Source organism: Macrotis lagotis, chromosome 1 (genome assembly GCF_037893015.1).
Source record: "Macrotis lagotis isolate mMagLag1 chromosome 1, bilby.v1.9.chrom.fasta, whole genome shotgun sequence".
NCBI lineage: Eukaryota > Metazoa > Chordata > Mammalia > Peramelemorphia > Peramelidae > Macrotis > Macrotis lagotis.
In genome coordinates this window covers 377,120,112-377,363,904 of record NC_133658.1, presented here as the reverse complement: position 1 = coordinate 377,363,904, position 243,793 = coordinate 377,120,112, and the positions used below count along the sequence as shown (strand labels likewise).

General features: G+C 38.7%; 2 protein-coding genes across 7 annotated transcripts; both read right to left on the bottom strand.

Moving 5' to 3' along the window:
• Positions 1-6,334: 6,334 nt before the first annotated feature.
• On the bottom strand, positions 6,335-125,618 carry LOC141506048 (rho GTPase-activating protein 7-like). 4 transcript variants are annotated; one of them, XM_074212459.1, is made up of 14 exons: positions 125,331-125,618; positions 46,046-46,117; positions 44,180-44,261; positions 42,909-42,972; positions 41,250-42,577; positions 39,135-39,305; positions 38,194-38,353; positions 36,732-36,930; positions 26,056-26,272; positions 21,277-21,391; positions 18,979-19,170; positions 18,246-18,463; positions 15,574-15,747; positions 6,335-13,231 (listed from the first exon to the last, which is right to left on the bottom strand). In XM_074212459.1, exons 1-14 carry the CDS (start codon positions 125,473-125,475, stop codon positions 13,126-13,128), a joined length of 3,243 nt encoding a protein of 1,080 aa, XP_074068560.1. In that variant the 5' UTR covers positions 125,476-125,618; the 3' UTR covers positions 6,335-13,125. The 4 variants fall into 4 exon arrangements, with proteins under 4 accessions (XP_074068560.1, XP_074068563.1, XP_074068562.1 ...); XM_074212462.1 differs by lacking the exon at positions 125,331-125,618 and adding an exon at positions 118,260-125,308; XM_074212461.1 differs by lacking the exon at positions 125,331-125,618 and adding an exon at positions 53,406-53,499.
• Positions 125,619-164,543: 38,925 nt separating this feature from the next.
• On the bottom strand, positions 164,544-186,319 carry PANK3 (pantothenate kinase 3). 3 transcript variants are annotated; one of them, XM_074212457.1, is made up of 7 exons: positions 186,217-186,319; positions 179,285-179,637; positions 176,108-176,361; positions 173,933-174,109; positions 173,248-173,371; positions 171,411-171,536; positions 164,544-170,947 (listed from the first exon to the last, which is right to left on the bottom strand). In XM_074212457.1, the coding sequence occupies exons 1-7, from the start codon at positions 186,242-186,244 to the stop codon at positions 170,897-170,899; spliced, it is 1,113 nt and encodes a 370-aa protein (XP_074068558.1). In that variant the 5' UTR covers positions 186,245-186,319; the 3' UTR covers positions 164,544-170,896. The 3 variants fall into 3 exon arrangements, with proteins under 3 accessions (XP_074068558.1, XP_074068557.1, XP_074068559.1); XM_074212456.1 differs by lacking the exon at positions 186,217-186,319 and adding an exon at positions 183,857-186,034; XM_074212458.1 differs by lacking the exons at positions 176,108-176,361; positions 186,217-186,319 and having other exon boundaries at positions 179,285-179,499.
• Positions 186,320-243,793: the final 57,474 nt, after the last annotated feature.

Below are 243,793 nucleotides of genomic sequence, written 5' to 3'. Positions count from 1 at the left end.
AAAAAAGAACTGCATGGTCCAAACCTATTTGCCTGACATTTAAATCATGCATAATTCCTATATATAGTCACATGTGTCACATGAGCTCTTTGATTTTCTTTTTTCACTTTTATTTTAGTTTCAGGACTTGTTTCTAGCTGGGCTGCTGATCTTTCTGATCATTTGTAAGCATCACTTAGTAGCAGGTTTGTGTGAAGGTTTCCGTGAGCTTGCCTTCATCATAAGAATCAGGAGATTGCTAGCACTCTTTCGGTTATTTAAAAAAAAATTGTTCTTTGAAACATTTTCAGTTATATGGCACCATTTATTTAGCTTACTCAGAATTGTTCTTTATTTTATACAGAATGAAATAGTTAAAACTAGCTACGAGCAAACTTTCTTTAAAATTATTTTGATGCCTTTTATTTTCTATTTTTAAAGAAATTACATATTTAGGGACAGCTAGGTGGCGTAGTGGATAAAGCACCGGTCCTGAAGTCAGGAGTACCTGGGTTCAAATCCAGTCTCAGACACTTAATAATTACCTAGCTGTGTGGCCTTGGGGAAGCCACTTAACCCCGTTTGCCTTGCAAAAACCTAAAAAAAAATTACATATTTAATGCCCCTAATCCTCTTTTTATTTTGTTAAGAAGGTTCTCAATTTTTTCCCCTCTGAGGACTGTTTTAGCTTCATCCTTGAAATTTTGTTATGTTTCTCATTATCACTCTTTCACATAGTTATGGTTTCTATGTTTTGTTGTCATTTTTAAATCTCCATTTAGGTCTGTATGTTTTGCTTATATCTTCTGAACCAATTACTATTTTTGTTGCTTTATGATATGTAAATGATGTATTTAATATTTGTTGTTTTAAATATATTTTTAATTTACCTGTGTCCTAGAATAAGATGTCAAATAGAAATGAGGACCACCAAGGATTCCTGTGGGTGCATATTGATGGGGAAAAACACATAATAACATTATCTATTTTATTATCTATTTAATATTTATTTATTTCCTGATTATATTTCAATCTGATTTGAGCCTCACTAGGGAATGCTGTTCCCTTTTCTTTTGTTTTATAACTCTAAGGACATGATCTGTTTTTGTGAAGCTGTCATGTGTTGGTAAAAATATACTCTTTCCCAGTCAGAAGATACCATATCTAAATTCTTCAACAGTTTTTATTTTTCTTTTTGCTTACTTTTTTTTGGTTGTATTTCTCTAGCTGTGAGGGAGAAATGGTAGTCTCTTGTAATTGTTGTGTTACTGCTATGTTACATTGTAATTCTTCAATTCCTTACCAAAATAATTCTAATCATCTTGAGTATGAGGACTTTTTAAATAAAAAGATTTCATACTCTCACATGATAGTTGGATAATCAGTATCCATTAAGAAAATATGACAAAAATTACTCTGAATTATTTAACATTTAAATGAATTGATCATGATAGCACTTTCATATATTCAATGACTAGGGGCAGCTAAGTGGCGCAGTGGATAGGACTTAATGTCAGGAGGTCAAGAGTTCGAATTTGACCTCGGACTCTTGATACTAGCTGTGTGACCTTGGGCAAGTCACTTAACCCTGATTGCCGTGCATCCAGGCCCATCTCCAGTAGTCCTGATTCATAACTGGCCACGGAAGCAGGAAAACATTGCCTTAGAAACCCTCTCCCCTTCCATCTCTCTCTCTCTCTCTCTCTCTCTCTCTCTCTCTCTCTCTCTCTCTCTCTCTCTCTCTCTCTCCTCCTTTTTGTCCTCTCCATCTTCCCCTCTTCCTCTTCCCACTTTCATTTTATGACCTCCTAACTTCAAATTATATCACTTAACTAGAAACCTATTTCTCTGTTTAGCATTCAAAGTCCTTTAGAAACTATTTCCTCCAGATCCCCTGTCCAATCTTCTTACACCTCATCCCTTCTTTCCCACTCCTTTGCTTTGATATAACATACTACCCAAGAACTCCACTTTTCAAAATATTATCTCCTTAAATTTAATCTATCAATTATTAACAGAAAGGAGAAATATGGCCTTGACCTTTGTCTATTATATTTGACCAGTTTTCTTGCTTCTCCAAGTTAACATTGTTTACATTATTGCTGTCATTTCTATATGGATCTTTAGGGTCTGCTTTCCTATAAGTCCTAACAGTTTAAGAAATATTCATACTGTAAAGAGAGAGAGAGAGAGAGAAAGCTAATGTTTTCCATTGCCTAATTTTAGATAAATAGATAAAGAGAACATTCCTTGGGTGCTTGCTATGTGCCTGGCCACCTTCTAAGAACTGATGATACAAAAAAGCATACAAGATAATCCTTGTCCTCTAGGAGCTTGCATTCTTCTTTTTTTTTTTTTAGGTTTTTTTTTCTTGCAAGGCAATGGGGTTAAGTGGCTTGCCCAAGACCACACAGCTAGGTAATTATTAAGTGTCTGAGGCTGGATTTGAACTCAGGTACTCCTGACTCCAGGGCCAGTGCTCTATTCATTGTGCCACCTAGCTGCCCCCAAGGAGCTTACATTTTTGAGAAAGACAATTTAATAAAGAAAGATGAAGGATTTGGGGAGAGGCAGAATGTAGCATGGTGTGAAGATGGTCAACATAAGTAGAAAACTCATTTCCCAGGGTCAGATTCCAAGGTTCCCATATGAGAGAGATGAGAATGAAAATTGAAATGCAGATGGTATGGGGTGGAGATGGGAAGTCTGCATTATTAGAATTTCCTAGTATTGCCCCCTTAAGGTCTTTGTATCTGGTTATGCTTAAAATAGTAGTATGAAGTTCAAAAATTCATTTGTTTCTTTATTGTTTATTCCTATCCTCATTAAAATCAATGTGAAAATAAGTAACTTTAAAAAATTAAAATATTTTATTCCAGTTACATGTAAAAAGAATTTTAACATTCAATTTTTAAACTTTTGAGTTCCAAATTCTCCTCCCTCATTGAGAAGGCAAGCAATTTGTTATAGGTTATACATATGCAGTCATTCAAAACCTATTTCCATGTTAATCATGTTGTGAAACAAAACACAGAACAAAAAAATATGGAATTTTCTTTTAGTTTTTTTCCTTTTTTGCAAGGCAATGGGGTTAAGTGGCTTGCCCAAGGCCACACAGCTAGGTAATTATTAAATGTCTGAGGCTGGATTTGAACTCAGGTACACCTGACTCCAGGGCCAGTACTCTATCCACTACACCACCTAGCTGCCCTGAAAATTTTTTTAAAAAATATGCTTCTCTATGCATTTAAACTCCATTCTTTTTTTCTGGAGATGGATAGCATTTTTCATCACAACTCCTTCAACATTATCTTGGATTACTGTATTACTGAGAATAAACAAGTAATTCATAGCTGATCACCGTTCAATATTGCTGTCATTGTGTACAGTGTTTTAGTACTGCTCACTTCATTTTGTATTAGTTCATTAAAGTCTTCCCAAGTTTTTCTGAAAGCCTACTGTTCATCATTTCTTATAGCACAATAGTATTCCATAAGTCATATACCACAACATGTTCAGCCATTCCCCAATTAACATCCATCCCCACAATATCTAATTCTTTGCCACCACAAAAAGAGCTGTCATAAATGATTTTGTATATATGGATCCTTTTACTTTTTTAAAAAAATCTCCTTGGAATATAGACTTGGTCATATTTCAGGATCAAAGTATATGAACAAAATTCCAAATTGCTCTCCAGAACGGCTGGATCAGTTTACAGTTCTACCATCAGTACATTAGAATTCCAATTTTCCCACTTCCCCAAAAATATGTACCATTTTTCTTTTCTGTCACATTACCCAATATGATAAGTGTGAAGTGGTACCTCAGAATTGTTTCAATTTGCATTTTCTAATCAATAGTGATTTAGAGTATTTTTCGTGACAAAAAAAGCTTTGGTTTCTTCATATGAAAACAGCCTGCACATTTTTTGACCATTTTATCAATTGAAGAATTTTGTATTCTCATAATTTTTTTTTAGGTTTTTGCAAGGCAAATGGGGTTAAGTGGCTTGCCCAAGGCCACACAGCTAGGTAATTATTAAGTGTCTGAGACCAGATTTGAACCCAGGTACTCCTGACTCCAAGGCCGGTGCTTTATCCACTACGCTACCTAGCTGCCCCATATTCTCATAAATTTGAATCAATTCCCAACATTTTTGAGAAACTTTATCAGAGAAACTTGCATTAATTCTCTCCTCCCTCCTTCCATATTCTCCCCAGTTTCCTGCTTTCCTTCTAATCTTGGCTGTGTTGGTTTTATTTGAGCAAAACCTTTTAAATTAAGGTTACTAAAATAATTCATTTTACATTCTGTATTTTTTCCTTCTGTCACAGATCTGACAGGTAAACTATTTTATGCTTCCCTAATTTGTTCATTGTATCACCCTTTATGACTAAATCATATTATGTACCTATTTTGTCCTATGAGTACATAGAGGAAAGCTAAGTGGCATAGTGAATAGAGCATTGTCCCTGAAATCAAGAGGACCCTAAGTTCAAATCCAACATTAGACTCTTGACACTTACTAGCTATGTGACCCTGGGCAAGTCACTTAACCCTGATTGCTTTGTATTCAGGGCCATCTCCAGTCGTCCTGATTCATATCTCTGGTCACTGACCCAAATGGCTCCAGAGAAGAAAGTGAGGCTGAGAACTTTGCACAACACACCCTCACTCAAATTCAGCTAATGTGCATATCTTCTTCAAGAATAAAGGACAAATAACAACTTTAGGATGTGAGATGTTGGTCTATATCTAGTTTCTGCCATATTACTTTCCAGCTTTCTCAGGATTTTTGTCAGTGAATTCTTTGCATTTATCAAACACTAGGTAATTATGGTCATTTACTACTTTGAATTATGTACCTAATCCATTCTACTCATCTACCACTCTATTTCTTAGCCAGTAAGATATTGTTTTTGATGATTACCATTTTGTAATACAGTTTTGTCTGGTATAGCTAGGCCATCTTTTTTCACATTTTTATCGCCATGGATCACCTTAATAGTTTGGCCTTTTACTTTTCCAGATGAATTTTATTATTTTTTCTAGCTCTATAAAATATTTTGGTAGTTTTATTGCTATGGCACTGAATAAATAATTTAGGTAGAATGGTAATTTTGTTATAATTAATTCATTATATTGTGCTGTCTGCCATAAGCAAGTAATATTTTTTCAGTTGTTTAGATCTGATTTTATTTGTGTGAAGTATTTTATAATTGTATTTATATAGTTTCTAGATTTGTCTTGGAAGATAAATTCCCAAGTGTTTTATATTGTCAATAGTTATTTTAAATTGAATTTATTTTTTGTCTTTTGCTACTGGACTTTGTTGGTAATTTTAAAACTGCTAATTATTTATATGGATTTATTTTATTTTCTGCAACTTTACTAAAGTTGATAATTATTGCAATTGCTTTTTTTTTTTTTGCAATTGTTTTTTAAGTTGATTCTCAGGACTTTCCTATATGGGATTGACTGGCAGCAACATCCAGTTTGGAATCCTGGGCTTCAAGGTACTCATGGCTCAAACCCCTAGGTGAGAGGTTCCACCCTTGCAACTAGAATTGCAAAAAACCAATCAAACCCTTCACATCTAATGTGGCCACCCCCCCCCTTCTAGTTTACTGAATGGTGCTCCTTCAAGGTGAGCAAATGAGTACACTCATGATCATCACTGGAAAGAAAGCAGCTGTGCTCCAGAAACTAGAAGATGCTGTCATCTCTGGCTGTGGAGCCAGTGGAAAGAGGCAAATCACAATCAGGTGATAAGCCAGAGTAGAAAGTCCAGCCACCCCAGTCCTAGCTCAGAGGAATAGATCCAAAATACCTTTCATGTGACTACTTCCATTTTGGTGATCTGGGCAGGAACCATAACCCTTTACACACATAATCCAGAGAGGGTCAATGATGGATCATGTTAACTATCTGTTGACTAATGCTGGATAAAAGGTGCAGAAAGAAGCATACATTTTATGGATGTGATCACTGGGAGAATTTGTTTTGTTTGAATGTGCTTTTTTTTTCAAGAGGTTTTTATTTTTATTTTTCATTTGGGAAGGAGTTATTAAGAGGGGAAAGTGATTAACAATAATAATCCCCTAAAATAATTCCCTTTAAAGATATTCTTTGAAATGTTTTTTAAAATATATCAAAGAACACAAAAGAAAGTATAACTATGAAAGATAATTTTGAAAATAGTGTATAGAATTTATTATGGTTTTAAATACAAGCTCTATGAAATGAAGATATGATTCTTATAGAATCCTTTTATTGTTTTATTTTCTGTTCTTTATATGGAAATGCTTTCCGAGTGAATATAGGATTTTAAAAAAAAAGGATAAAAAAAGAGAAAGAAATCTGACCAGTCAGAATACATCTTGTAAAATTTAATTATATTTTTTCTTCAGAAAGATATTCATCTTTCTTCTATCCTGTAGTTGAGGTATAAATCTATCATGGTTAGACAATTCAAAACAATTAACTTACATTTAGCTAGAGCTCTGACAGCCTTGTTGGAATAACTAGTATAATAATATACTTATATTGTAGTTTGAGTTTTATCATATTACAGATAAGATTAACTTACTTGGCCAAGTACATAAATAAGGAAGTGGTGCTACTGAAATTTCTAGATCTGCTAACTCCAAGACCAATAATCTTTGCATTTATAAGAACTGAATCATATACATATATAGATCTTTAAAGCAGAACAAAGAACAGAATGAAAAATATAGCTAAACAAATTTTCCATTGAGGAAAAACAATCTATATAGTTAGAGTGAATCACTGACATTTCTACAGCAAAATGTAGGTGCTATAAAGGCCATCTTTTCTCCTCCACTTAATTTCATCACTTGCATCTGTTATTTCTGCAGCTACTTACTGCAGCCATATGCTTTCCTGGACGTAGCCAAGCTAACTCAATGGTATGTTCCACAAATAGAAAAGAACTACTCGGAATCACACAATCTAACTTCTATATAGCATTAGCTTTTAGTCTTGAGGCCAACACAGAGCCAAAATAACTAGATGAAAAGTCAAAGTGTCATTCTGTTTGATAGAGAAAACATTAAGTCCTTGCTAGATGTCAGGTACTGGGCTGAATACTAGGAATTCAGACACCAGCAAGCAAGACAGTCCTTATCCTTGATGAGTTTTATTTTAAAAGGACAATATATATATACCCATATGGGGGTTCTGGAAAGTGGGGGTGGGAGAAAAGGGAGAATAAGAGAAAAGTAAGGGTATAGGGAAGACAATACTCCTCGCCAGGGAAAGGTGTGGAAGCTGATGTCCCAGCAATGGAAAATAGAAATGGAAATAGGTTTCTATCTATCAGAATCAGGGAATCCAGAGGAGTCCAAGTTTCTCAAGTGATGGAAATGGTTGGAGAGCATGGGTCCAATGAACAAATTGCTTGGAAGTGTTCATTCAGCCAGTTAGTATATCTATATTGTGATAAATTTATTTAAATTGATGGTTTTGACTAACTTGAATAATTGTTTTCCTATAGTCTGGTTGAGAATAAATATAGTAGAATTTTACCTTGCCCTACCTAAATTATAAAAAAGGAAATCCCTTATATAGGAGAATTTCCTCTATGCTTTGTTGAGATTTATGTTAATATACATGCTTCATATGTCTTATATACATGCATTTATATCAACTTTTCCTTTGTGATTTGGTATGTTGGCAAAACAACTAGTCAGTCTGGTCAATCAGATCAAATAATCAGGAAGTTCAAGGGGGAAAAAATCACATAGGCAAACTGACATCACTGAGAAAAAAACTAGTGGCTATTTGATGAGTTAGGATTGTGTGTGTGTGGGATGAGCTTTTATTATTATGGTTTTTAACATTCTTTGTTTTTGCTTTGTGTCTTCAAAGTGATTCGTTATCTTTCTCAGCTCTTATTTCCTAATTATATTGCTCTGTGTGAGATTCTAAAGAAGGATATGATACATGATTGTGTGTGATATTTTTCTTTTACTCATTCAAGGTCCTATCCTTAGAGGAAATGAAAACTGTTCAGCTTTCAGTCAATTTAGGCTTCAATTTGACTACATCTCCTTTGACAAAATACTAGATGACAAACAGCTGCTTGTGATGCCTTAACATGTGACATATATTGAATTGGAAAGTGTGCTTATGTCTGTCCATTGTTCTGAGGCATTTGATTTAATTTGTAAGTTGTTTTAAAAGGTCCCTAGAAATATGTAAAGTATTAGGCTTTCTTTGTGTAGCTTTCCCTGAGAATGTGAGTCTTAAATATGAGGAAAATCTCAGCTGACTCCCAGTAGAGCTATTTGGGTTTCTTGTTTCAAAACATATTAGGACATGCTTCAGATCTGATAATTAGAATTGCCTTATTTATGAGTGGCATAGTTAAGGGATAATTCAGTCATTTGGATAGGAAACTCACTTCTCTATAATTCCCAACATATGGGGCCGACCATTTATAATATTCATTACTTCTTTCCTTCTCTGGATCCCTAATTTTGTAATAGGAAAGGAGGAGATAATTATTTCTATAGCACCTACGATAGGCCAGGCATTGTGCTTTACAAATATTTTCATGATGTATCTTAATAAAAGGAATAACTGTGTATGGCACAAATGAGCAATGTGGATGATGTACATTTGATTTTATATAAAACCAGAAATTCGAATTTCTGAATTGGAAGATATCTCAGTCCAAATTGTACCTGACTAGCAATCCTCTCTGGCACATTGCTGACTGATGGCCATTCTTCCTGCAATTCTCTAGGGAGGGAGGGAGGCCTCACAAATTGCTGAGCCGATTTTATTCAGTTTTTAGATAGCTCTAATTGTTAGGAAGTTGTTTTTCTTATATCAAACATAAATCTGCTTTTCATCAACTTCTACGTTTTATTTGTAATTCTGCCTTATGGGGTCAAGCAATGACATCTAATCCCTCTTCCATATGACATTCTTTTAGATATTCGAAGAGAGTCAGTAAAAAAAAAAAATCACAATTTAAAAGCTGCCAGAGACCTCAGAGGTCATTTAGTCCACCATCTCTCCAGTAAACTTAAAAAGAAAAACCTCAACAAAAAAATAGAATAAGTATCCTTAGTTTCTTCAAATCATCCTTCAGAGGCATCTAGGTGACATGATAGAAAGCTGGACTTGAGTTCAAATTATGTCTCAGATGCTTACTGAGGCGTCCTCTGAACAGGTCACTCAACCTGTCTCAGATGCAATTTCTGTAAAATAGTAGTACATATCTCACAGGATTGTTGTCAGCATCAAAGGAGATTTTATATATATATAATTATTTTATATGTAAAATTATTTGCAAACCTTAAAGCACTACATAAGTGCTATTGTTACTATTATCACCTCCTGTTTACCTTCTTCTAGATAGATTTCATCTTATCTGGCACCCAAAATTGAATACCATACTCTTGGTGAATATAACAGGACTATCACTTCCTTTATAAAAGTGTTTTCAATTCATGCAGCCATGTTTCTATGACTGAATGTTTAATTATTAATAGGCCACTAAAACTTGTTTAGTAGCAACTGTTGTCTAATTGTCTAATTGAGTACTTGTGCAGTAGATTCCTTTAGCTCAAGAATAGTATTTATATATTTATATTTAATTTCATCTTAATAGATTTGGTACATTGTTCTAGAGCCTGTTGAGATATTTTTAGTATTGATTCTGACATCTAGCGTGTTAAATATAATTTGCAGCTTTTGTGTCATCTGCAAATTAGATCAACATGTCATCTGTGCCTTTGTGTCATTGATTAAAAACAAAACTTGAATAGCTCAGAGCCACAGACAAAATTCTAGAACATCCTAGGAGAGGCCTCCCCCTCCAATCTAACAATAACCTATTTATGAGTATTCTTTGAATTTGATCATTCACAAGTATCAGATTCACCTTAGTATGCTAAATCAACGAGGCTCTTTATTTGTCCACATGGATATCCTGAGAGATGGTCAAATTCCTTGCTGAAATGCCAAACTTAAGTTAATCTTAGGGAAAAAACTAGAGGTTTTAGTGGATTGTGAGTTCAAATGAGTCAACAAAATGCCATGACAGCTCCCATACCCCTTCCTGCCCCACCCCCCAAAACAAACCCAAAGCTAAAACTAATTTTTTTTTTTGCTTTTGCAAGGCAGTGAGGTTAAATGATGCCCAAGGTCATACAGCTAGGTAATTAAGTGTCTGAGGCCAAATTTGAACTCAGGCCCTCAACTCCAGGGAATGCTCTATCCACTGCACCATCTAGCTGCCCCTCTAAAACTAATTCTTAGGCTGAATTGAAAAGCATAATATAAAAACATAGACACTTTGTACTTGACTCTGAATAGATCCCATCTGGAGCATGGGGTTCAGTGTTTGGTAATTTAAGCAAATAATTAAGATGCTGATAGGGCTGGACACCATGTTATATGAGTATCAGTTGAAGTGACAAAGGATATTTGACTTTCAGAAGGTATAACTTAGGAGTTTTTGAAGGGCTTTGTGTGGAAGAGGGCATGACTTTGCTCCAGAAGGTAAAACTAAGGTCTAACCGTGCAAGTTTATGTTGTAGAGAGACAAAAATTAGACTTTGTAACAACTGACAAAAAGTGGAATGAATCGCTTCAGAGGATAAGTTATAAGAGGACCTAGAAGGCCCTAGAGGCCTTTAAACAAAGACTAGATGACCAGTTGCTGGGGAGATTGTAAAGGAGATCATTTGTTATTTTCAGGTTGCATTAAATGACCTCTTAGGTATTCTTTAATTCTTGAACTTCATTGTTGAACAGTGTCACAGGAGTTGGCCTACAGAGAATAGAAATAGAAGAGTAATTTCTTATCAGTGTTGAGGTTTTTCAGATTGTCCTTGTTGTGCCATTGTCCTGAGGTTTAGAGGCCTTCTTGAGTGAGATTTAGAATTATTCCAAAATGATAGCTTTAGCTAGCCACAGTTGGAAAAAACAAAGTGATTGAAAAAATGCATCCTTCACTTATTTATACTTGCAATTGAATAGGTAGTTAATTAGGTTAAACCATACGTAGAATTATTATTTGTAGTTATATATATATATGAATGAAAGGTAACACAGATGAACAATGAATTGGGCACAGAACTGAATAGATTAGTACTTTTGCAGTGTTGTCACAAAAGTCTCCTTTTAATACCAATATTATTCCAACTATTTTATTTGGATATAAATCATGGAACACCATGATCTCAGAAGAATCTAAATTTCAGGTGCCCCAAAGGGCAATGGTAACTTGCAAAGAAGTGCTATAAATACATTATTAGAGACATGTTTGATCAGAAAGGGACTTTATGTGATGATGATTATATATATTAAGAATAGAGAAAATCCTAATGTGTTATATTCAAAGTACATTAAAAAGACCATAGAAAGGCCTTCAGAATAATGGGTGGATCTTCTTTTTAGCATTTTGAAGAAAAACGTAAATCAGAATCTCATGGAACTGCAAATGAACCCTGTACCATGAGACCATGGATACAGAATGAAGTCTGAAAATGGGAATTGTATAATTGAAAGAATCATTCAGAGTTCTTGGGAACATTGTCACAGTATTCTTCTGAGCTAAAACTGGGTAATTTCTTAATATGCATGTATAAAAAATTTCTTGGACACTTTTTGGCAAAATGCACAAATATTCCATATTTACCGTAAATGAAATCTAAGACTTCAAATGGGTCTTTGAGTGATTTTTCTCTGGTTCCAATGACATTACTGTGACCCTGTTTTTCATTTATGCCATCTAAGAATTAATGGGCTGCTTAGAAGAATGGACCAGTCTGATACCAGATAACTCTGAATGATCCCATTGACTTCTCCATGACCTCAGTTATATCTTCATTTCACCTCTTTTCATTCTAAAAATGCACTCGCTGGTAGGAAAAAATGAGAAATATATGCTTGACCCCAAATTATTAACTAAACTGACACCCTAGGATCCAAATTAGCCCTCTTCTGAACTCTGCTTCATAAACTCCACAAGAACTCCATCTTCATTATCTTTGCATAAGATATAAATGAACTCTAGTGCTTTGCATATCAATGAACTCTCAGAGCCTATCTTTCCTTCTAAACTTAAATATTCACTAATCTTCGTGTCTTAGAGTTTTGAAGGTAAAAACTCAATTGGAGTTAAGAGATATATATTTGAATTCTATAACTTATGAAATTATTAACACATCTTAATCACTAATGAATTTATCTACCTATACTTTTTCCATAAATTTGGTTGTCATTAAACCTAAAATCAGAAAGGTGATGTCCTGACTTACAAGTGAATTGAATTTAAGTGAGGCAGAGCTGGACAAAGTTTCCAGCCTTACTCTTGCCTTCAGAGTCATCTTGGCTTGCAAATGGATTTAAATGAGACAGCTGGGCAAAGTCACCCACTCTCTCTCCACCAGAATCATTGGAGTCCTATGGGAAGAATAGGTTAAGATGACTGGTGATGGTCCCTGATGCAGTGTGGGATCTTGACCTCTTTAAACCTTCTCTTTCCAAGGTCTCATAGTGGAAGTTACTAGTTTTTACTAGTAGGTTCTTCTTGTATGTTTTTTGGTCTCTGATAAAAATTTTCTTTTTTTTCTTCCTTTAAGTACTTACATTCTTTCAGAACTGTCAATTTGTCAACAAGTTTATTATTAACAGTGTTTTATACCACAAATGAAAACAATTTAAGTCTTATGAACAACTCATCATGAGATGTATTATGCCCTTTAAATCTTTGTCTCTTCATGCTAAAAAAAATTTCTTACAACAAATTGTACAAATCTTTTTTTAAAAAAGTTACAACTTCACATTATTAAAAAAATCAGCAAATCTAGGTAATCACAAAGTTTTTAATAACTTATTGCACAGCATAGGTTTAAACCATCACTTTGACTAGTTCGGGTATATTAAGATTAGATTTTTATATAAATAGGTTGGCCTTTAATATCCTCCTATATAGAGTCTCTCCAAGAACAGCTTTTTCTTATACAATTATATTCCTTTAGACATTCTTTGAATATTAGTTGTTTTAAAACAGCATTCCATTATCAGAATATTTCCAAACATGGCTGAAGGGCAGAGCAATTAACTGCACCTCAAAAACAGCTTTGGCTTCAAAGTTTGAGCTTATTTGACATCTGAGGTCAAAGATTGAAAAGAGTCTTTTAACCTGAGGAGTTCAGCTGCACACAAGTGCCCGAAAACATTCCTGTACCATTTAGAAGTCCGTCCCCTGCAAAGCAACAAGAATTAAGTTACAGATGTTTAATATGATGAAGAGGATTCTCTAACTCTGTAGAAAGAATTGGGGAATAGGAAAGGAAAGGAGAAGAGGGAACCAAAAAGACACAGTACTTATATGTAAATGTTGGTAGAGCAAAGAAGCCCTCTGTCTCAGGTAAAGTGAGTGACTCTACTCCCGTGAGTTGCTAACAAGGATTCTGGGAGCCCTCCAAAAAGGGTTCTTAGGAAAAGTGAGTTGAATAGTTAGTGAGGAAGTGTGAAATTCACTTTTTGATCTAATTAAGTATGAGTGACTTTCGTCCACTCATCAAATGGTATCACTCTTTAATTCTAAATCATGTACTCATTTTGCTCTTCTAATTGGCTATGACACTGAATGAATTGCTTTCTAATCTATTGTATTTTCTCAAGCTACAAAGGGTTCAAGGACCTAGAGGGCCAAGTAGCCAACTAATAATGGAAATGAGGTGCTAAGTTCTCATCATGTCTTGAGGTAAGTGGAAAAGAAGAAAGTTTGGATAAAAACCTACTTAGACTAACTATACCATCAACCTCACATATAAATTCTCTCAAATGGTTTTCCTTCAAAGTTTCTACATAACAAATTTCGATAATTTTCAGTGCTGTTTTAAAATGCTACTTATTTTAACCAAGTTTCAACTACTCTTCTACTCACCAATACTAGTTTTTTCTTCTTTCAGTCTATCACAGGAATTTTATCATTCCTTTGCTTACTGAATAAAAGTGCTAACTCCTTAGCTTGGCATTCAAGGCTGCCCACAATCTGGCACACACCCTTTACAGTCTTGCATTTAACTAACACCCTTGCATGTTCCAGGCAAACTGTCCTACTCACTCACTATTCACGATCAGGCTTGCCCTTTATCATAAGCATTCTCTACACCTGAAATGATTTTTCTTTCTTATCCATTTCTGTCTGTTATATTCATTTAAATGTCACATCTTCTATTAAATCTTTTCTGAAATCCTTTCAGATGATACATTTTCCTTAAGACTTCATAAATATTTAAAAAAAATTTAGGTTAATATCCTTTTACTAGATCATAAGTAAAGGAAAATGCTGTCTTAATCTTTCTACCTCCCATAGTGCCATATACATTGTTGGCTTTTAGTAAGTGATTGTTAAATTGAATTAAGGTCTTTTTAGGAACCAGTTACTAAAACTAGTTACTAAATTTTTCCCCAAATACTACATATCAGAAAATGAAAATGACCTTAAGCAATAATCTACTCCTATTTATTTTTCAGGTGAAAAAAAAGTACAGAAATTGAGAGTGACTAACTTGCCCAAGGTAATTTTCCAGTGAGTGGCAGAAGCTGAATTAAAACTGTTTTATCTCCTGATTTCTATTCATTTAAAAAAAATTTCCTTTGGGTATAAACTAAGTCACTTGAGGTCAAGACCTTCCCCCCCCCCCATATCATCCATAGGTGTTCAATAAATGTTTGATGGAATTCCTTGTTGACAATTCTCAGTCAGTTCTAGTAGCCATTCAAGAAAATCATCTCTAAAGTATAGAATGAATGTGATACCCAATCTGATCTATATAGTACAGTGGAAAGAATATTGACTTTGCCAAAAGATAACCTCATTTTGAATCCAGAACCTTGGTTGAGACAGTTTCCCTTATTGGGGTTTATTCCTTCCTCTGTAAAATGGGGAGGAGGTGTGATTTTGAAAAAACTTTTTGAACTTATTTGACTACTTAAATCTCTTTAAGCTCTAATTCTGTGATCTATAATCCTCTGACCTTTAAACAAACAATTAATACTTCAAATATATCAGAAATTACTACCTTAGCTTCAGAGAAATTAACCCTAATTTCTTCCATATACCTTCTATAATAGTGAGGTCAGGACAGGAAATACCTGAGTGCTAAAAATTTATGCTTAATAGTTTCCTCTTGTCTGCTTCAGATCCCCTTAAATATTTTAGATTGTAATGCAAAAGAACTCTTCAAAAACTGGAGTGTTTTTTTTAAATAATTCTATCTAATAGACCTCTATGGTATTTATCTTTTGAGAGCTGGCATTTCCTTTAAATAGAAAAAAGTATTCCAGGTATGAAGCTCAACTGATCCTAGAGCCCTCACCCCATTGCTTATTCCACCACAATTGGTGAAGTGGAAACCTAATTCACAGCAGATCCTTCCTTTTTACTAAGGAGGACCAAAGAGTAGGAGCAATTCCTCAAAAAGTGATTGATGGAGAAATTTCTTCAAAGCTGAGAGAGAAGGAGAGGGATATATTTAAGTGTCATTCAGTAATACAGTCAGGGTACTATCTTGATGATAAGAGGTCCATTCATACCTGGTATCTTTCCTACAGACATGAGTCACTCGAGACTTTTCAGGTCCTACCATTTCAATCAGATACTGACACAAGATGACCTCTCCCAAGACTCCATGCAGTTCAGCAACTTCACACCATACAGAGGTTGCAGCTATAACATAGTTATTACTCTGGGGGTATGACTTCCAGGTCCTAAAGAATAAAGAACAAAGACACACAGTTTGAGCTTTTAGTTCTCCTGGGGCATAGAAAAACAAAAGCATTGTAAATCAGTACATCAAAAATGTCAGTTCCATTCATCCAGTCAAGGATTCTGAGGCACTTAAAAATCAGTTGTGGAGATATATTAAAATATCACTCTATACTCATATCAAAAGTTAAACTTTTTCTTTAAAATCCTTTACTTAATGTAAATTTCATTTAATACTTAACTAATTTTATATTTAGCCTATAGTATCTTTTTTTTTCACAAGGCAATGAGGTTAAGTGACTTGCCTAAGGTCACACAGCTAGGTAAGTACCTGAGACCAGATTTGAACTCAAGTTCTCCTGACTCCAGGACCAATGCTCTCTATCCACTGTGCCACCTGGCTGCCCCTATAGTATCTTTCAAGATTATAAATTATATAAATTTACCGTCTGCTCAATAAAGCAAGACTTTTGTTCCCAATCTTCTTCAAGAAGGCCTCTACCTCTAATATTCCAAAATTCTGTGAATAGCTAGTATTTATATCCTCATCCTTTTACTTTCTGTACTTGCCATGATTTCATAGACATGGATCAAAGCCTTTTTCCAGCCTGAAGAAAGAATACTAATCTTATTAATTGTTTTTATGTCCAGCCAACTGTTGTTATACCCTAAGGCTTGCTTGACAAACTCCCAGCCAGAGCACTTCCCCCTCTTCTGGATTTCATTTATATGAAAAAATTTAAGCATTCACCTAAAGTTCTTTCTTCTTTCCTCCTTTTCTCACATCTCCTAGATGCCTTCTGCCATATCTTTTCCTTCCTTACATGCACAAGTGATCCTATTCCATCCTTTCCAAAAAGATTGCTTCCTATATCAACTCCTATTCCTCACTTATTTTTCATCTCTTTACCTACTGGCTACTTCCTACTACTTAAACATTCCCATGTCTCCCTATCCTGAAAAAAAAAACCATTTAGTTTTCAATTTTGTCCCATATTTCTCCTGACTTTTAAGGTTATACCTTGAAAAGACCATCTAGAATACATACCTCAATCTTTCTTCTTGTTCTCTTCTTTACAATCTGACTTTTTAAAATTTTTTTTATTCATTTAAGGCAATGGGGTTAAGTGACTTGCCCAAGGTCACACAGCTAGGCAATTATTAAGTGTCTTGAGTTCGGATTTGAACCCAGGTCCTCCTGATTCCAGGGCCAGCACTCTATCCACTGTGCCCACCTAGCTGCCCCTACAATCTGTCTTTCAACCCCATCATTTAGGCAAAACTTTTTCTCTAAAGTTACTAACGATCTCTCAATTGCAAAATCTAATGTTTTTTTTTCTCATTCTTCATCTTTACTGACCTCTCTGCCCCTTTTGACATGATTGCTCAATCACCTTCTTCTTTTTGATACCTTTTTTCCTCTAGGTTTTTATGACACTGATCCTTCCTGATCTTCCTTCTATCCATCTGATCTCTTCTCAGTCTTATTTGCTGGATCCTTATCTAAGTCATCTCCACATCCATAGTAGTTCCACAGAGCTCTGTCCTAGGCCTTCTTCTACTGTTTCATTTTGGTGATAGCATCAGCTCCTATTTATCTGATCATCAAAATATTCAGCCCTAATCTCTCTGCTAACTGCCTATTGAACATCTCAGATTAGTTGGCTGTAGGCATCTTAAACTCAACATATCCAAAAATGAACTCCCCCAAAATCAAACTTCCCTATTACAGTTGAATTACTGTGGAAGGTAACACAACTGTCATTCTCATTTCCTTATTCTTACCACCCCCATATCCAATCTGTTGTGATGTCTTGTTGATTTTACCTTGTTTCCTCTGATGCCAACACCACACTGTTGCAAGCCCTCATCACCTCATGCTTGGACTGGTGTGGAAGGCTCTCTCTGCCCCAGTCTTTCCCCAGCTCTAGTTCATCATTCACCCAGCTGTCAATGTGATTTTCCTAAAGCATAGTCACCACCTCACTTAGCAAACTCCAGGGGCTCAAAAGTTGATTCAAATATAAAATCCTCTATTTGGTATTCAGAGCCCTCCAATTCAGTGGCATTGGTCTCCTTGCTATTCCTCCCTTATGATACTTCATTGCCTTCATGGGCATTTTCATTAGCTTCATGTCCTTTTATACATAAAATACTCTCACCTCTACCTCTTAGCTTAAACCTTTCCTGGTCACTCCTAATTCCAGGGCCTTCACTTTCTTGATTATTTCCAATTTTTCCTCTATGTAACTTGTGTGTATATATATATATATATATATATATATATATATATATATATATATATATATATATATATAATTATTTTCTTCTTTGTAACCTGGCATTTAACATGGTGCCTGGCACATAATAGGCATAATCAGCACCTAATTCCTCATTACCCCTTCCCCCCAGGCACTTAATAAATCTTTAATGACTGATTGCCAACTTCATCCATTTCACAAACTTAGGGCAGGAAAGTTTTGACTGCAGTGATCCTTACCTTAGCACCACATAGTCCTGGGGAGGGAGTGGGGTCATGCTTTTCACTGTGTAGTGGTAAATATCTGCCTCCTCATTCAAGACTTCTAGGACAACAGCCTGCTGCAAAGTATGATCCCAGGACAGCTGTGCTCTAAGAATGCGTTGAAGGACAGCTTGAGGGGCAGCATGGATGTCAATGGAGGCTTTCCATAGGAGTAAGTGAGAGTTTTCTTCTACCTGTAGGCAGGCCAGGGAGAGAAAGCAGAGACAAGGTGATTTTTTGAAAGCTCATAATCAAGATTAAATCATTACAAACTTCAAACCAATAGTTAAGTTCATCTAATCTGTTCATATGCACAAATTAAAAGCTCAAATCTATATGGTTCTCTAGTTTACACAGTGCTTTTTGATTCTCACAATAACCCTGTAAAGAAGGTACTATTCCATTTTACAGATTAGATTAATAGTGTTTCTTGGAGTACCTTCCTTCTCCATGAGGAGGTCCTTAGGACAAAGACCCTTGGAAACACCAGATTTTAGCTGTCTACTGGTAACATGGGGATGGGTGTCCTGAAATTCAGCTCCCACTCCAATATTTCTTCCACCTTCCTTCTCTTCCCTATTACTAGTTTCAGAAGAGGGAGAAATGTAGCATGAAGAAAATGATAGAGCAAAAAATTCCAATTTTTGCTCATATGTTTCTGAAGACCTTCTTAGCAGCTTAGGACAATCCTTAGACTGGAGCAGTTTACCTTTTTATTGGCCACTTCCACGTTCTCCAGGCAAAAACGGCTAGCCCAGGTTCGGAACTTGTCCTTGGCATCTCGGAGAAGGTCTTGAATGGACTTCTCCAGAGATTTCAATACAATCGAATGACTGACTGGACTTTTTTCAACAACTGGGGGCTGCTGGCACCTGTTGGATTCCAAGTAACTTGTGGGCAGCTGCATGGGGTAAAGTTAAGGAAAGGCAAAGTCACTGCTATATCGTCACCACCATTACACTTTTCCATTTGCCCCCTTATTTAATTAGTACTTGGCTATTTAGATTAATTTAATTTAGATCTCCAACTAAAAAGTTATTGGTATACATATGAAGCTTTGTTATTTGTGAAATGCTTTTACAAAGATTGGTCCTCACAACAGTCCTACGAATTGTCCAAATTGGTTCTTATTGTTTTTTATCAGTGAGAAAACTCAGTAAAGGAACTCACTGGAGATCACACAGTTAGTTGGTAGAATGAGGGCAAGAATGCACGTCTGCTTCCTTAGGTGGGCTTTTTTCCTACCCCCAGGCTGCTTCTCTGGAGTAGAATGGAAGGTGAGATCCTCAAAGGTAAGGATTGTGCCATCTTACCAGACCCATTGCATCTCTATGTCAGTCTCTCAATCTGAGATATATTCTGTTCTTCTTGCTTAAGCAAAACTCATTCATTTTTCAGTTCAAGTTATGAAACCCATCTTAACCAATCTCATTCACTCAATTAACATTTATGAAGTTCTTTTTCTTTGTAATACAAAGAATAAAACAAAGTCAAGTCCTAAAGGAACTTACAGACAACTGAGGAAAAAACTTGAACTGAAAAACTTATAATACCATGGGTTAAGCCGCCACAATCACCTCTAATATAAATAGTATATTTAATATATATATATATATATATATGTCACACCAGTATTAGAATTCTTTTCATTCATTTAAGTGTTTCCCCCTCTGGACCTGATGGCTTTAGAAGACAGGAGTTCCATTATATCTCTATATTCCTCACAGGGTTTGTTTTATACTTGTTGAATTGAATTCTTGTTCCACAACTCTACTTTAAAATATTTCTTTAGGGGCAGCTGGGTAGTGCAATGGACAGAGCCCCAGCCCTGGAGTCAGGAGCACCTGAACTCAAATCCGGCCTCAGACCTTTAATAATTACCTAGCTGTGTGGCCTTGGGCAAGCCACTTAAATCCATTGCCTTGCAAAAAAAAAAAAAAGCCTAAACAAATCCCAATTCTTTAATGAATGACTCTTTATTAAAGAGATTCTTTGGTGACAATCAAGGCCCCATTCAGATGGAATGTCAGAGTCTCTGTCCCTGCCCTTTCTTCTCCACCATCCCCCAAATTTAAAAGAACAAGGCAGACACTAACTCAGACCAAGAAGGGAAATCATGTCCCCAAATTAAAAAGCTTCAGCCCATTTCAGGACAATCAAGGACACCATGGGCTGGGATAAGGGTGAAGAGATAGATTTCTGTCCATCCTTCCCTACTTTCATCACATGCTGTCTCTGAAACTCAAACAGAGCAGATATTCTTACTCCCATTTTAAAGATGACAAAACTAAGTCACAGAGATAAGAGTGGATTTGGGCTAGGACTTGATACTCCTGATTTCCAAACATAACACCTTGACATCCATCAGAGGTGTCTGACATGAGGCCCGAAACTCACTCAGATTAAAATCTAATTGCAAAATATTTAACCAAATCAAAGTATAATAGAACAAGAACTCCTGTGTATGAATGAGTATCCCCTGTTTCTGTTTTAGTTTGACCCCCTGCTTTACACCATACCTTGGTAGGCACATGCACATACAAGGAGGTCCTCTCTCCTCTCAACCCCCGATATGCCCCAGCTCTTCTGATACTGCACAAATGGTACCCTCTCCCCAAGGTCTTGGTCTTGGGATCTGAGTCCAGTTCCAGAAAAGACTTTAAGGAACAGTTCAGGGAGGGGTGGCCCCTATCCAGGGTTCAGCACATGAATGCTTAGACCTGTGCACTTAAGTAAGTCTTTAGAAAGGTAGACACCTGGGGCGGCTAGGTGGCGTAGTGGATTAAAGCACCTGCCTTGGAGTCAGCAGTACCTGGGTTCAAATCCGCTCTCAGACACTGTGTGGCCTTGGGCAAGCCACTTTAATCCCATTTGCGTTGCAAAAAACTAAAAAAACAAACAAAAAAAAAAGAAAGGTAGACACCCTGTTCTAGGCTGAGTGGTAACTGGAAGAGAATAGATTTGGTGTTTCTGAAGGTCATTTTCCTGCTAGCACTTCTTCCTGTACCTGAAAGAGCCGATGGCATTCTGCAATCATGTGTGCCAGCCCCTGGGTGGCAGCCAGGTTCTCGCTCAGGTCTCTCTGATCAGGTTTGCCTGTGTTGTATTTTCTCTGACTGGACCTGGAAGAAAACAATGAGGTGTGGAGGCCTTTAGAAAACCCCAACCAGTAGGTAACCCCAAGATACAACACTGTCTCCTAACCTTGACTCTTGTGAATAGTCTGGTTACTCTATGCTGGACTGAGGGAAAGAGCATAGAAGAGGAAGCAGGAGTTCAAGTCACCATGATTTTCCCTTGCATTAGTCATCTGCAGTTCACCAAGCCTTTACATTTACATGAAACTCTGGCATAGCAAGAGGGGAAGAGGTCTTTAAGGCATAAGGGAGTCAATAAACAGAGAAAAGTGCTTATAGAATCCTAGATTTTGAATTGTTAGGAGACATACATCTCCCTTGTTTTACAGATGACCCAAAATACCCAAAACTTAAGAGTGACTTACAAAAGGTAAATTAAATAAATGACAAGTGACAAGATTTGAACCCGGGTCCTCTATAAATCCAGCACCCTTCCCATTGCAGCCACTGCTTCTCAACCTCCCCACATATAACAGGACCTATAACTACACTCCCACAGATCTTATTTTAGAGCTGAAGGAGCTTCATGTTGGAGTTTTTGCTCCATGGACATGAAAGCAAGAGATCTTGGCAGGAACCTAGATAACAATCTCCATCAAAGCATGGAAGAACATTGAACAAAAACTCTGGTTTTTATAAGCCCATCTCTGCTCCTTTCTTCCCACATAAATGCAGTCCTTTAATTCCTCCTTCCAAAGAACAAGGCTTGTTCTGAGGCTGCCAGATTTGACTCGTGTTCATTTTTAAGCAGGTCTACTCTTTCCTTTCTGTGATGACATCATCAACTGCCTTCCAATAACATTATCTGGGAGCATTCTTCTGCCTCCTTTGCAGATAAGGACTCCACACTAGAGCCCCAGTCTAGGCTGTGGGCCCCTTTGAAGTTTGAGTACCAAAGTCAAACATTAATAAATACTTATCTGAATATAAGGTTCAGAGCCTCTTTCTTTTATAATAAGATAAAGTAAACACTCACTATTTGAAGCCATTTCCTGTGGCATGTGGATAAAAACAATCCAAGTTCTAATTCCTAGATATTCTTTCTTCACTGCTGGCCTAGCTACTCCTTCATTTCTAAATTCTACGCCAGGAAGACTGCCAGGCTTTCTGCCCCTTAATTTTTTGCTTGTTTCTGACCCCCCCCCCCCAGGGAAGTTAAAAGGAGTAGGATCCTCTATAGGATGAAGCAGAAGGTGGGATGAAAAAGTTTAGACTAGCCTGCTCTTTTCCCTAGCACTGTTTCTTTGCAGGAACATCTTAATCACTCAGGTCTTTTCTCTCACCTTTCTGGAGCCTTCCAAACTTTATGGAGACTCACCACTCATCTCTCTGATGCCTCTGGTCCTTTTAAAAAATATTTTATTTGTTTTTTCCAACTACACACAATGGGTAGTTTTTACCAATTGTTTTTGGCAAGATTTTGAGTTTTACATTTTTCTTCCGCTTTCCCTCCCTTCCCTCCTCCCTCCCCTTGACAGAAAGCAATTTGATATTGCCTCCAATCCTTTTGAGCCTTTCCTCAATTACTTTCACTCTCTGTACCTATGATGGACTCTTCACTGACCTTACTTCAAGTTTGGGATCACAGCTAGAAGAGACCTCAGAGACTATCCAGGGCAACCACTTTATTTTGAAAAACTATCAAGGCCCAGGGTATATGAGTGATTCACTCAAGGTCTCACCAGTAATAAGCATTAGAAGTGAACTCCTTTCCAGTCATCCAAAAAATTCTCTGAGGCTAGTCTAAAGGCCTATTGCCCTTTGGAGCTTGTCTCTTCCTACCCACCATGACTACCCCTTTCCTAAACTCTTATAGTACTTATTGTTTATATCACAACTGACCCTTTTCATCATGAAATGTACTGTTTTATTGTTTCTCTATATTATATATTGCTCTGAGTTCCTTATAAGATAGAGTGACTTTATCTTCTACTTCTCTTTTATCTCTGACCTTCTTAACTCAACTTCAGCAATAGGGTCATACCTATTACTTCACTATAAATTCTTTAAAAGACACATTGTTTTTATTTTTATAGATGTTCCTTTTCACTGGTCAAAATAACAACCCTTTTGTCTTCCATGGTTAATAGTTTTGTGTGCTATGATATTTTAGAAATCATCATCTGGTGATGAGGCTAAACCCCTGGTTGTAAACCTTTCCAACTTTAGCTAAGTAGATCCTTCAGCAACATACCTACAGTAGATTACTGGCCTATACGAAGTCTTTCCAGACTGATAGACTCTATCAGAACTTTACCTCTATGGCATAGCTCTCAAGAACCCAGGATTACCTCCATGCCATGATGAAGCATCAGAAGAGAACTAAAATGGAGATTTAGAACATAAGAGATGCTTTTAAAATTTTTAGCTTGCCCATGTATCAAAAAGCTACCCAATTTCTTTAGCCAGCTGTTATACTAGTTTGTTATGTGCTTATGGAAAATTCACTTCATCTTTTTGCTTCAGTTTCATAAATGCCCTAGTTTCTTTCTTCCACATTGCTAGTAAAGTTAAAATCTGTATAAGATACCACATAAAATAGAAGATTGCTATGAGCATTATTATAAAGAGTAGCACAGACCTAGTTCTTGCCCTAGGAGAATTGAAAGCCTTAGACAAAAAGTCTCACCCATTTAGATATTTAAAAATGATGATGTGGGGGTGATGATCAACCTTGATGGACTTGCTCATTCCATCAGTGCAACAATCAGGGACAATTTGGGGCTCTCTGCAATGGAGAATACCATCTGTATTCAGAGAAAGAATTGTGGAGTTTAAACAAAGACCAAAGACTATTACCTTTAACTTAGAAAAAAACCCCTCATCTTATTATGTAATTTTGCTATCTCTTATACTTTATTTTTCTTCCTTAAGGATATGATTTCTCTCTCATCACATTCAACTTAGAACAGTGTATACCACTGAAACAATGTAAAGACTAACAGACTGCCTTCTGTGGGGGTGGGGGGAGGGAAGCAAGATTAGGGGAAAATTGTAAAACTCAAATAAAAACTTTCTAAAAAAAATTTTAAAAAATTTGGATAAAATAGAAAAAAAAGCTAGTGTCTGAGGCCACAATACACATACATGATAATAATTAAAAAATAAAATAAAAATGATGATGGAGGAAGGCCAAATGGACAGATAATGCTAAAAATATCATCTCAGGAAGGATATTGTGTGTTTTGACAAATCTACTCTATCAGAATAGTCCTTTTTATCTTCTGCTGGGGTCCTTTCCAGAACCAGGTCTGCTCAAAAGTGATCCTTAGTACATATGAATCATTGCTTCAGAAGCAGAGAGCAGCCTTCAGGGTAGAGCCACTGCAAACTGGACAACAAGTTCTCTAGATGATGTCTAAATCTAAGTTTAGAATTCCAGGACTGGAAGGAGCCTCAGGTCCAACCATCTCATTTTGAGGCCCAAAGAGGTTACGTGACTTATCAAAGGATCCCTTAGTGTGGAAGTGTTCATTCATGGCCTACCTACTGAGCCGATCCATTCAGGTCAGTGTATGTTTTTTTTTTTTTTAATACTACATCATAATCCCTTTTCCCTATTCCTATTTACCTCCCTTTTCTTCTCCAGGTAAAATTTGGTCATTAACCATTGAAATAATGAACTACATTTTCTTTCAGAAACAGTTACTATAGGTCTGAGTAGAAAGAACAACTGTTTTTTTTTTCCCAAATTTTCATGACCTTGGAGTTTTTTTGTTTTTTTTTTTTTAGGTTTTTGCAAGGCAAATGGGGTTGAGTGGCTTGCCCAGGCCACACAGCTAGGTAATTATTAAGTGTCTGAGACCAATTTGAACTCAGGTACTCCTGACTCCAGGGCTGGTGCTTTATCCACTGCGCCACCTAGCTGCCCTGGGTTCACCTTCTTAAGGATAAACATCCTTGACTTCTTTAAACTATTATCATTTGCTTTGACCTCTAGACCCTTCACTTTTCTGGTTATACCCCACTGGACATCTCCAGTATATCAATCATCAACTTTATTAAAATGGTCTGCCTCAAACTAAAGACAATAATCTTGATGGGCAGTATAGAAGTATTATAGAATTAGTATCCCATCTTTTAGATGTTTTTTAGCCTAAGAACATATATAGCCTTCAGGCTATCACATTACACTGTCAGCTCATTTGGTGCTTACAATCTATTAAAAAGTAACCAGATCTTTTTCATGAGAATGGTTATCTAGCTATGTCTCTCCTAATTACTCCTGATTACTAATTCTGTGAACCTGTGTGGGGCTTTACATTTATGCCTATTAATCTCATCTTCTTACACTTATTTTTCTAACTTATTGAAATTCATTTAGATTATTCCTGAAAGAGTTCTATTTTTGCCTCTTCTTATACCACTCCTAGCTTGCACTCCCATAAGGTCCATTAAGGCTGAGAGAACATTACTGTGCTCCTGGTAGAGAGATATTCCAAACTTTCTCAATGAATTCTAAACTACAATCAGTCCAGTAAAGTAAGACAGACTTCAGCTAACTGAATTTAGGCCCACCAAGCTGATTTCTTTTGGGGCCCACTATCTGATTTGGAGCCCCTTGGTTCATTAATAGAAGATTACTTAGCCTACAAATAATTTGTGTCAGTATAAGTGGAGTATAGGAATTTGCCAGTTGACAGGAATACCTGGAAGATGTGGGATTGTCTGGCCGAAAGGAAGTGAGATGGAAAAGAGATGGAGCGAGGCAGACAGCAATGTTGGTGGGAGTCATATGGTTCTCGTCCACAAAGCTTACAACATCTCGAAGGAAGAAGAGAAGGATAATCAAGGCTTCTCGGTTTTCATCTGGAAGTAGGAGAATAGCTGCCTGTACGGCATTAAACTGTTCTTCCTTTGGCAGATCTGGAAGGGAAAGAGAGAATAGACTCTGTTAAAGGAACAAGTGGGACCATGGAAGAATCAATGGTTAGGTTTGTCTGCCTACAGTAAAATATTTAAACCATTTTATTTCTTCTTTATACCACTGCCTCTGACCCCCAAGTCTTATATTTATTTGTTTCTGGGGTACAACAGAACCTTCCACATTCATCTTTGCGAAAGACCTTATACATTTTACCATTAAGACTTGGATTTCTTATTGGACAGCCCAATCATCTGCAAAATGACTATGGCAGAGTTTGAGTTCTAGCCCAGCTTCCTCTAGCCTTGGCTTTCTATTATTGGTCAGGGTAAGTCGGTCATCACATATTTATTAAGTGCTTACTGTATATCAGGCAATAGGCTAAGGACTAAGAACTATGAAGAGAGGCAAAAACACGGTGTCTGCCCCAAAGGTGCTCACATTCTAATGGGAGACAATATGCAACTTCCTATGTACATATTAGATATACACAAAGTCGATGGAAGTGAGATATAGCAGGAAGACTGGGATAGGCTTCTTAAAGGAGGTGAAATTTGAGATAAGTCTTGAGGGAATACAGGAAGCCCAAATAAAGAGAGAGAATATATCAAGCAGAGGGACAGCCAATGAAATGACACAGACTTGAAGGGATGGAGTCGTGTGAGGTACAATGATTAGGACAGTGTCGTTTGATCAAAAGAATATATAGGAAAAAAAGAATATATAGAAGGGAGAAAAGTTTATGAAGAATGGTATAGGTTAGATTATAAATGGATTTAAAATACCAGAGAACTTTACATTTGATCATGGAGGTAATAGGGAGACATTGGAGTTTATTGAAAGATGGTGGGGGTGGGCAGAGTATATGATATGATGAGGCCTGAATTTTAGGATTATCACTTTGGCTGCTAAGTGGAATATGAAATAGAATGGGAAGAGACTTGAGGCAGACAGACTATCTAGAAAGCTAATACAGTAGTACTCATATAGTCCTGCACTAGGATGGGAATTATTTAAGTAGGCAGGAGGTGCCATATACAAGAAATGTTGTGAAGGAAGAAACAAGATTTAACAATGTATTAGATGTGTGACATGAATTTGAGTGAGAGATTAAAGATGACTCATGTTGCAAGACTAAGAGGATGGATGTGCTCTCAACTGTAATAAGGAAAATTTGGGAGAGGAGAGGATTTGAGAAAAAATCAGTTTGGTTTTGGATATGGCTAAGTTTGAGATGCCTATGGGTCATCCCATTCAAGGTCTCCAACAGGCACCTGATGATATAAGACCGGAGCCTAGGAGAGAGGTTAGGGCTAGATAAATAAGATTTCAGAATCATTTACATAAATGTTATGATTGCACCTATGGGAACAGATATTGCAAAGGAGAAAGTATAGAGGGAGAAGAGAAAAAGGTCCAGGATAGACCTCTGAGGGTCAGCCATCTAGGATCAGAAGGAGTCTCCTGGAGGAAGAGCCAGCAAAGAGACTGAGAAGAAGTAGTCAGTCCAGTAAAAAAAGAACCAGAATAGAACAGTGTCAGTCAGGAGGATATGGTTTTTAATAGTGTCGAAGGGTACTTTCCAAGAAGCATGAGGTCTGGAGAAAATGCCATTACATTTGACAATTAGAAGATTATTATAATGTAAAAGAAAACAGTTTCAATTGAATAATGAGGTCAGAAACCAGACTGCAGGGAATTTAGAAAAGAGTAAAAGGAAAGGAAGTGGAGGTATGAATATGGATGGTTTTTTTCCAGGGAATTTAAAAGTATAGGAGAGGAGAGATACTGGATTATAGGTAGAAGGGATGATTGGACCAAGTGTGGGATTTTTAAAGACTGGAGAAATGTGGGCATGTTTATACTATATGAAGGGAGCAATGCAAAGTTTGAGAAGGGATGAAAGACTTAAAAAAGCAATGGTTATCAGTGATGAAATAGTCAATTAGGGAGGTACAAAAGATAACTTTGCCATATTGAGTTGGCACTATAATTTATGGAAGTTTGCCTTTCCTTACAAGAGATAAGGGGAAGAAAGGAGAAAGAAAAAAGGGGTGAAGACTGATTGAGAATGAAGAATTGTGGGTTCCCCCCTCAAACACTAAAACAATGGATTTGATTATCATCTTAAAATAAAGACAACTAAATAACATAAATTAGAAGAGCATGTAACATTTGGTATGATCATCCCTGTGTGGTTGCTGAAGTGGATTGGATTAGGTCACAGGATTTGAAAACAAAGAACTAGGAGTTTAAAGTTCCTTAGTGAACATTAGCATGAAAGTTGCAATCTCCAGGAGGGAGAATAACTTGGGAGCCCGTAAAGAACAACCACCATGATCTAGATTGGGTCATAAGTTTTGATAGAAGACCCCTCACAGGAGGAAAGGTTGCTGAGGGACAGTCATAAAGGGTGTATCAGTAGGGAGAAAAGAGTATTCTGACTATTCTAGGTGGGCATCCCCATTCTCTCTCTAATCTTCAATTTCTTTCCTATCTACTGGTTCTTTCCAAGCTACTTACAAAAGGGACTACTTCTCCCCAATCAATTAAAATTTTTTTCATTTGATCCCACAGTCTCTACTTATGATTATCTAATATACATTTCCCCTCCCTCATTTCTTGGTAATTCTTGAGAAAGCCATCTGTTCCAATCGCCTACATTTCTTCTTCTCTCTCCTGTTTCAGATTTCATCATTCATCTACTGAAACTGCTCTCATTTACATTACTAATGATCTCTTAATTGCCAAATATAATGGCCTTTTTTAATGATCCTTGACTCCTCTGCAACTTTTGACATAGTTAACAATCCTCTTCTCTTAGATATTCTCCCTTGCCTAGGTTTTCATGAGACTCCTCTCTCCAGGTTTTCCTCCTACTCAAATGACTGCTGCTTCTCAGTCTCATTTATTGTTTCTTAATCCAGGTCATGCCCACTAACCCTGGATGTCCTGTAAGACTGCCCTTTTCCTTCTTTTCCCTCTATGATATCTTACTTGGAAATCTGATCAGTTCTCATTTGTTTATCTTCATAGAGATGATTCACTGATACATCACTGCAGTGGAGACCCCCATCACCTCTCCTCTGAACAACTGCAAATGCCTTCTGCTTGATCTCTGTGCCTCTAAGACTATCCTCCATTCAGCTACCAAAGTAATTTTCAAAAAACCCTCAAGACAATCCCTGTTACCTTTCCTTTACTCTTTCTCCCTTCCCCAATTCCAGTGGTTTCCTATTAATTATCATCAAATATAAAGTTCTCATTTTTATATTTAAAGCCCTTTACAACTTGGTCCCTTCCTGCTCTTCCAGTCTTCCTACACTTTTCTCCTTTCCACATAACAGTAAGATTCAATGACAATGGCCTACTTTCTGTTTTTTGCAATCTCCCATCTAGAATACTCTCTTCTCCTTGACTTCACTTATAGGGCTTTCCTGACTTCCTTCAGAACTCAATTTAAAGTCCACCTTCTGCAGACCTTACCCTCCCTCTAGTTCAATCCCAATGCCATCTATCTCTCTGATATCACCTGAGATACTCTAAATATAGCGCATATATATATATATATATATTTCCATCTTGTTTGCCCTTTGCAGTTTGAGTTCCTTGAGGGCAGGGACCATGATTTTGCCTTTGTTTCTATACTGAGTCTTTAGCATAGACTAAATGCTTAATAAATGGTGAATTTTTTGCTACCTATTTTTTTGTTCCTTGTTACAATGTTTTCCTCTGGAAACCCAGGTGGAAAAATGTAAGTGATATTTTAAAGATCAGTCAAGAGTGTTTTTAGAATGACTCTCTGAAAAAAATGTTATTTTTTACCATATCATTCTCCCCACCCCCAATTCTATCAAACTCCATTTTCTACCTGGTTCCATACAAATGTTTGCTATTATCTCTGAGAGACAAAAACAGGGCAAATTCCCTTCCTTTCAGGTCCTTCCCATTTGGCTTCAGCCCTCTCTCTTTTTCATTCTTCTTTCCCCTAGATCTCCCTGAAGCAAACCTTCTGAAGCAAAATATTCATACCTGCTCTTTCCTAGACTTTCTCTAAGGGAAGAAAGATATTGAAGTCAAAGAAGAAAGGTTACATGGCACCTGAAGTGTCTTAAAGGAATCAAAACTGAGTCTTCTCTCTGACTAAAATGGGAAGTGACTATAGTTAATTATCCATGTGGGTATTATTCACAACCAGACTAATTCCACTTAAGTTTCAATTCTACCTTCCCCCACTGGTAGACAGTGTATGCTTGGAGAGGGCAAACTGTTTTTCGGCCAGACTTTAATCAGGCATAATTGAAATTGGGAAAATTGCAGCATAAAAACTATGAACTGCTCCTCCTTCACCCAAACACAGAAGAAATGATTTTTGGATTATGCAATATTCTCCTCCATTAGAATGGATAATCAAGACCTAAATTTCCATTATATTTTCACTCATACAATCCCTCCAAGTGAAAATATAAACAAGTTGATAAGATAGAAATAGCAGAGTCTCTCAAATCAAAAGAACTGTGTTCAAATCCTACTTCTGATTCTACTTCTGTTACCCTGGGCAAGTCAATTAACACCTCAGGACTTCCCATTCCATATTTGTTAAAAATATGTTAGAGAATAGTTCAGAAGGGGACACAGAAAAGCAGGGAAATATTAGTATTAGCACATTAAATTTAATACTTATTAAAAGGAACAAACTATGTGTAGTGGATTATGATTTCATATATACTCCCATATTTTTTGCCTTCTTTGTGTAATGAAATTGATTATTTTCTGGTGGAGAGAATCAAGGAATAGAAAGCCCTCTTTCTTCACCCTGTGATTCATCATTATAAAGCTAGCCTGACACAGCAAGGAATCCTAGTCTCTTTGCCCATGAAAAAACTGAGGTGGGGACCTATAGGCACAGAACGTTGCACAGTCTGTAAAACAGAATTGCTATGTCAAGTGATTTGGCTTATTTTTCCTTTGTCTTTTAACAAACAATTTTCCACTGTATTTTCTTCATAAAAATCAGACCATTTTCTGTGACATAATTTTGATGCAAATATTTTTGGTAATATCACTTGACTTACTGTGCTGTAGAGGGGAAGTTGGAATACTCCTTGCTCCACTGCCACTTCCAAGCTCTCACTCTACTACCATCATTTGGTAAACTCTCCCTCTCTGAGATTCACTCAGTTCATATCTCCCACTCAACAAAATTCTGGTAACTTTTGTCAAGACTGTTTTAAATGCTTGTTTAAATGCTTGTTTTAAAATGCCTGTTTTAAAGTCTTTCTCTCTTCCTCAATTCTTGCCCCAATACTGAGAGGCTTCAGCACATAAACATACTCCTTCAAACACCTAATCTCAAAATTCCTCAAATTAATTCCCAATATTTACTCCAACCTACTTCATCCACATACCCTTGATCTTGCTTTCACCCATAAATGCACTACTTTCATATTCATGAATTTATCTGATTATAGTCTTTTGTCCATTCTTCTCTGCCTTGCAACCCACCAAACCCTATTCTTCATCTTCACTATGAAACTCTCCTTGGATTCCTCAGTTCTTTTCCAGGCTATCACCCCTACACTGGCCACATTCTCTTCCCCTCCCTATCTTGACCCCTAGATGAACTGGTTCAATTCTAAACGGTCCTCTCCTCTCAAATCCCTCGTTCCTCTCTTTTATCACCCATCTTGCCTTGCCAAGTTTCAGCCTTGGATTACTCCCACGACTAGCTGCCTTTGCACCTACTCACATGCTATTGAATGAAACTGGAAAAAAAAATCATGAAACTATGCTGACTAGGTTGATTACAAATTTTTTATATAGCCTCAACTGGGCCCTCACTGTGGTAACACTACCTTTGATTGCCTTGCTACTTGATTCACTTTCCTACCACTCTCCACAGCAACTTCTGTGCATCCCTCTAGACTTTCTATTGCTACCCCACCCCACCCTCTCAGCTGAAAACATCTCATTGAAAAATTTAATGTTTTCTTTCACCCTGCCTCAAATATTTTCTGTCATTATCTTCCTTTCAATTGTCTCACATGAAGAGGTGACCTTGGCCTTGTCCTGGCCACACAAACCCCTCTATATGTACAAGTGATCCCAGATTGAATCCTCTGTCACTCCAAGTCTCATGTATCTTCAACCTTTCTCTTTATTGGCATTTTCTTAACTGTCTCTATAGTCATATCCGCTTCTCTCCCATCCTGAAAAAATCCTCACTTGATCCATTTATCACCATTTGCTCTCATCCCAAATCTCTCCGCCCTTGAGAAGACCCTCTGTAATAAATCTGTACCTCCACTTTCTTTCCTCTCCCTCTTTTTTACAATCTGGCTTCTGATCTCACTAAGTCAAATGACTTAGTTTTCTCCAAAATTGCAATACTTTCTTTTGGGGGGAGGTGTTTGTGGGGCAATAGGATCAGGTGGCTTGCCCAAGGCCACACAGCTAGGCAATTACTAAGTGTCTGAGACTGGATTTGAACCCAGGTACTCCTGGACTCCAGGGCCCGTGCGCCACCTAGCCACCCTCTAATAACTCTCTTAATTGCCAAATCTAATGACCTTTTCTCAGTCTTCTTTCATCCATCACCCTCTTTTTTTAAATTTTTTTCACCCTCTTCTTGATATTCTTTTCTAAGTTTTTGTAATGTTGCTCTATTTTGATTTTCCTACTTGCCTGACCTCTCCTCAAGTCTACTTTGTTGGATCCTGGTCATGCCCACTACCTGTGGGTGTTCCACAGGGCTCTTGTTTCTTGGCTTTCCCCTTCTGGAGAAGAGAGTGAGGTTGTTGACTTTGCACAACTCTGCCTCACTTAAATCCCCTTCTACCTTTCTGGCTTTCTTACACCTTATTCTCTACCATGTACTGTATTGTATGAGAAAAATTTATTCTATAAGAGATGTAATGTAAAATATTTGAAACATTTTTTGGTCATATATTGTTTATATGCTATCTTCCTATCCAGAAGCTTTTATTTTCAGAGGGTTGAAAATTGTTCATTGGAGGATGAATAAGTTACTGCTTACTTCATAAGGGATCAGTTTGATTCCTGAGAGGTACAAAAAAAAGAAAAAAGAAAATCTACCTAAGGAAACTTGATCAAATTAGCATAAGAAAAAAAACAGTCTCTCAGATAAAATGTTAAGTGACAAATAGAGAATGGCCCTTCAGGCTGAGAGAAAACCCATACATTAATGCCCAGTTGGTGCAATTGTGAACTGATTCAGCCAATCTGGGAGAGCAATTGGAAACTATGCCCCTAAAGTTACCAAATTGTAAATGTTCTTTGATCCAGCACCACTACCATTAGAGGCCTATTAGACTCAGAGAGAGATCAAAGACAGGAAAAGAATCTATAGATATAAAACTAAGGGGATACTCATCAATTAAAAATGGTTAAACAAATGATGGTAAATGAATACAATGAAATGTTATTGGGCTGAAAGAAATAATAACAATGGGGAATCTAGGTGGCACAGTGGATAGAGCACTGGACCTGGAGTTAGGAGGCCCTGAGTTCAAATCTTGCCTGAGGCACTTGATCCCTACTAGCTGTATGACCTTGGGCAAGTCACTTAACCTTTGCTTTGCAAAAAGAAAAATTATAACAACTGGCATTTATATTAACACCCATTATGTTCTAGGCAGTCTCTTAATTAGCAATATCAATATTGAGTCATTTGATGTTCTTAACAACCCTGAGAAGCAGGTGTTATTATGATCCCCATTTTACAGTTGAAAAAAACGGGCAGAGAGGTTAACTGACTTGCTCAGGATCCCACAGCTAATAAGTATCTAAGACCCTTTTAAACTCAGCTTTTTGCCTAGAAGCTTTGTGCTCTTTTCTCCTGCACCACCTCACTGCCTCTTGATCAAAGGGACTGCTTCCAAGAGACCTAGAAATATCTGAATGAGCAAAACCAGAAAAACAATTTACACAATAACAACTATATGACAAAAACAAAACTCCAGGGGATCACTGATGAAGCATGTTTTTCCTACTTCCTGACAGAGAAGCGATAGGCTCAGAGAGAGACCCCCCCCCTTTATTTTCAATATGAGCCATGTGAGAATTTGTTTTGCTTGACAATGAATATTCATTACAAGGATTTTTTTACCATACCAAAAAAAAAAAAAAAAAAGGATCTACTTCTGAGTTGAATGTACTGAGAAAATGTGTTTGAAGAAAAAGGCTGCAGAGCATTGTGGTCTCATAGATCATTTTGTATGTGGCTGTTTCTGGAGTTTTGAAGGTTATAACATATAATAAAAATTAGAAATCCAATGATAGAAGACCATGCTAAGATTATATGATCTCAAAAGGACTGTTGGGTTCATACCTGACAGAAAGGTAGATTTCTTGAGTTTTACCTCATAAGGTAAAGATGAATCACTGATCACCAGGAGGCTCTGATTTGAAGCATTGGATAATATAAGAAGCCAGAGAAGAAGCTATAGGAAGAGACAGAAAAAGCAGGAGATTAAGCTGAGTGCAGGAAGACTCACCAGGAAGCAAGTGGTAGAAGACAAAAGAAGGCTTCCAGATCAAACAGCTAACTTTTCAAACTATTTTGATGAGAATTTGATGACTAAAAGGGAGACTTGGACTTGTTGATAAGCTGAAAACAGGGTTTCCTCAGCTAAAAGGTCCTGAGCTCCATCACCAAGTTGAGGAAAGCCAAGTCCTCCTGCTCTGCCCAGAACTGTGGCACTCTCTAAAACATGAGAAATATGGAAACCTCTCATGGATATCGTGTGCCCTTTATTGTCCTCTCTGATTTGAGAGGAAAAAAAAGGGAGAAAGATAGCCTTCACCTCAACTTTGTTGTGAGAAGATATTCACTTTTCTGAGATCCAATTGGATAAAGCAGAATCCTCTGCTATTTGTAGACATAAGGAACTTAGCAGTTCTTTGCTCTAAAAAAGCGTAACATGTTTTTCAGCGGCTATGAGGAACTTGTTAGCAGAAGAAAGGTGATTTCCAGAAGGGGAGCAACTAGCAGAGAGGGACCAGTTATATCGAGGCTCTAGTCCAGAGTTGTGCATTGCCCTGGATACTTAGATATCCTCATTCCTATGCCTTCCTGTTAGGTTTCTATAAGTGTATACTCACTCACTTTCATAGATACACCTGCCTTGCTGGGAGAATGTGATCTAGGTTTATGAGTGAACTGTGAAGTCTTGATTACTTTGATTTTTTGCTTTCTATTGGATAATTGATTATTTTTGCATTTGTCATCTTATGAATAAATATTATTATTCTTGAGGCAGCTAAGTAGTGCAGTGGCTGGAGCATTAGACATGGAGGTAGGAAGACTTGAGTTCAAATTTTACTTCAGACACTATCAGTGTGATCCTGGGCAAGTCGCTTAAGCTTTGTCTTAGTTTCCTTAGCTGTAATAGAGATGATAGGTCTCTACCTTTTCCTAAGGTTACTGTGAGAAAATAGGAAATTATATTTCTAAAGCACTTAGCGCAGTGACTGTTACACAGTAGGTGCCATTCTCTACTTTTAATAATAATGTAACAAATTAATAAGCTTGCTCCCTTTTCCCATCTTTTCAATTACTATGAGTTAATGAGCCAGAGGAGGAGGAAAAGAGTAGATTCCCTAAACCAAGATGTGACGCCTAAAATCCTGAGAGTTTTGAGTAGGAGCCTATTACATGACTCTAGAAACTCTCCCCCAACCTGCCAGTAATGGAAAAGGCTGGCTGACTGAATCAGGAGGGAGAGAAGGGGGGAAAGAGAGAAAGTGTGAAAAGGAGAGAGTCCCAGAAAGAAAGATGTGCTGGACTCCACATCTACCAGCTACACTGCCCAGGTAGGTGGACCTATGGTTATTCCTGGGCTTTAGTCACAAGGAAACTTTCTTTGGGAAAAGAGTTTAATCAAGAAGAGATTCTGGCATAAAAAAGGCAGCAATATATTTTAAAGAAAAAAGTAAGATCAGTGTCTTTGTTCATCGTAGATTGCCATACATACCTCATGTTGAATGCAGTAGATGTGGGAGGATGGATGTCACAGAATAGTGTGAATTTAGAAAGAGAGGCTGCCCCATCCCCTTCCAGTAGCCCTCATGGAAGACAGACTCTTTTGAGCCTCATTGAGAGATCAGATTAACCATGAAAACACTTGGGAGAAGGAAAGCCATCTGAAATTCACACTTAAGTACAAATAACTTATTTTTCTCTAATAGCAAGTTTTGACAAAAGCAAGAGGGGTGAGAGGATTAGCACTGATATTCCTTAGATGAGGTAGATTCAGGGCATGGCTAGAGATGGGAAATAGAGGGAGAAAGACAAAATAGACAGTTTTATAGTTTTACCAGTGATCAGCTGGAGACAATAATAAATAAGGATAGGGAACAGAATGTTCTAGGAATCAATCCCCACCCCCACCCCCCACCCTTAACCCAAAGAGCATCATCACCATCTCCCCAGGCACTTACACTGGTATATGTGAAGGATCGATTCACAGATCTTGCTAGTGAAGATGGGCTCAGGAAGGTCTCGGAAATACTGCTTCACCATGTCAGCTACATCAAAGGCAGAGTGGCCTTCATAATCCACGTGGTCCGGGTGAGCCTCATTCATCTCCCGAAGAGACATGATCCGAGACTTCACCCCTGATTTCCTGAACAAACCAACCTAGGAGGAGACCAGCACAGAGTCATGGGACACCAGTTACACAGAAAGGCTTTTTGAGTTGTACCACTTCTTTCTTCTCTCCCTTTCTGATGTTTCTTCCCTTTCCAACAGAGTTTGAGACATTATGTATTTGTAAACATGTGAAAAAGAGGTCAGGATAAGGAAAGTATGTTTGATTGGAGGCAGGTTAAGAACCATTATTCCCTAGAAATCTTTCAGGAAAAAGTAACCTGCTAATTTTACAGATAAGGAAAAAAGTGATTGTGTGTGAATATTTTCATTAATATATGACTTTTATATAAATATGCTTATATAAATATATAATTTGTATATTTAGGGTGTGTGTGTTTTGGACTTTATGGGTGTACAGGGTGTGTGTGTGTGTATATATATATATATATATATATATATATATGTATTTTCACACATATATATTGAAAGTCTAGATCAGGGATGGGGAACCTTTTTTCTGCTAAGGGTTATTTGGATATTTTAACATCATTCACCTGCTATATTTGGCCAAACATTTAATTAATTTGCCTCTAAAAAACTCCTCGATTTTAGTGAATTTAGAATTTCACCTGGAGTTGCTGTGGTAGCGCCAGACCAAATGGTCTGAAGATCAGATGTTCCTCACCTCTGGTCTAGATGAATAAACTGGTTATGTATGCTGTGTGTCAAGGATGCGTTTGTATCAATCCAAATTAGATTGTGTATGTATTTCAGAGCAACAGTGTGGTATATGCAGTTATGGGAGTTGGGACCCTCAGAGATGCATATGAGCTAATTGTACAGTAAACCCAGATGATGGGGGAGTTCTTTTCTGTGGAGTTGGTCATTGAGGGGTGGAAAAAAGAGAGGACCAATTCAAGCTGTATCTCTCTTGAGTTCTACCCATCCTTAATCCTTGGATCCAAACACTAGTCACTTGCCCTGCAATATCTTCTGTTTATAGTGGATATGAACTATCTAATTTATCTAATTTACACATTTATTTAATGTATACCCTTTATTAACTTCTTTATTATATAGTGTGCAACTTATTTCTTTGACTCAGTTTTTTAAAGACAGGTCTTGTATCATTCCTTTGATAACAATGAAGAACAATGAAGATATTTTCTGGTCTCTAGGAAGTAAACTACAAAGAAGGCTTATTTAGTAACTGATTTGTAATTAATTAATAATGATGTTGATGATAACAGTGTTAGTGATAGTGGGAATGATGTCAGAGATTTAAGGGCAGATTCAAACACACAGTGATACCTGGTCCAGGAACTGTGCCCTCAGATACTCCATAGCTTGGAAAATGCCTGGTGGGAGAGGATGACCTGTCCTCTGGACAACTAGTAGCAGTGGGACTCCAAACACATTCTTGCCTTTAAAGTCAGGATATTTGTTCTTCCTAATGAACTTGGGAACTGGCCTGAAAGTGAAGCCAAAACCGCTAATTATAATCCAGATGGACCCATATTCTTAACCTCCACTTAGCCCAAAGCATTACTCTGTTCAGAACACTACACAAGGAAGTACAGGAAGCAGAACAAGTATCTTCAATCAGAGCAGCCAAGAGAAGAATTAAGGAGAATGAACCAAGTTATTGATGATATATATCCTTGCAAGATACACCTCTTCTTTCCCTAGTTTTGGGGCCACCTAAGGAGAAGGGGATTTTGATCTTCTCTAAGAGTCAAATTAGGGTAAGAGAGGATTCTCAGAGCAAATTAGATTGCTCTCCCATTAAGACCTATCCATGCAGGAGCAGTGGAATGTTTTTTATTTCCAGGGGCCTAGATTACTATTAATAATAATAATAATAATAATAATAATAATAATAATAATTTTACTTACAATAATCATAATAATTATAGCTAACATTTATGTAGTGATTACTATGAGCCAGTCACTGTTACTCTCACATTTGACTTTCACAACAACCCTGGGAGATAGGTATTATTATTATTATTATTATTATTATTATTATTATTATTATTATTCCCATTTCACAGTTGAAGAGATTGAGATAGATGTTAAACGAAATCACCTTGCCTAGGGTCACACAGCTATTAAGGGTCTGAGACCAGATTTGAACTTGTGTTTGACTCCACACCAACACTCTATCCCTTGTACCACCACTTTCTGGGACTACATGGATAGTTGCTTCTCCCATTCCACCTTCCAAATCGCCCCAACTCCTGGTCCCTCACCAGTTCCAGCCCTGTTTGCTGGAGAGAGGATTCTTTTCCATGATGGCAGAGAGATTCAACATAGCCACACTCTTTAAATAGCTGAGTTGTATGGCTGACTGTTCTTCAATCTGCAGAAAGGGCTGGGTTTGCTCAGTTGTTTCTTCTGTTGACCAATTCCATTTGCTGGGCCTAGAAAACCAAGAGAGGTATGGAATGAGATCAGGCCATCTTTTGCCCCCTTCCACTAATATCCTGGCCCTCTCTCTATTTCAGAGCTTCCACAACTGTGAGAAAAGGAGTGAGTCTTTCATCTACTCTTCCTTTCCAGGCTATGCCCAGAAACCCCTACAAGACTAATTGTCAAAAAACTATTTACTTTCCCATTTCCTCTTCTTCCTCCTTCCTTTAGAACCCCCAGACTCTGTCCTGAAAGATAGAGATGTATCCTCTGTTCTATATCTTAGGGGCCATAGTTTTTAGAACTTGGAAGAGACCTCAGATCTCTTTAAATTATTTCAACTTAAATAACTATAGGCATTTTTATTCTTTTCACAACATGATAAATATCCCAATTATGTTATCAGTGTGTGAGCCAACAATTATCTCAGTAGAGAACTATATACTTAGAAGACCCTAACTTTGGTGTCATTTGACATGAATAGTCCCATCCAACCTGTAATCACAGCAATGATAGCTAAATAGATAGATGGTGAAGATAATCTATTTGAGCCACCTCTTTTTACAGATGAGACAAGAAAAAGTAAAGATACATGCCCCAGACCATTTGGTATAAGTATCAGAGTAAGAACTGACCCAATAATCCTTAGGCAGAGAATTACCTTGGCTTCTCCCCATGTACCACTCCCTCCACATGCCTGTCTCTGGCAAGAACAAAGAGTCATATTTTTATGGCTAATGTATACAATTGCATCTTGATTCACACAAAAGATAAGAGCTAAAAATGGACAGAGATCCCCTATTTCAATGCTCTCATTTTATAGATTTCTTTTATGAGATTAAGTGACCTGTCTAAAGTTAGGACACAAGTGAAGATTCTAAGACTTCCAAATGCTCTTTCCATTATGAATTCCCCCCCCCCCAACAGCATTCAAACCCCATTTTTTTCACAAATCTTAATCTATTTTCAAATACATTGTGTATGAAGGAACCTTGAAGGAAATAAGTGAATTTCCATGGTTTTATGTCTTTAGGCAAATCTCTACACAAAAATTGTGATTGTAGAGTGGTAGGGTGGAAAGAGTGCTGGACTTAGAATGTAAAAGACCTGACTTCAGTGACAGGCAAGTCATGGAACTTCCCCCAGGGCCTATGCAGGGTGCTTGTGAGGATTAAATGAGACAATACTTTTCCAACCTTACAGTACTTTAGACATGTTTTTATACACATATAGAAATGTCTATAGTTTGTGGAAGGGTAAGAGGATCTGTTGGCCCTGTGATCACACTAGATAGGTACTGGGAACTTCCAGGTGAAAAACTGCAGCTCATTCCCTGGGGCACTGAGAAATCAATCATACAATCAGTGATTAAGGCTGTCCTAGAACCTGAGGATTCCAAATCTTGACCCCAGTGTGGTTTCCACCCAGAACATATCTGGGAAGTTTTTGAGGGGTACCCTAAGGAATTGGAAGAAAGGACATGAGACTCCCTGATAGCACCACCAATAGGCAGTTCAGAAACATAGGTTCTAATTCTGCTTCAGTCAGCTGGGTGAGGAGGCAGGAAGATAGGACTTAAAATGTGACTTCAAAACATGAACTAGCCCTGGGTAAGTCACTGGACTTCCATCTGCCTCAGATGCTTACGGCACCTCCCTCCCAAGATTGTGTGAGGATCAAACGGGAGCATCCATATAAAGTGCTGAATAAACACTTTTTCCCCCCTTCCCTTGTCACCCCTCGCAATATAGGAATATGTAATTATGGCAGCTGTAGTTGTTAGTGTTTTATGCTAGTGTTGCTATGATGGCATTATTTGAGAAATAAAAATAAAGGATACAGTGATAGTGAGCCTAAGTTCTGGTTCTCTTTTTAAAGCAATGACCTTAAGGGAAGCTTTGAGAAACAAAGACGTAGGGGGATTACGGAGTCCAAAGCCACAGAGCAGAGCTTACCTGCAGGGGCTTGAAGAGGCAGTGTCTGACCTTAGTGATTTGGGAGAGTCCCAAGGATGGCCTCCTTCAGGGTGATGCTCTGCCCCTTCACCAGAGCTGGTCCCAAATATTGTCTCCCCAGAAGGTTCAGTGATTTCCAGGAGGATCTGGGCAGGGGAGGTGGGTAAGTTTGGGGTGCTAGTAAAGTCAGTGTCCCCAAAGTGTGACTCCTTCTTTGTCCACTGATTCTCTAGCAATTCATTCATATCTTCTATCAGATTGTCAAAATCTAAGATGAGATCACGGTCAAGGGTCCCAACACCCTCTGTCCTGCCAAGGACCAGTACTGGCACATTGTCATAAATACTGAGCCGATTATCTGGTAGCCCAGGGAGACGGTAAGGAGGGTCTGTCTCCTGGGAGCTGGTTCCAAATCGATTCCTGTGGCAGCCATGGAAACTGCCTGTCCTCCAATTGACTGATGGGTTGTCTGGGATGGGCGGCGAGTTAAGAGTCAGATTCTTGGGGAAAGTGCCAGGTTTATGGCCTACTGGCACCTGGAACAGCTGATTTTGAAGGTTTTGCTCAGTCACATCACTCCATTGTGAGGTAGGGCTTAACTTGGGGTCTCCACTCCTCTGCCTGTGGCTCCGGACCCGAATCACAGGACTTGGAGTACTCACAGTACTGCTGGTCTCTGATTGGCTGCCACTGCTGCTGCCACAGATTGGTGGGGAGGATGGGCAAGCGCCCATCTCCCGGCCAATGTTCACACAATTAAGACCCCGGAGCTTGTCATCATCAAAGCCCTCAAGGAGGATGGGCCCACTGATCGGGGGCCGAGGCCGGGGAGCCCCACTGCGCTTAGACCCTGTGCTTCGGAGCCGCAACTTCTCCATCTTTCTCAAGAAGCTTTTACCTCGGTTTGGTGGGAGCAGCTTCTCTGTAGGAGGTAGGTCTTCACCAGTGACATTCAGTGTCTCTATGGGACATGGAGAATGGCAGGTGCTAGAAGCAGGTGAGGATAGCTTGTTGGTGTAGGAGAAGCAGGAGGAGTTATGGCTGGTCTCAGCATCCTCAAAGGGCCTGGGAAAAGTGGCATCACTGTCCCCACTGCTGGAGCTACTCATGGAAGATGCATCTGGCTTCTCCTCTGGCTCTGGGGAGGTGGATTTCTCTGTGCCCCTGTCCTGGATCCTTGGGGCTCTCTCTAGGACAGGACTGCTAGATGAACCACTCCCCCCTGGGAAGACTTCCAGGCTGTCCAGACGGGACCAGCGCCGACTGCATCGCTCATATGCCCACCTGCTGCTGATAGCACATGGTTCATCATCCTCAGACTCATCGCTCTATAGGGCAGCACCAGAAACAAAGGCAAAGGGTGACATCTTTCACAAGTTAGGCAAATGAGCAGAGTGCTCTGGGGAAGGGATTCAAGCCACTGCTCCCTCCCCCTTTCAAGGGGCAAACAGGGCAGGCACATTTCCACTGCCCCTGCAGCAAAGGTTGGCCCTTCCAACTTCTTCCAAAGTAGCAAGTGTTTTGCCACTTATATACTAAGGATACCTAGCATCCATTAGACCCCAGATAAGCCAAAGACCAAATGTTTCCCCCTTCCCTAGAAATTGGTCTAGGGGTTTTCCTTCTATTGGGAAACTCACGGCCTCTTTGACTACTTACCTTCCTCCTCTGGCAGCTGAATTCTACCTTCATCTCTGCACATTTGTTCAGGGTGTTTATTCGCCTAGGAGAGAAAGAAGATGTCCTAAATAAAACTTTTCTTTTCAATTTTATTGTATCCTACAATCCTTTAGACCAGGGCTGTCTAAAACACAGCCCGTAGTGCAATTTTATGTGGCCCCCTGTGGGGCCTGTGGGTTTACTAAATGCTTTAGTAAATGAAACCGAGCTACCACAGACTCTCACCTAAAATGGTAAATCAAAATAAATTTTTACTGTTTCAATAAAAACTCTTAAAAGTAAGATTAGACAGCTCTGCTTTAGACCTAAAGAGCCACAAGACACCACTACACCCACCCCCCGCCCCTCATCTTCTTCCCAGCTTCATGACCTAAATGGATGACTTTCCACATCTAGTTTGGGGTCAGAGAATTAGACAGGACACTGGTCATGAAACTATAAAGCAGGCTGATTGTAAAATACAGGTGTGCCTTGATTTAGAAAATAGGTATAATTCTAGACAGTTATGCATAGTGCACTAGGCAATGACATTGACAGAAACAGAAAGATAGGGACAGGGAAAAACAGACAGATGGGAAAGTGAATATTCAAATCTTAGGAGTATATCCTACTACAAAATGAAGACCCTTTTAAAAAACTGTATAATTACTCCTTAATTTGTCGTGTAGATCAGAGTTTTTTTGAGAGCCAAGGGATCTTAGACATGACCTCATCTACTATCTTGCTTTATTGATTTAAAGTATGAGTATAGTGATAGAGGAAAAAGTTGTCCTGACTTGATTGGAGGAATCACTAGGGGGAGAGAAATGGTCTGAGCAGGATGCTCACTAGCTGCACCAATGTTGTGGCCAGTTTGACTGATGAACCAGGAAGGAAGTGAATGGAACTGGCAGTGCCATCTGCCCAGCCTTTGGTGTCCCTGACCAGTTCTATGAAAAGAGCTGCATGTGGCTCTCAGTGAGAGGGAGAGAGAGCAGGTGAAGGAGTCAAGTAGAAGAGGCAAAGAGATTTAACATTTTAACAATTAAAGTTGTCCAAAGGCAGAATGCTGCTAGGAGGCAGTGAGTTTTACATCATTGGAATTCTTCAAGCAGAGACTAGATGAACCGGGATTGGGAATATTGGAGAGGGTATTTTAGCATGCAAGGACTGGTTCAATTTAAAGATCTCTTCCAACTCTTGATAGTCTATTGACTCTGTAAACACAGAGGACATACATGTGATGGGGAGGTGGGCAGCTCCACACCCACCTGTAAAGTGACTCAAAGGCATCCTGGTCTAGGAACTCGTGGTCACGTCTCACAGTTTGGATGTCAATGGGAAACTGCATATCTGCAAAAGGTTAAGCTCGTCAGCTCTACTGAGATGATTTCCTTTACTCCCATCCAATGACTCCTGATCCATGATCCTTCATAAAACCTACTCAAAAATGTAGAGGACCACTGATTGCCCAAGAATATTTATCATGTTTTCCCATCATTTCTGTCTCTCTGAACCCTCTTGTTTCTCCACCAGGCTCAACTCAAGTGCTACCTCCTCCATGAATACCTTTTCCCCGTTTCTCTGCCTCCCCCAGTTCTTAATGGTGTTCTATGAATTTTCCTTATACCAGATTCAACTGTGTTTGTATTGTCTGTTTCCTCTTTATATCCCCAGTACCTTTGTATATAATATTCAAATAAATATTTGCTGAAATATACATACAAAAATGTTCTAAATCACTTAAATTAGATAAGTTCAAACTTAAAAAACTCTTAAGGTATCATGATACTGCAACCCAATAGATTGGTAAATTGACAAAGGGAAAATGATAAATCCTGGAGGGGGATGGTGAAAAACCAGTACATAATTGCACTCTTAGTGAAATTATGAATTTGTACAGTCCTGGAGAGCATTTTGGAATATGACCCAAAACTCTGTATACCCACAACATGATCAATTTTGATCTATGTTTATCATAGTTGCAAACGTAAAGCCTATATAAGATTGTCTTCTGTTGGGGGGGGGAGGGAAGGGAGGGAGGGAGAAATTGTAAAACTCAAAACCTTGCAAAAAATGTTATTGGAAAAACAAATAAAATATATAATAAAAACAAAACAAAAACTGGGCATACCCAGCAATAGCTCAAAATGATTTAAAAAGAAGAAAAAGGGGGCAGCTAGGTCGCATAGTAAATAGAGTACTGGTCCTGGAGTCAGGAAGGCCTGTGTTCAAATTCAGCCTTGGTCACTTAATACAGACTTAGCTGTGTGACCTTGGGCAAGTTTTTTTGCCTTGCATTGCTTTGCAAAAACCAGTGTGTGTGTGTGTGTGTGTGTGTGTGTGTGTGTGTGTGTGTGTACACACACACACACACACACACACACATACACAAATATTTTTATAGTAGCTCTTTTTTTGGTTTTGACAAAGAATTGAAAACTAAGAGGATGCCCATTATTTGGACTGAAAAAGTAATAGTATATGAATGTGATATAATATGATTTTGCTATAAGAAATGATAAAGGGAATGACTTCACAAAAATCTGGAAAGATTTATAAATTGAGGCAAAGTGAAATGAGTAGAATTAGAACAATTTATAATAAACTATTATTATGATAAATATTATTGTTTATAGATTTAGGAACTCTGGTCACAAACAGTGACTGATCATTCCAGTGCCATTTACTTCCAGATAGAGAGGACCCAGAGTGCAGACTGAGACAATTTTAGGAAGGGACATCACCAGTATGAGAATTTGTTTTGCTTGCCTGTGATGGGTTTTGTTTTTCTTGCTTTTTCAGTGGAGGAAGTTTGGGGTGGGGAATGGAGATAGGTACGTCGAGAATTCAGTCCTGAAGTTAAAATAGAATTGAAATTAAAAAAAAAATAAATGTCAAATTGAATCAGGACTCTGTGTTCTAGATGAAAGAGCTTTTGGTGAGGTAAGAGGCAGGGAAATACGATTCTCATTGCTCTTTCTACCCTGAAGTTAACCTTTCTAGGCCTCAGTTTCCTCACAAGGAAAAATAGTGAATGTAAGATGAGAGAATAGTTTTGGGATCACCTTCCCCCACAAGTTATACAAATGCAAGGTATTAACATTCATACAGGAGGAAACCACAAGCTACCATACCGTCAAATAACTGAGCATACTGGGGGAAACCGGCTACCCTCAGCCACTCACAGGCCTCCTTGGCTTCAATTTCTGGAGAGAGAGAAAAGAAAGAAGACTGAAAAACAAGTCAGGTTGTGAGCATTGAAAGCCGGGGTCAGAGTCTGGGAGTTCAAATTCCTCACTTAACCCTAGTCAAGAGACAACTCTAAGGTTCTCCTCTACAAGCTACAACCATTCCCAACCTTACCTTTGCTAAGTACAGAGAGGCTTCAGAGTCTGAACCAAGCCCAAAACGGAACAGGTCAAAGACAAAAAGCTCCCAATAGCCAGAGGTAAGGCCATCTGTGCAGAAGAACTTCTATGCAGAAAGTAAAAAGCTATAGCCAACAGTAACTTAAAACACTAGCTGAAATAAAACAAGACAGAAAAACTACAAAGAGAGAGAAGAAACAGATGAAGGGAGATAAAGATACAGATAAAATAAAAGCAGAAAGAGAGGGAAGATAAACCACAGAGACAGTTGCAAAAAAGCACACCCAAGGATGCTGCCCACATGCTCTTCCAACCAAAGTACTGTTCTGTAAAATCAATTCCTGATTTCTTCTTCCTAAATGCAGTGGGTAGGGTTTCTTTCCTAGGGGGCTCCTGACCCCTCAGGTCTCCTCAGACCTCCAGGTGGTGGAAATCAGCTGTCCATTTGACAGCCCTAATGCCAATGCCCAGCTGGGCTAGAGGCAAGCCCCAGCAGTCACCAGATGTCTAAGGAATGTAAACACTTCAACACACAATGGCTAAGCATGTGGAGACCATGGGAAATGTGGATCCTGGAGGGTGTGTATACTCTGGATAAAGGTCAGGGAGAGAAACTCCCTTTTTCTCTTTATTCTCTTCCTCCTCTGACCCAGGGAATTTGAGTTATTATCTGACCATAGTGACCGAGGACAAGTTGACTAGGTCAAGTTTTGTAAAGGTTTCTTTTCCCTCCCCCACAATCCTTTCCTAGAATGAACAGCATTTAGGATAAGGGATTGATCGTGACCCAAGGGAGGCATAACCTAAAAAGATTCGTCACATTAACTGAAATTCCATCATTAGAACCATTCATTCATTTAAGTTGAAGCATTATCTCCAGAAGGCCCCTTTTAAAATAGATGTGTGTTACCTGGGCTCTGGGATGGGGGATTAGATCTCTCCTTTAACACATCAACACCCATTAGCACACCATTGTGGATTCCTTTATCAGCTTAGCTGTCACCTTGAAAAGAAGAAAGCTGTCTGCCTTTTCCTGCCTCTAGTTCTTTTGGAGCCTCTGGCTCTTTCCAGAATCTGGAAGCAGGAGCAGTCTGTCTAAACCTTTGAAATGTTCCCCATCCCTGCTTAGGATCCCTGCACACCCCCACCAGTGGTCTTTCTCTTACTACCACCTCCTCCCTCTGCTGAGAAGGATATGACCTAGTCAACCTCCGGCTCTCATATTGTCTACCTTCAGAAACACATAAACTTAGTGTGGAAGGAATTTTCCATTTCCTCCTAGTCTTTCTCCCTTCCCCTTCAATATCCCCAATGGATTTTCCTTTCAGGCAAAGTAGCCCCAGATCTCTGGAATGTTTCCTTTATTCAATGAAATCTCCCTTCCCTGCAGTTGATAATTCTATTTTCCTTGGTTCAGCCCAGTTTTAACACAGAGTAAATTCTGACTTGAAGAACCAGGACTGGGTCTTGTTCTGGAACCTCTTCCCAACCCCCTGTTCTCTTGTGCTAGAGGTTTCAGTCCATACTCTCTGCAATGAGTATCTTTGTTCTTCCTCGAATCGTAGCCATAAATACTCTCTGAGGACAAACCTACCCATTTTTAGAAAGGAAAAAAAAAATACCTGCTCCAGCTCTCTAGTGCATGTAAATTCCAGTGACAGTTGCTATCTGCTAGGACCTCTTCTAGTTTTCCAGACCTGAGGAAAGTCAAAGGACCAGACCAACTACTCGGGAGAACTCCCTCTAGTCCCTAATATCTCCAGGATAAAATATAAACTCCTCTATTTAGCATTGAATGCTCTTTACAGCCTGGCCTCTCCCTACCTTTCTAGGAAGCAGGGCATTGGCCTAGTTGCATTTCTTTGCATTGAATACCACCTCCCATCTCCGACCCTTTATACCAGTTAGCCTCAGAGCTGTGGATGCTCTGCCCTCTCACCCACGTCTCTGAGGTGTCCCTGACTTCTTAAAAACTCAGACCAAATCTTACCTTCATGAGGCTTATCCAGCTTCTCCCCCCCTTCCATGACTAATGCCTCCCTCCCAAAGCTTATCTTAATACTCTCTATTAGTTGAATGTATATATGCATGTATGTAGCTAGTTATTTACATAGTGTCTCTCCCATTAAAATGTATACTCCTTGACTTTATATCTCCAGTGATTAGGACAGTGTCTGGCACAAAGTAAGCACTTTCCTGAAGCATATTGATTGACCAGCTCTGTGGCTTAGTGGATAGAGTATTGGGTTTGAAGTAAGAAAGATTCATCTCCCTGAGTTCAAAATTGGCCTCAGTCCCACTTATTAGCTCTGTGACCCTGGGCAAATCACTTAACTCTCTTGGCCTCAATTACCTAATCTGTAAAATGAGCTGGAGAAAGAAATGGCAAATCATTCTAGTATCTCTGCCAAGAAAACCCCAAATGGAGTCAACCAAGAGTCAGACAACCAAAAAACTGAACAACAACAAAAGGCAGAAATGATGCCTCCTCTCAGAGTACAAGAGTGGTCCCCAAACTTAGAACTCCTGGCTCTTCTGTACCTTTTTTCTCTCTAATCTGAAGCTTATGTAGGTTCCTTATAGATATAAAGATATATGTATATTATATTCTAGCTAATATAGACCTAAATAAACACTATTAGTTTATTCAAAAGTCAATCTATAGAATTGTAGTCTTCCTAATCTGTTATAGGTTGTAAATGGTATAAAATGCCAAGGAATTACTACCTGATTTATAAAGGTTCTCCTGATTTCATAGTCCCTAAGAAATCCTGGGCCCTATTAGAACTCTCCTTTTCCCTCTCTCTCTCTCTCGGTATGATGTCACCAACAAATACAACATCTTGTTGGTAGTCAACTCTCATGGTTTCCACAGAACATTTTTAATCAGATAAGATAATGGCTGTGAAATCAAGCTGAAAAGTGTAAGCACTATACAAATGCAAGGAATTGTTATTAATCCTGGATTGGCTTCATAAACCACAAACCATATGCCCCTAATCCCATAAATGTGGGTTTGTTTTAATATTACTCTGAGCCAAACACAAATAGGCAGATCTACTTGGGAAAAGTAATGCAAACAGAAACCATGGGTTAGGCTGGTGGCCCCTGCAAATTACCTGCAAAAGGTAATTCAGAGGCATCAATCCAGTCATCCAAGAAAACACAGTATTTGCTCAGTAAGGATAGCCTCCTTCTGTGGGGCTGATTTATCCTTCCTTTTAAGTGGTTGTTAGTTCCCTCTCTCCTTGCCCTTTCCCCTTTCCCCAACACCAGCATACAAAGGCTTTCACTGAGGTCCATGACCCACCAAACAGGGATGCACAGTTTTTGTCTGTCTCTCACCATTTACGTGCCTCTCTGAAAATGACAGCCAGATCCCAGCCCCTTTGCACGTGCACACACACATACACACACTCTCACTCCTGAATGGCACAGGAATTAGGGGGTATAGCCACCACCTCTACGCTGACCATAAATAAGAAAATAGCCCTGACTTTTGTCTGGCACACTAGGGGGAACAGTTTAAAAAGAAGGACATACCACCCCCAACATGCACACCTTTTATTTCATAGCTGACTAGTCTATGTGATTTAAAGTCTTATTCAGTTGCTTGGGGCATTTAAAGGCTAAGTCATTTGCCCAGGAGGTGGAAATTAAAGCTAGGTCTTCAAGGCTGGCTTTCTATGTACTTATTGGGCTATGCTTCCTGTCTTAGGAATACTGATTGTTCATATTAATGATTTTTCGTAGGTGCCATGTGATAAAGGGCTAGGGCTCCTAACAACACTTATGAGTTGTATTGACAAATCTTGGGTCTTTGAAGTTCATCTTTCCTATAGGAAATTTAACATAAACTAGCTTTCCTATTCCAAGGGGAGACCAGACCAAGTCCCCAAATGGGCTTCTAGCTCATTAGATCCAAGGGACTGAAAGGCAGAAAAGAAGGGACAGAGGCAGAAATTGATGATGTAATCCAGAAACTGTGAGAGGTGGGGAATTAGACACTAGAATGTCAGAAATCTAGAGACATACAATGTAGAAATAGAAAAGAAAGAGAAAAAGACACAGAAGAAAGAGGAAGAGGTAGGCTCCTATGAAGAGAGAGAGTCATGCTGTGAAAGGGAGAGTCACAGTGAATGACAGAGAAGAGGGACCAAGAGAGGTTTTCATAGCACAGTTTGGATTTTTTGCAAACCTTTTGGATTACCTATGTGCTGGCAATTGAGAATTCTTGACCTGAAGGACCCTTAATTATGAGTCCTTTCTCATGACTCACCAGAAACAACTTCCTTTCTACCCAACACACACACACACACACACACACACACACACACACACACACACACAACCTCTTCAGCTGCCAGAAGAGAGTCCAAATGGAAAAAATATCACCCGAAGCCCTGCTAGAAACCCTCATTCAGCTTTGAAATCAGTCTCCCTGACCAAGCCCTAAGCCTGGAACCTTTTCCTCCTGGGAGCCAAGCAGAAGCAAACCTCTAGTCTGGTAACTAAGACAAAAGTTTGAGTTCTGAATGTCCTCTACTTCAAACTGGGACTATTAAAGGGAACAAGTTTCTGTGCCCCAGAGAGAGAAGACAGATCCTTCAAAAGCAGTACTGCTCAGCTTCAGGCTAGAATGGCAGAGGGAATAATGGATGAATCTTCTCAAAGAGGAAGGGATAACTTCTCAAGAATTCGTTTTTTCATTACTGAATCCAACAAAATACTTCTTAATGCAGAACACAGTGCAGAGGAAAGACAGACTTTGCCCTTGGGGAGAGGATGCTGGGACTGGATAGCCTTACTCCACCTGCAGGGTTTCCTGAGTTCTGAGAAGACGGAAAGGGGCACTGAGATCTTGAAAAGAAGTATTCTGGGTGGCTAGGTGGCGCAGTGGATAAAGCACCGGTCCTGGAGTCAGGAGTACCTGGGTTCAAATCCGGTCCCAGACACTTAATAATTACCTAGCTGTGTGGCCTTGGGCAAGCCACTTAACCCCATTTGCCTTGCAAAAAAAAACCCTAAAAAAAAAACTGGTAGTAAAAGAAACATAGGAGGTGCCAGGAAATATTGCAGAATGGTAGATCTAAAAGGGACCTTAGAAATCATCTAGTCTGTGGCCAATATGACCAGAAAGGACAATGATCAATGTTGGAAGGAATGTGGGAAATCTGGGACACTAAATACATTGCTGGTGGAGCTGTGAAGTCATCCAACCTTTCTGGAGAGCAATTTGGAATTAAGCTCAAATGGCAACAAAAATGTGCATACACTTTGATCCAGCAATACCATTACTGGGGCTGTACCCTGAAGAGATTATGAAAAAGGGCAAAAACATCATCTGTACAAAAATGTTTATAGCAGCTCCTTTTGTGGTGGCAAAGAAATGGAAACTGAGGGAATGTCCATCAATTGAGGAATGGCTTAACAAATGTGTTGTGTGTGTATGTGTGTATGTGTGTGTGTGTGTGTGTGTGTATGTGATGGAATACTACTGTTCTATTAGAAACCAGGAGGGATGGGAATTCAGGGAAGCCTGGAAGGATTTGCATGAACTGATGCTGAGCAGAACCAGAAAAACGTCGTACATCCCAACAGCAATGTGGGGGGTGATGATCAACCTTGATGGACTTGCTCATACCAACAGGGCAACAGTCAGGCACAATTTTGGGATATCTGTGATAGAGAATGCTTATCTGTTTCCTGAGAAAGAATTGTGGAGTTTGAACAAAGACCAAAGACTATTGCCTTTAATTTAAAAAAAAAAAACCTTTATCTTATTTAACTTTGTTATCTCTCATACTTTATTTTTCTTCCTTATGGATATGATTTCTCTCTCATCACATTCAACTTAGATCAATGTATGCCATGGAGACAATGTAAAGACACAAACTGCCTTCTGTGGGGGGTGGGGGGAGGGAAGCAAGATTAGGGGGGGAAATTGTAAAATTCAAAATAAAATCTTTCTTAAAAAAAAGAAATTGGGGTGGCTAGGTGGTACAGTGGATAGAGCACTGGCCCTGGAGTCAGGAGAACCTGAGCTCAAATCTGGCCTCAGACATTGAATAATGACCTAGCTGCCTGACATTGGGCAAGCCACTTAACCCTATTGTCTTGCCCAAAACTAAAGAAATCATCTAGTCTAACCCCATCATTTTACTGAAGAAATCTGCCTTGCCCTAGAAGAGTTAGTGGCACATGGGCATTGGCCGTACGGCTTCCTTGGACTCTTTCTAGCACACTAATTAGCCTCATCCAGATAACTCCACAACAGGGGCAACTAGACTCTTTTTTTTTTTAACATGACTATTTTTATTTTTAATTTAAGAACTAACAAGCATTACCATATAAGACTGTACAGGAAGCTGCAAGTCTATTATGCATAACTTGCTGTTCCTTTTAAATAGATAATAAAGTTAATCCTGTAACTTACCTTTTTTTTCTCCCTCACCCCTTCCACGGCTACATTAGACATCATAAATGTGTGTGCATGTATGTCTATACACACATATATGTGGGACATCCCTATCAGTCCTTTCTCTGGATACAGATACCATCTTTCCATAGGTCCTTTGCGGTTAATTTGGGCATTTATAATAGTCAAAATTATCTAAGCAAATACCCGGGGGGGAGGGAGGTAAGGAAGAGGGCTAAAAGTCATTGAAAGTAGAGGGAGCAAGAAGGGGCAAGAAGAAGGTGCTTGGGGCAGGAGGCTGGGAGGGCGCCTGCAAGCTCAAAGCTCTCGCAGCCCCTGACAGGCGGCCCTGGAGGGAGGAGGGGTGCCGGCCGGCCCCCGTGCCCGCTCCCCGTGCCAACGTGCCCTTGGCTGTCCATCCCTGAGGAGGACGTCGGCCTGAAGCTGCCAAGGCGGCCCGGCCGGGTCTGCGGGCCCCTTCACGCTGGGCTGACAGCAGGACCCCCGGGTGAGAAGCCCCGGCCCCCGCGGGCGGCCCCCGCGTGCCAGCCCCAACTCCGGGCTGGGCGCGGCGGGCACGCGGGGCTCCCCTCCCCCCACAGCCGGCAGGCCCCCCGGCTCCGGGCAGCCCACGTGTTCTCACCACGGCCCTGCTCTAGGGAGGCCCGGGCCCCGGGGCACCCCCGCCCGCCCCGCTGCCCCACTCACGGGTGACTATCATCTTGGCCCCTCCCGCGCCGGCCGCTGCGCAGCCCCCGCTCCGCAGGCTGCAGAATGCGCCGCTCCCACCCGGCCCGAGCTCCGGAGCCCGGGCCGGGCCCGTCCTCCAATCAGAAAAGAGGGCGGGGCGGGGGTGTGGCCAGCAGCCCCGCCCCGGCCCGCCCCCGCCCTCGCAAGGCCCGGCCCCGCCCCCGCCCGGCGCGCTGCAGGGGGCCCACCCGGCCCCGCTGGAAGAGCCCGTTGGCTCCCAGGGCTAGAGCTGCCCACTGGCACACGCCTGCAGCCGCCCCACCACTTCGAGTTACTCTGGTTCTTCTTCGGAGTTTGGTTTTTGCAAGGCTATGGGGTCGAGCGGCTTGCCCAAGGCCACACAGCCAGGTCTGAGTCGGATTTGAACCCAGGTACTCCTGACTCCAGGGCCGGGGCTCTATCCACCGCGCCACCCGGTCGCCCCTCTTACTCTTGTTCTTAGGGATCAAATGCCTTTTCCCCAAGATGACCCTCCAAATTACTGCTCCAATCAATAGCCCACCAGTGATCAAGCAGGGAAGAGACATTTCTGTGCTTCTCTAATGACCGACATCCTTAGGCCGGCCCCACCTCCCAAGGCACCTGTGCAAAAACAGATGGAGGAAATGGCTGCAGAGCCCTCGAGCCGGATATTCACCTTCTCACAAACAGCTGCTATGAAAGAGCAACTCTAGCTAGAACCAGTCATGTCCCCAGCAGGCCTGTACAGGAACTCAGACTTTCCTCCTTCCATCCCTGGGAAAAAAGCTCCTCCAGGTACCCCAAGCACCTGTCCCTCCCTCCCCTCCCCAGCCTCCCACCTGCGCCCAACCACTAGCAGCTGAATCCCCTCATTAAGATAGGTTCCAAAGAGAAAGGGGAATCCTGGGAACCATTTCTCCTCCCCCTTCTGAGGCAAATAAAATACTCTCTAGAACCATTTTTAAAACCCTGGACCAAAAGAATGAGAACTGGATTCTAAGGCCTGGTTCTGTCATTCACTCAAAATGTGACCTTGGGTAGATAGATGGCGGCAATAGATAGAATGCTGGCCGGAAGTCAGGAAAGCTCCTTTTTTTGTAAGTTCAAATATGACCTCAGACACTTCCTAAGCTGTGTGAGCCCAGGCAAGTCACTTAACCCTGTTTGACTGAGTTTCCTCATCTGTAAAGTGAGCTGGAGACCACCCCAGCGTCCTTGTCAAGAAAGTCCTAAACGGGGTCATTAAGAATTGGACATGATTGAGGCGGCTAGGTGGCACAGTGGATAGAGCACCAGCCCTGGAGTCAGGAGGACCTGAGTTCAAATCCAACCTCAGACACTTAATAATGATCTAGCTGTGTGGCCTTGGGCAAGCCACTTAACCCCATTGCCTTGCAAAAACCTAAAAAATCACCCCCCCCAAAACAAGAATTGGACATGATTGAACTACCCCCACTTTAGGCCAATCAATTGACCTTAAACATATATAATGATATATGTATATGTAGATAGAGGTTTTTTTGTCTTTACATAACAATGATTTCCCATCCCCACTTCTAGACTGAACCCACCTAGTTAGGGAAAAAAATGAGAAAAAAAACACCTGATATAGAAACCTTGCTTAACAAGATATATACTATTCTGCTCTAATAGTCCCCTACCTGAAGGCAGAAGTATTTTTGATACATCTTTTCCAGGACCAGCATTTGTTTTTCCAATCAAATCTCCCCATTTTTCTAGGTCTATATCATACATGATGAGCTTTAATATAATGTTAAGCATCTAGTAAATGTTTAATAAAGTTTATCAAATCATGTTATAAGCTTTTTTTTTAAAGTTTGGAAAAATTTGGATGCCCACCTTGCCCCACTCTGGCTACTTAGACTATCAACTGTATTAGGGGACTTTTTCCTTTAGCTATTTTTTAGCATTCAAGAACAAATTTTTTCCTCTTACCCTTCCTTACCCATTGAGAGGGTAAATAATTTTATATCAATTATGCATGTGAAGTCATGCAAATACATATTTCTATACTACCCATGTTATAAAACAACAATAAAAAGAAAAAACATGTAGAAAGTTAAAAGAAAAAGTATGCTTTAATCTGAATTCTTCAGATCTCTCTCTCTTAGCATTTTTTCTTCATGGATCCTTTGGAAATTTCTTGGATCATAGAATCAGAGTAACTAAATCTTTCACAGATGATCATTGGTACAATATTGCTGTCACTGTGTACAATATTCTCTTAGTTCTGCTCATTTTACAATTCATATGTCTTTCCAAGTTTTTATTTAATATTTTTATTTTTCCCCAATTGCATGTAAAAACTATTTTAACATACTTTTTTTCAAATTTTGAGTTCCAAATTTTTCCCTCCCTTTCCTCCCTTCTTCATTGAGAAGACAAGCAATCTGATATACATTTTACACGTACAGTCATGCAAAACACATATTTCCATGTAAATTATGCTCTGAAAGAAAATACAGACCAAAAAACCCCCAAGAAAAACAAAAAAGAAAAAGTATCCTCAATCTGCATTCAGGCTCCACCAGTTCTTTCCCTGGAAATGATCTACACCTTTCATTATCAGTCCTTCAGAATTGTCTTGGATAAATCAAATGAACTGCCTTCAGAGGTATTAAGTTTCCTACCATTAAAGCTCTCTCTCTCTCACACACACACACACACACACACACACACACACAAAAGGGGCGAGTATATATCTGGATTATTGCGGTAGCCCAGGCACAAGGAAATAAGGGTTTGTACCAGGATCTTGATAGTATCAAAAGAGAGAGAGAAGAGGGTAATATATGAGAGATGTTATAAAGTTAAAATCAATAGGACAGGGCAGCTAGGTGGTGCAGTGGATAGAGCACCGGTCCTGGAGTCAGGAGTACCTGGGTTCAAATCCGGTCTCAGACAGTTAATAATGAGCTAGCTGTGTGGCCTTGGGCAAGCCACTTAGCCCCATTTGTCTTGCAAAAAAACCTTTAAAAATCAATAGGACTTGGCAATAGATTGGAAATGGGCAGGTGAGAGAGACAGTTGAGGATGACACCTAGATTACAAACCTGGCTGACTTAGGAAATTGGTGACAGCTCTCTTCTATTCTCTCCCCCCCCCCTTTTTTTGTTTTTTTTTTGCAAGGCAAATGGGGTTGTGGCTTGCCCAAGGCCACACAGCTAGGTCTTTATTAAGTGTCTGAGACCGGATTTGAACCTAAGTACTCTTGACTGCAGGGCCGGTGCTCTATCCACTGCGCCACCTAGCTGCCCTGGTGAAGTATTTCTTAAGAAAATTTCTACTCTTCCTTCTCTAAGTCACTGAGATGAAGCTAGATCCTGTTCTGGTGAGAAAGTGCAGGGAAGGGATAATGCCTTTGTTTCAGAGACTTTCCTCTAGTTAGCTAAAGGTATACCTTGAAAAAGCCTATCCACGCTGCCTTCCTCTTTAGTTCACAGCCCAGTGCCCTTTGACTGCAGGACATAGACATTGGTGCCAGCCTTTATAGGAGTGAAACATCAGAGGTTTAGAAAGCTCTCTGAGCAGGCCACATCTATCCCACTCCTTTTCCCTTTTAAGAAGTCGATACAGGTGTTTGGACAAAAATTTTTCCATGTCTAGGCTCATATCAGGGTTTCTTAATATGGTGGAGGGGTGGGTGGAATAAAGGAGGAACATGAATTTAAAAAAAATTGAATTTCCTTCTCAATGGGTAGGGGAGAGTGATAGTGGAGATTAAAGTTAAAAATATTTTTGATAAGCATATTAACATAATTGTAATACTATATGTCTTATGTTAGGCACTTAAAAACATTATTCTGGCTTTGCCAGACTTGCAAAGAGGTTCATGACACATGCTCAAAAAGATTAAAAGCCTCTTGTCTAGATTCAGAAGAGCATAGGGGAGACTGAAGATGAGGAAGACAGATTGGGGAAGAGTTAGATAACAATTGATTAACAGGACCATTTGAAATAGAGCTTTAAGCAAAAGGGAAAGCTTCCCATCCCACTCTGAGGAGTTGAGTCCATTGTGCATACTCTCCTACAGACAGGGACAGGAGTTGTAGGGATTCCTCAGCCTGGTGCATTCCTTCACGGGTCAGAGACCTCCTTCTCCAGTCCCCTGCTACTCTCTCGAGCAATATCATCATGGGAAAGGAATGAAAATGATTCACCAATGGGCCCCAGCAGAGAGTGTGGGCAGGGTCCTAGGCTCCAGTTGGCTCTTTAGGGGAAAGGGGCCCGCCCTAGAGGAAGGCAGGAAACCAACCCCCCCAAAAAGATTTCACTAAGAAGTTTTGTTTCACTGAGAAGACCATCATCGTAGATCACTAAGGGCAATCATCTTTAAGGGGAAATCAGGAATGATTCTGATTGCTATTGGACTCTGTTGTAGTTTTCTAGCCATAATGAAGTCTTGTTTGCGATTTAAGATGACCCCTCCTAGGATAAAAAATTTTATGGGTTTCCTTTTAGCAAGGTCTTTTGGGAAATCAATCAGCAAGCACCTTCTTTATCTAGAGCTGGACAAAACCCCTGAGCCCACATAAACCCATTCCTTTATTTTATAGATTAGGAAACAATAGTCAAGAAGATTAACTCCCCCCCCCCCTTATTCCAGGCACTGTGAATAGGCCCTGTGAATTCAAGTACAAAAAATGAAATAATGTCTACTCCCAATGAGTTTGCATTCTCTTCACATAATAATCTACTAGGCAACTGAAATAACTGAGTAACAACAAAGTCAACATTCCATTCTCTTACTGAGGTTGTGTTCTTAGCAGACAGGTGGGTTATGCTCAGAAACAAGATAAGTGGGGAACGTCACTAAGCAACATGCACCATTGCCATGTCTGCAGGCAACGTGTTCATGCCATTTCCCCCAAAAACCCTTCCTAGTCAAAAAGTAAATGAAGCTCAACCCCCTCATAAGCATCATCGAGACAACCCCTCCTTTATTATCAGAGATTCCTGTGTCCTTCTCCATAGTGAGAGTATTGTAACAATTCCTCCAGAATTAGATTGAAAAACCCTTTCATTTTGCAAATTGGCCAAGACCTGCTCCTGGAACTCTCTCTCTGTAAGAAGTCTTTTCATGCTTCGGCAACCATAATCAGATTATCTAAATTCTCTGTGCCTCCTCATACATATCACATAAACAGAACTCAGTTTCTCTGTGTTCTATCTTGGTCACACTATTTCTCTTTCTCAGTCTTTTTCTTTCCCTCCACCTCTGTATTCTTTCCCATCATGACTTTAATGTTGGCAGCTCATGGTAGACCCAAACTCCCCTCTCTAGGGAGAGATATAGAATGCTGAATCAGTCATTCCTCCAATTAGAGGAAATTTCCTCCATTCTTCCAACCATCTCATGTCTTCTATTTTCTCACCCTGGCAAAGACATGTCCAAGGAGTCTTGTAGACTCCATCTCCATGTTATTCTTGAATCTATCCCCTTTTCTGTATCCATATAGAAAATGCCCCAGTTCAAGACTTCTCCTTTCCTAGACTACTTTAGTATACTCTTACGTAATTCAGTTCTCCATCCTTTACAATTTATCCTTCACACTGCTAACCATGTCCCTTTTCTTGTTCACAAACTTTAGGATACTCCCATTGGGCTCAAAGATAAAATTTAAACTCTTTACATTGGCTTTTTGATTGCCTCCCCCCCCCCCAATTCAGTTGGTTAAGTCTGGGATTGAAGCAGGTTCTAAAGGCACAGCAGTAAAACTTTTAAAAAGCCTTAGCCCTCAAGAATGCTTATAGGGAGAAAGTGGAAATATTTGACTATATTAGGAAGGGAATGAAAAAAGTCAGGTAGATTTTGACATTCAGGGCAGACTTCATATTGTAACATGTGGAAGATGACTTTGATGCTTACTTCCTATGTGACCTTGGGTAAAATATTTCAGCTCTCTGGGACTCAGTTTCCTGATTTGTAAAAGGAGTTTAGATCTAAACTTGACACTCTCTATCATACATTACATTTTAAAAGCTTTCATCCTAATGGGATAAAATATATCTTGCCCTATGTTCTTACTAATTTGTTCTTACTAATTTTTCAAAAGGAACTTTAGTCTGACATTTAGACACCCCCCTACTTCTGTGTCATCTTATTTCATGCAACTGTTTATCACATTCCACCCTGACTCAATGACTAGCTATTCCTCCAACTTGATATTCTATCCCTGAGTTCAGTTTGCACAAGCTTGTCCTTCCATCATCACTTCCCATACACTCCTCCCTCACTTCCTCACCTTCAAAGCTCAGCTTGGGTCAGTCAGACAATGTGCTAAGTCCTGGGGACAGAAATAAATGTAAAAGAACTGTAGTCCAAGAAGGAAGACAATATGAAAACACCATGTACCAATAAGTTACATCCCAGATAAATTTGGAAATAATCAACAGAAAGGAGTCATTAGAATTAAGGGGACATGGGAACAGCAGACTTGTAGAATTAGCTGGAACTTGAAGGAAACCAGGGAAGTCTAGAGGATGAGCTGAGGTCAAAGAGCATTCCATACGTGAGGAACAGCCAGGGAAAATGCTCTGAGTCAAGAAACGGAATATCTTTTGGGAGGAATAACAAGTAGGCCAATGTCCCTGGATTGAAGTGTCCATGATCAGGTAAAAAGGTATGAGATTGGAAAGGCAGGAGAGGATCAGGCTTTGAAGGATGCAAATTGGAAGCAAATTTAAAATTTTGTATTGATTCTGGAGGTAATAGGAAGTCATTGGAGTTGTTGGGGGGAAAGAGAGAGAGGAAGTACCATGGTCAGATCTGCACTTTAGGATGGATTGGACTGGGCAGAGACTCGTGGCAGGCAGACCAAGCAGCAGGCCATTACAATAGGCTAGGCATAAGGAATTAAAGACCTGTAGGATTATGATAATGTACAGAGAAAAGACAGTATAGTAAAATCAACAGGATTTGGCCATGGATTGGATATGGTCAGTTGAGAAGAATTGCGGATGACTCCTAGATGGCGAGCCTGTATGACATGAAAGGTGCACTCACATTTTCTCTCTCTCTCTCTCTCTCTCTCTCTCTCTCTCTCTCCCTCCCTCCCTCCCTCCCTGTCTCTTCCAGTACAAGATAAGGAACATGATTCTCCAAAAGTACAGAGAGGACAGGTTCTCTTTATGGTACATGCCCCATTGTTCTTTGGGATACAAATAGATATAATTAAGACATAGAAATCTCTGAAGGAATACTGAGCAAGGACAGAAAGTACAAAAATAACATACACATGCCCATGGCATGAGTGATGCATGATTGAGAAGGATCACTCCTATCTGTGTCTAGATAGGATAAGGCTTAAGGGAGAGTTGAGTGTTTGTTGAGTGTTTTAAAAATTAAATAAATGAAACAAAAAACACCTGTTGCTGAAAATAAAAATCAAGTTGCATCATCATGTCCAGGTTTGAGGTGTGTCTAAAACTTGAATCTTCTCACCAATTTTAGAAAAATATTATTTGCAGTATCACAGAATCTCAGAGTTGGAAGGGATTCCAGAGGCCATCTAAGCTGAACTATCCTTAAACCAGATTTTGTTGAGAGATTAGAGGAGAGGGGTGGCTAGGCAGTGCAGTGGATAGAGCACTGGCTATGGAGTCAGGAGTACCTGAGTTCACATCTGGCCTCAAACACTTAATAATCACCTAGCTGTGTGGCCTTGGGCAAGCCACTTAACCTCATTTGCCTTGCAAAAAAAAAATCTAAAAGAAAAAATCTAAAAGAAATACTTCACCCTAAAAACATTACTTGTACAAAAATATTCATAGCAGTCCTGTTTGTGGTGGCAAAGAATTGGAAATCAAGTAAATGTCCTTCAATTGGGGAATGGCTTAGCAAACTGTGGTATATGTATGTCATGGAACACTATTGTTCTTTAGAAACCAGAAGGGATGGGAATTCAGGGAAGCCTGGAGGGATTTGCATGAACTGATGCTGAGTGAGATGAGCAGAACCAGAAAAACACTGTACACCCTAACAGCAACATGGGAGTGATGTTCAACCTTGAAGGACTTGCTCATTCCATCAGTGCAACAATAAGGGACAATTTGGGGCTGTCTGCAAAGGAGAGTGCCATCTGCATCCAGATAAGGAGTTGTGGAGTTTGAACAAAGTTCAAGGACTATTCCCTTTAATTTAGAAAAAACACAGATATCTTATTGTCTGATCTTGTTACCTCTTAGACTTCTTGTCTCTTCTCTAAGGATATGATTTCTCATCACACCCAATTTGGATCAAGGTACAACATGGAAACAAAGTAAAGACTGACAGAGTGCTTTCCATGGGGGTGGGGGTGGGGGAGGGAAGTAAGATTGGGGGGGAAATTGTAAAATTCAAATAATATCTTTAATAAAAATTAATTTAAAAAATGAAATACTTCACCCTGCCCTGCACTCTAGATATCGGAAGTGGGAGATTTAGCTCTAATTTAGGTATGCTTTATAGCCTCATTTTGTAATAATTGTATATGAAACAAAGTTCCTGACCACCACTATCTGAGAAAGCCATCAACCTCCCTTCCTGCCCACCAACTCCACCTTTTCTAAAACTGAGAATACTTGCTAAAAAAGAAAATTATATTTTATTTCTTAAGGCCTGCTTTGGTTCCAGAATTAACCAGTATTCATTGAATTGGGGGTGGAGAACAGCCAAAAGTCAAGTATGTTCAAATTTTATCCTTGAGTCATGGGAGTCTCCTGAAGGTTTCTGAGCAGAGTGAAGGAATAAATTAGAGAGGCTAGAGAATTGAATTAGATAGGAGATACAACCACCAGGGAGGCCTTAGGATCAGACTGTGTTCCTAAGTGTAACCTTGGGTATAAGGATAGGGATTATCTCTGGGAAGAAGGGTATATCAGCATTTTAGGGAGAAAGCCCAGTATACTCAGTAAAATATACTGGGTTTGGAGTCAGAGTACCTGGGTTCAAATTTAGGTTTCCTGTGTGATCTTGGGCAAGTAATTTAATACACTTGTCCTCCCTCAGTTTCCTCCCCTGTAAAGTAAGGAGGTCTGGATAAATTAGCTGACCTCTGAGATCCCTTCCATTTCTAAATCTATGACCGTGTGAATTGTGAGGATATCCTTAAGGGGGTCTCTGTTAAGCCGAACAATCAGACCCACAAAGTAACTCAGGCCTGTTGATCCTGCTCAAGCTTCTAGAGTTCCTGGGGTGTTAACAAAGAGCAGCTTCCCCAACACTGCCTCCATCTCCCAGTCACCCTTGACTCAGAGAGCGCACGCACATCGTCTAGGACTGGAATGCTGCAGAGAAGCTGGATTTTACTGCCTGGATCCAACCTTACTGCCAGTGTTTATACACTGGCACAATCTGGGCAGTGATCAGGGTAGATGGGGCCCCAGCAGGAAGCTGGCCCTTAGTGACCTTGACTTCCCAGGAGCAGTTGCCTTATTCAGCCCCCTTGAGAGGTCAGCCTAAGCTGGGGAACCTGCTGGGAGGTGTCCTTTCTGCTAAAGATGGGGTAAATATCTTCCTTTATCTTATAGCAAACAACACTTAGACTTTTTTCATACCCTCCCCAATCTGCTCACTGGGATGTTCTCTTTCTGTTCCCCACACCTCTGTGCTAAGCAGGAATTATTTGGTGAAGGGGGTTGAGATTCAGGGAAGAACAGTGATGAATACCTTGGTTGAACTGGAGCACTAATCGGAGGTGTTAAATAAATAAATAAATAAATAAATAAATATATATATATATATATATATATATATATATATATATATGGCACCCCAATTACTCCTGTGAGCAACTAGAACCAGATTAGAATGTAATTGGGAAATATTTTTTGTATTTATTCCTTTTGAACTTAAATACAAAAAGACAACAAAAAGGAACATTTCCCTGTACACAGCACAACGTAGAGAAATATTTTAAAGAAAAATAAAAATACAATAGAACATAGATAATATATAGTTTTCTAAGTCAGTTATTTGGCCACAGGGATCCTTATTTAACGCTTGGTGGCCTTGGTTCTATTTGACACCAGTGAACTAGATTGACTTTTCTAATGTCCTTGCCAACATAAAAAATCAAATAATTCTAAGATAATTATCATAGAATATGCCTATTGTTATAGGTAGACCTAAGGCTATGGGATCCACAGACTTCAGGTTAAGTTTGATCTTTTTGCTCTATAGGAGTCAGTCAATAAGTATGCATTAAGGTATTTGTGTGGGGATACAAAGAAAGGCAAAAGATAACTATCATATTATCATGGAACTCACAGGTGAATGAGGGAGAAAACAAACAAACAGCTGTGTACAAACAAGATATATCTAGGAATGTTGGAAATATTCAACAGAGGAAAGTCACTAGCATGAAGGGGGATCAGGAAAGACTTCTTGTAGAAGGTGGAATTTTAGCTGGACCTTGAAGGAAATCAGGGAAGCCAGGAGACAGTGATGAGGAAGAGGATGCCATGCATAGGGGATGGCCAGTGAAAATTCCCAGAGATGGGCAATAGAGTGTCTTGTGGAAGGAGTAGCAAAGAGGCCATTGTGATGATAGCAGAGTATGTGTTTAGTATAAGGAGACTGGGAGGGTGGGAAGGGGCCAAACTATGAAGGACTTTGAATGCCAAACAAGATTTTACATTAGATCCTGGAGGGAATAGGGAACTTCTGGGTTCATTGAGTTGGGAGTGGCGATGTGGTCAATCCTACTCTCTAGGAAATTAATTTGACAACTAAGAGGAGGATGGATTAGAGATGGGAGAGACTTGTGACAGGCAAACCAAGTTGGCATTCTTATCAAGTTTGTGGATAATACAAGGCTGAGAGGTATAGCTATTGAGTTTGAGGATAGAGTCAAAATATAAAATAATCTGGATAATTTAGAAAATTATATATATATATATAAAATGTAATGTAACATAGCAAACAAAAAACAATATCATGTAAATTAATCATATAATATCATGTAATTTCAGTGCTTCAAGCTACTTTCTAAGGGTATATATTGCCCAGAAAGTGACAATATGTGTGGGCAGAGGAAAGTTCCTTCCTGGAAACTCCCTTTATTACTGGAATCTAAGGTTTGGTTTAAGAGAATATTAGTGATAGACAATAGAAGAGAAAGAGTCTGTGGAGTCAAAAGAGCAAGGTTTAAAAATTACCACAGAAAAAATAAAAATAATAAAAAAAAATAAAAAAAAATTACCACAGACATTTACTGTCTATATGACCTTGATCAAGTCAATCAGCTTCCATGAGATTCAGTCTCCTTAACTGTAAAATGAGGGGTTTGGGGTCCCTTTCAGTTCTAGATCTAGGATCGCATTATCCTCTCATTGTGAAGGAATCTGAGACTTCCTCTTGTCTAACCCCTAATTTTACAGATGAAGACAGTAGATAGTCTAGTGACTTGAGCAATAATAAACAACTCACATTTAGAATGCCAATTAAGATTTACAAAACACTTTTGTTTCAACAGCACATTTGCATTATACAGATGTAGAAACCAAAACTTACAAAGGTTCAATGACAAATCCATGTTTCATCACTAGTAAGTATTATGACAGAAATTCAAACCTAGGCCTTTCTATCCTACCAAACTAATCTCTCATGTCTGAATTCAAGCCAAGTTAACAAGATAGCATTTAATAGGGGTAAAATAAAGTCCAGTAATCGGATCCAAACTATCCATACTGTAAGTCCTTGTGGAAGAAATGTGGTCTAACAATAACCATTTATGTGAAAAAAAAAGTCTTAGCAATTATCTCAACAAGAGCCAACAGTTTGACAGAATTGATAAAAAAAAAAACACCTAATTTAATCTCAGGTTACATTCATGAAAGTAGAGTTTTGAGACCAATGAAAATATTAGTCACATTGTACTTTGTGCTCTTCAGACAACATCTTAACTGTCATATGTAGTACTGAAAGTCATAAGTAGGAAATTGATAAGCTAGAATGTTTCCAGAAGAAGCCAATGAGAACAAGAAAGGTCTGGAAATGACATCATATGACGACCCATTGAAGCAACCAGAAATATTTTAACTTGAATTATTAGAGAGGATGTGATTGCAACCTCAAATATTTGAAGTCCAGTCATGTGGGGAAAGGATTAGATTTATTCCCTGCTGTTAGAGCTGGTAAAAATTACAGGGTGAGACCAATGGGTGAAAGGTTCAAAGAAGCCTTTTCAGCTCCCCCACTGATGTTGGAAAGGTTAAAGCCCGGTGCAAGGTGAATTTTGTGACCGGTAAATGTTAAGGATAACAATGGGGAGTTAGGTGGTGCAGAGGATAGAGTGTAGGGTTTAGAGTCAGGATTGATTTTCCTCAGGTCAAATCTGACTTCTAAAACTTCCTAGCTGTGAGACCCTGCCCAAATCAGTTAACCCTGCTTGCCTCAGTTTCCTCATCTGTAAAATGAGCTGGATAAGGAAATAGCAAACCACCCCAGTATCTTTGCCAAGAAAACCCCAAATCAGGTCATGAAGAGTCAGACATGACTTAACAACAATATGATAACAAAGAAAAGTATTTGGTTTATTGGCCGTTTTGCTTGTTTTTAACTAAGAAAAAGGATAAAGGAAGAAATAGGACCTCAGCTTGAGGGGAGTCATGCTTCCTTCCAGTCCCAAGGAACTATTATTGTAAGAACATTCTAGCAATTAAAGTTCTTCAGTGATAGAAAAGCTTCTTTGTAATGTGGTGAGTCCCAGCTTCAAGGAGGGTTTGGGTAGAAATTAGATTAACCATTTGTTCCAGAGACCAAAGAAATAATTCCTACACTAGGTTGGAGGTTAAACTAGTGGTTATTAAGTTTCTTTCTAACTCTGAAATGATATTACACTATAAACTCTACAACACCCTTATAAATAAAATTCACCTGATGAATGCTTGTGAATCAATATGACCATCTAAATATTTCCCTTTTGAATTATCATTGAGTCATTTTTCAACCATGTCCAACTCTTTTTGACCCCCATTTATGGTTTTTATGACAAACTGGGGTAGTTTGTCATATCCCTGTCCAGCTCATTTTACAAATGAGGAAACTTGAGTCAAACAGGGTTAAATGACTTGTCCAGGATCACACAACTGGTCAATGTCAAAGGCCAAATTTGAACTCACAGAGGCTTCCTGACTCCAGACCTAGCACTCTATCCACTGCATCACCTAGCATGCTCCTATTTCCTTTAGATATACCATCATTTCTAAGTATATTTCTAGCCATTTAACCTCTCTGTTCCCCAGACAGCTCACTAAAACTACAAGATTCCAAAAAAGTGTTGAGCTGTTGTTGGAGGGAGATCTCTCACCTGGGAATTCTCTGTGCCAGGAAATGAAAGGTCCCTGACCTGATCTCTATAGGTGTGCTTATGTCAATGTAAAATGTAGATAGAACATTGAACTGGTAAAGTCCTCAATGGGAGCTCCCTACAGCAAAGAGAACACATAATAGATTCATGTAATGAGTGTAACTTTGTGGTCACATATAGGTTCAGAGAACTGTAAACCCATTTTCAATCATTTGAGTGTGCTGTGGGTCAGACAGGGACTGGGAGGGGGCCCAGCTCTTTTCCTATCTCCATTCCCTTTTCCATACCCCAGACCCCACTGAAGAGGTCCCAGATCTTACCAAGGACTTCCAAGTGGCTGAAGGCCAACAGATGGAGTCATGGCTTATTAAAAAACAACCCTCAACATACTTTCACTCCCATGTCATTGGATGAATTCCCATGTAAACTTGTAACTGCCACAGATCCCACAGATGTGCGGCTGCTTTACCTTCCCCTCTTTCCCTCCAAACCCCTTTCCCCTAGAACAGCTGCATAAGGAGGATCTGCCCTCTGGATAAGGTGACTAGAACTTGTGCAGCCTGGCTGTCCTGAAATTAGAATTAGAGCAGTTCAGGCCCAGGGTCCAGGGCTTGTCTCTATATTGGAACCTTATCAAGCACAGAATCAGCAAGGCTGGTGAGAAGTATCCTACGGCCATCGTGGTGGGGGATTCGTTTGATGCAACCTTCACAGACCAGTCAGCTTCTCTGTAAGAGCTGCTCCAAACATCAGCCCCAGATGTCTTTCCAAAAGACCCTAAACTCACATTCTGTGTCTATCCAAGCTTCAGAACTCAGGAGGAGGCAAAGGCCCCAGCAGACTCCTGTCCAGAACCCAGTCAAGTCCTCTGACTTGCTTTGTGTTTTGACAAGTCATTTGGGAAATATCCCTTGGATTATTTCCTTAAGAAGGCAGAACACAGGCAAAAAAGTAACCCAGTAATTGTAATCTTTACAAAGATAAGAGCAGGAATCAATGCTAAATGTGCCAGGGAATACCTTTTGCAGCCCTTCATCTCCTCATTCCCAAGCACGGCCTTCAAAAGGTGATTCTAGACCCTGAGCAACCGGTAGGCCCCTGGGCAGGAGGAAGCAAATGAGTTGAGGAGACAGAGCTGTCTCCTTAGATTCCCCAAGATTCCCCAGAGGAAGAGATAAGAGAACCGTGAGTGGGTTCTTAGCTCTCCCAGGACCAAGTCTCAGCCTCTGTTCTTCCTTTGACTGGATGACTCTTGATTCACCCAGTCATTACCTTTGATTAATTCTCTACTAGGTCTGGGTTGCTAAGGGTTGACCTTTATTTCAGAGAATTGGAGGAGAAGAATCGTGGCACCCTCCTCCTCCAAATGAAGGGACCATGTCTCTACCACTGAGATGTAGCTTCCAGAAAAGCTATGACAGTCTCCTGTGTCTTGTACGGATTTCTTTTTTTTCTTTTTTTGGTCTTTTTTTAGGTTTTTTGCAAGACAAATGGGGTTAAGTGGCTTGCCCAAGGCCACACAGCTAGGTAATTATTAAGTGTCTGAGGCTGGATTTGAACCCAGGTACTCCTGACTCCAGGGCCGATGCTTTATCTACTACACCACCTAGCCGCCCCTCTTGTACAGATTTCTCCCACAGTGTATAGGGTTTTGTCCACAGTGGAAGTGTGTTTTGACAGTGATTTCTTTATTTGTAAAAGGAGCACTAGAAATAGCACCTACCTCTGAGGAATGCAGCAAGGATCAAATAAAATAATGAATTGGAAGGTGGTGTGAATAGGATGCCAACCCTGGATGAAGTCAGGAAAACCTGGGGTCAAGGTCCACCTTAGAAAGTTTACTAGCTGTGTGTGACCATGGGAGAACACTTCCCCCTTTCTGAGCCTCAGTTTCCCCAACTATAAAACTGAATATTAGTTTTAGTATCCACCTCACAGGGTAGTTTTGAGAATCAGATAATTTTTGTTAAGCACATTGAAAACATTAAGGTGCCAATCTGATGTTATTATTATGAAATCACTTGTTGCCAGACTCTGACTCCTTCCCTCAGGCAGAAGTAAGAGACCTAATGTCCAAAGACAATAGTTTAGCATTTCATCCCTAGAGGCAGTGTTTGTGAAGTTTATACACACGTGCACAGGGCATATGTACACACACACACACACACACACACACACACACATACTTTCAATCCCTCCTCTCTTCCTTTGCCTCTCTCCACTCTCCCTCTCTCCTCCTCCCCTTTCTCCTCCATCTCTCTCTCCTTTTCTATCCCCTCTCCATCTCTCTCCCTTTCTGCTTCTTCTTCTTTCTCTTTCCATCTCTCTCCTTCTTTATTTCACTCTGCCTCTTCATCTCTCTCTCCCTCTCCCTCCACCTCTCTCCCTCTCTGTGTCTCTCTCCCATGGGATATTTGTAAAGACCTTACTTATTAAGCACGTGGTAGGTGCATAATAAATACTCATCTCGGTGGCCTAGATAGTTGCCTGTATACAATCCCTCTCCCAGACATTCTCCCTCATAGGAAGGATTCATCAAATGGGATTTTGTGACTGAAGAGCTAGGCAGAGAGGATCTGGCAGAGCAGGAGGAACTCTGCCCTGCAAATTAGGACCTGGAGGCCCTTGTTCTCTATCTGCTGTTTTCTGTGAGACCCTGGGGAATTCTTGCCTCTGCTTCACTTTGGGCCTCTGCTTCCTCAGCTCTTAGAGTCTCTAGGTATCTCCCCAGGTCTAGGATTCTGGAATGCCCAGATGTAGGCTTTGAAGTCATACTCTTCGGCAATCTCCACAGGCTTCAAGTGTCCCATGACTCACCCAGAGCCTCATTAGAGTAATGAGAGGGCTGGCACATCTGGCCTTCCGGAGGCATTGCCAGGGCCTGAATCTCCTAGAGAGAGGTGGGGTAAAGGGCCACAGGGCGGAAAGCAAGGAAAGAAGCTATGTCTTCTTCAGGGACTACACACTCACACATACACTCAACCCGGAGGAATGTAGAGAAGTATGGGAACACAGGAGAGGCCAGGCCCTGAAGCAGAAACTCACAGTTTGTACCTTCAATAGCCATCCTGCCTATACTCCATACCAGCGCCATTGTTCATGACAGGATGAGGTTCAGAGATATGAGGAAAAAAGAGTTTTGCAGAGAGACTGAGAAATCTGTGGTCTTCCCTTAATTCTTCTCTAATATTAGTATCTAAAATAGTTTAGCCTATAGTTCTCTCTGTTGTCCTCCCCAAGCCAATCCATGGGGCATTTGTTAAGAATGAAACTATATGCTAGGTGGTGGGAATACAAGAAAAACCAAGAGTCTCTGTCCTTATTAAACTTATTCTTTTTTTTTTTAAAAGTAATATGTACTTGATAAATTAAGGAGACAAAAGAGAACATTAATAACTAAGGTCTTTTGAGAAAGAAAGCACCTTACCAAAATTCTTTTATGAGAAAAACATATTCCTAATATCTAAAGTAGAGATAGAACACTAAAAGAAAACTATAGGCCAATAACATTAATGAACATTGACTCAAAAAATTTAAACAAACTCCTGTCAAACAGACTATGATGATATTCAAGAGGTTATTCATTATAACAAATGAGATATATACCAGGAATGCAAGGATAATTCAATATTAGGAAAACACTCAGCACAATCATATTAAAAACCATAACATTCAAAAACCACACAGTCTCTAACAAAGTTCACTCACATGGTCCCGACCTAGGTATCTTGGGTTGAGGCCCTGCCATCATGTAATATCTCACACATAAATTTCATTTATATTCTGTCTTCCTTTTCTTTCTCTCCTTTTCCCTCTCTCTCTCTCTTTTTCTCTGCTATATGGCAAACAAGTTCCATTTTCCTTCATCCATTGCTCTGATTCACTGCCTTTTATCTAAAATATTTACCTAAAGAAAAGGCCAAGAATCAGAGACATTGACAAATGTCTAAACAGCAATACATATAGTTCAGGACACAGTCTTTCAACTCATCTATCATCATGTAGAAAATAAATTAATCCTATATTTATCTGGATTTGACATCCCCAGGATGCTGAATTCACAAGTACTTGGTTCTCAGTTATTCATACTAAATCAAACTCCTTCCAGTTTATTAAATGCCTATTAAGTGCCAGGCACTATTCTAGGCTGGTTGGTGTTGAGAATACAAAGAAAAAGAAAGCAAAATAGAATCTCCCTTCAAAGAGCTTACATTCAAATGGGAATATTTGAAATGTAAACATGCAAATAAATGCAAAATTGTATCCAAAGTAATTTCAAGAGGGGAAAAAGTGGTAAGAATGGGGAGGTAGTGCAGGATAGTAGGGAAGGACATATGCAGAAGCTTCAAGATAGAGGTAGCACCAGAGATATTAAGGAAGAGGGGACTATTAAAGAGGAAGTAATTTTAAACAATAACAACCAAAAGCAAACATATTCACAAATTGGATAATCATAAGAGCCATAAATCTAAAAAATATTCAATACAAAAAATCATTGATTTGACTTAGGAATTTATCACAAAAGTCTTGTTGTTGGAAGGATCATTCGAGGCCATTTAGTCTAACCCATCATAGAAGCAACTCCAGTGACAGGGAGCTGACAAAACCATTTGTGTGCTCTCTCTCTCTCTCTCTCTCTCTCTCACACACACACACACACACACACACACACACCTCATTCTCTCTCTCAATACTGAACTTTAACTCACATAATAATAAATAACAATAATAAATAAATAATGACTAATAACTCCACTTTTTGCTTAGTTCAAACCTATGAAACAGTATAGGACCAGCCTACTCCCTCTTTCATTTCCCTCTATTTATCTAGCAGCCCTGAGTAGGGCAAAGCATGTGGAGTGTGGTCTTTTCATGAGTTGGTTCTTTGAGTTTATGGATCATGCTGTGGACTCTTTTGAGTTTGTGGCCAGCAATAGCCTTTTTAAACTTTTTTTTCTCATCTTCTTGGGTCTGCACCCCAGAGAGTCGTCTTCTACAAAGTTCTGACTGTTCTTCCTGCAGGCCTCCTCACTCCAGATGTAGACTTTATGCCCCCCACCCCCACCCCAAGCATGCTGGCCTCTCCCTTTGATTGAATGACTCCTCCTAGAATCTTCATTTAAGGAGGATGCCCAAACCAGTCATATCTCACTCCTCTCCAAGCCACACTCTAGGCTTTTTCCACTGGGTTTCCTTCTCCAGTTGGTGGATCCCTCTCATCTTTATTTTCAGCTTCCCTTTATGTGCTTTTCTTACCCATTCTGATATAAACCCCTTGAGGGAAAAGCTTGACTTTCTCCTTGTATTTGTATTTCTTAGCACTTAGAACCCAAGTTTGATAACCAGTAAACATTAAAAACTACTTACTGGCAGAGTTAGGCAGTCTTATCCCTCTCTCTCTCTCCCTTCCACCATCCTAGTATAATGTTGCTACATCTAATGAGGTTTTCATTTACCCCTGAAAACTTTAATCTTAATATTTTGGTCCAATCTTTCTCAGTTATAGAGATCAATTTGAATCTTGATCATATTCTAGTACTGTTTGTGCTTTGTTGTTGTTCAGTCATTTCAGTCATATCTTTGTGATTCCATTTGGGGTTTTCTTGGCAAAGAAAGATATTGGAATGGTTTGCTGTTTTCATCTACAGCTCATTTGACAGATGAGGAAACTGAGGCAAACGGTATTAGATGATTTCCCCAGGGTCACATAGCTAGTATGTGTCTGAGACCATTTGAACTTGGGTCTTCCTGACTCCAGGCCCTCTATCCACTCTGCAACCTAACTGCCCCTGTTGGTGCTTAGTCTGATGGAAAAGTGAGTTTGTAATATGCTAATCAGCAGAAGCCAGTGACCCAGAATAAAGATGCAGATGATTATTAAAAATATCATGACATAACGAATCAGAAACAACTTTGGAGTTTGGAAAATCTGGCCAAGCCCCACCTCTGATATATCCATACTATTTGGCCTTCAGGGGAAGTCACCTAAGCAAGTTAGAAGACTTAGTTCTAACTTCCAACTGCCTCAGAAATGGATCTCCCAGCCTATAAGTTACAAACCCATTGCTGTTCTACTTTAGTAGAGGGAGTTTTCACACTGGGAGTTCTTTTACATGGATGGAATCACAGGTACAAACCAAAGGAAATAAATTAATAGAAGTATTAGTAATTTCCATTTAATTGCTGAAGAAACTGAGCCTCAGTCAAGTGAAATACCTTGATCAGTGACACAGCTAGAAAATGTCAGAGGATATGACTGAAACCCAGATCTTCAGTCCTTAATATAGCATGTTATATAAGGATGAAGTCTAATGTTATCCTTACTATCTAATCCTGTCCCAATGAATCAACATGGGTTAGCCCCTTGGAGACTAACTCAGGCCCCCCAGAGGATTTCTTGATCTTTCCAAGTACCACCCTGCAAATCTATCTAAAGATCTCAGAGAAAACACTTGGCAGCAGTTCAGCTAAGTCTAGTTCCCCCTCACACGCACACATGGACACAGTCAACTCAGCCCAGCTCCCTCTGGTCCGTGCTTGAAGCCACTCTGCAAGTGGGAGGTGTGTAAGAGAGCAAGGAAAAGGATGGGAAGGGCAACATCCTTAAGAATTCCTTTGGGTGGGAACAGGTTCCTAGACAATGGAACAACACAGAATGTACAAACAAATGGTAAATACAGTGGCAGAACCTGGGTGGGGATTGGAGGATGTGGCCAGGGCATTCAAAACAGGCTCAGATTAGGGTATGGGGGGGGCGGTCCCTGTAAGAACCCACAGAAGGGCTGAGTATGTAGTCCCTGAAGATGGTGACACTTAGAGATGGATTGCTTAACATGAAGAAAAACATAAAGCCCATATGGATGGAGTCTCTGAGATCAATGATGCCTCCTCCCTTGGAGGTAAAAGAGAAGGGAGCTTCTTGTCATTAATGGAAAGGGGAAAGTAACCCTGAAGGCTGAGAGGACCTATTGGTAAAATAAAAAAGTAGTACAGACTTCAAGGAAGGGTTCTTGAATCTCACTCAATCTGTTGTATTTAAATGGATGAATTCATGTCTCCTTCCATACAATGTTTTCCATTCTAATGATCACCTAAAATCCCTGGAAATGTTTACAGAGCCTTGATTTGTTGATTTTACCTTCAGAGTATCCCTCAAATTTGTCTTTCTTATCTCACTTCACATGACCAACCCAAGGTCATCTTATCTCACCTGGACTAGTAATAGCTATTTGATCTTAGGAGCTTGGGTCATCAACTTAGAGCTAGAAGGCAATTCGGAGGCCATCTACTACAAGCCCTCCCCTCTGCAACCATCTCCTCTTTCAGACCCTGTGCTAGGCACTAGGGATACAAACAGAGGCAGAAGACAGTTCCTGCTATCAAGGAGCTTACAATCTAATCAGGGAGACATCAACTATATACAGGCTGAACAAAAAAGTGGAAAGGGACTAGAATTAAGCGGCAAATGGGATTTTAGTTGATATTTCAAAAGAGCTAGGAAAGCCAGGAGGTAGGAATGAGGAGGGAAGGTGTTCCTAGCTTGGGGGGCAGTCATTGAAAATGCTCAGGGCAAGAGATAGAGTATCTAGTTTGAGGAACAGAAAGGAAGCCAGCATTACCGGACTGAAGAGTATGTGGATGGGGTATAAGGTATAAAGACTGGAAAGATATGGGGAAGGAGAAAAACTAGATTATGAGAGAATTTGAATGCCAAACATTGGATTTGCATTTGACCTAGAGGTAACTGGGAGTCACTGGAGTTTATTAAGTATTTATGCAGGTGGAGTGAGGGAGTGACATGTCAGACTTGATTTTTAAGAAAATTACTTTAGGGGCTAGATGGTGCAGTGGATAGAGCACTGGCTCTGGAGTCAGGAGGACCTGAGTTCAAATCCAACCCTAGACACCTAATGATTACCTAGCTGTGTGACCTTGGGCAAGTCACTTAACCCTACTGCCTTGTTAAAAAAAAAAAGAAAATCACTTTAGTGGCTAAATGGAGGATGGACTGGAGTGTGGAGAGACTTGAGGCAGGTTATTGCAATAGTCCGGGTGTGAGGTGACATAAAATAATCTTCCTAAGGCTCTCTCTTTTTCTCTCTGTTCAAAAACTTGCTCAAAAGAGGCTCTCTGTTATTTTTAGGACAAAAATTAAATTTCCCAGTTTGGCATTAAAACTATTCCACCTCCCCCCACCAAAAAAGTTTCCCAACCTACCTTTTCAGTTTTATTTCCTATTACTCCCCTTCACATGCTCAATTTCCAGTAAAACAGGACTAAAAGTTTTTCTCCAAAATTTGAATTTCCATCTTCAGTCCATGTATGTCTGCTCAGCCTGCTCTCCCCTCTTAGTTTAGCTTTGAAGCTTCCTGGATCCTGGGTAATGCTTGCTTTCTCTCCTTTTTATCTGCATATATGTTCAATTCTCCTATTCAAGTCTTGCTCTCTGCTTTTGACTCCTTGGAAATATGAAATTGTAATCCAAAAATGGCTCAGGGGATGGTTGGGGTGAATTTCTTTCCTTCTGACTCCACTGGAAATTGGTATCCCAGTTGTAGCTTGGGGGTGGGGGGAGGCAGATGGCATGTTTTTAAAAACATTTAATGGACGATGTTCATGAGAGAGGTGTCTCAGAGATGTTTTCTTATCAAAAATGGAAGCTAGTGGTTAAATATACCATTCTTGGGGCAGCCAGGTGGTGCAGTGAATAGAAAATCGGCCCTGGAGTCTAGAGGACCTGATCAGACCCAATCTCAAACACACTTGTTTGAGGCCATGTTTGAACGGGTCCTCCTGTCTCTAGGACACCACTATAAATCCACTGCACACTTAGCTGCTCTAACTTCTACTTCTACATCTGCTCAATAAATATTTGCTAAATATTTAATTAAATTTGGCTTTTTGGCACCTCATAAACTCACCCCAACAAAATTCTGACTATTTTTTTTAAACTGACTTATATGTGTGCATATATATACATACATACATACATATATATATATAATATATATATATATATATATCACATGTAAAACAGATATGAGGGAATTTTGTGCAAGAAGGAACTAGCAATTGGGATGATAGTAGGAAGTATACCAGGAAAGCCTCCCCTACTTAATTAATTTCTCTTTTGTCTTAATGGAAAAAAAAAGTTCAGGGGTAAATAGAATCTATTCCTAGCTCCTAAGACTTTAAATCATCTCCTCAAAGTCATTGCCTCTTCCTTTCCTGTTAAGTTACAGAGTTTTTCCCTCTTGATATGAGTGCCTGGTTTCTATATTGAGAAGTCTTTGTTGTCAAAAGTTGTAAGATCATAGAACATTAGAATTGGAAGACACTTTAAAAACAATTCTGCCTTCTCACTTTGCTGATAGTTACATAACACTCCCCTCTAACCTCTTGTCTTGGTACACTGGGTGGATATCCTGGGCCTTGAAAGTTTTCCCTCTTCATCTCTGTCACTTGGACTCTTTGGTTTCCTTCAAGTCTCAACTCAAGCACCATCTTATAGAAGAGGCCTTTCCTGTGTCCTTGCCACCATCACCCCCAGATGCTGGTTCCTTCCTGTACAAAATTCCCTCATATCTGTTTTATACAATGTGATATGTACATACATACATTATGTTATATATACACACATTTTCATAATATGCACACACATGTTGTATATTGACTCCTCCACTAAAATGTAAGCTTTTTGGAGGCAGGAATTCTTTTTCTATTGTCTTTGTATTTTCCAGAATCTGGCACATTTTAAGTATTTAAAGGATGCTTAATTTATTTCTTACCATTTCAATAGGTGGAGGAAGGGGTGGAAGGAGGGAGAGAGAATTTGAAATTGAAAATAAAAATTGAAAGAAAAATGTTTTGCTTGATAAAGAAACTGATGCCTTTAGACATAAAGAAGAGTATGAAGCTTCTCTATGATTTTTATGAAGATCCCCAGAATCCCTAAACCAGATTCTGATATAAGTTGGAAGAGATAATAAAAGGGTGAGAGAAGGGCAGCTATGTGGCACAGTGGATAGAGCACCAACCTGGAGTCAGGAGGATCTGAGTTCAAATCCAACCTCAGACATTTAATAATTACCTAGCTGTGTGACCTTGGGCAAATCACTTAATCCCATTGCCTTGCAAAAAACAAAGGGTGAAAGAAGAAATTCCTGTTCTTGGCATGTGAGCTTCAGGAGACATAGAGAGAAGTCCAAAGAGAGATGACTTCATTTATTCTTAGCCAGGACCATGTGGTCCACAGACTGCATCAAGGGAAGAGGGACTCTCAGTCACTCAACAAGCACTGATTTACATGAAGGCATAGGGATATAAAGAAAAACTTGCCCCAGTGACCCAGCAGATTTGCCACATGAAGTTTCTTAGTCCCCTCAGGACCAAAAATCAAACCCTGTCCAGTTTGGCATCCTTAAGTCTGTAGCCATGTGAATCCCTTATGGGGGGGGGGGGGTGCAAATGACTGTAGAAGCAGTGAAGAATACTAACTTTGAAGTCAGAGAACCTGGGTTTAAATCTCCCCTCTGATTCATAACCTGTGTGCACTTCCTTGGGCCTCAGTTTTCTCAAATATAAAATGAAAGGTTTAACCACATGCTCTCTGAGGTGCAAGAACAAGATATAAGATCCTGTGGTAACTTAGGTGGACAGAGTACTGGGCCTGGAGTTGTAGACAGATCTGAGTTTAAATCTAGCCTCAGACACTTACCAGCTGTATAACTGTGGGCAAGTCACTTAACTATGCTTCAAGTTTCCTCATCTATAAATTGGGGATAATAATAACACCCACCTCTCAAATCAAATAAGATCATTTTATTTATTTGTTTGTTTGTTTGTTTTTAGGCTTTTGTAAGGCAAATGGGGTTAAGTGGCTTGCCCAAGGCCACACAGCTAGGTAATTATTCAGTGTCTGATGTTGGATTTTGAACTCCTGACTCCAGGGCCACTGTGCCATCTAGCCACCCCCCACAGTAAGTTCTATATTTAGTTAATATCCCAAAAAAACCTGCCTCTCTGTACCTTCTACCCTTTCTTTGTGATTACTACGCTGCTTTGTGTCAGCTGTTATTTTTATTGTTCTGTTGATTCTGTTCCAATTCTGATTTCCTGCTCTCCTTTATTGGGTAGATACATTTCAGCCTCAATTGCCACAAATTCCACCACAAATCCACTTAGTTTTGGAAACTGGCCTTTGGGCTGAGCTGTCTTGATTGTGGAGTTGAGGAATTCACTCTTAAAGTTCTCACTGTATTGAGTTGGCCCCAGCCAATGTTTCACAACCATCCACCCAATTCATCTTGTTCTCTACTCTGCCCTACATATTTCCCTTTCCTGACCTGGGATCCGAGGGCCATAGAACTAAGGCTAGAAGTAACTAATGGCAGGAACCAGCCCCTTCAATTTATAGATGAGGAAACTGAAGACTGGGGAGGTAACTTGTTCAAGGTCAAATGAGTCAGTGTCAGAAGTCTCTAGAACTCTTTATAGAATCAATACCACCATCACTTCTGGAAAAGGTCTGACAGTTGACTGCCCTGTGACTGATTCCTGGTGAAAACTTCCTTCCCTGGCCATCATTCTTCTCTATGTGTTGTCTCCCCCTATAGAATGTCCCTACCATGGTGTCTGGCACATAATAAGCTCTTAAAAATACTTTCTCATCCATTTATGTTCTGTCAAACTGGATGAACCCTAGAAATGAACTATATGCTGCTGTATAAGAATCAGACAAACTAAATTCAGAGATGTTCATTACTAGGTTGGCCAAAAACCAAAGCCATGGCACTTTTGAAAATGATCTACATGGTGAAGTTGTATTCAACCACTTTGGGGAACAATTTGGGACTAAGCCTGAAGGTCTATAAAACCATGTGTACCCTTTGAGCAAGCAATAACACTACTAAGTTTATATCCCAAAGAGATAAAAAAACAAAAAGAAATGGAATCCATATGTACAAAAATATTTATAGCAGCTTTTTTTTAGTGATGGCAAAGAATTTAAAATTGAGGGAATGTCCATCAATTAGGGAATGGATGAACAAATTGTTGTATATGAGTGTGATGGAATACTATTTTGCTATAAAAAAATGACAAGTTGGGTGTTCTCAGAAAGTTCTGGACTTACATGAATTGATACAAAGTGCAATGAGCAAAACAACAATTATATGAAGACCAACTGTAAATAACTTAGCTATTCTCAACAATACAATAATCCAAGACAATTCTGAAAGACTAATGATGAAAAATGTTATTCATCTCTAGAAAAAAACTAATGGAGTCTGAATGCAGATTGAGGCATATTTTTTTCTTTACTTTCATTATTTCTTGGGATTTTTTTGGCCTGTGTTTTCTTTAATAGCATGACTTATGTGGAAATGTATTTTGCATTACTACACATGTATAATCTATGTCAAATTGCTTGACTTCTCAAATAGGAAGGGAGGCAGAGAGAGAGGGAAACAATTTAGAACTCAAGATTTGCAAAAAAAGAATGTAAAATTATTGTAAAAATATTAAATTTATAAAAAAATAAAGACAATGATCTATAAAATTATGAAGAAGTTATAATCAGTCTACGTGTACAATCTATATCAGATTGTCACTATTATGGGAGGAAAGAGGGAAAGGAGGGTGGTAGAAAAATGTGGAACTCAAAAACTTGTAAAAGGATAAATGTTGAAAACTATCTTTGCATATAATTGGAAAAATAAATAAATGAAAAGAAATCATAATCAGCATTGGTAGAAGTTTCCACAATTCAAAAATCCTAGTCAAAAATACATCAAGTAAATACTTGTCTTGTGTATGGCTTTGTGCTGGGGGGTAGAGATACAACAACAAAACACCTTCAAAGAGTTTCTATTCTACTTGGTGTGTTTATTGGAGTGGAGAAGGGGGCAAAGAAGAAGTGGAGTAGTATAATAGGTATATAGATAAGTCTATATGAAACAATTGTAGACTATCTGGAGAGGCTTGGCTGAAGAGGTTGCAACTGAACTGATCTTCGAAACATCCAGATACTTTCTATTAAATTCGACATTCTGGGGAATTGGGTTCTTCTTGGATGCTGCTTTCTAAGACTTGAATTAAGCCTGTCTCTATTTAGCTAAATTGGTTTGAAAATAATTGTTTTCAATAACCAGAGAAAACAGCTGGGTGCTAGGAGACCCTAGAGTATCTTCACAGTGTACAGTAGCTGGATGTGGAGAAAAAGATTCTGCCAAAGAAAAGCCCCCATATCCCCTGGAAGCAGAATGATAGCACTCAGACTTTCCATGAAAAGAGAACATTAGATTTGAAGACAGAAGATGAACCTGGGTTCAAATGCTGACTTCCTCCTAACTGCTTGCATAATTATTTGCTCTGCTGTGACCTTGATTTCTGCATCTTTAAAAGAAAAGACTTTGGCTAGGATGACCCTCCAAGGTCCCTTATGGCTCCAAATTTTTAAATTCTATGGGACAGTGGATGGAGAACTGGACTTAGAGTCAGGAAAACCTGAGTTCAAGTTCTGCCTCTGACAGATGCGAGTTATGTAACTCTGGTCAAGTCACTTGATTTCCCAATGCCCAGGTAACTTTCCAAGACTTTCAAATTCTAGAAAATGTCAGTCTTGTACTTAGATGAGAATTGAGTTACTCACCAATAATTCTTTTTATCAATGGAATTATTCATCTACTTAAAAACCCCCAAAAGATCATCTCCTTTGCATCCTTCCAGATGGTCAGCTATCTTTACCTGGATATGGCAGACAGTGACTCCTCCATCCCTGAAGCAGGTGACCACTTCCTGGCTTACTTAGTCAGTAGAGACCTGGATTTCTCTCCCACCTCTGAGCCTTCCTATCTGTGTCCCTATGGGTTAATAACTACTTCTTTCAGTCTTAGTTTCCTTATCTGTGAAATAGGGACATAAATATACTTATAGTTCCTACTTCAGGGTCACTGCAAGGTTAAATGAGAATAAAAAGCAGCCTATAAATCTTAATGTCTTCATATCATCCATTGTTGTTATTGTTTCTTTGACCATGTTCCAGTCATGATTTCTTGCCTCCCTCCCTTCATTGGATTCATAAATTCTACCCTAAACAGTTGACTCGGTGGCCACAAATTCTTACACAAAGCCTGGCATCAGAGTCTTCTTTTATTAGACATCTTCCTTTATTGGGATTTCCCCCTTGCTCTGGCTCCCCATTCCTCCTGGCTCCTCCCTTTTTCTTTGAAAACTGAGTAAATAAAAACAGACAAAGTCACCTTACTGATCACAGTAGGTGGAAAAGCAATGAGGTAGGTTCTTTAGGATACTTTGGTGAGAACTGCATTAAAGTTTCCTTGACAGCAGAGGAAGGAATTTGAAGTTGTTTATACTGGTATATTCAATGTCTCCTCCTTTCTTATAGAACTTCAATCTCCTCCCTTCCCCCCCCACCCCCCACCACTCCCCATCCCCAACAAACACACACAAAAAAATTGTTTAAACATCCTGCCTTCAGAAGGGATGACTTATCAACTAGCAAGGGTGGGCTGGAAACAGCAAACACCCTGTTCAGGAGACTGTCCTCTCCTGCTGCCATCCCCATGGCAGGGTCCCCTGTTCTCTACTCTTTCCTGCATAATCTTTGACCTTCAGGTTCTCATTGAACTCTGGAGCTTGGGTTGGGTCTTAGAGACTTTAATAAATGCAGAAAATGAGGCAAGGAATTCCCAAGGGACCTATTCTCTTCATAGAATAAAGGATAGAAACTACTTTTTGAGAAAGAGGCCTCTTCTGGCTCACCTGATTTCTTCACCAGGCCCCATTTTAAGACACCTTCTTGCTGCCTACCTGACCATTCCCCCAAGTCTAGGGTAGGGGCTTTGGCTTTGCTTATATATGCATCCCCAACACACAGTACAGTGTTTAATCAAATTTCCCCATGATTATAGTGGGGAGACAAGTCTGGGATTCAAATTCTTAGACTCTGTCCATGCAGAATGGTACCTGTTCTATCACTTACAGTCTGAGAGCAGCCTAACAACCAACCTGTAGCCCTATTCGGGAACTACTGCAAAGTTATGCCAAGATCCCTCTCCTCTCAACTCCTCCCAGGATAGGATAACAAGATTGGATAGGGTTTGGGGAGAGTCTTGACAAAATGCCAGAGGGAAGTGTTCTTTGTACTGAGTTTGGGAACTGTGAAATTAGGTGAAGTTTGAAGCCCTTCCCTTCTTCCCTTCAAATGTAACTCATCTGCCACCTCCTCCCTGGAGCCTCTAATGCCATCATTAGATGCACATTCCACATTCCTCTTCCTTGTACTTAGCCTTGAGATAGATATTCATTTCTCTTACCCCAGTTAGATTGTCGTTAAAAGCAAACTCCTTAGAATTTAGAAAAGCAATGCTTACACAGAGTAATTTGCTGAGTTAGAACTAAAAGGAAGGGAGGGAAGGGAGGGGAGGGAAGGAAAGAGGAAAGAAGGAAAGGGAAGAAGGAGGGAAGGGAGAAGGAAAAGAAGGAGAGAGGAAAAGTAGGGAGGAAGGAAGGAAAGAAAGGAAAATGGAAGGGAGGGAATATCAGACACAGGGTGCCAATATCTTTGTGGTTTATTGAAAATAGCCAATAATTAATGAACACAAAGGAAGGGAGGAAGGAAACAAGAGAGGAAGGAAAGACTGGAGGAAGAAAGGGAAAAAGGAAGGGAGGGAAGAATAAGGAAGAGAAAGAGAAGGATGTGACTTTCCTTTCCCACTCCTTTGCCTCCTGGAGCTATAGATAGCTAGATGAAGCAACAGGCAGAGCTGGGTTATGACTTTCCATTGGGGACATAGTTCATAGGACTCCATTGTAAAATTGAGATCTAGAGGCTCCTCCAAGACAATCTAGTCTACCCCATCATTTCACAGATGATGATACCCAGGTACAGAATGTGAAGCACTTGCCCAAGGTCACAGAGACAAAAAGTGGCAGGGCCAAGATTCAAATCCAGGTCCTAGAACTCTAGCTCTAGTATTCTGTTCCTTGTCTACATTGGAGGCAGGAAGATTTCATGGTAATCAATGGAGGAAGGGAGGACAAAGAGAGGAAACATTGATAGCAGCCCAAATCATCCCTGTACTATCCTCACCAGTAAGAACCCTCAAAAAGTTTCAGAGTCAGAAGCCATGGGCTTAAATTCTGACTTCATCATTTACTACCTGGGTGAACTCAGTCAGGCAAGACCTTTTAGTGCCCTTATCTATAAAATGAGAGGTGGATGAGATGATCCCCAAGGTTTCTTCCACCTCTAGATCCCAGATGATCAAAATTCAGGAGGAAAGAGGACAAAGTCTCCCACCCAAGGTAGGTCTCATGGGCACAGAAGACTGGACACTCAGACCACCTTCACAACTCTTTCTGGTCAAAATACTTGCTCTCCTCTTGACCACTCATTAAGAGAGAGCCATGAAGTATGGTTTCATTTTTACCAATTTTAAGAAGGTAGAGCAGTTAGGTCATACAGGGGATACAGAGCCAGGCCTAGAGTCAGAAAGATTTATTTTCATGAGTACAAATATAGCCTCAGATACTTCCTAGCTGTAGGTTCCTGGACAAGTCACTTAACCTTGTTTGCCTCGGTTTCCTCTTCTGGAAAATGTGTTGGAGAAGAAAATTATCAACTACCCCACTATTTTTGCCCTAAATGGGGTGACAGAGTAGGATCGATATGATTGAACAACAATGCAACAACAAGGAGAAGGTAGCTTAGGAAGTAACCTGCAGGGGCAGCTAGGTGGCTCAGAGGATAGAGACACTTAATAATTGTCTAGCTGTGTGACCTTGGATGAGTCACTTAATCCCATTGCCTTAAATAAATACATTTTTTTTTTAAAAAAAAGATTGCAACAAGAATGAATCAAAAGTTAAGCATCAGAAACAGAGAAAGAACAGTCTCAGAGAAGAGGAAAGGGAGTTAAATGCTCTAGGGTTGGAGAAGGGTCTCTGTATCTTGGATGAGGAGAGGTACTGCTTTGCTAGGGACTGAGGACAGAAGCTAAATAGCAGAAACATGAGGTCTCAGGCATCCAAGCTGAGACAGATGGGGCAAAGGGGCAAGGTTTATTTTCACCTAGATGATAGTCTACAGAAAAGAAGAAGGCTCTTAATCTATCATAGGTTAGCTACATAGTGGGACAAAGGGTAGAATTACTGGCCTCTGGCCTCCCTCAAGCAATAAACACTATTAAGTATCTACTAAAAGTGAGGTGTAGAATTGTGGGGGGACTACAAAAAGAAGCAATAGACAGTCCCTATCCCCAAGAAGTTATGGTCTAATGGAGGAGACAACATTCAAACAAATATTTACAAATCAGGTTATATATAGGATAAATAGGAAATAATTAACAGTGGAAAAGCACTAGAATTAAAAGGAGCTGGGGATGGGTTCCTGTTGAAGGTGGAATTTTCAGCAGGGCTTAAAGGAAGCCAGGGAGGTCAGTAGTTGGTGTGGAGGAGGTAGCAGTTTCCTGGCTTAATAAATTCCCTCTAAGAGTTGGAAACAGCATCTGCCCCCTACTAGCCTGCCTGCCAGCCCGCCTCCCTCCCTTCCTTCCAGCACAGAGTTGGTAAGCTCAGTCATATTGCCATTTGGCTACTCCATAGAAGAGGAAACCCGCCCTGTTCCGAACTACATTCTCACCTGGCCTGTGCCAAAATTCCCAGGATATGAGCTCAGTCAGTCAAGTAGGGCTGCTTGGGTTTGTCCTGGCAGATTCAGCCCTGTTCAGGCATTACCACTGCTAAGCTCTATTTTCTCACCTCCAGAACAGGGCTGGTTAGAGAAAGGGTCTAGAAATCTTCTGATAAGTCAACAATTTACTAAATATGCTAAAGTAGCTCTCTAAGAAGGAATAAAAAGAGAGTCTTGGGGTGTTTCTCTGTAGCTGGTGACAACAGGACTTTGCATGATTTACATATTACAACCGTTCCTCCACAATCACAGCAATGAGTAATAGGAACAAGGGATGTTGGAGATGGAAGGTCCCTCCCTAAGCTTCATTTTTGCCTGAGGTGACAGTGTAGTGGAAAGGATGCTGTCTGTAGTCAGATTGGAATCCTCGCTCTGTCACTTGTATCACCTGGGGACAACTCACTTAATCTTACTGGGTCTGTTTTCTCACCTGTTGAATGAAGACAAGATTAGATGGCCTCAAAAGTCCCTTTCACATCCAAATCTGACCCTATGACCTAGCAATTAGACTTGTCTAAAACTGAAATGGGTTGCTCAAAGAGGTAGCAGCACCCTATTGTTAATGATGTAAGAAATGTTGTAAAGGGGATTCCTCCTCATATGAGTTGGAATAGATTTTCTCTTCTCTTCCAATTCCTATCCAGTGTGACTGAACAGGAACTAAAATGTCTGGACTAGGGCTTCTTTCTGAATACATCCAAATTAATGAAGAGGGAGGGTCTGTGCCAGATGAACACCAGTCCCTCATTATTAAGTCAGAGAGAATAAGATTCTCTCCCACTGGAGAGAATTCATTCTCTCATTCATCTCATCATTTTCTTTGTTTGTTTGTTTTTGCAAGGCAATGGGGTTACATGACTTGCCCAAGGTCACACAGCTAAGCAATCATGAAGTGCCTAACGTCACATTTGAACTCAGGTCCTCTCTGTTTACTGTGCCACTTAGCTGCTCTATCTCATCATTTGCAAAGCACTGATTCTTGTTTTTTCATATGGTCCAAGGATTCAGTGGACTTCGGTGGAAAGCCTAGAAGAGAAGCTATGGTTTTGTTATTGTAGTTCAGCATTTTTTTGGTCACATCCAATTCATTTTTTTTAAGATTTTAAGATTTTTTAAGATTTTATTTATTTTAAGTTTTACAATTTTCCCCTAATCTTACTCCCCCCCCCACCTCCCACAGAAGGCAATTTGTCAATCTTTACATTGTTTCCACGGTATACATTGATCCAAATTGAGTGTGATGAGGGAGAAATTATATATTTAAGGGAGAAACATAAAGTATAAGAGATAGCAAGATCAGACAATAAGATATCAGTTTTTTTTTAAATTTAAGGTAATAGTCCTTGGTTTTTTGTTCATACTCCACAATTCTTTCTCTGGATACATATGGGATTCTCCATTGCAGAGAGCCCCAAATTGTCCCTGATTGTTGCACTGATGGAATGAGGGAGTCCATCAGGGTTGATCATCACCCCCATGTTGCTGTTAGAGTATACAGTGTTTTTCTGGTTCTGCTCATCTCACTCAGCATCAGTTCATGCAAATCCCTCCAGGCTTCCCTGAATTCTCATACCTCCTGGTTTCTAATAGAACAATAGTGTTCCATGACATACATATACCACAGTTTGTTAAGCCATACCCCAACTGGACATTTACTCGATTTCCAATTCTTTGCCACCACAAACAGGGCTGCTATGAATATTTTTGTACAAGTGATCATATCCAATTCTTTGTGACCCTATTTGGGGTTTTCTTGGCAAAGATACTGGAGTGGTTTGCCATTTCCTTCTGCAGAAGAGGAAACTGAGACCAATAGGGTTAAATGACTTGCCCAGGGTCATACAACTTGTTAGTATCTGAGATTAGATTTGAACTCACATTTCCTTGACTCCAGGTCCAGAACTCTATCTACCATGCTACCTACTTGCCCTAGAAACTATGGGCTTAGGTCTTTTTATCTGTTTTTCTTCTTTCCACTCGTGGGTACTAGCTTCCATACATAAGCTGCAATCTCCAGAAAGCCAGGGAGTCTATAAGAGATCCCAGTTCCCTATAGTTAGACAGAGTGATAAAACCAGTGATATAACCTATATTGGTTGCTGTGGGTGGGGGTGGGGGGTCACACTGATTCAGAAAACCAACCTTTGTTCCCTGAAACAGATAATCCATATGGGTAGGACAAATTACAAACATGCAAAAATTTAACTACAATGCCAGGCAATGGATGTCAGAACCAGTCATAAATAACCTGTAAATAATTAACAAGGTTGTAAAAATGTGTGACTTTGACAGACTTAAGAATTCTGATCACTGTATTGATCACCAAGATTCCAGGGGAATCAATGAGGAAGAATGTTATTTGCCTCTTGGACTCAAGATGTAGAATGAGACACCTAATTTTAGTTATGCCTAATGTGGGAATTTGCTTTGTTTGACTGTGCATATTGATTACAAAGGTTTTGATTTTTTTTTCCAATAGGAATGGGGAGATGAGAGAAAATATATATTATCACTTTATTAAAAAATGCAACTAAAATGGGGTGGTTAGGCAGCACAGTAGATAGAGCACTGGCCTTGGAGTCAGGAGTACCTGAGTTCAAATCCAGCTTCAGACACTTAATAATTACCTAGCTATGTGGCCTTGGGCAAGCCACTTAACCCCATTGCCTTGCAAAAACCTTTAAAAAAATGTAACTAAAATAACTAAAAAGTTTATTAGTGTTCATAAAAATAATTTAGTCTAATCCTGTTATTTTATTGATAAGTGAATGCAGGACCAGATATAAGGTTTGCACAGAAGGTGGGAAATAAAACTACAGGGGTAGGAAAGCACCAGGAATAGTGGGGTACCATTGGACTAGGCCAAACTGTCCTTAAGGGGAAGTAGTGGGAGCCATAAATAGGAAAACCAACTGAGACCAGCTTGTAGAAATAATGAATGGCGGTCTGACACTTGATTCATTTGGCAATAAGGAAGCATGAAAGGCTACAGAGCAGGACAGTATCATAGAGAAAATATTGGTTTTAAGAGACAAATCTGAGAACAGAATAACAGAATATTTTGGAAAGACAAGAATCTGACTCTTTCCCTGTATGCTTGGGAAGAGGAGGTGGACAGACTCATGTCATGGCTTTTTAACAGATCATTCAATGACTCTTGAGCATCAGTTTCTTTATCTGTAATAATAAATAGATAACAGCATCCACAATATTGAATTCACAAGACTGTCAAGAGGAACAAATGAGATTGTACTCAGGCCCCAAAGCCTATTGTAATGGAACTCTCTCCATTTTTGTGGAGATTAATTCCCTGGGTCTGCATGCAGGGCTGGGGCAGAGAAGTGAGAACAGGAAAGGAGAGAGATCCAGTTCCTTAGGTCACCTCAGCCCCTTTGGGTACTATTGGCTTCAAGAGATAAGGGGGAAACTTTAACCTCTCTTCAGATCAATGAAGGGAAAGATTCTAGAAAGAAATCTGCATAAGAGGAGTTAGTCTTTCTTGTCCTTATCCTCAGCTTGCAACTCTGGAGACTTCAGGAAATTTCTCTCATGGATGAGATGTGGGAACCTCTCTCTCTCTCTCTCTCTCTCTTGGTGAGCTGCAATGACTTACTCCCAATTGCAGAGTTCTTTCAATCTGTATTGTTTGGGACATATTATGCTTTGTCTTATTTCTGGGATATTAACTTGGATATATGGGTTTCTTTGCTATTGGCTGTGTGTATACATATATATGTATATATATATGTTCATTATGGAACATGGTGGGAATTGGAAGGAGGGAAGGAAGTCAAGTCTTGGATAATAAGTTGAAGGTCCTCTCCTTCCCCTTTAGAAAACAGAGATCAGAAGTTTAAATTTGCGTCTAAAACTTTATCCCCTAGCCTAATAATATTTAGGGGAGCAGATGGGTATAATTCTCCTGAGGAGCCTTGCAAGACTGGCAGCAGTGCCCCAGCTGTGCCCTAGTAAGATTAGGATTAACTATGTCTATGGAAATCTTAGCTATTATAACTAGACTGGGAAAAAATAAATACCCTTTCATGAGCCAGATTTGTAAGCAAATATCAAAGGCAATTCTCTTCCTTTTTTGCTTCTACTGAAATATTCTATATTTCTATTGTTTCTCTGTTTCTATTCTGGAGTGGGTCTTTTAGCACCCACTTCAGAGCTAACCCGACCTAAGAAAGATGAAACCCCCACCTCTGCCTCTAGGAACAGACACTATCCTAGGCTTGAATGTCTTTTTTTTTTTTTTTGCAAGGCAATGGGGTTAAGTGGCTTGCCCAAGGCCACACAGCTAGGTCATTATTAAGTGTCTGAGACCAGCTTTGAACTCAGGTACTCCTGACTCCAAGGCCAGTGCTCTATCCACTGTGCTACTAGCCACCCCTAGGCTTGAATGTCTTGCAGCCACCATCACCAACCCCTTGCTGTTTCCTGGGCCAGGAGAGGAACTGAAAATACCTTGAAGGAACCTACCAAGGTTCCCTAAAGATTCTTGTACCCATCCTCTTGTCCCATACTCACAATATAGTCTTTAGGCACTCTAAAACTGGATGGAGCCTTAGAGATCCCCCCCCCACATCTTTCTGTCTCAGATACACGAGTGTGATATATACACACACACTCTGTAGCCTGTTTACTTTATTTTTCTGTCCGGAATTGCAAACACTTCTCTCCCTGGCCAGGCATCAGACGTGTACCAGACACGGCTGACAGGCCTGCATACCAGCTTGAAGCCAGCCATGGGGCCCCTGTTCTTGATAGAGAGGATTTCACAAGCCACCACTCCCCTGCCCCAGAGCTGACAGCCGCAGGCTGCTGTCCCAATCAGGCCCTGAAGAGGTGAAAAGGAGGTGAGGAAGGATGAGGGACATCCTACATCTTGCCTTCCACCACAAACTACATTTAGCCTGGAATGTGTATTTGGTAAAACTGTCCACACGGCATAATATAAAAAACCACCTTCTTTTGGTTATAGCATTACAGTTGGATCTGACCCTTTGTGACCCCATTTGGGGGTCATTTTCCTGGAATGGTTTGCCATTTCCTTCTCCAATTCATTTCATAGATGAGGAAACGTGGCAAACAAGGTTTATAGACTTGCTCATATTTTTACACCATGACTATTGTAGTGATCTTTTTCATGACTACACATTTTTAACCTATATCAATTAACTTGCTTTCTCAATGAGGGGGAGTTGGGTGGGAAGAAGGGAGAGAATTTGGAACTGAAGATTTTAGAACTGAATATTGAGACTTGTTTTTTGCCTGTAATGGGGGGGAATAAAATTAAAAAGGTAATTTTTAAAAAATGACTTGCCCAAGGTCAGACAGCTAGTAAGTGACTGGGGGTAGGATTTGAACTCTGCCTCTCCAAACACCAAGACTGGCACTTTATCAACTTTATCAACACCTAATGTCTTACATCTGGATAATTCCTTTAACTAAAAAATAAATAAATAAATGAAACCCACACACAACCCCCCCCCCCCACAAAAAACCAATCACCCAAATAACCAACAAAAAAATCTTCCACAAATCTTCCATATTAGATTATTTGTATCCAGAAGGTGTTGCAAATAATATTGTCCCCATTAGACAGACAAGAAGCTAAGTGATAAAATTTTACAAGGCAGTTAAAATACTCCCTTTCATTCTTTTGCAAGAAGCTATTCCAGGTCCTCCTTAATGCCAATGCTGTCTCTTTGAGATTTATACAAATTATCCTACCTGTTTTGTTCACATATTTGTTTCATATGTCCTCTCCTTATCAGACTGTAAGCTCCTTGAGACAGGGACTGTTTCTACTTTTCTCTGTACTCCTAAGTACATAGCACAGGGCCTGGCATATAATGCAGTGCCTGTTGTGTGGACCTTCATTTGGCAGCTAAATGAGAATAATGAATTGAGCACCAAATTTGAAAGCAAGGACACCTGAATTCAAATCCTACGTCAGACACTAGTTGTGTGATTCTGGGCAAGTGCCCATCTGTTTCAGTTTCCTCATCTGTAAAATGAGAAGAATAATAGTACCCTACCTCACAGGGTGCTTTGAGGATTGAATGAAATAATCTATATAAAATACTTTGCAGTCCATAAAATTCTTCATAAATGTCAGCTATTTTTCTTGCTATTACTAATGTCAAAGAGTCAGAAAGTAGAAGAGTCAGGTCTGAACACAGGTTTTCTAGTTTCTTGAACTGCTTCTCAGTCATAAAACAAAGTCTTGAGATGAGAGTGTTCTAGGTACTTTTTGTGGTAGTTGTTCACTCATTTCCAGTCATGTCTGACTCTTCCAGGAATAGCATCAGATGCTATTTAGGGTTTTCTTGGCAAAGCTACAAAAGCAGTTCTCCATTTCCTTCTCCAACTCATTTAACAGATAAGGAAATTGAGGCAAACAGGGTAAAGTGACTTGTCCAGGGTCACACAGCTAGGAAGTGTCTGAAGTCAGATTTGAACTTAAGAAATGGAGTCTTTTTGACTCCAGGACCAGTTCTCTATCCACTCGACCTACCTTCAGGAGAGGGCTACAAACATAAAACTGAGACTTGAAACCATCCCTGTCTCCCAAGAAGTTTACATTCTTGGTGTGGGGAGGGGAGGAATTTAACATCTTCACAGACATATATATATATATATATATGTATATATATATATATATATATACATATATATACATACAGGATAAATGCAAAATAAATATTTTATATATATGGACTCTTGAAAGAGGCGACAATTAGAGTTTCCAAGAGACAAGTAAGAATGAGCCTACTCCAGGCCCAGGCACAGTCTATGCAAAGGTCTGTAGGTGGGAGATGGGGTGTTATATTCAGGAAGCAAGTAGCCCAGTTTGACTGGATCACAGAATATAAGAGAGTTAATCATATTTAGTCTTTTAAGAAAGACTAGAGGCAAATTATAAGGATGCCAAACAAAAGAATTTCTATTTAATCTTAATGACAATGGGAAACTGCTGAAACTTCTTGAGCAGGAAATGTTCAGATTTGTGCTTTAAGAATTATTCTGATAGCTGTGTAGGGCATAAATTAAAGAGAGGAGATCATAGATGTAGGTAAATCAATTAAGAGGTTATTGCAGCAGGTCAGGAGAGAGATGATGAAGGACTGACCCAGGATGGCGGCCATTTGAATATAAGGGGACAGACACATTTAAGAGGTATTGAGGAGGTAGAATAGATAAGTTTTGACAATTGATTGGATATTAAAGGGTGAGATGAGAGAGAGAGAACAAATAATTGAGGATGATTCTAGCAAATCATTATAGTTGATTCTTAGGATGATGGTGGTAGTGGTATGGTGGTAGTGTGGTAGTCACTTTACCCTGTTTGCCTTAATTTCCTTATCTGTTAAATGAGTTGGAGAAGGAAATGGAGAACTACTTTGGTAGTTTTGCCAAGAAAACCCCAAATAGTATCAACTGGTGTGGTAGTTTCATTTGAAAAAGAACTTAGTAACTAGAAGAATGATGGTTCCTTTGGCAGAAATCAGGAATTTTGGAGGATGGATGGGTTTAGAGGGTAAGGTAATGAGTTCTTTGTTGAACATAATGAACTTGAGATTCCTATGGGATGCTGAGCCTGGAGAGTTCAGGAGAGATATAAAAACCTGTATAAACAAATTAGAGAATAATAGAGAATTAATTAAAGAATAATGGTTGAATTCATAGGAGCTGATGAGATCACCAGGAAGAGAGGACCTAGGACAGAGCCCTGAGGTAAACCTACAGTTTGGGAGTGAGAAATGACTGAATATACTGAAAAAAAAGACATGGAGAAGGATCAGTTGAAGAAACAGAAAGAGAACCACATGTTCTGGAAAACCTGGGGAGTCATGAGTGATCAAATGGAGGGTGTGGTCAGTAGTGTCAAAGCCAGTGGAGAAGTCATGAAGGATGAGTATTGAGTTATTGGCTTTATTAATTAAAAGAGCATTGTTGACCTTGGAGAGAGCAGCTTCTTTTGAGCCAAATGGCAAAAGACTGATTAGAGAGTGGGAGGTGAAAAGTGGAGACAATGAATGTAGAAAACTTTTTCTGTTGTCATAAATTAAGAGATGGAAGCTACCTTTGAGGTCATCTAATCCAAGCTCTTCATTACTTCAGGAAACTTGAGAAAACTAAGGCCCAGAGAGGATAAGTAATGAGTTTGACTGTAAAAGGAAGGCTGTAGGTTATTATTATTCAGTCATGTCTGACCCTTCATAACCACAATTGGGGTTTTCTTGGCAAATATACTGGAGCAGTTTGCCATTTTCTTGTCCAGTTCATTTTACAAATTAAGAAACTGAGGTTAAGTGATTTGCTCAGCGTCACACAGCTAGTAAGTGCCTGAGGTCAGAAAGATGAGTCTTCCTGATTCCAGGACCAATTCAATTTAAAGGGAAGGAAAGTTTAAGAAAAGGTCTTTTATGGATCGTGGCAATCTGAGCATGTTTGAAGACAATAAAGAAGGAGCCAAACAAAGAGGAAAAAATTATAAATTAAGGAAAGAGAAGAAATGATTGAAAAGTCAATCTGTTAGCTTAGTCACAAAGGGCACAAGTAGAGGGGTTGCCATTGGAAAGGGAAAGGGTCCCCTCATCCTCTGAAATTAGAACAAAGGAGAAAATGAAGGATGTTGCTGAGATGATTTGAAATTTACAACTGGGTTGTATCTTAATGTAAGGGGAAGAAAGAGATCTTGGGATGAATTGCTTCCATTTTTTTTCAGTGAACAATGAGCTAAGGTCTTCTGAGAGGGAATAGGGAAGCAATATGAAGATAGCCTGAGAAGGTTTGGAACATGCACTGTGGGGAGTGAGATAGGGAATCATCCAAGAGGGAAGAGTTAAAAAAAATTGCTGTTTAGCAGTGAGGTCTCAGTTGAGAAGGGATAACATAAATGTATACTGGGCCCAATCAACAGATACATGACTTTTAGCAGCACCTGAGAGCAGAAGCTTAGAAGGCAGATGGTAGGAGTCATCTGGGTTTGGGACGGGAGGAGTAATGATAGCTCAGTAGGCCAAAGGACAAAGGCAATGAGGAGTTAAACTAGTTAACTATAATGTCAAGATTTTGAAGAACAAAACTAAAGTCATAGCAGACTTTAGGAGGACAGAGGCCCAGGGCAAAATAGAAGGATTTCAGAGCTATGGCTCCCATTACAGGCACATGTTAGAATACTGTTATATTGAAGCCCTTCTAAAAATTCTAATTAGCTAAGGTTTCCTTGGATGGTCTCCAAAGTGACTGTGCCTGATACTATTCTGCGCATAACAGTAAAACTCCAGTACATGCTGTCCTTCACTCACTAGACCATATTGCTGTGTCTGTGCTAAATTGGTTGGGTCAGAGTACTGGGCACTGATGCTGAGAGAGCATCAACAAGTTGGTCCTCTGAAGTCATCCTCACATACCATTCGTGTGAATACTAGCTGTCAATCACCTGCTGACTCCTTCCCCTACACTATTTCTCTAGGGTCCTAAGAGTCATCTTGAGGAATGCAAAATACACTAACCCTTTCAGGCCAGAGTCCATCCGTCTGTCTGTTCGTTCTCTCTCTCTCTCTCTCTCTCTCTCTCTCTCTCTCTCTCTCTCTCTCTTTCTCTCTCTCTGTCACTATATCTTGGTATCTCTCTCTCTCTCTCTCTCTCTCTCTCTCTCTCTCTCTGTCTCGGTTTATCTCTGTGTCCATATTTGTCTCATCTCTTTCTAACTCTTCTTTTTTTTCCTTTCATTCTGGGTATTACCTCTCTCTGTCTCTTTCTATCTTTACCTATCTTTTTTCCCATCTTTCTCTCTCTCTCTCTCTCTCTCTCTCTCTCTCTCTTTCACACTCACTCACACTCTGGCTATCCCCTGAACCTTCAGATTTCCAATCTCCCTGTGAAGTGTATCCGTATATGTATAATTATAACTACTGAGATTAGAGATTGCTGTGCTGAACATGAGCACCAGGGAAGCTTTTGGTGATTTTCATGGTCACATCAACATGGGAATGGGGGATCACAGGATTGTTCCCCAGGACCTCATGAGCACCATTCTATCATGCTCCAGAACAATGAACCATGGTCTTGCTTGATAATAATAATATTATTATTGTTAATAACACAAATGATATTACATATGTTAACAATGTATTCATATAACATATATTTTAGTGATATATCCTAGCTATTAATAATAGTTGATTAAAATAATGATGATGATTTATAAATTTGCAAAATGCTTCATAAATTTGTTATTTCATCCATACTAACAATCCAGAGATAGCTACTATTACTATTTTCTTTTTACAGCTGAGAAACTAAGGCAATACAGAAGATAAATGACTTGCCCAGGGTCAGATAGCTAATAGTATTAATGTATGATTTGAACTCAAATCTCTCCCACTCCAGTGTCACAGCTCTATCCACTTTAACACTTAGTTGACTTAAGTCTTTGTAGCCCCTTGAAAGCCCTAGCATTGGAACCTACTAAATGCCCCAGATGCTGATGCTCCCACCTGCCAGCAAGTTTGGGGGCAAGTGAGGCTACTGACACCATTATGTTTCAAGGTGCCTCTGGCATCTTGACTCAGCTTATTTAAGTTTTAAAACTTGATAAATGTGTAACATTTTTATTGTCACCAGATTGGGAAATTGAGGGTAATAAGAATAATGTCTGTCACTATGAACATAGGGGTTTAACAAGTAGAATTTGCAAAAGAAACATCTCAGACAGCTTTGTAGTTTTATCAAAGATATATAAGATTTGAAACAAAGGTAAATCCACTGGCCCAATGTATGTTTAACCTTTCTCCCCTCCTCTTATATTATACAAAAAGGATATAGCTACAGGAACATGAAGATAGAGAGGAACAAGGAGAATTGGATAGGAAGGAAAACATGGTTCTTCTTATTTCAATCTCTTGCTCAAACTTCAATGTTACATTTTCAGCTGAATGCTAGACATTTTCTTTTTTTCTTTTCTTTTTAATTTATGAACTAAAGCAAATTTTTCTATAACATAGTAGAATAAAAAAGATTATACCTGCAACTGCAAATCATTATGTACAGTTTGTTCTTATTTTTAAATATATAATAAAGTTATCATGTAAATTTCTTTTTTTTTCCTTCCTTCCCTAACTCCTGGAGATGGCATAAATCATTCTATTTATAAGCTCTTTCTCTGGATGCAGACAGCATCAGCCCTCCTATGCCCTTTGTAGTTAATTTGGGTCTTCATAATCATCAAAATGACCTATTTGCTCAATGTTATTCTTAAAACAATAATGCTGTTACTATATACAAAATTCTCTTAGTAGTGCTCATTTTGGTCTTCATCATTTCATGTAATCTATCCATGTTTTTCTAAAATCAATGATAAGGACAGTAGAATTCCATTATAATCCTATAGCACAACCTGTTCAGCCATTCCCTAATTGATGGGCATCCCCACATTGTCCAGTTCTTTGCCACAACAAAGAGAGCTTCTATAAATATTTTGTAATAGAATTTTTCTCTTGGAAACTCACTAGATGGTAAGCCCTTTGAGGGTCAGGACTATATTTGGTTTGATCTTTGCACATCCCTAAAGTCTAAAACAATGCCTTGCATAGAAGTCCTTATTAATTATAGAAGTGAATTGAATGAAATATCCCATTGTCTAAGCTCAATGGCACTCTCACCTTTACCAACAACCTTCCTTTCGGACTTGTTTCCATTCATTGTACCTAGGTTCTCTAGATTCTTAGGCTTAAAAACTCAGGGTCTTCTTTGTCTCCTTAGCCCCCATGTCCAGTAAGTCAGTCACCAGTTGCCTTTGAATTTCCTTGTAAAACACCACAAGACTATGACCTTTTTGAAGGCAGGAAATCATGTACTGAACTTTTCATTCCCCACAATGACTAGTGCTGTACTCAGCTACAAGTAATACAGATTTTGCTGAATTTGAATCTTATCTTGTCTGCAAACCTAGGCTAATTTAGTACAACTTTGTCTACACACCTCATTTTCTGCGGGAGGCTAAAGGATAGGCCCAAGATGTTGCTCATGAACTAAAGAAATGAGCGCAGGCAGGGACTGGAGATGAAAAAGATGGACCCCTTTCCCTTGAGACAAAAGTTAGTAGAAAGCCTAGGCCAAGAATCAAAACGAACATAGCAACCCTTTGCCTTTCTATCCCGCTGAGACAGATGTTTTCTCTTGGGTATCAGATATTTAGCCAGGTTTCTATGGAAGCTGTGCACTTCTGTCCTTGGTTGATAGCCCTGGTGTGGGTGGTTTTGGAGGGGAAAGGAGGGTAGTGTTTCTTACAGATGCTTCTGACCCTGGCTTGCCTATCCTCCACTTCTATTCAAAATCTTTCAGAGGAGATAGACACCAGCAAATGGAATACAGGAAGCAGCCTTACACAAAGGTTTTATTTCATTGTAGAGGAGGGAAATCTCTATCTTAGAACCCATCTCCAAGTCTAGCAGGTTGCCCAGGCACACGCAAAAAGCCAAGAGGTCATTCTGATTTCATCAGGAAGCCCCTGATGGAGCTTCCCTGCTCCCCCCAACCTGTCAGGCCCAGTAGTACCAGGTCTGCCTTTACTCACTCTTCTGTCCCAAGCTGCCAGGCAATTAGGTCATCCCCAGTTCTCCAAAAGCCCCTCTGGCCTTGGCAGAGGCTGAAAAGGGCAGGAAAGGGAGGATGTAATAGAGGTCTACATAGTAACCAGATACCCTGTCACCCACTCCCCTTATCTTAGAGAAATACCCCAGTTTCACTTTGATTCTCTAATAGATAAACGTGGTAGAGGGGGGCATAGAAAATAGGATATCTGGGCATATTCTCACCAGGGCCTAAAAGGAATGTTCAACCCTAGAGTGATTTCTGTTTGCCACTTAGAAGCCCATCCTTCAAATTCCTGCACCATAAACCTGTTAGCTCTGATACCACCACCGAGGCAAGGGCACAGACAGCAAGGACTGGTGACATCACTATCAGAACAGTGTCACCATAGTGTCTCAGGTCTGCTAAATTGAAATGAGAGATCATGTCTACTTCTTGCATGGTACGAGGTGAGAATTCCTTTTGTAAATAGTTTGTAACCAGATGGTCACTGGCCTATGATTCATAGATCTAGTTTGGTTGGGTTTGGAGGAAGAAGGGGCAGGTACTTCTTATCCAGTCCAGGAAGGTCTTATCTTACTGGGGTCCAGTCCCTGGAATACCTAGCCTCCACTTCCATTCAAAATCTTTCAGGAGGAGGTAGACTCTAGTGAAGACTATGCAGGGGTAGCCTTGCTTCAAACTTTCTCTTTTGGGAAGGAATTACATTTCAACTCTCAAATCCTGCAATTCCTCTTCTCTGGGGGGCACAGGTGGGACACAGAACTCTCTCTGGCAAGGGAGTAATTTTTGGCATGTTTCTTAACCTCAGTAGGTCTCAAGCTCCAACCCTCACCTATAAAATGAAAGAGATAGATAAAGGTAATAAGCTTCGCTGTACTTTCAGTTCTCACAATCTAGATGTAAATGTAAATGTAATGCCAGGGGCACTTAGGAGGGTGTGGTGCTTGTAGGAAAAGGAGGCTGTTTCTAGAAGCAGGGAATGTGGGAGCAGCCCTAGCCCCTCCTGAGGCCCAGGTGTGTGAGCAACCAAGAGGCAGGCCCAGACCCTGCCCACCCCAGTCCCTGGACTGGGCCAAGACAAACAAACAGCCTTCTCCTTCCTACCCTGACAACTGGCATCCCAGTTCCTTCACTGTCTCTGCTCTTTCCCCCCAGCTCAAGTGTTGTACCATCAAACCAGTTTGTGTCTCAGTTATATATGGTTGGGCAGCACCTTTCTACTCTAAGGGTGTCCCGAGTGGAGAAAGGGAGGGGCAGGCGGAATTCTCCTAATTCTAGCTCTAACATTCTGCATTCCTTTTATGCGGAGCTGGGAATAAGGAAAGAAAGGCATAAGGACCAGAACTAGCCTTAGTTTTACTTCTTAAAACATAGGATACTTTTTAAGAGATATGTTTTAAAGGAAAAAAAATTGCCATTTCCAAAACCTCTCTTTTAGAATCCTGTCATGTTTCCTAGGAGTCCCACATTTTGCACTCAATTAATGGTCTTGATTAGCAAGTATAATTAGCAAGTATATTGGGAAGTTAACCCATTAAGTTATTAAAGTCATTTTGGCTTATCAGGCTAGTTCTTATAGTATCACAAGGAAAAATCTGAAGGAATAGGACACAGATGAAGTTAATTTGCAATGGGGTGAGAATTATGAAAAAAATATAGACCACAGGACACATCTGTAAAGGAAGAATAGATAGATGGATGTAAAAACAGACAGGAAGGAGGAGGGAGAGAAAAAGACAAAGAATATGGTAGAGATGGGGGGAATCTAAACTACTCTGTAATTTTGATGATGCTAATTCTAAATATGAAATATGGTAGAGACAGGGGTAGAAAGGAGAACAAGAAAACTGATAAATGGGTTCAGGAGTTGATAAGAAGGGAGAGGAGGAGACAATTCTCAGATATTTCTTAGGGAGTGAGTTTTGACCTATATATCTGGGTTCAAAGTCCAAAATCTCAGATAGGAGAGGCAGAGGAGGGGCCATTCTTTCACCACTTTCTGACTTATCATAATCTTGTCCTTTGGAGAAGTCATCCATGGGTCTCAGCAATGTTCCATTCACTTATGTATAATTACAATGGAAGGAAAAGAATGATTGTGGATAATTTTTTTCTAAAAAAAATTAATTAAAATAAAATTTCCATTTGTTTTTGGAACTCATCAAATAATTCTACTCTTCTACTTCCTTTCCAAACAAAAAGACCTTTATACCATGCAATGTGGAATAACAGAAAGAATAATAAATTTCTATCAGACATCCGGGTTCAAATACTGACTCTGCTACTAATTGCTTGTGTAATCTCCCTGATAGAATGTAAACTATTAGGGAATGAGGTTAGTTTCCCTTTTGTCTCTATCACTCCAGGATAGGACTAGATATTTAAACAGCAGGTCTTTAATAAATGCTTATTGTCTGATCTCTCTAGGTCTCAGTTTCTTCCTCTGGAAAATGAGGAGAAATGGGCTTGATGAAATCCAAGGCCTGTATGACATACCCCCTAACTCCTCAAATCTAATTAGAATCCTTCTGACTGAACCTAAAATCCTGGAATTCTCATGATGTTTGGCAACTATGAAGATCTCTTTCTCCAGCTCAGAAGATGGTTTGGATTTAAACATGTAGCCTGGCTGATCCTTATAGCTAACCAACTAATAGCTGCACTCTAAGCGGACCCTGGCTGTCCAAGTTCCTACACATCTGTAGGCATGGGCCAGCTTGGGTAAAGAGGAGGGGAAGTGGTACTGGCCACCTCTGAGGTTGGGGATCTTAAAATGCCTACAAGAATTTCTTCTTTTTTTTTCTTTTAAAGGTTTTAAAAAAAACTTTTATTTATTTAAGGCAATGGGATTAAGTGACTTGCCCAAGGTGACACAGCTAGGCAATTATTAAGGCCCTGACTCCAGGGCCAATGCTCTACCCAGCTACCCCCAAGAATTTCTTTTCTTTTCTTTTCTTTTCTTAGTTTTTTTTGCAAGGCAAATGGGGTTAAGTGACTTGCCCAAGGCCACACAGCTAGGTAATTATTAAATGTCTGAGACTGGATTTGAACCCAGGTACTCCTGACTCCAGGGCCGGTGCTTTATCCATTGCACCACCTAGCTGCCCCCAAGAATTTCTTTGTGAAGGAAAATTGAAAGCATGTTCAAAACAAGCCCAGCTATAGGAAGAAGGGTGGGGGTGGGGAGGGAAGAGTAGAGGCTATTGGATTTTAATATGGGAGGGTTGGGAAGGGCAGACACCAAAATGTACCAGAAACAACATTGACCTCTGAATTAGAGATCTTCAGGTTGAACCCCTATTCTGCCAGGATTTTGTGCGACCTTGGGTAAGTCACTTAATTTTCTTGGGATTCTATTTGTAAATGGAAGTCATTGGATTAGACTTTTAAGGTGTCTTTCAACTCCACATCTTTGACTATGATTCTTGGGGTAGGAGAAAGTGGGATGTAGCTCAGGCTGTCTGACCAATCACAGGCTTATTAAACTCAAGGTTTGCTTTGATACCACAGGTACCCTCATTCTATCCCATCATCCATGTGGTTGGGTCAGCCACTCTGGGTTGACAGTCAAATATTCCACTAGACTGGTCAGGTTCTTGTGGTGGATTCTCTGGTTGTTCACTGTTCCTAGGAGTCTTCCCACAGGGCCTGGCTTAGGGAGGATGGGTACGGAGCCGGAAGGAACAGGTTTCTTTACTCACTGGCTTTCTCTTCTGGGAAGAATCCCAGAGTCAGGCATTGGCTATCTAGAACCCTGATGCTGAGCCATAAGGAAGGATGGAGCACACCCTTTGCTTGATCCTGCCTAGGCTCCGGTATTCTCATGACCTCACAAGACAGCAATCTCAGGCTTGGCCTACTCGGGATCCCACCCTACTTCCGGCAGAGGAAGGAGTTTTGTCTCTGTTCCTGCCACCTTCCTGTGAGAAGCACTGTCGGCAAGAGGCCAGGCAGCCAGAGAGGCTGAAAACAGGCCATCCCTGGGGCAACCAAAGAATATCAAAATGGAAGGAAGAAGTCTATTCTTGGAAGGCCATGCCTCTCTCTCTCTCTCTCTCTCTGTACCTGCAGCTTAGCCAAGCAACAACCCATGGATGTCCCCATGTGACCTAGAGACATAAAAAGCAGGGCAATTAAAGAGTTAAGACACCTGTCTTAGAGCTGGAGAGGAGACAATTCTCAGGTATTCTTTGGGGAGTGAGTTTTGACCTATATCTGGGTTCAAAGTCCAAAATCTCAGATGGGGAGGTGGAGGAGGGGGCCATTCTTTCACTGCTTTCTGACTTATCATAAACTTGCCCTTTGGAGGAGTCACCCGTGGGGCTTGGCAATGCTCCTTTCCCCTATGTATATTATAATGGAAGAAAAAGAATGACCATGGATAAACTTCATGGGGATAAGTAGGGACTGATTTTTCTTTGGGATTTATGATCTGGGGCCTTTAGGACCTCTCTTCTAACTGTACCTCCTTCCTTCTGCTTCTTTTCCTCTCCCTGGTACTCTGCTCTCCATCTTTTCCCTGAAAATTTCAAGTCCCTAGGAAACTCAGTCTAACAAGTTTACATGGGCTTCCTTACATGTTAATTCTCAGTTTCTACTCCCTATTCCATGCAGCAAGCACCCCCTCCCCCCATGCAAGTTCTCCTGGATGTCATCTGTACTCAGGGGGTATAGCCAATGAATATCCATCCCTTGGCTTAATCCCCTGCTATTTACTATTCTTCTTAATGTTACAAAATGAATTCTCTCTTGATCTCAATTCCTAAAGCTTCCAATAACATTTCTATTTTGGAAACCTTTTTCTATACCTAAGGAGGTACATGATATCTCTTTCATTGAAATCTAAATTCTTTGAGGGCATGGATTCCAGACCCTAGGGTCTGGGTCTCCTCAGCACCTAACCCCATTGCTGTCCCATAGTAGGTGCTCATTAAGCTTGCTGATGATTGATTTCTGGGGAAAGAGATGATGGGGGCAGGTTTCCCTCTTAAGGTTATCCCTGGGCGATTTGGACCCTGGCTGCAGTTGGGAAGGTTTTGAGCATTCAGAATTTTTGCTATAGAAAAATTTAATAGAGTGGCACAGTATAGAACAGGCTGGAGGAATCAAGACAAGTTAAAATCCCACCTCAGTCGCTCACTACCTGTATGTCCTCGGGCAAGATATAGAAGGTTGTTGAGCCTCTGTTTCCTCTTTGGAAAGATAAGGGAATTGGATTCAATGGCCTTGCTAACTCTTAACCTCTGATCCTCTATCCTGTGGCTCCTGATGTGAAATGCACTGTGGTCCAGCTGGCTAAATGCCTAGAAGATTGCTTAGCCCATACCCTTAACATTCCATCCCATTCGGCTCTCACTCCACTCCAAGTGTTGAGGCCTTGGCTCCATGGCCTACGCAATGCTGCCCGGGCCTGAAATAGTAACCACTTTGTTTTTAGCAACAGCATGTTTGTCCTTTCACCCATAAGCACAGGATGGGGAGGGGAGGTCATCGAGGAGAGGAAGGGCTGCCTTGGGAGGGTCTAGCTACCCACAGCTGCAGCTTCCCCGCTTCACCCCTAGTGATGGGGAACAGCTACCTCCGAGGGCCCCCAGATAAGCCTTTGGGAACCTACAAGGTTCTACCCAGATTCCTTTCCCCATCATATTCCAAAAGGAAGAACATCCACACCTTCTAGTAGAGATGGGCACAGGATGGGTCCCAACCCATTTTACCAGGAGCCAGCAGGCAGGTATAGACACCACTGGGGTTTTGTTTCCTGGAATTGGGAGAGAATGGGGGTGCCAGACAAGCTCCACTGGGGCCAAACATGCCATAGCCTCGGTACGTTTCTCCTGGCAGTTGAGGAGTGAAATGCTTCTCTATGCAGCTGGCCTGGTCACCCGTGCCCAGGGGTATGCTGGCACTAGCTCCTATTGGCTAGGAGAGATTGTGTTAAAATTTCAGGGTAAGCATCTACACCTCAGAACTCTGCAAATGCTACAAATCAGGGCTTGATTTGTTGCTTTGTTGACTGACAAGAACGTGATAGAGAAAATGTTAATGCAAATTAAACTTTCACATATGATTTGTGTACATCTTTTTAAATTAGTTTAGCTTTTCCTAGCACACCACTCGCTGCCTCAGCCTCATCACCATTCCTACCTCAATAAAATCCAGTTCACACACAAATCAAGCTATCACCTCGAGATTCCTTCAGCCCTCTAAGGCCAAACAACAACAATCCCCCTTTTTTTCCCTCTGGGGTGAGGGACTGGACTAAGTGGCATTCTTCTAGAGGAAAAAGGCAATGGGGAGGGGAAAATTATCAAGAAGCCTGGGGCACTCCTTCCAGTTACCTGTGTCATAGGGAGTGACCACATCCATACAGAACAGGGAACCCATCAGGAGAAAGCTAAAGTTGAGGGGAGAGAGAATATTTGCCCAAAGGTACCAAAAGAATCCAGACATGCTATGATAATTAAGATCATTGGGTCATTTAGATTTAAAGCTGCTAAGGACCTGAGAGACCATCTGGTCCAAATCCCTCATTTTATAGATAAAGAAATGGAAGGGGCAGCTAGGTGGCACAGTGGATAGAGTACCTGCCCTGGAGTCAGGAGGATCAGAGTTCAAATGTGATCTCAGTCACTTGATACTTACTAGGTGAGTGACCTTGGGCAAGTCACTTAATCCCATTGGCTTGCAAAAAAACAAAACAAAACAAAGAAAAGAAATGGAAGGCTGATGATATTAATTTATGCAAATATATCCCAAAAGTTTCAGAGGTCAGATTTGGACTCAGGTCCTCTAACTCAAGAGCCAGTGCTACCTTCAATTAATAAGTTTATATATCATTATAACTTGTGTTTAGCTAGGAATGATCCCTCCCCCCAACCTGCTCTTCTGCCTTCCACAGCAGTATCCCCTGACCCTTTTGAACCTTAACTAGAAACTTCCTTTACAAGATGTGCCTAGAGAGTGGTAGGAAGGACTGTTTCCGCTCCCACAATTAGAAGGGGTTATTTTGGTCCCTCTTTCCACAAGCTCTTTACAAACATCTGAGAAGCAGAAAAAGTTGGACATTAGGTCCCTGAACATTCAGTGCTGAGTTGCCTTGGAAGGATTCAATGGTGCCAGTTCCAAGAAGGGACTAAACCCGACTTGGAGGCGAAAGGGACATCAAATTCAGAAGCAGTTCACTTTAGTGGGTGCTAGCAGACCTTAAACAGAATGATGACATCCAGTCCCTCCTACGTGATAGCAGTTCAAATATGTGAACAAAGCTATCATGGCTCCTTTCTCCAGGTAAAACATTCCTTGTTCCTTTAAACAATCCTCATGTGACATGTAAACTTTGACCTTCTCCCCTAAATTTCAATCTTGAGGTTAGTCACCTCTGAACTGTTAGAAAAGAAAAAGACAATCTACACATCTAAGCAGTGTGGGAATGTTGGTGTTAAGAATAAAGAAGAGGGGTGGCTAGGTGGCATAGTGGATAAAGCACCGGCCTTGGAGTCAGGAGTACCTGGGTTCAAATCCGGTCTCAGACACTTAATAATTACCTAGCTGTGTGGCCTTGGGCAAGCCACTTAACCCCATTTGCCTTGCAAAAAAAAAAAAAAGAATCAAGAAGAGTTGGGTTCAAATACAGTCTAATTGTTCCCTTGGCTGTGTGACCATGGGTAAGAAACAATCTCTCTCTGCTTTAATATTTTCATCTGTAAAATTGGAGATAGCAGCCTTACTGTGAGGATCAAATGAGATCTCATACAGAAAGTATTTTTATAAACCCTTAAGTGCTAAAGAAGCATCAGCTATTGCTCTTGTTATTATTTATTTTGTTGGAGGTCATACTTTCCTCTAAATGACTAGGATTGGAACCTCATATCAATTTTCTATAGCAGTGGTGTCCAATACATAACCCACATACAGCTGACAACACTCTCAAGGGCAGTCTGAGTCAGATTAAAATATAATTAGGCAACATTTAACAAGATAAACTAATACAAGATAGATAATATTAAGATTTTTTTCTAAGTCAATATGTAACTCTTAGTGATCCTTATGCATGATTTAATGGCCCCTGTTTCTATTTAAATTTGATGCCACAGATCCATAGGTTCTTTTCTTGTACAAACTCCTAATAATCAGAAAATTGTAGTCCAGAGAATAATCAAAATAAAATGAAGTCCTTTTCTTTTACCTTTCATCTGAAATGAAGATCACAAACCATACTCAGGATGAAAAGTACCATTTGAAGTTGGGGGAGGAGGGAAGGGCTTGGGCAGAGATGTCATGAGACTAGTTCAAGACCTTGGAGTAGGTAAGAAACTCATCTCAACAGATCATCAACTGTTTAATATCATAACCTGGCCTATATCATGTCCTATTATCTTTAATCTCCAGACTTGGGGTGATCATGAATCAGGAAAGAGAAAAAAAAGAGTAATAAAATGATATGATAAATTCAATGCATTCCTCCCCCTTCCTGGGAGTGCTAGAGGATTGGGTAAGAATTTATGAGATAGGTTAGGGAAGGGTACAAGATTCCTTCACTGGAGTATAGAGTTCATTTCTCTCTTTTCTTCCATTGCACTTGACTTTGGGCATTATAATTGCTAAACAGGAGACTGGGGAAATTGGTAGCTTTTATTGAAGACAGACTTCCAATATGCATGTGGGTGTCTGGAGTCAAGCAACAGATATTGAAGTGAAACTGTTGTATTACCATGAGGTGGACCGGAACAGCCAGGATGATGACTGTGGGGGCCATTGCCACTGTAACCTGAGATTCTAAAGACTAGCAAGCAGTGATCTAAATACTGAACAGAGATATGATTGGGGTTCAGAGAGGTGGTATCTTGAATCCTGTGACTGGAAGCTTTTGAAAATCTTTTTACTTGACAAGGAGGAATTTTCCATCAATGTTGCCCCAATTTCCTTTATTTTAACCAGTTACATGGAACTGGAGTTCTAGACATACTTACAAAATACACATTTTTCCATGTGCTATGGGTGTGATATGGTTGGTTTGGTAACTTTCTCCTGCCATCCTTGAAGATCTGGAAGGATAAATTGGAAGGTGTCTAGGAAATGGTTAAAGGTTATAGCTCCATGTGGCATCACTTAAATTTTTATTTTACTATTTTTGCTATTTTAACTATGTTTGATAAATTTTGTAATCACAGGGGCGGCTAGGTGGTGCAGTGGATAGAGCACCGGCCCTGGAGTCAGGAGTACCTGAGTTCAAATCCAGCCTCAGACACTTAATAATTACCTAGCTGTGTGACCTTGGGCAAACCACTTAACCTCATTGCCTTGCAAAAAAAAACCCAAACAAACTTAAAAAAAAGTAAATAAATTTTGTAATCATACTATGTTGAGATTCTAAGTCCTACAAATGTGGCAGGCTATGGACAAAGATATGAGTACCTAGACCCAGGGTGGTGGCTCTTCAGTTGTTGATTTAATATTTTTGCTGTTTTGATTGATATTCTATTTTCTCCTCTAGTGAGCTTCAAACTTGAATAGCAAAAGTTTGAACTGCTTAGTACCAGCCCTAAAATGAGTCCTTGCTGGTAGATGACCAGCTGAGGCATTTGCAGGCTGAATGCTTTCTGCCTATCAGTAAAGATGCTGCAGTCTTTAGGAAGGCTGTCCTATACTTTGCTATAGAGAGAAGTTAAATTGGCTATTGGACTGGTTGCTCAAGGAGAGAACCATCTGTTAGTCAAACAGATGTTGTATTCTGTTGTTGGATATTTAAAGGAGTAACACACCATCATGTTGCAAATTTAAAACAGCTCACAAAAACATTTGAACTGTTTCCACAGCAGAATTCCACATGTTTCACAAATGGAATATGCAAAAGACTATAAAGAAAGTCACATTCTTTTAACTAACCAGGTCTCAAATTATTTAACTTCTATACTTCAGAACTTTAAGTATTGGTAGCACTCTCCAAAATTGGTATCTTAGGGAAAGTCTGTTACCCTACTCCGTTTATGTCTCTTTATCTAAATATGGACACAAGGTGTCTGAAGGAAGGAGCCCTTTTCTATTTACCCACCACCTTATAAGTTGACTGAGAATCTGAGCCTAGAAGACAGTGCCTATCCCATTTCTTCTTGCTATTCTACACTCATTTAGGGTAGGATCATACAGATAGTAAATCTGCAAACACTTTTGACTCACTTCCAGTCACAGGCAAAGGAGTCTGCATAGACTTGAAGAGAACTATTAGAGATAAAAAAGTCTCATGCAGAGGCTGGGGTTTGAGTTGAGTTCTGAAGGAAACTAAGAAATAGAGGCAAGAGGGAAAGCATTCCAGGCATGGGAGACAACCAGGAAAAAGGTATAGTGTTGGGAGACGGAGCACCTTGAGGGAGGGAAAGAGCAAGGTCGATGTTGCTGAAGTGTAGGCGAGGACCAAGAGGAAGAAGATTGGAAAGGCAGGAAGGAGCCAGTTGTGAAGGGATTAATTTCTCCTATTGCACCATGATGCCTCCCACGGCCTCATTTTATAGTTGAGGACCCTGAAACCAGAATGAAGTAATATTCATAATCACAAGGCTAGTAAGCAATCTGAGGGGGTGGCAGCCTGATCTGTCTAGGTGTAGGTCTAGTCTAGTAGATCCTCCTTGTCACTGGATAATCCTTCTCTAAGAAGACAAGTGGATCACCTTGAGTCAATGAATTTTTTAAAATAACTATCTCAATGTAATTAATTTCCTTTGTCATCTCAGGTATTTTATGCATTCAAAACCATGATGCTGAAAAGAGGTCCCTAGGCTTCCCCACTTTGCCAAAGGGATTTATGCACCTGCCCCACTACTACCAAAGGAGGGAATCCTATGCTAGAGAAAGAGAAGCCAGATCAGGAACTAAAGGTGACTTCAGCATCTTCCTGAGCCCTCCCGTGAGTATTTAGGCAGAGACTAGTATTTCCTGATTTTTTTTCAAGGACAGGATATTTACAAATATGTCCAATTCATCCATGCCTAAGACAGAGACAGCCAGTTTTAAATGGACTAAAATAGATACTTGGCTTTTTCTTGGATGGAGACAGGATTAGATCATTCATTTTGGGATGCTTCTTTCTGTATGTCCTTGTACAGTGTAAGGCAAAATTGTTGAATGATCTAGTAAGATCAGTGAGTCATCATTATACCAATATCAATATTAACTGAACCCCCTTTATGCCTGGTCATAAAATTAGATTTTTGCACCCCCTAGTGGTGATGGCAACCCTACATTACCATCATTACAGTCTGAGGGAGTGTCTCATACCCTAGCAATCTTTTCTTCTTCCACCCATCTCTCTGTTGAGACATGTTCAAGCTTATTAGGTATAAGATCACCTGGTTTCCTAAATTCCCACACAAGAATGTTTAGTACTCCCAGGAAAATCTGGAGAAACTCTAGGAAAATCAATCAGAAATCCCTATCTAAAGAACAAAGAGGGGGCAGTCAGGTGGCGCAGTGAATAGAGCACCAACCCTGGAATCAGGACAACCTGAATTCAAATCTGACCTCAGACACTTAATAATTACCTAGCTGTGTGACCTTAGGCAAGTCACTTAGCCCTATCGCCTTGTCAAAAAAAAAAGAACAAAGAGAATAAAAGCTTCTCAACCTATCATCTGCTACCTGTCATGAACATTCCCTTCCCTGGAGGGATCTCATTCTGCCCAGGGACTCTTATAAATTCTCTTGATGATCCCATGAGACCCCATAACTTCATCTATCACTCCTATGCAGAAGCTTTCCTGATCCTTCATTTATCTCCTGAACTCTAACCCTACATCATTGTCATTGTTCAGTCATTTCAGTTGTGTCTAACTCGTTGTAATCCCTTTTGGGATCAAACCCCATTTGGGGTTTTCTTGGCAAAGTTGCAGGAATGATTTGCTGTTTCCTTCTCCAGCTCATTTTTATAGAAGAGGAAACTGAGGTAAACAGGGATAAGTAATTTGCCCAGGTTACATAGCTAGTAAACATTTCTTTATTCCTGTAAGCAATTTTCCTCTCATTGAATCCTAAGATGTCATTAACTGTTTGATTGCCACCTCACATTATTGATTCAAATTGAGCTTACTGTCCCCAAAATGCCCAGATATTTTTCAAACTGCCATCTAACCCTCTGTTCCCTATAGGATAGTCATGATTCTTTTTAAAATTCAAGTTTAGAATTTTTATATTCATATTTACTGAAAATTTTTTCTTAGATTCAGTACCATTCTCTATCCCAGCTCTGTTATCCCTCTCACTTTTTAACTATCCACAACTTTGATGGCTAAGGCATTTATAACTGTATCCAAATCACTGATAAAAATTTTAACTAGCTCAAGGTCAAGTATAGATCCCTGGAGTACCCCAATGGAAGACTCCCTTCAAGATGACATTGAATCAACGACCATTTTTGGTAACCATCTGGTTACTCAGGTTTACAACAAAATAATTTTCTTCTCCCTCATCCCTCATATACAAATCACTTGATCATTCTTATTGATTCGTCATTATCTGTCCCCTTCTCTCTATTTCCCCAGTATCCATACTAGTTCAAACTTCCTTTGCCTTTGACTTATTAGTCTATAATATCAATCTTCTAATTCGTTCTCCTGCCTCTACTCTATCCTTTCTCTAACTCATCCTCCACCTAGCAGACAAAACAATATTTCTAAAGCACAGACAAAACCATGTCATCCCCTCTTCTCAAAGAAATCCAGTGACTCCTAAATTGTTTCAAAGGTAAAATGCAAACCCTTGATATGGCTTTTAAAGTCCTTCATAGGCAACTCTCTAAACTTACTGTACATTGCTTTTTTCCAATGTATTCCACATTCCAGCCAAATTGGTCCATTTCTCCATGCATCATAACTTTATCTCCCATCTCTATGCCATTACAAAGGCATAGATGCCTAGAACGTACTCCTTCCTAACATTCCTTTTGTAGCATCTATAATTTCTTACAAAGTTCATTGCAAAGGTCATATCCTAAAAATTCTCTGAATCCTCCATGTCACTAGTGTTCTATCCCTATTCAAAATTACTTTTCTCTAATTAGTATATATTGCGTATTTGCTTAGGATCATAGATCTAGAGCTGGAAGGTTCTTCAGAGGCTATCTAATCCAACCTCTTTATTTGACAGATAAAGAAACTGAGGTCCAGAGAGACATGCCCAAGATCACACAGGTAAAGAGAGGAATACTCTAATTCCAAATTCTGTGCTCTTTGCACTTCAGCACACTTACCTGTGTATATACTTGTTTTCCCTACCTCACCTGATCCCTAATGGAGTATAAGTTCCTTGAGGACAGGCACTGTTTTTGTTTGTGTATTTTTGTTCCCTCCACCTCACACAATGTCTGACACAAAGGTCCTTAACAAATTATTTTTGAATGAATTACATAATATTACCTCACTATCAATGGTAACTTAGGCTATTCTCCAGAATGAGGTACATTTAAGTCCTGATGTCTTTCTCTTTCCTCTAACCATATCTCTAGTACTGTTTCCAGTTCTGGGCATGCCATTTTAGGAGAGACAGTTATAAACTAGAGCAGACCTGAAAGAGATCAGAATGGCAAGGGCATGAAAGTGATGACCCAAAAACATGGGTTGAAGGAATTGAGGAGGTTTAGCTTTGAGAAGAGAAGAGAGACATGACAAAGACATGACATCAAATATGTTGATGTATCATAAAGGGGAAGTTAGATGGCAAAGTGGAGAGGGTGCCAGGCTAGACCCAAAGACAGGAAGACCTGAATTCAAATGTCAGACAATTACTAGTTGTGTGACTTAGGCAAGTCACCTACCCCTGTTTGCCATGGTTTCCTCTTCTATAAAATGAGCTGGAGAAGGAAATGACAAACCATTGCCAAGAAAACTTCAAATGAATAATGAAGAGTTGAATATGACTGAAACAACTGAACAACAATGATAATAACAAATATAAATTAAGAACCAAAACAAGCCCCTTAACAATTAAAGCAGTTTTAAATTAGGCAGCCTGGAGTTTCCATATGTGCATATTGGTAGTAGCTTCTATGTCACTGGTGGTCTTCCAACAGAGTCTGGATACACACTTGGGGATGTTATGGATAGGATTCAAACTTTGGGTAAGATTTAGACAAAATGTTAAATCCCTTACAACTCCTAGTCTGTGATTCTATAATCTGTATTTTAGAGTTTTTATCAAAGTTTTTCTTCATATTTCTTATTACATTTTGTCTTTACAACAGTAATAGGAGATCACAAATTATTGATCTATGTCACTGATATGTCAATCAAACCAGGCAGAAGACATCTCAAGAGAAGTTGCAAATGCTATATGATTTAGAAATGAAGAGTTGGGGCAGCTAGGTGGTGCAGTGGATAGAGCACCAGCCCTGGAGTCGAGAGTACCTGAGTTCAAATCTGACCTCAGACACTTAATAATTACCTAGCTGTGTGGCCTTGGGCAAGCCATTTAACCCCATTGCCTTGCAAAAACCTAAAAAAAAAAGAAAGAAAGAAATTAAGGGTAACATTATAAACAAATGAGAAGAGCAAGAAAGAAACTACCTGTTGGATCTATGGAGAAGGGAAGAATCCAGAGACGTGAGAAACCTCAGAGGCTTAATCATCTTATAGATGAGGAAACAGAAGCTCAGAACTGACTTTTCCCAAAGTCACACAGGTTAATTTCTAGCAGATCTAGAATTCAAATTCAAGTCTTCTTACTCCAAATCCAAATATTCCTTCCTCAGCACTTGCTTAGACCCACTATATTCATTTTACAGATGTATAAACAAAAGGTCAATCGGTTAAATGACTTGTCTAAAGTCATACAACTAGTAGCAGATCCAGAACCAGAGTTTAAGAATCTCCACGGTGGGGCTCTGCTTTCCTCATTAGCCTCTTCAACTTTCTAGGTCATGTAAGATGACAATATAATTCCTCTGTTCTAAATGTCTTCTCTTCCCTTTTCCTAACTCCTAAAAATATCATTCTGGGAGCCACTTGGGAAGGGGGGCTTTGGATCTGACTTAAGAAGACTGAGAAGCAACACCCTTTGTTCCTGGTTTATTAAGTAGCTTTCATCCAAGACCACTGAGAGAAAGGACAGATAACCCATTTTAGTGCTGAGGATCAAAGGAGGTCAGTGAAGCTGGAGGGTAAGGGAGTGACTGCTCATGTGAGATGCACGTTATGAAAAAGTCAGTGTTAGAAAGCCCTGAAGAGTCAACCAAAAAAACTATTTGAAACAGCTTCAGTGAATTGAAGAATATAAAATTAACTGCCTTAAGTCACCATAGTTTCTATATGAGTCTAACAAAATCTAAGAAGAGATAGAAAAATTCCATTTAAACTAGCTACAGGCAATATAAAATATTTGGCAGTCTATCTGTCCAGGCACACTCATAAACTATAGGAACACAATTACAAAATGTTCTTTACACAAATAAAGATCAAAATAATTTAGAAAAATAATTGCTCATTTATAGGTTGAGCCAATATAATAAAAATGAATATATAACATAAAATAGTTTACTTAGTGCCATACCAAGCTATCAAATGATTTCTTTGCAAACTAGAAAAAAAATTCACCTGGAAGAATAAAAAGGTTGATAACTTTAAGGAAAGTGATGAAAAAAATTGAGAAGGAAGGGAACCTAGTCATACCAAATATCAAACTATACTACAAAGCAGTAATTATAAATGTAACTTGGTATTGGTTAAAAATTAGAGTCATTGAACAGGGGAACAGATTTGGTACACAAAATATAGAGATATGGTATAGTTCTGATGTCTTCTGCATTTATCCCAGGGCAATAAGCAAACAATAGACCAGTGATAGATAAGCCCCAAAATTCCAGCTATTGTACTCACTATTGACAAAGATTATTAGGAAAAATGGAAGGTAATCTGGCAAAAATTAGATAGAAACCCAACATCTCAAGTTAAGTTCCAAATGGGTATGTGAGTTAAACATAAAAGGTAACATCATAGACAAATTAGAAGAGCAAGAGAGAAATTACTTACCAGATCTATAGTTTAGGAAAGAGTTCATGACCAAATAAGAGACAGAGAAGGTCACAGAGGGTAAAATAGGAAATTTTGATCACATAAAAATAAAAAGTTTTCTCACAAACAAAACCAATACAACTAAATTTAGGAGAGAAGTTGATAAATGGGGAAAACAATCTTTGCAGAAAATTTCTTATATAGGAATTGATTCATTTGAAAGAATAATCGTTTCCCAATCAATAGTAAAAATGTATCAACATGTAGGTTTCAGAGAAAGAAATTCAAGATATCAAGTCATGTGAAAAAAAAAGCTCTAAATAATTAATAATTAAATATTAAGACAACTGGATCTAGCTATTCTGGAAAGCAATTTGGAACAGTGACCCCAAAATTATTAAACTATCATACCCTTTGATTCAACAATACCACTGTTATCTCTATACGCCAGGAAAAGGTCCATATAGAATAAGAATATTTATAACAACGCTTATTGTGATGACAGAGAATGGGAAATATAAGGTTGACTATCAAGTGAGGAATGGCTGATGAAGTTGTGGTATATGATTATAATGGAATACTATTATGCTGTAAGAAATGCTGAAAGGAGACAGTGCTTTCAGAAAAACTCAGTAAGATTTATACAAATCAAGGCAAAGTGAAATGAGCAGAATCAGAATAATTCTTACAATAACAAAAATATTGCAATGCAAAAGTTAGTCATACCAATGCTTCTCACCTCCAGATAGAGAGGTGATGGATTCAGAGTTCAGATCAAGACATTTTTTTTAAGTTGCAGAGGGGTTAGAGAGGGGTATACTTGACTAATGAGGGAATTTGTTTTGCTTGATTATATGTATTTGTAGCATGGGATTTTATCTTTCTTGCTTTCCCAATTGCCAAGGAGTGAAATATGATGAAAGGGAGATTATAGTATATCTTTGTCTAAAAACTTTTTTAGATTTAAAATAAATCAAATAAAATAGAAAGTGTTACTGAGGAAGCATTCCCCCGCCCCCAAGAGGCCAGGCAACATATCCATTGGCACTGGAGAAATGGCTCAACCTAATTTCAGGTTTTCAGATTATAGGATCATGTATTTAGAGCTGAAGCAGATCTCAGAGACCACCTAGTCCAAAATCATATAGGTAATAAAGTGTCAGAGTCAAGATTTGAACTCAACTCTTTCCGTTGCACCATTGTGGAGGAGAAAGGATGAATAAGGCATAGAGAAATTAAGTGACTTTCCTAGGATTACAGAGGTAGCAAGTGGAAGCATTCTGAGCCTAGGTCTTTTGACTCCAAATTCATTTCACTTTTTTATGTGGAACATTCTCCTGATAATGATATATTTATTATTTGAAGAACGCAATCAAGAAGGTTGTCTTGATAATATTCATAGGGACCTTGTCAATCAACTGATAAGAGTTTCAAGCACCTGCTATGTTCTAGGCATTATTCTAGTGTTCAGAGGCATCAGTTAGGAACCAGCATGATGGAGGGTACAAAGAACATTGTCTCTAGAGTCACTTGGATGGTTCAAATCTAAAAGGAGCAAGTCATGGACCATAGGATCATAAATCCAGAACTGGAAGGAATCCATAGTTACCCATCCAGGCCAACATCCCTTTTTTGGCAGATGAAGAAACTGAGGCCCAGAGAGGCAACTTAACTTTCCCAAGAGGACACAATGGGAAGTGTAGAATTGGGACCCTTGTCTTCTGGATCCAGAATCACTACTCTTTCCATATTGGCTCCCTTCTGTGGGCCTTAGTTTCCTCATCTTTGAAATTAGGAAATTGGATGAGACAATTCTTGCAGAAGCTTTTTGCTTTAATTCCTGTGATCCTATAAGCTCACAACATCCTAGAAAGTGTGTGAGTTAAGAACTGGAGTAAATTAAAGGGTTAGTTACTATACTAATATTACACAGAGACTTCTATTTGGTACCTTCCCAGGTGGCTGTGTGCTATTCCCTTCACTCACTGGCTTCCCCCCCCCCCTTTTTCTCCCCAGAGAAGGAAAGGATTCTGACTTCTGCCTTGATTACTTTTGTTTCCACCCAATCTTGAGGCTGAAGGAATTTATAGAGAGGTCAACTTTCCTTTTTTCTCTGATATTCTACCCTGGTGTCACCCCATTCCCAAACAGGATAATAGGTTCTTGGAGCTAGAAGGAACCTTTTTTCTAACCTCCTGATTTTAAAGAGAAAACAAATCTGGAAAAAGTGAAGAGACATTTGGAGGGTCATTCAGTCAGTAAAGGAATTAAACCAGATTTCAAACCGGGTCAATTCCAAGACAAATAATGCTCCATCCATTGAACCACACTGACAAAAAGGCTGGTAAGGATCTTGATCTGCATCACTGGAGGAACTGTCTGTCTCATGGATTTATGAAAGGCTTGAAGGCCAATAGTAAGGTTTTCAGTACAACCAAACCACTCAACATTCAAGTGAGTCTATGGAACACCAGACTCTGCCACCTGTTTATTGCGTGTGACATGTCAGACAAGTCATTAGCCTCTTTGGATCTCAATTTCCTTGTTTACCTAAACTTAGGGTAAGGTGAGGAACTAGACTTTATGAGGTCACATCTAGCTCTAAATTTATGATCAAATGAGGAATATGTTGATGAATATATTTTGCTGTTGTTATTTAATTATTTTCAGTCACATCTGACTCTCCATGACTCTATTTAGGATTTTCTTGGCAAAGACATGTCTGGTTTGCCATTCCCCCCGCCCCCAACTCATTGTTCAGATGAAGAACTGAATCAAACAGGATTAAGTGACTTGCCCAGGGTCACACAACTAGTGTTCGATACCAGATTTGAACTCAGGAAGAGGAGTCTTTCTGACTCCAAACTCAGCACTCTATCCATTGATTCATCTTGCTGCCCAATAAATATGTATATCATTTGCCAAATACTGCCAATATACATATAAAGAACAGCTGAAGATTTCAGTTTTGTTTAACTGAGAAGGTAAGTCTTAGAGACAGCTAGAACTAGGAATTCTTTCAGTGGTATGGGAAAAGGATATGGGGGCTGAGCAAGGCAAAGAACAGTAGGGTTGGGGAGTTTTGGGCAAAGCAGAAAACCATTCTCCAGGAGAAACAGTTGTGCCAGGAAAGGAGTTGGTCTGCCTCTCCATAGCCCTTGGTTATCTTCAGAGAGGCACAGAAAGAAGACTTGGAGTAGGAGGAAGTTACATTTTCAGTGGTTTTACCACTATGGAAGACAGTTTAGTAGAGTTGGAGAAATGGTAGTAATCTTGGAAAAAGAAATTTCTTGGGGGCAACCAGGTGATGCACTGGATAGAGTACCAGCCCTGAAGTCAGGTGGACCTGGGTTCAAATATGACCTCAGACACTTAATTGCCTAGCTGTGCGACCTTGGGCAAGTCACTTAACCCCATTGCCTTAAATAAATAATTTTTTTAAAAAATTGGTAGAATGAGTAGGTTGGACTAGATGACCCTGAGGTTCAGCACTAAAGCTCTGACCCCAAGTGTGGTTTGGTGTGCCCCAGTAGCAAGCTAGAATCAGGAGACAGAGCCCAGTTGAATCCTAGCCAAAATCAGGACAGAGAGGGTGGCAGGAGAGAGGAAAGGATGCAGCTGGAGGTAAAGAGACAGAGAAAATGAAAGTGTGGGAAGAGAAAGAGGCTGAAGAGGGGAGTTCAAGAGGCTGGAGATCGAGAGGGTTAAAAAATGAGGTTGCTGGGGAACATTTTTTCCCTAAGCTATGGGACTATTCCCCCTGCTGTCCCACCCTTAAAGTGAGATGATTCAGGCTTCCCTCTCTCAATAAATGGGCCCTACTGACTCTATTTCCCTATGGATGAAGAATCGGAAGTCTCTTTCCATCAAGGCAATATTTGGATTTCCTCCCACAGTGTTTATATTTTCCCAGGAGCTGATGAGCAGCCCAGACACGGCATCACCGGTGTTAGTGATGGTTCCAATTCTCCATCCAGAGAAGGCTGCATCTAATCTCCTTCTTCCAAGTGACTGTGGAGTGGAGAACCCAGCCCATTGAAAGGTGAGGGCAATCTTAGGAAGGGAGGGTGCAGCACAGGGGCAGGGGGAGATAAGAGGGAGAGGAGAATAGGAAGGGGGCCTGAGGGACCAAGGGGGTTAGTCTTTGAGTGGCAACCACCATCAAGCCCCAAAGGGCATACCTCTGGCCCCCTCCCCTAAGAAAATGGCCCCCTCTCCACTCCTGTAACCTCACCCCAGATGAATTGAGTTTACATGAGCCCCAGAGACATTTCAATCAGCTGGGGCTGTTTGCTGCCAGACCCAAGAACATAGTGAGAGAAAACAGCTGTGAGAAAATAGAAAAAGAAAACACAGATATACTCACACAACACACAGGCCCTGGGACACTCCCAGGGCGTCCGAAATAGCCCTTAATAATACATAATTCTCAGTGACTATGCATAGAAACACCCTAGCCCTGTTCACAGAGGGATCACAAGAATTTACTCTCCATTGAAAATTTAAAAGTCAGGGTTCAAGGACCCTCCTCTCTAGGGTCTCGACCTTTATCCAGCCCTATTGTAGTTCCTCCTTGAGATGTTCCTGGGATGAGCCCCTGGGCTATAGACAATATAGAAAACTGGCAATACTCCTCCTCCCCCTAAGTTTATCTGAATTAATCCTGGGGGTCTTCTGACATGCTAATCCATTTGAAACTTCTGAGGAGGACCTTAAGCATGGGACTGGCCAAGGCTGGGATGGGAGGGGTGAGGCTGAGCCACCTCATTGCTATGTTTTGAGCTTTATCTGATACTTCAGCACGCGCCACCCTTCCCAGAGACCCTTTTATCATAATGACCCTAATTCTTGAGTGCCTTGACCTAGCCCAGTCCTCCTGCTGCCTGCCCTATCCTACACCCAGCTCTAGATCTGCTTCCTTCTCGCCTCTGCCACTCTGGACAGTAGACCACAAGTGTACATTTTCTAATGTTTATAGACAGAGTATTTACAAATTCAGAGACAGCCCTTCCCTACCCCTATATATTTTCTGCATAGAGCTATTCTACTTGCATATCCATCAAACTACAAGCTCTTTTTTCCTACTGTCTTGTATTTCCCAGAGTTCATCTCCACACCCTTCCCCATCTTCCCCACACAATTATCCCTCACCCCTCCCTTATCCCCATATGCCAATGTTCCCTCAGATTCAGACACTGAACTGCAGGCAGCTTCCTACCTTCCATTGGGGTGCCAGACTTGGGGAGACTCCTCGGACCCTGGCCCACTCAGAGCCCTTCGATGCTGCCGGTCTGGCTGTACTGAGAGCCCAGATGTTTGTGCTGCATGCGGACCAGTGAGCACAGCTGTCTGCCCTCCACTTCCCCTCCTCCCAGGCTGGGTGGGGAGAGTTGCCTCTGGGAGCCCCTGCCCGAGAAACAACTGCCTGTAATGCTTCCAAGAGGCTCAGCGGCCAAGTGGCTCTCTCCAGCCCCTCCACGGCCTCCCAGCAGCACGGCCGACTTTCTCCTCAGCAGGAGGGGTGGAGGAAGAGGAGGAGGAAGCCTCCAGATCCTGACCCTTCCCAAATGACCTGTAGAATATCTCCAAGGCCATCTTCAGCTCTGATCTGATGCTCAGGGCCAGACTGACTCCTTGAGAAGAGGGGAAAGCGCTCAAATATTTATTGAATGTTATATAATGCTGAAGGGAGTGCACCCCAAACCCAGCAAGGCCTCCACTACACATCTGGAGTTCCCTGAATCGTCCTGTGAAGACCCGAGTGGTCCTAGGAGGCTGAGGGAAAAGTTAGCTTTGATTTCCTGCTGCACAGTCTCCTTGGTGAGGTTCAACCTCCCTACCCCTGTTTCCCAGCCCTATAGAGAAGCATAGAACTGAAAGGAGATTTGGAGATCATCTAGTAGTTCAGCTCCTTCATTTTACAGTTGGGGAAACTGAGGCCCAAAACAAGAAAGCAATTTGCCAAGATACTCAACAAGTTAATAGTTGGGGTTAGGAAGATCTTTTTGTTAGACCCATGTTAAGAGTCTTAAGGACAGAAGATTGCTGACTTGAATGTGCCTTGAATTATGATTTCTAATGCTCTCATCAGTGGATCCAACCACTTATTCAACAGGAATATATCAAGTATCTACTATGTTTTAGGCAAAGAGGGTCTAAATATAAGAATGAGATGGACAGAATTTGCCTTTGAGAAGCTTCTACTTCAAAGATCAGAGGGGAGATACACATGCTCACAGATAAATAAATATAATACAGCTACTAAATAAATAATCAGTGATGAGGTTTGGGGAACATTAGCAACTTGGAGAATCAAGAAAAAGTTTCTTATAGGAGATGGCACTCGAGCTGAGCTTTGAAGGAAGCTAGCTGTGAGAAGGGAAGACATTCCTGGCATTAGTGGACCAAGGAGAGGAGGAAGGGGATGAAATGTAGTATACCTGGCAAGAAGCCCCCTTAGGCTTGGTGCAGTGACTGGGAATGGGGGCGGGGGAGGAACAGAGGTGGAAGTTAAACCAAAGTTCATTTCATAATGGCAAACAAATAGAATGAAATATTACCGTGCTATAAGAAATCATAAAAGAGGTGGTTTCAGAGAAACCTGGAAAGATTTGTGTCAACTGATGCATAGTGAGGTGAGTGGAACCAGGAGAATCATTGATAACAGCAACATTGTAAAGAAAAACAACTTTTGAGAAGTGTAAGAACTTTGTCAATACAATTACTAACCATAATTCCAATAGAAAAATCCATCCTAAACCCTTCTATTTTTATCTAATTATTCTTGCAAACTAGGTATCAAGTACTTAACTGTCATAGGGCGAAAGTGTTATTAACACCCTTGAATTTAGAGCGCCCTGGGGCAAAACTCCAGCACCTCCTAATTAGGCCTCTGGGAAAATCTTAAAATCAACTTCTTGAAGTTCTAGAATGAGAAATGGTATTCTCATAGAAAAATTAATAGGGCCTTAGATAATCTGTCCTTTCCAGGACTCAAAATAACCCATAATAGATCCAAGGAGCTATAGCTAGATGGAATAGCTTTGAAGCTAAGTACCATTAATTACTGGGTTTTATCTGGATTTCTGATTAGTAGTAATAGTTACCATTTGAAAAGTACCTATTATGGGCCAAGTCCATACTAAGTACTTTACCAGTATCATCTCCTTTCATTCTCACAATTCTAGAAGGTAGGTACTACTATTATCCTCCTTTTACAGATGAGGAAATTGAGGCAAGATTTAGGTGATTTGTCAGTCTCCCAGCTAGTAGGTAACTGAGGCTGGATTCGAATCCAGGTCTTATGACTCTAGACTCAGTTCTCAGCTGCTGTACCACCTCCCCAATGATCTCACTTTTAAGAATTATTTCTGAAATATAAATAATATACTTTTACATTATTAATAAATCCTAGAAAATACATGCTTGTGGTCCAATAGTGTGTAGCATTGGGAATATTGTTTTTGTTTGTTCTTCTCAAAGAGGATCACATCATTAGAGAGATAAGAGAAGGAAAGAAATAGGTTCTAGAATCTTCTCTGCCATATCCTCCCTATGGGACCTTGGGCAAAAGACTCTTACTCCCTCTGCTGATTCATCTGTAAACTAAGGGCATAGGATTAGAAGATGGATTTTAAGATCCCCTTCCAAAACCTTTGAGGAGTTGGTGGTTTGAGCAGTTCAAAAAGTTCTAAGGTTAGAAGTTCAATTGAAGTTTTTTCCCTAGTTCTTTACATCTGATCTGTGTACCCCATAAAGGATGCAATGGGTAGACTGAGTTTTCCCGGATTAGAATGAATCTAGGAAAGGGGAAATCATCAGGTAATAAATGCAGAGTCTGATCATAAACAATTTTTTCCCCCATATTTCAGATAACATTTGAGAAAAGCAACAGAGACATTGTCATCAAGTAAGGCTTGGAGTCAGAATTTGGGTTCAAGACAATAAATACTCAGATAAGTATTGACCATGATCTAGTCTCTTAACTTTTCAGCACCCCCAAGCAATTTTTTGAGCCTTTAAAATGCTGACAAATATCCATTGAGGGAATTTCCACACTAGGAATTGCCCACATCACCATCATAATCTGTTCTCTAGTATGAGAGGACTTAGAAGAGTGAAAATTAGAAGAAATACCTTACACTTAAAATCTCTCTTTTAGGTCTCTGGGAAGATTAGTAGGAGAATATGTGTTAATAGCAGCATAGCAGCAGCTAGTGATGTTTTAAAGAAGAATTTCCCTTTAGCCAGTTTCAGTAATTTGGATATTTATCACAGTTGATCTCCCTCTATGGACTGTATTAACAGGTATTCTTTTTTTTTTTTTTTTTTTTTTTTTGCAAGGCAATGGGGTTAAGTGGCTTGCCCAAGGCCACACAGCTAGGTAAGTATTAAGTGTCTGAGACTGGATTTGAACCCAGGTACTCCTGACTCCAGGGCCAGTGCTCTATCCTCTGCACCACCTAGCTGCCCCAACGGGCATTCTTAACCTCTGTGTGAATGTGAGCTTATGCCATTGGCAGTTCAGTGGAACCCATAGACCTCAGTATAATTCTCAGAATAATTTTTTAAAGAGATGAAAATACACAGGATTATTCCCTCTGTGTATGTATGCATATATATATATATATATGTATGTGGACATTTAGAGAGATACTCACAAATATATATGAGTATATATGCATATATGCATTTAAATTATATGTCACCCCACCCCCCCAAATCCTTGTACTAATGAGCAGTGGAGGAGCCAAGGCAGGGGAGAGAGCAGCTAGAGTCTAGTCCTCATGAATCTTTGTGTTAAAATAGAAAGTATCATTTTGAAAGTCAGAAAGCCTAGGTTCAAGGCTAAAGAGCAAGTCATTCTCCATTACCATTTCTCCATTTGTAAAAGAGAAATAGCAGTGTCTGGTTTAGCTCCTTCATAGGGCTGCTCTGCTTTGAAGTTTTTCAAAAATACGTAGATGAGCTTTTAATAAAACAAGATATTTTGAAAAATATTAATTGCCATTTTTTCAGTTAACCCCAGTGACCTCAGTCTGACAGCCTTTGTGCTGTGGGACCCCACATTTAGTGGGAAGAATTATCCAAACTGTCTCAAAGAATGGGCTGGCCTGGAAGGGTCACAATCTACAACATTGGAGATCATCAATAGAATGTGAGTTAGAGGGGGAGATTATTTGGGGTTTTGTCTTTATAACTCAAAGCATCTAGCCCTAATAGACTCCTGAGGAAAGTCTATTGATTAATTTGATGAGAGCATAGATCCTATTGGATTATTTGAATAACCTTAATGACTATACAAGACTAGAGAACAGAATGGAACCAAAGAAAAGTCACTCAAAAACTCTGACCCTAACTCCCAATTCTCTTTAAAGTTAGATACATTGTCACAGAGCTTGGCTATTATTGGACTTCAAGGAGCCCAGAAGTGCCTGAACAAACTAGTCTCATGGACAGTCTTCTTCCCTGTTGACCTTATTTCCTTTTCTGAAGCCACAATTTCTCTGTCAGGGGTAGAAGGAACCCTAATCTAATCTCTCCTCCAATTTGTGTCCCAATAATCCCCAAGCAATTAGGAAGACATCAAAGATAAAAGCAGAATACTCTCTCTAATTGAAAGTTGTTGTTCTTATGAAAAAGGAGATATTGGCTAGCTTAAAATGATGGTTGGATACAGACTGGATCAGTAGCTGGACCCAAAGAAGATCCATCAATAAACTTGAGGAGCTGTCTTGTGGAGTACCCAAGATACCTGAGTTGGTTTTATGCTATTTTTTTCAACTTCCTGAATAAAACCATAGATGACATGTTTGCCAAATTTGTGGCTGCCACATTTGCACCAAGCTGAGAGAAAGCACTATCATATCAGAAGATAGTCAGGATTTAAAAAAAAAAGGACAAAAATGTTGAGTCTCAGAAGAGAAAAATGTAGTACAGACAAATGCAAATTTGTACACTTGAGTTCTAAAAGTCAATTCATAATTATAAGTTAAGGGAGCATGTCTAGATAGAGGTTCATTTGAAAAAAAAATCTGGGAATTTTAGTTGACTATAAATTTAATATGGCATCCCCCAAAACTAATGCTATCTTAGTGAGAGACATAGTTTCCAGGACTAGAGAGATGACCATCCTGCTGTATTTTACCAGAGCCAGAACATGTCTGGAATATGATATTCAATTTAGAGGACCATAGTTTAGGAAGAGCCCAAAGAAATGCAACAAGGATAGGGGAGGATCTTGAGAACATATCATATGAGGATGACTGAAGGAACTGAGGAGTGTTTATCCTAGAAAAGAGGGGGTCTATGCAGGGAATTGATAGCAATCTCCTAGTCTTGGGGCTATTTGGTTAGCATGTAGAAAAGGGTTTAGATTTTTTTTTCCCCCTACTTGGTCCAATGGAGAGAACTAGGAGCAATGGGTGTAAACTTAAGAGAGGCAGATTTAGACTTGGTGGGAGACTTCCTAAAAACAGGATAAATTAGGGGTAGTCTCAGAGGGAAGGCATTAAGATTAGGAAGGACTAGGAAAGGATAGAAGATTTGACTTTGATATTTGTCCCTTGTCCTCAGAGAAGACCACAACATCAAGGGGGTGATGCCATGACATGCATATGAATTGAATTTGAATGAGTAGGTGCTGGGTTAAGGCACCAGCCTCACTTCTCCTCCAGAGTCATCTGGGTCAGTGGCTAGATATGAATCAAGATGACTAGATTCCAGGCAATCGTGGTTAAGTGACTTGCCCAGGGTCACACAGCTAGTATCTGAGACTAAGATTTAAAATTCTGATTCCAAGGCCAGTGCTCTCTCCACTGTGTACCTAACTGCCTTAGGTTTGAGTTTATCCAAGATTTGAAGGAAACAAGGAAAACTGAGGGGCAAGAGGTGAGGAAATGGAGAGTTACAGGTTGGGGAAACAATCAGTGAAAACTCTCAGACTGGGGAGGAGGCATGTTTGGGGAACAGTGAGAGGGGCAGGGTCTCAAGAAGAGCTGAAGACTGGAAAGGTAGGAAAGGGGCAACCACAGGAACAAGCTGTGGTCACACACAGGGTTAAGTTAGATTTTGGAAAGAACTTCTTGAGAGTAAGAGCTGACTTTAGGAAATTAGGCCAGAGGCCAAATAAGAAAGTCTCTTATTCGGGGAGAACAGTTCTAGCCAGAGGAGGAGTCATTGGATCCATTGGTTGCTTTGTAAATGTTGATCTTACAATTTATGCCATCTGGGCAGAGCCTTTCAGGACCTGCACATTGTCGAGGGTGTTGCTGCCATCTCATGCTCTTGGGGGGGGGGGGTGGCCCAACCCCTTCTCCCTGCCCAGACTTTCCATCTTTGACAGCGGCACGGCCACTGGACGGCTGGCCTGCAGAGAGTGGAATGCAGTCTCTGGGCTCTCAATCTTGCGCTGCTTACGTTTTGTTTCTAGGTTTTGTTGTAGCAACCGCCCGGGAGAAGCCAGGTATTCTTCCCGGACAGAGAGGCCCAGGGACCACATTCTGACGTCTGGTCCAGAGGGTCAACGCATTGCATATTATGTAACCTCTCCAGCCTCCTCTACGTTCCAGGAGAAGGGTGGCAGGAGGAAGCCGAACTTGGCTCTTGTGTCTCTGGGCTGCCTGCCTGCTCAGAATTTGGTCCAACTCCCCCGGGGCCCCTGCCAGGGAACTGACCCTCCTCGTTTTCTCTTTTCTGAGAGTGGGAGGGAAGTAGAAACAGCAGGTACCTGAAGTCATAGGCTAGAACCAGAGGCTAGAGAATTCAGAGTTATCTAGGGCAACCTCTTCTGGAGATGGAAGCCCAGGGAGTTGAAGTGACTGTCCCAAGGTCACCCAGGGTGGCAAGCAGCAATGCCAGAACCTAAAGCTAAGTCTTCTGTTCCTATGCCCAGTTGTTTTTCTGGTACCACATGCTGGCATTCCTAGGCAAAAACCTTCTCAGTCCAGGGTCTGAGACTTAGAAGGATCATCCTGGATGGCTCGAGAAGCTGTGTTTCTTCTTCTATTTCCAAATATAAACACATTCTCTTCTATTTTGCCCATCTCCTCACCCTGCCTAAGTTATCCCCTTCCTGAGTTTTCTCTGGAGTTTTAGTTCTGCAAGATAGAAGCATCACAATCAAGTGTTAGGATTAAGAATATGTCCAGTAGGTCTGTGGGATGCTACTTTTTCCTCCTTTGTGGAGGGATCCAGGCTGGGCCTCAGGAGCCCCTAAGACACTCAAATCTCTAAAGATCCTTTAGGGAAGGATCCCCCCCGCCCCCTTCCCACAGACCACCAAACTAACCTGTGAGCCTCCGCTCTCTTGTCCTCTTCCAGAACACCTCCCAGGCTCTGCTGGTGGAATCCTTGAGATGCTCACTGAAGGCTCTCCGAAGCTGAGAGGGTCCTTGCACACCCACCCCAGCCCCTTTAGCCCAGCGGAACTCCATCCAGGGAAGGGAAGGGGTCAAGGAGAGGAGAAACTCCCCCCCACCAGTCCTGCTCTCCTGCCTCCCTCCTTTCCAGATGGATGGTGTGCAGAGGCTCTGGAGGAGATGTCTGCATACGATTAGTTAACACCCCTTTTGGGGAAAGAGAATGAGGGAGTGAGAAAGCAACTCCTTCCAAACTGCTGAGGTCAGGCTGAGCTGAGAAGGAAGTAGCTGCCCACTTGGGTCTCCTAGCCCCAGAGTACACACTGTCCAGGATGTCAACAAGCCAGCCCTGAATCCCCCAGCTGAACAGAAGAATGGGTATCCCCAGGATGGTATTTCTTCGGGGGGGGGGGGTGGTTAGGCTGTCTCTCTGTCTCTCTCTCTCTCTCTCTGTCTCTCTCTCTCTCTCTCTCCCTCCCTCCCTCCCCCTCTCTCTCCCCCCAGGTCCTCCCTTTACCTAATCAATTCCTCAGTTCTTTATCTACTTTATCTACTCAGTCTTATCCATTTACTTTTCCATTGCTCATGGCTACTTCTGTAATTAAATTTGCTTGTAAAATTTATGGGAGTCAGGAACAAAAAAAAACACCCATCATTTCTGTTTCTTCTGATTTAAGGGGTTCCCTTCTTCTGTATTATTCCTCTAAGATCCCACCTATATTCATCAATTACTTCTTTTCGTTTTTGTGAAAATGAATTTTCCATTTCTACTGCCATCATTTCTGGAATTAAAATAACATCGCCCTATTTGCCCACCTTTCTGCATCTACCTTCTCCAGCCTAATTCTATACATGGCTGCTACACATGATGATACTCTCAGCTTAGAGTCATGCAGCACTTTAAAAATATAGAATATCCTTACATTTAGGTCCTTGAATACTTCAATGACTTGGGGCTCACTATCTCCCAAGGCAGCTTATTTCATTATTGGAAAGCTCAAAAGTTAGAAAGGCCCTTATACTGACCTGCCTACCTGTGACTTCTATATTCTGGTCCTAGTTCTTCTCTCTGGATGATACAGAACACTTCCAAATTCTTTTTCACATAAAAGACTTTTGACATTCTTGTTTGTCCTCATGTGTTCCCTAATTTTTTCCTTTCTAGGGCAGAACATCCAAATATGACATGGTTTCCATACCCTTCACTATTCCTGATCCCCAGTTGTGGATATAATGGGAGACAGTGTGGTATAATGGAAAGCACATTGACTCTGAGTAAGAAGATCCAAGTTCAAATCTCACTTTTGATATATGTTACTTGAATGACATTAGACAAGTCACTTAACTTCCCTGAGCCTCAGTTTCCTCATCTGTAAAATAAAGGAATTGAATTTAGATGATCTGTAAGAGACCATAGTCCCTTAGAGCTCTCAACCTATGATCCTATCCCAAATGAGCAATGTCCTTTTCTAAAATAAAGTATCTAGATGTGGTCTGATGAACACAGACTACAGTACAGTAGCATGGTTACTTTTCTTTTCCTGAACAATGTGCTTCTATTAATAATTCAATCTAGATCACATGAAGTTTTGTTTGCTTTTTTTGTTTTCTAATTATAGAATTCTGTAATTCCCAGCATCAGTCATAAAAGAAGAGCTGTTTCTTGAGATATATTTCTTTTTCCCCTTGATTGCTGTTGTCATATTGTCCCCATTCTATATGTGATTATTTGAACCTAAGCACAAAACTTCATTTTTATCGCCATTAAATTTGCCTTCATTGCTTTCAAACTATCAAGATCATTTAAAATCCTGATTCCACTTGTAAAGCATTAGCTCTTCTCTGCAAACTCCTGCAGAGTTGATTGTCATTTCAGGGAGGTCCTAACCCTGTCAAGGAGAGCTGGGGAAGGGTTTGATATCAACAGGAATTCCTGTTGATATGTTCCCCATTCTATAAGACCCAGTTCACATACCACCTCTTCCACAAAACCTTCCTTGATCCTCCCCAGTAGGAAGTGAGCTCCCCCTGTGTTCTCTCAGCACTTTGAGATTATCTCCAATTTATCCTGTATCTATCTTGTTTGTACATAGTTGACATGTTGTCTCTCCTACCATACCGTGAGTTCTTTGAAATAAGAAAATGCTTTCATCTTTCCTTGTATCTTCACTGCTTAGCACAGTGCTCCTGGATTCACTTGATGACTCTATCAGGTCCTCTTCATCTCTTGCCTAGATTACTGAGTAATGTCCCTGCCTCAAGCCTCCCCCCCCCCCCATTCCATGCACTACTGCTCAAGTGATTTTCCTTAAATGCAGATCTGACTATGTGATTCCTCTAATCATTTCCAATGACTTCCTATTACTTTGAGGATAAAACATAAAGCCTTCTATTTAGCTTTTAAAGTCTTTCATTATTTGGCCTCAGTCATCTTTCCCAACTCCCTAGTTAGGACTTTGTAATCCACCTAAACTGGCCTGCTCTTATTTTTTCATGCTATTTTCCAAGTCGATGCCTTTGCACAATCCCTCATGCCAGAAATGCATTATTTTTTCAATTCTACTTACTAGAGTCTACTCAGATTCAATTTCTTCTTTCCCTGGGAGACCCCGCTACAAGACTTTGATGACCCAGGAAGTGGGAGTAAGTCAACCTGACTTACATCCAATTCACTCAAAAAATCAAGACATCACCACTTGATGTCATTGGTCCTCTTTAAAATGAAGGATGATGGGGTGGCTAGGTGGCTCAGTGGATAAAGCACCAGCCCTGGAATCAGGAGTACCTGGGTTCAAATCCGGTCTCAGACATTTAATAATTACCTAGCTGTGTGACCTTGGGCAAGCCACTTAACCCCTTTTGCCTTGCAAAAACAAAAAAAAATGAAGGATGACCATCAAAAAAATTATTGTTGCCTTAAAGGCAGGACTCCTCCTTTTGGTCTGTGTATTCAAATGTTTTGTATATAGAAGACAATACATGTCATTGAATAAATTATATTGAAAATTACAGGGACCTTTTTCTACTTTTTCCCCCCCAAACACCACTGTTACTTGGATCCTGAAATTTTAGAAAACTCATTGAATTTTAGTAATATTTATTGTTTTTTGAAATTTCACTTTCATACAGGCCTCAGAGGTGATCTAGTCCACCTGTGCCTGAGATAACATGCCTGAATTTGTAATCAATCTTCCCTCTATTGTATCATTTTATCCTCCCCAACAAACAACTCTGTAAGATAGGCATGGGAGGTAATTATTTCCATCTTACAGATGAGGAAACAGGATCAGACAAATGATGTGATTTGCCCATTTCTTTAGTGAGGGAACTGAGTCTAGAAATAATGTTTCCAGATTCCTAGATCCCAAAGTGCTCTTCCCCTTAGGATGATGACAATAATAGTAATGATTATTCTAAAGGACTTGCTATGAAAATACCATCAATATCCAGAGAAGGAACTATAGAGTCTGAATGCAGACCAAAGCATGCTATTTTCAATTTTTAAAATTTGTTTTATGTTTTTTCTCTCTCATATTTTTCTCTTTTTGTTCTGATTCTTCTTTCACAACTTGATCAATATGGGAATATGTTTAACATAGTTATACATGTATAACCTCATGTATAATTAGATTACTTGCTGTCAGGGGAGTAGGGAGGGAAGGGAAGGCAGGAGAAAAATGTGGAACTCAAAACTGCAAAAAAAATGAATGTTGAAAACTATCTTTGCATGTAGTTGGAAAAATTAAGTAAATTTATTTTTAAAAATAATAGTAATGATAATGATAATATATATGTATATATAGAGACAGAGAGAGACAGAGACTGACCAGAGCGAGACAGAGACAGATGACAGAGAGACAGACAGAAACAGAAAGACAGTGAGACAGAGAGAGAAACTGAGACAGAGACTGACCAGAGTGAGACAGAGAGACAAACAGAGCCAGATAGATGATGATAGATGACAGCGACAGCGAATCAGACAAATAAAACTTATTAAGTGCCATGCTGTTTCTATATCTTATCTGTAAAAATAAGAGCTTTACCATTATTGCCTCATTTGAGCCTCACAGCAACCCTGGAAGGCAGGTGCTATTTTGGCCCCATTTCACCAAGAAGGAAATTGAGGCAAATAGATTCAGAGTGAGTTGCCTAGGGTCTTGCAGCTAGGCAGTGTCTGGGTGAATTTGAACTCAGTTCTTCCTGACTGCAGGCCCAGTGCTCTCTCCACTGGACCATCTAGCTGCCCCAAAGCTCTTGCACCTGACACAGTTGCATCTCTTCCCTCGAGGTTGCCCGGCAATGTGACTACATGTTGGGCTTGGAGGCTCCAAGGCCACATGTCTTCCTGTCTCCCTGGACCTTCGGCTGACTCACAAGACCTCCTTGGCCCTTTGGTTTCTCCAGCTGCTGAAAGGGAAAAAACTGTTTACTCCTGGCCAAATGGGGATGGGCCTGGGGCCCAAGTAGGGAAGAGACGCTGAGTCTCCATTAGGAATTTTTCCCAGAAGAGGCAGTGAGAAGACTTTGGTGAAATGGGGTCGAGTGGGAGCAAGTGTTAGCCTGTGAGGGAGATCCTGTGTTGGGGTGAGGGGGGAGAGCAGGGGCCGGAGGGGAGTGGGCTCCAGCAAGGAGAGGAAAAGGCGAGGATGCAAAAATGAAACTGATCCTGCACCACTCGGCGCTCAGTCAGCCCAGATTCCAATGTCTCCATAGCACAGGTCCCCAGACCATGAGTTATTTGTCCTGGAAAGGATTCCTGGATTCCCACAAAGCCATTGTCCCGGGTCCATGGTAAACAAGCTGTGAGGCTAAAATGGGGCCGTGTCATGAAATCTCGGTGAGAAATAAATAAGTCAAGGAAAGGAACCAGATTATCCACTAATCCCTCCCATATGCCGAGGGGTGGGAAGAGGAAAAGAGTGGTGGGGGAGGACAGCAACAAAGAAGACTTAACACTCCTCTAATTTCCCAAGGCAAATTTTGGAGTTTGGGGGCTCTGTGCCACCCCCAGAGGAGTCCAAGTGTGTGGAAACCAGGCTCTCTGGTGTTTGGTGTTTCTCCTGACACAAGTGGCTGGAGTAGGGGGAAATGGGTGGGCACGATCAGAGACACAGTTGAGTGACATCAGCTGTGTGGGGCCTGAGGCATTGGCAAGAAGGTTCGATTTGCTATGAGAGCACTGGAATTCTGCCCTTGTCTGGTATGCCAGGGATGGAGTAGGGGATCCAGTCTCCTCCCAGGACATGAGTCCAGAACTGCCCGTGGCCCTTCCTCCTAAATCAGCTCTTTTGTCATTTGAGAATTCTTCCCTTTCTTCAGCTATCATTATCTCCAGGTTATCTAGGGGAAGGGGAGACACCAAGGGGGTGGTCTCCGTTTGATGGATCCATTTTTCAGTCAGTTTTTAAAAGCTGAAGACAACTTCTTCCTAGAATAACAAGTCCAAAGGGGTCAAACACACTACAGAAGATTAATTTACTTACCCCCCAAAAGTCATGGTGTATTCTGAAGTTTAGGAGCGTCCATCCGGGAGCCCCACAACCAAGTCACCTAAGAAAGGTGTCCAGAGTCATGGACAGAGGTAAAATAGGCTCCTGGGCTGTGTTTGGAGCTGCTGCCCTCATTCCTGTCCCTTAGTCTGAAACTCAAAATGAGCCAGCCTGGACAGCACTCTTATCTCAGGTATAAATGCCAGAATTCCTACTGGGCTCCTCCAGCTCAGGTAACTGTTGGCCAGGGTCAGAGGAATAAAAGTCAAGTCCAGAGCAAACATTCCTGACCGGGTTGGAGCCTGGCGGGTGTTCTGTAGTACAGATGGTGGAGAGTTTGCCAAAGGCAGCAAAGAATTATTCTCTGACACCCACCAGTCCTTCAACACTCACCTTCGGTGGGAAAACTACCCAGACAGTTTCAGGCAACACCAATCTATGACCTTCTAGGATACCCAGAGCATTTACTATCTATAGGGTACTTTATTATATTTTGTTTTACATTTAAAAATTAAATTGTCCCTTGTATTCAGTACAGTAGGAAAGGATGAGTTTGGGATCCAGAGGTACAGAGCTGGCACCAGTCACTCCAGGTATGATGTCTATAAGTCCCTTATCCCTTCTAGGTACTAATTTCCTCATCTGTAAAAGGAAGGATGTGGAACTAGAAAAAACTCAAAGGTCCCTTCCGGCCATAAGTTTATATGTCTAAGAAGCTGGAGGGTGAAAACTGAAGAGCACCTTAAAAATGAGGGAAAGAGGGAGGAGATAGGAGGACCCCATCAAATCTGCCTTCCCCATAGTCTTCAAAAGATGAAATCAGCTCTGAAATTCAGACCTCCTCAGGAGCCCCCCAGCCCTTAGGGCACCTTCCATTTCTGGATGAGAGTGAGTGCAGCAGGTCACAGTTGAGCTTCTCCTAGATCCTCTATTTAAAGATCAACCCTTATCATTTCCCACCAGACTTCAGGTAAATGTTTGTTGACTAATTGATCAGCAAAGTTTTCTAGTAAACAGTTGGCTCTCCAGGAAAAAAAAAAAGATGGATTCATTGCACATTTTAAATTTCAATTTGTATTAGTAACCTTTTCTCCCATTACTTTTTAAGTCTAATCTAGAGACAATCAACAAAACAATAAATAAAGCTCTAATTTGTAGCATTTACTAACAAAGAAAATTTAACAATCCCAGAGCAAGTGAAGCTTGGTCCCAGTAAATCCATCTTTCCCTCAGTGGAGCTGTGAGCTTTCTGATGTCCTGGGCCATATTTTTCATCATCACCTTGCCTGATATATAGTAGAAGCTCAATAGTAAGTGACTGCTGAGTTTAGAAGAATTGTTGCCTTTCATTCTCATGTCACCTTCAGAAGGATGGGATCAGACCTATCCTGTGGAGTTGTGTTTGTGTTGTTCCTCCCCTTAAACTTTTGCTATGAAACCCTGATTATTTTTACTTGTTGAAGCACCTAAGGCAGAAGGAAGCCTTGTTCTCTTTCTATCCATGGCATACAAGAAAAATGCATGGATGGTGTTAGAACTCGACAGGTACATAAGTAAAAATCACCTCCACATTATATAAATTGTCTCTCAGTGGTCTTGGCTGGGCTAAGGGAAACAAGTTGGACTTGAACAGAGCTTGTTGATTTGGGCAGAAAGGACTAGCCTCAGAGGGGAAGTGGGATTCCACACCATCCTTAAGAAGTATAAATACTGGGGGCAGCTAGGTGGTGTAGTGGATATACCACCAGCCTTGGAGTCAGGAGTACCTGGGTTCAAATCCGGTCTCAGACACTTAATAATTACCTAGCCATGTGGCCTTGGGCAAGCCACTTAACCCCATTTGCCTTGCAAAAACCTAAAAAAAAAGTATAAATACTTATTGAATGAATGGATGAAGGAATGAAGGAATAGGAGGTTGAGAAAACTCTACTGTGGGCTCCTCTTTCCTATCAGGATTTTATCTGGCAAGGGGTATCTAGGTTTCATGGATAGAGTGTTGAACCTAGTGTCCAGAAAACTCATCTTCCTGAATACAAGTCTGGTCTCAAATACTAGCATTGTGATCCTGGGCATATCATTTAGAACTATTGACTTCCATTTCCTCACTGGAAAAAGAACTGGAGAAGGAAATGTAAAATCAATATCCCAAATGGGGTCACAAAGAGTTGGACACAATTGAAAAATGACTGGACAACAATAGTTGTCTTTTTGATTCTGAGGAACCTCTTTCATTAAAAAGAAAAAGTTGGGGGGCAGAGCCAAGATGGCTGCATGAAGGCAGCATTTCCCAGAAACTCCTTCCCCCCAAAACTCCAAAAGCCAACAAATTATGACTCTAGTCAAAATTTAGAGGGGCAGAACCCACAGAAAGAATGAGCGATACATTTTCCCATTTCAAGATAACTCAGAAATTCTGTGAGGAAAGGTATGTTTCATCAGGACCGGGGGTTGGGAAAAAACCATGGCCACAGTGAAGCCCAGGGATCACTGGCAATAGCTTGAAGGGGTCTTGAGAGAACTCTGCTATACCAGAATGAGTGCAGAGTGAGAGGAGTACTGGCCGCAGAACCTGCAGTGAGAATTATGGGGAAACCAGCCTGCACCTCCAGAGCACAGCCCGCAGATGGTAAGGGGGTGAGGGGAGACTGCAGAAATCTCTCTGCTCTCCCTAGGGCAGGACTCTGTTGTTTGACCACACTCAGATCCAGGTTGCAGTTTGGCCTTCCATACTAAGATAGCAGGGGTCCTCCTCACAGCTCCAGGGCAGAAAGGAGTGCCTGAGGTCATCTACATATCAAAGCACAGGAAAGAGAGCATAAGACCTTGGAGGAATAAAGGTCCAAGTAGGGTGTACCAAAAAAAAAAACAAAACAAACCCAAAGTGAATGTCCCAATAATACTCAAAAGCTCAGGAAGCACCCCAAACCAGGCACAGGCTAGAGAAATGAGTAAACAGAGAAAAAAAGAGGAACACATTGAGAAATACATTGTCTATGATCCCAAGAATCCTCCTCAATCTGAAGATGAGGAAGTACAAGTTCCTGAATCTAAAGACTGCAAGAAAAATGGACATTGGGCTCAGGCTATGACAGAGGTCAAAAGAGATTTTGAAAATCAAGTAAGGGAGATAGAAGAAAATTTGGGAAAAGAAATGAGAGAGATGCAGGAAAAACATGAAAAAGAAGTCAGCAGCTTAGTCAAGGAGATCCAAAAAATTCTGAAGAAAATAACATGTTAAAAACCAGCATAGGTCAAATGGATAAAACAGTTCAAAAAGTTATTGAGGAGGGGCAGCTAGGTGGCGCAGTGGATAGAGCACTGGCCCTGGAGGTCAGGAGTACCTGAGTTCAAATCCAGCTTGAGACACTTAATAATTACCTAGCTGTGGGGCCTTGGGCAAGCCACTTAACCCCAATTGCCTTGCAAAAACCTAAAAAAAAAGTAAGTAAGAAAGAAAGAAAGAAAGAAAGAAAGAAAAAAAGAAAGAAAGAAAGAAAGAAAGAAAGAAAAAGTTATTGAGGGAAGAATGCTTTAAAAAGCAGAATTGGCCAGATGGAAAAAGAGATAAGAAAGCTCTCTGAGGAAAACACATCCTGCAGATGTAGAATGGAGCTAAAGGAATCTGATTAGTTTACAAGAAGTCAAGATACAATACTTCAACAGCAAAAGAATGAAAAATTAGCAGAAAATGTGAAAAATTTTATTGAAAAAACAACTGAGGGGAGGCTAGGTGGTGCAGTGGATAAAGCACTGGCCCTGGAGTCAGGAGTACCTGGGTTCAAATCTGACCTCAGACACTTAATAATTACCTAGCTGTGTGGCCTTGGGCAAGCTACTTAACCCCATTTGCCTTGCAAAAAAAAAACAAGCTAAAAAAAAAGAAAAACAACTGATCTGGAAAACAGATTCAGGAAAGATAATTTAAAAATTATTGGGATACCTGAAAGTCATAATCAGGAAAAGAACCTTGACCTCAATTTTAAAGAAATCCTACATGAAAATTGCCCTTATATGCTAGAAGCAGAGGGCAAAATAGAAATTGAGAGAATCCACCAATCTCCCCCCAGAAAGAGAACCAAAAAAAAACCAACCCCCAGGAATATTATAGCCAAATTCCAGAACTCCCAAGTCAAAGAGAAAATATTACAAGCACCCAGAAGGACACAATTCAAATATTGTGGAACTGCAGTCAGGATCACACAGGACTTAGCAGCAACTACATTAAGGGCTTGTAGGGCTTGGAATGCAACCAAGAATCAACTACCCAGCAAAACTGAACATCCTTTTCCAGGGGAAAAGATGGACTTTCAATGAATCAGGGAATTTCAAATGTTCCTGTTGAAATGACCAGAGCTGAACAGAAAGTTTGACCTTCAAATACAGGACTCAGGTGAAGCATAGAGAGAGGAGGAGAAGGGTAAAATATGAGGGACTTAATGATGATGAACTTACATGTATTTCTGCATAGAAAAATGATACTGATAATACTCATATGAAACTTCTCATTTAACAGAGCAGGTAGAAGGAGCTTTTATAGATGAAGCACAGGAGAGAGCTGAATCTGAAGATATAATATATAGTAAAAATGAGTCAATGGCTAAAAGGAAATGCACAAGGAGTAAGAGAAAGGAGAGGTGGAATTGACTAAGATATTTCATATAAAGGATATTTTTTTCCTTCTTTTTACAATGAGCTTTTGCAATGATATGGAAGGGGGGCAGGCGAGGGGGAATGAGGGAACCTTCACTCTCATCAGAAATGGCTCAGAGAGGAAACAGCAAACACACTCAATAGGGTATAGACATCTAGAGTAAAAAGGAGAGAAGGGGAAAGGGGGAAGGGGGGGATGTGGGTGATAGAGGAGAAAGTAGATCATAGGAGAGAACAGTCAGATATAACACATTTTATTTTTTACTTCTTGCAAGGGGCTGGGATTGGGTGGCTTGTCTGGGACCATGTGACCAGGTGGTTGCTGGGTCTCAGGGGTGGTATGTGGGCTCCGGGCCTCTTGGCCTCAGGGCCAGTGATTAATCCGCTGTGCTACTCAGCCACCCTACAGCACATTTTAGAAGAGGGACAGAGTAAAAGGAGAGAGAAAATAAAATATATGGTAGTGGGGAGGAATGGATGGAGGGACTTACAATCAGCAACAGCAATAGTGCAAAAATATGGAGGTAACTTTTATAATGGACTTATCATAAAGAATGTGATCCACCCAAGACAGAGCTGATGGTATCAGAACATAGACTGAAGCACATTTTTTTCTCTTTACTTTATTTCTCATGAAGGTTTATATTTTTTTGGGGGAGGGGGTATTATTTTTACTCTTAAGAATATTTTAGGGGCCTCTAGGTGACACAGTGGATAAAGCACCGGCCCTAGAGTCAGGAGTACTTGGGTTCAAATCTGGTCTCAGACACTTAATAATGACTTAGCTGTGTGGCCTTAGGCAAGCCACTTAACCCCATTGCCTAGCAAAAACCTAAAAAAAAAAAAAGAATATTTTAGTAATGTATAAAAAACATCACTTGTACAAAAATATTCATTGCAGCTTTGTTTGTGGTGTCAAAGAACTGAAATTAAGTGACTGTCCTTCAATTAGGGGATGGCTCAACAAAATGTGGTATATGTACATGATAGAACACTATTGTTCTGTTAGAAGCCAGGAGGGATGGGAATTCAGGGAAGCCCAGAAAGATTTGCATGGACTGATGCTGAGAGAGATGAGCAGAACCAGAGGGACATTGTGCACTCTAGCAGCAACATGGGGGTGATGATCAACCTTGATGGACTTGTTCATTCTATTAGTGCAACAGTCAGGCATAATACTTAATTTTTCTTCCTTAGGGATATGATTTCTCTCTTATCACATTCAACTTAGATCAATGTATACCCTGGAAACAATATAAAGACTAACACACTGCCTTCTGTGGGGAGTGGGGGGGGGGGAGGGAAGCAAGATTAGGGGAAAAAATTGTAAAAAATTCAAAATAAAATTAAAAAAAAAAAGAAAAAAGTTTTATTAATGCTTCTTTCTTTTAGTTGTAAGATGTTGATTTCTAAATATGCACCACTCCCCTTATTCAGAGATCTTATCCTAGTAACAAAAATGAAATAAAAAAAATTATAGTTCATCAGAACCAGCTGGCATAAAGGCCATGTCTGACACCATAACTAACAGCCCATATCCATAGTCCTTATCTAGCTTTTCAAAAAAAAGGAGGGAAGTGTGTTATCTAAACTTTTAAATACAATCTTGGTAGTTATAATTACTTAGCATTGCTATGTTTTAGTGTTGCTTCTATTTATTTATTTTTTAAATTTATTTTTTTATTTTCATTTTGTACAATTTTTTTACATTAATAAAATATACTTGTTTACAAGTAAACAAATTACCCCTCCCCCCCATGAATATAGATAGACTTGCTTGGGCGAAAAAGTAAAGGGGAGAGAAAAAAAATTAAAATTAAAAAAAATAATAGTAATAATTGTAGGTATGGCCAGGTGGCGCAATGGACAAAGCACCAGCCCTGGAGCCACGAGCACCCGAGTCCATATGCAGCCTCGTAAACCCAACAATCACCCACCCATGTGACATACAAGCCACCCGATCCCCACTGCCCTGCAAAAACCAAAAAGAAGAAAAAAAAAACAAAAAAAACCCGACCCAAAATAAAATAAAATAGTAATAATAGTAGAGGTGGCTGGGTGGCAGACAGAGCATTGGCCCTTGAGCCAGGAGCACCTGGGTTTGAATCTGGCCCCAGACACCCAAAGATCACCCTGCTATGTGGCCCCAGGCAGGCCACCCAGCCTCACTTGCCCTGCACGCTCCCCCAAATAATAATAATAAAAAATGTGCTTGAGTCTTTGTTCCAACACCAACAACTCTGTCGTGGGTGGATCACATTCTTTATGATAAGTCCATCACAAAAGTTACTTCCATATTTTTCCAACGTTGCCATTGCTGATCGCAACTCCCTCCTTTCTTATTTCTCCACTACCATGGACTCTATTTTCTCTCTCCTTTCACTCTGACTCTGCTGTAGGGTCGTTGACTGGCTCAGCAGACAGATCCCTGGTCCTGGGGCCAAGAAGCCCTGAGCCCCCATGCCACCCCTTAGGCCCAGAATCCACCTGGCCCTATGTTCCTGGGCAGGCCACCAAATCCCAGCCCCTTGCAAGAAGTAAAAAAGAAAATGTGTTATATCTGACCACTGTCCCCCCATGGTCCATCCTCTCCTCCTTTATTCACATCCCCTCCCCTTCCCCCTGCTCCCCCCTCCATCTTACTCCAGTTGTTTATACCCCATTGAGTATATTTGCTGTTTCCTCTCCTAGCCATCTCTGATGAGAGCAAAGATTCCCTCATTCCCCCTTGCCTCTCCCCTTCCATATCATTGCAATAGCTCATTGTAATAAAAAAAAATCTTATTATGTGAAATATCTTGGACTATTCCCCCTCTCCTTTTTCTTTCTCCCATTCCATTTCCCTTTTTTTTCTATTGACTCCATTTTTACACCATATTTTATCTTTGAATTCAGCTTTCTCCTGTGCTTCAACTATGAAAGCTCCCTCTACCTGCTCTATTAACTGAAATGGTTCATATGAATATTATCAGTATCATTTTTCTATCCATTTCTATCATTAAGTCCCTCATATTTCCCCCCTCTCCTCCAATCTCCATGCTTCACCTGAGTCCTGTATCTGAAGATCAAACCTTCTGTTCAGCTCTGGCCATTCCAAAAGGAACCTTTGAAATTTCCCTGGTTCATTGAAAGTCCATCTTTTTCCCTGAAAGAGGACATTCAGCCTTGCTGGGTAGTTCATTCTTGGCTGCATTCTAAGCTCTTTTGCCTTCCGGTATGTTACATTCCAAGCCCTACGAGCTTCCAATGTAGTTGCTGCTAAGTCCTGTGTGATCCTGACTGCAGCTCCACGATATTTGAACTGTGTCCTTCTGGCTGCTTGCAATATTTTCTCTTTGACTTGGGAGTTCTGGAACTTGGCTATAATATTCCTGGGGGTTGGTTTTTTGGGATCTCTTTCTCAGGGGGATCGATGGATTCTCTCCATTTCTATTTTGCCCTCTGCTTCTAGAATATCAGGGCAATTTTCCTGTAGTAATTCTTTGAAAATGATGTCAAGGCTCTTTTCCTGATCATGATTTTCAGGTATTCCAATAATTTTCAAATTATCTTTCCTAAGTTGGTTTTCCATATCAGTTGTTTTTTCAATGAGATATTTCACATTTTCTTCTAATTTTTCATTTTTTTGGTTTTGAAGCATTGATTCCTGATTTCTGGTAAATTCATCAATCTCCCTGAATTCTATTCTTTGTCTGAAGGATTTGTTCTCCTCAGAGAGTTTTCTTATCTCTTTTTCCATCTGGCCAATTTTGCTTTTTAAAGCATTCTTCTCCTCAATAACTTTTTGAACTGTTTTATCCATTTGACCTAAGCTGGTTTTTAGCATGCTATTTTCTTCAGCATTTTTTTGGATTTCCTTGACTAAGCTGCTGACTTCATTTTCATGTTTTTCCTGCATCTCTCTCCTTTCTTTTCCCAGTTTTTCTTCCAACTCCCTCATTTGATTTTTAAAGTCTTTTTTGAGCTCTGTCATAGCCTGAGCCCAATTTCTGTTTTTCTTGGAGTCTTTAGATGCAGGAGATTGTGCTTCCTCATCTTCAGACTGAGTATTTTGGTCCTTCTTGGGCTCATTTGCAAAATATTTCTCAATAGTCTTCTTTTTGTTTCTCTGCTTGCTCATTTTCCCAGCCTGGGCCTGGTTTGGGGTGTTTCTTGAGCTTTTGGGACACTCCCACAAGGGTCTCAGTGTGTGCAGCTCTGTCCTCCCTCCTGGTCTGTGAATGACCATAAGCACCTCCCTCTGCCACAGGGCTGAGGTGGGGGGGCACCCTGTTGTTCTATGGGGGTGCCTAGACTGCGATCAGGATCTGAATGTGGTCAGAGCCCCAGAGTCCTGTTCCAGGGGCAGAGGACAGAGCTCACAGTCTCTCTTCACTCCCCTCCCTCAGCTCAATGGGCTCATGCCCTGGGGGCTCCTGCTTCCCGGCTCCGCCTGCTTCTGTTTCTGGCTCTGGGCTGCTGAAAGACCAAGCTGCTTGCTGTGTGCCCTGAGGGCTGGGCTCCATGTGCTCACTCTGGCAGAGGTCCCCCGCTGTTCCCCCACTTTGTGCCAGTGCTCCCCGGGGTGCAGCTCAGGAGACTCCCCCACTGCTGTGAGCCATGGCTCCCAGCGCCCTGGGGCTGCCTCCGGGAGGCTGAAGTTCTTTCGCTCTTTCGGGCCACCCCTCTGGCCAGCCGCCCCTCCGACCCTGGGGAGCAGAGCCTTTCTACTCTTTTCCAGGTTACCTTGAGTAGGAGAACTGCCTCACTGGGTCCCTTTGTGGGTTCTGTCTCTCGAAAGTTTAATTAGAGTCCTTAGCTTATGAGTTTTTTATCAGAGAGCTCCTAAGACTGGATCCCTTCATGTTGCCATCTTGGCTCCCTGTTGCTTCTATTTATATTGTGGAAATCATGTATATTTTTTCTTGACTTTCCTGACTTTGAGACACATGGCTTCCCATTTTTCTCTGAATTATTCATATTGGTCATTTTTTGCAGTGCAATGATATTCTGTTCATCTACCACCATTTGTTTAGCTGTTTCCCAATAGACAAACACTCATTTTGTTTCTAGTTCTTGGGACATTTTTTAGCATAAAAAAATCTGTGAATCTTCACATAGCACTTATTCTATTAGCATCTGTTGACAGACAAAATACATCATGACAAAATGCTACTATGAATCCAGTAACATTTTTTATTTATTTTTACTATTTTGTACCAGGCCTGTGATTTCTTGGTATAGGACACTCGAGTATCCAAACTCCCTCTCCCAATACAAATCAGCATCTACTCTACAATGTATAGTACTAGAGGAGTGTCAGATGCTCTGAGTGACTTGCAAATAGAGTTAGCTAGACAAACAGATAGATAGATAGACAGATTCATAAGTAGATTTTTAGCTACAGATAGCTATCTCATTGTATATATCAAAGACAGGGCATTAACCCAGGCATTCCTGGGCTCTAGACTGACCATCTTTAACTACTAAGCCAATATGTCTCTTTCAGTAAAGCTTTTAAAAGGAGCTCGTATTTTTACTAATTACAATATGTCACAAGGGAACAAGTTTTTAAACATATTTTTATGACAAGTGACTGAAAATTACCCTGTTTTATAAATCCTCCTATTGATCAAATTAGAGAATAGAGAGGAGTGGGGGGAGGCCAATTAGCATTTGAGAAAAGTGATTAGAGATGATTCCCTTTATCTTAAAATAAAACAAAAAGCTCCCCTTCTAATCTCATCAGAAGTCCCCCCCCCCCATATACTTTTGTTTTGAAGGTCTTCTAAGACTCTCTTACCATTGGAACACCTCTTTTCTTCTTTTTGAGTTATCTCCACCTCTTTTGCACCTTGCCCTCTCTCCCCATCCTGTATTGGACTGCACCCTTCTTTGACTGGACAAGTCAGAACTGATGTTTCAGATTACACCTCCCAATGCACACTACTACTATTTAAAAGGGGAAAACTGTCCATCAGTGAGGGGTCTGGTCTTCAGGTTTGATCCCTCCTTGTGAGCATAATTCTCAACTTGAGAAATATCATTAAATATGCTTGTTAACCTAATTTTATTTTGCTCTTTCTTAAAGCCAAAATCTCTAATAACTTTTGTCCTTGATTGGGACAAACTCTGGGAAAGTTAACACATAGTTATTTCTAACAGTCCAAACTCAACCAGGACCTCTCCTTTTTTTGAGGGGATTGATTCTTTTACAAATAGTAAATATGTAATTTGGAAAACAATTTGAAATTGTTTTCAAGTGACTTACCCAAGGTCATAAAACCAATTTCTGTCAGAGGCAAGACTTGGACCAAGTTTTACTGATTCCTAGGTTCCCTTCTTCCTAATCCCTCCTTTACTTGAAGTCAGGGACTGTTTTATTCAACTCTTTAGTTCTGTTTCAACCTCACCGCCACCTTCCAACACCAACCACAGGACTTTGTGAGACAATTCAAACATTTGGAAAATATATATATATATAGATGTTGTTGTTGTATAACTGTAAGTAATGGAACATTACCCAGTCCCCAAGGATTTTAAAATGAATATAATCAAAGAAAAAGTAGAAAGGAATATGGCAAATCTGAGTAGGATATACCATATAACAAGTAAGGAACTTAAATGAAGAAGAAGAATAATGGATGTTATCAGGAAATGTATGAACCAAAAATGTCTTTTGGTTTGAAGAGGCCCAATGATATCAAAATATGAGGTCTTAACTTGCATTTGAATTGGATTTAAGTGAGGTAGAATTGCACAGTTGTCAGCCCCGCCCCCAGAGTCATCAAACTATAATGACAAGACAAAAAAAATCAAGACAACTGATGATGGTCTGGGATGCAATGGATGACCTTGATGTCTTTGATGTCTGAACAAGGTCTAAGTGCTCTGTGTCTCTCACCTATGAGCAAAAAACAACATGTGTTGGTTCCCTGGTGGGAGAGAGATAGGTAATCTATGATGTATCAGAATGTCAGAAGAACTGAAGGAAGGCTCTCAGTATTGTGGATGAACTGTGCTGTAGTGAATTTATGGAAGCACATGGAAGGAATCTCATAGGATGGGCAAGTATGAATGAGTTGTATGATTACTGTTGGAGAGAATATCCACATTCACATTCACATCAAGAAAATCATGGATCCATTTAAGTTAATTTGTGTCTATTAACAAGTAAACATTGCATTGAGTACTGAGCATAAAAAGAAAAAGAAAAATGGTCCCTCCTATTGCTTCAACCTAATAGCTCACAACCTAGTTGCAAAGGACCTTAACTAAGGTCATATATAGCACACAACTATGAACAAAGAAGAAATAAACAGAATAAATGAGAGAGAATCAACCCAGGGCCCACACATTTTGGGGGAAATAGGGAAAGGCTTCTTTTACAAGTTAGGATTTGAATTGGCACTTGAAGAATACAAGGGAAGCTAGGAGCTAGAGATGAGGAAGAAGGGGGAAGAGCCAAGGTTTTCTCCTTGCCTCCATTTTCTATCCTGTTATTTATTTCTCATCTACTTGAAATCTGACTTTGACCTCTCTGTATCACATGATACTGCCAACATGATCCTTTTCTCCTGTATCATCTTTTCTCTCTGGGTTTTAATGTTCCTTCTCTCTATTGGTTCTCCTCCCTATCTGACCACCCTTTTCATTTTCCCATTCCTAGATCATCAGTGCATATCCTTGTAACTTTCTCCTGAATCCTCTTCTCTTTTAACAATCTTCCTCTTGGTGGTCTCCTAAGGCATCAGGGGTTCAGTTATCATCTCTACACTGAATCTGGAGTCAGGAAGACAAGTTCAAATCTAGTGATGGATGCCTACTAGTTGTGTAATACTGAGTAAGTCACTTAAACTCTGTCTCAGTTTCCTCATCTGTAAAATGGGGATAATAATAGGACCTACCTCCCAAAGTTGTTGTGATTAATCAATAATATTTGTGAAATGCTTTGCAAACCTTAAAGTGATATATTTGCAGATATACAAATTACTTAAGTTGCATTTTCTTTCATTACTTCATCATTAAATGGAAATAATGATAGTTCTTATCTTCTAAAGTTGATGTAAGAACAAATGAGATAATAATTGTAAAGAATTTAATATAGTATTTGGATCATGGTAAGCACTATATAAATATTAACTATTATACATGCATATGCACATGTGTATTCATAATACACATACCTATATAAACATATATTATAAATACAATTTTATTTTTATTCTGAGTTTAAATAAGAAGGGTATTTACATATCCATAAAAAGAAAGCTGTATACAAAACTGCTCTGTTATACATAGCTTTCATTTCTTTCTAAGTATCTATATATCAATTCTACTTGTATATATAAGTTTTACTTTTAAAAACTGTTCTGCACCTCTGTACTTTTTGGTCTTTTCTTCTTTGGCATTAAAAAAGTAAAAATGCTTCAATAGCCCTCTTTTTAAAAAAAATTCTTTTTTGAAGATCAGCTCAACAAGGAGGGACTGGCATTAAGGCAGACAGACAATTTCATATAGAAGGTGGGATTTTAGTAGAGATCTAAAGGAAACTAGAATGCAGAGACAAGGAAAGATAACATTCCAGGCATGAGAGCACATACCTGTCTAGGGTTGAGAGATGGAGTGACCTATGCCAAGATGCCAGCGTCATTGGATTGCAGAGTATGTGAAACTGAGTCAAGTATAAGATTAGGAAAATAGGAGGGGGCCAGGTGATGCAAGGCTTTAAAAACCAAAGAGAGATTTTGTAGTTTATTCTGAAGGTGATAGGGAGCGTTCTGGAGTTTATTGAATAAGGGAATAACATGATATGAATTGTACTTTAGGAAGATCACTTTGACGGCAAAGTAAGAAATGGAATGGTAGGGAGAAATTTGAAACAGGAATACCAGAGCCTAGGCTACTGCATGAGGTGATGAGGGTTTGCGCCAGAGTGACGGCTGTGTTAAAGTGAAAAGGTGAAAAGTGACATTATTAGGGAGAATAGATAGGATTGGCAACAGGATATGGGAGGTGGAGATGACTGGAGAACCTCAGCTGCTAATTTCCTTGTCACCTTCTTTGGGATTCGTGACAAGAAGGGTAGTACCTTCACAATGATTTTCCTTACCTGGATGGTCAAGGGTCTCTGGGTTCTCATGACCAGACCTTCCTTCCTCATATTCCCTCTTCTCCCCATACCCCTTCCTAGAAGTAAAAAAAAACAAAACCCTATCATGGCTCTCTTGGTTGGGAAATCTGTTGTGCTCTGCTCTTATGGGACATCCCTCAGGGTGGCAGATTTGCTACTCTGTCTTCTCAATTAAAGATACTTTATTCCTCAACTCATGACTCATTTATTTCAGAACTTAACTAAATTGTGCTTGGGAGGAAATAGAAAGATAGTGGTAAAAGGAAGGTGAGGAAGAGGGAGGAAGTGCGGAAGTAACAGATAATGATTTGGGTTTTGGATCTGATAAGTTTAACATGTCTATGAAACATCCAGTTTAAGATGTCCAATAGGCAGTTGAAGATTTGAATCTGGAGGAGAAAAGGAGAGGCTAGGGTTGGATAAATAGATTTAAGAATCATCTGTTTAAATAAAACTGATCATACCCTTTGACCTAGCAATACCAGTACTAGGTATATCCCAAAGAAATCATAAGAATGGGGTGGCTAGGTGGCGCAGTGGATAAAGCACCGGCCCTGGAGTCAGGAGTACTTGGGTTCAAATCTGATCTCAGACACTTAATAATTACCTAGCTGTGTGGCCTTGGGCAAGCCACTTAACCCCATTTGCCTTGCAAAAAGAAATCATAAGAAAACAGGAAAAGTCTCACATATTCAAAAATATTTATAGAAACTCTTTTTTGTAGTGGCAAAGAAGTGGAAATAGAGGGGAGTAGCTGAACAAGTTATGGTATGTAAATGTTATAGAGTACTACTCTATAAGAAACCATGAGTAGTTGGACTTTATAGCAAAGCACGGAAAGAATTACATGAATGGATACTGAGTGAAGAGAGCAGAACCAAGAGAACATTGTCCACATTAACATTGTCAGATGATCAACTATGATAGATGCAACTCCTCTCAGCTTCAGAGATCAAGGACAACTCTGAGAGGACTGCTATGGATAATGCCATCCACCTCCAGAGGAAAACATACATGGAGTCTAAACACATGCTATGTTTATTTTTTAAAACTTCTTTTATATTTTTCCTTCTTTTTCTCATGTTTTTTTTCCTCCTTTTCCCTTAGTTCTAATCCCCCCCTTTCACAACATGACAATTATGGAAATAGGTTAAACATGCCCAACTTTTACCAGATTGTTCATGGCCATGGGGAAGGGGGAGGGAAAATGTGGAACAGATTTGCAAATGGATGAATGATGAAAAACTACCATTCAATGTAGTTGGAAAATAAAATATTTTCTGCTTAAAGATGATAATGGGAGCTTTTAGATCTCCATTAGATCACCAGGAGAAATAGTATGGGGGTGAAACTTGATCTAAATGAAGAGTCAGCAAAAGAAATTGAGGAAAATTAGGAGTTGAACCAGGAGAGAACCTGAAGAAAAGAGATCAAGGAGAACAGTGTTGCTGCTGATCATTAAAGATTTAGAGATTGAAGACAGGAGATTTAAGGCCACTGAAAAGGCAAAGGAATTCTCACACTCTCTCTGGGATGTTACAACTGCTCAGGATTTTATTATGGCAAATATATATAGATGAAAACTCCTAGAAAAGCAGTAACCACTTTAAAAATAGGTTAGGTGAAGTTTGAGTGAAAGTGAGAGAGAGAGAGACAGACAGAGACAGAGAAAAGGGCAGGTAGCCATGAGGCTTGACAGTCTGGCCACGGGGCCTGGGGAGGCCTAAGAAAGAGCCTGAGAAAAACCTGTCCTCTTGGAGTTAAAGAATGAAAAAGAAAAGCCAAAGGTTCCACGCTTCCTGTTAAGTACTCTTCCATGGTAGGTTGGACAAAGGGCGGTTTTTGGGGAATGGTCTTATACACCCAAGTTCAACATGCCATTTCCTGTCTTGCCAGCGTCTATGGCCAAGGTTAGGTGAAGGGGAAAATGGGGGACAAGACACAAACAACAGCTCAAGGGGAGAAAGGATACAATTAACAATCAAAGTCATTTTGAATCTCAGGAGCAAACAGCCTTCCACAATTAAAAAGATTTTAACAGCATTTAAGCTACATTCATAATTCTTTACTTCAGTGTGACTCAAAGGCTTCAGAGAGGTCACAAAGAATGAGAACTGAGAAAAGACTACTAAATTTGGTAATTAAGAGATCATGGTAATTTATAGATATATATATGTATATAAATTTTTAAAAAAATTCTTCAATTATTTTGAATTTTATAATTTTCCCCTTAATCACTTTCCTCCCCCACCCCCCACAGAAGTCAGTCTATTTGTCTTTACATTGTTTCCATGGTATACATTGATCTAAGTTGAATGGATCACTGGTGATTTTTGATAGAGTAGTTTTCATTGAAAGATGAGGTCAGAAGCCAGAGTATAGAGAGTTAAGAAGAGAGTGAAAGAAAATGGAGGCATCAATTATAGACCATGTTTTCTCAAGATAAGTAAATATATTAGTAAATATAGAGTCAAAACTGAACCATTGGCAGGCATAGTATACCTTGGGAAAAAATGGGAAATAGATGAGTATTGGAAACCATAACATTTTCATGAAGGCATTATAAAATAATGATAAGAGGAAGGGTAGGAGATTTCAATTATCCATCCCTCTGATGATGCTCTCTTTCAGTTAAGTGAACTATAGCTAATACATTTCTTGGTTTGCCTTAATGAAAATTTCACTCTTTGAAAGATAGAAGTGACAATATAAGTTGGAAAATGTTCGGGAGAGAGTCTAGAATTATGAAGGACTTGAGAATCATGATACCAGAGGATCAGTTGAAAGAATGGAGAATTTTTCACTTAGGAAGGTTTACAAAGGATATGACAACATTATTAAGCATTTAAAACTTTATTATGTCCAAGGGGGTTAGACATGTTGGGACCAGAACACAGATTTAACAGTGATGAGGGAAAGTTATAGGGTAATCTCCTTGGGCTTGATTTCACTCCATCCTAAAGTGGAAGTGGCTAATCTGAAACAAATGGTTTCTTTCTTGCTGGAATCCTTTAAACAAAGACTGTAGTTGACTCGATGACTCCAGCAGTAACTTCTACCTCTAGATCCTGTGAATTTGTGCTTTTTTCCCAAATTACCTCATCATAGAGCAGGAGAGAACAGCAGGAACCCTTCTTCCACAGAGCAAGTGAGGTCACTATAGGTGAAATGACTTGCCCAAGGTCAAATAGCTGTAAATACAGCAATAGTAATAGTGGGTAACATTTATATTGTGCTTATTATTGCCTATGCTAGCAGTTTACAATTATTATTTCATTTGATCCTCATGATGATGATTATCCTCATTTTACTGAGGCAAAATTGGGACAAACATAGGTTAAGTGACTTGCCTAAGGTGATCCAGTTAAAAAGTGTCTGAGGCTGGGTTTGAATCTGAGTCTTTCCTGAAATTCAAAAGGAGTGGTCCAGGTCCCTATCTCCTAGGTTACCTTAGTTGCAGGCTGGTAACTCTTAGTCATTATTTTAGGTTTATTTTTGATTTTATCATAGTCCAAATTTTAAAATGGTCTAATAATTCTGCCTTTGAATATATAGTTTTGAAAGGGGTCTTGATTTCTCTGTTCCTCCTCCTTCCTTTCCCCATAAAGAAAATTAAAACTCTCTAATAATTAATTGGGGTGACAGGTGGAGGTGGGAGTGAGGGCCTGAACTCTTAGCCTGTTGCTAGGAAAGATTATACTCTCCTGGGGGGGTGGGGGCTGCCACAAAGAAACATAAGTAAATGGTCAAATTTTGAGAAAAGGGATTAGATTGATCAAATGTAGTGTTTAACTGATTTAGGTGACAAACTCCAATGAGACTGTGGCAAACACATTCAACTCACCTTGGCTGCCTCTGATTTTGACCCATTCTCTCCTACAATACCTTTATGAACTTATTAATCTAACAATGTATTCTTCAGAATGTAAAAGATTCATCATAATGGAGATAGATAATGTCTCTTATTGGATCAGAATAACCAGTACTCTTTAGGAAACTTACATAGTCATTAATAACAACTTGCATTTTACAAAGAACTTTACAAATTTTATACAACCCACTACTGCTTAAGAATGAAAATGGGGTGTTTTTAAATTTTTATAATTTACTACATGATAAATACTAGTCCAGGAGTATTGAAGAATAGTGACTTATTTAATAATAAAAATAATAATAGCCAACATTTATATAGAATTTTAAGATTTGCAAAACACTTTTCTATGTTTTCTTCTTTTATCCTCAAAAAAATTTTGCGAGGTAGATATTACCATTATCTCTATTTTTCAGATGGGGAAGCTGAGACAGACAGAAGTAACACACTTTTTTTTTAGGTTTTTGCAAGGCAAACAGGTTAAGTGGCTTGTCCAAGGCCACACAGCTAGGTGTAATTATCAAGTGTCTGAGGTCAGATTTGAACCCAGGTACTCCTGACTCCAGGGCCGGTGCTTTATCCACTACGCCACCTAGCGGCCCCAGTAACATATCTTTTAAGTGTATGAGGATGGATTTGAACTCCCATCTTCCTGACTCCAGGTTCAGTGCTTTGAGCACTGGCTACCCAGCTGCTTCTAATTATCCAGTTAATAAAATAGTCTGTTTGAAAAGTTCTCCTATCTATTTATAGGAAAGATGCTCTTTCAAAGAAAAGAAAGATATACTTAATAGAAACTTTATCAATTAACAGGTTTTCTTTGATGGCTTTGATTCCTAAACAGAATTTTTTTTTTTACATAAGCAAATGAGATTCCAGAGAAAAACAATTCTAGTGCCTATGGATATTCATTTGGGGGAGGTGGGGTAGGGAGCAGCACAAACTCTCTTCTAAAAATGGATCAATCCTATCAGAATCTATCCTGAGTTAGTACTGATATTGCCACTTTCTCCACTGTGATGAAAATTTGAAGCATCTCTCTCCCTATCTTAGCCAATCCACTATGTGACACTAACAAGTAATATTGCCGGTTTATGGAACAAATCTTTATCATTTGCTTTTTAGATAAGCAGGACTACTAGTGTAAAAATTATCAAGGACAAGGTCTGGACCTGTAATTTGATTGGTATAAGGAACTCCAAAGTAAAGAAACTTCTACCAATGTAGGTCAGAATTGTCTCTGAAATCATAGTTTAGAGAACTGACTAAAGTACTAAGAGGCTTGTGTCAGAGGTGAGATCTGAATCTGAGTTTTTCTGACTCCTAGACTAGCTTTCTAACCATCCTCGGGCTGCTTTTCTTAAACAATTCTATCAGGAAGGCTTAGAATTAATTAGTGAGAGCTGACTGCAACTTTTCATTCCTCTAGCATCTTACCTTCTGACTGTATTTGAGGTAAGCTAAAACTTCCCCACATTTATTGTTTTTATTCATTGTATCTGACTCCACTGGGACTCCACTGCGGGTGGGGTGGGGGGGTTTCTTGGCAAAGAAAATATTGGAGTGGTTTACATTCTCCTTCTTAAGCTTATTTTACAGGTGAAGAAACTGAGTTACGTGACTTGCCCAGAGTCACCTAACTAGTAAATGTCTGGGGCCAAATTTGAACTCAGGAAGATAAGTTTTCCTAACTTCAGACCCAGAACTCTATCCACTGTGCCACCTAGCAACCTATCTCCCCATCCTACCATGTGGCAGCTAAGTGGGCTCAGTAGATAGAGCACTGAACCTGGAATCAAGAAGACTTGAGTTCAAATCCAACCTAGGACCATGGAAAAGTCACTTAACCTCTATCTGTTCCAGTTTTCTCGCCTGTAAAATGGGGATGATAATAGTAGCATCCATCTCCCAAGGTTGTTGTGATAAAATGAGATAAAATTTGTAAAGTTCTTTGTAAAATGCAAGTTGTTATTAATGACTATGTAAGTTTCCTAAAGAGTACTGGTTATTCTGATCCAATAAAAGACATTATTTATCTCCATTATGATGAATCTTTTACATTCTGAAGAATATATTGTTAGATTAAATAAGTTCATAAAGGTATTGTAGGAGAGAATGGGTCAAAATCAGGCAGCCAAGGTGAGTTGAATGTGTTTGCCAGTCTCATTGGAGTTTATCACCTAAATCCCTTTGCTCCCTCTGGTGGAAGATACTGGAAGTATCTTCCACTGAATGAAGTTATGGGTGTAGGGGAAATATGGGACTTTGAGGCAGAAGATCTGAGTTTGAATCTTGATTCTGCCAGGATTATTATTCTTTTCTTACCTTTTCTGCTTCTTTTATTTCTTTCCTTCCTCCCTTTCTCCCTCCTCTCTCTCTCTCTCTCTTCCCCTCCTTCCATTCCATTCCATTCCTTCCTTCCTTCCTTCCTTCCTTCCTTTCTTCCTCCCTCCCTCCCTTCTTTCCTTCCTCCTTTCTTTCCTTTCTTCTTTATTCCTTCCTTTCCTTCTTTCTTACTTCCTTCATTTTTCTTCTTTGTTTTTTTCATTTGTGAGAGTTTTATGTAGATCACTAAGTTTCTTCATCTATAAAATAAGGGGTATTGACCAAAGGGCTTCTAAGGTCCCTTTCCAAATTTGAATTCTATAAGATCCTAGAAGAAGCTCTCTAGAGGTGAAATATAATCAAGTACCTAAGAATTTTGAATTTCTCGTCAACAATGAGAAAATGCTATCAATCTCTAGAGAGAAAAATCAATGAACTCTGAATGAAGATTGAAGCATACTTTTTTACTTCCTTGATTTTCTTGCTTTTATTTTTTTTGTGACATGACTAATGGAAATATGGATTTTGGGGTTTGTTTGTTTTTTGTTTTTTTGCAAGGCAATGATGTTAAGTGATTTCCACAAGATCACACAGCTAGGTAATTATTGAGCATCTGAGATTAGATTTGAACTCCTGTCTTCCTGACTCCAGTGCTCTATCTACTGTGCTACCTAACTGCCCCTATGGAAATATGTTTTACATACCTTCACATGTATAATTGATATCCTATTGCTTTCTTTCTCTTATAGGTGGGGAAAGGACCAGAGGAGGGAGGACATTTCAAACTCAAATTTTTAAAAATGAATTAAATTATAATTATTTTAAAAACAATGATACAACAACAGAGAATTTGTCATTAACAATTTAGGGGAGTTTCTGAAAATTTTTGAATTCCTTTACAACATATCTTGAATGTGCCCCCTTCTCTCCTCTGGCACTATCCTGGTACAGGCCGTCATAACCTCAGGCATGGATATTGTAATAGCCTGATGGTTGGTTCCTCTGCCCTAAGCCCTAAGTCCATTCTCTAGTTAGCTATAGAGTACTGCCCTTGGAGTCAGGAGGGCAGGAGTTCAAATCCAGTTTCAGACACTTACCACTTATTAGCTGTGTGACCTTGGGCAACTCACTTGATCCTTATTGCCTTGCATCCAGGGTTATCTCCAATCGTCCTGACTCATATCTGGTCACTGGACCCAGATAACTCTGGAGGAGAGCGTGAGGCTGGCGACTTAGCACAGCACCCCCTCACTCAAATCTAATGCATGTGCTTGTCATGACCTCACCTCCCTGATGTCATGGTCTTCTTCGATAGTGAAGGACAAACATCAACAATGACATGAAGATGTCACCTCTACTAAATGATAAACTACATTTTCCAGTGGCTTTCTCCCAGTGCTTTGGGAGATAAAATCAAAACCAAAACCTAGCATATATTCCAGATATTGTGCTGTGTGTCTTATACATATTTTGTTTGATTCTCACAACAGTTCTGGGAGGTTATATATTATTATCCGCATTTTAACACCTACTTCCCAGGTTCAACATTCATAAACCACTTAACAGAGTGGCATGTTAATCGGCACTTAATAAGTACTTGTTTCTTTTCTTCCTCTGAGATTATTTCCCATTTATCCTGTCTAAATCTAGTATTTATAAAGTTGTTGTGAGTTATGACCCATTAGATTGCAAGCTCTTTGAGGGAAGGATCTGTTTTTTCCTCTAACATTTAGAACAATACCTATCCCTTAAGAAAAATGCTTTTTATTTGCTTAATATTCTAGGAATTTTATAAAAATTAACTTGGGCTTCTGCTAATGTGTGCTTTTTCTCCTTCATTCTTGAAGAGAACCAAAATGACATCTTTATATTAGAGTCAAATTATAGACTGTGACTGATCAGACTAACATGAGCTTGGAATACTCCACCCAGGTCGGGCACAAACAAACCCTGTGAACATTTCTCTAAATTTGTGCATCTCACATTTGTTTTTCATCCACTACAATTCTGCTTTGCTAATAGATAATAGATAATAATAGATAATACAGTACCCACTCTGATGAGGGTAGGCCATGCTGGGTGGTCCTGTTAGCAAAGGTGGATATAGACTCCCATGTCTCCCATGTCCCAGTTCCAAAATTCTTGAAGTTTTTTAAAATTTTCATTTGTTTAAGGCAATGGGGTTAAGTGACTTCCCCCAGGTCACACAACTAGGCAATTATTAAGCATTTGAGGTTATATTTGAACTCAGGTCTTCCTGACTTCGGGGCCAGTGCTCTATCCCTTGTGCCACCTAGCTGCCCCTAGTAACAAAAATTCTTAAGAGAGACCTTGAAAGTGTCCTTGTATAGTTTTTTCTGACTGCTATGTGAGCACTTGATCTTTGTTAGTTCCCCATAAAATAGTCTTTTTTTGGTAAGCATACATTTGACATTGGAACAATGTGACCAGCCCATTGGAGTTGTATTTCCTGTAGTATTGCTTGAATGCTTGGCAGTTTGGTTTGAGAAAGGACCTCAGTGTCTGGCATATTCTGCTTGCCAGGTGATCTTTAGAATATTCCTAAGACAATTCAAATGGAAACAATTCATTTTCCTGGCATGGCCCTGGTAGACTGTCCAAGTTTCACAGGCATAGAGCAATGAGGTCAGCACAATGGCTCTGTAGACCTTCAGTTTAATGGTCACCCCTACTCTTTAGAGTTTATCAAACATTGAGTCAGCTCTGGCAATGTATGTGTTATTATCAATGGGCACATCCCTGGTAAGTATACTACAGCAAACTTATAATGTATATGTAAAGAAAGTGAAATTATTTTTCTATTTTTGAATTTTCTAATAATTATGAGAACGAAAGACTCATTTTCCAAATCAGACCTTCTTAGATTTTTTCTTTAAGATTTTTCCTTCAACCTGTGGATGACATTGTTCATATCAAATACAGGGTTTAGGGAAAGATAGAAAAACAAGCAATTTGTAAAAACTGAAATTTTCTGACATTTCAGGTAAATTATGAGTTCCTACTTTGATCTTCTTAAGGATCTATTTTTAATAGGATCAGAAGCATAAGTCTTGAATTGGTTTTCACCACATGAACTAATTATTAGAAAAATAAATTTAGGAGGTTATACCACATTATATTGTCACCAAATTTTAGCAGAAAGACCTAGGATTCTCTGCAAGTGAAACCAGAGAAGAGGATCTTCTAGGAGAAGCTCCCATTCAGAGCTGCTCTGAAAATGAGATCTATTCCAGAAGGTCCAAGGGAAGATGTTTCCAGGGACAAGATGACTACATGGGAAATCTGGGTCTCAGGATGAAAGGTGCTGATTAAATGGACATTGGGAATAGGTTGCCAGGTGACAAGGAGACTTCATATTATTTAATATTCAGGTTTGTTATTGTATTTCTTCAGAATTTTGTTTCTTTGACATCCTTGTTTGCTAAGTTTTTATCTTGATGACATGTAAATCTCTCCTCTCAAATTAGTTCATGGTGAGCCTCTAAGTAGTTTGATCTGTAATCTGATTTAGTTTATCTATAGATCTATTTAACAATGTTTGTCTCCTTACTTAGGGGGATATATAAGATTATGACTCTGCTTGATCTACTTTGATGTCCCTTTAAGGGAAGACTATCAGTCAGTCCATCCAGAAATTCCTAATAGATAAAGTATTTAAATAAGTGATTTTGGGGGGGTTGAGAACCTAGAATTAAGTGGGGACTGTTACATTAAAAAATAAAAGTAGGGACTCCATTTTGTCTATATCCACCTTTTGTGAAGCTAAGTTTTTGGACCTAGGTCTTGATTTCATTTATATAAAGGAAATCCAGCAAGAAAATTCCTCATCAGTTTACTCTTCCTCTGAATCTTAAAGAGTGGGAGGGATTGGGGGGAGAGAGACTAAAGTAATATTCAACTACCCTTTTTTTTTTAAATTTAAGGCAATGGGATTAAGTGACTTGCCCAAGGCAATTATTAGGTGTCTGGGGTTGGATTTGAACTCAGATTTTCCTGACTTCAGGGCTGGTGCCACCTAGCTGCCCTGCTAAAATAATGGTTTATTTTCAGTAGGAGGAATTAGGATTAAGGGAAAGAGATACATAAGAGATAATTTTTATAAAGTGTTCATCATACTCTGAAGGGTTGTTTGTGTGTGTGTGTGTGTGTTGTTTTATTTTTCTTCCTCTGGACTGGGATAACATTATCCATAGCCAGTCTAATACAGTTGTCCTAGCTCTCTGGACTGCCAAGAGGAGCTACTTTCATCAAGGTTGTTCATCTCACAATGTTGTTGTTGATGTGTACGTTGTTCTCTTGGTTCTGTTCCCTTTGCTCAGCATCAGATCCTGTAATTCATTCCATGCTTCTCTAGAGTCTGACCATTTATGATTTCTTACAGAACAATAATATTCCATAGTATTCCATAACTTGTTTGACCATTCCCCAATTGATGGGCATCACTTCAATTTTCAATTCTTAGCCACTACAAAAAAATACTATTATGAATATTTTGGAACTTATAGGACTTTTCCCCTTTTTTAATAATTTCATCTGGATATATATCTAGAAGTGGAATTGCTGGGTCAAAGGGTATGAACAATTTTATTGCTTTTGGGGCATAGCTCCATATCGCTCTCCAGAATGGCTGGATTCGTTCACAACTACACCAGCAATGCATCAATGTCCCAATCCCCTCCACAACTTCTTCATCATTGATCATTTTCCTTTTTTCTCACCTTGGCCAATCTAATAGGTGTGAGATGGTACCCCATAGTTGTTTTAATTTGCATTTCTCTAATCAATAGTGATTTAGAACATTTTTCATGATTATATATAGTTTTAATTTCTTTATTTGAAAACTGTTTATATCCTTTGACCTTTTATCAATTGGGGAATGACTTGTGACCTTATAAATTCTCTACATATTTTAGAAATGAGACCTTTATCAGAACTCCTAGCTGTGAAGATTGTTTCCCAGTTTTCTGCTTTCCTTCTAATTTTGGCATTATTGATTTTGTAAGTGCAAACCCTTTTAAATTTAATATAGTCAAAATAATTCATTTTGCTGTTTATAATGTGCTATTTCTTATTTATCCCCCTTTCCATAGATCTGATAGATGGAGTATTTCTTGGCCTATTAATTTATCTATGGTATCGCTCTTTATGTCTAAATCCTGTACTCATTTTGAACTTATTTTGGTATAGGGTGTGAGATATGGATCTATACCTAGTTTTTGGCATACTATTTTTCAGTTTTCCTAACGATTTTTGTAAAACAGTAGATTTCTGTAGTCATTTACTGCATTTTCTTTTGAACCTATGCTAATCCACTGACCTGTTACTCTATTTCTTAACCAGTACCAGGCAGTTTTGATGACTGCTGCTTTATAGTATAGTTTTAGATCTGTTAGAGCTAGGCCACTTTCCTTTAATTTTTTTTTTCTTCAGTTCCCTTGTTATTCTTGACCTTATGTTGCTCCAGATGAATTTTGTTACTATTTTTTCTAGCACAGTGAAGTAGTTATTTGGTAGTTTGATTGGTATGGCACTGAATAATTTAATTTGGGTAGAACTGTCATTTTTATTATATTAGTTCAATCTACCCATGAGCATTTAACATTTTTCCAATTATTGAGATCTGACTTTTTTTAGGGGGATAAGGGTTTTATAACTGTGTTCATACAATTTTTGGATTTGTCTTAGGAGGTAGATTCCCAAGTATTGTCTATAGTTATTTTAAATGGAATTCCTCTATCTTTTCCTCTTGGGCTTTGTTGTTCATATATAGAAATGCTGATGATTTCTGTGGGTTTATTTTATATCCTGCTACTTTGCTGGATTTGTTAATTGTTTCAAGAAGATTTTTAGATGATTTTCTCAGTTTCTCCAAGTATACCACCATATCATTTGCAAAGAGTGAAAGTTTTGCTTCCTCATTGCCCATTTGGATTCCTTCAATTTCTTTTTTTTTTGCTTATTGCTATAGCTAGCATTTCTAATATTATATTGAATAGTAATGGTGATAATGGGCATCCTTGTTTCACCCCTGATTTTATTGGAAATGCTTGTAATTTATTCCCATTACATATAAAATTTGTTGATGTTTTAGATTGACAGCATTTATTATTTTAAAGAAAACTCCATTTATTCCTATACTTTCTAGTTTTTTTAATAGGAATGGATTTTTATTTTATCAAAGGCTTTTTCAGCATCTATTGAGATATGATTTCTGCTGGTTTTGCTATTGATATGTTTAATGATGTTGAGTGTTTTCCTAATGTTGAATCATCCCTGCCTGCCTGGTATAAATCTTACCTGATCATGGAGTATCATCCTAGTAATAACTTGCTATAGTCTCATTGCTAAAATTTTACTTAATATTTTTGCATCAATATTCATTAGGGAGATTGGTCTATAATTTTGTCTGATCTGGTTCTTCCTAGTTTAGGTAACAGCACCATGTTGATGTCATAAAAGGAGTTTGGCAGAACTCCTTTCCTATTTTTTAAAATAGTTTATGTATAATAGGAATTAATTGTTCTTTAAACATTTGGTAGAATTCACTTGTAAATCCATCTGGACTTGGAGATTTTTTCTTGGGGAGTTTATTGAGTTTCTTCAACTTCTTTTTCTGAAATGGGGTTAAGTAATTTATTTCCTCTTCTGTTAATTTGGGCCATTTGTATTTTTGTAAATATTTATCCATTTCATTCAGGTTATCTAATTTATTGGCATACAGTTTGGCAAAGTAGCTCCAAACTATCTCTTTAATTTCCTCCTCATTGGTGGTTAGTTCACCTTTTTCATTTTTTTTTTTTTAGATTTTTCAAGCCAATGGGGTAAAGTGGCTTGCCCAAGGCCACACAGCTAGGTAATTCTTAAGTGTCTGAGGCTGGATTTGAACTCAGGTACTCCTGATTCCAGGGCCAGTGTTCTATCCACTGCACTACCTAGTCCCTCCCCCAACCCTTTTAATTTTTGATACTGGTAATTTGGTTATCTTTTTTTAAAATCAGATTAACTAAAGGTTTGTCCTTTTATTGGTTTTTTCATAAAACCAACTTTAGTTTAATTTATGAGATCAATGGTTTTCTTACCTTCAGTTTTGTTAATCTCTCCCTTGATTTTTCAGAATGTCTAATTTGGTATTTAATTAGAGATCTTCAATTTATTCTTTTTCTAGCTTTTTTAGTTGCATACCCCTATTCAATGATCTCCTCTTTCTTCTATTTTATTCATATAGGTATTTAGAAATACAAAGTTTCCCCTCAAGACTGCCTTGGATATAATTATTATTTCTATTATTTGCTGTTTGATCCACCCATTATTTAAGATAGTTATTTAAATTCAATTAGTTCTTGGTTTATCTTCCCATGACCCTTTATTACATGTAATTTTTATTGCATCATGGTCTGAGAAGTGTGTATTTATTATTTCTGCTTTTCTGCATTTGATTATAAGGCTTTTGTGCCCTAATATGGTAAATTTTGGTGTAGGTGGGTCTCTAGGTCTTCATAAAATTTTTCTTTAACTTCATCAGGGTTCATCATGGTGGAAGCATAGATGATGATGGTGGCATGGCTTTTTACTCCAAATGGCAATCACATTGTCATGAGCCTGATTTGGTAGGCATACAAGCTTGCTGACTAGTTTTGATTGCAAAACCTACCCCAACTTCATGGCTCTCCCCTTCAAAAACATGAATGCAACTGATTTCAGTAAGCTGGTCTCATTTGTCAGACTTGTTTCATTCTGTCTGCTGAGGTAATTGGGCCAGGGTTGAATAAGCAATTTTTAAGTCATTCTAGCCTCTTCCTCATACCAGGTGAGCAATGCAGTCCTTAAAAGATTGCTCAGACATCCAGGGGACTACTGAACTCTGTTATTTCCAGTGAGATGACCCTATGACCTGGGCCGCCTGTGTGTAAAATTGTGGCTGCAACTCTGAGTATATTCACACCTGCTGTTTGTCATTTGCTTGTCGCCACAAGAGATGGATAGAAATTGTAAAAGGATATGGGTGATCTCTTTTGATTTGTGTGTAAATTGGATTTAAATGAGACAGAATTGCACCAAGTTGCTGACCTCACTCTCTCTTCCAAAGTCAACACAGTTCAATGGCAAGACAGTTAAGACAATTAGTGATGGTTCTAGATGCAGTGGATGACACTGGCGTCACTGATGTCTAACCAAGCTCTAGTTGCTTCATGCTTCAATTTTCTTCATGACCACTGGAATGCATTGTTCTCGTCCACCCATTCCATCATGCTTGGGGCAGAACCCCCCACCCCAACTCACCAGTGGGTTTGAGACCCCATGCTGAATTGGTTTATTGGGGCAAGGCTGCTATGCATGCTACAATTTCTTGGAGTCACAGGTGAGAGTCAGGTGGCTTGCATAGACAAGCAGCCCTGAAAAGGGCTCAGCAGTCCTCATTCCAGGGGTATTAGTCTTCCATGAATATACCCTATACATCCCAAGGTAGGTAAACCAGGTTGGTGAGAAGTTTCAGAACCATGAAAAAAGAAAATAAAAAGAAATGACTTTATATATTTAAAAGGAAAAACAAGTTGTACATAATATATTTGCAGTTTCATGTGCAATTATCTTTTTTTGTTTTGTTGTAGAAATGCTATTTTCCATAAAAGAAATGTTTTTATTCCATAAATTAATAAATTTAAATTTTAATATTTATTTAAATGAATTTAAATTTAATAAATAAATTAAAATAAAAATTTAAAAATAAGATTAATTTAAAATTAAATTAAAAATAAATTTAATAAGAAATGGAGATGAAGACTAGAGAAGAAAAAACTTGAGGGGGAGACATGTAAATATTAAAGTATATAATATAAATACAACATAAATGTAAAGTAGTTAAATATAAAATAGGAAGGGTGCCAGCACTTCGGGAAAAGTTTTGTGCAGAAACTTGTTCTTGAGCCAATTTGAAGTGAGGGATTCAGAGATACTGGAATGCATGCATCTCAAGCATTAGGATCAGCCATTGTGGAAGCATTGGGATGGGAGAGGAGTTCCTTGAATGAGAGTCAATGGAGTTAGTTTGGAAGGACAGTGGAGCACAAGAAGAGGAAAGTAAAACTGATCAACTGGAAAAGAAAAACATTCATCTAAAAGTAAAATTAACCAACTACTAAAGGAAACACAAATGCTAACTGGAAATAAAAACCTAAAATTAGAATTGGACAAATCAAAACTAATAATCCTACAAGACATCAAGATTCCATCAAATAAAACAAAAAGACTGAAAAATTTATAAGAAAATGTAAAAGTATGATGTAAGAAAACGTAAAGGAAAAACAACCAATCTGGAAAATAGATTCAGGGGGAAATAATTTATGAATTATTGGTCTACCTGAAAGCTACAATCAGAAAAAGAACCTGGACAATATCTTGCAGGAAATTATTGTGGAAAACTGCCTTAATATCCCAGAACAAGAGAATCTATTGATCACCCCCAGAAGGGAGATCTCAAAATAAAAACTCAAGGAATATTGTAGCAAATTTTAGATTTTTCAGCTAAAGGAGAAAATATTGCAAGCTGCCAAAAAAGGAAGCAATTTAAATACCAGGAAGTCACAATCAGAATTACTCAGGATTTAGCAGCTTCAACATCAAAAGGATCAAAGTGCAAAGGAGTTTGGCTTACAACCAAGTATCAAGTACCCTGCAAATTCAAATATTCAGAGGAAAATATGATTTTCAGTGAAATAGAGGACTTAAACTTACCTGATAAGACCAGAACTGAACAGAAAATTTGATTTTCAAATACAAGACTCAACAGATACGTAAAAAGGCAAACAAAAAAAAATAATCTAGAATAAAGAGGGCCTGCATGAGCAGAAAAGGGATTGTGTGTGAAAGATGTCCTGGATGTAGAAATGGCAAGATTTGGCAAGTGATTGGATGTGAAGGGTGCTAGCAAGGAGCATATGTGTACCTGTGATTTCATCAGTGAGGGCAATCCTACTCAATTGATGCACATTAGTAATTTGTCTGTTCTGTCTTTAGATTCTTAGGAAGTTGCCTGGTTTAGGGTGAAGTGTTTGACATGCTCAAAGGTAAAGCTGCTGTGGGTCAAAGGAAGAACTCTTCATTCCAAAATCAACTTCCAATTCACACCAGACTGCCTGTCATTATATAATTCAACATAGTAACACTTTATGAAACATGCTATTAATGGTATATACTCTATGATCTATTTTGGCTACTCCCCTGAAAGACAGTTATATACAAAAACATCACTTTGATGTATGAACAAATTGGTTGCTGAAAGGGGAAGAAAATTTGTTTACAAGGAAATGGTAATCAACTTTTGAATAAACATATTCTCTTGTCATAAAGAGAACGATTATTCTGAAGAACAGATGGAGAACTGCCCCTCAGATGAATATATCGAGAGCACCCGTTTCAAGACAAAGCAATAGCCAAATAGCTGTAAGGTACTGTGGTCCATCAACTTAAAAAATGATTTAATGGTTATAAATGAACAAAACTATACATCAGTTGTTTTGGGGACTACATTGATGAAAACCTGATGATTGGCAATTGATTGGAGAAAGAGCCCAGATAATTCTTTAGCTGTTATGTTAGTTGGAAACGAGTCAAATACTGCTACTGCATACTGAAATTATTTCAGTTAATTGCTCGCTGGTGCTATTTTAAAGTCTCAGAAACCTTATGAAGGCAAGACAAAGGAAGAAATATAGACCTTATTTCTGTTTTGATGTTAAAATGTGTTCATTAGAGAAGATACTTTATTCTGTTCAGTGATGATGTGAGGAAGCAGAATCCCGTTGAATGGAAAGCCATCTTGGGTTTGCTTGCCTTGCCCAAAGAGCCAACTCTTAGAAGCTGTGCAATTTGCTGGCTTAAGAGAACTATTTGTCATGGAATAAGACCAGTGTTGTTATTTTTGCTAAAAGACTAATACTTTTGGAGCACCCTGTGAAGATGGCAGAGGTAAAAGTTTGCCACTGCTTCAGAGAATGGTTTTGCCCAGCAGGAAGGCAGAAGGGGAACAGCTAGCTAAGATATTGCTTCCTAATAGTACAGATTGCTCCTGAAGGAACCAAAAATATCAAAGGCCAGCAGACTGGAATTGTGAATTGCCCTGGATATGAGACTTTCTTCACTCCCTCCCAAGTTTCTCTTGCCCAAGATCATACAGCTAGTGTCAAAATGTTTGAGGCTGAACTCAAACTCCTGCCCTCTTGACCTCGAGATCAGTGCTCTATCCACTGTCCCACCTAGTTGCTTTGTGTGACAAGTTTGTGGGTGGACTATATTTTGACTAAATCATTTAGATTTTCTAATTTTTGCCTTCTAACAAATAAATCTAATTATTCTTGTCACTGACTTTCTGATAAATGGTGGAGCTTTAGGAACTAGTTAAATAGGAGAATTACATCTCATCCACCGCTGTTACCTTTAGGACCCTGCTGTATAAAGAAACAAAGGTCTTTTTTAGAACCTTTAGGGACTTCAAAGGCTATCGAGGAAGGAAAATAAAAAAAAACCATAAGTCCTCAAGGTAAAATGAGATTCCTTCCTAAGGGTATGAAGGTAGAGAAAGAAGGGTAAGAGAAATATACTGAGAATACCCAAACATGTAAGGAGTGGAAGTGAGCAGCAGATAGATGAATCTCACTTAGCTTTAGTCACAAAGAAGTGTTGAACAAGATAGGTTTGATATAAGATTATATCAAACTCAACATAGACATGGGAATAATAAGTCAAAAAAAACTAGCAGTGAAAGGGGAATTAAAAGGAGGAAAGATACATGAATGATGAAATATTGCGTCAAAAAAATGATTACATTCTAAGAATGAACTGAATAGAAACAAGAGAACAAAGCAGTAATATCATGAGGAAAAAAATATTCTGGAAGATTTAAAAACTCTGATCAAAATCAATGACTATCTATCTCTCCTGGAGAACCTTTAATGAACCAAATTACATGTCCTGACAGAAGTGATGGACATAAGATTTAGAAATATGAATTTTAGACAGGGCCACTGTGTAGATCCAATTTTTAACTGCTTATTACAATGTTATTGGGTAAAGAGGGAGATCTGGAGAGATGTTAGCAAGGCATGCCAAAAGAGGGCCATACTATCATTTTTTACAACATACCAAATGTTGAAAAATTAAGACAGCAAGACAAAACAGATGGGTGGTTTCAGAGGATTTTCCTTTTGTGTTCTGCAGTATGTATGGAAATGTGTGTGCATGTACATACATGCTGCACATAAGTTCAGAATTTTTTAAATGAACTCAAACAAGTCTGGGTTACATAGATTTCTGCCTCAGAAATTTGTTTACTTGTAGACAATTTTCTGCAATCCCTATATTTTTTACATATTAATATAGTAAACTGCCTAGAAAAAATGATAGGGGAGTCCTTTTCCTCCCCATTCCCACTACTAAATTAAAGGCAATAGGACAAGTTAAAAAGTCATTCTAAGCACACAGGAAGGAACTATCAACTATGTGCCTGCTCAATAAAGAATTGTACTAAATTTAGGAAATCAATATAAACAGAAACTAAACAGCTTGCTTCTAAAATTAAGATAGCTGATGCCAAAGGACCCAATACAAACTACCACATTAGAAAATAGTAAAGCTTTATCACTTTAAACATTCACTTTATTATTTTCAGTTTTTCAAACATAACCTGTTCTAAGACCCTATAGTACAAAAAAGGGCAAATTTCTAATTTCATTCCTAACATTAAAAATTATATTGTAGATACTTATACAACATATATAGCTATATAGCTCTTAGAAAGCTACTTTAATGTGCCTTAAATGTTAGGGATGAACTACTCCATTAAGTGTTAACTATCCTTTTGGGAGCCATTGATTAATTACATCTCACCATGAACTGAAAATCCAATTCCTAACTTATTTTCAAGTTCAGATTTTCTTGCTACTGAGGAAAAAACAATTAGATCTAGCTGTAAATGTAGCCTGTATTCCTTTCTCCCCATATTTGATAACCAGTCACAAATGTACTAGTCCTTTTGTTCCCAGGGTAATTTTAATGAGGTTTTCAATATGATTCTATTTCACTTCCCTCTATCCCCACCCCCCACCATTTCCAGGGGAGAAACTGTAACTCAGAAGTTGTGTGTCCCAAATAACCAAAATAATAAAATGGCAGTCAGTATCTGAATTAACCCCAATTCCCAGACTCCAAATCTTTCCATTTTATCATAGTTCTAGTTCTGACTTCTCTTCCCTACTACCTTAGTTTAGTAATCTGTAGAAATTCATTTCTAGTACGTGAGATTGGTAAAATGTGGTCTTAAATTTAAAGAGAGTCCGGTCTCAGACACTTAATAATTACCTAGCTGTGTGGCCTTGGGCAAGGCACTTAATCCCATTTGCTTTGCAAAAACCTAAAAAAAAAAAAAAAAATTAAGAGAAAAATCTATCATATGGTCAAATAAAGCCAAAGAATTAAATCTTAAGTTTCACCCACTGAATATGTTTTTGAATATTACTATTTTCAACTTCTCTTGGGAAAACCATTTAAAAACTATTTAAGTTATTAAGACAAAGTAAAGAGTTACTTCTCTATAATGTATACAAATAAAGTCACAATTTTGAACTTAAACACACAAATCTATTGTAGAATACAAAAAAATGTACAAAACAATAATGGGAAAAAGTACACATTAAATATGGAAAGAATTTTATTAGGAAAGAAGATAAAAAGCATGGTTTCTAACATCAATACAAAACATTAACAAAACTAGGAAAATCAACTATTTAAAAAGGTATGTAGTGGGAATGAGATTGGTTTAATGGCAATATAATACCAGTAAATAAATGAAACCCAGACATCATTCATGCAAACAAGCATTAAGGAAAATACAGAATAGAAGAGGAATGTTTACAGTAGGTTATCATGAGAATTAAAGAAAATGTACATGTTGATGAAAAACACAAGATGAAAAATAATAAATTAGGCAATTTACAAGAAATGTTTTATAGTTTATATTGCTGTATAACTTAGTAAGTTTATTAGGGATAAAATTTATAGTCCATCATATATTTTTACATCACAGATTCAGTGTCAGAACAGTAAACAAAATTCAGACATTAAGTACAATGCAACAGAATAAGGCAATTTAAAACTGAAATGGTGTAATGGATAAAGTGAATCTCCAAATAAAAATTTTGATGTTTCTAACTAGCTATTCTCTCTAAGTGATGCCAAAACTATTTTTAGAATAATTTGGTCAGTAAAAGGGCAACAAGTTATTTGAGCTTAAAAAGCAGGTGTCTTAACATTTTCATCTATAGCTTAATTTACACACCAAGCACATAATATATATATATATATACAGATGATGAAATTATACACGTTCCTAAAATATTAATTCCACCAAAATACTGGGAGGAAGAAGGGAGAGAATAGCACATACATTTCTGGTCTTTGGAATGATTTTTCACTTTCTAAACAGTAATTAGAAATACACAATCTCTCTAAAAAAAAAAAAAAAAGGCTATAATTTCCCTAAGATGAGACTTCAGATTAATATTTATATCATTCCAAGTGGAATTCTGAAGTGAAAAATATAATTGCAGCATATGCATCTTTTTTATTTCTAATTTTTCATAAGACAATACAAGTACTGTAGAAGCCTAGGTTGAAACTATTGAGGATGACAGTGAAAATCACTTTCAAAAGATGCACCAGGACTACAAGCAAGGAAAAATACGGAAGATATAAAAATCAGTATAATAGCTTATATTGAATAATTGCAATCTATCTGAATACAGCACAAACTAAAATCTGCAAACTTCTTTATGTTTATAAGCAAACTGAAAAATATTTTTCATTGATTTAAAAACTATAAATTTTAAAGTTCAGATGAATGGAAGACAGAAATAAAAAAGAAAATTATGATTACCAAAGGAATAAACTATAATTTCTTTTTTAGCTTCTGCTCATCAACAGATCATTCAGCACTGCTGTGATTTTTGAAGTTATTAGTGATAATCTCACTGCATTTATTTTTCTTTTTTAAATTTTATTTTATTAAGACAATGGGGTTAAGTGACTAGCCCAAGGTCACACAGCTAGGCAATTATTAAATATCTGAGGCCACATTTGAACTCAGGTACTGCTGACTTCAGGACTGTTCCACCTAGCTGCCCCCCCACTGCCTCATTTCTTTAATTCTACTATGAACTGAAAGGGACCATCTGCTTTTTAAATATTATTCTCAAACAACATAAAAATGGAAATTCTAAAATAAAAGATATACAATATGTGATATGATATATATCAATACATTTGCAAATTATCCATTTGTCCTTTGTAAACTTTCCTATGGATCAAGTATTTGATACACCTGCCTTCTGTTCCAATGAAGATGGAAGCTGCTAACAAAAAATCAGAATATCTCTGGCAATCACTGGTGGATCATGTTTGTATTTATAATGATCGGTACTCAAGAGTTTAAGCTGAAAATTTTCCTTGTGTATAATAAAATTATGGCATTTCAGAATAATGCATATAATTCAGTTTACATTAAAAATCTAAAGTTAATTGTCCTTTTACAAGCTTCAGCCATTTTGAATTCTACTTGTCAAATATAGTCAAAAAATGGTTCTGTAATGAAGCCTTGCCTTAATAGTTCTAATTTTAAAAAAATAATCTATTAATTGGTAAATATTTTCTAGAAACAAATTTTCAGGCATACTTCTACAGAACAGCTGCTAAATTAACCAAATACAAAACAACTTAAATAAGATTGTTGACTTTATGATTTCTCCACTAAGTAAAAACATTAAATTTGAGAATTTTAGTTATGGTAAAATTATCCATTTGATAAAAAACAAAAACTTAGTACCTATTAACATTGGCAAGATAATTATATCTATTACATGAATTTGGAATGAGCTTCACAAATTCACTGCATATATGTAAATTTTATTTAAAATGTGGAGGAAAAAAGGACCAACTATTTATTTTAAATATAACTCATTTCCTCTTCAGGACCCTGATAATGCAGTTTCATAAATAAACATAGAATTAAGAGCTGGAAGAAACTTTAGAGACAATCTAGTCTAACTTCCCCCTCATTTTTTCATATGAGGAAAAACTGAGGCCAATTGAAGTGAAGTAGTTAGAATAGTGATGGTACTATTTACAAAACACCACAACATAGCTTCACTGAATGTAAACAATAAGATACTACAAAGTAAGTACTTCAAGGTTGGAAAATATTTTTCTGTAAGTTAAAATCACTCAATTTAGACTAAATATTTTAAAATAACCAAAAAGAAAAACCCTCGGTAACTTAAGTCTCTACTGAATATACACTAGGTTCAATATAAAACTACTGTCACAGCAAATCATTTCCTCAAATGAAAAATAAACTGTATACATAAATTAGTACATATTCCCCAAGTTCATTTTGATGATGGGGCTTATCTAAAACATAAAGCTACTTAAACCAAGGTGACAACTTCTTCAATATTGAAAAGAGATTTTTAAGTAGACTTACTGTGTAAATAGGAATATTTCACTGAAGCTTTGCTAGGCAGGCCATTTTACAAAATGGTCAAAAAAAATATTCAGTAATAAAAAGGCAAATCCTTCTTATCCTTTTCCTTCATGAACCAAATGGTGAGAAAGAGCAAAAATTCAACCAAATGAACACTCAGTTTTCTGTTCACTAGTCTTTATACATGGCTTTTAGTGGAGGAAGGTTTTATTACCATAATACATTCACAAGTGCAATATCTAAAATGCATAAAGTGCTCAAAAGAAAAAAAAGTGTGTAGTCAATTCTTTGAAGCTAAAAAAACAAACAAAAAACTCCCAAAAGGAACTCAGTGGTTATAATGGGCATTTCAAAACTACTTCCAAGCTCAATCTTTTGAGCCAAGAATGAAAACACTCAAAAAAGGGGACACATTTCAAGGGATCATTCCTTTAATCCAACAATGAATGGATAAAGAAATGAAAATCTTGTCATTTTCTTGGTCCATTATATTGTTTATAGAGATGGAATAAGCACTCCATTGGTACTCCCAATACAAGCTATCAAACTTGTATAAGTGAAGGCAAAAAGTTCATGAAATCTTTAAAGATTCTGTTATTTGGCAAGTAATTGATGTCTGGTTCAAGGATTTTAAGATGTTCTTTTAAGGGCAGTTAAGTTTTTATTGCCTAAGCTGAAAGTAAGTCTTTAGTCCTTTCTAAATCAGTAGGATCAGCAGGTCCATTAATACTTTGCCACAAGAAAACTGATTAGTGTTGAAAAGAAATGTTGCTCCTTATTCAGAAAGAAAAGGGTTACTACCCCTTCCCTTCAACCATCCTTCTGAGTAATTCTGAAGTTATGTTCCTTCAGTTTCAGAGTATTTCCCATTTGTTTTCTTAAGAGTAAAAATTAAATTATTAAGTAAAAGACAAGAGTTGTTTGGACAATGTAGTAGAGACAACAAATAAATCAATAATTGATTCAACAGGAAATTACGCCTTTGGTGCCTAAAGTTGGCTTCTGACAATACCATAAAGGTGAAAGAATTTAAGGCACTGAAATCACCAACTCAACTAGTGAAGGAAAATATAATTTTTAGAAATTGTTGAAAAAATTGTGCCCTGACAAGTATTTTTCCATTTAAAAAGTTTCAATAATTCTATCAAGAACAGGGAAATGCATACTAAGAAGGACATTGATGCTTATTTGAACATACAAAAGTAGCAGAGACCAAAAAAAAAAAAAAGCGATTTCTTGACATTTACTGAGAAATAGGTTTGCATATATTTTTCCCTCTCAAGTGGGTTTTCTTTGGAAAGTCTTGATTTAGGAACCCGTGTGTTCATTTTAGGTTATTTCTCAAATATGCAGTTTTGAGGATTCCAGTGCCTGAGCTTAGCAACTAAGCTCATTTAAAATGCTAGGGGGAATTTAAAAGATTATCAAGAAGTATAATCTTAATAGCTTTTGTAGCAATTGCATTTTCTGAATGCTCCTAGAGAAACAGGATAATTATTGGAAAAGCAGAGTGACAGTAACCAGATTTTATGGTCACTATATCCTTCTTTGGTTGTAGGTGATTTCACCATTAATAAAAGACCAAAATTCAGGATGTATCACAATTTCAACACACATATTAGGACAGTATTCACATTATTTTTAAATGAAAATTTTCATTTGTTAGTTTGAGAGAAAAAATCAACACTTGTCACTTTTTTTCATTTAGACACCTGCCCCCAACAGCTACTAATATTAAAAACTGTAGCACCTGACTACACTTTAAATGATATTAAGCCCAAATAGGAAGCCTTTAAAATAAAGAAATCATGAAAATATCACTGAAATATGAAATAATTATAATAGGAATAATAAAGTGGGTTATCATTTTGGGTTTTAAAACAGCTTAGATCTAAAGTTTGTGCAGTTTAAAATTAACTAGATTCTTTCTTTTAACTGACACAATTCCCAACTTCCCTCACATTTTCATGGTTCAGAAATTCATGTCTTTATAGAATGATCATCAACAAGATAATCTTATTATGAACAAGATCTGGTAAAGGATACACGATGGAGCAATGTTTATATAGCACATCATAACTGAAAAATATAACAGAAAGTCTTCTCTTCGGAGTACATACTGAGTTTTGTTGTGGTTTTATATAAATACATAATACTTCTCTTCATGTAATGAGTACCATTATGGTGTATCAGGAAGTGGTTAATATTTTGAGTTTTCCAAATACTAAAAATCTCCTATCTGTGTGCTATAGCACTAAACTACTCTTGATGTTAGTTTGAAAGTAAAAAACCTGAAAAACTCCACAACTTCACCAAAAACAATGACTCCAAAATAGAGGGTAAATTCCAAGGCCAACAAGTTTTACAAACATTGGAATTATAATGCCTTTATTGCCAGAATGTACAAACACTGATCCTTTTGTGATTCTGCAATACTGCCTCTGAATCCCATGAAGCTTCAAATAATTATCTTCAAGTTTAACAAAACACTCTGAAAGGTTAAGCTGGGCTATTTCTTGCCTTGGTGGTTCAGATCTTAAGTCTCTAAATTCTGGTTTGAAAGGAATATAGCAGAGGGAATATACCCAATTAAGAGATGTACTTTGATTTCAAACCACACACACACACACACACACACACACACACACACACACACACACCCCCCTACTGCTCTTATTAAACAGATTACCAATCGAATTATAAAATTTTAGATATCTTTAAATGTATTAAGCATAATGATTTTTGACTCCATGAATAGTGCTCTACTGCACCAACTAAATGAAACTAGAGAGGTTGTATAAAATAAATTGCCAGAGTTTAAGCTGCTATATACCTGCAGTTTCAAAAATAGCTACGCATTTTAATTACATTATGGTATTTGAAAATACTTTGATTCTACTGGGGATTTCTCAAAAACCAGAGAAATAAACTTTAAGAAAACGCATTAGAAAAGTTCTAATGCTTCTCAATGCTTGAAATTTCCTATCACATGAAAATGGAATCTCTCAATGACACTTTGATTATGATGAATTTTCAATACAGGGTGTAAAAGATAACCAAGAGATGGGTAAAAGAGATCCTTATAACATACATTCAGAATGAATTATTTTAATAAACTAAATTATCTGAGGACTTCAAGATTTTTATTTGAGCATACAGTACTGTAATGCTGACTACTTAAAAACAAAAGAAAATATTTCTGAGAAGCTCAATCAGAGGTTGTATTGCATCCAAAGGATTTAATACTGGCTATATACACAGAGAAGAGTAAGACCAAAATCCCTAAAGCATTTCAACTGGAAATGCTTCATGCTACCAAGATCTCACTTCAATATGGCAACATTCAGCAGCTTACCATTTTGACATTTAAAAATGAACAGCAACATTGCTATTTCCCCCCCTTGTCCTTTGGTTCCCATCAGTTTAAATAATGCAAGAATAATCCTTCTGAGTTTCAGTTCCACTTGGATGGCATTAATGACATAGCATCTTTTGATGTTTTAGCTGAAATTTGGTAGCCCCAGGAGAGCACCAACTGCTCCAAAGTATCCCTGTAGAAATAGCATTTTAAAAAATATCAGTGCAAGTGTTAATAAGTTTATAAAAATAAATGCTTTTCAAAACAATGAATATATTATTTATCAAGGAAAAGTATGGGACAATTCTCAACAATCTATCTAATTCTGGTTAAAAATGATTTGACTTTTAGTAAAAAAAAAAGAAATATCTGCAGCAGCAGAGTAATCAAAGGACGGTCATGGAGTCTCCCAGGTGAATCCTGTGAGGGATTTACATAAAGATCTGAAAAAGAATCATATAGGCTGAGAAGGCACAAATGGAACTGGATTTTCATGGGTACATGGAGAAACCACACTGATGAATTTTTTTAATGAATAAAGAAGTATCTAAGTTTTTTTAAAATTATGTTCTACAACTTTCATAAGAGGGGAAAAAAAGCTCTTGGGTTGGAAATTTACAATCGGCTCAAGTAAGGAAGGTAAGTTGACAACATACCTCATGTTCTAGAAACAATGCCTTCAACTGGCCTTTAGACCAATAATCCAATGCATATGCCAAAAGTTTCATTGACAGGGTATTGACACGTAGAAAGTTTCCAACAAAGACAACTCTATTAATTTTCTAAAAGAAAAAAGCAAGAAGCTCCTTAGAAAAGCATTATAAAATTTGTTGGACAAGATCACATTTCTGTGATTCTTACTCAAAATATACGTAGTTGAATAATCCCTTTTAAATAGGTGAAATTCACTTTTTACAAATTTGCAAAGTACTTGGGTGATATGGTACTTCTGAGATCAAATTGTTTTCAACTTACATTTAGAGCTGAAGTGGGCCTTAGAGATCAAATAATTAAATCTCTTATTTTATAGTTGCTGAGAAATAAATGAATATTAATATTTAAATGAATTGCCCATGGTCATACAAGGAAATAAATAAATGGCAAACAGGACTTGAAATCAGGTTTCTGACTTAAAAATCAATTCTCTTTTCTACTGCACTCATATTAGAAATGGCTTTATAATATTTGCTTTGCAAAACAACCTATAAATTTGGATACAACATACTTATTGACATTAGTGAAAAAGAAAAGGGCGGAGGGGGAGATAATAGCTACAATGCAATCTTGATTAAAAAAATTAAAAAGTAAGTTTGTCAGTGTGTAAATTAGATGCACTAACTTCTTAGGGGAGGAGACTTTCTATCACTTATCAATACACCAAAAAAATAAGTAAGCAAGGTTTTTAACAAAGTAACTTGTCTTCCTTTACACTATCAGCACCAATAAGCTTCTAATTAATCGTTCAGTTTTTTTCAGGGACTTCAATAAAAGTGATTATAGCAGAAAAAAATACTTTAATAATAATTGGACAATTTATTCATTATTTAAATATATAAAGGCAGACCTAGGCTGATCACTGAGGCTTGAGAAACCATAAAGAACCATTTATTAAAGAATTATGCTAGAATGTGATGCCATAAAAACATAAAAAGCATTTCCTGCACTTAAGGTGCTTGTACTTATTCTACATTAATACACTGATACTGGGGAAAAATCCAGAGCCAGAATTTATATTAACTGTATTAATATCGACTTCATTAAAAGATCTTTATATCTTAAGTAACTAGGCACAGGGAAGTCAGATTCCTTTAGTAAGCTTAAACTACAATTTAAATTACCTAAATTATAAATTTACCCCGATCCTTTCCAGAAATACCTTGCGTGCTAAATGAAGTACATCTGTAATATTTATTTGTGGATCTGAAATTCTAAAGGCCAGTAAAATCAATTATTACCCACCATTACAAAATTAAATCATTCAATTTTTATTTGAAGAGCAAATCTCAATGCCTTCATAGCCCTGTACAATGCTGCTTGATCCATATGCAACAAGGCAGCACTGTAAAGAAGCCGAAGACAATAAGAAATCTTCCAGATGCTCAGTCAGTTTTAATTCAAACAATAAAAGAATGTCTCAAATCATCTGAGACTATCAAAAGGAAAATGAACTAATTAGAAAAAGGACACCATTCATTAGAGCTTAGCCTCTAATTAAATTAGTAAGATTTGAAGGTTTCTGAAAAGGTTCAACATTATGTTTCCTAGATAAAAAAGAAAATGTAAATATTACTTTAAATTAAGGCCTATCTAATTAAAACCTTGTGTGTCTACCAATTAAGCTATGTGATTTTTTAAAAAAAAAAGATACAGATGATATTTTAATTCTTAGGATTAAATGAAAATAAAATAATTTTTAAAAATTCTTCAAACATTTTTAAAACTGTAGATTCATAGAGTTTTCAGAATTTTTCATTTACATGAAAGCAGGCTTACCTCATTATCAGCACACATCCTTGCTATTGAACCAATGTTATTGGTGATAGTAACTAAAGTAGCTCTGGCTAAATCTTCTTTACTAACAGATTCTCTCTTCTCCTTATAGATCATGTTCCCAAAACTGCAGGGAGAGAAAAAAAGATGAAAAAAGGGGATAGCAGAGGAAAGCAGAGAAGTCAAATTGGTTGTAAATAAGGCAGCCTGTAATTCAGATGTAAGAACTTCCCACACAGTTATGGATACAGCACTTTTCCCTCCAAGATTAAAAAAAATTACCTATGATTGATTTATAACAAATCACACACACAAAACTATTTACACAGAATAATCAAAGTAAAAATTATATCTGTAAGAGTGACTATGCAAATTAAAGTAAATGACTTATTTTTAGAAGGAATAGAAGGCAACCCAACACTACATTGTAGAACTTATATGCAAAAAAAAATTAATAACTAGGAAAATTTTCTGCTCTAGAAACTGCTAAATTGGGAAGGGAAATATTTTGATCCATTTTGCAAAAATGTTGTTGTACAATATTAGGAAATTTTTAGTTGCCTCCTCAAACTCAGGTAGGGCACCATCTTTATCTACATAGAATTCTATTCTTACAATTGTTTTGCTGTACATTTAATTCATTTCCATATATTAAATAACACATGAATGATATAAGAATTTAACTTACCTAGATGCTACTGCCCACCCTGGCAAGCCAAATCTTTCATAATCTCCTCCATAAATATCACGGACCAATTTATCAGCGTGGGTGCTGTCACCTTTGGAAGCCATTTCTAGAGCTTCTTCAAAACTTTCACAGCCAGTCAATAAGCTGCATAAGCCCAGAAATGTGCCACCTCCCAGGCTAAACAAGAGTTAAAAAAAAAAACAACTTTGTAAGAGTTCTCATATAGCCTTTCCCCAGGGTCACAATCTCTTCTCAAAAACTAAGATAGTAAAAAAATTCTCTTAAGAAAAATGTGTTTCACCCTTATGGCCTCTCCCTCAGATTAACTGGTTCCTCCCAGAGCATCTATTTTAAAAAGGATGCCTGGGCTACTCAAATCTTCATACTCCTCCCCTCTCCAGTTTCTCAACCAAGCCCCTTTGCCCCTCCTTTACTCTCCTCCTCCTTTCAGCTTCCCTTTGTCTCCTTAGAATCTAAGTTCTTTGAAGATAGGAGCTATTTTTCTTTCTGCCTGTATTTGTATTTCCAGTGATACATATAGCAAGTGCTTAATAAATGTTTGTTGACCTATTTTCTTGATATATTTAATGAAAATCACAGCTTCTGGGAAGAATATGAAGCCCAAGTTTTCTTTAGTTCTCAAATGAATGATCTGTGAAAGGGGGGTTTGCTTAATACTTTTAAGTCCCCAAACCATCCAACCTGACATAGACAATTCAAAGTATTATACAAAGTTCTGTCACGGGGGCGGGGGGGGGGGGGGGAACACCCGGGACCACCTTCTTGAATTGAAGCAACTGCATCCTGCAGGAAAATATATGTAACTTCATAAACTTAGAGCTGAAAGAGACTCAAGTCTCAAAAAATTTCCTCTAACACCACCTATGCATGTAAATAAGGGGATAAAGGAAAACTTCCATATATTGGGGGAAATGTTACTATAGCTGCAATTTCTAAATAAAGCTATATGCTTCCTAATCAATTTTGTACCAAATGGCTGCTGATTCCACAACTTTTCTGTTATCAACATTAAAGTAAGTTCATAGTGCTTAGGACTTTGCTGACAAAATTTCCCAAGTTCTGCTAAACTTTTTTCATGGTTATGGTCCAATGACAATTCAAAGTTTATAGATGGCCTAAAAAACTGACACTGGTACATTTCTCATCACTGTCAATGAAGAGGGAGAAGAGGGACACAGGACTGAAAGTCATTGTGTAACTTTTGTGTTTCATGAGTTGCTAGAGTCAAAGAATTCATCACCAACTGGAAAGCCTACTCATGTACAAAGCCTGTCAGAAGCTGCCAGTCCTTGAAGTATATCAGTAAAGCTTTCTAGAAAATAACAAAATGAAGCACTGACGATAGACTACAAGGAAAATTCTTTAATCAGAGCCTCTAATGGAAAACAGTGATTTCTAGGGGGAAAATCCAGACTTTAAATTATTCCAGAATAATTTGTAATTGAGTCATTGTTCTATTTTATTAACTTCAACTTCCCTGTGTTATAGTTTCCCCAAAGATAGATAAATGTCTTGTCTTCTCAAAAATAATGATGAGGGAAAAGCTTTGATTGCTAGAGAGGTTAAACAGCAAGGAATGAATTTCTTGTTTTTAAACCAGAGGTCATTACTCTGGGGAGTTCTACCTATTTATTTCAAACAAATACTTTTTTTGTGAAGATCGTAAATAACTTAGGGTATAAACATGGGATTAAAAACTTCATTCTTTAAATATGACACTAAAACTGATGGAACAGACTATAACTATCCATCTATTTAAGAAATTGAGGCAAGTGAAAAACTCATTCATTCTTAAAATGTATGTATGCATGCATGCATGTATGTATATTCATGAATGAAAGTACCCTACATAAAAAAACAACAACTTTATTTCATGTTACATACCAATGTGGCTTTCATTGTTATATAAATTCAAGTTGCCTTCCTGGCAGCAGGGCCAACATTATCTATTTACAAAGAAATCTGTATTTCCACTGATGGAAATCTATGGAGGACAATACAGCTATAACCTTTGCTTCTTTCCAGAATAACTCTTCAATAGACTAGAAATAAGCAGTGAATGGGAAAAGGAAATCAGTTCCTTTAGAATATATACCTCGCATAATGTTAATTTAATAATTTATTTGTGTATTCACAAGACTGAACAGTTATTACCTTGTTCCAGTAACTCGTTTATAGTTGTCTTTGGAATGGACAGCTAAAATACTAACTCCAGAACCAATGTTCACGACCAGTAGTGGATATGGGTCATCTAAGTTAAAAGGCATCTTTTGGCATCTTTCAGGTTCTGAGGCATTGCCAAAATAATAGCATTCTGCCTGCCCATTAAAACTGACAGAATCTATATATAGCAAGCCCTTTACAAGGCAGTCAAGTTCATCCAGTTTGTGCAGCTGGAGATTTCCGATCTGTTTTTTAAAAAAAGAAAACATCACCAGCCATTTAAAAAAACAAAATATAGCAACCATTCAAGTAAGCTCAATACTACTATGTTAGACTTTATATGATTCCAGTTGTCTGTTCAAAAGCAAGAGGAATGCTAGCTGTTTTCAACACTTGGAACAAATATGCCATTTATAATCACTCTGAAGAATTTAAAAGATATGGTCAAAAGAGTGACGTATCTAAATTAAGAATTGAATTGCATGTGATTTTGAGCAAGTCATTTACTCTTTCTGGGACTCAGTTTCATCATCTGTAAAAGGAGAAATTTGGACCAGATGACTTCTGAGGTTCTTTTAGTGCTCAAGTTATTATGATTGTTTACCATAAACTTCATCAACTCTTATTAAACATTATTTCAAAATTTCCAAGGTAGTCAGTCCATTTAAAAACCTTATGTTCCATCCCAGTTCTCTTCCCGATCTTCACTTCCAATGTCTACTTTCCAATTTCTACATCTGGTACTGTATCTGTTGCTCATCTGGTAGGCTCTACTATATCAGAAATGTTTTACGATATAAATATAGCATATATGAAAAGTATTGTTATCTGAGGATTTTTTTTTATTCAACATGCCTAATCGTAACTTCCACATCTCAAGATACATAGTAATTTGGGAAAGATGTGACATTCACAAAGTTATTTCTGGAGTTCACTCACTGTCTGCTTGAACACCTGAGGTATTAAATTCCTAGAATATGTGGATTCCTGCACCCCGCCCCCCGCCCCACTCCCTCATTTTAGGAGCAAATAAAATATTTAAAATGAAATACCAGTTAGAGCAAGTAGCAGACGCATCACTCTATGGCCTTGACACCAGATAGAAAACTGTTTCGTAGTAATGTAATAAAAATAGCATGTTCCTTCTCTAACATTTTTAATCTGAAGAAAATGTCAATGGTGAAGGATTCCATCACCTAAAAAAGTCAGTTCTGTAATGTTTTTAGAGTGTTTTGCAATCTAAGAAGCATCAGTGGATTTCAGTGAGCAACAGTTTTAAAGAACTAACCTACATAAGTTATCCAAACTCAATTCAAAGTAAAATAAACTGTAAAAACCACCATCATCTGTCAAATGGCACTTTAGAGCTCTAGACTGACTCAAAATTATAAATTGAATAATTCTGGCATGCTAACATTATCTTTTAAATTTTAAAGACAGTAGTTTTAAGTTAACCAAAATTTGTTTAGACACTTACAATGTGCTGGGCACTGTGTTAAGAATGGGATAGAAAGGCAAAAACAGTCCCTACTGTTTCAAGGGGATCATTTTCTAAATGGAAGAAGTCAATATATAAATAGTTATATTCATATAAGATGTGTATAATGCAATGGATAATCTCAAGAAGAAAAGCTGCTGGGGCAGATAGGAAAGGGCTTTCATAGAAGATGGGATTCAAGTTAAATGATAAAGGAAACCAGGAAAACCAGGAACTTGAAGCAAGTAGGCCAGCATAGATGGTTTATAGAGTGAATAGAGGAGAGTCACTCATAAGATGACCAAAAAAGTGAATAAGAGGCTAGGTTATAGTTGGCTTTAAGTGCTAAACATTAAGATTTTATATTGATCTTGGGGTAGCAAGGAACTACTAAGAGTTAATTGAGTAGGGGAGGTGAAATTTTAACAAGTCATTATCTGTCTTCTTATAAAAATCAATTTGATACTGAGTGGAGGATGAACTGGGGAGAGATTTAGAGTTAGAAGAACCAACTAGAATGACACTGCAAAGAGCCTAGGCATAAGGTGAAAAGGGCCTATATAAGGAGAGAGGATGTGTAAATATAAAGAATGGTGTGTGGGTATGTGTATTTTTATGTAAGTATGAAGGTCAAAATGATGATGTGATTGAACCTATAGGATGAGTGCAAGTGATGAGATGAGAATGATACTAAAGTCTAGTGGACTAAGCAGATAGTGGTGTCCTTGATAGTAGGAGGCAAATTGTGAAGAGGGGAAGACACAAGATAATAAATGATTTTGGTTTTAAAAAGACTTTCCCATTCACAATTCATATTTATTCTGCATATACTAAAATATGTACATGTTGTCTCCCCCAACAGAATTGTAAACCTTCTTAGGAATAGGAACTATTTAATTTCTTTTTGTTTTTAATCTCCCAAGAACACAGGAGTCAATGCTTGCTGATTAATATATATGTGTGTGTGAGATAACATGTAAATAAAACATATTTTACATATAAATGTAATGTATAAATATAATCTATAAATGACAAATACACAAAATATAAATAATGTATAAACAATTTCTTAGTTTTTTTTATAGAATCAGAGAATTAAAAAAAACACAACCCTTCAGAGGTCACTTAATTCAACCTCCCATCAACTGTAACATTTGAAGAACCTCAGGTAGGAATAGAGGGCACAATCTAGCCACATAATCAATAACAGCATCCAACCATAGAGTAAAGAAATTTGAACTGGAACCTTTCGAATGGCAAAGAAATTCATGCAAGCTTTGAGGTCAGGAGACTCTGGCCCAATAGAAGCTTGACAAGGTGATGGCCTCCTACTTGCCAAGTTATCTGCATATATGAACTGGGAATAGATTATAGAGGAGATGATTCAAGGACAATTTTTATATAGTCTGATAGTCTATTAAGTAGATTTCCCCACCCTAAATAGGCTTCTAAAAACATATGAGAAGCAACCTTTATAAATAAGGGGTATCAAATTTCAAATGAGTCAAGAATCTTGTGCTTAGAAAAGTAATTTGAATCATGAACAAGGCTATCCAAATCTGTACAATAACTATACAGATGTTCTACTTTTTAAAATCCATTTTTCCAGTACATACTAGCTTAATAATAGAGTGGCAGCTTGATATTAAAGGAAATAGTTAGACTTGTAATAATTTTTAACAGTTACCTACCGTGCGAAAATCTTTTTCAAACTTGTAAGCACCACCTCCAGTAGCACATAGCACCGTGTGTAATGTTGAGAAGTTTTTATCTCTCCCCATTTGGATAAAAGTAGGCAGGTCATGGGTTGGAAATCTGATAAAGTGCAAGTTCCCTCTTCTCCCAAAAAGTGTCAAATCTTTCAGTTCAAGATGAACATCCCTAACTCCAGTTAACCCATAGGCTACATTAGAAGTCAGATATTTCCGGATACTTTTTAAACTTTCAACTTCTTCTTGCTCCTCCTCTGCTGTGATATCAATGGGTTCAAAATATGCAAGTTTCACAAGTGTACCTCCTATGTCCATGCCAAACCATGGGAAAGCTGTGAATATAAGAAATGACAGAGATCAACAATAGTCTTTCAAAAACCAAGAATCTTGCTAGCCAATCACAGTATCTATCTTTTTGGAGATCTGGTCTCCTTATCTTGTCCAGGACTGAAGTATAGCAGCCACTCACAGCCCTGATTTCACTGAAACTCAGTACTCCTGGGTCTTGACTTAATTCACCAGGGTTAGCCTCCCTGGTCAATGTCTAAGGAATTATAAGTCACCACACTCATCAATATGTTGAAATACTATTTTCCCCTGGCAAAGTAAAATCCAATTTACTCATATTGCAGATGAGTAAGAGGCCCAAAGAAGCTAACAGGTTGTGGAAGAGGTGAATCCTGCCTTAGTGTACTTTAGTGTTATTTCCCCAACCTAAATGATGCTGCTGAATAAATTATGTTTTATGTTACATTTCACCATAATGAAATTTGATCTATTATCAATGTGTGGTATCATATTGTATTAGCTAAGGACATTAGATCAGTCTGTTAGTTCAAGTCCACTTAAACACTGGGCTGGAAGTCAAGAAAGACTTGCCTTCTGCGACGTTAAACAAGGAAACTGATATGGATTATCTTTAAGAGTCCTTCCAACTATAAAATTCAATTACCCAATATGAATTGTCGTTTATGTATTATGGACTTGAGATGTTGTTGTATCTTTGTTCCCAAGGTTTCTGAAAATTAGTATTATGTATACACCTAGCTATGAATTATAAAATTGATACTTATAGTTGGCAAACACAACAGAATTAGATTTTCTACAAATTCTTCAGTACCCTTTAATGGGTACCCTTTTTAAAAAGTCTGATTAAAATACCTATCAATTTCCATGAAAAATTTATAAAAGAGAATTCTCCTTAATTCTTATTGTATGAGTCTTATTTTTTCTTTCCTTGATATTATCCTTACTTGAAATGTACATTTTCATTCATTTTAAGGTGGGAGAAAAGAGTATGTATGATTCAATGGTGGTGGTGGAGAGAATTCTAAACTCCATTTTAGAACTTACACACTGACTAAAATTAATAAATTACTTCAAAGAGGGGCAACAAAAGTGAACTAAGAACATCATAAAACTCACATGCATGGTTCTATTCACAAATGAAAATAGACTACATGTGTTGTCCCTATTCAATTATTATTTTTTTTTAGGTTTTTGCAAGGCAAAGGAGGTTAAGCGGCTTGCCCAAGGCCACACGGCTAGGTAATTAATTATTGTCTGAGATCAGATTTGAACCCAGGTACTCCTGACTCTAAGGCCGGTGCTTTATCCACTGTGCCACCTAGCCGCCCCAATCCCTATTCAATTATAAAGAAATTTTTATCATATGGTAACAAATTTTACTGCTATCCCAGATTAGTATAAAGAGGGGAAGGGAATAAAGGGCAAAGAATAAACATCTCAACTAACATCAGCTATGTGCCTGCACTGTGCTAGCCTTTTAAAAATATCTCCTTTGATTCTTATAACAACTCTGAGAGACAGGAGCTATATTATTCCCATTTTATACTTGAGGAAAGTAAGGCTGACAAAAGTTAAGTGACTTGCCCAGGATCAAGTAACTCCTAAGTGTCAAAGGCCACCTTTGGACTCAGGGCCTTCTGGGCTCATGGCACACAGTTCTAGCCATTAAAATAATGAATAGATAACCTCAATTTTATTTAGCTGATTATATATGGCTCAAAACTCAAGTAAGTGGCAGGTAGCAAATTACACGTGAAAGTTCATTTATTAGAAGCTAAATCAGTAGCAGTTTTAAATAAAGATAAAATCAAGTAAAGATTTAAAAACAAACCTTTTATTTTCCAACCAAAACAAATCTTTTATATTGTAAATTTTAAGCACCAATTTGCATCAAAAATCCCAAATTACTGTTTCAAAATATTAACTCTTTGGGTTTCCCCCCTTCATTAAAAAAAAAATAGGTAACTCAGAAGTACCATTCAGTAAAACTAACAATGACAAGGGAAACTCAACACTTAAATATGGTTTCCTGGATGAATACACTTTAGTAGGATAGCAATGGGGGGGAGGGGTATGGGAGGCAATTCTATTTATCCAACAAAGCAAAAAAGGGTCTGTAAGAAGTTTTCCAATTTTCCAAATAATTATGAAATTAGGGCATTTTCCTGAATATTAAACAAAGAAGCTATTCGGGCATTGCATAACCATGACAGGTATTTACATGACTTCAAATTCTAGAAGGGTTGTGAGAAAAAACCCCCTCTAGAATCAATGTTAAGTGAAATGATAGGTTGAATTGGATTTATTAATCTGACAAAATATTATCTTTCTGAAAATAATTATATGAATCGAAAAATGTTGATTTGAAATTTCTTAAACTCTGAATCTTTGTATTCAAACAAAAAATATATATCCAAGTTATAAGTATGCAGGCAACCTAAAAAAGCTCTATGATAGGTTCAGAGCTCAAGCCTTTTTTCTTGCCTGAAACCTTTGGTCAAGATCTATAAATACCAGCACCACCTACAAAGTGAAAACCCCAATTAACACCATATATATAGCTTTGTTATTCTCAAAGCTACATATAAGCACTGGTTAACACTCAAAAGAATCTTATTGCATAGGGATTATTTCTAGTTTGCAAATGAAGAAACACATTTACTGTTTTTGAAACCATGTAGGAAAATCCAGTTTTTGACCCCTAGGTCATAATACCATTTAATTCCAAAGTACATACGGATGATCTTGGCTGTAGAAATGATTAGTATACTGAATTCTGTAGGGAAAAAAAAATCTTGTTCATGATTTCATATTGTCATATCCATAATAACATTCCATGACATTTTTTTTTTCAGGGGAAGGCTGATGTGCTAGGAAAGCCCTAGGCATAAATGGAGGGGAAATTGTATTTATATCCAGAAAACATCAAAACTGAAGTGTCCCTCTGCTATTGGATTTAAGAACATGACAACAAACAAAAATCACTGAAATTTATTCTATCTAAAAAAAGAACAGTACCCATAAATTAAACTTATTCTAAAAAGAGAGCATTATAAAAAAGTACACTTAATTCAGCTACTTATTTTTATTCAATTTAGAACACAATTCAAATCAAACAGCAAACTAAATTTGGAAGATCTGTTGGATTGTCATATATGGAGCTTATACCTGGAAAAGAAAACACTATCATTCTAAAATGTAAAGCCTACCTTTGAACCAATGTGCAAGAACAATTCTGAGAAGCCATAGTACATAATATGAATGTCTTAGGTCATGCATGATTATGGAGTTGAAAGGGTGTGTACAGATCATTAAATCAATCCCTAAGTTTACAGATGAAGATACTGAGGCCCTGAGAAATGAGGTTTATTTGCCAAAGTCAGAGGATTCTTAAGGAGGAAAAACAAGCTCTGTGCTCGAATCCTTTGATAATCTAAGGTTCCTATTACAGCAGTCTCTGTGTGGTTGGCATTATTTCTTAATCAAGAACTAACATTTTAAATATAAAATCTTTACTATTCTACTTAAAAAAATTTTGGTGACTAATTTTAATATGAAAAACCAGGGAAAATACATTGCTATGAAATTTCAAAACGGAATTAAGTTTGCTCCTTTCTGACAGAAATTATGATACATCTTACTCCCAGAAAAAAAAGTTAGTGCTATCTACCTTTCACTTAGAAATCCTTAATATCAACACAACAGATTACTGGAATTCAAACAAAAACAACCCATTTTCTAATGGACAATGCTACTACTTAAGGAAGCATGGGGGAAACAGCAGGACAGGGAGTAAGAAGACACAAATACTAGTATCAGACCTACTTCTGAGTAAGAGTCTTGGTTACAGACTACAAGTTACAAATTCAAATACCAACATATCTGTAGTCAGTCTACTTACCTTGAGTGTAAGGAACAAATTGCAAATACTTGCAACATGGAATAAAATATCCTAAGAATTAAAGTAGAATTATTCCCACCCCCAAAACTTATAGAAAATATTAAAAGCATCCAGAAATGAAAAAAGTCAAACAGATTAATAAGGTGACCACTATATTATAACCTATAAACAGTTTCTGAAAATGAAATATTCAAAATGCAACAATCTAATAGGGCAAACAACAAAAAGTACTAAGTACAAGCACTTTGTGGAAAGCAATCATACCCTCCCCCTTGTTTTATAGTGTTTTCATCTTCTCTGCAATTTCTCTTGTTGACAAACTCCTGTTTTGTGTTGCTCACCTGGTTCTACTCCAGTGGCCATCAGCCCTATTAGTAGCAACCCCTCCTCCCACTTCCTAATAATCAAAGGATCTTTAAGGTAGAGATTTGTTCTATGTAGGTAAAAGGAAAAACCTGGATGTTCAACCATCTCTTTAATGATTAACAGAAGACACTGAATCATAAAGACAAGGCTGTTAATTTCTAACATGGCATGTTATAAAAGTTTTACATATTGTTAAATGTTGCAAAAGAAAAAAAAAGAAAGCAGCACCAAAGAGTTATTTAAACATCACTGGCACTGAACAGATTTGGAAATTTACTCTTTAGGTGGAAAGAAAAAACTAAGTGACAAAATTATGGTGACTTTTTAAAAAAAGAATTAAATGGCAAGGTGAATCTGCATCAAGTTCCATATACAACGTGCTTAATTAGAAAACTTTAGGATATCTTCCTTATGAACCTTTCTTCCTTTCCAAAAATACAACCCTGAAGGTATTCAAGTAGAAGCTAGATAAATGTTTTTAGAAGGGATTCAGTCACAACAAGATGATCTCTCTGATATCTCTTCTGAGTTTCATTCTGTGATAAATTTTTTCAGTTCCTTAGAAAGTCAAGCTAGTTTCATGACAACACATATGTAAATACAACATATACTCACTTTATTTCTCAGAATTAAAATTAAACTAGCTGAAGGTTCAATATATATATATATATGTGCCAAAGGTAGGTAACAGAGCAGTAGAAACACATGGAATTAGGATATCTGGTAACAATACTTGTACTATCTACCTCAAAGGGTCACTGTTTGGAAAATTGTTATTATAAATGTCAAAGTTCTCTCTTGATGAGTTATTATACTCACATCTATGTAACATATTACAAGCAAGAGTAGGAGCATGTGTGTCAGTTGAAATCGTTTAAATGGCAATTTTTAAAAAATATTGACAAGAGCAGAGAAAATTAATCAGTGGGTGAAAAAAAACCAAAAAACTATTTTGGCCTGGACCCATGATTTCATTGCCATAGGAAACTTCTTGTGAAGAAACTTCCTAACAGTTGCGCCTGGGGCACTGAGAGGTTATATTACTTTCCAGGGTCATCCAACCAGTGTCAGAAGGAAAATAAACTCAGGTCTTTTTGACCCTGAGGCAGGTTCTCTTACAATTACAATCTTAAGTTCTTCAAAAAACAAAAACCCAGTTCATTTTTTAACCATTCATATAATCCCTTAGGAAAACAGGAATTAGATATAAAAGCCTATCTCTTCATAGTATGCTTTACTAACTTGAATTACTAACATTATTGTAATAAACTAAAATCTAAAAATTATGTAGTTGTAGCATGTACCTGCATACACATATTAAAATTCGTTTCATCGTCAGACAATAGTTTGACATAATTTTAAAATATATTTCCATTTACTGAAAGAGACCTATCACATGGTCACACAGGTATTAAGTGTTGAAAATCTCACCCTACCGAGTTTCTTCCTCTATTACTGTTCAAGTTTCCAACTTGCCCCATATTTTAGTCTGCTGCTTGTTATGTGGATCACATTACTATTAAGTTCATCAGTCTTTTATATTTTAACAAATCTACTCAATCTTTTTCAATGTTCATTAACATTTAAATTAACTACCCCACTCCTGCCAACCCACCCCAATAACTTTAATGATACCTGGAACCCAGATTTGTAAAATAAGCGGGAAAGCTGTTAAAATAAGGTGATCACAACAGTTTAACGACAAACAAAATTACACCACAGACTACACACCACCAATAGGCAAGAACAGCAAAGCGAATCACATTTGTTTTCTTTCTTTACGAGGCAGTTAAATAGTGAGAGTTGTACAAGTTGTACAAGTTATCTGCAAGCATTAAAAATCATGTCACTCTGTGCTGGTAAATCAGACTGATTTGGGGAAATAAACAAGTTAATGAAAGGAAAAATGTTTTTGGAATCATTAAAAATAGTAGTTAACCGGATCAGGCTCAAGACGCACATTTTCACGAATGCCACAGAGAGAGATAACTTCGAAAAACAGATACTCTCGCTATTTTTGCAACTTATGCTGCCGGCTGTCGTCTCTGGCAATGTGTCAAGGGAGTCTGAAGCCTTGGGTTCGAGTTTTAACAGCCGAAGGGCAAGCAACTAGCAACTGCCTTAAAACGGGGGGTAGAGAGGATAGTGCCAGGGGCACGGACGCCGCGGAAGGCGAGGCGGCCGCACGGCCCGCGCCCCGTCCAGGCGCTCCGCCTGACTCCGGGAAGCTTCCGCACCGGCCGCGCGGGGCGGGGGCTGCACGCGCCAACTCGCCCCGGGCCCGGCCCCGCTCCGGCCTCCCCAGCCCCCGCCCGCGGCCCGGACCCCAACTCACAGGGCTTTTTGGCATCCTTGATCTTCATGCTGCCTGGCCGCGGGGGCGCGGTGGGCGGCGGCGGCTCGGCCCGGGCGCCCTGGTCCCGAGCGGCGGCGGCGCGGAAGCGCGGGCCGGGTCCTCCCCGCGGCTCGGCGGGGGGCGGGCTCGCCGCGGGGCGGGGCTGCCGGCCGCCTGAGGCGATGCCCGGCCGAGGGGGCGGGGGGCGGGGAGGGCGCGCCTCCGGGCCAGCTCCCGGGGCGCCGCCGCCGCGCGGGGATCGGAGGGCGCGCTGGGGGCGACACGCCGGCGCTCGCCGCTGCGGCCCCACCGCCGCCGCTCCAGACAAAAGGCCCCTCTCCCGGGAGCCGCCGCGCTCCGCCGCCGCCGCCGCGCTGAGCAGCGAGCCCGCCCAGACGGAAGGCCCACGTGACGCCCCCACTCTGCGCGCGCGAAGAGGGGCTGCCGGGACTCGTAGTTCCGTGTGCAGCGAGGCGCCGCTCCAAAACTGCGGCGGCGCATTCGGACTACAGAGCCCGAGATGCTTCGCGGCCCGGGTCCTTCCTACCCCCTCCCACCCCTCGGCGTCTTCCGGGAGGGGCGGGGGCGGGGCGTGAGTCACGCCAGCCGGCTGCAGGCCAATGAGCGCCAAGAAGGGGCGGGGCCCGCGTGTGCAGGGTGGGAGCGTCTGTGGGGGAGGGCAGAAGGGCCGGTGCCGAGCAGTCTGGCCCCGCGCCTTGCCCACTCCCACCTCCGTAAGAAGAGGGCTCCTCCTTTTTTTTTTTTTTGGCTTGTTAGCGCTGGCCCGAAGCCGCAAATGGCCTCGTAGAAAGTGACAGGTGGGAGGCCGATGTGGAGGGAAGCCAAACTTCTGGGCCAGGGAAGTTAAGCAACTTGGCGAAAGCTTGGAACCCGGGTGTCGGGGCCTCTGATCCCCGCTACCGGCTGTCGCGATGCCTTCCATGTGCCAGGCTGGTTCGGGAGCAATGGCCTGTGCCGGGTACTGCCTTCTCCGTTTAATAAACCCTAAGACGATCCTCACTCTCCTTCCTTTCCCCAAGTTTTGGGGTCTCCTTTTTCTGCTTTCTTCCTTTTTTTTTTTTTAGGCTTTTTTTGGCAAGGCAAATGAGGTTAAGTGGCTTGCCCAAGGCCACACAGCTAGGTAATCATTAAGTGTCTGAGACCGGATTTGACTCCGGGGCCGGTTCGCTATCTACCTAGCCGCCCCTCATCATTCATTCTTGAAGAGACTTTGGGCAAGTCACTTAAAACCCTGCTTGCCTCACATCCAGAGCCATCTCCTGCCTTCCTGATTAATATTTGGTCACTGGACCCAGGTGGCTCCGGAGGAGAAAGTGAGGCTGGTGACTTAGCCCATCATCCCCTCACTCAGATCTAATTGCGAATGAGGACAAAATATCAACAATCATGCTCGAAGATGACCATGATATCAAGGAGGAGATGCCACGACAAGCACGTGGATTAGATTTGAGTGAGGGGATGATGGCCGAAGTCACCAGCCTCACTTTCTCCTCCGGAGCCACCTGGGTCCAGTTGCAAGATAGGGATCAGAATGAGTGAAGGTGGCCCTGGATGCAGAGGGAGACTTTGGCCTTTTTAAGCTAAGACTAGGATGTTGGTAGAAGTCTAAAATCCTCTGATCACAAGATGTTCTTCCAGTTAAGGGGATGGGAGGAGGAGGTCAAAGTGTCCTCCTTACCTCACATCAGTTCCCTTTAAGGGATATTACTGGAGGCTTCTACCACTAACCTGCCACAGGCTCAAAGCACAGCTACAGACAACGCAGGCAATATTCCCCCATGAAGAGGAAAAAGGTTTCCATGTTTGCAAATATATCTGTTTATAGGGTTTTAAAAAAATAAATCATTTTTAGGAATTTCTCCAGTAAGATTATCTGTGATCTCCCCAGGACCTGCTTGAAAATGCTGCCCAAATATTCATGAATATTTTGGCTCCAATATGGTAAAAATGAAAAATATAGATTGTGTCATCACAATCACTGGAGTAGTTATTTCAGCTGCTTGTTGGTCCTAAGACACTTTCACTCAGCGCTATATGGTTAATTATGTTGTTCTTAGTTACTTCAGTGGTGTTTTTGACACAATTCCCTGAAAGTCATACATGAGTTAGTGTTAGAGATAGTAAGAGCAGCCCAAGATGCTAAACACCTGTCTTGGGATTTATAGCCAGTCAATCACTTTAAATCTACTCTTGTTTTACAATATGGCAGAGGACTGGTCCACTTGGTTATTTCTTGAACCAGCTTTAGCTTTACTAGTATATGCAAAGATATTTTGGAGAGTTGTGCTAAGTGGTAGTTATGAGATATTTTAGTCAGTGGCACTTCTATATTAAGCCTAGTTGAATCACTCAAAAGAATAAGTACTAGCAGTCATTCATTCTATAAGTATTGAATATTACATACTAGGTTGTTTATTCTTCATTTTCAAAGAGGACCATGATATCACAGATGATGTATATTTATGTATATATACATATATATAGCCTTGAGAAATAATTATTAAAAACCAATTATTAATATTTTTTCTTTTTAATTTCCTCATTTAATGATTAGGCCACAACAGCCTCTGAAAGAAAGGGGCTGATGATAAGATTAGGTTCAATCTTGCATGGAACCTCACCCAAATGGGAAAGTTTAGTTCTGATTAAAGGGTTAAAAACCATTTTGTATAAGAGGAATTCTCACCTAACTCCACCATTATTCTACTCTGGTAAGACTGAGTGTAGAGGGTGGCTAGGTGGCCTAGTGGATAAGGCACCGGCCTTGGAGTCAGGAGTACCCGGGCTCAAATCCGGTCTCAGACACTTAACAATTACCTAGCTGTGTGGCCTTGGGCAAGCCACTTAACTCCATTTGCCTTGCAAAAACCTAAAAAAAAAAAAAAAGACTGAGTGGAGAATAGATCCTTTTATTGAAATTGTCTGTGTGGGGGAGGTGGTCTAGGTAAAAATGAATCTCTTTGAATAAAATTGACAACCCAAGTCACAGGTCCTCAACTCCTCATTAGCATAATCTGACCTCTCATAATATTCATTTTCTCCTTAATTGTTCAGAGATGATTTATACCTGTCAGGAACACCTACTCTTCCAAAGGTATTTAAACTCTCAATGGCTCCCAACTTTCATCTTTGACTTCTGAGAGTGCCATTGACTTCATTTTAAGTATTCCTAGCCATAATTAATGAATTGATTATTAATTACCTAGAAGTTATATCTCTCAGATTTCCCATATATAGCAACCTTCTTTAAAAAATAGACTCCCACAGAACAACCTATGCAAATAATTTCTGAGAATTTTATTGCAATAAAATTAAGAATCTAATTTTTACTTAGTTGCCACAATTTGAAAAATTCACAATATTTATATTTATAGCAAAACCAGTAAACAGAGTAACAATAGTATTAATGTGCTTAGTAGGAATTGTTTTGTTGAAGAGCTTGTCAGAATGTAGTATCATTCATGATATTACTGCTTATATTTCTTTTTTCCATCTCCCATGGAGACTGGCATTTTTCCTTGATAACAGTTATAGCAGAAAACTCCTTTTCACATATATAAAATGTTATAAAAAACAGTAAAAATTTTCTTACTTTATGCATTACAGAGATATATCACATACATATGATAAATCATTGAACTCTTTAGTAACCCACTGTCAAAACATAATATGATTTTCAAGTTCTAATGTGTTAGTGTACCATCAAAAACAAATATTTTAACCATTCTTGTTCAGATAAGAGCAAAACCAACTAACATTTTTTCATGGCAAAGTGTGTTCCACATTTGCTCACATATAAAAATATCTTGGCCTTTAAAATAAAATGGGAATTGCTGCTTTGCATCTGTCAAGTGATTAGTAAGTAGAACTTTAATTTTTTTATTTCATTTATAGGGTAGGCATTTTATAAATTGGGAAACACAAACATTTCTGTAAATTTATTATTATAGCTCTACTTTTTATAATAAATACAGCCACTTAATTTTCCTTTTTTGGATCACAATGTGAATTTGAGGACCATGCAATGATTTATTGAGGACTTAGTTTTTTTTTATTTTTTTATTTATTTTTTTAAAATTTATTTTTATTAAAGATATTATTTGAGTTTTACAACCTTCCCCCAATCTTGCTCCGCCCCCCCCTCCCCCCCCCCCCCCCCCCCCCCCCCCGCAGAAAGCACTCTGTCAGTCTTTACTTTGTTTCCATGTTGTACCTTGATCCAAATTGGGTGTGATGAGAGAGAAATCACATCCTTAAAGAGAAGAGAAGTCTAAGAGGTAACAAGATCAGACAGTAAGATATCTGTTTTTTTTCCTAACTTAAAGGGAATAGTCCTTGCACTTTGTTCAAATTCCACAGCTCCTTATCTGGATACAGATGGTACTCTCCTTTGCAGACAGCCCAAAATTGTTTCCGATTGTTGCTCTGATGGAATGAGCAAGTCCTTCAAGGTTGAACTTCACTCCCATGTTGCTGTTGGGGTGTACAATGTTCTGGTTCTGCTCATCTCACTCAGCATCAGTTCATGCAAATCCCTCCAGGTTTCCCTGAAATCCCGTCCCTCCTGGTTTCTAATAGAACAATAGTGTTCCATGACATACATATACCACAGTTTGCTAAGCCATTCCCCAATTGAAGAACATTTACTGGATTTCCAATTCTTTGCCACCACAAATAGGGCTGCTATAAATATTTTTGTACAAGTAATGTTTTTACCCTTTTTCTTCATCTCTTCAGGGTATAGACCCAGTAGTGGTATTGCTGGGTCAAAGGGTATGCACATTTTTGTTGCCCTTTGGGCATAGTTCCAAATAGCTCTCCAGAAGGGTTGGATGAGTTCACAGCTCCACCAACAATGTAATAGTGTCCCAGATTTCCCACACCCTTCCAGCGATGATCATTATCCTTCCTAGTCATACTGGCCAATCTGAGAGGTGTGAGGTGGTACCTCAGAGAAGCTTTAATTTGCATTTCTCTAATAATTAATGACTTAGAGCATTTTTATATGGCTATGGATTACTTTGATCTCCTCATCTGTAAATTGCCTTTGCATATCCTTTGACCATTTGTCAATTGGGGAATGGCTTTTTGATTTAAAAATATGACTCAGTTCTCTGTATATTTTAGAAATGAGTCCTTTGTCAGAATCATTAGTTATAAAGATTGTTTTCCAATTTACTACATTTCTTTTGATCTTGGTTACATTGGTTTTATCTGTGCAAAAGCTTTTTAATTTAATGTAATCGAAATCATCTAATTGGTTTTTGATGATGTTCTTCATCTCTTCCTTAGTCATAAACTGTTCCCCTTTCCATAGATCTGACAGGTAAACTAGTCCTTGATCTTCTAATTTGCTTATAGTATTGTTTTTTATGTTTATGTCCTGTAACCATTTGGATCTTATCTTGGTAAAGGGTGTGAGGTGTTGGTCTAATCTAAGTTTCTTCCATACTAACTTCCAATTTTTCCAACAGTTTTTATCAAAGAGAGAGTTTTTATCCCAATAGCTGGACTCTGGGTTTATCAAACAAACAGCAGATTACTATAATCATTTCCATGCTATTCCACTGGTCCACCACTCTATTTCTTAGCCAATACCAGACAGTTTTGATGACTGATGCTTTATAATATAATTTTATATCAGGTAGGGCTAAGCCCCCTTCTTTTGTACTTTTTTTCATTAAATCCCTGGAAATTTTTGACTTTTTATCTCTCCGTATGAATTTACTTACAACTTTTTCTAACTCGTTAAAGTAATTTTTTTGAATTTTGATTGGTAGGGTGTCGAGTCTGGAGGAGGGAACTCAGGCCGACATCAATATGATGCATAAGCTGGTTCGTTTATTGATCACAGGATACATACTTTTATACTCTACATTTACGTAACCAATTACATAAGCGTTTTAGCAAGCATTTTTTTCACATGCATACCTTGTGTATGTCTTAGGTGATTGTTTTGAGAACCAAACAGTGTTTTGATAAACAAAGTGCAGAAGGTAATTATCTCAGAATGTGCTATCTATCTGAGCCTGGGAATACACCTAGTTAGCTCAGACATGCAGCTACTCCCTTCTCTAAGCTCTGAAGTACATCTTACTGGTTAAAGCACATAACTATTTCTGTATTAACCCTTCATAGCTCTTAGCCTGGAACATATGTGACACAACAGTAAAGCACTAAACAGATAGTTTAGTTTTGGTAGAATTGTCATTTTTATTATATTAGCTCTACCTATCCATGAGCAGTTGATATTTTCCCAGTTATTTAAATCTAATTTAATTTGTGTGAGAAGTGTTCTTGGCAAATAGACTCCCAAATATTTTATGTTGTCTGAGGTCACTTTGAATGGGATTTCTCTTTCTAGCTCTTCCTGCTGTTTCTTGCTAGACATATATAGAAAAGTTGAGGATTTATGAGAGTTTATTTTATAACCTGCAACTTTGCTAAAATTGCTAATTGTTTCCAGTAGTTTTTTAGATGATTTCTTGGGATTCTCTAGGTAGACCATCATGTCATCTGCAGAGTGAGAGTTTTGTCTCTTCCTTCCCAATTCTAATTCCTTCAATTTCTTTTTCTTCTCTAATTGCTGATGCTAACATTTCTAATACAATATTGAATAGTAGTGGTGATAATGGGCACCCTTGTTTCACCCCTGATCTTATTGGGAATGCCTCTAGCCTCTCCCCATTGAATATAATGCTTGTTGATGGTTTCAGATAGATACTGCTAATTATTTTAAGGAACAGTCCATTTATTCCTACACTCTCTAGTGTTTTTAATAGGAATGGTTGCTGTATTTTGTCAAAAACTTTATGTCCTAGTAATGATCATATGATTTCTGATAGGTTTGTTGTTGATACAATTGATTATACTAACAGTTTTTCTAAAATTGAACCAACCCTATATTCCTGGAATAAATCCTACTTGATCATAATGTATTATCCTAGTGATGACTTGTTGTAATCGTTTTGCTAAGATTTTATTTAGGATTTTTGCATCTATATTCATCAGGGAAATAGGTCTATAATTTTCTTTCTCTGTTTTAACTCTTCCTGGTTTAACAGTAGCATATTGGTTTCATAGAAAGAGTTAGGCAGAGTTCCATCTTTCCCTATTTTTCCAAAGAGTTTATATAGGATTGGAACCAATTGTTCCTTAAATGTTTGGTAGAATTCACTTGTGAATCCATCAGGCCCTGGAGATTTTTTTTTAGGGAGTTCAATAATGGCTTGTTGAATTTCTTTTTCTGAGATAGGGTTGTTTAGGTATTTAATCTCTTCTTCATTTAACCTGGGCAACTTATATTTTTGTAAATATTCATCCATTTCACTTAGATTATCAAATTTATTGGCATAGAGTTGGGCAAAATAATTTCAAATTATTACTTTAATTTCCTCCTCATTGATGGTGAGTTCACCTTTTTCATTTATGATACTAGCAATTTGTTTTTCTTCTTTCTTTTTTTTAATCAAATTGACCAGAGGTTTATCAATTTTATTGGTTTTTTCATAATACCAACATTTAGTTTTATTTATTAATTCAATAGTTTTTTTGCTTTCAATTTTATTAATTTCTCCTTTAATTTTTAGAATTTCTAATTTGGTATTTAATTGGGGATTTTTGATTTGTTCTTTCTCTAATTTTTTTAGTTGCATGTTTAGTTTACTGATTTCCTCTTTCTCCAATTTATTCATATAAGCATTTAGAGCTGAGAGTCGTTTTGAATGAATCCCATAGGTTTTGGTATGCTGTTTCATTATTATCATTATCTAGAATAAAATGGTTAATTCTTTCTATAATTTGTTTTTTGGTCCACTCATTTTTTAAGATGAGGTTATTCAGTTTCCAATTTGTTCTGGGTCTATATCTCCTTGGCCCAGTATTGCATATGACTTTTATTGCATTGTGATCTGAGAAAGATGTATTCACTATTTCTGCCTTTCTGCAGTTGATCATTAGGTTTTTATGTCCTAGTAATGGTCAATTTTTGTATAAGTTCCATGTACTGCAGAGAAAAAAGTATATTCCTTTCTATCCCCATTCAGTTTCCTCCATAAGTCTACCATATCTAATTTTTCTAACAATCTATTTACCTCCCTAATTTCTTTCTTGTTTGTTTTATGATTTTATTTATCTATATCTGATAGCAGGAAGTTGAGGCCTTCCACTAGTAGAGTTTTGCTGTCTATGTCTTCCTATAGTTCTTTCAGCTTCTCCTCTAAGAATTTGGGTGCTGTCCCACTGGGTGCATATATATTCAATATTGAAATGACTTTATTGTCTATGGTACCTTTTAGGAGGATAAAGTTTCCTTCCTTATCTCTTTTAACGCTATCTATTTTTGCTGCTGCTTTGTCTGAGATGAGGATTGCTACCCCTGCTTTTTTTACTTCAGCTGAAGCAAAATATATTTTGCTCCAACCTTTTATCTTTACTATATATGTATCTCTCTGCTTCAAATGAGTTTCTTGTAAGCAGCATATTGTAGGATTCTGGTTTTTAATCCACTCTGCTATTTGCTTACATTTTAAGGGAGAGTTCATCCCATTCACATTCAAGGTTGTGATTACTAATTCTTTACCGTGCTATCTTCCCTCTGTTTGTATTTTTCCCCCCTTCCCCCCCTATCCATATTCCCCAGTCTTTGTTTCTGAATACCAACCCCTTCAGTGTGTTTGCCCTCCTATATCACACCCTGCCCTTTCTTTCCCCTTTCCCTTTTTCCCTTTTCCCTTCCCTTCCTTTTGTTATTTCCCCTTATTTCCCCCACTCTCCTTCCCTTTCTCCGTCCCCCCCTCCCCTTTTCCCCTTTTAATACTTGAAAGGTTAGATGTTTTATAAGTTAACTGAGTATGTGTAGGTTGACTTTAAGCCAAGTCTAATGAGAAGAAGATTCAGGTGTTTCTCCTCTGCTCCCTTCTTCCCCACTATTACCATAGTTTTTTTGTACCTCTTAGTGTAATGAGATTTACCCCATTCAGTCCCCTCCCTCCTCCCGTCTCTTTCCTGTCCCCCTTTTTAGGGAGATAGTGGTTTTTTTTTTAGATCATTCTATCTAAATCATAGAAAATTCTGAGTGTCTTTCCCTTCTAGTTCAGTATATTCTATCGAATAGAGTCAAAATTCCTGAGAGTTATTAGAGTCTTTCTCCTAAGTGGGGTTAAAGCCAGTTACATCCCATTAGATAGTAGTCTCATGGATAGGTCATGAATGTCCATCATTTCTGGCTAGGTGTATTCTCTCTGTTAGAGTTACATTTCTCAAGATTTATGAGAATCTTCCCCCCGCCCCATGCTGGGATATAGCCAGTTTCAACTTACTGGATTGCATTTTTTTCCCTTTTACCGCTCCCCCCCTTTTTTTTTACTTTTTCATGTGTCTCTTGAACCTCCTGTTTGATGTCCTGTCCAAGTTTTCTGTTTAGCTCTGGTCTTTTCATCAGAAATTTTTGGAATTCTTCCATTTCATTAAATGTCCATCTTTTTCTGTGGAAGAGAAGGCTCAGCTTTGCAGGAAAGTAGATTCTTGGCTGCATTCCAAACTCCCATGCTCTTCGAAATATCTTGTTCCAGGCCCTTCAATCCCTTAAAGTTGATGCAGCCAGGTCCTGCGTGATCCTTACTGTGGCTCCTTGATATTTAAATTATTTCTTCCTGGTTGCTTGCAGGATTTTCTTTTTGATCTGATAGTTCTGGAGATTGGCCACAACATTCCTTGGTGTTTTCATTTTAGGATCTTATTCTGGTGGGGATCAATGTACTCTTTCAATAACTACTTTGCCCTCCAATTCCATGATATCAGGGCAGTTTTCCATCACTAGATCCTGTAATATTAAGTCCAGACTTTTTTTCTCTTCATTTTCAGGAAGTCCTATAATTTTCAGGTTCCCCTCCTCGATCTATTCTCGAGGTCAGTGGTTTTGTTGATGAGGTATTTTACACATTTGCTTCTATTTTTTCTATTTTTTGATTTTATTTAACTGACTCTTGCTGTCTCGTGGAGTCATTAGTTTCTGTAGATTCCATTCTTTTTTTGGGAGAGGAGTTTTCTTCATTAACCTTTTGTAACTCCTTTTCCAATTGGTCAGTTCTACTTTTGAAAGAGCTTTCTATTTGACCAATTGAGGTTTTGAGAGAATTAATTTCTTTTTTCATTTGCTCATTTGAGGATCTGAGAGAATTATTCTCATTTTGTAATTGTCCAATTGATGATCTGAGAGATTCATTCTCCTTTTGTGTTTGTCCAATTGTACTTTCTAAGGTTTTGTTTTCTTGTTGCAGGGTATTAATTGTCTCTCCCAGATTTTTAAGCTCCTTCCTTATTTCTTCAAGGAAGTCTTTCTGTGCTGGAGACCAGATTGTATTCTCCTCAGAGGTTCCAGGTCTCTCTGAGTTGGGGTCTTTCCCTTCCAGGAATTTTTCTATGGATCTGCCTTTCCACTGACCCTTCTTCATTATGCTAAGACCATGAGTTGGAGGGGGCTGGTTCACCTGGGCTTGGGATCGTTAAAGGCTTTACTGAGTGCAGTTTCTCTGGATGGCCAGTAGGAGGTGCTGGTTGCCCTCTCTGGAGTGTCTGTGACCTTGGTTGAGAGGCCTTCTCCCTTTCCTTGAAGGGAGGAGTTGGAGCTATTGAATTTTTTTGCCTTCAATCAATGGTGGGCTTTACCCTGGCCTGAGGTCATTCCTCAGCTGGGCTGGTTCTTCTGCTCATACACCTGGGCCTGAGCCAGAAGTAGTTTGCAATTGTTTGTTTAGAAGGAGGCCTCAGTGCAATATAGGCATGGACTCAGAGTTTCTCAGACCGGAGGAGCCCAGGGATGGTGTCCGCAGGCTCTCCTGCACCAGAACTCTTCCCCCAGCCTGGTCCCCAAGCTCCAGGGAGACAGCACCAACACCAGCGCCTCTGCTTCCCCAGGGACCCAAGCCCCTTTCGTCCAGCCCCACCACGGATCCAGCAGGTCTGGCTCTCCAGCCCTCAGATTCCCGGTTCCAATTCAGCTGTTAATCTGACTGATCCAGGGCTGATCCTCCCTCTGAGCCCAGACTCACCCGCCCGAATTTGGCCGAAGCTGCTGCGGGAGACAAATCCTGAGGTAGATGTTATTTCTCCTGGCTTTTCTTTCTGGGTTTTGTGGGTCGGATTTCTTTTAAGAGGTTTGTTTTATGTGATAGATAGGGAAGAGATCAGGAGACTTTAGAACTGTGCTTGTCTTCTCTCTGCCATCTTGGCCAGAAGTCCTTAGTTTTTTTTAAGTTTAGCAAATATGCAAGTTTTAGGAGAAAATATTTGTTTTAAAAATGATACTCTGTATTTATCTAAGTAAACCAGTTTTCATGCAAAGAATTAGATATAAGAAACAAATAGCAGCTCATTGATCTAGTGAACAGAAATTCATTTATTAGGAACTCATTCAATAAACATACTCTGGCTACTGTGCACAATAGGGATCATGTAGTTTTTCCTGTATGTAGTATTAGGCTGATCTTTTTTTGAGAGCACATAACTTTTTTTGAGGAGCTCTTGTAATATACTGATACTTATGAATACTGAGTCAAGATGGTGGGGTGAAGCTAACATGCTCCTGAAGCTTTTCCCTATACAAAGTTAAATGAAGCTTCTGCACAGACATTAAAGCTACAGATTCCACCAAAAAAAGACAAGATCCAAAGAAGTTTTCAGCTGTAGTCGTCCTGGAGGATCTTTGATGAAGGTTTGTCTCTTTGGGGGGGGGGAGTAAAGCCCAGGAGGTGGGAGAGTAGGAAAACCAGTGGTAGACTTTTAGCCACAGTACAGTCCAGGAGCTGACAGCTTGACAACAGCATAGATTCTGGAAGGAATATAGCAAGCCAGTAGGGAAGGTTCCAACTCCATACAAAGTCAGCCCTGGGAACATGAGACAAAAGATAGTATGGGTGGGAACAAACCTGTATAGGCAGAACTTGGACATAAAGGAGGAAACAAACCTCTGCAAAGACAATGCCTGAACTTTGCCAATGACAAGCCAGGGATCAGACCCCAGTCCCAGCATAAAAAGCTAGAGTCTATACTCCCTATACCCCAGGATTAGAGCTTAGATATTTCAAGATGAGCAAAAAAACTAAAAACTCTCACTATGGAAAGCCACTTTGAAGATACAGATGATAACAATACCACCTTAGAAAAAGAAAACAGTGAAAAATTACCCAAGTGGAATCTCAAAAGAGTCTATGAATTGGACACAATCCAAAAATTTATAGAACTGCTTAAAAAAGAATTTAAAAACCAAAGAAGAGAGGAAGAAGAAGAAAAATGAAAAAAAAAAAAAGAAATGAGAGTCATGTAGGAAAATTTTGAAAAATTGACCAAAGAAATCAACTTCTTTAAAAGTAAAAATAACCTGCTGGAAAAAGAATGTAACTCTTCAAAAATAAACTCAACCAACTGGAAAAGGAATACAACTCAGTTAAGAGTAAAATTAATCAACTGGAAAAGGAAACACAAAAGCTAATTTTTGTTGGAGAAGAAAATAAAATCCTAAAAATTAGAATTTGACAAATAGAAACCAATGAATCTATGAGACCACAAGATTCCCTCAAAGTAAAAAGGCTGAAAAAATTGAAGAAAACATAAAGTACCTTTTAGGAAAAATAAATGACCTAGAAAATAGATCCAGGGGGTGTCTAGGTGGCGCAGTAGATAGAGTACTGGTCCTGGAGTCAGGAGTACCTGAGTTAAAATCTGGTTTCAAACACTTAATAATTACCTTGCTGTGTGACCTTGGGCAAGCTACTTAACCTCATTGCCTTGCAAAAAAACCTAAAAAAAAAAAAGAAAATATATCCAGAAGAGATAATTTACGAATTGTTGGACTACTAGAAAGCCTAGATCAAAAAAAGAAACATCTTGCAGGAAATTATCAGGGAAAACTCTTCAAATTTGCTAGAACAAGAAGACAAAATAGCCATTGAAAGAATTCACAGAACTCCTCCATAAACAGGTCCCAGCATAAAAACACCAAGGACTATCATAGCCAAATTTCAGAATTCTCAAATAAAGAGGAAAATACTGCAAGCATCAATAAAGAAGCAATTTAAACAAGCAATCACAATTACACAGGATTTATCATTTTCAACACTGAAGGACTTGGAGGACCTGGAAAACCATATATTGGAGGGCAAAGGACCTTGGATTAAAACCTAGAATTTACTACCCTGCAAAATTCAGCATATTCTGTCAGGAGAAAAGATGGATGTTCAGTGAAATAAAGGACTTCTAAAATTTCCTGATTAAAAAGACCAGAACTGAACAAAGAATTGAATCTCCAAATACAAGGCTCAAGAGGTGCATAAAAAAGATAAATGAAAAGTGGAAGAAAAACTAAAACTAAAACCAGAAAAATATTCTGATACATGTTGCTTAAAGTTCAGGTAGAGATAACAATTAATCAGAAAGTACTGTATAAAAACGATCAACTTAATAGGTTGGTTTCCAGGGAAGTTTAAGGTTTTGTCTACTCTTGATAACATACCTTTCCCTTGCCTCTGTACATATATTCTGATTTTCCTCAGCTTGGAGTGGTCATTAGCAGAATGGCCTCTACCTATAGGTTAATGGTAAATCTCAGAGAATAAAACTTCATGTCTAATCTATGTTTTTCTGTCATTTTATTTTACCTCTATATTTTAAAAGTTTACAGTGTAACATGTTCACAGATGTCTTTCACAGAATACTTAGTGTACCTAACCATAGCAGAAATTCTCAATCTGGATCCTATGGGCATCTTTCAAGGAGTCTATGATTGAAAAAAATAGCATCTTTATTTTTTAATAACCTAATTCCTCCCAAAATGTATGGAATAACACTTTTGATTGAATGAATACCATTTCTATATTGCTTTTGACATTATGTATTATTGGGGCACATAGCCACTCATTGGCTATCCTTTGTTCTTACTACATCATCAATTCATCTCCTCATCTGGTAACACATTTCTGATGATATATTTTATACTATTTTTCTTGCACAAAATTTAATTGATAATGGACTCCAGCCATAGCATAGCTAACATATATTTCTCCATTAACCTTTGAGTGACTTTAAACTTTAATTCTTTAGGGTTAGTGATATTCTGTTATTAGGGGTTATATAATATCAATATTGCAGAACTTTCTTTTTTTTAAAGTTTCATTTATTTATTTATTTATTAAATTTTTAGAAAGGTTTTATTTATTTTGAGTTTTACAATTTCCCCCCAATCTTGCTTCCCTCCCCCCATCCCCCACAGAAGGCAGTTTGCTAGTCTTTACAACATTCCTATAGTATGGACTGATCTAAGTTGAATACGATGAGAGAGAAATCATATCCTTAAGGAAGAAACATATAGTATGAGATATAGTAGAATTACATAATAAGACAACAGTTTTTAAAAATTAAAGATAATAGTCTTTGGTCTTTGTTCAAACTCCACAATTCTTTCTCAGGATACAGATAGTATTCTCCATCACAGACTGTAAAACTTTCTAAGTACAATTTAGTCCACTTAGATCCTCCTACTTCATCCTGGGCCTATTTCATTATCTATCTAACATTAACTATATAAGATATATGTAATTCTGGATAAGTTCTAGGGACTGTCTATCTCCTGCTTATCATAATCAGGAGAATGATTATTCTTCATATAGTCATTTTCTCCTTTTGTGACGGTTAGGCAGAACTCATTCTCTAGAGTAAGGGTGGGACCATCCAGTATGAGATCTTCAAAATCATTGGTCTGGCACTGCCATGGCCACTGCAGGTGGGGCTCAAAATTCAATAAATCTAGGAGATTTTTAGGGATGAATAATTAAACGTTTGACCAAATATAGTATGCTAATTTTTGGCCCTCAGCAGAAAAAAGTTTTCCCAATCCTGTTCTAATGTAATTATGAACACCATTTTGAAGGTATGAGATATTTAAAGTTTGATATAGGGGCAACTAGGTGGTGCAGTGGATAAAGCACTGGCCCTGGAGTCAGGAGTACCTGGGTTCAATTCTGGTCTCAGACACTTAATAATTACCTAGCTGTGTGGCCTTGGGCAAGCCACTTAACCCAATTTGCCTTGAAAAAAACCTAACCCCCCCCCCCAAAACAAATAAAGTTTGATTTAATCTGCACGATCTCATCTGATAGATATTATGCCTCTTTAAAGTCAAGGACTATCATTTTTTTTTTTTTGATTTGTATCCCCAGCACAGAACTTATTTCCTGACACATAGTAAGCAATTAATCTTTTTATGGACTTTCAATTAAGATGTCTTCATAATGAAAGCAGGTAGCCCAATTCTCAAATACTTTACTTGGGCAAAAAACTGAAAAACCAACCAACCAACCAACCAACCAATCAACAAAAAAACAAACAACCCAGTACATAGGATAACAATAAAAAGTATAACAAGAAAATATGTTAAGTACCTTTATTCAATCCACAGCTTCATAAAAAGGCAGTAAAAGAATTCAGACTGTCAGTTCAGTCTAATAAGAGAAACATCTGTGAGTCAGAATCAGAGATAGTCCATGGATATCTAAAGACTTTCAGTAGTGGTTTGCTAATAAATATTTGACAATCTGCTCTCTGGGGTAAAAAAAAAAAAACCCAAACAAACTCAAGAGTTTAATCTTCGTTATTAACATTTTCTCCATCACTTTGTTAATTCTAGACAATCAACAAAACAATAAACTGAGCTATTTTCAAATAGCATTCCGTAATTGCCGAAGTGTAAAGGTTCACACTGAAAAACTTAACAAACAACTCTTGCAAGTTGGTTTGAGCTGACTCCAGCACATTCTGCTGTGTTTCTAGATGCAGGGAGATGAAAGGTTTTATGGGGATGCTCAAGGTGATAAGAAACTCAAAGTACTCGGACCTTGGAAGTAGTGGGTAACCAGTAGCAAGTGGAACAACAGTGAATAGGTTAGAAAATCTCAGGACTCCAGAAGTTTGAACTATTCTGGTGTCTGATGACACAGAGGAACCTAAAGATTTAGTGTCTAAACCCCAAAGATCTAGGAAGTATGAAATCTACCACTACTCTGAACCCAGACACACTGTGGAAATTGGAGTTCAGCACAGAAATTCCTGGTGATACCCTGGTTGAGACTACGTAGGAATGAAACTACTCTAGCTAAGAGTATAGCTGAGGGCATAGTTTGACTGGCACAGAGACATAACCAAGGAACTAAGGTTAGCAATATTAGCAAACAAAAGAAGTCAAGAATCATTATAAAAAACTGCTATTGAACCAGAAACACCGCAAATAGAGACAAACAGAAAAAATAGACTACAAGGATATTGGGATAAAATGAAAGAGATGAGAAATGAAAAAAAGCTCTGGAGAAAAGAAAGGCAAATAAACATCTTTGAACAGAATATAATAATGCTACTTTAAAAAAGTAATTATCTATCAAAGTATTTTAGCCTAAGAAAATCAGCATTTCACAATATTATAGAAGAAAAAGAGATAAGAAAACTCTCTCAGGAAAACAAATCCTTCAGACAAAGAATAGAATTCAGGGAGATTGATGAATTTACAAGAAATTAGGAATCATTACTTCAAAACCAAAAAAAAAAATATGAAAAATTAGAAGAAAATGTGAAACATCTCATTGGAAAAACAACTGATATGGAAAACAGATTTAGGAAAGATAATTTAAAAATTATTGAAATACCTGAAAGTCATGATCAGGAAAAGAGCCTTGACATCATTTTCAAAGAATTACTACAGGAAAATTGCCCTGATATCCTAGAAGCAGAGGGCAAAATAGAAATGGAGAGAATCCATTGATCCCCCTGAGAAAGAGATCTCAAAAAACCAACCCCTAGGAATATTATAGCCAAGTTCTACAACTCCCAAGCCAAAGAGAAAATATAATAAGCAGCCAGAAGGACACAATTCAAATGTCGTGGAGCTGCAGTCAGGATCACACAGGACTTAGCAGCAACTACATTAAAAGCTCGTAGGGCTTGGAATGTAACATACCGGAAGGCAAAAGAGCTTAGAATGCAACTACCCAGCAAAAATGAATGTCCTCTTCCAGGGAAAAAGATGGACTTTCAATGAACCAGAGGAATTTCAAATGTTCCTGTTAGAATGGCCAGAGCTGAACAGAAGGTTTGACCTTCAGATATAGGACTCAGGTGAAGCATGGAGATTGGAGGAGAAGGGGAAAATATGAAGGACTTAATGATGATGAATTGCATGGATTCCTGTATAGAAAGATGACACTTATAATACTAATATGAACCTTCTTAGTTAATAGAGCAGGTAGAAGGAGCTTTTATAGTTGAAGCACAGGAGAAAGCTGAATTTGAAGATAAAATATGGTGTAAAAATGGAGTCAATAGGAAAAAAAGGGAAATGTAATTGGGGAAAGAAAAAGGAGAGGGGGAATAGTCCAAGATATTTCATATAATAAGATTTTCTTTATTACAATGAGCTATTGCAATGATATGGAAGGGGGGAAGGCAAGGGGGAATGAGGGAATCTTTGCTCTCATCAGAGGTGGCTAGAAGAGGAAAAAGCATATATACTCAATGGGGTATAGGCAACTGGAGTAAGAAGGGAGGGGACAGGGGGAAGGGGGGGATGTGAGTGATGGAGGAGAGGATGGACCATGGGGGGAGAGTGGTCAGATATAACACATTTTGTTTTTTACTTCTTGCAAGGGGCTGGGATTGGAAGGCCTGTCTGGGACCATAGGGCCAGGTGGATGCTGGGCCTAAGGGGTGTTAGGGGGCCTCGGAGCCTCTTGGCTCCAGGGCCAGCAATCTGTCTGCTGTGCCACTCAGCTACCCTACAGCAGAGTCAGTGAAAGGAGAGAGAAAATATAGTACATGGTAGTGGAGAAATACGAAAGGAGGGAGTTGCAATCAGCAATGGCAACGTTGGAAAAATATGGAAGTAACTTTTGCCATGGACTTACCATAAAGAATGTGATCCACCCACGACAGAGTTGTTGGTGTTGGAACAAAGACTCAAGAGCATTTATTATTATTATTATTGTTTTGGGGGCATGCAGGGCAGCTGGGGCTGGGTGGCCTGCCTGGGGCTGCATAGCAGGGTGATTGTTGGGTGTCTGAGGCCGGAATCAGACCTGGCTGCTCCTAGCTCAAGGGCCAATGCTCTGTCTGCCACCCAGCCACCCCTACTATTATTACTATTTTATTTTATTTTGGGTCTTTTTTTTTCTTTTTTTGGTTTTTTTGTAGGGCAGTGGGGTTGGGGTCACTTGCATGTCACACAACTTGGTGATTGTTGGGTGTACGGGGCCGGATGTAGGCTCAGGTGCTCCTGGCTCCAGGGCTGGTGCTCTGTCCATTGCGCCACCTGGTCATACCTACAATTATTACTATTTTTTTTTATTTTAATTTTTTTCCTCTCCCCTTTACTTTATCGCTCCAGCAAGTCTATATTTTTTGGGGGGAGGGGGTATTTTATTTACTCTTAAACAAGAATATTTTATTAATATATAAAAAACATCCTTTGTACAAAATGAGAATAAATAAATATTAAATTAAAAAAATACAGGAAATGACTACTCATTTGGAGGGAATAAAGTAGAATTTTGATTTGAGGCACTCGATGCAGTTTGGAATTGGATTTTGGTGGAGTTCATTCACTCCACCCAGGAGAACCTCCAAACCAGTAATTAATAAGAACAAATATATTTAGTACTTTTGATACTGGTGAATCACTCAGCATAATTTAGCTTGGAAACTATGTTTTCAGTAACCCGTAAGATTAACCAGGGACTCCACCAATTAGAACAAGACCTCTTTGGAAGTTGGATCCTTCAATTAAAATGGCTTTGCCTTGGCTTTGACTAGAGAGATAAAACAACAATAATTGCTGACTGGAAAGTGAGTCTAGCTGGGGAGGAAAAGACTGAATACTCAAGCTGATGGGAAGCAATAGCAAAAGAGATGGGTCAATGAGTCACTAGTTTATAAGCTTTGAGCCATCCGGAAAAGTAGTCATATCCCATATGGAGTCATCTAGCCTTTGAGACAGAGGGACTAAATGAACTATGGGATTTTCATTGTTTTCATTGCTTCTTGCTTTTGAGCACTCTGGCTAGTGCATCAGGAATAACTTTGTGTGTTAGGTCTCAGAAAGCAAATCTCTCACTAATATCTCTGCCAGAAGCCTCTCAGGAATATAATTACAGCTTTGCACTTAACCAAAGGAAGCAGCTTCATGAATATTTAGAAATAGTGGAGAATCCCAAAATATGTTCACTTTGGCTTTGAACTACATTTTAAGATCCTTCCCCTCTCTTCCTCTCTTCTCTTCTTCCCTACCCTTCCCTTCTCTCTTCTCATTTTCTCTTCTTCCTTCTCCTCCCCTCCACTCTCCATTACTTTCTCTCCTTTCCACTCTTCTCCTCTCCCTCTCTTCAATCCTTTTTAACTGATATTTTATTTTTCCAATTACATGTTATGAAAGTTTTTCAACATTCATCCACTTGCATATTTATGCTACCCAATTTTCTTCCACTCTCCATTCTCACCCCCTCTTCTCTCAGTGGTAAAGTCTGCCCTTTTTTTCCCCTTTACTCTCCTCTGTCTCTGTCTCTGTCTCTGTCTCTCTGTCTCTCTGTCTGTCTGTCTGTCTGTCTGTCTCTCTCTCATCTTCTTTCCTCCTTTCCTCCTAAATTTGACCTAGGTTTTTCTTTACACTATGTTTCCTTGAACAAATAACCCCTAATGTTAAGAGGCAGTGACCAGGAGTCAAAATTTGCCATAATTTCTGAAAATGAGAAATATTTTCCAAGATAATAAGGATAAGCCATATTCCAGAATCCCAGGTGACATATTGGAATCAGTGGGAAATTTCTCAGAACTGTCCTTTCTTGGACCATTTTTAAACCACACCTTACTACTTCAGAATGTTCTAGTATTTCTAAAGATCTTAGATGTCTTTATGTACAATATTTTAGTTCCTAATATCTGATGTTTTTGCACATGTTCTTGAGTTATTTCATGTATAGTATACATATTTTATTTCAGAACACTATCAATCAACAAGCATTTATTAAGTTCCTACTATGTGCCAGGCATTGTATCAGGCCTTCAGGATAAAAGTACAAGAAAACAATCCATTCTTGGAAAACAATCCAAGAAACTTATATTTTAATAGAGGAGATAATACACATATAAACATATATGAATCAATAGAAAGAAAATAAATACATGCAAAAGAGATAAAAGGTAGTTTGTGAAGGAGGGTACTAGCAATTTAGAGAAATGAGGAAAAGTTGCACTTAGGTGGTGCTTGAGTTGCATTCTGAAGAAATAGAAGAATTTTAAGAGGTGAGAAAGGAGTGTATTCTTGGCATAGAGAACCTCCAGTGCAAAGGCCCTGAGGAAGGAGATTTGGTAAAAGTTGTTTGGCTGTATCATTAGAGTTTAGGAGAGAAAGATCCAAAGAGATTGGAAAGTTAGCTTGGAGTCTAGCCTTGAAGGGCTTTAAGAATTATATAGAGCAATTTATATTTTATCCTGGAGGCAATAGGAAGCTCCCAGTTAATTTACTTTAGTTTAGCAATAATATGTAGTTTGACTGGAGGTGGGCAGAAACTTGAGTCAAGGAGACCTCAAGAGATGTTACAGGGGTTGATATGGCAGGATTGAGCAGTTAGGGATGTGATATAAATAAGAGTGAGGAATCAAGGATAATGTGAAGAACAAGAATTTGGAAGGATGGCAGTACTTTTGACAAAAATAGGGGTTTGGCAGAGGGGAAGGTTTGGGTTGTGGGGGCAGATAACTTAATTTTTAACATATTGAGTTTGAGAAGTCTATGAGATATCCAGTCTGAAATATCATCTAGGCAATTAGTGATCCAGGACTGAAGACTGGGCAAAGTACTGGGGATGGTTATATAGATCTGTGAATCATCCTTTGAGGAACTGATGAGGTCAATAAAAGGAAGAGAGCCTAGGACAAATTTTGGAGAATACCCAGGGGGGTTGGAGATAGGGTGGAAAAGAATCTCCTACAATGGGAGTCAAGGCATTTCCATTCTAGTCCTGAGTGCCAGTGACTTGCTCTGAATAGTAACTCATGAGTATTTTTCCACAAAATAATGAACTCAGAGAAGGAAGAGTCTTCTGAAGACATCTTGTTCATCCTATACCTTAACAAGAATCCTTTGGTATATAGCATATCACACAAGTAATCATCCATCTTTTGCTTAAAGACTTCCAGATGAAGGAGAATTTATTATCTTAAGGTAGATAATTTCACCTGGGAACAAGTCTAAGGATTTGGAAGTTTTTCCTCATGACAAGCCTAAATTTGCCTCTGTATTTCCTATCCATTGCTTCTAATTTTCTCTGGTACCAGGAGAACAAAGTCTAGGGCAACTAAATGGGACAGTGTGGACAGAGCTGAGCCTGGAGTCAGGAAGACTTATCTTCCTTAATTCATATCCAGTCTTGGTGACTATATGACACTGGGTAAATCACTTAACCCTGTTTGACTCATCTGTAAAATGAGCTAGAGAAGGAAATAGTAAATCACTCTGGTATCTTTGCCAAGAAAACCCCAAAGGCGGTCACAAGGAGTTGGAATGACTTTTTAAAAAAAACTGAACAACAAAGTTACAATCCTTCAAATACTTGAAGTCAGCCGCTCTGACTTAGAGCTCAAGGCCCTTCTCTATTTTGGTTGCCTTTTCTTTTCAGTTTTTCCATGTCCTTCTGGAAATGTAAGGCTTTGAATATGATCAGCCAGAGTTTGATGAGGCAACCACTTCCCTAGTCCTGGATAGATGCTTCTTTGAGTGTAGCTTAAGCTTATATTTACTTAGCTGCCTTATTTTACTACTGACTCATATGGAGCTACATAGCCCATGTTATCTGGCTGACCCCAACCATGCCTCACTTTAAAACCCAGTCATCATTGCACCCTCCACTCTGCCTGCTCTTCTGGGTTAGAATATAGGCCTGTGGGCCTATACTATCCTGACTGGTGAATGTATTAAAATTTTATCTTGTTCTGATACCCCTGACCACAAATCTGCCCCTCCCCATTTTAGTAAGTTTATAAGTAGCCAGTATAAAGTGACATTAGCAGGAGGCAAGACTGAAAAAGGGAACTTAGACATCATCTATAGACCATCCCAAAGATCAATGGAGAATAATTTACAAACCAATATCATTATTGGCTTGTCCTTCATTCTCAGAGGGACATGACACCAGGGAAGTGATGCTATTACAAGCACGTGATTTGGATTTGAGAGAGGGGTTGCTGTGCTAAGTCATCAGCCTTGCTTTCTCCTCCAGTAGGACCAGTAGCCAGATATGAATCAGGATGACTGGGGATGGCCTTGAATATGAGGCAATCAGGGTTAAGTAACTTGCCCAAGGTCACACAACTAATAAGTGCTAAGTGTCTGAGGCTGGATTTGAACCCAGATCTTCCTGACTCCAGGGTTAGTGTTCTATCCACTGTCCTAGTTGCCCTAAAATGAGACAAATAGGATTAAATGACTTGTTCAGAGCCACAATTAATACCAGTAAGTGTCTGTGGCTAGATGTGAACTCATTTCTTCCTGACTCTGGGCTGGGTGCTCTATCTACTATACCACTTAGCTGTCCTAAATCATATCATATATTAATAAATCATATTATATATTAACTAAAAGTCATATCCTGTACTAAATCAGGGGGTCATCCAGGCCTTGCTATCAGGGCTTTTGGTCTTATGATATGTAAATCTTATATAAGTTCCAGATATATTCCGTAAGACCAGCAAATCATCAGATTGTGTTGATAACTTTGAGATGACATGGATATGTTAACTTTAATGTTTTGTTGAAACTTTGAGATGATTTGGACATGTTAATGAACTAGTCCCTACACTGCACATATTCCTGACCAACTCAGCCACTCCTGACATAGTCTGCCTTGGTACCTCTTTCTGCCATTTCACTCTGTGTCTGCTTGTGCCAACTATGCTTTATTGAAGTGTGATTGCAACCTGGATTCCTGCTGCCATTGTGGGCTATCCCAGTGAATACCCAAAGAACTGGGCCTGCCTGACCCATTTCATAATTTCATAAATTAATTAGCAATTCAGTGAATGCCTTGAATAGCCTCATATTTTTAGCTGACCCTCTTTACTTTGTACCCTGATTATCATCTTTCCTTTTGCTGTACATCCTTCCTGCTGTATAACACGCTTCCAGATCTGGAAATCATAATCAAATAAATATTGCTATTACTGCATGAAAGACAAATCCATTTTTTTCTCCAATGGCTCCACTCATCATTCCTTTAACTTTTCAAATCAAACAACCTCTCTTGAGCAACACTTACTTGTATTGTTTCATTCTCTTAAAATGTAAGAGCTCTGCGGGCAATGACTCTTTCTTTTGTGTTTTTTGCTCCAGCACATAAATGCATTTTTCAGTTAGACATTTGCATTAACATGTCTTTTTCAGAGGAACTATTTTCTATCCATCTTGCAATGCTTCCCTCATCTTGTCCTCAAAAAGATGATTTTTGGAATTCAAGTGCGAGACTTTCAATTTATTCCTATAAATTTCATTTTACTCTATTTGGCCCACAGTTTGAATGTCAAGATCTTTTGGAAACTTGTTATCTGGTATGTTACCTAGACTTTTGAGCCCTTTGCCATCTTCATATCTGATAGATGTGAGAAACTTTATCAAATGAATTCCTAAAATCTAGGTGAACTGCATCTGTAGCATTTTCTGGATTTTACCTTTGTGACTTGGTGCAAGTCACTTAAATCCCTTGGATTCTTCATTTGTGAAATGAGGTGGTTTGATTAATTGTTCTCTCTTTAGTTCCCTTCCAGATTCAAATCTATGATCTTAGTTTCATTACCTAGAAGAAAAGGAAACAAGGTTACATATGAGGGCATTATTGGTTTTTATTTATGTTTTTTATTAAAGATTTTATTTATTTTGAGTTTTACAATTTCCCCCATCTTACTTCCCCCCCCCCACAGAAAGCAATTTGTCAGTCTCTACATTGTTTCCATGTTGTACATTGATCCAAATTGAGTATGAGGAGAGAGAAATCATATCCTTAAGGAAGAAACAAAAAGTATGAGATAACAAGATCAGAAATAAGATATCAGTTTTTTTCCTAAATTAAAGGGAATAGTCTTTGAACTTTGTTTAAACTGCACAATTCTTTCTCTGGATACAGATAGTATTCTCCATTGCAGACAGCCCCAAATTGTCCCTGATTGTTGTACTGATGGAATGAGCAAGTCAATCAAGGTTGATCATCGCCCCCATGTTGCTGTTAGGATGTACAGTGTTTTCCTGGTTCTGCTCATCTCACTCAGCATCAGTTCATGCAACTCCCTCCAGGCTTCCCTGAATTCACATCCCTCCTGGTTTCTAATAGAAGAATAGTGTTCCATGACATACATATACCACAGTTTGCTAAGCCATTCCCCAATTGAAGGACATTTACTTGATTTCCAATTCTTTGCCACCACAAACAGGGCTGCTATAAATATTTTTGTACAAATAATGTTTTTACCCTTTTTCATAATCTCTTCAGGATATAGACCCAGTAGTGGTATTGCTGGGTCAAAGGGTATGCACATTTTTGTTGCCCTTTGGGCATAGTTCCAAATAGCTCTCCAGAAGGGTTGGATGAGTTCACAGCTCCACCAACAGTGTAATAATGTCCCAGATTTCCCACAACCCTTCCAACAATGATCATTATCCTTTCTGGTCATATTGGCCAATCTGAGAGGTGTGAGGTGGTACCTCAGAGAAGCTTTAATTTGCATTTCTCTAATAATTAATGATTTAGGGCATTTTTTCATATGGCTATGAATTGCTTTGATCTCCTCATCTGTAAATTGCCTTTGCATATCCTTTGACCATTTGTCAATTGGAGAATGGCTTTTTGTTTTAAAAATATGACTCAGTTCTCTGTATATTTTAGAAATGAATCCTTTGTCAGAATCATTAGTTGTAAAGATTGTTTCCCAGTTTACATTTCTTTTGATCTTGGTTACATTGGTTTTATCTGTGCAAAAGCTTTTTAATTTAATGTAATCAAAATCCTCTAGTTTGTTTTTGGTGCTGTTCTCCATCTCTTCCTTAGTCATAAACTGCTCCCCTTTCCAGGGTAAACTAGTTCTTGATTTTCTAATTTGCTTATAGTATTGTTTTTTATGTCTAAATCCTGTATCTATTTGGATCTTATCTTGGTAAAAGGTATGAGGTGTTGGTCTAATCTAAGTTTCTTCCATACTAACTTCCAATTTTCCCAACAGTTTTTATCAAAGAGAGAGTTTTTATCCCAATAGCTGGACTCTTTGGGTTTATTAAATAAACAGCAGATTACTATAATCATTTCCATGCTATTCCACTGGTCCACCACTCTATTTCTTAGCCAATACCAGACAGTTTTGATGACTGATGCTTTATAATATAATTTTATATCAGGTAGGGATAAGCCCCCTTCTTTTGTACTTTTTTTCATTAAATCCCTGGAAATTTTTGACTTTTTATCTCTCCATATGAATTTACTTACAACTTTTTCTAACTCATTAAAGTAATTTTTTTGAATTTTGATTGGTAGGGCACTAAACAGATAGTTTAGTTTTGGTAAAATTGTCATTTTTATTATATTAGCTCTACTTATCTGTGAGCAGTTGATATTTTCCCAGTTATTTAAATCTGATTTAATTTGTGTGAGAAGTGTTTTATAATTGTTTTCAAAAAGTTTCTGAGTTTGCCTTGTCAAATAGACTCCCAGATTTTTCATATTGTCTGAGGTTACTTTGAATGGGATTTCTCTTTCTAGCTCTTCCTGCTGTATCTTGCTAGTCATATATAGAAAAGTTGAGGATTTGAGGATTTATTTTATATCCTGCAACTTTGCTAAAATTGCTAATTGTTTCCAGTAGTTCATTATTGGTTTTTGATAAAGACCTGCTGGTCTTTGTGATCACCAACTTCTTTTTTTTTTTTAAATGCTCAGTAATCATTCAATGCTTTGTTTTTCCAGGAATTGAAGTCACATTCTCCAGTCTACAGTTTATAGGCTCAGTTCTTGGGCCCTGGGTTTTTACACCCATAAAATGGAGTGATGACTATTTTACATACCATATGGAGATGTTCTGAGAGTCAGATTAAATAATATAAATATAAATAACAAATATAAATATATAAACAATATATATTCCCAAGTTTTAAATAAATGTCAGCTATTATTGTCAATAACCTGTCAACTTGCCATTTCATCTCTTTCCTTTAGCATCTAGTATCCACATAGCTAACTTTTTCTTTAAAGATTTGTCTTGGAATTGGTATATATAAACAAAAGCAAAACAGACTTGAAGATATTGTTAGATATATTAATTTCAATGTCATTATATATTATGACTAACAAATTATAGGCAAATGAATTTTGAAAATGGAGGCTAATATGTCAGGAATGAATCTACTATAGAAAGGGCCAACAATAGATATTAAATAATTCTTTGTTGATTAATTAGGCTAGATTCTTCACCATTTTGTAGAGAGAATCTTTAATAACAGTGTTATGGTCCAGAGTTTATCAGAGTTAATGTCATGAGTCACTATTATCAGGATGTTTTCAAAATGGAGTTGTTGAGAAAGTTCGATTTCATATGCAATTTCTGCTTTCAGACTTTTCTTGTCACAATGCACACTCATCAACTTTATATCAACAATTAAATGACATCTGGCTGGCCTGCTAGGAAGAACTTTCAACATCCTTTACCCTTGAAACCTATTAAGTATGTACTTGAGAGAGGGCTTGGTGCAATATTGTAATATTTCTCCCTGTGACATTAATGTTTTGTATCTCTTTGTACCTCAAAGATACAGTGTGACTCTAAGATGAGATTTCATACAATGTATTTTTTGTGATAAGGTTTTTTATGTTGAAGAGCTATTCCTCTCTTATGTTATAGATAATACTTCTTAAAAAGTACCTATTTTTGAGGTGATGAAGAAGGGTTTCTGTTTTTGTTTTTGCAAGGCAGTGGGGTTAAGTGACTTGCCCAAGGTCACACGGCTAGGCAATTATTAAGTGTCTGAGATCAGATTTGAATTCCTGACTCCAAGTCCTCCTGACTCCAAGGCTGGTGCTCTATCCACTGTGCCACCTAGCTGCCCCCAGAAGAAGGGTTTCTGTAAAAGACTGGCCATATTGGCAATGTAACTCATCTCCCAGATAATTGAATATGGCTTCCACTATAAAATTTAAGTGGTCCTGGGCTTAAAAATAATTGCTTTAGGACATGTTGAGATATGAGCCAGTTTCTTCATATTCTTATATAGAAAGAGTATGGGATTAACAATGTAAAAATGATTTAACAACATAAAAAAGATAGAAGTTTCTGAAATAGACTTCTAGTGGGATCCTGATGGTTTGACATTCCAATATATCATATAAGACCTATAACTCTCTTCTTTAGCTTAGAATTTTTTGAGCAATATTTTAAACAATTTTTAGTTATCAAAGATGTGCTTCTCATCAGTATCATCTATTATTATTCAGAAAAAATATGCATAAATGCTGCAATTAGCCTCAACTTTACAATTGTGAGAATTTTCTAGATGATATATTGTGGAATTGCTAAATATGTGAGGCTTAAGATGATTCCCTCCAACAGGATCTTATTGCTGAACTAAGTTTGACCTTCGTAATGACCTGAGACCAAAACCTAGCCATTGCGTCTGGAACGTTCCAGAAATTAAAGACATACATTTTGAATGGTAATTGTGTTATTATATTAGGGAGAAAAGGTACTATGGGGCACAGATGATGATGCAAGTACATCACTAATACACTGGCACTTTTGCCAGTGTTTTTAAGGGAGCCAGATAACAAGAACAGGGCTGGTATAACTATGATTAAATCAAATTATTTATGCCAAATAATTTGAGATCATATGATAAGATTCAGAGTGTTTGATACTGGCAAGTAAGGGCTTGCTGTGGTTCCTACAGTGGTTGATCTTGATGCTCTCTCACTTGTGTTATTTTTGTGATATGTGAAGGTGTTTATGAGGGTCAGTCTATTGATTATGGCTCACAGTACTCCAGAGATTCCTATCTCCATACCCTAGCACTAGAGCCCTAACTAGGAATTATATCTGGGGTACATTTAGTTGAATTTGGAAAGAGGTATGTGTAGTTATGGGGATGATACACAGGATCTTCCATTTTTTTTTTTTTTTGCAAGGCAATGGGGTTAAGTGGCTTGCCCAAGGCCACACAGCTAGGTGATTATTAAGTGTATGAGGCCGAATTTGAACTCAGGTACTCCTGACTCCAGAGTCGGTGCTCTGTCCACTGCGCCACCTAGCTGCCCCAACACAGGATTTTCTAAAGAATGAGGAAGATAAGTAATAGAGATCTTATGAGCTGAGTTGGCTAAGGTCAGGATAGTCAAAGAGATAAGGGTTGGGATTTAGAGTTACTGAATTTATTAGAAAGGACAGAGAATGACCACAGATGATAGCACCAAGGATCTGGACAGCTGGGAGCAAACTTTAAGGAAGGAAAGTTGATTGCTGAATGCTAGTCTGAAAATGTAAGCTTCTCAACTCTTCATCCAGAGAGGTTACTAAGAAATGTGATTTTAGGGGAAAACAAGGTGCCTTTGAGTTACAGAAGATGAAGGAAATCTGAAAACAAGAGCTAAAGGGATTAGTCCCACTCTTGAAATACAGGATTTGGAAAGGCAGGTTGGGTGAACAAAAACTGTATTTAAATATGATCTCTGTTTTAAGCTTCCAGGTGGTGCTCTAAAATCTAGTTCCAGGTCTTTTTCAGTTCCTTTTGCACATACACGGATGTGAGCTGCCTGCCTAGACTTCTGTGCAAGCAAGAACAAACTGCCCTGGAGCTCTTCACCTTCTAACTTCCTAGAGCCTTGGAAATCAGACCAATCTATATCAGATTACTGACTGTCAAGGGAGAGGTGAGGAAAGGGAGGAAGGAAAAATGTGGAACTCAAAATCTTACCAAAAAATAAATGTTGAAAACTATCTTTGCATGTAGTTGGAAAAAATAAATTTATATATCAGACCAATCTCACTTAATAAAATATTTGAAGATTATCAACAGGAGTTAACAAGTTTATAAAAATGGCTTAGCCCATCTTCCATCAAGGTACATACATCCACATTTTAGATTACATTTATTGACTAGACTAAGAAAAAGTTAAAAAATTGTAATTGAAAAAATAAAATATTAAAAATTTTTTAATTAAATATAATTAAAATTGGTTGCTTTCCCCATTAGATTCTGAGCTCCTTGAGAATAGGGACTTTTTAAAAATCTCTTTTCATTATCTTTGGGACTTGGCATAGTTTAAATGTATAATTAATAGGTACAAAAAAGTATATACTAGGTTTTTAAGTGTTTGTTGATTGATTAAATTTTTAAAAAATGGAAAAAGAATATTCCCTCCCCCCCAAAAAATTTATTCCATCTTTACGAACAATATCTAACAGTTGGACTTTAGAAATCACCTTGTAGGGGGCGGCTAGGTGGTACAGTGGTGAGAGCTCCAGCCCTGGAGTCAGGAGTCAGGAGTACTTGAGTTCAAATCTGGCCTCAGGCACTTAATAATTACCTAGACACACAGGCCTTGGGCAAACGACTTAACTCCATTTGCCTTGCAAAAACCTAAAAAATAAAAAAAGAAAGAAATCACCATATATATGGAAATATTTTATTTAACTGTAGATACTTGCAAATCATGTTTAATTAGTTGCATTGTTGTACAATATTAAGTTAATAATAAATTATTTAAAGTGTAAAACAACCTTTGTGACCTGGTTCTTTATAATAGCATAATCTTTTCACCTTCTACTTTTGTTCCTTTGATGATTAAAGGAAATTAAAATGAAAACACTTGTTGCTTTCAGCAACTCTTTCTTCTGTATAGGTAAGACTTGGAATATATATAGAAAATATAAATTTCTACATAAAGTGAGGCTTGGAAAGGTCTTTGGGAAAGTGATTTGTCCAAAGTAGTAAGCAGTAGTTTGGATTTAAACTCAGCTCCTCTGTTTCTAAATTCAGTCAACTTTCTACCAAGGGGAAGGTTCCCAGAGGGCTTAATGGTAATAAAGTCCAGAGGAAGATTATGATCTAAGGAGAAGAGGGCTGGACCTGAGCAGAAGTCAATGCAGCCAGCAAAGCTGGTAAAAAAAGTCACCTTTGTTGTGGATTCCAGGCTGAGGCCACCATGATAATCCTTGGTTTTTGCCTCCTGCCTGGGCTCTCCAGTCAGGACAGCTATAGCTGGTGAGGGAAGAAGAACTGGGAACAGTCTGACCTATCTTCTTTGGAAGACAAGACCCCTTATTGATGGTTCCAAGATTATGTGGAAGTTGGGGCGGCAGCCCAGGTCATGTGAAAGACCACCAAGCAGACAAGAAACTGCTTTCCTAGTCAGAGAAGAATTATGTCCTACTTTCACTTCCTCCAATCCCTTTCAAGGCCTAGCCCTTGTATCATGGGCTAATTCTGGCAAGTATCTACATGGGGGAAGTCAGGAACACTGAAAACTCTGATCAGATCTAACATATTGCTTTGCTGCCTTTCTGAATTGTGCTCACCAAATTTGGCTCGTTTTGTGTCCCTAGAGAAGTATGCTCAAGAGTATGCTTCATTCACATGTGACATATAATACTGGCTAACATTTTTAAAACCTTTTGACTTTATTACATATATATATATAAAATCACTTGCAATAATAATGCCCTAGGTCATGAGCATTATAATTTTGCTTAACAGCTCCAAGATTAAGTAATTTGTCCACTGGCTATACTTAAACCAGGACTTTCTGACTTTAGGTCCAGTGCTCTCTCCACTGTCACATATCAGGAGGTTTAGTTTATAAAAAAAATACTAAAACCCAAGAATTTTATTACTATTGTTCCCAAGGAATAGCATGTCATTGCTGACTCTTTCCCCCATTTCCAAAACCCACTGTCTGGGATCTTTCATATGCAGTAGTAGTCACACCATCTCTCTCCAACCTTCATGGCCTTTGTTGGGGACCACAGACTTCCTCAGACAGTTGACTCCAGTGAGGTTGTTTTCACCTGGAAACAAGGGTGGGAGTTGCTTACAAAAATGCTCAAAGTCCTGGAATTGAAAAGAAGTACAGTGAACAACCCTCTCTCCCCCCTGACAAGCTCAGCCAAACCCTTCTTAATGACCTCCAATTATTTTAGTACCGACCAGGTCTTACAGAAATATGAGCTGCCTTGGCAAGGAAAAGCAAATAACTCTTCCAAATCTGATAGTCAACAGTAAGAGAACCACTTCCCTCATACCTTTTAGACAGTCAGAATTGACTTTGGCACTCCTGAGGTAAGAGAAAAGCTTGCCATTTCTAAAGGGGATTGGGGAGGGTAGGTTCTTCATGGGGTATAAGGAAGACCTGGGGCACCACTAGTTGAGTTTCAGCTCCAGTTCTTTTTCCTGTTAACTAGAAACAAGTCTCCAATCTCAAGTGACCTCATATATCCAGGCCTGCTGGGAATACAAATATAGAAGTAAGATAGTTCATACCATAAGGGGGGGTTCACATTCTGATAAAGAAGACAACACTTATAACAGAGCCAGAGATGTGAAAAGCAAGTAAGTCACAAAAATAGTGAGGGTAAAAATAGAGCAGACCATGGATGCTACTTTTCCAGATGCCATCATATTATTGTTCTCTTGGTTTTGTTCATTGCATCAATTCATGTAAATCTTCCCAGGTTTCTCTGAAACCATCCTTTTCATCATTTTTACAGCAGTTTTTTAAAATTATATTTATATATCATAGCTTATTTACCCATTCCCCAATTTATGGATATCCTCTCAGATTTCCTTTCTTTTCCATCTCAAAAAAGAGCTATAAATATTTTTGTACATAATTGGTCAGCTTGTTTTGCTTAGTATTTTTTTTTAGGTTTTTGGCAAGGCAGTGGGGTTAAGTGGCTTGCCCAAGGCCACACAGCTAGGTAATATAAGTATTTGAGACCAGATTTGAACCCAGGTACTCCTGACTCCAGGGCTGGTGCTTTATCCACTATGCCACCTAGCCACCCTTGTTTTGCTTAGTATTAACCCCTCCCCTAATCTACCTCTCCTTTCCTTTATCCCTTTCCTCCTTTTTCCTCCTCTTTTCCTGTTGAGTGAAATATATTTCTGAGCCCAACTGTTACTAATGGCTCATGAATACTTAGTCCAATGTGATTAAAATGGTTTATTTATTAAGACATCTTAATAAATGGCACACCTTTCTCAAAGGGAGAGGGGCACTGAATCCCGGAAATGCTAAGTGTTATATGCAATTTGAAAGGCTTTGCTCCTCCCCCTTTGTGCCAATCATTAGCTGGGGTCACAATCTAATTGATATATTCATCCTATTAAGTTTTCCCCACCCTACTCATTATATTAATGAGCAAGAACAGCTACCTCTTTCAACATGCACAGAGGACACAAACCCTAGGTTAACTCAGAACTAGGTGGGGCAGAGCTGACCTTATCTGTTTTTGAGCAGATTGAGGCAAAGTCTTTTGTCTTAACTCATATACTGTCCATAGGCAGGTCCACAGGCAGACCCCAGCCTTTGTAATGTAAACTAATAATTCTCCCTTCACATTCTTGTGGAACCCAAACATGCCCATATTCCTCACAATTACCCCATTTTCTTTTTAAATAAGATTTTAATAAGAATTTTAATAAGAATTTCTATATCTTATTAGTGATTTCTTTCCTAAATAAGAATCCTTATTATTAACATGATTACTGACTCTTTTTCTATCAATATTTTTACTTCCTCATTATCAGAGACATGAACCTGTCCTATTTTCCAGGTTTGTGTGGGAGCACATGCAAACTTTCTGATGTCTTTTGCTACTGGTCTATTGTCATCTATCTTTAGGCAGCAACTTGATAGATTCAATTTACCACAAACTCTTTTTCCAACCAACAGATTGTCTAATACAACTCTATGTTGAATAACTCTCTCTTGTTTGCATGGCTTAGTCGGCCAGCAAGTCTAGGGCTTTAGCTGTCTAGTTGGTAATTGTTTTCACCATGGCTTAGAATCTTATCATATATATATATATATATGCATATATATATATATGCATATATATATATATATATATATATATATATATATATATATATACGTATATAAATTAGGATTCCATAGCTCTAACTCTCAGCCTGTGCCCAAGTAGCCGTCCTTTAAGTCTGGATAAAAACTTCCTGACCAATCTTTGGCACTTGGGTATATGCAGTGATAATCACAATTTTCTTTACTGTAATGCTTCCGGACAAGTGATCCAGGTACCATCATTACTTCTCACATGAGTCTCAGTCTACTATGTCTGTAAATTATACAGTCCAGAATACATACCCTGCTTCTAGACATAAGTCCAAAGCCATTTGCCACTCCCCAGGAAAATATCCTGTCTAGACTGGTATAAATAATAGTCACCTTGAACTGACTCAGTCATATGCCACTAGTGTTTCTCTCCTATGGACCAGAATCCTATACCACAGTGCACCTCTGACCAGGAACCCAAAATCTAGGCCAGACCCTGGGGGACTGGCACCTAAGGCCAATTCTCAAACTGCTGTGGACCACTGCAAGTCCAATAGTTAGCCATACCAGCTAGATTCTCCTCCCACCATTACTAATACCCCATTCTCTAAATCAGAGATCAGACTCTCCCTAGATAGTATATACAGACTCATGTAGGATATAATCATGCCACCCAATAATCTTGATCTCCTTTTTCTCTCAATGGAGTACATCTTCACCCTGTCTCTCCTCCTCCTTTTCATAAGGAGAGGAACAAAAGTAGGGGTGTCACTGCTACAGAATCAAGGGAAGTTACAGGTATCAAAAGGGACAGACAAGAGGTTGTACAGATGAATTAGTCCAATGTCTCTCCTTCTCTCTTCTCTTCTCCTCTGGAGATATCTGATGTCCATCTGCATCCTCTGTTCCAAACTGCTTCTCTCCAGCTCAGGTGAGTTGTTGATGCCTTCTCTTTTGGTGAAGAAATTGCTTAACATTTTACTCAGGTCAAAACACATGTTAGGATCACAAGACAGTGAGATTCTGGAGTTTGTTACAATTTACATTTTGCCCTACTCACTATTATATTGATATACATACTTCACTTCAACACAATAAACTTCCATAAGTGTTTCACATGTTTCACATGAGTAAGCTCTACTGAGAAATACAACATTAATCTAAGCTTGTAACAGTCTTAATTTTTTGCTTTCATTACAATAACGACTCAAGCATCCTTAACCAAAATGATTTTTTCCCCAAAATATTCCCAAATTACCATAGATTTTCCTTTCCCAGATGTATTTATATGACTTACATTCTATTCCTTAAACTAGACCTTGAAACTGTAATTATCCTAAAAATTTCCCATTCTTCTTCTTATCTAAATATTCTCTCTGATATAAAAATTAAGGAATCTTAATTCCTATCTAACTATGGAGCAGACAGCAAGTGTCAGAGCCACCTACCTAACCTATCTGGCTGTTAAATCCACTTGATCTAAAACTTCTATAAAGATCCAGGACATTAAAGGAAATTTCCTTTATAGAATGTCAGTAGGGGCGGCTAGGTGGCGTAGTTGGGGCAGCTAGGTTGCGGAGTCAGGAGTACTTGGGTTCAAATCTGGTCTCAGACACTTAATAATTACCTAGCTGTGTGGCCTTGGGCAAGCCACTTAACCCCATTTGCCTTGCAAAAACCTAAAAAAAAAATGTCAGTATCCAGGCATAGGTCATGGGAGGAATCAAATGTCTTAGGCCAGATTTATTCTACCAGGAGACATGATCCAAATGCCACTTTTGAGGGAATCAAGTCAAAAAGGTCTCAGGTTGAACAGAAAATTCACCCCTTCAACTATATATCTCTGTCACTTGAATCTTCAGCCCATTGGACTTCCTTGGCTCCAAGAACACAATGAACCAGTAACTCTTCCTTTTTGCTAATTATAACTTTGAGTGAATCCACTTCACTAAATTGCAATTATAGTCTTAATGAGGTCCCAATGAATGAATCCCCTGCTTAATGAATGAATCCCCTGAGTGTCCTTCCTGGGTCCTCGCTAAACCAGGAATTCTAACTATTTCCGGTTCTACGTGCCTCATTTCCTACTTTTGGCTTGAGGCCTCTGATCTCCAGACCCACATCCCTTGTTTGAAACCATATCAGTTCTATCTCTATATGAAGATGCTATATCAAGTTCCCCTTAGCTAGAGAACCCTCTTTCTAGCCTGTCGTAATTTACAGCAAACAAACATCTCCTTTGGCTAGGAGATTGCCTGTCATCTCCTAAATTCTCACCTAACAATAATTATCAAATTATCTTTCCCAGTTTGCATATATAACTATATATATGTATATATATGTATATATATATATATACATATATATATATACACACAAAAAAAGGTCCCAGTTTACATATATAACTGGAAAATTTCTATACATAAACTTGTTTAACAACTAGCCATCCTTACCATACAAATCATTATTTTCAGAGTTCTTTCAAACCATTAGAACCAAGATGACCTTAAATTTCCCAACATGTGCTATTAGTTCCAATATGACAAAACAGCAGTAAGAATGTCACATGAATTACTAGATATCTTTCTATTATTATATCATACAGGAACCCACAGATCTATCCCAGAAGTAGTCATAATTTTTGATATTTCCCTTATTACCCTTTCAAAGCAATCACATGTTAATTCTAGGCTTTAACATTACAGTATTCAAATAACTCATATGCTTACAAGAGGTAACCAAATAATTATGTTTATCAGTAAGTTACCTTACAGTGGAACCACACAATTACTATTTGTTCAGTCATCTGTCAGAGCCCCCACATCAGCTGTCTGCAGTTAAGATGAAAGAAGTCCATATTTATGACTTCTTTAAAACTAAACATCTTTACTCAGATCCTTGAAGAATCCAATGTCATACATACGATACATTTAAAATCCCAATGCAATTCTTATTTATGCCATGATTAATCCAATGGCAAAGGACTAACTCATTAGATGAAACCTCAGTTCATTTTTTTTTTGCTGTTAACTAAACTTCCCAACAGTTTATTTTGACAAAAGCTTTAGAGTGTCTTGTACAGAGAATCTAGAACTCACATTCCAAAAATTTCATCCAAAATAAACATACAATTGTTATCATTATTAGGCTTAACATTAAAACAAATTAGAGTTAATAAGCCCTCCCCATAAATGCCCTTCACAACTCTTTCCTCTCCTGTGTTTTCTTTTTTCCAAAAGAAATCAGTAAATATCCCCAATAGCATAATATTTTTCTTCTTAGTAACACAATATCACTTTCCTTTAAAACTCAAAGGTATTATAATAGAGTTTAAAATCCCAAACCACTTTAACAATCTAGATTATATAATTCCTCCCATTCTGAACAAATTTTGTTAGAATGTAACAACACCAATTCCCTTCTTTTAAAACTCTCAGAGTAGGGGTGGCTAGGTGGCACAGTGGATAGAGCACCGGCTGGAATCAGGAGTACCTGAGTTCAGATCCAGTCTCAGACATTTAATAATTACCTAGCTGTGTGGCATTGGGCAAGCCAATTAACCCCATTACCTTACAAAAAAAAAACCAAAACAACTAAAACAAACCTCTCAGAGTGATTCCCAAAACTCTAGTTCAGAAATGGATCAGCCTTAAAAACAGAATGAGAGTCAGGAGTGTAGGAGAGCAGAAATATTCATTAACATGATTTCATTTCAATAAACATTTCTCTCAACCCCTGGTTTTTATATTTTCTTCCTTTCCCAACCAGCTACCCACCTGACTTGTGGCAGGGTCTTTCCCTTTAAGGCTTAAACACTTAAAGTCTCCTGTCTCCACTCCCCACCCTCCCCCATGGTCAGGGCACTCTTCAGTTTAGAGTTCAAGTCTTAACAAGACGGTGAATGGGATCAAGACTACTAAGTATCCAATTTACCACCCCCTTCCCCCAACCCAGGAAGAAAACATGGGATCTTTCCCAGACAGTCATAAAATAAGAAATCATCCCTCTTATAACTTTTTTAGTCTTTCCCTTAATAGTTCTTTCTGTCTTAAACTCTCCCTGAATCACAGCTTTTTCTCTTTAAGAGTTCTCTCCTCTTGGGGGTGGCTAGGTGGTGCAGTGGATAGAGCACTGGCCCTGGAGTCAGGAGGACTTGAGTTCAAATCCACCTCAGACACTTGTCCTTCATTTTGTTTTAGGTTTTTGCAAGGCAAATGGGGTTAAGTGACTTGCCCAAGGCCACACAGCTAGGTAATTATTAAGTGCCTGAGGCTGGATCTGACCTCAGGTACTCCTGACTCCAGGGCCGGTGCTCTATCCACTATGCCACCTAGCCACCCCCACCTCAGACACTTAATAATTACCTAGCTGTGTGGCCTTGGGCAAGTCACTTAACCCCACTGCCTTGCAAAAACCTAAAAAAAAAGATAAAAAAAGAGTTCTCTTCTTGAACAACAAAAATGTTCATACCCTTTGATCCAGCAACACCACTACTGGGTCTATACCCTGAAGAGATTATGAAAAAGATTAAAAACATCATTTGTACAAAAATATTCCTAGCAGCTCTGTTTGTGATGGCAAAAATTGGAAATTAAGTGCATGTCCTTCATTTGGGGGAATGGCTTACCAAACTGTGGTATATGTATGTGATGGAACACTATTGTTCTATTAGAAACCAGGAGGGATGGGAATTCAGGGAAGCCTGGATGGATTTGCATGAACTGATGCTGAGTGAGATGAGCAGAACCAGAAAAACACTGTACACCTAACAGCAACATGGGGGCGATGATCAACCTTAATGGACTTGTTCATTCCATCAGTACAACAATCAGGCATAATCTTGGGATATCTGTGATGGATAATACCATCTATATCCAGAGAAAGAATTGTGGAGTTTGCACAAAGACCCAAGATTATTATCTTTAATTTTAAAAAAATCCATTATCTTATTATGTAATCTTGCTATCTCTTATACTTTATGTTTCTTCCGTAAGGATATGATTTCTCTCTCATCACATCTAATTTATATCAGTATATACTATGGAAACAATGTAAAGACTAACAGACTGCCTTCTGTGGGGGGGAGGGAAGCAAGATTAGGGGGAAAAATTATAAAACAAAATAAATAAAATCTTTCTTAAAAAAATAAAAATATTTTAAACTCAAAAAAAAAATAGTTCCCTTCTCTTCTCTCTCTAACTCCACACACTAGCACCCAGGGAGGGAGGAGTTGAGTTCCATGAGGAGGAAACTTCAGATCTACTTCCTCCTCCCCCATCTTCCCAAACTCCTTGGTCCAACTCCCAGCTCCCCCAGTTTAAGATGTAGACTGAATCCCCAGATCCAGAAATATCCTAAGACTAGGGCTACCCCAGACAATTTAGAACATATGAATACACAAAACACCCCCCCACCCAGGAACATTCAAACTCACTCATACTCCATACTGGATCCAATAGGTTTCCTTTCTTCTAGCTTCTGACTTCTGGCTACTGGCCATGAGGCTCCTTTGTCCCCCCAAGTCTGCCAGCAATCTTCCCTATTGTGGGCTTAGAATTTGGGGAAAATCCTGAAGGGACCCCAAATCTCCCTCTCTCCCATTGAGACATCCTATCATCCTCTGGTCTCTCCTTCAGGATAGATCTCCCACCTGGAGGACTTCTTAGCCAGCTAGGGCAGTCCTGGCCACCACCCCACCACCCTAGAGGGTGTCCTTCACCACGGATCTTACCCCTAGACATTTTAATCACTCTTAGTTACAAAACTTGGGCCAATCTTCCCAGGAATCTAAGATATTTCCCCTGCAGAGAACACCAAGAAAGTGTACTTGAAATCAAGCCATTTATGTGCATTATTTTCTTGTTTTCTTCTGGGAAAATACCAAAAAAGATTTACATTATATTCTGAAAGGGTCCCCAAATTGTTATAAATGGCTTGTGAATACTTAGTCCAGAGTCATTAAAATGGTTTCTTTATTAAGACATCTTAATAAATGACACCACTCTCTTTAGGGAGAGGGGCACTGAATACCAGAAATGCTAGGTGTTATATGCACTTTGAAAGGATTTATTCCTCCCCCTTTGTGCCAGTCATTGGCTGGGGTCACAATCTAATTGATATATTCATCCCCACAAGTTTTTCCTGCCCTAATCATTATACTAATGAGCAAGAACAGCTATCTTCTTGAGTATGCACAAAGGAGAAGGACACCTAGGTTAACACAGAACTAGGTGGGGCAGACTTGGCAAATCTGTTTTTGAGCAGGTTGAGGGTAAGTCTTTTGTCTTAATTCACATACCTGTCCATAGGCAACAATACAGTCAGACCCCTGTCTTTGTAATGTAAACTAATAATTCTCCCTTTACATTCTTGTGGAACCCAAACACCCCGATATTCCTCATAACAACTACATGTTCTTTTATTTGTGTGTGTGTGTGTGTGTGTGTATTTCCTCCTTTAACTAGTTCATTTGAGAGACTGAATTATCATTCTGTCTCTCTTTCCCCATTCTTCTCTTTTTGCAAGGCAATGGGGTTAAGTGACTTGCCCAAGGTCACACAGCTAGGTAATTATTAAGTGTCTTTGCTGGATTTGAACTCAGGTCCTCCTGACTCCAGGGTCAGTGCTCTATCCACTACACCACCTAGCTGCACCCTCCCCTCCATTCTTCTTTGTGTATATACAAGTGTCCTTTAGAACCCTGATTCTGGGGGATTTTTCCCTCACTTTCCTTTCTTCCTCTCTAGTGTATTCTTATTTTCGATTCATTCCATTATTCTCTCAAGATCTTTAAGACACAACAGAATCACTCCTAGGCCTTGTTTAATTATATTCTCTCTCTCTCTCTGACTGCTGATGATTAATTAGAGTTCAGAGGAGGCACAGGTATTATCTCTTCATATTATAAAGTGAGCAGTTTATATTCTTTCAGTCCTTTCATTGTGCCATCATGTCTACCTTCTTAGGTTTTACAATTCCTGGGTTTGAACTTCACTTTCTGTACAGTTGTGATCTTTTCATCAGGAATGCTTGTAAATTCTTATTAAAAATGAATAGTGCCCTCATGAAAATATATTTCTATTTAGCTCATTTAAGTGCCTATAAAATAAGGTGGATGGAAAGGCCATCATTCATTTAAAACAGGGGTGGGAAACCTTTTATTTTTGGCAAGAATCATTTATATATTTTGTAACATCATTCACCTGCTATATTTGGTTAAATATTTAATTAATTCACTTCTAGATTTAATAAATTTTGAGTCCCCCCTCTTTGGTTGCCCTGGCAGTTGCAGACCACATACCATATATGCCCTGCAGGCTCATTGATCCCACTAATGATCTAATGAAATTCTGGTAGCTAAACCAATTTGCAACCCATTAAGTGTAGAATCCCTAAACTCCATTAGAAAAGGATGACACCCCTAACTGACCCAGGCTTTGATAAGAAGTAACTAAGCCCAAAGGGCAATAAAACTTTATACCCTTCTTGTTAAAAAAATTTTTAGTGGGGGCAGAGCCAAGATGGCAACAAGAAAGGATCATGTCTTAGGCGTTCTCTCATAAAACTCATAAGTTAAGGACTCTAACTAAATTTTTGAGAGACAGAATCCACAGAGGGACTCAGGGAAGCAGTTCTCCTACTCAAGGTAACCTGGAAAAGAGCAGAAAGGCTCTGCTCCCCGGTTTTGGAGGGGCAGCCCGCCAGAGGGGTGACCGGCCAGAGTGAAAGAACTTCAGCCTCCCGCATGCAGCCCCAGGGAGCTGGGAGCTGCGGCTCACAGCAGCAGGGGAGTCTCCTGAGCTATACCCCAGGGAGCATTGGGCACAAATAGGAGGAACAGCCGGGGGAGGGGGACCTCTGCCAGAGCTAGCACCTGAAGCCCAGCCCTCAGGGCACACAGAAAGCAGCCTGGCCAGCACAGCAGAGTTCCAGGAAACAGAAGTAGGCAGAGCCTGTAACTAGGAGCCCCCAAGGCATTGAGCCCATTGAACCTAGGAAGGAGAGTGAAGAGAGAGACTGCAGAGCTCTGTCCTCTGCCCCTGGAACAGGACTCTGGGGCTCAGAACACATTCAGATCCTGATCACAGTCTAGGCTCCCCCATAGAACAGCAGGGCCCCCTCCACCTCAGCCCCATGGCAGAGGGGGGTGCTTATGGTCATTCACAGACCAGGAGGGAGGACAGAGCCTCACACACTGAGACCCTTGTGGGAGTATCCCAAAAAGCTCAGGAAGCATCCTGAAAACAGGCTAAGGCTGGGAAAATGAGCAAGCAGAGAAAAAAGAGGAACACTATTGAGAAATATTTTGCAAATGAGCCCAAGAAGGATCCAAATACACAGTCTGAAGATGAGGAAGCACAAGCTCCTGCATCTAAAGACTCCAAGAAAAACAGAAATTGGGCTCAGGCTATGACAGAGCTCAAAAAAGACTTTAAAAATCAAATGAGGAAGTTGGAAGAAAAACTGGGAAAAGAAAGGAGAGAGATGCAGGAAAAACATGAAAATGAAGTCAGCAGCTTAGTCAAGGAAATCCAAAAAATTGCTGAAGAAAATAGCATGCTAAAAACCAGCTTAGGTCAAATGGATAAAACAGTGCAAAAAAGGTATGGAGGAGAAGAATGCTTTAAAAAGCAGAATTGGCCAGATGGAAAAAGAGATAAGAAAACTCTCAGAGGAGAACAAATTCTTCAGACAAAGAATAGAATTCAGGGAGATTGATGAATTTACGAGAAATCAGGAATCAATACTTCAAAACCAAAAAAAAAATGAAAAATTAGAAGAAAATATGAACTATCTCATTGAAAAAACAACTGATATGGAAAACAGACTTAGGAAAGATAATTTAAAAATTATTGGAATACCTGAAAGTCATGATCAGGAAAAGAGCCTTGACATCATTTTCAAAGAATTACTACAGGAAAATTGCCCTGATATCCTAAAAGCAGAGGGCAAAATAGAAATGGAGAGAATCCACCGATCCCCCCAAGAAAGAGATCCCCAAAAAACAACCCCTAGGAATATTATAGCCAAGTTCCAGAACTCCCAAGTCAAAGAGAAAATATTGCAAACAGCCAGAAGGATACAGTTCAAATATCATGGAGCTACAGTCAGGATCACACAGGACTTAGCAGCAACTACATTGGAAGCTCGTAGGGCTTGGAATATAATATACCGGAAGGCAGAAGAGCTTAGAATGCAGCCAAGAATCAACTACCCAGCAAGGCTGAATGTCCTCTTCCAGGGAAAAAGATGGACTTTCAATGAACCAGGGGAATTTCAAATGTTCCTTTTGGAATGGCCTGAACTGAACAGAAGGTTTGATCTTCAGATACAGGACTCGGGTGAAGCATAGAGATTGGAGGAGAGGGGGAAAATATGAGGGACTTAATGATGATGAACTGCATGTATTCCTGTATAGAAAAATGACATTGACTATACTCACGTGAACCTTCTCAGTTAATAGAGCAGGTAGAGGTACCTTTTATAGTTGAAGCATAGGAGAAAGCTGAATTTGAAGATAAAATATGGTGTAAAAATGGAGTCAATAGAAAAAAGGGGAAATGTAATGGGAGAAAGAAAAAGGAGAGGGGGAATAGGCCAAGATATTTCATATAATAAGGTTTTTCTTTATTACAATGAGCTATTGCAATGATATGGAAGGGGGGAGGCAAGGGGGAATGAGGGAACCTTTGCTCTCATCAGAGGTGGCTAGGAGAGGAAACAGCATATATACTCAATGGGGTATAGACATCTGGAGTAAGAAGGAGTGGGGGCAGGGGGAAGGGGTGGGGATGTGAATGAAGGAGGAGAGGATGGACCATGGGGGGAGAATGGTCAGATATAACACATTTTCTTTTTTACTTCTTGCAAGGGGCTGGGATTGGATGGCCTGTCCAGGACCATAGGGCCAGGTGGATGCTGGGCCTAAGGGGTGGTATGGAGGCTCTTGGCCCCAGGACCAGGGATCTGTCTGCTGTGCCACTCAGCTACCCTACAGCAGAGTCAGAGTGAAAGGAGAGAGAAAATATAGTACATGGTAGTGGAGAAATACAAAAGGAGGGAATTGCGATTAACAATGGCAACGCTGGAAAAATATGGAAATAACTTTTGCCATGGACTTATCATAAAGAATGTGATCCACCTGCGACAGAGTTGTTGGTGTTGGAACAAAGACTCAAGCACATTTATTATTATTTTATTATTTTTTGGGGGGTGCAGGGCAAGTGGGGCTGGGTGGCCTGTCTGGGGCTGCATAGTGGGACGATCGTTGGGTGTCTGAGGCCGGATTTGGACCCAGGTGCTCCTGGCTCAAGGGCCAATACTCTGTCTGCCACCCAGCCACCCCTAATATTATTACTATTTTATTTTATTTTGGTTTTCTCTCTCTCTCTCTCTCTTTCTCTTTTTGTTTTTTTTTTTTTGGTTTTTGCAGCACAGTGGGGTTTGGGCAGCTTGCATGTCACACGGCTGGATGATTGTTGGGTGTATGGGGCCAGATGTGGGCTCCGGTGCTCATGGCTCCAGGGCTGGTGCTCTGTCCATTGTGCCACCTGGCCATACCTACAATTATTACTATTATTATTTTTTTAATTTTAATTTTTTTTCTCCCTTTTACTTTATCGCTCAAGCAAGTCTATATTTATGGGGGGAGGGCATATTTTGTTTACTCTTAAACAAGAATATTTTATCAATGTAAAAAACATTATTTGTACAAATGATAATAAATATGAAATAAAAAACTTTTAGCATAACTGATAAATACAAGGTCAGGACAAAGGAGGGATAATTTCTGAAATTAACAGAATTATCAATAATTTTCCTTCTCCTCCTTTGAGGCGTGCCTCAAAACACAGTAGACTGATGAAAAATTTAGCTAGGAACTCCCTGATGGAAAAATACTGAAGATCTCATCTACTGAAAACCGTGTCTTCTGACCATACAGGGAAACAAAAAATACACCACCAAGATGCTCTCTCTGAACTCTCAGCATTGTGGGTTCCTCTTTCATCCTACAGGTCTAGAAAATATTAAACATACAAATGTTGCTCTGTCTTATTTTAATAAATATTATTTTCTATTTTCCATTTCATTAAAAGTTAATTTTTTTCCACTATGAAGTTATACTCAGTTTTATGGATGTTATTCTTGACTGTAAGCATCTATCCTTTACCTTCTGGAATTACATATTCCAAGTTTTTTGTGCCTATATAGTAATGACTACTAATTTGTACGTGAGTCTGACTGTGGATACTTGGTACTTGAATTATTTCTTTCTGGCTTCTTGCAGTATTTTTTTCTTTAATCTGGGAGTTCTAGATTTTGACTACAATGTACCTAATTATACAATGTACAATGTTGGTATTTTAATTTTGGAATTTCTTTCAGGAAGTGATCAGTGCATTCTTTCTTTTTTCACTTTACCCTTTGTTTCTAAGGAATGTGAAAGTGAGGAAAATGAGAGAACAATTTCACACAATCAGGGTTCTAAAGGACACATATACAAAGAAGAGAGGGGGAAGGAGAGATAGAATGACAATTTAATCTCTCAAATGAACTAATTAAAGGAAGGAATAACACATACACATACATACAAATAAAAGCACACATAGTTGGACTCAGAAATATATTTCACTCAACAGGAAAAGAGGAGGAAAAAAAGGAGAAAAAGGGAAAAGGGGGAGGAGAGGCAAATTAGGCGAATGGTTAATCCTAAGCAAAGCAAGCTAACCAATTATGTACAAAAATATTTATAGATCTTTTTTGACATGGAAAAAATGGCAATCTGAGGGGATTCCACAAATTGGGGAATGGGTAAACAAGCTATGATATATAAATGTGATAAAAAAAACTAGCAATTTTCTTTAAAGATTCTTGAAATAGGATATCTTGAAATAGGATTTTAAAAAAATCATGGCATTCAGATTTTTGAATGATTCTCAAATATTTTCTCTTCAATCTGTTTTCCAGGTTGATTGGTTTTGTCATGAGATGCTTTATATTTTTTCCTATTTTTAGTATTTTGATTAAAAAAATTTTGTTATCATCTGATGGAGTTACTGAATTGCTTTTATTTGATCCATTCTAAATTTTTTTTTCCTTGGCCTTAAAGGAGTTGAAATTCTTTTCCCTGTCTGTTTTCTTTTTTTTAATTTTCATTTTGTACAAATTTTTTTTACATTAAAACATATTCTTGTTTACAAGTAAACAAAATACCCCTCCCCCCTGAATATAGATAGACTTGCTTGGGCGAAAAAAGGTAAAGGGGAGAGAAAAAAATTAAAATAAAAAAAATAATAGTACTAATTGTAGGTATGGCCAGGTGGCGCAATGGACGAAGCACCAGCCCTGAAGCCATGAGCGCCCGAGCCCATATACAGCCTCATAAACCCAACAATCACCCAGCTGTGTGACATGCAAGCCACCCGATCCCCACTGCCCTGCAAAAACCGAAAAGAAGAAAAAAAAAGACCCAAAATAAAATAAAATAGTAATAATAGTAGGGGTGGCTGGGTGGCAGACAGAGCATTGGCCCTTGAGCCAGGAGCACCTGGGTCCGAATCTGGCCCCAGACACCTAAAGATCACCCTACTATGTGGCCCCAGGCAGGCCACCCAGCCCCACTTGCCCTGCACCCTCCCTCAAATAATAATAACAAAAAATGTGCTTGAGTCTTTGTTCCAACACCAACAACTCTGTCATGGGTGGATCACATTCTTTATGATAAGTCCGTCATAAAAGTTACTTCCATATTTTTCCAACATTGCCATTGCTGAATCGCAACTCCCTCCTTTCTTGTTTCTCCACTACCATGTACTCTATTTTCTCTCTCCTTTCACTCTGACTCTGCTGTAGGGTCGCTGAGTGGTACAGCAGACAGATCCATGGTCCTGGGGCCAAGAAGCCCTGAGTCCCCATACCACCCCTTAGGCCCAGAATCCACCTGGCTCTATGGTCCTGGGCAGGCCTTCCAATCCCAGCCCCTTGCAAGAAGTAAAAAAAGAAAATGTGTTATATCTGACCACTCTCCCCCATGGTCCATCCTCTCCTCCTTCATTCACATCCCCACCCCTTCCCCCTGTCCCCCCTCCTTCTTACTCCAGATGTCTATACCCCATTGAGTATATATGCTGTTTCCTCTCCTAGCCACCTCTGATGAGAGCAAAGGTTCCCTCATTCCCCCTTGCCTCCCCCCTTCCATATCATTGCAATAGCTCATTGTAATAAAAAAAATATTATGTGAAATATTTTGGACTATTGCCCCTCTCCTTTTTCTTTCTCCCATTCCATTTCCCTTTTTTTCTATTGACTCCATTTTTACACCATATTTTATCTTTGAAGTCAACTTTCTCCTGTGCTTCAACTATAAAAGCTCCCTCTACCTGCTCTATTAACTGAGAAGGTTCATATGAGTATTATCAGTGTCATTTTTCTATATAGGAATACATGCAGTTCATCCTCATTAAGTCCCTCATATTTCCCCCCTCTCCTCCAATCTCCATGCTTCACCCGAGTCCTGTATCTGAAGATCAAACCTTCTGTTCAGCTCTGGCCATTCCAAAAGGAACATTTGAAATTCCTCTGGTTCATTGAAAGTCCATCTTTTTCCCTGGAAGAGGACATTCAGCCTTGCTGGGTAGTTGATTCTTGGCTGCATTCTAAGCTCTTTTGCCTTCCAGTATATTGTATTCCAAGCCCTATGAGCTTCCATCGTAGTTGCTGCTAAGTCCTGTGTGATCCTGACTGTAGCTCCACGGTATTTGAACTGTGTTCTTCTGGCTGCTTGTAATATTTTCTCTTTGACTTGGGAGTCCTGGAACTTGGCTATAATATTCCTAGGGGTTGGTTTTTTGGGATCTCTTTCTTGAGGGGATCAGTAGATTCTCTGCATTTCTATTTTGCCCTCTGCTTCTAGAATATCAGGGCAATTTTCCTGTAGTAATTCTTTGAAAACAATGTCAAGGCTCTTTTCCTGATCATGACTTTTGAGTATTCCAATAATTTTTAAATTATCTTTCCTAAGTCTGTTTTCCATATCAGTTGTTTTTTTCAATGAGATATTTCACATTTTCTTCTAAATTTTCATTATTTTTTGGTTTTGAAGTATTGATTCCTGATTTCTCGTAAATTCATCAATCTCCCTGAATTCTATTCTTTGTCTGAAGGATTTGTTCTCCTCTGAGAGTTTTCTTATCTCTTTTTCCATCTGGCCAATTCTGCTTTTTAAAGCATTCTTCTCCTCCATACCTTTTTGCACTATTTTATCCATTTGACTTAAGCTAGTTTTTAGCATGCTATTTTCTTCAGCAATTTTTTGGATTTCCTTGACTAAGCTGCTGACTTCATTTTCATGTTTTTCCTGCATCTCTCTCCTTTCTTTTCCCAGTTTTTCTTCCAACTCCCTCATTTGATTTTTAAAGTCTTTTTTGAGCTCTGTCATAGCCTGAGCCCAATTTCTGTTTTTCTTGGAGTCTTTAGATGCAGGAGTTTGTGCTTCCTCATCTTCAGACTGAATATTTTGATCCTTCTTGGGCTCATTTGCAAAATATTTCTCAATAGTGTTCCTCTTTTTCTCTGCTTGCTCATTAGGTTGTGTTTTGCTTTTCTTGTGTATATATATATATATATATATATATGTATATATATGTATTTTGGTGTCATTCCCTTCTGGATTTGTGTCTTGAGTGACCCTATAGCCAAATTGGCTGTTTTATTGTAGGATTCTTTTTTTTGTTTGTTTGCTCATTCTGCTAACTTCCTTCCTGATTTCAGAATCTAATTGCTGCCCCCACTTCCACTCTCTTCCTCTTAAGTTTCTGACCTGGGTTTGGGTCTAAGGAATAGAAAACTATGACAGTTATCAGCCAAATAGGAAACACTGCTGCTTCAGAGAGATAGGACTGCACACTTCCATTTGGTTTAGGTATTCCTGCTCTGGTTATTCCTCTGCAAACTTCACACTGGGCTAGCAGCCCCCTCTCTACAACCTTCCTGCTGCTTACTTCTGAACTTTCCCCTCTCTCCATATGCTGCGTAGGACCTAGGGACCTCAGACCTCTGCTAGGCAGCTAGGTAGTCAAGTGAATAGAATGTTGGGATTGGCATTAGAAGGTCCAAGTTAAAATCCATTCTGAGACACCTCCTAGTTGTGTGACTTTGGAAAATTCACTTAACCTTTGCCTGCTTCAGTTTCCTCTACTGTAAAATGGGGATAGTAATAGCAGCTATCTCCCAGGATAGTTCAGAGGATCAAATAAGATATTTGTAAAGTGCTTAGCACAATGCTAAGTAGATAGCAGGTAATTTAATAAATACTTATTCCTTCATTCTTTCCTTTCTGTCCTTCTGTTCAATCTACTTTGGATCTGTGAATCAGAATTGGATAAAATAGTTGCCAGTTGGAACTGTTTCTGTTGTGGTGCTCTGATATGGGTCTGGCTATGTTCTTGACCAGATTCTGTTCCCATGTCTGAAGATCTCTCTGTCTGTCTGTCTTTCTATGCTGACCTGATCTGGAAATTACTGTGAATTGTTTCTTGGGTTTTCTCAACCAGATTTGCTATGGTGCATCTTCTAGTTTTGTTTGGAGGAGTTTGGGTTAGGGAGCACTTGTTATATTTCTCAATGCTCCTCTATCTTGGCTCTGCCTCTGGTGCTCCTTTTCTGTAGGTAGAGAAGGGTTCCAGGAAAGGGCAGCCCAAAGTGAATGAACTGCCTCCCCCGCCAGGTGTGACTTCTGATGTCCAGCGTAGACAATACATGGTACAACTTTCATACTATTTATTCACTTCCTTGTGGTTTGTGTTTTAGCATGCCTTAGTTTCTGTTGTCTTAATTTATTTATCTGTGGTATTTCTATCACTAACCTGGTGGGGTCTTGAGTCATGGTTTGACTAGTTTTCATTCCAAATAGTTACATAAGAGACGGGTTGGGGAGGAGGAGGTTGAACTAGATGCTCTCTTAGGTCCCTTCTTATTCTAAATCCTGTAATTCTAGTAAACTTTATTGAATCGAATAACTTATCATAAGAAGATTGGCTGACTCAGGCCATCAATGAACAGAAAATACTCGGTTTCTCAACCTGGAGCTCTTTTATGTGAAAAGCTATATAGAAAGAACTGGTTCTATGGTTGTATGTGTATAACCTATGTCAGATTACTTGCTAACTTAAGAGTAAGTGAAGGGAAGGGTGGGAGGAGGGGAGGGAGAAATTTTATAAAAATGAATGTTGAAAACTATTTTTAAGCATAATTGAAAAAGTAAATTAAAATTAAAAACCAAACAAACCCCCAAACTGGTTCTACCTACCTGGTCCTATCTCTTTTTGTTACATCTAGAGAACAGCTCTAGGGGACTTGGCAAAATTATACCAGGAAGGTGAGTGTGGGCTGACATCCAAAGAAGTTTCATTTTTTTGGCCTTCCTCCTCTTCCTCTTTAACATTTACATTAGTATATCAGGTTACTGTATAAGTCCCAATACAGATTACTCCCAAATATGTATTATACTTCCCAAATGAGGGGGTTTCCACCAAGAGGAAAATGATTTATAATACATTTAAATACATGATATTATTTCTAGGATTGAGAAAAAAATGACAATATTCGAATTTTAAGTGTGGCAAGAGGAAGTGCTGGCTATTCTATTAATGTCATGACCATTTTGCTGCTACTTCTTTCAGTGAATATGCTGAGGATAGGAAAGACTAGTGATCCCCTACTGGCTGCCCAGGCTTATGGTAAAATAATAGTGCTGTGGCTTCCTCCACCTTTCCCGTTTTCTAGATAGAGCTAAGTGGCACAATGCATGGAATGATGGGCTTGGAGTTAGTAAGACTTGAATTCAAACATGACCTCAGACACATTATTAGCTGTGACCTTGAGCAAGTCATTTAACCTTTATCTGCCTCCTAATGCTAACAGCAACTTTCAGGTAGGGTTGTAAGGATCAAATGAAATAATATTTGTAAAGCATTAATCACAGGGTCCAGCATGTTCTTGACAATATTTATTTTCTCCCTTATGACTTTTTCTGCCTTTGACCCAGGACTCTACATGTTAGAGGTTTGGGCTGCATGTAGGCTGGATTGGTCATTAAAAAAGGAAGGGGGAAGGCTTCTTTACTGTCTGCAGTGTAAGGGATTCAACCTAAAGGGGACTGATAATAGAAGTTCATTAGTTATTTTTTTGTAGGATATTATTGATTGTATGGTATCTGTGAAAGTGGAGAAAGTAGCACTTTATACCCTTTTTCACTTTAGAAGTTGTATTTCATTCCTTATTAACAAAATTGTTTTCATTATATTTTAATATCTACAAAATGCCTTATTTAATTCTTGAACTTGAATTACTGGACTGACCTAGATAAGACCTGACCTAGAATGGGTGTGAATATGTGTGTGTGTGTGTGTGTGTGTGTGTGTGTGTGTGTATATGTATGTATACACACATACATACACATAATTTTTTTTTAGGTTTTTTGCAAGGCAGTGGGGTTAAGTGGCTTGCCCACGGCCACACAGCTAGGCAATTATTAAGTGTCTGAGGTCACATTTGAACTCAGGTACTCCTGACTCCAAGGCCAGTGTTCTATCCACTGCACCACCTAGCTGCTCCACATAAATCTTTTAAAAAGACATGTTCATATTTATCTGTTCTGCTTCCTTCCTTTTTGCTCTTTTCTCTCTGCAGAATGACAGGTTGCATTGAGATTATGTTGGACTATATATATTTTTTTAGGTTTTTGCAAGGCAAATGGGGTTAAGTGGCTTGCCCAAGGCCATACAGCTAGGTAATTATTAAGTGTCTGAGACTAGATTTGAACCCAGGTACTCCTGACTCCAGGGCCGGTACTTTATCCACTATGCCACCTAGCCACCCCTGGACTATATTTTTTTAGGGCAATTTACCATTTATTTGAATAAATATGATAGCTATTCTACAGAATGTGAATGAAATCTAATTTTACCTTTTAGGAGTTATGATCTAATTTTCCCTGCCTCCTCCATGGAACCTTCCCGGACTACTTTTATTCATCTCTCTCCATAGTACCTATGTCTATACAAAAAAGAGTATATGTTTAACTAAATTCTGTCATATACTGCTTATTTACTGTTATTGCATGTATCTTCACAGCTAGACTATATACTCTTTTTTTTGCAAGGCAAATGGGGTTAAGTGGCTTGCCCAAGGCCACACAGCTAGGCAATTATTAAGTGTCTGAGACCGGATTTGAACCCAGGTACTCCTAACTCCAAGGCTGGTGCTTTATCCACTATGATACCTAGCCACCCCTAGACTATATACTCTTGACAGGGCAAGGACCAGATCTCTTGCTTCTTTGCTTCCTCTATAATATCTTAAATAATGGCTATCTCTTGTTTCTTCACCTCTTGTTTCAATTCATTTTTATATTAGATCTCACCAAATAATAATCTCCAAAGAGGGAATAGTTGAGGTGAAATGATTGGCTCCTCCCAAAGTCTAAATTTCTCTATGCTGTGCTTTTTAATACTAAGTCCTTGTTTCCAACCAGGTTTCTTTAAAAATATATTTTTCCAACTACATGCAACAATAGTTTTCAACAATCATTTTTTTGCAAGGCTGTGAGCTTCACATTTTTCTCCCTTTCCCACCTCTCCCTCACAGAAAGCAATCTAATATAGGATATGCATGTATAACCATGCTAAAATGTAGATTGATATTACTCATTCCAACCAGATTTGGAGTAATGAATTTGGACTTTTCCTGAGTGGTAACGTAGTCCAACAGAAAGAGCTCTGGACTTGGTTTCAGGAGAAATTTGAATCTGAGTCCTGACTGACACCAGCTTTGTGACCCTGAGCAAGTCACATGGCCTATAAAAGTCATCATGGAGGATCAGGGATGTCCAGGACTTTATCTCTAAATGTTAACATAGTTGGTAGGGGTGAAGGTGGGGAGAAAACATTTTTTATCCTTCGTAATCCTGTCCCAAATCTTGGATTTGTAGTTTTGAAGCTACATGCTTAGACTTGCAGTCCAGGATTAGGGAGTTTGGGACAGATAAAACCCCAACAAAATACCAAATATGAATTTCTTGGTCAAATCACAAGCCTGGACCTTTTGTCTCTTATATGGTATTTACACCTAAAAACAGCCATTAAAAGATATGAGACCATTTCATATTTCTTTGACAATTACAGATTTACAACTCTCTGGGAAATAATCCTGTATATTTCTTCCCAGTCATTCAAATCTTATAATTTCCCACCCACCAAAAAACCCACTGATTGAATTTAATCATCTTATAGAGGAGAATCTGGTTTTGTCCCTTAAAATAGATAGTTCTTTATAAACAAAATATGATTGGTATACTGGGCATGTAGTGTGCAAATATTTTCACCAGGGTTCACCCACAAATCTAACAATTTATTTTCTGAAGTGACCTATTCTTCCACCAGTTGAAGACTGAATGTAGCTCCACAAAACAGTCTTTCGCCCCACCAAGTTAGTATTCTCAGTGGTTGTTTGCTGCAGAATATAATGGTTGGATTAATTCAATTAGATGGACTTTTAAGACTTCATTCTTCCACACCTTTTTGAAGCTTTTCACACCACTGATCATCCCTTCTTCTGTTTAGAAACTCAATATGGGGCTTTTACTTATTATTTCATTTTAATTGAATAGCCTAATAGAGGTTATTATATATTTTAGCATTTAAATATATATGCATAAACTTTACATCTTAAATGTTAATACAGGCTTGCAATAGGATTTAATAAATAGGATTGTTTAATCAGGAAAAATAATCGTTAAAATACAATATAATCGAATGCAAAAATACAATATTAACAATATGTAAAAAAGGCAAGGTGATAGGTTTAGTACATTACAAAAATAAGTTTCTACAGATTAAGTAGTTTATAATTAAAGTCAAAATTTGGGAAAATGAATAGCACCCCTTAGTCAAATGATCATCAATATTTTTCTATGGTAAGCTAAAAATAAAGAACTCATAATTTAGCAAATAAAAATAGCAGTAATTAAAATGTATTATCAAGCATAGCCATTTCATATTTCAATATTTGCATAGCATATTTGGCTGGCAGGATAGAGAAATAGGGACTTTCAAAGTAGAGTATTAAGAAATAGAAGAGTGATTATAGGTGTACTATTTTAGAAATGTACTATTTTGTACTATCTACTATTTTGGAAATTGACCACACAGTTTCCCTAATGTATCTCCTGCCTGCATAAAATAGAATACTATTTATATTTTTTTTAGGTTTTTGCAAGGCAAATGGGGTTAAGTGGCTTGTCCAAGGCCACACAGCTAGGTAATTATTAAGTGTCTGAGGTCAGATTTGAATTCAGGTTGTCCTGACTCCAGGGCTGGTACTCTATCCACTGTGCCACCTAGTTGCCCCCATTGACATTTTTTTTTTAGGTTTTTGCAAGGCAAATGGGGTTAAGTGGCTTGCCCAAGGCCCCACAGCTAGGTAATTATTAAATGTTTGAGACTGGATTTGAACCCAGGTACTCCTGACTCCAGGGCCGTTGCTTTATCCATTGCGCCACCTAGCCTCCCCTCACTGACATTTTTTAAAGGCATCTGAAAAGACATTGCTAATTACATGCAGAACATACATCTTCTGCCCATACTTTGGGGACACAAGACTTTATGAGTGTGGATATTGCCTCAATGAACAGAGATCATAGCACTTTCTTGCCTTTTTCTTTGTGGATTGTATTGGAAGAATAGCTTTTATGGCCAATCCACTGGTGACAACCACATCTCTGAATTTCGCTAGGCTGCCCCTCTTGTTAAAAGACATTCAGTCTGTTTTTTAGCCTCAAGAATGACTAAAACAAACGTAATTTCAAAATTTACATGGAGTAAACTTCAGTAGACATGTTAAATGAGGTTTTCTAAAATATCAATGATATCCACAAATTATTTGCACTGTGAGGATAAGTTAGTGAGCAAAAGTACAGAATTCTTACCATAATTGCTTAAGGAAAAGGTTGCTGAGGAATACATAAAACTTACTTGTATAGCATTTTATAGTTTATAAAGCACTTTTTTCTCAACAACCCTATGAGATAAATAGTGCAAATATTATCCTCATTTTCTTGATGAAAAAACCTCAGAGAAGTTAAGAAACTTGCTCAAGGTTACACAGCCAGTAAGTCAGAGCTGAGTGAGGACTCAAACTCAAGTCCTTAGCATTGTTATGGGTGATGCTCATTCCATTTTACAAGTGAGAGGCTAAGGATATTTCAAACAGAACACAAGAGACCAGTGACAAATGACATTATAATTCTCTGAGTGAAGTATATGCCCAATAGAAATCAAATGGCAATACTCTAAGTGAAATAATAGAATGTTTCTATAAAAATTCTTTTTCTTTTTTGGTAGATTTTTTCATGTTTTATTTACTAAATGCAGACCCTACTATGTACATGTAAAAATTTTAGAAAACAATATATATTTCTCCAATGATACAAATAATAAGGCCTTAAATACGTCCAATTGTAGAAAGTTGGAGGAGAGCTTGTTTCCATCACAAACTATAATAGGTATTGAAGTTAAGGGAGAAATAATCTACTGTGATCTTTTATTCTGGGAAAAATTTTTGTTTAGGTTTTTTTGCAAGGCAAACGGGGTTAAGTGGCTTGCCAAAGGCCACACAGCTAGGTAATTATTAAGTGTCTGAGACTGGGAAAAGCTTTTTTAAAGTATTCAAATCCATGACAGACCAGATGAATCCACATAAGTTGATCAATTCTAAGTCACTTTCCCAGTAAAACAATACTTCTGGTTATTTAATTCAACTGAAATTAGTTGTTCACATGAACCTTTGATGAGTTTCTTAATGATAAGCAATTAAGATGTTGGAAAAACATCAGCAATAAAAATCATCTATATTTTCAGTTAAACTTAATGACCATCCCTTCTTTCTGTCCTTTTCCTCCTCTCTGTAATAAGAGTCCTTGACCAAAGATGTCAATTCTCTTCAGTCAATCAGGAATCACTCAGGGGAAGCCTGAAACCCTCTCATGGCTACTTGCCTCAGATTATCACCCCAACCAGGAGGGAGTGGGTTTTTTTTTTCAGTTTCCCTGATGTGTTTTCACCTCTCCTGAGGTTCTCTTCTCCTAGTCAGTCTTCTGCCATCTTTTACCTTCTCTCCCCCTCTCATTCTATATAGTACAATTGTCCCTTGTCAATCATGGAGGTGGGGAGCATTGAGGAGTGGTGAATGGGTGGGTTTCCTGAATGGGAAAAATCACAAAAAACTCTAAACCTTTATTTTTAAAAACTAATTCTGATCATAATTATTTAAGACAAAAACCAAGTAAAATAACACACTGAACCAATAAAAAAGTTTCAACTTCTCTGTGAGTGATGCTAGTGTCCTAAACTCTATACAGTCTTCACAGTTATAGCTGCAGCAATTTATTTCAAAGATTTTTTGTCAAAATATAATAATGATGATAGTGATAATGATAATGAGTTTTTCACAAACTATAATACTGGTAAAAAAGACTAATTTTTTGAGAACAGTAGTCACTTTTCACTTTACAGTCACCTTGCCAGTAGGTAAGAAGTCAAAAGCTTGTTTGATCTATATGTATAAATTAAGGTGGAAGACACACAGCAAATCAATTGGTGCTATTCAAATGAATCATATATATAGGATTAAGTAACACTGAAAAAAAGTTTGTAAAAGTCCATTTATTATAATATTAATCTGATAACAGTTGTGTCCATCTTTGATGAAGGAAAGCCTGTATAATATAGATTTTGTTTTTGACTCACTTGAAGCTAATTATTAATAAATTTTTTTCTGCTCTCAGTTAACTTGATTCAAACACCTTAAATTTTCTTTATGTCCCTGCTTTTGCTCCTCACAGAAAATATTCTATTTTTCAAAGAAGTAAAAGTAGAAATTTACTATTGTGAAGCATTTTGTCATTGGATAGAAGCATTTAAAGTGATTGTACTAATTGCAAATAGAAAGAATCCTTCTGTTTTGATCTAAATTTGTTGTCATTCTATGGCCTAATTTTGAAATTATCATATGTATAAGATTAAATTCCTGAAGAATCTCCTTTTCTTTTGAGAATGATGAGTATATATGAGTAGATTTATAAAACAAAATGTGTCATTTATGTTTAGAAGGTTAAGATTAAGAAAACTTCTATGCTGTTTTGACTATTCCAAGAAGTAATGTTTGAGTATGAAAACATGTTTAGTGCAATATAATAGTATGCTACTCTACTTGGAAATCTGATTGTTCTTATGGCTGTTGGTTATATTTGAAATTAATAACACCTGTTGAAATATTTAAAGTCCCCTAAGATGTTCTGTTTAAAAGGAATCTAAAAACAACAATTTGTTTAAGTCTATTTTTAAACATGATCAATAGCTAATCATAGTCTACTGTAAAATTTTTTTTAGTTTTTTTGTTTTGCAAGGCAGTGGAGTTAAGTGGCTTGCCCAAGGCCACATGGCTAGGTAATTATTAAGTGTCTGAAGCTGGATTTGAATTCAGGTACTCCTGACTCTAAGGCCATTGCTCTATCCACTGTGTCACCTAGCTGCCCCTTATAAAAAATTTTTATAAAGTCTGTTTTGAGGTAATTGGGATTATTGATTGCTATCTATCTATCTATCTATCTACCTATCATCTATCTATCTATCTATATATGTATGTATTAACATTAAGCACAGTCCTTATGTGCAACAATGGAATGAGTTTTGAGATTATTTTTGTGATAATATTATTACTGCCACTATAAGATTATAGTCAGCACCTGGTATATTCTGATCCTTTAGCTTATAAAGTTTACAGCTAAATGTCTGATTATAGGAAATTGCTATTATTAAAGACCTCATGAGACAGAAAATTGGCCTTCTGAATCTGAAATCCAGAAAATTTAGGTTGGACCAATGAGACCAGCATCCCTATGGTGTTCATGAATATTTGTTGGTGACAGGCTCTTGAGAAAGGCTGGAGAAGCAATTTTCAACAAGTTCTGAGATTGGACTTTCCTAACCTGGTTTCTCAAATATGACATTTGGAAGTGTCTTACCTGGACAGATTTTGAATCTTGTAATCATGAGACAGGTGATCAGCTTTCATAGCTACTTCAAGTTCTGTTAGAAGGATGACCTGTGGACTCTTAAAAATTTTTTTTTCATTTTTATTAATTTCCTTTTTTGAGAGGAATCCATTTCTAGCTTTTCTCTTCCCCCTCTTTCTGATTCTTTTAAATGGTTTGATTTATAAATCACTTCCTAGATACACACTCTTCTAAAAATGATTATCAAATGTGTATGTTCTTTATTTTTATGAAAATTATAGCAACTTCCAAATGGGGAAAATAAAAACAATAATAATACCAAGATTTTTAACTGGTATAAAATCAGTTTGGGTTCTCAGATTTT

What these genes read in the sequence shown, in the direction of transcription:
- PANK3 (XM_074212456.1), bottom strand. Translation starts at nt 184,046, where the DNA reads ATGTTAGAAATTAACAGCCTTGTCTTTATGATTCAGTGTCTTCTGTTA. An exon ending in GGCCACTGGAGTAGAACCAG is followed by an intron (nt 179,638 to 183,856) that starts GTGAGCAACACA and finishes TTATATTCACAG; the next exon opens with CTTTCCCATGGTTTGGCATG. An exon ending in TTGAAAAAGATTTTCGCACG is followed by an intron (nt 176,362 to 179,284) that starts GTAGGTAACTGT and finishes TTTAAAAAACAG; the next exon opens with ATCGGAAATCTCCAGCTGCA.
- LOC141506048 (XM_074212459.1), bottom strand. Translation starts at nt 125,475, where the DNA reads ATGGAGTTCCGCTGGGCTAAAGGGGCTGGGGTGGGTGTGCAAGGACCC. An exon ending in GCCTCTTCAAGCCCCTGCAG is followed by an intron (nt 39,306 to 41,249) that starts GTAAGCTCTGCT and finishes TTGGTTTTCTAG; the next exon opens with GCCCAGCAAATGGAATTGGT. An exon ending in GTCTGTAGGAAAGATACCAG is followed by an intron (nt 13,232 to 15,573) that starts GTATGAATGGAC and finishes GTTGCTTTGCAG; the next exon opens with GGGACGGACTTCTAAATGGT.